Source organism: Astatotilapia calliptera, chromosome 12, assembly GCF_964374335.1.
Source record: "Astatotilapia calliptera chromosome 12, fAstCal68.1, whole genome shotgun sequence".
Classification (NCBI taxonomy): Eukaryota; Metazoa; Chordata; class Actinopteri; order Cichliformes; family Cichlidae; genus Astatotilapia; species Astatotilapia calliptera.
Window position 1 is genome coordinate 31,218,375 of NC_137433.1, and position 249,424 is coordinate 31,467,798.

Below are 249,424 nucleotides of genomic sequence, written 5' to 3' on the forward strand. Positions count from 1 at the left end.
TTTCCCCACTGAAAACACTACGTCCAGATTAACAGAATAATTTTTTTGTGATATAACCTTTTTGTGTACATTGTGTACAACCAGTTTTGACTTGATAATGTCAGTACTGGGTAAAAACTGTTTGAGTCCTCAATGTATCTTTCCAGGAAGTGATGCCTACATAAATGAAAATAGGATTGATCCTTAAAAAAACCTGTTCATTTTCTGTGCCAACCAATAATCTATAGAAAATTTCTAGCTCCTTCACTTTGAGGTCGTCACCGGCTCCCACCTGAGCGGCTGACTGCAATCAAAGAGTGCAAACTGAGCGAGATGACTCACCTCTCCTCAAGTTCCTGTGTCTGTGCCACTTGGTTTGTGATTTTAAGCCTGAGCACTCGTTTAATATACGAGGACGTTGCATGTTAAAAGAAAAGAATATATAGATTAACCTTGATAAATAAGGGTTATTTGGTATATACTAGCTAGTATTAGCAGCGTTTACAGTAAAAAAAACAGTGACGTATTTAACTACACTGAACAAATACCAAATAATCGTGTTGGCTCAGTCAAATGGCGAGTAGAGGGCAGCTACACTCTCTTTGGCATTTGCACAGAGCTAGCTAGTAGGCTATCCTCTTTCGATTAACGCCAAACAAAATTACGAATAGAAAATGAGATATCACACAGGTTAATTTTTGAGTAAGTTACTTGGTTTATCTTAATGGCGTTGAATTAATGAAAGGAGGTAAACTCTGAAAACAGGCCAGAGTTCGGGATTTTCTTTTCGCCTCTCGCTTCACAAGCGTACATGCAGAGACTCATCTTTACGCATAAGTGCTCTTTGTTAGAAGGAAACCACAACTGAGCTGCACCACGGGGAAAAACCAAGACGACGCTGTAGGCGTGTCTGTCAACTTTATCATTTCTTTCAGGAAGTAGACATATTTTATTTCTCGTGCCATAACTTTTCTTTTGCGTGCGATAGAAACACGTTGATGGTGAGCTTTGGTTGAGGAACTGTCATGTCGGACTCTTTGGAACGGTCCACGAAGATCAACTCGTTGAAGGAGCCGGTTGTGAAGAGGCTGTGTGAGGTGCTGGACAAATCCAGCACTAAAGGATGGCGAAAACTTGGAGAGATTGTTGGCAATGATAGACGGTTTAAAGTCAGGTGGGTTAAACATTACTATTAGTACTTGTACTTAGCAAATGACCAGAAATCATTGCATGCATACACTTAACCACCGGTTTATTTATTAAAGCTAATGGAGACTAATGCGATTAACTTTCATTATAGTTACACTGTTCGGTTTGGTGGTTATTGTCAATTTTATGTTGTGGTTTATATTAAAAAATAAAGGTGTAGAGTATGTAATACAGTAATGCACAATTAACCTGTATATTTTCTGGCATAAATAAATATGTAACTCCAAGTTAATAAAATCAAGAAACCCTCATTGAGAGATTAAATTGGACAAATATTTGTTTTTCCTTACAGCGTCTTCCAGGTTAATGGCAGTTAATGAAACTATCAATCAAAAGTGTAGGGTCCAGTCATTATTTATATGCAGTTTTATTAACAAATAATGATGATGACTAATGTTTGCCTCTGTTTTTTTCATCCTAGCTGTTACTGTACAGCTGTAACATTATCATATGATATCACACCTGCCTAATATCACTATTACACCGTGTGTTTGAGTACATATATTCCCCGTACAGTGCAGTCTGCTTATAAGATGAAATATGCATTATTATACCAAAACAGCAGCCAAAACTTAAAAAACAACGTGGCTCAATCAAATAAGTACAAACTAAATAAGCTCAGACAAGTGTAAAATAGCACAAAAGAAGGGAGTTCAGGTAAATAGAGAATCACAAAAACTGAACAGCAAGACATATCAGCTCTTAAATATAACTTATTAAGGAGCTTTGTAATAAGCTTCAACAAATACAAGTGTTACGGTATGACACTAACATCTATCTGTTAGATAAAGTGTTTCACTGATTGTGCACTAAGCAGTGCAGATGGTTTAAAGATTATCATTAATTTGCCTTTCTTTTAAATTTGTGTAAACTTATTCCCTTATCTTTGTCTAACAGTTTCTTATGATCTGAGTTTTCGTGTGTGAAAATGGTAAAGACGAGTTTTACTGTAATACGATTTGAAATATGAAATGCTGACAATCACCTACATGTTTTCCAGCTCGGACGACATGGAGATGTGCTCGCTGAAGGTGCTGGAGCTGGAGGGAAGCCCGAGTCTCATGCTGCTGAGGCTGATGGGAGAGCGAGGCTGCACCACAGGCCATCTGATGGACTACCTCCAAACTTTAGGCAACTCAGAGGCTCTGCAGTGCCTGAAACCGCCAGGTAGAGTAAAACCACATCGATGCTGCTATGTTGTCAATCATGCAGGTTAATCTTCACTTTCTGCATTCTTTTTATTTCTCATCTGAAGCTCGCAGTTCATTGTGCTGTTTGGATGAAACTTATAGGCACCACAAAGTTCTGCTGTATACAGTCCATCTAAATCAGTGTAAATTCACAGTAATTATCCTGTACATGTGCAGCCCTCCAGATCCTCATTCAGCCCCAGTCTGTATCCATTATATGTGGCCACAATCTGCGGCTCAGCTGCCATGCTGTGGGCAAGTCTCCAGTACAGTACCAGTGGTTCAAATCTAAGGAAGAGGTGAGTTCCTCTGACGCGCACACACACACACACACACACACACACACACACACACACACACACACACACACACACACACACACACACACACACACATTGAATTTTTTCTGACTTTAAATTGAAGTACTTGCGTTAAAACCTCTTTAGCGTTTTTCCACACATTCACTGCAGCCATAACTTTACTAACTTTACTAGAAATGACACAACTGAAATGCATGTGAGATCAAAAATGTCCAACATGGTCTGATCAAACATTAAATGGTGTTTAAACCGACAACTTCCTAGTACAAAGTCCACCTGCATGATCCGGTAAATTCACCACTAGTGAGTCCTGCGGTTGCATTCTCTTTTCAGTCAGGACTTTCCCATAAAACAGAGTATTTCCAATAGTGAGAAGACATGATTACCCTATCATCGGTGCAGTAAATAGCACTGTTGTTTCATCATAGTTAATGGGTGATCCTAAATAAGTGGTTAAGAAACTTACCTGAATCTCTTCCTATAGCGCAGGGATGTTTTTTAGTGAGCTGAGCAACTCATAAAGGTGCACAGTTGCAATTGTCTGCATGTGTCAGCATCAGCATGCATTCAGTCTTGTGACGCCATGCTGAAAGGGATACATAAGTGTTACTCATTCGGACTTGAAGGATGTAACTTTTACATCCTTCATCATCATGTCACTGTTGTATGAAACACTTCCTTCCTTCATCATGGGTGCTCAATCATAGAAAAAGACACATTCAGATGCTGTCGTATTATTAGGAGGAAGGAGCTCATGTCTAAGTTTCTACCCAAAGCTTTGATCTTTTCTAATGAGTTTGTGTTTTGGTTTTAGTTTATTTTCACTCAGTTTACAGAGTGGTTTTGCTCATTGTGTTGTGTAGTTAATGTTTAAATTTCATTAGTGTCAGTGTTGTTTGTGTGTTTTTAATGATTATAAGGAGGCTGTTTGTCAGCCTCTTCAGCCTGATTTCCCTAAATGAACTAACAGACTAAAACTAAGGACATTAGTTTTATAAATACACAATTTTTTTCCAATTTTTTTCAAGACACTAAATGTAATTTTAGGTAACTGCAAGGTTATTTTAAAAAATATTTTTCCCCAAACTGTTAACTTTGCCTCACGATCTCTGAAATGCATTTCCTTAAGCAGTACTTCCTGGCAGAAGTCTTTAAGGAAGTCAGGATTTTAAGCAGTGAGTCACAAACTTGAGCTGAAGTACAAAATTAACAAGTTTGGGCTTGAAGTGATCTCAATCAGCACCTTTTTCAAATAGAAACAGTGCTCCTTATGCCCTGCTTGCTCCTGATCTTGTGATGTAAAAGACTTTATCATCCCTTTTTGGATTTCAGCGACTCATAAAGATCATTGACAGTAGAAGATCAAAGAAAGACAAAGCTCACAGGCCCAAGTTGAGAAAAATGCATATACCTTCCAGTTTATTATGTCCATAATGATGACATAATGTTTCCATCATGCAGAGTTTTCAGGCATTAGATAAAATGACTGTGGTGTCGAAATTGTCTCACTTCTGAGCTGGGAACAACCTTGTAAACTAATAAATGTGGTTTTCAAACTTCAGGTTCCAAACAGCTTCTCCCCAGACTTGGTAATAAGTCCAGTCCAGATGAAGGATGCTGGTTTTTACATCTGCAGAGTCAACTGTGGAGATGCCTTTGAGTTCAGCCACTGGGCTCAGGTGGATGTCCTGAATGTCACCTTGTGTTACGGTAAGATTGTGCAGGTTTATATTCAGTAGATCTGTCCAAAAATCATATTCAGTTAAGGTGATGTTTGATGTTACAGCTCTGATTGTATATATTTCACATCTCTGGGCTTTAGGAGTTGAATTACATCACTGTCTATATGCTGTCCGCTGTGTGGATAGAAGAAATTAAGTTATCAGGTCATGATTCACCTCATGAGCCATGACAAAAACTGAAAGAGACACAGTTTAAATTAAAAGTATTAACTGAAAAGAGGTTATGAGGTCAGTGTTGTCAGCATCTCAGCAGGTGGAGTTAAAATGGTGAGTGTAAGAGCGGGGATTGGGAACTCAAGGGCCGGTGTCCTGCAGGTTTTAGATATCATCCTGGGTCACCACATCTGAATCAAACAATTAGTTCATTACCAGGCCTGTGGAGAACTTCGAGACATGTTGAGGAGGTAATGTAGCCATTTAAATCAGCTGTGTTGGATCGAGGACACATCTAAAACCTGTAGGACACTGGCGCTTGAGACCTGGAGTTCCCCCACGCCTGGTGTCAGGTGTTGTACTATGCAAAACTATATTAAAAGGTTGAAGCAGGCAAAACAAGTAACATAATGCTGGGTAGATAAGAGAGAGAGAGGGATACAGCTCAAATGCTGGAAACTGACCAAGTGCTCCCATTTGCATTGATTGACTCCGCCTACCAAAAAACCTCCAAAAACACATCAACTCTGGCCAAGACAGGAGGGCTGTCATGAGTTCTTACTGTTAGAGAAAGGGCCTTTTTTGTAGAGCCGTTGGTAATCTTATCTCCAGTTAAAGCTAAAACATTGAAGTTTCTTTAGCAGCGTTTGTGAATGGCTTTAGCGTGATGCAGAAGTGATTTTGTAATTCCTGTGGTTAATTGCTGTGGTTATTAGCATAAATGCGCTAAATATTAATTCTGCGCTACAGCTGCTCAGCCAAGAATCTCAAGAATCTAGCGTGTATGCGAATTAGCGCGGTGTTAAACACTGCACTCTTGTTACATCACAATTGTTACAGATTAGTTATAAGACCAAAAGCTCTTGTCTATTCAATGCAAAGCAGCAGTGATTGACAGTTTGTTGTTATATTGTTTGGATAGCAGGCGAAGTATTTCATAATCCAGAGCCACGCCTGCTGGTACACATCTTGAATGTGTGGTACTAGAGAAGAAGTTTAAGTGTGGAATTTAAATCCTCAAAAAAGGACCAGTGACTGTGATCGTTCTGACCTGATGCCTTGCAGTGTGCGCTAGCTATATACTGTGCACATAGCTAGCACACTTGCAATATTTAATACATATGCTCTTCAGATGTTTGTCTTTTATGAGTTTTTGTTTTACTTCCTTCCAGCTACCCTGTGCTCCTGTGCTTGGAATATGAAAATAACATGGATGCTGTGACGAAGATGTGGCCTTATTGCTCAAAGCTAATAAATGGCACACTACAAGCTTTTGTCACTGTAAAATAGCTTTGCCTGATTTGGTTGACTGTTAATAAAAATAACTTTCCCAGCTAACCTATATCCCTCTTTGAGGACAACAACCAACAGTTGCAACCTAATAATGTACTAGTAATTAAATAACATAAAAAACAGTATGCAAAATCTTGCAGTTTACACAGTTAATCAGAAGTTTCTTTCTTGGTGTTGTGTACAAAGGTTTTCTCCAGTATTCCAACATTTTATTCTGACTTTATGTAGATTTTCTCCATTGAAAACAAATGATTCATCACTGAGATATTGTTAGTGTTTGAAGCTCACTGACCTCAGTTTCCTGTTCTTTGTCTGAACAGGACTTGTTTATTTTTGCGGGACCTGAAACTCTGTCACTTTTTCCAGCTCAAATGGGAATCCTTTAACGGATGAAGAATACGTTATGCAGTGCTGTGTGTAATTGTCTTCTTTCCTCACATCATCAGGGCAGAGTTATCACTTTTTAGATGGTCGACAAAAGGTGGTGATCCAGCCTCAGTCCCAGCGGCTACATGTTGGGGAAGATTTGCAGCTGGAATGCGGAGCCGTGGGACGGCCGATTCCTCGATACCAGTGGCACAGAAATGGAGTCCCAATTCCGAATTCTACAAAGAGGAAACTCATGGTGAGAGGATATGGGAAGAAATGTTTTTCTTTTATTGCTTGTTTGTGTGTGTGTGTGTGTGTGTGTGTGTGTGTGTGTGTGTGTGTGTGTGTGTGTGTGTGTGTGTTTTGAGACATTAAAACTGTTGTGGCATAACTGTGTGTATATTTCAGATTCCTCACGTGATGCAGGAACAACAAGGCAGGTATCGCTGTGAGATCAGCAGCAGCTCTGAGAGAATGTGGACCAATGAAGTTGATGTTGTGATAGGTATGTCACACTTGAAGACATTTTGTTTAAAATTACTATTGAACCAGTTTCATTGTCATCATATTTGAGCGATTATTTGCCTCTGTTCTTAACTGAAAGCACCAAGGATATCAGTCCAGATTTCAGGGGCAATGGAGTGCTCTGAAGGTAGAGTTGAAGGCACTGGTGCATGGTGTTTTAAATTGGGTAACAGTTAGCAGGTGTTAGCTGCATGCGAATGGAAATCACAACTTCATTCAGATTGCATGTGGATCGTGGTCTTGGATTATTCTCACTAATCAGCACAAAACTCACATGCATGCTTTCTGATTGTACTAAAATCAATCCTTCCTGTCATCTTTAATGCATTTCATATTTATCTGTGGTACTTAATGAAGTGATCCAATTCAACCACTCATCGTGTTTCTCTGTCTGTGTGACAGAGCTCGATTGCTGTATGGGGAAAAATGTCTGCAGCACTAAGTTGTGGTTACGTGTCCATTACGTGTGATGATGACTGTTGCAGTCCCACACTCAGCATCCTTTGACTGTTACAAATACTCACAAAGAAACATTTAGACCACCAAATAGTTTCTGTGTATCATTCTGTTGTTTTTTCAATTATTGTGGTTTTTGTGGCTCTGTGGGTCATGCTAATTTTGTACTCTCTACTTCAGTTGTAGAGATTGAGGGGAACTAGGAGTGACATGACACAGTGTTTGCTACTGCGGGAAAAAAAAACAACCTACGAGCTTCCAGCATCATTTAAAAAGTGTTTACTCATTTAAACAAGTTGTTTTTCTGGCCAGATTGGAAGTAAAAAAAAAAAAAGAAATCTGTGTAAAAATGTTTCTGAAACACATCATTTAAATCCAGTGGTGTAGTATCCCACTGTGGACCACTATGAGAACAGTTGCAAGCCATTTTAAGTTGAATGCTCAGTCACATTTATTTGAGCTGAATCAGATGCAACAGGGGAAAATATTACTTAAATACTGAAACAATAAATGCTTTTTGCTCACTGTTTCATGCATCTGTTTGCTTCCCCTGAATCTCTGTAGAGTCTATAAATGAAATGTAGACAAAGAGCAGACTGATCATGTGTCCTTGTGCACAAAGAGACGTTAGCAGATTACTTCAGTGTTGGTTTTGGTCTTTTCTTTCTTATTAATTCTGAATATTATTACTATTACTTTTATTACTATTAAGTTTCACCCTTTCATTTAACTAATCAGTTTTGTACGCTAAACTTGAGTGATAATGATATTTTTTTTTCCTAGATGACATTTACGCCATTGGAGAAGGTAAGAGGAACCACGCGCAGCAAGCATAGACATCAAATATTTCTCTTAAACAGCACTTCCTATGTTATGCTTGGCTTTGTGTTGACTTTCTTGTTGTTTTTTAGGTTCCAATGAATTCTTCCTAAACAGTATTCCTGAACAACTTTATGGTGAGTGTCTTTATGCAGGACTGATAGCTGGTGCACAGTTCCTCTACTTTGCATGTGCGATACTACTGCGATCAGTTTCAGTCTCAGTACTTACGCCAACACAAAGATGTGAAACCTTCTTGTAGCACAGTGTTAGCAGCCACACACAAGGACAAAATAACACTTTGCAGCATCATGCACTAAACACCAGAGAATAACACCCACTAAAAAAAGCTACTCACCAAAAAAGGAAAAGCTTCACAAAAGGCTGGCGTGTTTTATGACATCAGCGTGATAATAATGTCACTGTTGTATGAAACACTTCCTTCCTTCCTCCCTCCATTTCTTGGTTATTATGATTCTTATCATCTCTACCTCAGTTTCTAGTTTATGCAAACAATAAACCACAAATGCTGTGAATGTATGTAAATTTCCCGTTTCTTCTGATGGATGTTTTTCTTGCTCTAACATGTACTGTGCAGCCATGCAAAAAAAATAGGAACTGCCATTGGAAATCATTGTTTATTGTAGTCTAACTGAACAAACGATCCTGTGCAAAACAGTACCAGCAGATTTACTCAAATAAGGACAGGAAAAAAACATGGACTTTGTTGTCATTTACATGATATTAAAAGTAAGCAAAGCAGATGAGTCGTATGTGGGGGGAAAAAGGAAAGCCCCTGCGTTATAACACCTTTAAACCGATACTACTTAACGTCATGTTCCAGTGAACTTTGCCTTTGTTCTGATGTTCGCTACACACCTGTAAGGTTTCATAACTGGATTTTGCACCGTTGTCACACATGTCATTTTATTTTGCAGCGCTTCCGCCTTCAGTTATTTTCTGTTTCCACTTCACTTTCCAGTTCTGAAACCATGTATGTCATTGATTTTTGGATGGTATTCCTTTTATTACATTCATCATTTTCTCCCTTTCATGTGTTTGATCCCAGCAACTGACAAAGTGGCCCTGCTGATCGGAAACCTGTCTTACCAGAACCACCCGCAGCTTAAAGCTCCAATGGTGGATGTTTATGATCTCACTAACCTCCTGCGGCAGCTAAACTTCAAGGTGGTTTCGCTACTAGACCTCACAGAGTCAGAGATGAGAAATGCTGTAGATGAGTTTCTACTGCTGCTTCACAAAGGAGTCTATGGTACGTTTGCATTTGACTTACCTCTGAGCGGTTTGGGCCATTGTTTCAGCCCAGAAGGTGACAGAAATATACAGATCCCAAAACACAGCATGAAAGAGAAACACTACCATTTTAATCCTTCTAATCTAAGCATAAACAATATTTAGATAAAATAAGAAAATATAAATGAATGCATAGCATTTTCAAGATTATTTATAACTTAACAAATGTTATTCTAATTAAATAAACATTAAATAACAACAGTAAAAAAAGCTGTATGCAACCAGATCTTGTGTCTCTCAGCTGCCTGACTGAAATGCCGACTTTCCTCTTTAGGTCTGCTGTACTATGCTGGTCACGGATATGAAAACTATGGAAACAGTTTCATGGTGCCAGTAGATGCTCCAAATCCGTACCGCTCAGCCAACTGTTTGTGTGTGCAGAGCATCCTTAAACTGATGCAGGAAAAGGAGACGGACCTCAATGTTTTTCTGCTGGACATGTGCAGGAAGAGGTGAGTGCTAGAGTCATTCAGAAAAAATCAAGAGAACACAGATCATCACTGTATAACACACAGTCAGTTAAACCGCCGGGGTATCCGTCTGTCCTGCTACAAAGCAGGAAACATTGTGAACCCATTTTAGCAGCGTTGGTTCAAATAAAAGTGATACCAGTGGCACTGAGCAGGTAACAAGAAGACATCGCCCCCAAAAGGAAAGGTTGCACAAGTGGCCGTTACTGACCACTGCTATAACTGCATTGAGGCAACAGTTTTGGTGCTATATAAATAAAATTGAACTGAATTGCTCTCTCCTCGTCCCTCCTGACTGATTCTCTCTAGTTTTGGTGTTTGTTAGTGGCATTGTCACTGCTCATACCATGAGATGGTATCTACAGCCCATTCAGGGTGCACAGGTAGTCCACCTTCTCCAGGATGGCACATCTGTATGTGTCATCACAAGAAGGTTTGCTGTGTCTCCCGACACAGTCTCAAGATTGTGGAGGGTGTAGCAGAAGATTCACACCGAGCACATGTGACAAAGTATCTGGAGACACCTTGGTGAACAATATGCCTGTAACATCATCCAACATGATTTGTTTGTATTGGGTCAGTGTTGGTCTGGGGAGGCATATCCTTTGAAGATCAGACCTAAACATGCTAGCCAGCACTACACTGATTGCTGTTTGGTATGGGGATAAAAGACCATGTGTCAAATTAAGCCACGGACTATCCAGGAGCTCTCGATGTCCTGATCCAGGTCTGTGAGAAGATCAAACAGGATGTAATCCGGCATCTCATTACGAGCATGTACGTCGACCTTCAAGACCCAATGTCTGCTTTGAGTGTTCCTCTAATTTTCTTTGAGCACTGCATATATTCTGTTTTCTTTAAGAAAAGGACAGTTAGGAAACTATTGTCTCTCTAGCTTAAAGTTTAGAAAGTATCAAAATTTTACATATTTATTTTCAGGAATATTCACGATGACAGCACTTCAAACGTCGTCCTGAGGGTTACCGCCAACATTGTCTTTGGATATGCTACGTAAGTCCATAAATTAACTTCATACATGGTTTTGGTTTCCCAGATATGAAGTGTTGAATTATTTGTTTGGCTGTTCAGGTGCCAAGATGCAGAGGCCTTTGAGCTGAGCTCCACCGGCTTCACCAACGGTGTGTTTGTCAAGTTTCTGAAGAAGCGCCTGCTGGATGACGAGAAGATCACTGTGGTGCTGGACAGAGTCGCCGAGGGTAAGAAACAACACAAAAGTACAGCATATGCTAACATCAGAGACAATGTAGGAAGCACTTAGTTAAAAGATGATCAGCAGAGCATTTTGAATCCTTTGGCAAAATTTAAATTAAATTGCATTTCAGTTACTGTGTTTCCTGCAGGATGTGTTTCAGCGGTCAGTTTAATGAAAAGAATAAAACAATTTAATTAAACGTATTCTGCTTTCCATTATTCTTCCATGCTTGTTGGCTAATGGAGTTTCCTTCAAGGACCCACAAGTTTATGATCCATTAGCTTTTGTTAAATTAAAAATCCAATGCCTCTCAACTCCCAATGCAATGTTTTTAATCTGATTGCGTTTCAGGTCATGTAAGGATGTTTTGGCTTTTTGTGTTATAATAACTGCAGACTGTCTGATTTATGTTTTGTGCACAGATATGGGCCAGTTTGACGCTACAAAGGGGAAGCAGGCTCTGGAGATCCGCAGCAGTCTGTCGGAGAGGAGAGCGCTGACGGATCCTATTTTGCCCGGAGACAGCGCTGATCTCGCTCATGCCCACAGCCGACAGTGGGCAAAAGCTCACGGTGAGTTTAGTACTAGAGATTTAAAGCATTTTTTTTATATGTTAAAAACCTTATTTGCCTATGGCAGCTCAGAACTGGAGGCTCAGTCAGATTTTTACAAATGGTGAAAAAGTGCTCAGCTTATACTGGTAGAAACTTGGTGAAGGGGCAACAATCAGTAGAGTGAGAGACGCACCCTGTAACAGCCACGGTGCCTCTTCTAGTATTTGCCCCTACAATGGAGAAGTCATTCGCTCTTACTGTTGTAAATCTTGCTTTCACAGTGTCTGAGGGGGACCCAGTTCCTCTAAATATTGTCCCAACCTGTTAGGTTACTCACTTTAAATGCTGCTTTTTCTTTCGTGCCTGTTTTATTTGTGGCATTTGAGAGAGAAGCAGTGAAAGCATTCAGTATTTTACAAACTAAAGACATTTTTGGTGAATGAGTGATATATATTTGACATATTGTTGTGTTAGTCATTATTTAGTTGTACTAAAAGGACTGTAATGCATATTTAGCATTTTTCTTTCAATTCTTTTAGGCACAAGGGCAATGTAAAAACAAAAATCTATTCACACACACATGATTAATAATAATAAAGCTGTTATTATTAATCTTTGGGACATGGGAGTCAAAGTTTTTCAGTTTTCATTTTAAGTAAATGGTTACAGGTGGACTTTCGGTCAAATGTATGCAAACTTAAATGTATGTGAGTCTAAATTCGTTTCTGTATTTTACTGCAGAACTTCCTGAGAGTATGTGTCTCAACTTTGACTGCGGCGCTCAGATTAAGTTGGGCTTCGCTGCGGAGTTCTCCAATGTGCTCGTGATTTACACTCACATCGTTAAGAAACCTACAGACATGTCCTTCTGTCAAGCACACGTCACTGACTTCTCACAGGTATGCTCTCATGAATCTGAAAGCAGAACATACATTTGTATCTGTCTATCACTAAGCAGTGAAGGAGAAGTTACACCATAAGTGTCTGTAAATATGCAACTTTTTCTGTTTGTGAAAACTCCCTTAGGACCTTGATGTGGATCCTAAATTGATGAATAGAGAAACTCCAGAGGAGACAGGGATCTACCTCCTGTCCAGCAGTCTGCCGCAACACTGTCTCTACACCAGACTCAGCTCACTGCAGAAGCTTAGGGTAAGAATTATAAATATTTACAGTATATCGCTTAGTGTGCTAGATTTCGGAGCTGGACATAACTGGAGGAAATATAGAGTGCTGGATCCAGCTAACATCATGGTTAATTTGAGGTCTGAGACTGGTGAGCTGATCGGAGCGTAGTGGGATGTGTTTCATGGAGTTTTAACTATACTCGCACTTCCCAGGCCACAGTGTGAATGTAACTGGCTTTTTTCTGGTTGATGGATAAGTTGATCTGAGGAGTAGGAATAGATGTGGAGATATTACACAAAGGGTGGAGCAATCCCTAACGTGTGTCTGGATATTAAGCTACCAGCTGTGGAGTGCATTCATGTTACTTGCTGAGGGAATTATATCCTTTCAATCCTGTTGCTGTTTGAATTCAGCTTGAATTTAGTTTGAATGAGTACACATTTGCTATTCTTTCCATCAGAGGTCATCCAAATGAATAACTGTGATGAATGTTTATGGAAAATTAATGATTTCTCCTGACCACCTTCTGCACCACTTAATGGATAGGCAGAGAAGCTTTGTATAACATCTGTAACATCTGCTCCGCTGCTACATCGACATCTGCGGATAATCTTTACTCTTCAGCTATAAAAGATGATGGTTAATGGTCAGGGTCACAACATGTTGATGTCAGAGATCAACGAATGTGAAAATCAAATTTGTTGAAAATCAAATAGGATTTTCACATGTGGATCTTCTAGGAGGCTGTGAGGCATTATTAAATGCTGTATTTGTATAGCACTTTACACATTCAGTCATCCACCCATTCACACACTGGTGATGGCAAGCTACATGTAGCCACAGCCACCCCAGATTATGATTTATTAAGATCTTCTCCTCTTGCTAATCCTCGCTAATCTCTGATCTAATAGATATAGTGATGTTTGCGTGTGTAAAGGAAAAGTCATTAAACTTTTCCTCTTGTATAGATAAACTATTGAATAGTTGACACATAGAAAACTTATAGGATCACTGGAAGTAGGAGGATTTACCTGGTCACCATAAAGTTTATTCACAGTTGTTAAGATGATTTATAATTCAGAAATTATTTGATGTGGTTTCATTTTGTGCTACAACAGCTTTGAGTGTTGATTAATACAACTTTTTGTGTGCTAACACCTCATGCAACAGGAGGAGCTGGTCTTCACCGTGTGCCTTCAGGGAACCTTCACTGCTATGGACGACGATCATCCGATCCACTGGACGAAAAGCGTCAACATTGGAAAGCCGCTGATAGCCCGACTGGATCTCCACCGGGCCATGCGGCGAAACAGCTGCCTGCAGACCTGCCTGATGCCCCACAGTCCATCCCACAGCCCCTGTCACAGCCCTGGACCCGAACACCGCCACCACCTCTATCACGGGTCACACCAGGCCCAGGACTACAACCGCCTCTCCCCGCAGCATCGCTATTTGGACATCGGTGAGCATCTGCAGGGCGCAGTTGGAGGCTGCGGGGATATCTACTATGAAAATCTCAGCCAGTGTCGCTATGACCCACCGTACACCTCCGGTGGGCTTTCGAGCTCACCAGGCAGGCTCAGCATTCCCATAGAGACCACAGACGACATCAACGAGCTGCAGACTGTGTTCATCAACAGTCTGCAGCTACAGCCACAGTGAGACAGAATAGAAGCTTTAAATGTCTGTAGTTCTGAATCTATATTACTGCTGCTCTTGTTGTTACATATTTCAAATGTATATTTTATACATCGGTTGTTTCAGAAAGTGTTATGCTGACCTTTGTAAATCTGTTTTGAGAACTGAAAACATGTATTTGAGTAAACTGACTAATAGGTCCTCATGTAACAGTATTTCAGAGACTTAAAAATAGAGCTGAAACTATTTTTCTTAGCCAGATGCATTTAAACTACAAACTAGGTGGGCATTAAAATAAAAACGGTACATGGTATGCATTTTATCAAATAAACCTGAGAAAAAGAGGTGGTTTACATCCATGTTTGTATTCCTGTATTTATAATTATTACTTATACATTTGTGACTTGGCAGCTTTTTTGTTATTATATATGAAGGTTAAGGGTGGTGCAGTGGTTAGCACTCTTGCCTCACAGCAAAAGTCTTGGGTCTTGGGTTTGAATCCACCAGCTGGATGAGGAATTTGTGTGTATTTTTATGTTCTCTCTGCTTTCACTGTGTAAATATATGAATGGGTTAACTGGTGATATATCATTACAGCCATCAAATACTGGTTCAAAAAGTATAATTCTATAATATTATTTTCCTTTGAATTGTAGAAATAGCATAAATTGGAAATAATCTTATAGTGGATCGCCCTTTCCTTATTTTATCTTACATATATACCATTAAAGTATATGGCCCTCATTTATAAAGTGCTTTACAAACCTGAACATTACGGCTAACCCTGGATTTTCCCGTTTGAATGCAACTAGCCAAACAGCGAAGAGCCACTTACTGCTGAAGAGACAGAGTGAAAGTGAACAGTAAATCCTTAACATAAAACTCATTGTTGCAATGGGAGACAGCACAGATGTGATCAACTTAAACTGAATTTTAGTTTTAGTGACCTTATTTTCCTCTGCGTTATCGATTCTGTCACTAGTTTCGGAACCAACCAACCACACGAGACTTTAACCCCTTAGTTATTAAACCTGGCTTCAGTTTCTGAGAGTAGGGCCCAACAGTGCAGCATTTCTTGTCCCCTTTAGTCATGACTTCTAATTAGTATAGATCACTTTATGTAGAGTGCAACACGTGGTTACAATCAAGTAACTTATTAGAATTTAAATCCATCCATCCATTCATTCACTTCCGCATATCCTTTGCTGGAGTGGAGGGGTGCTGGAGCCAGCTGTCATAGGGCGAGAGGCGGGGTACACACTGGACAAGTCGCCAACAGTGCTAACCACCATGCTAACCACCGGGCTGCTCCAAAATATTCATACTTTTGGAGTGGGAGATCGAGTTCATAAGTAACGTTTACAAGGCGTGTGGCAGGTAGTCACTTGAGTATTGTTTTTAATTTGATTGTGTGTGTTACTGGGAAGTCATATAAGGCTGGTTTACTATAAAACTTGGAGCTGAAAATGAGCCTTAAAGTACCTTAAACATATATTAATGACTCATGTTTGTTAATTTCTACTACTGATCTCTAACAATACACCTGAAATAAAAACAATCAAACCAACAAAAAAAAAAACAACCCCAAAAATTAGTTACCTATGTTTTTCTGTTTATTTTTATTGACCCCCTCAGGATGGCAGCAGAACACCTCTCTGCTGTCAGCCTCTGTCTCTGAGCCCACTGCTCTCGAACTCACTGCCTTACATTATGAGCCCAGCTTACACCCTTCTATAGCAGAGGACTTTTTTTAGCCTCTGTCTTGTCAATGAACCATGAAACTTTCCAAAAGTGTTCCACTCCAGTGCCTTTCCTGGGATTTCTGCCACTGTTCACATTATCACCCCCAAGTTGGTGTTGCTGCTTTAGGCCTTGGCCTGATGCTGAGACATCACTGGCTGAGGGTTCACACAGTCTGCTGCACAGTTGATTGATATTCGCTAATTAAAAGGCAAGCTTTCCCTATTTTTATCTTTTTCTCATTCCTTGACTGTATAATGCCCTGTGTGAAATAGCGCCCTCCTGAATCTCATGTGGTAAATCAGTGGTGAAACATGGCCTAGCACTCCAGGAAGCCTGGCCCAGGCCCAGTTTGCCTCTCTTAATGAATAGAAATAAATTGTTTGACCAATCAGATCAAGCTAAAGTCACACAATCATTTCGATTCACACCAGTCAATTCATTTTATTCACAGAATAGCTACAATCAGAACAGGAAAAAGGGAATTTTCCACCTACTAAACTAGATTTAAAGAAATTGTTTTTTTGTATGTCTCTCTGCCTTTGCCAATTTTTAGTTTTTAGTATATTGTGCTTAAAGAATTTGTCTTCATCATATTCTCATATATATTGTTGGAGCTGTTCACACACAGTGAACACTGAAAGTGAACATTTCAACATGATCTGAATGCATTAGGAACAAAATTACAGCAACTGATCTGATGTCCACAACAAGGGACAGAAGATAGAAAATAAATAAATTATAGTTTTGAACAAAAAAAAAGGTACTTCAAGTTTCTTTCAACCACAATAAGTTTCTTTCAACCACTAAATATCTAACCATTTCACTTCTTTTGTCTCAATTATATAATTGGTATGTGCTATTACTGAATAAAAATGAATGCGCTTGTTTCATCTATGAAGACGATGTGCAGTCTGACCAATTTCCTCTGACCTGAATGGGGAGTGCTGATGGAGCTGCATGAGATCAGATCGGATCGATGAGTTTTGATTTCTGCTGCGACATTCAGACAGTAGATGGATGGATGGATGGATGGATGGATGGATGATGCTATCATGTCAATATGGACCACAAATATTTCCAGCACCTTGTTGAAAGAATGACACAAAGAAAGCAGTGCTACAGGCAAACACAGTCCAACCCGGCACTCGCGAAGAATACCTAAAGAAGTGGCCAGTGAGTGCGTATCAGTTCCTCAACTCCATAATAACACTCGTGCTAGGTGATAGTCCTGATTACTCATTTGCACTTCATCGGACTATGTGTGGCATACAGAATTAGTACCACACTGTGACAGAAACAACTAAACCACAGTCTAGCAATGCAGCCCCATTTCATTTTTACAATGTATTGGCTGACCTAGTCAAGACTGTTAGTTAAAGAAGCTATCTTTTAAGCCAAACCGGAAATAAAAAGGCAACTGAATAATAATAATGTTAAGGCTGAAAAAGATTTAAGAATTAAACATTAAAAAAATGCAGAACAAATTGAGATTGATACCAAAACATGTGAACATTTCTACTGTGGTGAGGAGAAGAATTAGACTATGGGTAACTTTAGAGGTAAACGCCACGCTGTGAGAACTAGAGTGAGGCTACTTTTAGTGTTTCACTTGGTATAACTGTGAACAATTGAATAGTATTAAATGTATACTCATATTAAGGTAGAACTGCATGAGTCATTTGCAGTAACAGAATTGGTACTTTGTTAGTTGCCCCTCTTTGATATTTCATGAGGGGATTCAGCTCATGTGACCTTCTCAAATAACACAACAGGACACCTTGCACGTAGCTGCACAGTAGCAGCCTAGTCAGGCTGGGACAGATTTAACATTTTTATCAAAGTATACACGCAAATACAGATACACATTATTTTAACATTTTCTGTTAATATGCAGTCCTGAAGGGCACCACAAACTGCAGCACAACATCCAGACACGAACCCCATCTGAGTGAATAATGGATGGAGGCAGCCACCCACAGGCTGCAGAGTGATATCATGGCTGCGTCACTTGTGCAGATGAGGGAGAAGGGGTGGGGTGGTTATACCGTGCAGTCTGTAGAGACAGTGAGGAACCTGCTCACAGAGAGGACAGAGGGACGATAACCATGTCAGCCTCCTGGAAGCAGCCGCTTTTTCAGATCTGCCTGCTTTGCGTCTGCTGCAGACACATCAATACAAGTAAATTAATTTTGGGTTTCATTTTTGCTGTGTTTTGTGGTTGTGTTCAAGCTCTGTTCAGCCTTTTCTCTGTTCCACCAAATGGTCCCGTAACCTTGTAAGGGCCAGAACAAAATGTCATAAGATTTTCACATAATTGTGTGCAACATAATTTGGTTTGAAGCATACTGGTAGTGATTGTTTATGATTTTTCACCTTATACATGTGTCTCAAACTGTTTCCCTCAAGACAAATATTTGTAATCATCATAGGATAAAATGTAAAAGGAAAAATCAAAACACTAGGTTACTTAATTATCGTGCTTGCAAAGGATTTTTATATTGATATGATTTTAATTGTCGCCTCATTATGCTTCATTCTGCAATTGTGCATGTGTGTTAGTTTAAGAACTATATAACAGACAAAAAGATAAAACCTTAAAGTTACTCAGTGCTTATTTCTTTTTTTTTTGTCTGAATACATTTTAATCCCAATCTTATGATATTTATGTAATTATTTAAGAAAACATCTCTTTGAAAAGATGATGAAGGAAACAACCTTGTTGCCGTTATGTAGAGGACACTTTTCACAGACAGTTACGAGCTGTTTCACACGGCAGCAAAGTAGCAACACTGATATCTGCCTTAAAATCACCTTAAAATATTGGTATAAATAATATTGTACCTTTTGAATTATTTTACACACAGTAAAAGACTCTGTATATTTATACATTTACTTCTTTTCCTGTCAGACACGTTGGGCTCAACCAAAGCGCCACAGGTTCCCACCACTGCTCTTAAAACAACTGTAAAAAGTGTTGTTCTTAAAGGTAATTTCTGCATGTTGTGTTTCCTTATTACTGCTCATGTAAATATGGCTAAAGAACACATGTTGATAAGTTATTTATCTTGTAAAATATTGTGCTATGACAAAGATGTAAGGATTTCCATGTTGTTGTGACCACGTGGCGCTGGATTTAAATTAGAGCCTGATTTTGCCTTGTGTGTGTGTGTGTGTGTGTGTGTGTGTGTGTGTGTGTGTGTGTGTGTGTGTGTGTGTCCACAGGGTTGAAGCCATTTTTCACACTCAAAATGTGGCTTTAGTATCAGGGTTACAATTAGGTTATGGTTAGATTTAGGGTAAGGGTCAATGGGATGTCCCCATGAAGATACAAACGAGACGTGTGTGTGTGTGTGTGTGTGTGTGTGTGTGTGTGTGTGTGTGTGTGTGTGTGTGTGTGTGTGTGTGTGTGTGTGTTTCTAACTGTTCCACAAAACTCCACACAGGTGAAAATCACACAGAGGAAATCCAGCTGCATGAGCCTGTAAATCTAACGCTAGCCTGTACGTGGACTGGGAATCAGAAGAAACTACCAAACATTAGCGTTTATTGGACAAAAGATGGGAAGACGATCCAGGACAGTGAGCGCTCTGTGCAGCTGGAGAATGAGCAGTATACTCTCAAACAAGAGTAAGTACTTCATGTGCATATTTTATCTGACAGCTTTAGAAAATCCACTTTGCAGTTCCCCTCCGAGTGGCTCAAAAACTGTTACAACGTTTTATCAAAAGACCTGAATATATAAAAGGTTTTAAATAGAACTGCAGTGTCAGCTCATGCCTGTCCATGTCAGCTGTAACTATCTTTACATGAAAGTAGGGCAACAGTTTAGTTAAAATAATCAGATAGTTGGAGGACAGGAGCATTTGATTTATTATGTTAATATCTAAAACCCCTCTTTGACTTCTGCTTTACAGTTTCCATATTGTCAGTGAACAAGACCTTGGAAGTTACTCCTGTGTTTTTGGGACTGAAGCACAAATAGATTTTATTTTGGCAGGTAAGGAAATAAACAATGAATCTCTGCAAGACATTTCACAGCTTCATTTGTTTTGCTATCAGCTCCTCAAGTCCCTGCTCAAGCTATTTATAGTGAATATCAATATATAACACTCGACTGAGGCTGTGCAGTGCTGCTATGTCTTCATAAGCATCATCAGCTCAGTCGTTTTCCTCCAGCTCCACAGATCAGTGAGGTGCGAGACAAGCCGATAGTCAGCTATCTGGGGGACTTTGTGGTGATTTATTGTAAAATGGAGGAAACCAAACCAGAGCCCAGAACCTGGACCTGGTATAAAGTCAATGGGACAGAAAAGGTAAGCTGCTCAGAGCCGGTACAGTTGTGTCACTGATCATTTTTAATTGACATTCCTTCAAGTAGGATTTCTTATGTTCATCTCCCATGTTTTTATTCTCAAGAATATTCTTCAAGAGCAGCTTTGCATGTTACACATCTTGAATTATCCTTATTTATCTTAATTATCTTATACCAAACAAAGTGTATATTTTTAACAGCTCCTCATATTTTGTGAAAGTCGAAGTAAACCTTTTCATTACTGTTCATAGGTGGATGGTTTATCCTTTTATCCATATTCCTCATGTTTGGTCTTTTTCTGCATAAGATCCTATAAATGAACATGAGCAGGCATTAAAGCACAGTGGTGGGAAACATTAGAGCTTGTACTTATGATAAATTACCTGTATTTATGACACAATACATGCGTTTCCAGAATGTGCTGGGGCAGTGGGGGAAATATGTGCAAGTGTGCATACTTTTTAAAGCTTGTCATGCTTTATATTATGCATGCTAAATACACATTTTCAGTATCTAGTAGTTATAGCTGTTTGTAATGGGATAACAAGTTCAGTATTACTGATATTTTAATTGTGCCTGTAATGTGATGCAGTATTAGTTTAAGATAATAGATGCAATGGATAACATCCCAATGGACTGGGGTCTTCTTTTAACTTGATTTATTTATCAGATTTTTTGTTGTGTGGGTCATTTTATCTTTTTAAGTGGAAAAAATAAAAAGCAAAAACCTACAACGCTCCTGTTGGGAGGCAGGTTGGGTGTCAAATGGGATCATAGCACAGCTTCGTGAATCTTTCCTTTTAATTCTCCTTCTTTTCCCTCATTTGGCTTCAAAGACATTTAAATTTGTTGTTGTTACTGTGTCGTTCAGCAAAATCCAGACGGTGTCATGTTAACGTATGTTGATATATATGGGAACAGATCCTCGTTGTTGAAGAGCCTCAGCGCTATGAAATCCACAATGAAGGGTGGAAGACGAAGCTGAAGATCAGCAACCTGACAGATGAAGACTCTGGCTCCTATTACTGTGGGGCGGTGTACCGCGTCGGCACCTCAGTGAGCCATGTGGAGCTCAAGGTCAGTAAACCTTGTGGAGCTGTCAGTAAACAAAAGGAACTCTGTACCTGTACAGCCCCTGAGCAGTTTGTAATTCAGACCCAGGATTCATTATTAGTTTGATAATAAATAAATAATTTGTCTCTCTTTGCATCCCTTTTTTTTTTTAAACTCACTGGTTACTGCTTTTGTAAAATAAAAAAAATATGTTATTAATCATGGCCTGTCATGATTGGTCTGGTGAACCACTGAGAGCCCAACTCCACAGGCTTCAAACTACAAAAACTACTCAAACATATAAAGCTTTTAAAACTACTTGGCAGAATAGACACCGAGTGCGGTCTACTAATCCCATAAGATAAAACATCTGTACTTCTTTCCTGTGGATGTGACTGAAAACAGTAGGAGTAGTGATATATAATATTTCCTCTTTCTGTACTGAAGATTATCAGCTTCATTGAGCCCCTGAAACCCTTCTTAACCATCCTGGCTGAAGTTATCGTGCTGGTCACTGCCATCCTGCTCTACGAGAAAATTCATTCCAGGAAGAACAACACAGAAGAGGGTAGATAAACATCATCCAGCTCTTATTTGTATCACTATCATATACTTTTTGCAACATTTTATGACAAAACTTATTTTTAACTTGTATTTATCGGTCTCATTCTCAGAAAATCTGCCGAACGGCAACCAAAAGAACGAGCTGTGAGTACAATGACGCAGTATTTCTTTTAAGATACTTGCAGATTTCATAATCCAAGAATGACTTCTCTTTTTTTTCTGTCAGGCCTCAGGAAGAAGCTAAGGAGCTGGAGGGTAATACGTCCATGAGGCAGCGCAAAGTTTAAAGACTGCAGCCAGCTTTAAAACTCATTTTTAAAAGTGAACGCTAGCAACATTTATACGGTTATTGTGGCATCTGTTATAACTGCATCACTTTGTTTCAACACTCAGAGTGCAACAGCTTCCAGCTAATCAACACTCGAGTTTGCAACACAAGTGGCCTCTTTCCTTTCCTGTTTACTTCCTGTGCAGAAACCCAGACATGCTTCTCTTGACACATCACGTCATCTTTGTCCCCTCCCCTTTCTCATAACAGAAGTGACTTTCTCTTCTTGTTGGCAACACCGTAAACTTCAAATGACTTTTACCCGTTTTTCTTCTCTGTGGTTCGTAGCAGTGCCTTACACTCTTTGACTAACCTTTCACTGTGCTTCCAATGACTTTTGTCCTTGCAGTAATCTATCTACAGTACTTGAATAACATGTAAATCAAAATATATCTTCACATATTCATCATATTTGTGCATCTGTTTTGCGTTTACGTGTAGGAGAATAGTCACAGAGTCATAGTTTCTTCCCCAAAAATGACTGCACCGTATGCAAACAAGCCGATTAAAAACTACACAAACCACCGTTTCAGTGTTGGATTCATTTGAAACTTATTTCCGAGCACTAAAGAAACACTTCAAAAATGTGTCTGTTAACACGTCAGCAGAGCAGTCAACAGAAAAAAAAGTTTAGGATGGATTAAGCAACAATAACAAGAGTCAGTTTTGAAAATCCGCCATTTATTATTTTTTCTATAAATACAGTGGATGTTTTTGTCCTGAATAACCTTTGTACTTCCTCTTCCCCACGGAGAAAAGCTAAGCTATACCACGACACACAATCGTGTAGACCGTTGTAGCTGTGACCACAGCGAGAGGCGACACACCCTCAGCTGCGACTGTCAGAAACAAATCTGTATCACTGCATTTAGAAAGTAAACTAGAGCGGCTCGTTCCTCAGCCTGTGTGAGACATGCTGAGTTTGGCTGGAGTTAATGAATTTACTTAAATGTGTTGAAGCTACTATATTTCTGAACTCTTGTTGTGTGCCGCCAACACGTCTGTCGCAGAAACAGCCCAGGCTGAGATGATGGGAGTCAGAAATATGTATTCATACAACAGATTCGCCCAAGATGCTACAGATATTTGTTAAATTATTGCTTCTGTCTATGCTTCCCTTAACTCTGTGTATAATACCCAACACACACGCAAATTTCCATTGTGATCTTTCAGGCCTCTGTAATAATCAGGGATGTGTACACAGTATTTTTTCAGTACTTACTTTCACAGGAATACAGATTCTTCTTTTTTCAACATTACATTTCATACAAACTGGCAAACTTCACTCCCATCTTGCTCTTTAGAGAACAAAATCTTAAGTGAAATCTGCCTAAAGATTTCCACCCCTTCCCTTACAATCCAACTACGGCTGATTCATGAAGAATTGAACCAGAAGCTTGACGACGCCGTCGTTCAGTCCCACCACCTCTCCGTCCTGCACGCTCTCGTACAGTCGCAGGCTCTCTGTGCCCCACAGGAGGTTTTTCCTGGGGTTGTTGGCGTCAGTCTCCACAGAGAGCGCAACTGTGTTCAGCTGGTAGCAGAAGAAGGAGAAGAAGTGGCCGTCTGTGATCACGGCCTGGGACACGAAGGGTCTGGTGACATCCTCGTAGTTCCAGAAACCTACAGCGGGGAGAGGGAAGCATCAACACGAGCTACGCCTTCTCTCAGATTTAAAGCCAAATGTAGACCACTGCAGTAATCCCATATTCCTGTATCAGCGTTATTCCTGCAGCATCATGAGTAATGCCACTGACCAGTCACTTTGTTAGCTCTGCAGCTCTGGAGGAAACAGACTAAACATAGTGGATATGTCATAGATTTGTCCTGTAACACTGCGTGTCGACAGGTGGAACAAGACACCCCTTAATATTACATTTGTTAAACACTTAGTTATTATTTTTGAAAATTTATTTCAACCTGAAGCATGATCAGACTTTTGGTCAGAAAGCTTTGCTGCAAAAAGGCAAACTTCTCCCCCCAAAAGTCACAAAGCTATGACATCACAGAACGTGATTGGTCGGCTGCAATGACGATTCTGGACCAATATTAATTATGATAGTCGACACATACCCAGAGATTTCAGAGACACTATAGCACTGCCAGGCTAATAAAAAGCAAAACAACGCTCACTGCCACTTCATTAGGTACACTTGGCTACTAAGTGGATGATCGCCTTTCGCCTTACGTCTTCATTGCATAGATTCATCGAGGTTCTGGAAACATTTCTCAGATTGGTCAATAGTGACACGACCGCACAACTGTTACTGCAAATTTGTCAGCTGCACATCCATGATGTAAATCTTCTGTTCCAACACATCCAAATGGTTCTCTATTGAATTGATATCTGGTGACTGTAGAGGCCATTTGAGTACAGAGAACTCATTTTCATGTTCAAGAAACCAGTTTGAGATGATTTGAGCTTCGTGATGGGAAGCAGCCATCAGAAGATGGGTACACTGTGGTCATAACGGGATGGACACGTCCAGCAATACTCAGGCAGGCTGTGATTTTGTAAAGGATGCTCAAATGGTACCAAAAGAAGCAAAGTGTGCCATTCAAATATCCCCCACATCATTAAACTACCACCACTACCAGGCTCAACCGTTAATGCAGAGTGGGATGGATCCATGCTTTTATGTTGTACTCTACCACCTGAATGTCACAGCAGAGTTCAAGACTGATGGATTTTGAGTTACTGTTGCAACTGAAACAGTCTGACCAATCTCCTCCTGCCTCAGCCAGCTGCTCACTGGAATTTTCTTTGTAGATCATCAGTTTCTGAAATACTAACACCAGGCTGAAGGAAATAGTTACGCCAGAATCCTTCGTATTAAGAAATGCTAAAGACTTTGCGTTGACATAAGAATTTCAGAAGTTTCCGGTGTATGAGGAACAACGAACGACACCATGCCCATTCAAAGTCACTTAAACCACCTTTCTTCCTCATTTTGATGCTTGGTTTGAACTTTAGCAGCTCTTGACCGCATCTTCATGCCTAAATGCACTGAAATGCTGCCGATAGATGCTGATAGATATTATTGTGTGGCTGGTGAGTGTGTGACCTTTTTAGAAAATGTTTAGAAACCAACTTGAACATAAAGAAAAAGCTTTTCATGATGACATTTGCTCTGTTAACTTTCTGACATGTCTTTAAATCTCTTCAGCGAACAAAGTAAATCAACTACATGAAGACATAAATATGTATTGTAATGTTTTATAAACACAGCATCTCAGTTCTGTTGCACCTTTGCTGTGTTAGGAACTCACCTTGGTACATGGCCTGAGCTCCTGTCCAGGCGAAGAGGCTGGCGAGCGCGTTGGCTCTGAGGAAAACCTCCACTTGGTCAGCCTGCTGCTGCCGAATCATCCGGTCTCTGTGGTATCGGTCGGGCACCAGGTGGAACTGAGTGTGACCGTAGCACGCTGGGTCTGGTAGCTTTGCACCTTTAAATGAAACAGAGAGGCTTGTTATAAACAGAAAGTAGAGGGGATTAATAAAGAAAAAAATGAGCCAAACACTGGGTAACCTCTGTGATAATGAAAACTTCAAATATAAAACCACCTGCAGCTACATTATTATCATACTTTGCTATAGAAGCAGAAAGATTAAAAACAAGCAAGGTTGGGGTTAAAATAATTGTTCTCAAAAAACAATCTATACCTTTTACTAAATACCAGTCAGTTCCACATTGGCGCCCCCTGCTGACCATTACGATAAGTAAATAATGAGAAAAATCAACCTGATGACCTGTTAGTGAGACCAGAATTACAATTTGGGAACGAATCAGTTTGCCTTTGGGACAGTGGCCAGTTTTTGGGGCTCTGGGTTAAGGCAGTATATATATATTTTCTACCTCCTTTGCTCCCTACACGGACTGTTTTACTGAGCTTGCAACTAAAATCTGTTCAAACATGACTGATCGATAGAATCAGATATATTATAATAAAGGGAGACGGGACATTCAAAGAATCCCGAAATAAGATTTATGGGAGATTTCCGTGGCAGCAAAGATGGTGGCAGGAGTGATAAAAAAAAAAAAAAAACTATAGGAAAAAAAAAGAAAAACAGCTTTTCAAAGTCTGATTTTAGGGCAAAGTCAGCAAACTTAAAGTAGTTTTGATTCGATTTGAAACACAGTGTCCACAGGGCTTTTTGCTAAAACATAGTGGTGCTGTGGCTGTGTGTCATCAGATTAGCAGGATTAAAAAAATGTGATCATGTTTACTAACCAGGAACATGTACTCACTAGACTGAAAAACATGTCTAGAACCACCTAGCACAGCCTGCATGACCCACATCATTGTTTCACCTGTGAAGATGTTGTTGTCGTACTGCCTTCTGAACAGCGGCATCACATTGGGACGAAGCGTGATCTCTGGAACTTCAGCTGCATGGGAGGCTTCCAGCGGCATAAACTAAAAGTAAATACGATTTGACAAAGTAATTTGATCAAATTAATTTGCAAGCCCAACTTGCAAGATAGGCCGTCTAGAGCCCATGGGCCCATTCAGTCTCCCCCAAACTCCCCCTTGTGGTAATAATGTTGAATATATACACAAATAACTGCAGAACTCTGAGTGAAGTCCATTGAGTATTTGACAAGATCAGAAAATTGCTATATAACTGCAGAAAAAGCGATGCTTTAAATGTGTGAATCTGGATTAAAACCTTTTAACACTGCGATGAGACGCAATATAATAAAGTAGAATTAAATATATAATGACAACATCACTGAAAAACATTTTAAGTGGTTTGTGTGATTTCCCCCCACTATGCAAGGCCATCAAAAACCCTTGCTGTGCATCTATTGCTATTACATGATCCATGTGGTCTGAAAAGGACGCCTACCTGAGGCAACGGTTGGGTTACTCTGATCTGACTGTGTGGGCGGTCGTCGATCTGGAACCTGGTTGGCTCGAGGTGGCGTTTCCGATGTCCCTTTGGGATAATTCTCTGACCCCTCCTCCAATAAAAGTTCACCTGGGGACTGAGATCTAAGAAAACAAATATAGATCAACATTAGAGGACTAGGATCGTTAAGTAGAAAAACATAGCACTCATACTTCATGCTATCTGGAACTCCTTGTCTTTGTTTTGAGCAATAAAACTTGTTAATATCTTCGTATTATTTTGGCAATAGTCATAAGATTATTATAATAAAGGCTGGACTTTTGTGATATGATAAGTTTCAGATTTTAATGGGCCACTCTAGTCGAGTTTTGTTTTTGCCCGAAACAACAAATCTACTTGGAACGTTTGTTGCTATATAAGTCTGTGTTGTTCACTATGAATGCCTTTATTTTCCTGAAGGTATCCACACCACTAACTACAGCGTCTTTAGTTCCACTTCATCATACACACCCAGACTGGAAAGCTGCAGCAGTGGGTTGTATTTAGCCAAACTGTAGGTGAGTCCAGACACCAGGCTCCTCAGAAAAGGTCCGACCACCTGCTCTTGGTGTCTGTACATGAAAGGCTTGCGTTTCCTAAATTGCCAGTGCTCTTGCAGGATCACACGGGTCACCAAGGAGCGTATGTCCGCGAACGCATCATCGTCGATTCCTGGAACCGCGGCTGTGGTCTTCTCCAAGCCCGGGGTGAATTTCTCGGGCAGGCCCGGGATGTACGCGGTTTTAGTGAAGTGCTGGTACCATCTGTCTGCGTTCCGTGCGAAAGTTTGAGGGTAAACTACAAATTTCTCCCGCTGGATGCGAGTGATGAGGGACAGCTTGTCCTCCACGGAGGAGGTGCATATCTTCTTCACCCGTTCCTCAATCTGTCGCCGCCGCGCAGATTTACTTTTAGCCGTTAGAGAGGGGACTATTGGAGGGTACGCTGGCTCCTTGACCGAAACGTCAGTGTGGACAAGCTTTTGGCTTCTAAAAGGAAACAAGTTTCTGGGGAACAGCAAGGGTAGCCGTGTGCGGGCCGCCATGTTTGCTTAACTTCTTCACTTTTCGTTGACACACAAACTAACAGTCTTTCAGAGCAGCGCCCCCTTGCGGAAAAAAGAGCCAGACTGAATGCTAACGCCTACATAAAGTAATATAAGTCAAAACTTAGACCGGTATTAAAGAACATTACATTTAATTTTATTTACTTGTGGCAGTGGTCTTGTAATTTAATAAAATGGTCGTGTAATTTAATAAAGCTTAGCTTGTATTAGCATTATGTTTAGCCTCTGAGAACGTTGAGGGTCTTGAATGAAGCCCTGTCGCGTAAACGATGGTGCATTTACGTTGACTCAGAAATTTCGGAATTTGTAGTTGAACGGGCTAAAAACGTGGGTACAAATCTAAAACGTTCGCTAAACTTTAAAACCAAAATCATTCAAAACTATAGCAAAAAACGTCATACTCGTGTTACACTGTGTATTTTCTATGTAGCTTATTGTAAACGGTGGCAGACGCTAGTAGAGATTTGATGCAGCATGAACAATCCAAACGGTAGGGGAGTACCCGAAGGCTACGTCAAAGTTGGACTTTTAAGACGGTGCAACGGCTCTGGTGAGGTGCAGTGTTTTTGTCAATAAACAGGCTGTTCGGCCTTTAAAAATATATAGACACAAAATTATTTCCACCAAAACTGTAAAAGCCAGCTATGTACTGTCGTCAGATTTTGCGGACACCATTGTTCGGGACAAGAGCGGCTAAGCTCAGCCGTTTCCCCCATGTTTGTCGAAGCGAGGTATCTGCTATCAAAATAAACCGTCCTGTTGTCATTCTTGTCAACATATTCCTTTCATTAGCTGCTGCACAGCATGTTGACAATACCTGTCCTACTGGTGGTGGCTGTGGTGAACCTGCAGTGCCCCACCACCACCAAGAGGTTTGGTTTCATTGCGACACGTACTTAAAGCAGCTTTTTGATTTTCCCATGTGTGATGCATGCCTGTTGTTCACCCCCAGAGACCCCTGTGCACCAAAAGTGACGAGGTGAGGCTGGCAGAGGAAGCCAGCAAGAAGTACGGCTCCCCAGCTCCAACCATCTTCTCCAAAGTGATCGACAAAAGCATCCCTGCAGATATCATTTATGAGGATGAAAAGGTACAGTCTGAGCTCATAAATAAACATTTTGTGGTTACATTTCTGCAGTTCAGTCCTTCATATATAAGATTTTTTTTTCTGTGTTTATCAGTGTTTGGCATTCAGGGATATCAGTCCACAGGCGCCTGTTCACTTCCTGGTTATTCCAAGGATTCCTATTCCCAGAATAAGTGAGGCCAAAGATGATGACGCTGAGGTAAACTGGTGTTTTCTTGTCTAGACTCTCAGATCATGTCACAAGCAGTGAGATTGTGCAGCACATGCTCCCTTTTTATAAGTCTATGTTTTTTACTATTTGACATGTCTGTGAGATTAATTTCCAGAGCATTTAAGAACCAGCTCACCCCAAACTGTTGTCACAGCACTGGAAGAAATCTATAGGTGAAGCACTAAAGGCACTACCTTTCCCTCATTTGAAACCAGTACTACCCAGAGTGTAGCCTTAAACCAGGGTCTTGGACCAAAGAGCAGGTTAAATATGCCCAGATGTTCTTTTGTTTTCTGGCTTTCCTAATGTAACAACCAGTATGAGTGTTTTTGCATTGAATGGGCAGTGTTGACATCAAATAACCAGCAACAAATGTGGGCTGGTCTGCAGCCTCATATTTCCCACAAGGGAAGCAACCTATAATCCTAAATAGATATCAGGTAAATAAAATAATATAGCAGGGAAGTTGTAAAGGAGTCGAGCCGTCCAGATTAAAATTCAAACACAGATTAGGTAGATATACAGACAGATATTACTGTTGTTATCTAGATTCCCTTGTTTAACAGTCTAAGAATAAAGAAGAAATCTAAAAACAGAAGGCGTATACTACTTTTAAATCAGATTTAAAAAAAAAAAAAAAAATCAACAAGCACAAATATGTGTTCTGTTTTAGGATTTGATAGTAACACTTATAGAGCAATAACATTGTTGTAAAATTGGAAAAAGAAAACAAATCAACAAATAGTTTCTTGTATGAATCTGTTGTTATTATTGGTGCTCATTACCAAAAGACAAAGACTTCAGACGATATTTAAAAAACTTTAAAACCTCCTACTGTACGTGCACAGACGTCTGAGGAATCCTTCACGAAAGGTGACGCTATTTCCTGGAGATCTGAGTGGTCAGTAGGCGTTGATTTCATACTTGATGATTACTGATCTGGAACGTAACTTGCTCTAGTCCAGGTTAGTATCACAGCAAGTTACCATGTAAGAAGTAGTTCAGAAATCCCAGGATCAGTCCCGAAGTTGGATGAGCCTGCTGTAGGTCTCACATCCAGTTTGGTCTCCTCTGTGACCGGACACGCTAAATATTAATCTTTAAGAAGTCATAACTGCTTCATTTACAGCTCACTGTCGACTGGAAATAATCTCTGCAGCTCTCCTTTTCTCCACTTTCAGCTCTTAGGACATTTATTGGTTGTTGCCAAAAATGTGGCAAAGCAAGAATCTCTGACTGAAGGGTACAGAGTGGGTAAGTTAGACCATTTTACCGTAATGATTCTCCAGACATTAATGTGACTATACAGACTGTTTGTTTACATCCACACTGAATTCCCAGTGATCAACGACGGGAAGCACGGTGCTCAGTCCGTCTACCACCTTCACATCCACGTCCTGGGAGGAAGACAGATGAAATGGCCACCAGGATAAGGGCTTCACATTTACTGTGGTGTCTCAGTTTAATCCAATAATAATGGCATAATACCTGTTTATACACAAAGCTGATGTCAATGTAAATATGTTGGAAAAAATGTGTGAAAAGGAAAAGTCAGAAGTTGATGTTTGATATGGCTGCAAATAAAGACACATTCTGTTATGGAACAATAAAGCTCAAGTCAGTTCTTTAATCTCTAATCAAGTCAGGATACTGTTACCATGGTAGCAGCTCACATTTAAGAGCAAAGGTTCAAAACAACGAGGTCAGATATGTGCGAGTAATCCCTCTCAGAGGAAAAGTTCATGCTTCACTCTGCCCAGAAACACTCAGCTTCAGGCAGTTTATTCCTTCACCCACCTGCTCTTCAAACCTTCTCAACAGCTCATTTCAGACAGCAAATGAACTGAGGAGCTACGCCCAAGCCCAGGATAAGATTAATTATATAATGTTATACTAATGCTTTAACAGTAATGAAGTGTTTGAGGTTGCCATGCTGTGGAAAATCCTCCTCCTCCTGCAACCCCCCACAGGATAGTGTAACCTCGGGAACGGAGCTGCAAATATATATGTGTGATATAAGCATATATTAACTAATAAACCTAGACAGTAAATACAAGTGACCTGCCCAGACTGTACTCAACACCTTTTAAACTTGTATTTGTTTTCTTTTAAAACACTTGAGTTATTTTTATATTTGCTTTCTTATGTGTGGGCCCTTTGATTTGACACCCTGTAGGGGTTAAATGTTTTGCTCCTAGAACGAACTTGCTGTATTGCTGTAAAGCACTAATAAGTAGTAAGCTTTCCGTAGTTGTTAATAAGGAAGAAACCTTTAAAACTGCAAAAAGTTTGATGTTTTAAGTATTTTTGTTTCACACTTTGCACTGAACACAAGTCAGCAATGTTCGTCCACTGGAGACGTTTCATAATAGAGAAATGTATATGGTCTATTATGTAATAACCATTACTATCTCTGTGGAGCCTTATCACAAATTGGACCCCGTTTAAAGGGAGGCAGTCTGCAGCTCATTTTTGTGTGTATTTTAGTGTCCGTCTGGTCGGTATGGCTGCTGGCACTGATGAAGCCCCTGATTAATGGTTCAAACACATGGCTTGTGCCCAGACTACCACTGTGAGTCACAGTTGGAGTGGCTATGGTGTGACTAGGTGGTATGATTCAGTGACCTTAGTTCCTGTGAGCAAGGTAACCATGTGTCAAAAGCATAACCTTTCCCCTATATTTGCTTAGAAAACAGTGTTCACTGCCTTTAATGGCGCAGGGAGGATAGAAGATGGTTAAAAGAGGACTCTGTTAATGATTAAATATTTCTTTTCCATTATCGTTTCTTATTGATTTCTTTTTATATCTCAGAAAAGAACTAAAGAGATTTTTTTTTTAAAGGAATGCATCCTTTTTTATTGCTGACATCTCCTTTTTCTTGATGTGCCAATAAAGTCAGGTGGGCAAAGATTTGCACAAGTTGTCCTTATGCTGAAAACTTTGTTGTTGTTGTTTTTTGCTAGGTCAAAGTATCGCCTCATAAACCCAGAGAGATATCATCTAGTTTTATAATCTATTTCTATGACCGGCCTCATCCTTCATGTGATAATAACCGCCATCACAAGTTTAACTGAGACAATAAACACTTTAATAATACCCCCACCCATCAAAGCTTTGTTATCTTATTGGATGCTTGACACATAATCCTGCAACTGAATATAACCAGTGCCTATAGCTGTTAGAAACTCCAAACAAAGCTACAAGCAGATCTGAAACCCACTGGATTAAACTCACTTCTTTTTAGTGCAAATCCAAACTTTTTTTAGCCAGTTCTCCTTGTACAGCTCTATCTGGTTGACACAACCTCTGCAGGAGATGTTGAAAGGATTGTGCAAGTCTCGTGAGACCAAGGAACACGTCAATCTTATCAAAATCCCCTGTGCGTTGATATTTACCCCAGGGGGCAACATCTGTGAACCTGCATTGAGCAAAGGTTGATGCAATTTTGTCTCACACCTGACTGCAGCCTTGAAGTTGATGCCACTTGGGTCTGTCAGCAGAGAAGGTAGGATATCATTTCTACAGCAGAGATTTCTGTCTTTTGAATGTGTTAAGTGAGAAAAGAATAAACTGCTATTTAGACTGCAGGATGTGCATAAAGATTTATTTTTACTCATAGAAATTCAGACTTGTTTGTGCTGTTTTTTCCATTTTTCCTCACTGAGTATGTACACTTCAGGTTAAACACGGCTCTGGAGATGCATAGTGAATGTGTTAAATCAAACATATGACTGAAACGTAGGAATAGATGTGAGCAGGCACATCCACAGAGAGTTAACATCTCTCACTGCTGCTGTTTTTAGATTTTCCAATGCATTTTCAATAGTTAAGGTGTTTTTCTGTGTAATGTGAGAACTAAGTCACCAGTGAGGCTAAAATGAATTTGTTTGCATCACAGGACAGTTTATAAAGTTTTTACATAATCTGGAGCAAAGGTTTTTCCTCTGCTACTTAATGTTGCCAAACTGCAGTTTTGTAAGTTTATGAACTTTGGTCCAGAGAAATCTTGTCAAGGGCAATCTTGAAATTTTGAGGTTGGACTGAGATCCTGCTTATCTTGACAGATTTCAATCTTTAACACAAAGTCAGCATTTGTTAGAAATCTGGTGCAACATTGATTATCAGATTTATTGTTGTTACATCCCTGCAAAAAGACTGATTGCTTTTATTGGTGCAGTTAATTGAACTTGGAGGAAAATATCTGCAGAAAACTTTTCACTTGTTTCTGCTGTTGCTAAATATTCACATTAGAGGGCATTCATTCACTGTGTAGAGCACAGGCCAAGGAAGAGTTATTTTAAGTCTGACATGATTGTTATTCAGTATGTTAACTGGTAATGGCAGCACTTTCACGATTATCTGGGTGAAAGGTGCTGCTTGGAGGCAAAGTAAGTCTACGTGGATTTAGCAATGCTTCTTGCCGCAATACTAGTAGTTTCAACATGCACTGCTGCTGCGTGTGTGATTGGCAGCACATGCGGTCACTGGCTGTGACCTGTTGCACTGACTTTGGTGAATGTCAGTCACATATAAATGAGTGGAGTGATGCTGTTTCATAATCTTAACTGCTTGGAGAGTCCTCGGTGGAGGGTTTCTGGAGGGTTTTCATGCTAATTTCATCTTCTCTGTTTCTAGCAGACATAAGCTCAAAGAAAATTAATTTATGAAGAGCAATAGCCCTGCAGTTATGGATGGTAACATGGAAAGGTATGTAAAGAGAGATGAGTCCCTGGGCAGGTCAAATAGATAATATAGGACCACTTCTTTTCAAACTATCTAAAAATTAGATTTTACGATTATCATCAGTTCTCATTCGTGTCATCTCAATGTCTGCTCCAGCATTCCTGCTCAAACTGAGTCAGATGCCACAGATATAAAGACCCACACATCTGTCATACTCAATGGGAAAGCCAAGACGGGCGACTTCAGTGCAACACTGCCTCCAAAGATCCATCCACTCAGTAACACTGAGTTACTGACCCAGCCTCCCATATCGTCTGAGCAGAAGGGAGCTACTGAAGGATTTTCCACAGGTAAGGGTGAAATGGCGATGGTAACGGTATGCCTCCAAACTAAAAGAAAATTGTCTGTCCTTGGGTGTAAACCACAAAGTTTTCACATAAGAAGCTAGAGTGAAAGACACCCACTTCTTTTCAACAAATTCTGTTTATTATCTTGTTTTAGGTTGATTTAAATAATTATTTTCAATAAGAAGACTGAATACGTAAAAGCATTTGCAAACTGTAAAAAAGCTAATGAATAAACTTTGTCACTTTAAATGTCAAAACACAAAGGCATTTAAGGCTAGATATAACCTACTCTGTGGGGAAACAAGAAAATAAATATCATTTTAGATATTTTCAGACATAAAATGACCGCAAGCTGGAAGGAAAAGAAATTTTCGGGAAATATGAAAACAAAAAAGACAATAGCACTTAAAAGAAATCACTCCTCTCATAAAGACAGATGGCTGCAAGGCTTTAAAATTTCTTAGGAATGCTGAAGCATACAGGATTACTGGGGCATCAAGTGCTAAAGATCGTCTTAAACATGCCTTTTAAAACCACGTGAAACACTCGAGAATTTTTACTGTATGGCAGAATTTAGTATGTTGTCTGTGTGCTCATTCAGTCCTGTAACTAAAATTACATGACTTCTTCTGGCTGAACCTGTTTGTTAGGTACGCATTTGTAATGTGGAACTTCCTGTTTCAGCTCAGATAACAGCAGAGCCTTCACTGCACACTGCACATTAAAGTAACTCACCTAGGGTAACAGCACAGAGATATCTGCAGTCCTGTGATACACCTGACTAGCTGTGTCTTTTGACTTGTGATTCATGGAGAGTATATGCAGCTGCCCTTGTTCTCGCAATACAGAAGAGCCCAAGGCAGTTCCCCTGTCGACGGCCCATTTGGCAACAAATCTAGCCCCAGCTGACCAGTTATGGAGCACCGGCAGAGAGCAGGCAGTGAGGCTGAGAATGGAGGAATCAGGGCCAGGCTCAGAGGCTCCCATCACCGTCCATCAGATGTTCCTGGAGACAGTCGAGAAGTATGGGAATCATCCAGCTTTGGTTTCCAAAAAAGATGGCCAGTGGATGACTCTAACCTGGAACCAATACTACGAGCAGTGTCGTGCAGCTGCGAAAAGTTTTCTCAAGGTTTGTTTGCTTGTTTTGCAAATCGTCCTGCATCTGTTGAACGAAAATTACACTTCAGTGAACTTCAAATATAATGCAAAGAAGCTATTTGGCAGTCGTAGATCTTTAGAATGTTATTAATTTGCCTTAAACATTATTTCATAGAGTAAAGTTGGATTTTAAGAATTGTGAAATAATTAAATAATTTAAGCATTTATTTAGCATACAGTGCAGTCATTCATTTTAACGCATGCTGTTGTCATTCATTCACAAAGTTAGTTGTAAACCAAGTTGCCAGAGTTGTCATTTTTAACCAAGAGATCAGCAGATGCTGGGGATCACTCCCTTAGACCTTTCCTGCACCCATTCTTGCTCTTTGGCCTTAAAAGGTCTTTGTTGCCTCCTGCATTAACCTCAAACCCAGGCGCTTAGAGGATTTGACACTTGTGCTCCTATAAAGCGCAAACTTAGAACTTTTAAGTCATCAAATGCTCTGAATTAGAAACAAAGTAACCAAATGATTGTTAGAATTCTGATTTAAACAAACATCGACTCGGTTTTTGTTTTGTTTTTTGGTTGTTTTTAATTAGAAAGCTGTGTTTATGTAACTGAACAATACTTTTTGAACTGAAGGCTGCATAAATAATTTAACTCCTGGCCCAGTTTTTATAAACAGCACTTCTTATCTTAATCTTCTTGATGTGAGAACAGCATGCTGGAAACTTGGGTGTGTGAAATGCCCAGCTTGTGTTACGTTTTATGTTTCACAGCCATATCTGTGTCCCGTGTGAGTGGAGTGGCTAATGCAACAAGACGCAGAAGTAACGAAGGTATACGCCTGCTGCGCTGTGTAATTAAAGTCACTTCTTCTTTAAAAGCATCTACCTGTCCTTTGTTTTTATCAGTTGGGGCTGGAGCGTTACCATGGTGTAGGGATTCTGGGATTCAACTCCGCTGAGTGGTTCATCTCAGACATCGGCTGCATCTTGGCCGGGTAAGATCACTCTATAAGGAACTGAATCTGATAACATTTTAAATTAGTCTACTTTTGGACCTGTGTTACCTCTGCACTGTCTGACATGCACATTTATCTTTGTCCTTTCTTATCTCAGAACCTCTGTTTGTGTCTCCACCCACATGAGGCTCAGTTAAAATTACATGGATGTGATATTTGGCATTTTTTCAAGCTGTCAGGAAGTACTAAGGGACATTCAACTTGTGCAGTTCGGACACCGCCACAAACTGCACAAGTGCACAAATAGAATTCCTCCAATGAATTCCATTTGTGTCCCATAGTCTAAAGACATGGAACAGGGTTAGGTTAATTTTTGATTTTAATTTCTAAAATCAGTGTGATTGTGAAAGGCCGTCTGCCTCTCGCCCTGTGCCAGCTGGGATAGGCGTAATCACCCCTCACTTTATTTAGTTTTTCTTGCTTAATCTACAGTTTAAAAAAATACTCATTTCTGTTCACCAAACAAAATATCTAATTATTTTCCACTTCACATCAAGCTGTAGCCAAACTGGTAACACATGACAGTGACTCATACAAGGTAATATATAGCTCAAGCAATTGTTTGTCCCTTAGAGGGCTGGCAGCCGGGATTTACACCACAAACTCACCAGAGGCCTGTCAGTATGTGGCTGCCAACTGTGAGGCCAATGTCCTGGTTGTGGAGAACCAGAAACAGCTCGACAAAATCCTGCAGGTCGGCAGTTTCATCTTAATTCACCACCATCTCTTTATAAAGTAATACATGTATTACTTGTGAGTGAGGTTCTGTCCTCACATGTTATCTTTGTATCTTTTAACAGGTTAAAGATCATCTACCTCATCTGAGAGCCATTGTTCAGTACAAAGGCGAGCTACAGCAGAAAGCTCCGTTCCTGTATACAGTACGTCTACATAGCAAACATTTATTTACTTATCATTGATGCACTGTTTTGATTCAACCTCCTTATTTCTGTAGTGGGAAGAGTTCATGAAGCTGGGAGAGGATGTGCCCGATGAGCAGCTGAATGCTGTGATTGACAGTCTTCGGCCCAATGAGTGCTGCACCCTCATCTACACCTCTGGAACCACTGGCAACCCTAAAGGAGTCATGTTGAGCCATGACAATGTGAGTAGCCCTGACAAGAGATTTCTCTCTCTCTTCTTCTAAAAGGTATTGGCTTTTAAGATTTAAGATTGAACTGAAAAGTCTTTGAATACTGTTAATTTTATTAAGTAGCCATCAAATTGTTAAGGCTCAGATTGCAGCTTTTTTCTGTCTTGTTCTAAATCACGTGTCAAAGTCAAGGCCCGCGGGCCACATCCGGCCCGGCATACATTTATATCTGGCCCGCGAGATCATTTTATATAGCTGTATTATTATTGTTATGCATTAGTGATGTGTCGGTTGCAAACGAAATGGCTCTTAGAGCCGGATCCTTGACGTGAACGACATGAGCCGGCTCCTTATCGCGAGCCATGGGTTGTTTTTTTTTTTCTTTCTCTCACCCTCTCTCTCTCTCTCTCCCTCTCGCACTTATTTCCGCTTCACTCTGCATGCGAGCCTTGTGCTTTGCGCTGGGCAGAGGTGGGAGGGGCGGTAGTTACACTGGCATTGCTGGTAAACCCGTGTGTCTTATTAGTGGAGCTAATGTGGCTGTAATTAAGGAATTTTATTTAAGACGGCACTACGAGACAAAACGTCAGGATAAGCTGAAAAGTACAGACATGTATAGACAAGAAAAGTATAGACATGATGGACATTGCACAGCTGGCCATCTTCATCCGTGGAGAGGAAATATTGAACATTAAATCGCACGGAACAATGACAGGAAAAGACTTTTTTTAAAACGTATGTCAAAGTGTAACCGACATGAAACTGCCCTGGGACAAACTTGTTGGACCTACAACAGATGGAGCGCCGGTGTTGTGCGGTGAAAAAAGTGGACTAGTCAGCAGGATGCGAGTAAAGATGCAGGGGGAGAACTGCATATCACTGCATCATACAGCAGGAAAGGCTGTGTGGTAAAGTCCTAAAAATGGAGCATGTAATGATCACCGTAACGCAAACCGTAAATTTTATCGGAGCTAAAAGTTTAAAGCACCGTCAATTTCAGTCTTTTATGTGGGAAATAGATTCAGAGTTTGCCGACATTCCTCATCATACAGAGGTCCGTTGGCTGAGTTGGGATAAAAATTCTCAATAGAGTTTTTGAGCTCAGCAAGGAAATCTGTCAGTTCATGGACATGGCATGTATGATGCGGTGAAGACATTTCAAGTGAAGTTGTCACAAATGCACCAGTGCAACTTGCCTCACTTTCCCTGTTGCCAATTAATGTTGAACCAAGTCAGCGGACTTTGCTGAACTGCACATGTGCAGATTCAGATGGAGCTGCAGTGTAATGATAGACTCAAGGGAAAGTACGACACTGAATGGCCCGCACAGTTTATTAGTTCCATTCCTGAAGCAATGCCCAGCTCCGTCTACATGCGGCTCCAACCTTGTATATGCTTTCATTTATTTTTTCTGGGGGTTTTGGCAGCATGTTCATATTTCTAACTTGCATAATTTTGACAGGATATATTTTTATGGAGAGCAAAATATTTAAAGTTAAAGTTTATTTTTTTAAGTTTATTTAATCTGGAATATTATTCCTGTCTTTTTTTAATTCATATTTATGTTTAAAAAACATAAACAGTGTGTTCAGTAAATATTTATCTTGTTTGGCCCGTGACCTAAAGTGTGCCTTGAGTTTGACACCCCTGTTCTAAATGATCAAAAGTCAGAAAAACCACAAATTTCACGTAGAAGGAGATTAGCCAAAATAACTGGCTTAGTTTCGCTTGTTAGCACAATTCATTCAATTCATGGATGGATTTACATAAACATTTTGCCTGAAGTTGAGCCTGATTCAAGTTAGAAGTGAACAACTTTCCAAAATCTGGATCTGGTATTTTTTATCATTGCAAGAGAGAGCAAAATGTTACACTTCACATAACATATGAAAACATACCAAACTGAAATAATAAAAACTTAGATAGAGAGATAGTCTTGTACCAATTTACTGCTTTTTAAGTATTTGAGCTCTATTTTTTATGTTTCATTTGCATCAGGAATAGTTCATTATGAAGCTCCAGTTTTCACTTCATTAGCTTAGTTCTAGCACCTTTAATAAACATGAATAAAATTGAATTTGCACAACAAGCTGAATTACTGCAGCATATCTTATGCAGGCTGTAGGTTGTAAGGACAAGCTTTTAACTCTTCAAAGAGTTAAAGCATAGCACTAGTGGTTCAACCAGAGAGCTTTTATATAATCTGGCGAGTTCTTCTACTGTAATTTCATAATGTTGTTTCGATCAATGTGTGAGAGGAGTACTCTAAAGATTCAAGACAAATATTTGGCGAAAGAAAATACCTGGTGACTTTTTCCCCACTTTTAAATGTGCAGATAACATGGACTGCCCATGTGGGATGTACCATATTAAAAGCAAAAGGCGGTGAGGAGATCCTGGTCAGTTACCTGCCGCTCAGCCACGTCGCAGCCCAGATGATTGATATTTGGGTCTGCATGGGCTTTGCTGGGACCATCTACTTTGCAGAGCCAGATGCCCTTAAAGTAAGCATGACTATTACCTCATGAAAAAGGAAACATTAATTAAATATATTTGACTGTAATGACCATTAATTTTTCCAGGGCTCTTTAGTAAACACACTTAAAGAGGTTCGCCCAACTTGTTTCCTGGGAGTTCCTCGTGTGTGGGAGAAGATCGAGGAGAAGATGAAAGCTGTGGGAGCCAAAGCATCCCCAATGAAGAAGAGAGTGGCAGGCTTTGCCAAGTCCATTGGCCTGCAGTACAACTACAGTGTCATGAACGGGTGAGACAGCAGCAGGGATGTTAGACGAACACGTCACATGTTTGTACAGTTTAACATCCCCAGGCCATCACTTTATAACATTCATAATGCATAGAAAGATTTATTTGTGCAGTTGTGAGGGATGGTAATGTCATCGGTTCTTCACGTATTTGTTTATCTCATAATGTTGAGAACTGTAGTAAATTTGCCTTTCTCAAAGCAGTTTTGAAGTAACTCGGACAAGCCCCCAAACACTGTGAGCGGACTATTTACAGAATAATTTTAGAAACAAGAAAAACATTAAGAAACTTGCACAGTGTACAAGAGGACAGAATAAATAAATTATAAAATTACAAAGTAAAGCAAGAAACATGAAGAGAAGAGGAAAGTCTCAAACCAGGGCTGCAGGATAACCCAGCAGGGTGAGGCCAATCAGGTCTGCACAACATAAAAGAAGGTGCCTTAGGCTGAAGCTGGTCAGTTCTCAAATTACTTTGATTTTCTTTGTGTTGGTTAAACAAATAAAAGGAGAAAGAGAGTGAAAAAAAAATCATGCAAGACTCTGGCCAGGCGTTTTGCACTACGGCCAGTGATGCTCAGCTTTACCTAGAAAAACCTTATTTAAAATCATATTTTAAGTTTCGTTAAGTTCATTATTCCTAAACAAAAAAGATCCTCAATAATTTTGATAAAATATTGGTTTATTTTGTGTGTTACAGACAGAATCAGGTGCCGTGGGGCTTCATGCTGGCTAATAATCTGGTCTTCAAGAAGGTGCGTGCTGCTTTGGGCTTGGACCGCTGCAGAATATGCTGCACTGGAGCTGCACCGATTACCAAAGACACTCTGGATTACTTCATGAGCCTGAACATCCCTTTGAAAGAGCTGTATGGCATGAGTGAAAGCTCTGGCCCTCACACCATCTCCATCGATGAATACCGCGTCACAAGGTAGACATCGACGTGACTGAAGTGTTGGATTGTGGTTAAAGCAGGGGTCAAAAAATATTGTGTTGAAGGTGATAGATGGTTGTTTTTCATCAAGCATACCTGATAGATTATAGCCAACGTAATAACTGTAAACAAAAACCTGACAGCATCTAATAAGGAAATAGACTTCTTAGCAGTGGCCTATTTATTTTAATCACAACAACAAAACTTCTTTGAATCAACACTTCAGTCCATCTGAAGTCCTAGATTCACTGTTTCCAGCTCTGAATTTGTTTTTACTGCCTTCTGAGGGGGAAAAAAACTTAACTTTGTCTGCTCCTTGGTGCTGAACAGTGGGTTTATTGGAGTTTGTTTTTGTGCTGAGCTTGAAAGTCACTTCAAGCTCTGTAGAGCTCAGGATGACTGCAGAGGCATATTTCTTTAAAGATGAGCAGGTATGTTACAAGTGCCCACGTTGTCCAGTGCTGACATTGACCTTTGATAAACTAGTTACAGGGTAATCCCCATATTACCAGGAACTTACAACAACCTTACATTTGGTTAAACAGCCTGAGTATAAAATACCAGCTTTCTAATAAATTCAAAATAGAGCAGAAGTAAAGTGAACTCTTTTATAGTGAAGGGGAAGTTTGTATGACAGTGCTCATGCTCACACATAAATAGAGGGAAGAAATACTCTAAAATAATAATAATAATAAAAAAACTGTATGTGAAAGAGCGAAATATATTTAAAAGCATAAGAATAAGTCCTAAAAGCCTGAGGAAACACCTGTTTACATGTAAAACAATAAAAACATAAAAAAAAAATATGACACAACCTCGATGCTTCTGCTTAACTGGGCTCTTTCTGTGACACTTTCTGTCATATTTTTGTATATTTTGTATATTTTTAGTTTTAGTAATTTGTGTGATGATTAGTTTTTTGACTCCATTATCTATTATTACCATGTGTTATTTCAAATATCTCTGCAGTCTGCAGATGATCTCTCTTTTTCATGAGGCAGCCACAGCTCTTTATATATTCATACTTCCCGTCTAAATAAAAATGAGGATGGTTCATTTAGACTAAAGCATCAGAAAACAGACACAATTTGAAAATGTTTGTCCAAACGTATTAAAATATTTAATTTTGTTACGGAGCTTCTTACTGTAAAAAGTCAATAATATAAAAAAAAGTGTCAGGGCCAGGAGTTATTGTTGTTTTTAGGAGTACAACCATCTCCTTAAAATGTTAAATGATCATATTTAAGCCACATTTGTGTTATTTTGCTCTGATTTCTATGTGCTCAATTAAAAGTTTTAATGCAGATTCTGGTCACATCACTGGCTTTTGATTTGTCTTTCCAGCTGTGGAAAGGTGATGATAGGCTGTAAGATAAAGCTGGTGAATCCAGATGCGGATGGGAATGGAGAGATCTGTTTCTGGGGTCGTAATATCTTCATGGGCTACCTGAACATGCCAGACAAAACAGCAGAGGCTTTGGATGAGGATGGCTGGCTGCACACTGGAGACCTGGGAAGATATGATGAACAAGACTTTCTGTATATCACAGGAAGGATCAAGGGTAAGCTATAGCTCTGAATCTGGGAGAAAATGCACCAAAAGACACATTTAGGTTATAGTTGTGACACACTTATCACACTTCTATTGACTGCCACTGGCAACAAAACAGCTGAACCTGTTTCTAACCAAGTTCAGAAATGCTTTCCTATTTCCTAGTTCAAGCACTAAGAAGAGTCTAAGATATAACCAGTGGGTAAACATGCCATGTCACAAAGCATAAATCATTTCAAACTGCTGCCCTGTTTCCAGCACCTTGCTCAGAGAGAAAAGTTCAGTTCTGAAGGCAAAAACCTACATAGCAAAATTGGTGTGGCCCAGATCTGGCCCACACTATGTGCTTACACATGGCCCACGTACCGCAAAGAATGACGGCCCTTTGGTTTGCTAGAGGTGGCCCACACATGGGCCAGCACAAGGCCAGGTGTAGACATACTGTTGGTTCTGCGCTGGCCCAAGTGTGGATTACCTCTGGCAAACCAAATCTGGGCCACAATTCTTTGCGGTATGTGGGCCATGTGTAAGTTGTGTGCCAGAACATAATAGTGCAAATGTAACTTGACAAACCTCCGTTCAGACAGTGAATGGACTGATTCTTATTTCTATTCTACCAGATCACTCAAAGCACTCTATACAACATGGCCCAATCACACACTTTCTCTAAACTAAGTGCTTCCTAAGTACATTCATTCACACTCACACTCTTGACATGCAGACTGGAGGAGCCAAGGATCGAACCACTAACGTTCCGACCAGTAGGTGACCTGCTCTACAGCCACCTGGTGGCAAATATGAGTAAACCGTCACTAGGTTTTGGATAAAGTGTACACTCACAAACCTGTCAAACCTGCTTTTGAAACGTTGGCTACCATAGCAGTACAGTATTGCAACATGGCATATGGATCTTCTAACTAAAATAGGAACATAGGAACATAAATAGTGCCATCATTGCCAGACCTAGCCCACCTCTGGTTGACATACACCCTGCCATGACACCAGTCAGTCAGAAATGCCAGCTTGATGCCAGACCTGTTTTCTATGAGCCTGAGCCACATAAACCAAACCACAATTGGGCCGGATGTGGCATGCTGTCAATAGAAAATTGCACTTAGTAGTCAGTATAATCTTTTAATAATATAAGTTTGCATATGGTAGAATATTGCATGTTGACCTTTTGATGACTTAGGCTGTTGTTCACTACAAGACTTTGTGTGCATTCCAGAGTGGTCTGGCATTCACACCCACATCCTAGGAGCATGGGAGAGGTCGTACCTTTTTTTTGTTTTATGGTAGGGTAAACGTAACTATGTCAGTTTTAGTCTAAGTGCCTTTTGTTTAGATGAACTGCTGGACTTCCAGACTAGCAGGTTTAGGGAAGTCTTTATGGGGTCACACTCTGACCCCCCCCCCCCCCCCCCACACACACACACACACACACACACGTGTATAAGAGGGCCAGACCTGTCTGCTATGTGGGAATGGGTTTAACCCAGTAGTAGCAAGGTGTGCCTAATAAAGCGACTGTGAGCGTATATAAAGTTGTCAGAGCTACCTTAGCTTTAACAGTAGTTGAAATATTACCCTAATAATACAACGCCAGAGGAGCTGACACAAACATGTCACAGATTTACCATCTGATTATACACCAGCATTAAAATCTAACTCCTTTGGGGGAAAAATAGCACACACTTTAGAAGAACATCTTATGTTTTGAAAAGTGTACATTATACATTTGAAAAACAAACAAGCAAACACATAACTTACTTACACTTTGCGGACAAAAATACTGGGCCACCTACACATTAAACCTACAGGAGCTGCTCGGCCACCACGAAGCTCCTGGCACACCGTTTTTGAGCTGATGTTAATGCCAGAGTAGGTTTAATACTCTGCAATTACTGAGTCAGCAGAGCTAGAGCTTCGGCAATGTGAACCTGGACATTTCATGGCTGAGTTCCTGTGATGCCTAGAGACTTACAGTTTGAATTAATACCACTTACAGCTGGTGTAAGATGATTGTCTTCTCTAGCTTTAATTCTTTCTTCTCTTTTTTACACCATTAACTGACATTTTACTCAAGGTAATTCCCATCTGTTTGTATAATAAATTAAAATAGTGATTTGGACATAATGATCAGCAGAATTCAAAGTATGCTTTTTCAGAATTGTTGTCTAATCACACTTTTTTGTGTAGTGAGTGCATAAAAGTCAAGTCAAGCGTGGAACTAACTACCTATTTTCACTGCTAGTTGTTTAAAACCCTACAACCAGATACTGAGATACGCCAACTTAATAAGAGGTGACGCGTTTTTGTCTTTCCTGCACAGAGCTCATCATCACTGCGGGTGGCGAGAACATCCCTCCTGTCCCCATTGAAGATGCAGTGAAGTCTGAACTGCCCATCATCAGCAACGCCATGCTAATTGGAGACAAGCTCAAGTTCCTCTCCATGCTGCTCACACTTAAAGTAAATGATCCTCTCTTTTTGCATACAGGCATTGTTGCTGAATAAGCAAAAAAAAAAAAGAGTTACCACTTCTGTTTCTTTTTCTGCAGTGTGTCGTGGATGACAATGGCGAGCCCACAGATGAGCTGAATCAAGAGGCTTTGGAATTTTGCCGACAGCACAGCGTAAAAGCAACCAAGGTGTCCGAGATTATAGCCAATAAGGAGCCAGCTATTTACAGTGCCATTCAGGCTGGCATTGAGCGTGTTAATGCCCGATCAACATCCAATGCCCAGAAAGTCCAGAAGTGGGTTATAGTGGAACAAGACTTCTCCGTCACCGGAGGAGAGCTAGGTCAGCTATCTGAAATTTATTTTCCTTTTCCTACAAGTATAGTACATGTAGCACTGCCATTTAAAGTAAGTATTTGCTTCTGCTTTTTTTTTTTAACTTACTGTTAATCATTTTTAACCGAGGTCAATGTTTTGTAACTGGAGTGACTGCCAAACAGTGTTTCCGTGGAGTCTTTTCAGCAGTGATTTAATCTCTTTAAGCTCAGCGGAATGCTAAACTTTATCATGAGATCAAAATAACCTATTTTTCTTTGTTGTCCTTCTAGGACCCACCATGAAACTGAGGAGGCCCATTGTTGTGAAAATGTACCAGGAGAAAATAAATGAAATGTATGCAGTGGCTGCAGGAAAACAATAGAGTGCATTGCACAGGGGTGAGAGGAGGTCATGGGATGTATGGACATACATACTTTTTTGTAAATAAAAGACATAAGTCAGAGTCAAAATTTTGCCAAACATATCACTCGAACATGCCACATATAGACTGTATGATGACACAGATACTGCTTGGTGTCTGTCAGTTTCTGAAGGAAATATCATGAATCATAAATCCCACTGTAGCTCAAAAGATATGTAAGATATGTATTATATACCTGAAGCAGCTGTGTGTATTTAATGATTTTTACAGCGTTAATTGCCAGTTTCCTAAAGGTAATCTCACCTGGCAAAGACTGGAGATTAAAGCCATTTTTATAATGTGAGATGAATATCAGTAGTTTGAATTTATCCAATCACACATGTGCAAATTGTAAACTTTACATTTGTGCTTCTCCATGTACAGTTTGACACAGTTTAATATTTATTTTGAGATATTCAGTTCAATTCAGTATTATTTATATAGCGCCAAATCACGACAAAAGTTGCCTCAAGGCGCTTTATATTGTACAGTAAATCGCACAATAATAGATACAGAGAAAAACCCAACAATCATATGACCCCCTATGAGCAAGCACTTTGGCGACAGTGGGAAGGAAAAACTCCCCTTTAACAGGAAGAAACCTCCAGCAGAACCAGGCTCAGGGAGGGGCGGGGCCATCTGCTGCGACCGGTTGGGGTGAGAGAAGGAAGACAGGATAAAGACATGCTGTGGAAGAGAGACAGAGGTTAATAACAGATATGATTCAATGCAGAGAGGTCTATTAACACATAGTGAGTGAGAAAGGTGACTGGAAAGGAAAAACTCAATGCATCATGGGAATCCCCCGGCAGCCTACGTCTATTGCAGCATAACTAAGGGAGGATTCAGGGTCACCTGGTCCAGCCCTAATTATATGCTTTAGCAAAAAGGAAAGTTTTAAGCCTAATCTTAAAAGTAGAGATAGTGTCTGTCTCCCGAATCCAAACTGGAAGCTGGTTCCACAGAAGAGGGGCCTGAAAACTGAAGGCTCTCCCTCCCATTCTACTTTTAAATACTCTAGGAACAACAAGTAGGCCTGCAGAGTGAGAGCGAAGTGCTCTAATAGGGTGATATGGTACTACAAGGTCATTAAGATAAGATGGGGCCTGATTATTTAAGACCTTGTATGTGAGGAGCAGGATTTTGAATTCAATTCTGGATTTAACAGGAAGCCAAAACAGGAGAAATATGCTCGCTCTTTCTAGTCCCTGTCAGGACTCTTGCTGCAGCATTTTGGATTAGCTGAAGACTTTTCAGCGAGTTTTTAGGACATCCTGATAATAATGAATTACAGTAGTCCAGCCTGGAAGTAATAAATGTATGAAAAACTTTTTCAGCAGAGGGCTTTCTTATAAAGCAGCAAACTGTTTCTCCAGGCTAAATGATGATCCTCTAAATTTGTGACACGCCATTTCCTCTCCAGCTTACGAGTCATCTGCTTTAGGCTACGCGTATGAGAATTATACCACGGAGTCAGGTGCTTCTGATTTGAGGCCTTAGTTTTCACAGGAGCTACAGTATCCAGAGTCGTACGTAGTGAGGAGGTAAAATTATTAACAAGATAATCGACCTCTGTTGGGGTAGCGTTCAGATAGCTGCTCTGCTCTATGTTGGTACAGGGCATTGAAGATGATAACAGTGGGTGGATTATATTCTTAAACTTAGCTACAGCGCTTTCAGAAAGACATCTACTGTGATGAAGTCTACTCACCACTGCTGTGTAATCAATTATTGTAAATTTAAATGTTATCAGGAAATGATCAGACAGGAGAGGGTTTTCAGGAAACACTGTTAAATGTTCAGTTTCTATGCCATATGTTAAAACAAGATCTAGAGTGTGATTAAAGTGGTGGGTGGGTTCTTTTATCATTCTATGATAGTCAATTAAAAATGACCAAACTGTAATTAAAAAATGTGTCTGTGTCCTATATTTAAAATGTATATGGCCTATTGTTTCACTAAAAGGTATGTATATGCATTATAAGGCTTCAGTGCCTGAAGTTCAAGGATACAGACCTTCAATTTCATTAGTAAAAGTCTTACTAAAGCGAAAAGAACTTCACTTTAACAGGAAGAGGCCTCCAGCAGAACCAGGCTCCGCAGGTCCCTGCATCCTTCATCAGCCTGAGCCTGTAGCAGCATAACCTGGCTCAGGGTTGCCTGATCCAGACCTGAATAAATGCAGAAATTATGATATCTTAAGGTCTTTAAGATATGATGGGACCTGATTATTTAAGACTTTATATGTGAGGAAAAGAGTTCAATTCAATTTTATTTACTTAGCGCCAAATCACAACAATAGTTGCCTCAAGGCACTTACTATTGTAAGGCAAAGACCTGGAATAATACAGAGAAATCCCAACAATGGGACAACCTCCCATGAGCAAGCACTTTGGCGACAGTGGAAAGGAAAAACTCCCTTTTAACAGGAAGAAAGCTCAGGCAGAACCAGGCTCAGGAAGGTGCGGCAGATCCAGTGATGAGAAGCCAGTATGGGAGAAATATCATTTCTTTCTCTTACCCCACCTGTTGTGTTTTGGAGCAACTGAAGACTCGGGGAGCTGTGAAGCTGTCAGTTTAGCACTGAGCCAATAATGCAATAATGACTATACATTTCTCAGCTCTTCTAAAAAAGAAACAAACAAACAAAAAAACTTCTTGGACACGAATAAGGAAAAGCTTCCCAGGCTCCAGTTTAAGTCTTTAAGTGTGGACAACCTCATTACCAAAAAGATCCAGCTAGATTAGGGATATTTAAATGGTAAATGGCCTGTATTTGTATTGCGCTTTTAAGTGCATGAGTAGCGAGACTGTGCACAATTGCAGGCAACAAAGCCAGAGGCAACACCTAAAGCATGGGAAAAACACAAGCTACATTTAGCTTGGCCTAATTTCAGGACTTGCATGGTAGATCACATGTCAACTGCACACAGAGGTGTCTTTAGGATAAACTGGAATAATATGCCTGCTTTTCCACTTTCCGACAAATCAGATTACATCCTTGGATAAACTTGTTTCAGATAAAGATGGCATTTTGGCCAGAGACAGTCTGTTCAACTGAGCAGAAAATTTACATCTTATCCTCCTGCATTGTTTGTCCACTCAACTTTTTTGTACTGGAATGTGGTTTCATGTTCACTACAGAAATAGGGTACGATAATATCAGATCGCCTACACATGATACAGCATGCCTTACTCTGTCACGGAACAGAAAGCAGAATACAGGTTTGTTATCATGATCTCTAACACAATGTTCTGTGAAAGATGTTTTCCACTGTCTCTCTCTCTCTCTCTCTCTCACTTGTGAATGAACAGAGGTGCTCCAGCAGAGCTTGACTGATCCACGAAAAAAAATTTTATGTGACATGTTCACAAGTGTAAGGGTCAAGCTGCAGTTACCAAAATTAAACAAGTTTCTTTATCTTTAAACACGTGATAATTCTAATAAAAATTTGGAAATAAATAATCACTAAGCTGGCATGTAAGTGGACGAAAGCAGCAGAAAAGCAATGTATACAAACATTTTACTGCAGGAACCATCAGCTGTCATATTACTTTGGAAGAGGGGTGGGTGACCTCCAGGCCTCGAGGGCCTGTGTCCTGCAGGTTTTAGACATCACCTTGGGTCAACACACCTGAATAAAATGATTAGTTCATTACCAGGCCTCTGGAGAACTGAGACATGCTGAGGAGGAGCTGTGTTGGATCAAGGACACATCTAAAACCTGCAGGACACCAGCCCTTGAGTTACCCCACCCCTGCTTTAGAACATTGAGCATGTAATCCTTTTTCTTTATGTGGCATCTGATTAAAACAGCTGATGTCATCCTCATCTGCGTCCTCTCACAGAGTCAGAGCCAAACTGACTCAGTTTTTTTCATTTATCAGCTGAATCAGCAACGCAGTCTCCAGTACTGATAACTGTTTTGTTTTTTATCTGCAAGAGGAAGGTTTTTACTCATGTGAATTTACATAGTTGAAGATGCTAAGATTCTTGCTTTTGTTGAGAGTGACCACAATGGACAAGATTAGAAATAAGTATATCAGAGAAACAGCTCAGGTTGAGTTGTTTGAAAAGAGATTGATGGTTAGAACCAATGACTGTGGAGTCAGTGATTCAGACATCTGGAGAGGAGCGATGGTGGATAGACTGGACAAAGGATGTTGAGGATGGAGCTGCCAGATGGGAGGAAAAGAGTAATACCACAGAGAAGGTTTACATCTCTTTACTTTTTTTTTTTTACATTGTAGTCAAACTGTGTTAATAATTACTTTTAATAGGTAAATGTGAAAATGAAAAACAAACCTTAACACGAACTTGACACTGGGAAGTTATATCATCATTCAAAAACAAAAAAATGAAGTGAGGCTTTTCTTTTTCTACTTCGGTAAGTAGAGTGGGTCCGGTCTACATGTGAAAGTGTGCCTGGACAAGATACAGTAACCACCAGAGTGAGAAGGTGTGTCTGGATTCTGGACCAGGTGCTTAGCTATGAAAAGCATTTGAACGATTGCTTGTGACTGGGTTGGAAACTCTGGAATTCTTTTCCTTAAGGTTTCTGGTAACTTGCCAGTTTGCTTTTATGTAAGCAGGTAAAAAAAACAAAACAAAAAAACCCCCCACCTCATGTGAGTGGCCGAATATGAAACACTCTCTTACTCCTGCATACAGCTCACAGCCACATCCTCACTTAAAAAAAAAAAAAAAAGCAGTAGTGAAAACTTTCGCTGGAATCAACTTCTTCAAAAACACGACGCTGGGTGCGACTCTGCAACTAAAACTCATACAAGCAACAAATAATTTTCTCTGATAAGAATTCTCGACTCAGGATTTCATTTAACCTGATATTTCCTAAATTTGCTCCTTGTATTTGAACTTCTAGCACAAATATTCCTTCACCCTTTTCAGAACTGTTCATTTCACACAACTTGTACAGTACTTTTTTTTCTTTCTTTTTTTTAACACATGCAGAGCACTTGGTGATAACCTGTCATTACTTTTTTTTTTTTTATGGACACGACCTGTAAGAGTCAAGTAACTTTGCTTTACTTAAAACTACTAGATGTGGCACAGCACTGCCATCATGTGTCTGACAGTGCAATATGCATGGGAAGGCACTCACAGTTAGTCACTGGTTTTCACACACACACACACACACGCACGCACGCACGCGCGCACACACACACACACACACACACACACACACACACACACACACACACACACACACACACACTTTTTTTTAAAAAAAGTAAATAAAATAACATTGATCAGTTAGACAGTTATTTCTACTAGCAACTTTTTTCCTAATAGGCACTTCACCCCAGTTAGACCAGTTATTCCAGCTTCAGCGGAATCTCACCATGAAGATAGCTCTGGCTGTGTTTACAATGGATACATTGCCATGCTTGGAGGCTTAAAAAAAAACAATTTCAGATGGGTTGTTCTTACTAGATTTCAGGGGGACTTGCTATTTTATTAAAGCTAAGTTTAAGCCAAGCTGTAAACATAGTGCTGTTTGATTATAGGAGAAATCAATCACGATACTTTACCCACATAAACTATAAACATACTCCCATCTTATGAAGCAAAGCTTCATTAAGAGTTGTGCCTATAGATCGTTGCTTTATATGACTGAATAAAAGCACTAAATTTGTAAAACGCAAATACAAAACAATAGATTCAACTGCATTAAAAAACTGAGGACTACAACTTTAATTATTTAATGCACCAGACGCTGAATGCTTCACTGTAAATATTGCAAGATTAATATCCCCGAAAAATGTCTCCCTGCATGGATACAGCCAATATGTTGGAGCACAGAGCCTGGCTTCTTCTTTGTTATTTAGTAGTGATGGCGACTCCCTTCTTGACCCAGGCGTTGCTGTTGAGCAGAGAGAGCATGAAGCGAGCCACGTCTCCTCTTCCTACTGCGCTGCCTGGAGGTTGACCATTGTTGTCAGGCACAAAGTATCCCTCATGGGTTAGAAACTCTTGAGCTGTAAAGGGCAAAAAGAATACAACAGCCAGATAGTAAAAAACCTAACAGTTTGTCCAGTTACATGCTTGAACTCCATGATTTGCTGATCTCAGAGAAATTATACAAAGCAAAGTGAGACTATGCACTAAGGCAAAATAGATCCCACTAAGTCAGAAAGCTTCCACTGAATTAAGCTCTGCCATTCTCGGTTGACACCCCCTACCCATGATGCAATCCGTCTGCTTTTACCTGTGGCCGGAAGGTTCTTGAGGCCAGGTGGACGCACCACAGTCCAGTTGATGTCCTCCGTCTTCTGCAGAAGCTGCTCCATCTCATACATGTTGCTGAGGACACTTCGGATTAATGGCAGCAGGAGGAATCTGATCAGGTATGATGACTGAGTTCCAGAGTTTGCTGAAAAAAGTAAATCAATAACAGTGAACAGCCTGAGCCACAAAAGCCAAATAACCTTCAAAGCCCAAGTTTTTGAAAGTGCCTCCATCCGTTTTCTTAGTGACATATTCAGTTCAGGCTCATGACTCAACGTAGCCTATGTTCATAAATCAGCTAAAAAAGAAGCTTTTAATCATTTGACTCAAAGCCAAACCTTGACACCTGTCCTTCACATTTTGGGAAAGCAAGTTCAGAAATATCAGTTACATTAAAAAACAAATCTAAAGGGCCACATCTGTGTGATGCACTTACGCTCTGTGTACCAGGAGGTCATGGTGATGATCCTGTTCACCTGGGTCTCTTGCATCGCACTGACCATAGCAGTCATGGACCGAGTGTAGCCTGTCACCCCGGTGAAGAAGGAGGCTGGGAAGCCGAGGCAGGACATGACAACATCCTGGTCTTTGAAATGAGTCTTCATACTGTCTGCCGAGAAAATATCAGCCGTCACCACCTGGAAAACAGTTACAAGACTGACTGTTAAAATGTGCATGATTACTTTTGTTGATTGCACGTAACAGAGCTTAAAACAGATAATTGCCTTGAGATTCTCATGAGTCACGGTGAGCTTCCCCGGGTTCCTGACGAGGGCTGTGACCACGTGGCCTTGCAGCAGGGCCTGGTTGACCAGATACTGTCCAGTCTGCCCAGTGGCTCCCACCACAGCGATCTTCATCCTCTAACGCTTGGAGCCAAGTCAAGACTGCAACTAAAGCAGAACACAACGTTGTGAACGCTCTGATCGCTCAAACTAACAGCACTGAAGTTCCCTCCCCCTTTCACAAGCATAATAAAACTACTTTTATCGTGCAATAAAAATGTCCTTTCAGAGAAATTTAGGTTTGTCATGTAACAGCTTGTCCTTGTGCATCACTAACCCCCCAAAAAATGAATGAATGAATGAATTACTACAATTCTTGATCTCTTAAGAGCTAAAATGAATGTGCAGTAAAGACAATCTGGCACCTGAAGTCAGAGCAGAAGATTGTGAAATCACATCTCCAGCCTGGAAACATGGATGTGTGTGAGAAAGAAAAGAAAGCATAATTTTTAAAAATTATTAAATCTGGTTGGATGAAAACGATGATATGATGATGAAGAGAGATGAAAACTTTCATTCTATCAGTCAAACAAAACTGCACATTGGTTCCCTTTGTTTTATCCAGACTGGGGTAAATGGATCATCTCCACTGCAGAGGATGATGATGAGGTTGTTGGTCAGATGCTCGCTGCAGAAACTAAGCCAATATTGTTGACTGAATTTCAACTGATGTTGTTTAGAAGATCATGACAAGCATCTCTGAGCTGATTCCTTGAAGCTATGTTAAATGAGCACTGTTTGCGGACAACACAGGCATTTTTGCAGTGAACCGTCTGTCCTCAGATTGTTGGCAGTCCTTTCATTTGTGGGTAATGGTGACGTCAAACACCATGCCGCTGCCACTAAGAATTAGTTCTTTGGTTTTTAACATTAGAGACAATTACAAAACAGAACTGTACTCAAGAATTCAACTTTTATAACTGCACCTGAGGCTGAGGCTTAAAAGTGATTTCAGTTTTAAAGCCACGTGGCATCCCAAAATGATGGAATAACTGGATTCTCTCAGAAATTAAGTAGAAGTATTTAAAAGAAAAAAGATTTAACTGGTGGCCACAACACAGAGCTTTAGGGGTTAGGTTACATCCCGTGCTTATGTGTTGTTAGTGGTATGAGACATCTAGTGATCTAGCTTTAACTGTGTCCACATCAATTTTACTGTAAGTAACACTCATACCAACACCAGTGCATCAACACCACAAAAACCTGGAGATGACAAATTTGTTCACAGAGCTTTAAAATTTTTTTTAAAAAACACCAGCCATTTGGCTCTATTAATGGTCAGTACAAATGCAATCCAGTTTTGGTGTATTGCTTACCCTTTGTAGGAGTCGCAAGTCAAAAAAATCTTTATCGAGCATGCAGCAGCAAGATCCATATGAGCGACTCCAAATGGAGAGTGCATTTTTTGCATGAAGCACACCTGCAGTAACTCTTATATTCTAATTATTACCATTACAATTATTAATTACCTCCAGTAGGACTGATCAGGACCACAGCCTCTCTGCAGTTGTGTAACTCTGCAGCTCAAACAGGCGACCCACCCATGCAGACTCTAATTTTACCATTTTCCCTCATTCAACAGTTTTATATCAGTAGTGACTGTTCTATATAAACATTCATCAGTGACTTTAATATGTACACCACTCCAACTGCTTGTTAACACAGACATATGGCGCTGGATCGCCTGGCAGCCTTTAAAACAATTTCCCTTGGGATGAATAAAGTATTATCAATCAATCAATATATAAACAGCCAAACAATGGCTATAGAGAGAAAGAGAAACAGACAGGAAAGCCCAGCAATAAAAAAATAAATTAAAAAAAACCCTTTAAGGAAGCAGTAGGTGACAGTGGGAACGAAAAACTCCCTGTTAACAGGAAGAAACTTCCAGCAGAACAGGGCTCAGGTCATCTGCCATGACTGGTTGGGCTTAATGGACTGAACAGCCTGTAGAGTTTTGCCTGTGTGTGAGTCCTAAAGTCACTTTGTAATTTTTTCATAAACCACAACAGTTTCCCACTGCAGTAGCTGCAATGACGCTGTGGGGCACTGCTTCTCCTGCTAAACACCTTAACCCTATGCCGCTAAATTAACAAGTTCATTAATCAGCTCACATCTACAGTTTGCCTTTGTCCCGTCGCTCAGTAGTGAAGTGGATTATGAAATCATGCTACACGCCCAAAATTGAATAACAATCCTAAAAACAGCAGCTCCTACATTAAATTCTGATATGTTGACCTCCCTTAACAACAATACAGCGTTATAAAAAGCTTCCTTGTCTTCAAAGACACAAACAACTCAATTCAATTTTATTTATATAGCGCCAAATCACAACAAACGTCGCCTCAAGGCGCTTACAACAGAAACAGCGATCCAGGTGCTGAGAAAATGATACCTACACTACCAAAAACATCGGGACACGTGATTACTTTTATGATCTTTTATTCTTAAGCCCTTTTCAGTGGATTAACTTTTTAAGAGTCCACACGCTGTAAACTCTTTAATGTTTGACTCAACCATGCTGATAGCACCAGGGCAATATAACCTCTTACATAAAGCTAAAAAAAAAGTGGGAAACAGCCTACGCGGCTGTGACTTTCAGAAACATGTTGGGACTGCGGGGCTTTTGTATTCAATGTCTTTAAATGCCTATTAAACCGGAAACTCAGGGAATAACTGCCACCCTGAACCTTTATGATCTCTAATGTTACACAAACCAGTAGCTGCATTTCCGCTTTTGCTATGTCTTTGTTTTCTTCATTTATTCATTTAGAGGCAAAAAAAGAAGAAAAAGATTTAGCGCAAAACACCATGAGCCAAATTAACCCAAATTATTAGTCTGTTGTCATGCAGCATGCAGAAAAGGACGTTTAGCTCCTCACTCACCTGCGTCATTATGAAAGCGTCCCGTGAGGGAGGCGTTCAAGAGCGAAAGCGTTCAGCTGCGTTGTAATTGTTTATCCTCAACCCAGATTTAAATGTTTTGTTTTGACGTTATATAGAGGGAGATAACATGACCCCCTCAAAGCTAATGTCGAAGTTATAGTTAGAAAGTTAGTGTAAATATTTCCAATGACTACAAGTACAAATTTCGCAGTAAATACTTCTAAAATGTAACGTCTGCTTGGTTTTTTAAAACCCAAATCAAACATCTTCGACTTTAAGATATTTTCTTGTGAAAAACAAAAGCTATAAAGTCAGCAGAAATTTGAACCAGAAATGATTTTTGAAAAACTAATTTATTCTTCGGTGCTCTATGCTGATGCTATTTATTCTAGGTTAAATCTATGCGTTGGGTATGGATGGTGTATAAATTTAGCCTTTATGTTCTTGATGCATACTCAATCATCCAGGTAAGTAAAACGAAACGTTTCGTCACTCATCCAAGTGATGACGCTACGTCCAGATGAACAGAATCAACTTTTGGAGATATGTTTTGTCACCACTTCAAAGGTTTAAAAAAAATTTAACATCCCACACACCAAAATTTTAGCGATCATAAAAAAAGGATCCGAGTTGAAGAAACTGTTGCGCTTGGGGGTTGAGTATTCAAGAAAACGGTCAGTGAAATCCAAAATAAAATCAAGTCAATGGTGAAGAATATTTGAATTTGTTTTTATCTACAGACATATCATCAGTAGGTGCTCACATGTAAACACAGACTTGGTCTCCTCTTGCCACCAATGTTTACCGCTGAAACCTTTCCATCTCCCTACATGAAGACCCATTTGGACCTATCAGGTCATTAGATCAGATTATCCACTTGTGGCTTTGTGCTTTGATTATGTGATCACACCAAGGGACTAAAGACTAAAGCAGCTTCAGCCACATTCCAGGAGAGCTGCATGGTCGGGGTTGCTTCATACATGAAGCTTCTGTACAATGACCGGTCTAACTGACATCTTGCTGCTATTCTGGTGAAGGATGCAACACAGCAAAGGGCTTTTTAAACACTCAAATGAACTGAAAGCTGACAGCCAAATAACCTGGGAAGTGGTGACTGGATAAAGAAGGTGACTGCGTAAGTAAGCAACGGATTTCAAGATGTAATAGTTGAGTAAGTCTGTATAGATGGATTTCTACAGCAGCTAACTAAAAAGCAGGTTCAAACTGGGAAAAAAGATGCTAAACATCACAGTTTTGGTTCTTTTCTTATGGTCATATATTACTAAATTTTGTATCCACGTTTGGCATAGAACAAGACTTTAATTTGTTCCTGAAATGTGATACAATATGAAATAATCAAACAAACCAAACCATTCAGAATTCAATGCTCATTGTTTTATTAGATTTTTTCCAAATTCTCAATGCTGATTTGTGCCAAATGGTTTCCAGCTGTGAAGGTATTTCTGCCTCCTTTTTTCCATAGATTGCTTTACATAACCCTTCGTAGAATTCAGACAAAACAGTCCTGTGTGGCAGGATTGAGGCCAACCAGCGGATAATGAGATTAAAAGGCCACAAAGTCGAACGAGTTCAGTGTCCTCCAGCTCTCTGCCTACTGCTGCTGCTTCTGAGCCATGCTCAGCATTTCTCAGTGTCAATGAAGGGGTGCCTTAGAGTTAAAAAAAGAAGAAGCAGAGCTATTAAAAAACGTGCACGAAGCAGAGTAATGAACTTCTATCTCAGCCTGAGAACAATGTAGTGGCTTCAAAGCCTAAAACTCTTTAGTACTTAAGCAGTCCCGTGTAAATATGTGCTCAAGTATTATATCTAGCAGATGAATTACCCGAATGTACTCTGAATCCTTTTGCACTGATGAGATGATTGATTGGTCCTTTGAACAGGAACAGTCATGGGATGTGGCGTCACAAAGTCTAACCATCTCCACAAACACACCACATCCAGTGGAAGAGGTGATACGCATACACTGACATACATGGTCGATGACCAATCACGCTGATTGCAAAAGTTTTACTCTTTCCTGTTTTTCCTTATTCTGGCTCTTACGTGTTGTCTTTGTGTTTGTCCTTTGGTGTTTCTTTTTTCTCTGCTGCCTGCAGCTGTTACAAGTAAGCCACATCTGCTTGACCTTTTTTTGTCTTGTTGATGTTTCTGTTTGGCAGATGTTGGACATAAACTCAGACCTCTGGTATCTGGGTCAAGGTGGAAATATTTTTACTAAAAGTTGCAGATAGGATGTAGCTTTAATTGAAAAGTGGAGAAAGTAAACACCTGTATCTGTTTCTGATGATGGTTTTAAAGTCAACCATACAGATATAAAACTGCCACTATGCCTTTTTTAAAATTTAACAGTAACTTTACTCTTAGATTACTTGTAGAAATTCATTGCTAAGTGTTGGTTCAGGGAAGTTAGGAACAAGTTATCCAGCTAAACTGTTTGTTCCTCCAATCTGAATGGAAATAAAAGTGTTCCTGAAGTCCTTTAAGAGTATTTCAAGGTAAAAAAAAAAAAAAAAAGGATCTGAGATAATTGGAAGAACAGGGTATCGGACACCTATAACTCCAGCTTTAACTCACATTTGGTTGGGTTTTGGTGCCAATACTTAGTTACAGTTAGGAAGAAAAATATTTGTTTCAGAGGAGAAAAAGATCCTAACTTGTGTTAAAATTAAACCTTTTTCAATGTTAAACTAATTCAGAAAGAGACATTTTCTGGGTATCTAACGCGCTGAATTCAGCCCCATCTAAAGGTGATGACACCACATCCACTATAGTACCGCTATAGTATAAATACCCTTGTTTGGCCGCTTGGTTTATCCTCCAAGCACTATTTGAGAAGTCAGTTTAAAGCTTTCTCTTGTAACTTGAATGCACATCAGGAAATAAAAGTCTTAGAATTGGTAGTCAAGTCTAATAATACAAAAGTGTTTTGAAATTTTGCCTGCTTTGCTTTAAAAAGGTTTTAAAAACAGCAGATTTTTGTGTTGCAGCGCCTCTTATACTGTGTGTGTCAATAGTAGCATGTGAAAAAAAATGATTAAAATGTGAGGTTTTTCTTGATCACATGTGTTCTGTGTTTCAGCCATAAGAGCTGCCATCCTGATTCAGCGATGGTACCGTCAGTACGTCGCCCGCACAGAGATGAGGCGGAGATACACCTGGAACATCTTCCAGTCCATCGAATACTCTGGAGAGCAGGCCCAGATCAAGGTGAGAAACTGCTGCCACAAACCAGTCGAGACCTGAGTGTTTAATAAAAAGCAATTAACAAAAAAACTACAACCTTTTTGTCTCTTTCCTGTGCAGCTTTATAATTTCCTTGGCTACCTCATGGACAATTTCACACCATCGAGCAATGAACGTAAGACTTCTGCATTTATTCTGAGTTTGTTTTTGTTTTTTTCCTCTGTAAATCAAATCTCTGAGTTTGAACCATCTCCACCTTGCAGGAAATTTGATCTCGCACATCTTCAGAGAGAACGAGGTCTGCCGGGACGCAGAGTGGGAGAGGTACTTCTGCTACAAGAACATCGAGGTGCCGGAGATTTACTCGGGACCTCATCTCACCTTTCCTCTGACGGTAGAGGAAGCAGTCGGTCTGGTGGAGGCTTTCAGGAATAAGAAAGTAGGTCTTTTTGGAGAAAATGTTCTACATCCAAGTTCAGCACGTGCCATTAATTGACTGCATTGTAATGTAAAAAGCTTTATTTGCAGTGGTCCTAGTTATTTCCTATATGCTTATGACTTTGCTTTCTCTGTTTTGGAGGCCTTCTTGCTAACACGTTTCTCTCCCAGCAGCAGCTGCACTCACGCTACGTCCTTCAGCTCCTCTTGGAGACGTGGAAACTGCTCCGCATGTTGCCAAATATCAACCGTATCTCCACCTGCCACAGCAAAGAAATCACGATTTGTGGTATGATAAAGATATTCTTTGATAGTGGTGGTAAAGCACATGGAACTGATGAAATTTGGAAATATTTAGTAAAGACAATGAAAAATCAGAGAAGCGTTAAAATGTTAGTCTTGTTTTATTATAAGAAACTGGACTTTGGTCAATTCTGCTGGCCAACAGAAACCATTGTTTCATAGTGGAAGAGAGTGAAACATTAAAGTTGCAGAATTTAAATTAAAGTATAGATACAAATTAAGTGTGCTGTAAATTCCAGTCATTTTTAAGCCAGCCCCTTCTGTCCTGTTGTTACAGGTGATTTGCACGGACAGCTGGAAGACCTGCTGCTGATTTTCTATAAGGTATGAAAACTTAAACATTTTGAATGTGCTGAATTAATCCCATCTTTGAACCCAGAATAATGATTTTTTTCATCTGATGAGCTTTAGATACCATTTTAAAAAATGGAATTTACAAATCACGATTATTAAAATCAATAAAAATTCATCATTTTCATTGCTATCACTGCTTCATCTTCAAACCTGCTACATATGTTCAAGATAATTTAAGGATAATTTTCCAAAAATGTCCTTAAAAAATGTTTTTGTGTAGTTAAATAATTTAAAAAAGATTAATATATATAATTTTAAACTCCTGAGAATCTAATGATTTTCATGTTTTGCATTGAGGTGCTGTAATCAGAGTATTTGATGTGCTTCTTTGATTAACTTCTTTGTCAGTTAATCAGGTGGTTTTAGTTTCAGTTTACCTGCAGCTTTTTTTGCATCAGTGGTTTAATCTACTGTTTGGTTTGTTTGTATGTGGTTGATTTGTTTACACTTAAACTGCGGCTTGTCCCTTTAACTGTGCACTCCTTCGATCTTGTTTACGTGACAGAACGGCATGCCGTCCTTAGAGAAGCCCTATGTGTTTAATGGAGACTTTGTGGACAGAGGCAGGGACTCTATTGAGATCCTCCTCATCTTGTTTGCATTCCTGCTCGTTTACCCAAGTAATGTCTACCTGAACAGAGGAAACCACGAGGACCACATAGTCAACCTCAGGTGAAATTAATAAACATACACCACGTGTATGTATACACAAATTCATCTGTTGTCATTCAAACTTTTATTTCTTTACTCCTCTGGATGGTTTAGGTACGGCTTCACCAAGGAGGTGTTGAATAAGTACAAGGTAGGTTCATCTCATGCAAACCTGCACCTCCTTATCGCTGCTTTTCTAGGCAGCAGCAAATCAAAACTTACGTGGTTACCTTTACCCATGCCTTCCCAGGAAAGCTCAATCTAAACCAGTGTCTTATGTACATAAGACCAGTCACTCCTCCACGTTGCTAAGAGGATTTACGGTCATTAAAGAAGGTGACATCTGGTCTCTGTTGAGTCAGGGGGACTGAGCTGGTCCAAAGACTGACAGAAGGAATACAAAAACAAAACAGAGGTTTCCTTACTGCATGCTGTCTTAAGTTACAGTGCAACATCTCAGTCACACACAGAAATAAACTAGTTTTGTCTAAGGGTTCTTTGTTCCCACTGTTCCCAGTTGCAGGTGGATTAACCAACGGTAGATGGTTGGGTTTCTATATATAAAGCACTTTGAGATGATTAAGGTTGTGATTTGATGCTAAAGTTAGACAGATACTGTGGGTTCATTCAATCTTATCAACAAATGGAGTTTAATTTTTGTAAACTAAAACTGAAAATTTCATTATTTTTAAGCATCTCCTTGTTAATGTAACTTTATAAACTCTTCACAAACATGTTACCGCTTAGCAAACTGACTTTCTGTCTGCAAGGAGAGCAAAAACAAAGGAGAGAAATAAAAAAGCACTAACTGAGTAACTTTTGCTGATTGTGTTTTACATCAGATGCACGGGAAGAGGATCCTGAAGCTGCTGCAGAAGATTTTCAGCTGGTTGCCATTAGCAACAGTGATCGACCAGAAGGTGCTGGTCCTCCACGGGGGGATCTCTGACTCCACGGACCTCGGCGTCCTCGCCAGAGTTGACAGACACATTGTGAGGAACCAGCATGTGATGAGTAAAGCTGTTATTTACTCATCACTATCCTTGCAATGTGTGTAATCTGTGTTTTCCTGTTTTCCTTCAGTACATCTCGGCTCTGAGACCTCCGAAGAAGAGACACCACAGCTTGGCGGGAATATCCATCGACTCGGACGCAGATGTGGACACCGCAGCCATCAGCAGGGTCTTCCAGCGCCGGGCCTCTTTCACGTATCCCAAACCCATGGGAACCCGATATTGCTTCCAAAATCGTTCGCTGCAGGACTTCTCGGATCGGATCAGAGTGAACATGGAGAACCAGCTGGAGCTCAGCAGGAGGGAAGAGCCAACTCTGAACGCCCAGATCAACAAACCGGAGCAAGAATCTCTGTGTTTGTCCACCGACTCTGTCAGCAGTGACAACACCGTGGATGAGTGGAAACAGGCGAGTATGGAGCAGAGATGTTTTCTTAGAAGCTGCTAAGTAAACAATGAGTCTTTTGTGTCGGTGTTAGAACGAAATCAGTTTTATTATTCCCAAACTAGAAAAATGTAAACAAGCCAGATGTTTAACGGGAGACAGCTGAAACAGGGGGAAAAAAACAATCCACTACAAAATCCACTTTCTTTGTGTATTTCTCACATGTGCATGCTTCAAATTCTTTTAACAAACAATTTAATAAAAATATGTCTTTTTTAAAATGATGATGGGAAGAGAAAAAGCTAACCAAATCTACCAGACTCCCACCCTGATTAAATCATGAAGTAACTGTGATTAACCACATTTTTCACATTCACTAGCCACACTCAGGCCTCATTACTGCCAAAATGAAGGTTTTAGAGTGGCCTCGTCAAAGTCTGGACTTACATTGAAATGCTTTGGCATAGCCTTAAACTTTCCAATTTGGCAGAATTTCAAAAATTCTGCAAAGAAGAGTGGGCCAAAATTCCTCCACAGCAATCTGAAAAACTTGTTTCCTTGATTGCAGGTCATGCTGGTGAGGACGTTAGATTAGATTAGATTTAGGGGACAACTACTTTTTCATGTTAGGTTGGTAGGTTTGGATAGCTTTTTTTTTTCCTTAATAAATATTACTCTATTTACTCTTGTTGCCTTTGTCTAATATTACAATTCGTATGATGTGAAGCATGTAACTGTGACAAATTGTAGTAAGATTTTAGTAGTTTTACTCCCATGTATATTAAACAATGAAATAAATTCCCACCAGTCTAACCTGACCACAAACTCACACTCTTCACATATTTTTATACTGACTTACTATTTGTCAGAAGTCGTGACCTTTCACCTCACTCCTGCTCAAGTTATAGCCTGAAAGACAAACAGACAGTAATCAACGCTCACCTAACAGGAGGTGCTGTGTGTTGCCTGCGTAAGACTTCAGAGGCTGTAATCCCCCATGTCACTAATCTCTCTGCTCTGACTTCAGTCTACTCTTAAAAACTGGCTAGCTTTTTCCCCAGCTGGTGTTTCCACAGGTTTTTTTCTGACTCTTCTGTTTTATTTTTTATCTTATTTAATGTTTATCTTTTACTGAATAGCAGACAGTAAAGTTGGACTACGCACCAATGCTAGAAATGGTTATTAAATATAGTAGAGAAACTTTAAGACTTTGAGTTCTTTGTCCTACCAGATCCTGGACCTGCTGTGGAGTGACCCGATGACTCAGGATGGATGCATACCCAACGAGGTGAGGGGTGGAGGCTGCTACTGGGGCCCTGATGTCACCGAGGACTTCCTGAACAGACACAATCTGCAGCTCATCATTCGCTCCCATGAGTGCAAACAGGAGGGCTATGAGTTCTGCCACAACCGTAAGGTCAGCTCAGTAATCCTACAGCTCGCTGTCTAAATTCAGTACTTTAAAACCAAAATCAGCCTCACTCTAAAGTATCATATGTACCATAAACCTCTCCCCTGATCAGCATCAGTGTTTCCTTCCTCTTCAGTGACAGGTTTGTCCTTTCTTTCATTCACCCAGGTCCTCACTCTGTTCTCTGCCTCCAATTACTATGACGTGGGGAGCAATAGGGGGGCTTACGTGAAGCTGGGCCCTGACCTTGTGCCTTATTTGATTCAATATCAGGCCAGCAGCATGACGAGAGAGCTCACTGTGAGACAGAGGTACTACTAACACTCACTTCATTAGATAAATTCTTCATTATCAGATCATCTCTTCACTTAATTCAAACTTGGTTTAGTCTTAAAAGGCTAGAGTAGCTTTGCATAATTCACTGATCAAAATAATCCTTATATTGATTATGCAGGGCCTTGGTGCAGAACCTCAGTTCATCCATAGTCTGAAGCAGACCTTCAGACCTCTGTCCACAGTCAGAGATGTGTGCCAGAGCCAAGAGTAGAGAGAGTAGAAAAAACTGTTTGCTATGGACCCGTTAAAGCAGACTGAAGCCTGAGATACACTAACTTTCTAATGTCAGACTTTGGCCACATTTAATATGACTAGCATCCATTATAACAGAATACACAGGCCAGATAATAAGGGGAAGTACAATAGGCTCCCTTTAAACAGACAATAAGGAAGCTTTATGAAACTAGTGGTTTCCGCATGTCTACACAGCTTATCTACATTATTAACTTTAAAAATTCACAAATTAAGCACCTGAAATGTTTCTGACGTTGATGAGAAACCGTTTTTGCCTCTTTCTTTGATAACCATTGTTTGCCACGCTGTTGTGTTTGCCGTTCGTCACCTGCAGTGTTGGGCGAACCGAGCGCTCAGCTCTCAGAGTCCTGAGGGAGCAGCTGTTTGCGCACAAGTCTGACCTCCTCTGTGCCTTCAGAAAGTTTGACAGTGAGAACAAAGGTGTGTGTAGTTTGAGTTTCATAAACTGATTCATTCCTCATCAGATCAGTCTTTACTTTTTGTTGCAGATCTTTCCTTCTTTTTTTCCCATGTAGTTCTCAAGAGATATTCACTTGCTGGAAAGAAATATGAGCCCACACCTTTGTGTTTGTGTGGAACATAATGATCCCCGTGCAGGATGAAAACAACGTGTGGGCTGGGTGAAAGTCTAGCTCAGAAGATTTCAGAGTTTCACAGAAACTTCTGTTTCAGGGATTTAATTTCACTTACAATAGACAAACAGCTTTGCCTAACACAAAATAGTGTGAAAAAAAGGGTACTTGGATGGATGTTGTTGGACTTTTCAACATATTTTTGGATAAGCAAACATTTGATTCTCTTTGAAACACAGCCTACAAGTAAAGGTAGTTTATTAATTATTTTACACACAGAATTGGAAAAACTTGAAAACAGAACTGAGTTAGCTTTTGGTTAGCTCTCACAGTCTTCCTGATGCAGAGAAAAAGCCTGCTGTTTACATTTTCTGGGCTTTAATGTGTCACAAAATAACAAAGTATAATATTTTAGTGTGAATGTTTTCAAACTGTGTGGCAAAATACTTCTTAGATATAATCTAGACAAGGTAGACAGTGATCAAACTTGGATTAGAGCTTTGCGCTCTTATAATTAGTATGACCTTTCACCTCTATTAGGTCTGCTGTCTCTGAACGACTGGGCCTCTGCAGTGGAGAGTGTGATGCATCTGGATCTGCCCTGGAGGATGCTTCGCTCTCAGCTGGTCACCTGCAAGAACAGCGAAGGCACGATAGACTACTACGAGTGGTTCAACGAGCTTGCCATCACAGGATCCAAAACAGATGTAAGAACTCACCGGCTCTGTCTTAGCTGATGTAGCAATGTTTACATGAAAATGCAATAATGTAATATGGAGAAACTTTAGAAAAGGGATCTTTATACCGAGATTCAGGGAGTTGTAGAGAAGTAGAAAAGATAAATTGCCCTTCCACCCTTGAAATTGGTTAAATGGATACAAAGGAACATTGATTTGTGTCCTTTTCCTGGCACGGTGTGTATTCCGTGGCGTCATGCTGCTGTCATGTGTTGTTGACTTAAATTATTTGTAAAGGATACACCTGTGTATCATCGATTACAGGTTTCCTTGTAACCTTCCTGTCTACCCAAGTAGAATGAGTTAGGAATGAGTTGCTTCAAGATGGCACAGTGAGATAGATTTCCAGGTCACAGGCAGGAAAACAGGGGAGGCGAGGATGGACAAAATAGGGAAATGAGACGCCCCTTGACACCAACTTGAGACAATAAATGTCAGAAGTCAATTAAGTAACGTGACCTCTTTCAGAACACTCTAGGATTGACCTTTGTTTTTGTTTTGCCTTTTGGGAAAAGGTGAAAACCTCCCTAAAGATGACTAAGAACATCTTTACCAGAATCCTAAAATTAACATCTGCGTGGGAATAAATCTTTTCAGTTGCCAGGTTGTATTCAAACAGAGTTTTGCTGCTTAAACAACATTATTTTTCTGACCAATCTGAAAGATGCTGCATATAAAATATCACCAGAATGCTGCAGATGTTCCTTTTTGTACTTTATTTGTGTTGTTTTATGAATATGAGACTTTCTTCTTTTGGTCTTTGCAGCATATTGACCAGAGTCTGCTGGAAACGTTGTATCGCCACCGTTCCACTTTGGAGACAATCTTCAGGATTGTAGACACGGACAACTCAGGTAAAACACCCACTGTTTATTGCTGTTCGATGCAGAAGCAAATCTGCTAATGGAATATATTACCCTTAGATTGCTCAGTTTTGCATCATTCCCAAGTAACAGCACAGAGAAAAAATACATGTTTAAGTCCTTTCTATCACACACATTCACACTCCAATGGATGAGCAACTTGGGGTTTGTATCTCGCCCAAGGATATTTGGCAAGCAGACTGGAGCAGCCAGTGATCAACCCACCAACTTTCTGATTAGTAGATGACCTACTCTACCTCCTGAGCTGCAACCAAATGCACTCAGTCAGAAATATAGTGATTATATAACTTCAATTAAATGTCAGTTTTTGCCTTAAAACATTTAATTTACTAATTACATAGTAATATGTGCCTAATATTAATATATAACAGGTGCCAGATTTAATTTCAAAAGACATGAAAGAAATACTTTTCTTCATTAAATAACTAAAATGTCTCTGTATGTATTGTGGCTTTGGATTTTTACCTTATTGAGATAATTGTTTTGTCATATTTACTCTGCACACTTTTCTCTTGATTTATTTGTTATATATTAGTTATGTTTAACTTAATTTTTAACTGCTGCCAAAGGAAAAAGGAATTACTTAACTTTTATAATCTACATAGATGATTGAGAGACGGAGTAAAGTGTGTCAGGGCTCTGATGTGTCTGTGGGAGACGTCTGCTGAGCTTAGCCTCTGTTAATCCACCTGTAGCGTGCGAAACAGGCAGCAGGAGGTTACAGTCGCCTGATTCCTAACGATGACTAACCCACTGATCTACTAGTCTTTTCATCCCGCCTCTCTGATCACATGCAAACACAGACAGCAACACTTTTCTTTAACAGTTTCTGCCTATTACTCCTTTTTGAACCTCTAATCTCCTCCTCCTTCTCCTCCACCTCAGGGTTCATCAGCATGCAGGACTTCCGTCAGACCTGGAAGCTGCTGAGCGTCTACCTGAAAATGGAGATCACCGACGAGGCCATCTCCGACCTGGCCGTCACAATTGACAGCAACCATGACGGCAGCATAGACATTGACGAGTTCATGGAGGCCTTTCGGCTCACGGACAAGAAGAGCCGGCTGGAACGAGGACGCAGCATGTTCATGGGCACGGCCTCCGACCTCACCAAGCTGGAGGGAGATCCCAACATTTGATGAAAAAGCGTGTTAAACAGATAGCTCGGCGTCCAGCAGAGGGGAGGAGAGGGAGCTGCAGCCAACGCAAGCTGCTTTTAATGACGCACATAAAGATGCAGGATGATGCTGAGCAACAGCCGCCTGGATCACAGGGGATTAGGAGGAGGTTAGAGGTCAGGGTGTTTGACGGCGAATGCTCATTCGAAGCGGAGGAAGTATGGGCAAAACGCAGCAGCTTGAGCAACTCACGTCTCCTTTATATTCCTAAAATAGTCCAAAACTGAAAAACAAAAGGCATCTTATAGAAAATAACAATTTAATTAAATGCAAAAATGGGTGATTTTTGCATTTAATATTCACTGAATTTACGTTTAACAGCTTCAAATGTGACTCATGTCAACATAAAAAGATTCTCACACTCCAGATGTGTTAAAATGGACATGTAATGATCCTACTCGTGTGATGATTAACAGTTAAAACTGAGTAAAAGATGGGAAGGAGCACAGAAATAAGAATCCTTCAAATATATGAAGAAATGTGTTAAATATATAAAAAGTGCTTGCCAAAGGTTTTTGGGAGGTAGCTTATTGAAATAATTTTTCACATCATCTACATATTTTTTTTATGAATTTGTTGGATGTAGTGAAGAGGTATTTCAAGAAAAGGAGGAAGATAGGGTAACACATCATATGGATGGATGTTATCTCATGGTGGTGCCAGCTGAGAACGAGACAGGGTCTGGATGGTGGGGAACAGTTACCAGATGATTGGGAAAGAACAGACTCGCTAAAGGAGTCTCGGAGAGTAAGAAGAGGATGGAGGGAATGGAGATCAAGTGTACCGGTACAAGTTATTAAAGAACAGGGGAGCTGCAGTAACCACAGTGGGATAAGGTTATTGGAGACCATGAAGATGTGGGAAAGACTCTGGGGTGACTGTCAGTGATTTTTGCTTTGAGAGTGTTGATTGAGATGTATACAGGAGGTCAGAAGGAGTTGCATCTAGGAGGAATCCTGGAGAATTTTTTTTAAATATCTGCAACTTACTGGTGCCTTAGCAGCAGCAGCACTTGAAATGTCGCGTGGACTGATAATATTTTCTGTGAGCGTGGTGGGATTGCTCCTCCTGTCGGGCAGCAAACGAGCCCCCAACCCGTCCAGAATGGAGAACTCATGATTTTATTCATTTGACTCATAGGATGTATATCTACCTCCAGTTTCTGAAGTTTAAAGGTGTAGTCTGAGAATTTGGGAGTTATGCTTATTATGTTATCTCAGCTGAGCATAAAGACAGGAAATGGAAAGTAACAGCTCGCCTGCTCTCGCTATAAGGAAACCAAAATCACCTAAATTCACCCTAAAAACACACTCTGTAATGCCAAAGCTGAAGATGGTCACAATTTTGTAAGTTATGACATCATTACAGCTACATGTTCACAGAATAACCAGTTACTAATACTACTAACATGTTAAATTCAAAGTAGTGTAATGTTACTTTATCAAAAGTAACATTTTTACATTGTAAGTGTAACATATACACAACATTGTTCTGTAACACTGCAGTGACTCAGTGTGGGTTAGAAATAAGTGACTTGATATTTCAGCAGATGTAAGATGTTATCTGTGTGGGTGATATCTTCTGAAGATCAGTAACACATTTGTTTCTTTTATACAGTGTAAAAGATAAACATTTCTAGGCCTGTTGCAGACGGGAGTAATTTATTTCATCGGTGAGAATTAAAGTAAGAAATATGGTCCTGGGTGAATCCTGAAATGAATCCTGAATTACAGGAAAATTCTACAACAGCAAATATGGCATCAGAAACTTAACTTCCGGGAAAGGAAAAAGCTTTTTAAGGAAAGCTTTTTAACCCATTTTCATCAGATTGGACTGCTGATTGCAAACATGTAGTTTTTAATCCCGCCACTACCTTTAAAATTAAAGCTCATTTTAATTTTGCATTGCAATAACTGCATGAACAGGTGGCCAGAGGCATTTCAAGATAACTGTTGAGCCCTGAGAGAGCATACAGAGCAGGACAGCTGTTTTCAATCTTCATGGTAAGCTAAGCATCCAAATAGTAGTAGTGTTTAAATGATTGATCATTTTTTAACAGTAAATCCAACATTGTGCAGGACTTGTTCCGTCAAGGCGTGATGTATTTTTTAGTTTAATCTGTTGTTCCACATTTCTGAGTATTATCAATTGCAACTAAAAGAGTCAGTGAGTCCGTGTGAATGTGAATTTTACTGTCTTTTTTTCTAGTATGTTGACCATGTAAAACCTTTCCTGTAAATAAAAAAAGTGAGTCATGTCTTACTTTCATAAGACGTATGTGGAAAAAATGTTCAGTTGTTGCAGTTGAAGGTATGTAATTAGTTTCTAATTTGTTTAATTAAGGTAGCAGTTTTTTATTCATTTATTTCTCATCCTTATTATTTAAGAGCAAACATAAAACTCAAAATTTCCCTTGCAATCAATGGCAATTCTAGAAACCTTTGTCATTACTAAATGCTTTATTTTCTTTCTGCTCGGCCTATAGTTGCTGTTTGCTTGTGGGTCTCTCTGCTTTCAGTTTTGTATTTAATACCTGAAAAAACAGCTTCATTGGGTTGAGTTCAGGTGATTGACTTTGCCATTGAAGAATATCTCATTTTCTGCATTGTTTGGGTTATTGTTCATGTATACCTATCAGCTGTCACATTATCAGTAAACACCAGTTTCCACTGGTTCCACTGGCAGCCATACGTGCCCATGCCATAACATTACCTCTACAATGTTTGACAGACAACATGCTTTTCTTCGGATCATGGGCTGTTTTTTCTCCTCCCCCTCTTTCCTTTTTCCATCATAAAGGTACAAGGTAACTTTGATTTCTTCTGTCCAAACACTGTTTTTTGTTTTTTTGTTTTTTCCAGAGTTCTGCAGTTTCTTCTAGATGTTTTCTGGCAAAGTCCAATTTGACCTTCTTGTTCTTGTGGTTTGCACCTTTTTGAAAACTGGCTCCTTAGATGACTGTCGATTTTATAATAACATACCTAACTCCACAAGAGTTTTCTTGAGTTGTGAAGCTGATTTTAAACCTGGAAAGAATTCAGTTATTATTTCTTCTTTTTAAGACTTTACCAAGTAGCTAATTTCGCCACTCCTCAAATTTTTACATTTACCCTGTTAGGTTAGTTTTGTTTTTCCAGCCTAATGGTGGCCTCCATTACTTGGTCCTCATACTGAGGATTCCAGTGAAAAGCTACTAAATGAAACTTCAACACATGGAATCCACTCCAGATCTTTTATCTTCTTATCTTCCTAAGAACCAATAGAAAGGACACAATGAAAAGGATGGGTCTCATGTCTCTAGTCCACTAAGATAAAGTTCTTGTATAATTTAATACACTTTATTTTTTTTACTTGCATACTAGAAAGTAAAAATAGTCAAATCATATTATAGTTTTTAAACGATTGACTGAGTTCACAGAATCACCAGCAGGGGGCACAACAGACTAGAGTACAGCTTTTCCTGCACTGCTCGGCTTCTCAGGACTGAAGAAAAGTGGTCACTATTTAAGAGACAGGTGATTAACACAAGAGTAGGAGTCATTAGTTGGGAAAGCAAACAATGTTGGGATTAAAAGCTAACACACCCTGAAGTTGAGCTGCAGCAGCAAACAGTGAATTTTTGTGGTTTCACTCGCATTATCTCCCTGAGCCCTTAAAGCCAGGGCTGTAGCTTTCTGCTCTTTTAAGTGGGTGGATTTTCAAACAGGTCCAGAGCTGCCTGAAGTTTCACAAAACAAAGTGTACACGTTTTACCTGGAGGAGGACAATTTGGTTTTGTTTTTTGCCTTTTTTGCACAATGTTGCTGGTAATTAGACACACCTGTTCAACTCGGTGCATTCAGGTAAAGACTGCAGTCATCGTCGAGAAGTTCAAAATGAGCATGAAAGTGAGGCAGAAAGGCGATTTAAGTGACTTCTGGGATTTTCCTGCACAACCGTCACTACGGTTTACAGGAAATGATCACGAAAAAGAGGAAATATCCAATGAGCAGCAGTTCTCTGGGTAAACATTAAAATGAAAGAACGGGAAACTGGTTTGCTTTCACCTCTGGGCTGGAAAAATTGTACAAAAAAAAAGAAAGAAAGAAAAGAAATCAGCTGAGGTGGGAGTCACAGAATGATTTTGTGATCGATTTACATCATTTCCACAAGGGATCAATAAAGTATTCTGATTCTGATTTTTCATAGAAATAACTCATAATAAAAATGTATGGAATATATTTTGTTAATTAGAAAACAAACGTAGCGTTAGAATAATATATTTCTGTTTTTTAAATGTGTAAGCATCTTTAAAAGTCCTATGAAGCGTTGTATTAGGTTCATACTGTGAATAGTAAAATCTTAAAATGGGAGAAATAGATGTTCAGCACTCAACGCTTATATTCCTTGTGTAGTTTTAAGGGATGATCTTGACCACCATGAGCGATTGTGGCAAATGCTGAACATGTGATTGAAAGTCATGCAGCTGGTTGTGGAGCTTGTTTACAGTCTGTACAGTCCGCACTTTCTCCAATCACATGAAGAACTGTAGAAGTTCTCCAGGACAGAGGAGCCTACAAAAGCTTCTCCTGTTTTAAAGGATGGTCACGCCCAGTATTGGTTAACTTTGGTTTTCACTGTAAAAACATGTGAGTGATGACGTTATCCTGTAATCGCAATTTTAAACATTTTAAAACATTATCCACTCCCCCAGAGACTGAGACTGAATGGTACCACCACCAATCCCAACACAGAGACCCTCTAACTAATGGGACAAAGCAGAAAGCAGTTAGACCCAGTTTTCCCAGAGTATTGTTCACAGTCTGCAGGTGGTCTTACAGTTGAAAAGCTTCTGGAGCTCTGGCCTAATGCACCATGTGAAAGAAAGACTCACAGTTTGATGGAGCATGTAGTGACGGGTGAGGTCGGCATGACAGATTTGCAGGTGGTTGACTACTTTTAAGTAATAGGCAAGGCAAGGCAAGTTTATTTGTATAGCACAATTCAACAACAAGGTGATTCAAAGTGCTTTACAGAGACATTAGAAACAAGAACAAATAAAAAGCATGATTTAAAATTGATTAAAACAAGCAAATAAACTAACTAACTAATTAACAAACAAACAACAGTATATAAAATCAAAACAGATAAAATCAGAACAATAGATAAAATCAGTAGTTAAATGTAAGTTTTGAAATTTAAGCTTAAAAGTGTGGATTTGGTGCTTTATTCAAATGCAGCTGAGAACAGGTGAGTCTTCAACCTGGATTTAAATAAACTGAGTGTTTCAGCTGATCTGAGGCTTTCTGGGAGTTTGTTCCAGATATAAGGAGCATAAAAGCTGAATGCAGCTTCTCCGTGTCTGGTTCTGACTCTGGGAACTGATAAAAGACCGGATCCAGATGACCTGAGGGATCTGGAAGGTTCATACTGGGTCAGGAGGTCATTGATGTATTTTGGTCCTAAACCATTCAGAGCTTTATAGGCCAGCATCAGAACTTTAAAGTCTATCCTCTGACGGACAGGCAGCCAGTGTAAGGACCTCAGAGCTGGACTGATGTGGTCCACTTTTTTGGTCTTAGTGAGGACTCGAGCAGCAGAGTTCTGAATGAGCTGTAGTTGTCTGACTGATTTTTTAGGTAGACCTGTAAAGATGCTGTTACAGTAATCAAGCCTACTAAAGATGAATGCATGGACTAGTTTTTCCAGGTCCTGTTGAGACATCAGATCTTTTATCCTTGAAATATTCTTGAGGTGATAGTAAGCTGACTTTGTTATTGTCTTAATGTGTTTTTCTAAGTTTAGGTCTGCATCCATCACTACACCCAAATTTCTCGCCTGGTTTGTGGTTTTTAGATGTATAGATTGAAGTTCTCTGGTGACCTGTAATCGTTTTTCTTTGGCGCCAAAGACTATTACCTCAGTTTTGTTTTTGTTTAGCTGGAGAAAATTGTGGCACAACCAGTCATTGATTTCCTCAATGCATTTACCAAGAGCCTGTACAGGGCCTCGGTCTCCTGGTGACATTGTGATATATGTTTGTGTGTCATCTGCATAGCTGTGATAGTTTATTTTGTTGTTGTTTATAATAGTTAGTAACGGACACTTCGGTGTAGTTTCAAGTAATCCTAATATATCTGTCTAAACCCCCACACCATTACGCCACCACCAGCACAAAAACTCTGACCCTACCGTCTGAATGTTGCGGCAGAAGTTGAGATTTTTCACAAACAGTGTCCAGTTTTGGCGAGACTGTGTGAATTGTAGCATCAGTAGTGGCACCAGGTGTGGTCCTCTGCTTCTGTGTGTTCAGAAATGCTCGTCTGCATACTTTGGTTGTCACTATTGGTAATTTGAGTTACTGTTACCTTCCTATAAACTCAAAGCAGTAAAACCATTCTCTTCATCAACAAGGCGTTTTCACCCAGACAGTTGTCGCTCATTGGATATTTTCTCTTTTTCTAAATGATCATGTAGGAAAATTCCCGATCACTTTCCCTTCCCTTTCTGCTCAGTTTGAACTCAGGAGGCCGTCTTGACCATGTCTACTTGCCCAAATGGATTAACAGATAACAGATAGACCCAGTTTTGTGGGTTTCCAAGAAATGAGTCACCGAATAAACACTTTAATCAAAAACACCGAGTGTAACTGTAATTCAGCGGCTCACAGCTTTTGTTTTAATTCAGAAAGAAATTTTAGAGTCAAAACCAAAACTCAATTCACCAATTCCACAATCGGAGTATTCATCAGATTTTGCCAGTGTAGACTGTTTCTACACAGAACATTTCATGGTTTGTCCTTGATGTCTCACTGGTGTTTAATCTCTGGAGTGTTTAAACATTTCATTCTTTTTATTCTTCAATGAAGTAAAAAAAAAAAAAAAAACACCACACAAGTAAAATTAAACGTACACTAGCAACTTTTTAAACTCTAGATGTGCAAACTGTCACTTAAAAGTATCTTCTTTTATATTGATTCTTTGAAGTTCAATGAAAACATGCATGTTTTTGTTATAGCCAATTGTTGGAACTATTTTTACAGGCTATATAGTTCAAAAACAAAACAAGGAAACTTTAAAAGTAATTTGGAATCACAGAAACGTACATAATTTGGAATAAAATCAGAGTACAAGTAAAGAAACTGTGGTTTCTTATATTTTGGGTTGATAAAGAGACAAGAAGTGTAGGTTTTACACTCAGTTGCTTTATGTATTTGGAGCTAAACAACGGCATCACTTAATCAGGAGTCCAGAGGATAATCTCAACTCTACTGAAGGTCAGTCAAGTCTTAAAAATGTAAATAATTAACATTTAATTTACCCGCTGAAAGAGAAAATGCGCTGACCCTGCGGACCCTGAAATGATCCCCTTGAAGGCAGAAATATATGATGTAAATTCTCAGAAGAGCTCAGGGAGAGGGAGCCGCCCCGAGGCCGTCAACACAAGGCTGCTGTGTGTACACATGCCATGTCCTCGCGGATTTGTAGATTTGTCTGTGATACAGGTTGACATGAAGGATAAACATGTAACAATATTTCTTTAATGAGTGCTGCTGCATTTAATTCGAAGTTACGCTAAACAGAAAAGTAGAAAGCTCCAAGTTGGAGATTTTCAAAAGATTTTTAGAAGATTAAAAGTTTAAAACATCATTTTAAGAGGAAACAGGTTGTGTGATCGTTTTTGCAGCTGGGATTTAGTTTATTGCTGCAGTTTATGATCAAGTTTTGTTTGGAAAAAAACACAGGTCCAGTTAAACTGAAATTAATCTTCCCTTTTCTTCCTTTTAGGTCAACACATTTATGATTTTTGCATGCTTTTGTGGACTCTCCAGGGCATGTAATTATTTGGAATTTAATGGTGATTCAGACCAAACATTAGCAATAATTTAAAAAGCATTATTTGCAGGTAAATTTTTAAAAGAAAATGTTTTGGGAACACATTAGCTAGTTTTAGGGGGAAAAGGTGTTGTCAATAATTGTTCATTGTATTTAACTTTTTGTAAAGAATTGAAACATTGTTACCACCTATATGTTCAAAATCTTTACTCATATTCTAGCATATGTGTGTTATGTGTGGAAGCTGGTCCTCTGGAAATGGTTGTAAATGTCAGTCTGTGAGGACGTTTAATTGACTTCTTGCTTTTGATCTATGCTTATAGATATTACAGTTGTCTTTATTTAGCAAGGCTACATTTGTTTCAAGCTTGTGGTCGCCTAGTTGAAGAAAATGGTGTGAGGTTATGATGAATGTGTTCTTTTCTCCGAATTTTGACTGCAGTCGTTGTCCATGGTGCTGATCAAAAGCTGGAAGGCTGCTGTTGATATTAAAGATTATTGGTGTATGCTATTATTTTTGCAGCACTCTGTGTTGTGTGTGTGTTTGTGTATGTGTTTACAAGTAAGACAGTACTGGTAAAGGATTCAGGGTTACCTGATCCAGCCCCAACTATAAGCTTTATGAATAGAAAAAGTTCGAAATTCCAATTGATAAACAACCCACAAAAACATGTCTCTGTGTGTGTTTTAGCTTAAAAGTAGTTACTGAGAGCATAAAGTGCTTACTGGCTTATTTGTTATTTAAATAAAACCATTTGCTTGTGAAAAAAGAACAACTGACTAGTTAAGTCATAAGTTATTACAGTTTTTTTGTTTTTGTCTATTATCACAGTAAAACAACATGAAACTCCAACTTTAGGCCACTACTTAAATATTAATAAGGAGACATCTCAAGACTTTAACCTGGTTTATTCAGACACGCAACACTAAACTTGTTCTAGAGGTAGGGAAATGTGGAAATTCCTTTTTAAAACAATGATTGAGGGCTAACTCATAACTTCAGTTTTAAGTTCAGTTCAATATTTTCTGTATTAGGATATAAGAAAAGAGAAAAAAACCCTGGTCCTTATTATTTTAATCTGCAATAACTTTAAATGTTTTTGCATGACTGTCTCTCACAACATTATGGTCGAGTTTCGACCTGCTCTTCTTTACAGCGTTGCTTCAGTTCATTGAAGTTTGAGCATTCATTTATGCACAGCTCTGCTAAAAATCCAGCATTTCAATCAGGTTGAAGTCCGGACTTTGACTGGACCGTTGCAACACTTTGATTTTCTTTTTAAGCCATCCTGTTATAGATTTGCTGATGTGCTTGGGATCATTGTCCTGTTGCCTAACCTAGTTTCAGCCAGGCTTTAGCTGTCAGACAGGAGGCCTCAAATTTGCCGCTAAAATCAAAAACACAGATCCATCCTGGCTTGCAGTAGTAGTTCACAACTATGTTTTTGCTAATAAGCACAAGTGGCATGTACATGAGTGCAATCTTTAAATTAACCAATATTCAGGTTTTGTTCTCAGTCTTAAATTCTGATCAATAAATTTGAGAAATTCAATATTTAGGCTTAATTTAAAATCTGAATATTTGAGCCAAATCCAAACTGCATCAACACAAAGATGAGCCTCATAGCTATACTGCTTCATCTTAGACGTTTAAACAAAAGACATAAGACAGTGTAAACTTTACACTTTTATTTTTTTTGGAAATACACTAGAAATGTTTACAAAAGCACTGTAGAAACATCTGTGCAGTGTAAATTATCAAAAACTAAAAATGAATATTACTTTGAAATCATTTTGCACCTAACATGACAAGGGAGATTGTCATTTTCAGCAGCAAAACAAATTAGTATATCTATAAAGGAAGTGTCTGTTAGTGACTTCAGGATATTGAAATGGGGAAAAAAACAAAAACCTGTAACAACAAAAAGGATGGTATGGCACTAGTGCTCATCCCTGAAGGAGGGCTTCATTCATCTAGATATGTTACACAATATCGCCGCTTTACTAGGTCAAGATAATCAGCCTTCCAGTAAAAATCACTCCAGTTTGACAGAAATAATTCATTATTCCACAAGCACAAGTTCTCATACTCATCAAACACAAACACCCAAAACTTAAACCACGCCCAACATCGTTACAGACTCTTTGTTCCCAGTATGGCATACTGGGCCATCTTTTATACCCAAGTGTTTTTCAGTGTGGGGAAGGGAAAAAAAAAAAAAAAAAAAAAAAAAGGCTAAATACAAAATGAATTACTATATTACAATACTAATAAAAAAAGAAAAGGAAAACAACATAAATATTGAAATATTCTGTGGCCACTTGCAAACATCCAGTTTATTTTACACAGCTTTGTATTGCTTTGTCTTATAATACTGAGATTTTTTTTTTTCTCTGCCCACAAAGAGCATTGATCACTTTTGTTTGTATCGCACTGGGTGAAAATAAAACTAATACCATTAAACATGAAAAATTTCCTTTTTTCCCCCCTCTCTTTACTCTTGCCTTGATGTAAAAGGCACATACACTCATTCAAGCTCCTGCAACAATGCTCAGATACTTTCACAAAAGTTGTGGCACATGTTTAAGGAAGGAGGGGAGGAAAAAAAAAAAAAAAAAAAGTAGGTTTTGTAACATTATCGCGGAGAGTAAACACAGTGCCGGGGCAGATCTATAGGGGTTATCTTTGGTCAAGTTGGAATGAGCCAATGGGCTTAAAGGACCGGACTCAAAGGTCAGTATAGTACAGTGGAATGAGAGTGATGGGTCAAACACACAAACGCGATCCTCTGGATTAAGGTCTTTCAGGTTCAAGTCGATACATTTTTAAAAAGCTGAACAACGATGAACCGCGAGTTTGCACAGGGTGGAGGTCGCATGCGTGTGGACTTTTTTTTTTTTCTTAAAGGCCTTGAGTGAATTGATTTCACTTCAGAATGAGACTTCAACACTGTTGGAAATATTTGCTTTTGTGAACTGATACCACTATCTGTCCGTTGAGTCTATAGCGAGAAAGATGGTTAGTCTGACTCGGTGCTGAAACTGAAAATAAAGGGAAAAAGCTGACATGCGAAGGATCCTGACATTTGCCGAATTATTTTAATTTTTTAAATTACTTTTGCAAGGTAAATCTTGGATACCACAAATTAAAGCTGGATACAGGTGTTTTATATACTAAATCAGCCCATCAGCATTGTAAGTGGTTACCTTGGACAACTTTTCTGGAGACTTAGAAGGCTACAGCTACTCAGAAAGCATGACCAAGAAAGATTACACAACTAAATAGCAACAAGCATGGATTATAACTAATGTGGCTTTTCTTCATTGGACAGCGCAGAAAGGACCAACTGAGGGCTTAAGTGCTCTTAGAGTAGATATTCAGTCTGTGTTATCTAAATAATGACCGAAATGGATCACCGTCTTAGAAATGCTGAATTGGTTTTGTTACTGCTGGAAAAGCAAGACAAGCTTTTTTCTGTTTCCTAGCTTCAAGCTAAGTTATGCTAACTGGCAGCAGGCCATAGTCTGAAAGGACAGAGTGGCATTTAAATGTTCACCAGAAAGCAAATGTGTGTCTTTTCCAAACTTGCATTAAAGGACTCTCGACCACAGTGTTATTAAACCCAAACTCCGACTCCGGCCCCCTTCCAGGTGACAATGAAGTGGCTCGGCCCTTTTGAGAACCTCCAGCGAACTGTCTGCTAATAAAACCCTCAAAGATACATGTGATATGGTCATATCACCTGCCAATAGATGAAAGAGAGGTTACAAAATATCTGTACTCATAACTGTAACTGCTCTAATTCCAATAAATGGCAGCAAACTGTGCTCAGGTGTCAGAGGGTCGGTTAAAAAAAAAAAAAAAAAAAAAAAAAAGCCCCTGTGGTTCAACCCGAAATTTCATGTGAGCACATGTGGACCCCACATACAGATACATGTTCATAGGTTATGGCATTTTTAGCAGCAATAACAAATACAAAAGTATATCAAAAAAAGAAGACACTCCTTGTGCTGAACACAAGTAACACAGAGGCATGGATGTCCGCTGTTCATTTACAACAACATCCATCAAAAACAATACTAGCCAGGACAAACTGTTGAAATGTTCTTAACATATGGACCACTTTGCATTGTCAGGACAAAACATGACAAAAAACACAAACAAAAAGACAAGAAGTGAAAATATACAGGGCACAATTTCCAGGCAAAGTGCAGGGAACTTTTCCACGCAGACAGTATTATGGCCTTAAATTCACTTCCCCACTGGCTTCCATCGCCTGTGGGCTGGAAGGCGTGCCTGACGTGAAACGTGAAATGTAAGACAGACAGTGATTCGAGCGCTGCGTGCCGAGTTTGCCTTCCGTGTCTATAGCTCCTTGGCAAACTGAATGAACAGCGAGTGGTCACGGCACACGACAGTGTCTTTGACAGATCAGCTGTAAATACATTTACATAACAGGACCAAAGGGGAAAAAAATACAACCCTCCCCCTCCCAAAAAAACCCCCAAAACGGTAGGCTTGTGTGAGGACTGGTTTTAGCAATCCAAATTGTGCTTTCTCTAATATGTAACAGTGTAGACGTGCAGGAGCGCGAACACCAGAGCAAGATTAGTGTCTTTCAGCACACCGAGAAGGACTGCTTGCTGGATTTGGTCAGAGGTATTTCATCAGTTCCCCTTTACATATGTACAAGATTTTTCCAGCTTATTTGAACGATGCACGAAAATAAAGAACACGCTGAACCATTGTAAGGCAGAAAACTGGTTCAAGACTCCCTCGTAAGTTCTGTGGGTGTTCATTTTTTTCTTCCTTTTTGTTTTGAAGTGTTCAGTAATGCTCAGTGCCATTTGTCCTATCGGTTTTACAGCTAACGAGTGAAGGTCTCAACCGAGGACTCGGATATAGCTGACGTCTGAATAATTCCATTTTTAAACCAGTGTTTTTTCTTCTGGGAAAGACAAATAAAAATGAGTCAAGGAGGAAGCAATTACAAAAAAACCATTTCCGGTGTTTCACTTTATCACGCTTATGTTAGGGGGAAAAAAAATATTTGCACGTTGTCCATGAAAACAGGACACTGAAGTGTAAGATAAGGTCCACACACACGTTCACTGACTGATACTAGAAGTCCTGTGTGTGTGTGTTCGTGTGTCTCTGTACTATTCCATTATCTTAGGAAAAAAGGCAAATGGTTTGGCTCAGTCTGTTCCACGTATAAAAGAAAATACCAGGCTAGGAAAACCGTCAAGTCTTCTGAGCTCAGACTTTACTCTGCAGGGATTTTCTAATCTGTTGGCTTAAAGTTTTCTCCTCGGACAACACTGACTGACAGGATAGAGAAGGAATGCGACAGTAGCAACACCCCCACTGTTGTTCGCGTGTATGCAAAATGCTCTGCGTGTCTTGTTAACCGTTAAATTTTTGCTCAGAAGGTCATGCGTCAGAGTGCTAGAGTGACACCTATGTATGCTACCATGTTCCCTCAGAAGAATTACAGGAAATAAAGAAAGCCGCGTCCTGGCTGAGCCCACCCGGCCAGTCCCTTTATCTTTTAGGGCCAACCAGGACAGAAATGAGGATTAGAGTGCAGGGTTGTTGGTTGTGCTGCAGCAGGCATAGAGGGCCATGCTCAGCAGGTAGAGTGGAGGAGGACAGACAGTCTTAAGAAGGCTCAGTGAGAGGAGCAATGTCTTTGTTGACTAAACAATTACTGGGGTTTGTGTCCAACTGCTTTCCCCAACCCCCAAAGTGAAGTGAAAATGAGCCCACTGTTTATGCAACCCCCCCCGCCCGCCCGTTATAACGTGAAACCCTCGTTCTGCTTCCTCAGCCCCCTTCCTGAGGGGATCCTCGATCAACACTTCTGTGCCTCCACTGGAGACATGGCAATGTAGGAACCGTTCTTCATTGGCTGGCTGGCCGGCGTCTCTGACGATTCGTCTGTTTTGTCGCTGACCGGAGTGTAGGCCGTGTCATCTTTCGCCGTCTGCGCGTGGAGAATCGAGGATAGACGTCGTCAGTACAAACAACAGAAGTGGCAAAAAGTCTGCTCATTAACATTAAAGATATGAATAAATGCTCTGAAATGTTTACACTACAATGCAAATGTGCACCAGTAGTACAAAAACAAAGCCACCACAGAAACATTAACTTAAATTAGGGATAATAATAATAATAATAATAATAATAATGACAATGACAACTACTGTGAGGTGAGAAAATGTCCCATAATGATAATTAAAATGATAACAATGAGAGATGGTGGATAACAAATTAAAAAGGAGAACAGAAAACAAGGCAAAACTGAAGACTTACAGCAAAAGAATGAAAAGCTTCAGCAAAATCAATACGTTTTACTTCATTCTAAAACAGAAAAGGAAAAAAGGGGGGTTACAGAAAATTAAAATTAGAACATGGTTAATACAACATTTCTTCACATTGCAATTAAGCATCAACATCCTCTTTGTGCCGACATATAAACTTGGATGCACATGCGCATGTTCAGGAACAGCTCTTGGAAATATTTGCTTTTGTAGATGAGACAGTGCTCGGCTTAGCACAGGGGTGCACAGCTGGCCTGGCTCCATCTCCAAATCTCTCAGATCATTTATATTGTGTAATCAAAAGCCAGAGAAGTAGGTGCCTGCAGGTAAATTTCTGCTTCTATTTTTTTCTGCTAAGCTAGGCAAGCTGTCCTCATGATTAAGTTTCATATGTGGCCACGCAGAGACGCACACAGTGGTATCAATCTCATTTAAGAGATTAGCAACAGAAGCAAATAGTTCTTCAAGCTATTCCTGTAACATGTAGCAGGCCTCCTTCTGCACACAGAATAGCAAACTGTAATAATCTGAGAGCTGGGGCTTCAAACTAGCAGTCCTGCACTGTTAGAGATAACAGGGGGAACATGTGTTGTACATCATCTCTAGGCTACTATCGTTCAATGAACTGGAGCTACTACGCTACATTCGTGTCTGGTCTGACTGAAAGGAAATGTTGGACAACTTTTGCTTCCTGAATTCAAACATGCATCAGCTGTTAGGGAACGTTCAACAAGGGAAAAAAAAAAAAAAAAATCCCAACCCGCATCACGTGATCCATTCGTATTGTGGAAAACTGCTCATGCTGACTTTGCTGCACAGATATCATGCAATGTGTTAGTTAACATGCACGCAGCTGTGGGTTAAACTTGCAGCTCCTCAGGGTCAATGGTAGAGGAAGTTGTTGTCCATGCAAGAACCAAATGATCAAAACCTTTAAGACTAGTGTTTACTGCAACTTATGACTAACGTCTAACTACCAGACTTAGTTATACTGTGAGATAATGTCAGTGGGCAGCAAACACACCTCAAAACAGAGTAACTATCATTACTGCAGATTAGTTCACGGCAGAATGTGGCAGTCCCTACCTTCTTCTGGCGGTTTCGGCAGAACAAGACGAGAAACACGAGCAGCAGGATGATGCCCAAGCCCACGATGAGGACGGGGAAGTTGGACACAAGAGTCACGATGAGGAGCAGTGACCTCATCTGGGCTGCTGACTCATCGTCAATAGTCGCCGTCTAGAGTTGTGAAAGATGACAGTACTGACTAAGCAGTTCACTCACGGTTAGTCAAACACGTTAAGCTGTGCTAAAAGATTAGATCCTCACCTCATTGACGAACATGATGGGGAAAATGGTCTCGGTGATGTTCTTCGTTTTGCTGCGGGGCAGAAAGACAAGCACGGCGAGGTCAGGGGGAGACATCTGGCTCAACATGTGGCTGAAATGGTGTCACAGTGCATGTGGCAACAGTAAACAGTGGATCAGAGTTCAACAAAGCCTGACTTACGGAAAGCCTTGGACTCTCTTCAGAATGATGTTGAGCTGAGCTCTCTTACAGGCACGAATGGGAACTCCTGCCGTCTACGAAGAGGAGAGCAAAGACAAAAATTGGGGAAGAAGTTTAATTTTCTCTTTTTCTTTTAAGAAAAACTGCAGCAACAAGCATGAAAACCCCCGAAAAACTAAACAACAGAATTTAGAGGCCAAGTTAGACAGTATCAGAGAAATATGTGTTTATAATTCCCAAACTATGAGATACTTTAGCTATTGTTTGAAAACTTTCTTTTCCTTGTTTGGATTACTGTACGCATGATATCACATAGATATTCTTCTCCCCCCATCGTCAGAAGAATGCGATCGCTGTCGTCTTTCCATCTTTGTGTATTATTTGAATCTTTATTTAACCAGGAAGTGAAACTCTTAGCCACCAAGTCACAATGCTACCGCAAGTATGTGCTCTGAGCATTTCTCAGCAGAAACAAGGAGGGTGGTGGGACCATTCTGATGCAAAAGTAGATCACAAAAAAAAAAAAAAAGCTAAATCTGTTATTTTAACATCACGTGCAATTTGAAAAGTGACTTGTGCAAACACTCAAGTAAAAGACTTAATTTAACTCACTCAATGTTAAAGTGATGCCCTGTTTATGTGGTAGGGATGATCAGTACAATAGCAATAACAATTCAGACTATAATAATTATAATAATAATAATAATAATAATAATAATAATAATAATAATAATAATAATAATAATAATATATGTTGCATGCGTGTTGAGCACTGATCAGTAAAAATACTTACAATGAGCCGGACACAAAATAAAATGAAGTCCGAACAAAAACAAATAGAGGGATTAACCCCCCCCCTCAAAAAAAAACAAACAAAAAAAAAACATTTATAAAGCAACCACTCTAATTTGGAAGGACAGATCGAAGTCCATTACACACCCATTAGTCATGATAACAGCACTGAGTGTTCAACATACCGGCTGCAGATCAAGATACGTCTCGTGCTCCTCCTTGTTGGGGTTAAGGCCATCAATGGCGTTGATGTAAGCGGGGTCAGCCTGATAAAAGTGTGGGAAGGACACCACGATGGGAGCGCCTTGAGGGAAACAAATCAGAGTCATATTTCTATCTAAAGATTAAAACAGCAAGGGTCAAGGAAAAAACGATAAAAGTAGTAACTTAAGATAACAGCCAGTGCTTTGTGTGACGGAAACATGCACTCGTGACTAAACGATATAATAGAAATGATAGCTAATGAATGTGTGTTTTAGGTTTTATTGAGCGTTGGTAATGATTAGCTGAGAACGCTGCTTTTCTTTAAAAACAAGAAAACTAATGTGATCAGTCGTTTAGCAAAGAAGACGTTACTCCTTAAAATGACGCATTAGCAAAACAGAAACACGAAGATGCTCTGTCATAGGAGTAAAGTATAAATAGTAGTTTTCATTTAGTCAATCAAAACGAAACTTTGATTTTTTTTCCCCCTTTTTTCTTTAAAACATATTTAGATTTTAGAAAGTGTTGAGCACTAAATATTTCTCCACATCAGATCAAAAAAAACATTTAGATGTGGTTTGAAATGCAACATCCTCATCTTTTCGTCTTAGTCTGGACCCTCTGGCAGACAAAGTGTCGGTACAAGAAATGCTGGAAGAAAAGTCACGTTGGAAAGCCGAGTCTCCAATTATGGAGATGGGTCGGTGAAGTCTGCATGCACAAATCTTGAACACTTGCAGCATGGACAGTCTGTGCTAAAGATTTGATTTGAGAATTTAATCTCATTTGATTGTAGCCTAAACAAATTTCCTTTAATTATATTAATTCAACCTTTGAAAGCTGCTGTTTCTAAAAAAAAAAAAGAAGAAAAAAAAAAAAGTGGGTGCAGGTTGTAACTGTCACATCACTGCTACAGTGAATAATGTTTTTTTTCTTGTGGTTACAGCACTCAGTTTCAGGATGACACCACTTTGCATATCACAGCAGGCCTTGATGTTGATTTGCTGAAATGTCACACCACAACAGAGTTTCCTTTACATTTGAATTGCAGGAAGTGATGCCAACAGCCAATTGTGTTCGATTACGGCTGAGTTTAATCAGCAGCAGCCTAATATAAAACCATAAAACATTTCCTATTTAAGACTCTTACAGTGTGGATTTTTTCACTCAAATGTAATAAAACTATAAAAGTAATTAATCAAATGAACAAACAGGAAAGTTTAGAGGTTACGGTATAGCATCTTTCCTTAAAGCCCAGTTAAGATCATGTTATCAGAACAACTGTACTTCCCTTAATAACCACCATAAAATAGTTCAATATTTTAACTGTGCCGACTGCAATCTCAGTCGGCACAGTTAATTATTGAACCACTGAGTAAAATCTGGCCTGCTCAAACAGTGGGAATGTCAGATAGCAGCCAGGGCACAGGGTTGCTGAGTGGAAGGACCTTTTTTTTGAGGGGTGGGGGAAATGAGGAGAAAAACAAAAATGTGTCATGGGGCCAGTGTGTGGGGGAATTGGGTAATTGGGGCAAGGGAGAGGCTGATGGTGGGATGGCTCGGTGCTCCTACCTTCTCGACAAACGCTGACTTTAAGCACTCCGGTGCCGAGACAGTCACCAGCTGGCACACAGAAGCCCGCGTTGGCGGGGTTGTTTTTGGGGCTCATGAGGACGTCATTAGGGGGTGCAAAGCGGTACGCTTGAATCCCTTTCACCTCCACGTCTTCCACATAGGCTAAATGAATAGACCTGAGGAGAGAAAGAAAGCACTCATCACTTAAGGACTTCAGGATGGGTTTAATAAAGACCTCAAGTGCCATTCAAGAAGGAAATAGTTCTCTTTATATTTATAAATCTTCTAAACAGAATAAAGAATGACAACGCTCATTTCCTGTTCAATCTTGGCATGTCTGGGCCTAACTCTTTCCAACTGAGTTTCTACTGGATGCCTTCTCAGAAGTTGCCCTTATCAGTGTGTTTGTAAGCACACACTGTGCGACTCAGTTGGCATTTCCTTTCATTAACCTCGGTTGAAGTTCTTGTCCTCACCCCACCGGGTGCTTTGCCTGTAAACAAATTTAAAGCCACATAAGGATGCACACCTGCAGAGATCAGCAGCGAAGATGTAGAGCAACTCGTTCCTGTTTATCAGCGGGTGGAAAACTGCGCCATCGGTGCCGTTGATCATGTTGCTCTGATTGGATGACCACCACGACATTTCCCTGTTGATCAAGAAGAACCAGATATTAATTTGTACAAAAAAACAAACAAACAAGTATTAGTACTGCTCTAGTTTGCAATTCCACAAAAAAGCAAATATTAAAAGAAATTATACTCATTTAACCCCCCACCCCCACCCCACCCCCCAATTCTCCCTCAGAATTATTTTGCAACTCGTTCTCAGCCTTCACCTTCTACAACAATACAATCTTCCTGAAAGCTGAAATAAACAGGGGAAACCCATAAATATTTCACATCTCTCACAGCTGAGAGACATTATGTTTTTGGCATTTGGCCTTACTCACATTTCCGGTATTATACGACAAGTGAATAGAAAGCAGGGAATTATCAAGGTCTCTCAAGCTGAAAAATCAAACTGCTGACTGCGATTACACCCATACCGCCACTGTGCTACAGAGTCACTACAACAGCAGCCATTTTGTACGAACAAGGAATTTCAGTATAGTTTGACCGTTTTTGTGTCAGAAACCGAGTATTTCTGTATTGCTTCATCAAAGTGAGTACTTTTTTCAGCACACACAGTACTCTAAACACACATTCAAAGTGCAAGGTTGATGTACATATCCAAATATCCATTTTGCAACCCCTCTCCCCCTAAAGCCAGGGAGCAAAGACTTTCCCCTCTGGACTTTCGGATGAACATTGCATAACGTAGTAAATGCTATTAAGGTGCGTGGAAGGAAGAGGAAGCCATTTGCCGGCTAGAAAGTGTTTCCTACCATTCAAGAAACAATGAAAATAAAAGAGTTTATATAAAGACAATTGAAAGTGGCCTGTATGAGTTTTTACCTCAGGCCGTTCCACGTGTCGATCTTCCCATAATCCAAGTAATTCTGCTCACCGGTGTGGAACACAAACTCTCCTTCATGGGTGCCGTTTTTCTGTTGAACAGACAATAAAACTGCTGTCAGCTGCTGTGATAGAAAACTGTGCAGGATGGTAAACAGATATTCTGCTGCTATAAGAACATCAGCAAAAAAAATGTGATTCAGCTTTTGTATTTGTCAGCGCAACCACAAGTAACCAAGTGAAGATTAAACTTCAGTTTAAATCAATATTTTGAACAACAAACTGATCAGAAATCAGTTCAAACACAAAAAGGCCAAACACATAAATTTTCTGTTACCAAAAAAAACAAACAAACAGACTAACAAATTAGTAATTGTCTTTAAGTCACTCTAAATGCTACACTCAGGATCACGTGGTTGTGGCGTCGCTAAGATGCGAACAATACTCTATAAACAGGAAATAAAAATGTCATCCATCAGCATGTGAGCATTCAGAATTTTCTTACATGACATTACCACAGACTTCCTCTTGTGTGACTAACCCCTAAGAACAAGAGAAACAAAATAATCTCTGGAAACAACAAAGTGAGTAAAACTTAAATGGCAGCTGAGCTTACCTTCCACATTAGCCCAAAATATTCATCTACTTCAGGCTTCATGGAGTGGACTTTTGTGAGAAGAGGGTCTTTAAAGCCCCACAGAACCTCGTGCACAGTGCGGGTCATGAACAGTTCAACACCCAGGCTGTTTATGTACATGGAAACAATAGTTCGCAAGAAGAAGGAGTAGGAGTTCAGCTCGTTCATTATTGCCTAAGGAAGACGGACAAAGAGAACAATGCTACCATCAGAAGGCTGGAGGCAAAAGGTGAGAGTGCTCCCATCACACACAGTGGAAAAGATCACTGAGTCATTAGTTGCATCTTCCTTGGCCTGCTGCCTTCTGTTTATCCGTTCAAAAAAATGAAAATGCTACAATGAAAATTTTGGGAACATGCGTTTGGATGTCATCCAAAATCTATATGACCTTTCTGCTTCTAGTCATAGAAATCCATTCGCTCACCACAAACGGGATGTTGACAGTCCTGACGATGTCAACCTGTGGGTCTCCGACGGACTTCTCAGGCACAAAGACAAAAGTCTTTGGGTTCAAGGCGTAAACCTTGGTGCCATTTTCCAGGAAGGTTACATTTTCCCGTGGCCTGTACTCCCTGGTGTGGACAGGACATTTGTCAGTTATTCCAAGTTTCTTTTGTTTTGATTTCACACATCAAAATAACTTCAGATGAGTTTCCTTAAACAGGGCTTTTGCAAACATGGCTAAAATATTTCACTTTTCCAACATTACATATTACAGACGCATTTAAATTTCTTCACAAACTAACCTGTAAGTATAAGGTCCGATCTGTTTAACAGATGCCTTCCCACCTGCCATGAACACCTCTGGATTGGTGACGTTGAAGAAGTAATACTCCATATAAACAGGTGGAGGTGGATTCTTCCATGACTCGAACACTTGGCTCTTCTCTGTTAAAGTAATTTCCTATCAACAAAAGAAAAGAAAAAAAACATTCAAAAAACAGGAATAATATCTCCCAAAGCATGAAGTGATGAGAATGTTGCTGCGCTGCATTTGATATTAGGAGTGCTTTCTTTTTCTAGTCTCAAAGAGGGCCATCTGAAAGAACACACGGCACCTTTCAGCAAGGAGCTGGTGACGGGCCAACACCTCAAAACCCAGAGGGAAGCAGAGGAAAGTCCTTCACAGCTGAAAAACCATCAGCACAGCCAGCCAGTCTTAGCAAAAACTGAGCACAGTCTTCCAACTTCAGCAAGCCTAGGCAAGAATCTGACAGTGGGTTTTCAGTCCGCCCACGGTACTCGCATATTGGAATGAGAAAACATTGCACTTAGTGGCGTTAGCCATCATACTGGATGCAGGATGTCAGGTAAGATTTGTAGCCAAAATACAGAAAAACAAAATGACCACAAAAATGCTGAAAACAGCTTCAGACATTTCCCAGATTCTTTGGCTAAACTCCTATGGGAAAAAACCTAAACAAAAATGAAGGGCTCTAGTACATAAACCGTCTGTAAGATTAACCTGGACACCACATGGCTGAACATGAGGAACGGTAACAATTAACTTGAACTGCCAGCTGTAAAAAGAAAATTAAAGACCTTCAAGTATGTTGACCGTTCGTTGACCAGAAAAAACAAGAAAACACTTTTTTTCCCCTCCCATTCCTGCCAGTTTTCTAAACTTAGTGTGGAGAAACGACCCTCTTCCGTCTGTGTCTTTCATTCCTCAAATGATTTGTCGGCTGAGCGGTGCTCTTTAGAGATCCTATACATAGTCCTCTATGGCTTCTCACGGGCACTTACTGTTGTGAAACTATAGCTTAAGGTGTGGCTGCACTTCCTGTTTGGGTTAACATCTTGTTTTACTTAAAGCTATTGTTTTCCGAGCTTTGTTACATCAGTTCCTCTTTTCCTGCTTAAGAAAACCACATATCAGATTATCACAGGGGTCAGCTAAAATATCTACTTTGATCAAGTTAGACAACTGATTAAAGAGGGGAACATAAGATTAAAGCAAACTACAACTGAGTGAAAAAGACAAAATTTAGCTGATTTAGTGTTGATGAGATTAAAGATTTTACCCTTTTTGTCTTCTGTTCATACCTGACTACAATCAGCAATTAGTTTCTTTGCCGATTAGTATTTATTCTGTGAAAAATAGTGCAATGTAAATTATTCAGAGACCGAAATTGTGAATAATTACTTTCAGCCTGACATCCCAGGCAGATGACTATCCAGTATGTGGAAGAACAGAACTTGAGGTACTTAAGAAGTGAGACTCTCTTGAGTTTTGAAGATCCTGTTTCTTAATTAAGAGCTCGAATAACACTGCATGAAGTGAGAAAGAGTGCTACCATCATAAGATGTGTCCACGCGCTAAACAACAAGCAAAAATGACCCAATTTGTTCCCTTTTAAAAGAAAGCGTCTCACTTTCGAAACAGGTTTGAGTCAACGTCTGGCTTTTTCTGTGTGACAGCCCGCATGGCTCCCTGTGTTTGCCAAACCTTGAACAAAGGTCTTTGGAAAGTCCTTCATGAAAGTTGTATTAACATAATTTATCTCCAGAAAAACCTTGAAATAAAAAAAAAAAAAAAAAAAGATAGCCAAGGGACAAAGCAGGGAGGTTTTTCAGTGCACACAGACACACTGCGGTGGAATTTGCTAGTGGAAAAATTGAAATGAACTGGACCTTTGCCAAGCAACTTCAGGTACAACTAAGGTGTGGCGTCACAAGCTCCTGCTTTGATCAGCAAAAGAAGAAAAACAAACATTGTAGGCATTGTGAAAATAAAAGCTTTTGTAAATTTCTCTTTGTGCTTCCACAATGTTGAAGCTTTAACATTTAAACTGTGCCACATTTTGAGTTTTACCAACACGACCTTGGTCTTGGAGGCTTTTATGCTACAGTGAAAACACAGCTGAGGAGTGGCGTGAGTGGGTGTTCTCTTCTTTTCAGTTTCGTCATCTGAGCTCAACGACTTGGGCTAGGCCAAGCCCGGAACAACAGCAAGGAATTAGGAGAGGTTGCTCCTAAACAAAAATCATACCCCTGGGGGCAAGACGTCTGTCAAATTCCTCACATGGCTTTTATGACTCTTCCTCCACATCCGGCTTAACTCAAGAGTTTGTGCCTGGAGGTAACGCAGACTTGCCCCAAACACATCGGCTGCTTCTTATTACAAAGAGACGAATTTAAAGTCAGATTAGATAGATTTGTTTGGAGTTGGTTCAACGCGTACAAGACAGCCTAACTCAACGGGAAGACTGTGGTGAAAGAGGATTAGCTATGCTGTCATTTCATGTAATCGCCAGCCACATCAGAATTAGGTCCCCTGTTGATGAACTTTGACTAACTCTCTTAATTTGGGTCCCCTGGGATGGTGCCGTGACTGCGAATGAGAGAAAAAAAATGCGACCCCGACCTAAATTTAACCCCAGGAAGGGGAAACCATGTCAGTGAGGCAGCTGTTATTGAGCCACCAACTTGAAACAAATAGAATGTTAAACCTTTCTGCTGAGCTGATTTTAGCCTTTTCCTCCTTAACATGAAGATGCAATTTTTTTTGAAGCAGGAAAGAAAAGGCAGAAAGGTTTTAAAGTACTGATGAGGATTTGCAGATGGCATTCAACACAATTTGTGTCAGTAAGAGGAATGTGAGGCATTTTAAAGGGCAGAGAGCAGCAGGTTTATCTGAGAGAGGGTGTCAACTGGCAGCACCCCTGCTCCATCACCCCATCCATGTCCTAAACTACAATAAAAAGCAGACATTCATGGTTCAGGCTGACCCACCCCTAATGCCCCACCAGTCCGCAAGCATGCAGACACTTAACTGCAAAAGTGCAATGGTGAAAGCAGGTTTTTGAAGCAAAAGCTGTTTCTGTCTAAATTTGAATCCAAATACAGTAAAACACAAATGTTTAGCCTGAGTTATTTCTCAAGTGAACGTTATTTTGTAAAATCACTACACAAAACTGAAACCCACTAAAATTAAGCATTTATGTTGAGTAATTTTTACCCAGATAAAATTGCACAAGAAAAATTTTGCTCACAGCAAAGACACAAAATAAAGCAGTGCTGCAATTTAAGAAATGTACAGGATTGGACTGCGTGCAGCTGTATTTTAAGGACCTACTTCACCAAAGAGCCAATTATCTTTGGCAAGATGTGAGGATTTATCAATCAAATAGATGCAGATTTGCCTGATTTATACAAGTTGGATGCTTGATTTTCAGAAAGAATGACAAGTTCTACAATATGCAAAGAGAGATATAGATCCACCACTCTCAGTCTCTCCTGCCCGCTCACTCGACTCCCTTCCCCCCATATCCCTCCAGACCTGCAGACCACCCCCCAAAACTAGATTTCTACTACTACTACTACTACTACTACTACTACTACTACTACTACTACCACTGATGATCCCTCTCAGAAACCTAACACCTGAAAAAGACAGTGCATGGTGCCTGTATGAATAGAAATGTGCCATCAGGTCATTGACTGGTACTGGAAAGGTTATGAAATGATATACTGATGATAGATTATATATTTCTCTCATTTCACCCAAAAATCAGCCGCATCTAATATAAGCAAACTGATGCAAAAAAAAAAAAAAGGAAAAAAAAACTGTTCAAGGTAGCCAACAAATAAGAGGAATCATTATGAAATGAGATAAGGTCATGACAAGCTCACCTCATCATATTCCCCCTCACTGTGAGAGTTACAGGGGATTTCTACCTACAGCGGTCTTTGTGGAAAACGTTAAAACAAACCGAAACACGTTAAATGGCCTGTCTTAATTGAAGCTTGTAAAAAACAAAACCCTCGAAATCACAGAGCATTATAAGGAGACTTAAACAAAGTATAAGCCTCGGATCCTGCGGATTCGTGAAGGTGGGCAGGCTCTGGGTTCATCCCGCATCGCTGGAGGGACAGAATGCAGCAAAAAACAGCCCATAATAACGTGAACAGTTGAATCTATACAATTTACTCGGTCGTGTGACCCTGCATGTGCCATCACAGGTGAGATGCTGTAGGTGCATGATTGGCTACTGCAGACGAAACGCTAACATTTGAACCCCTCGTGTGTGACATATGTGAAGAGTGGCAAATGAACCGAAAACGTAAAGAAATCTTCTTTTTTAAGAGATTCAACTCACCTTTTTTAAGCGGCTGTGGATCATGGTTTGGAAGACTTGAGCCACGACCAGGGCGATTCCCACTATCAGGAGATGAGCGCAGATGAAGCCGGTGGCGTAAATGGCACAGGATCTCCGAGTCATGCTGCCGGGCGTCTTTTGCTGTCCTCTTGGCACACAGGAAAAAAAAGAAACGAAAACTTTTGGACGGTATTCTCCAAAAATCTTCAACTAAAGACGGCGAAGGGGAGGTGTGGGACGGTGTAACCCCAGTCTCCTGAGCAGCAGCTAGGGTTTAAACTTCTCTCTTAACGGCTCCGGCGTGAGCTCCAGTCAGGCAGAGGCGAGGTGGAAATATGTATCAAAAATGTTGGCACTTCTTCATTAAAATACCAGATACTACTAAAATCTGGTACCTAGAAAGAGAGAAAACGGAGCTGCTCGGAGGCGGTGATGAAATGAAACGGCAGCTCTCGGTACACCGGGACACAGAAAAGGAGCTGACCTCCTCCTCCCCTTGCTCTACGTATTAATGTACCCGGTCAGGCGACAGGCGAACAGCGTCGTTTGGGTAGGCTGCAGGGGCGGTGGGCGTGTGCAAAGAGAAAGAAACGGCGGTGATGATGTTTTTCTTACAAGACCGAAGTCACATAAAAACACAGCAAAACACGTACACACCAAAAACAGTCTATTTTGTCTTTCTTTTTTATGTTTTTATATTTCTCTATATATCGATTTTTTTGTGCGTCTTTGCGCACTTTGTTTGCTTTTGTTGTAGCCAGATGACCCCAGACAGCTTGTCTTTGAGTTAATGCTTAACAACTGTGATTATATTTTAAGTCACAGTGAAACACGAGCTGGCAGTAGTACACCCAGTGCTACCAGGGTTATGAATGATTTGGCAGCAGCGTGCACATCCACACGCCGCCGGTAGTGTGACACCCGGTGACTTTTTAACAAGCTTACTGGGACCGAGCTGCACCGCACATACTGGCGGTAACCGTTTTTGGGAAAAGTGACGTTGGGAAGGAAACACCTTCAGCTCGCTTCGTGGCACATCACATCAACTGTGCAGACAGCTAGGACCCGTTACTTTTTATACGGAAACCGCTAGCTCGCCTCATCTTACCTCCTTAAATACGAACCGCGTGGACATGAATAATGTCCCATTCAAGCAACCAACGATTGTTGACGCGAGCCCTTTGTCCGACCAGCACACGTTTTCATTGGTTATCGTCCTCCCGGACCACCGTCTCGAGACCACCCCCTCGAGGCGCTGATTGGTCAGACGCTGGTGAGTACGATGTTGAATTCATCGACTGATTTCTGGGCGGGGCTTCTATAAAGGGGGAACCGGACGATGTGACGCTCTCCGCCGGGAGGAAAGTGGATTCTCAGCGGCTTGTGAGGACACGGCTGAGCCCACGCATGATGCTGTGGAGAACAAGAAGAATGTGGAAGATTTATTGCTTGTATTGCACAGTTATCGTGAGGCAAAGTACGATTAAATACCGGCAAAAGTGTAATATTTTAGGTCTTGTATACAAGCAAAAACAGATCGTGTTGAAAAATTTATGTTTTTACTTTATTAACTACACTAAAAGCACGTATGAATGACCTTTATAGAGCACGTACAGGAAAGTACAGCTGTTTTCAAAACAAAACAATGAATAATGTTTGGTTTAGTTACATGCGGATGTGCAAGAGCTGTAAAGCCTTGATTTCACACACACTGGGGCATCTAAATAGATCAGTGTATTTGTGTAGTTGGGAAATTATTTGAGTAGGAGCTTCCTGGATTCATATTGTTTTTTGTCTGAGGTTCTTCTTGTAAGTTATATATCTATATATAGAGACTTGAAAACGAACAATTAAAATGACTGGCATGCAAGCCATTGTCAGTTTTAACTTCCCGAGGAAACACATCAGTTTTGTTTGGTATTTTTTGTTTGTAGACATGTTTCATTAAACATAACAACACCAGGACTATACAAGTTGTTTTTTTTTTTAATGATTTAAAAATGTGTTCCCTGAAGTTCCTTGTTTGTAAGTTTATTTGTGTAGTTTAACTAATTAAAAGTAATAAAATGTTTGAAAAAATAGCTGTGTGGAAGTAAAAAATTAAAGAGTTATTTCTTCATACCTCCTTCTTGATGCATAATGGATTATTGCCCATTTTATAAATGTGCAGGCCCACTTCATGCTTGTTCTAACAGTTAAGATGTTAGAGCTCGATAACCACCCATCATGAGAAGCTGTCCTGGCATGCTCTCTTGCTATTTACCTAATGTAGTACTGTTTACACTCTGTGATCAGCCTCGTACATGTGAAGTTTATTGTCACACCCTTTTTCTCTGAACAGGAATGTAAGGGGACCATGACATTATACTTATGCTTACGTGTGTGCAGTTCCACAAACAGGGTAATTGAGCAACTTTTCATCAAAAGGCCCTGAAGGCCTATTTTCTCAGTAAGCTCCTTCCAGTAAAGGCACACTACATGTACTGGTATTTTACAGAATACATTTTTAGTTGGTTTTACACAAGGTCATGTTGTTTTTAAGTATGCAGGGCTTTGCACCAATTACTATTTTTAAACATTCAAAATATGATGACATTTGTGGGGACACTGATCACTTTCCAGGGCCATGAACTTTGCAGCTGCACTTGAATAATTTGGGTCAGCACTTTAAAACCCTTTTCTACTGCTGTACATGTATTCACATGACATCTGTTCATGTGAATGCTGATTCTGTATGTATGTATGAATTAGTCCTGGAAGTAGGGACAGAGATAAACAGGTAGCACTTGTTGCAAAACAATGCCAGGAGGGTTGACTAATCTCACTTTAAATATGTTAAACTTTCAGCCATGTGTTATGACCAGATGAAATTCGTGAAAATAAGATTCTTCTCAACGTTTTCCTGAAGTTTTCTGTAGATTTTCTAATGTTTGTCTTTTGGTATTTTACAACGTTCTTCTCAAAATGGACCTTGTGCTAGCAGAGTCTGTATGAAATGTGATGATGTTTTTAATCAGAAAAGGTCAGAGATGACATTTCTTTAGTATGAAAACAGCATGAGGCTGAAACAGGACTGGCCAGTGTGAGCCACCATCACCCTTATTTACAGGCAACACCAGCTGTAAAGGAGATACCAGTGCAGACACCAGTTTACACATTAAAAAGAAAAACCTGGCTAAATCTGACTCTGCTTCCCAGCTCAATCACCCATTCACAAATTTATCCCAGTGGTTGCAGCTCTTCTCTGCAATAAATGTGAAATCTGAATGACCCCTGTGAAAGAGATCCAATCTCTTGAGTAATCTGTTTGTTATTGATTAGATGTTATTTGATGTTTGGTCGGTGGCCAACAGGTTAGGATTCACCCTGCTATAAAAGGCTGTCTATGCAGTAATGGACAGCCTGTAAGGTGAGCAAGGTCATGCAGCGGCCTTTTTCATAATCCATTCATAAATAAAACAGGACAAAAGAGCACAGGTTTTTCTTAGGAAGAGATATACATTGTTTGATGTTTGTTAGTGGAAGGAACTTACTGGACCGGACTCTCACCATTAATGAAATTGAGTGTTACCTCATTGTGCTGAGCCTCATGGCAATCCCAGAGGATGGGGGCTACAGGAGGGGGCAGCATCTGTTCAAACAAGCGGAGTAAAAAATGCTACAGAAAATCATCAGGGGGGAAGGATAACAAGTAATGCTGCAACATTGTTTCTGCCAAAAGAAAGGCTGGGAGGGTGAAGCGGGGTAAAACAGTTCAACCTTTGTAATGGTCTCTTTTTATGTTCGGTCAGCAGAGCGACACTGATGTCTTTTTTTTTTCTTGCTGGACTTGTTGGAGGCAGAAGACATCAAACTTTGAAAGCTGACAAAAAACTGTTTTATGCAAATAATGGGGCTTATGGTGAGATAAAGGAAACTATTTATACATGCCCCAACAAGAAGCCTCTTATCTGTAGGGTAAATAATTTCAGACAAGTTCTTCAAACTAGTGTCTGTTGCCCACATAGATCATTCACTGTATTCTGACACATTTTTGAGCCCCCCCCCCCAATCCACAGGGCTACACCAATAGCTTTTGGTTTGTGCTTTGAAGACATGGCTAAAGTTCAAATGTGGTTGAACAGCAAGGCCTATTATTTTTAAACAAATGGCCATTCATGACTTTGGAAAAGAAAGTCTTCTATGAACGTATCTGTCATTCTGCAGAGGCAGCTTGGTCTGTGATTACATGGTGAAACGGGACTTCACTTCACATTGTTTCCTGGGAACAACTTCAGGTCACCAACCTCACACGCCCAACAATTATAATGAGTCAGTCAGTTTAGAGTCAGTCACTCTTTGGCCCCTGTTTAGTCTCATATTGTGAACAGAAAGTTGTTATTAAGTGTGGTTCTATTGCAAGTATGGGCACCGCTGAAGAGTAAATCCTGTCTCATATTTGTTCACAGGCCAATTGTAAACACATCTTAGCCGATAAAGAAGGTGTCAGATAACACAGGCGGTATGCAAACAATGATTCACGTCTTTAGACTGAATTTTATTTTCAGTGTATTCATCAGCAGCACTGTACGAATAATACAGCCAACACCCTCACAACTTCACTAAAGTAGCTGCAGGTTATATCTTCACGTGTAAACAGGGACAAAGAGGTGTGTCTGAACTAAGACCGTTGTAAATGGAAAACTAAGACTGTCCTAAATGCCAACATCAGCATGCTAACATCCTCATAACTTTAGCTAACATGCTGACGTTTACTGTGTTCCTGTTAGTTCAGTATGGTAGCCTTGTATGGTTTTATGTGCTAATTATTGCGTCTTGCAACCCTGAACTTGATAAGCAGCTAAGACAATGGGCGGATGGATGAATTGAGCTGATGTAAATGCTTTTGGTTATGTTGCAGATATTACACATTGGAAAAAAAAATGGAAATGTGACTTGATGATTGAGCTTGATGTGAAATCAGAGGACCAGTAGTTGTCAGTATATTGTACCGAATAAAACTAGGAAAACTGGGGGAGATTACCAAAGCTATTTATACTATGGGTGCCACGAATGTAAACTTAATTAAATTGCTGGGATATTTCAGTCTACCATACACTGAAGTCTCTAAACTAGTCATGCTAGCATGAGTAAAATGACAGTTTAACTGTTCAAGTAATCTAAATGTTTTAGAATACTTGAAGGTCTAAAGACTTTAGGTTTAATTTGCTTCATATGCAACATTTGAGAAAGTGTGATTTTGAGTTTGGAAAGAATTTTAAAGGAATCTTATTTGCTTTCCTTGTTTTTATTCATCTTCAGTTTTCCTCTCAGAAGATGGAGTAATATCCCCCAGACTCTCATTTGGAATGGAGTAAAATGTCAAATCTAAAATGATAAACTCCGTTATAATAACTGTAAACAAAGCTGTGGCAGTTTGTTTAAAAACACAACATTGTTACGCTGTGAGAACCATCAGGGACTTCTTAAACACTACAGCAGCATGGTCTACATCACCCTTTAAACATAATCTTAAAAAAAAAAAAGATAACTTGAGCTTTTAGATGGTTAGATGGTTAACCGTTTAGTTAACCCAGGCAATGTTAAAGCTGCTTGGTAATAAAACAAAATGAAGGCAGCTTTTCTTAATTATTAAAAAAAATAGAAGCACGGTATAGTTTTACTTGACAGAAACGATGTACTTTCTGTAGATTCAAAAAGTAAAAACCAACCACACCATCCACCAGGCACATCTTATCATCTGTATTCTGCACCTCCCTCCTTAAAACTACACAACAGAAACACCATTAACTCCTTCTGTAAATACTGCTTGACATAAGCTGACATAGGGCCGCACCATAGTGGAGCCTGGTACCAAACATTAAGTCACGATACTAGCGAGGCAGAGACAGCCTCTGTAAGGCTCGAGCCGTGATATACAGGCATAGTTGTGGGCATGGGGTCTTGTGAGGAGTGCTGGGAAAATTTTGCTGGAGGTAATTTAATGCAAACAGAGCCATAAAGTACTATGGGAAGAGGACTGAACACTAAATTTATTTCATCCATTCCTCGTTCTCTTTGTACGGACTCACAGTGACTGAAAGTGCGCTGTATCAGGAAAAATAAATGTTAGGTAATCGGAGAAGAAATCCAATAACTGCTGAAGAAGCAACACAGAGATCAAAGACAATGTCCTGTACAGCAGTGAAAGCACACAATTTTGAAGTATTTTAGGTGCTTTCTGCAACTTAATACTCTGACTCGACTATTTTTCAGATAGAAATACTGTTCAACATGGACCTAGTAGTTCCTAAATGTGTGTACTGGTGAGTATACAGCTTTAGCAATTCCACCAAAGACTCAGTTTCATTTAAACTTCTCATGAGATTTCATGTTCACAGCAGGAAAGGTCAGGCAACACAATTCCAATCAAACATCAATAGTCTATTGATTAAGTGAGTAGTTTTTGAGTCTCTGAAGAGCGCCACACTTCTAGGTTAAAAACCACAGGACTAGCTCCACCTTAAAAAGTGACAAATTAATGCAGTTTTACATTTTTTTTAAAGTAATTAAAAAAAAATGTAATGAAAGTACTTTTACTTTACTAGGTAGTGCAACCTAAGAGACAATCTTCCTTTCTCACTGTATGAATGCGTGTTCTCATGGTATGTTACCATAGTTTATTTACTCATCTGAGTTTAAGTGATGGACTGACCACAGTATTTCTTTGTCTGCCTAGGTGTGGCTAATTTCCCACCATTCAGCTTAATGTGTTTTGTTAACTGGAGCCAGTGACTCTTTGTTCCAGAGCGTTAATTTAAGAATTCAAGGTGGCGCTTCTCTCACATTACATCACAATGGCTGAGAAATAATCAGTGAGTTTTCACCTGGTTTAAACATATACTGAGTTGACCCGGCTTAGTCTCTGGGCTTTAGAGGAAAGTCATGCAACAATGTATGCATTGTGCTTTAGGCATAGTCTGACAAATCCAGCCCGCAATCTGTTTCACTCAGTAAAAGTTGCGGGATTGCAGGATGGCTTGGAAAGGCAGCGGAAAATGATAGTTGTTTTGTAGGGGTGATAAGAAATTATTTAATACCAGGCAAAATGAACAACTTGATTAATATAAGGACATTTATTATTTCAGCTTGTTGATCAGCAATTTGCTAATGCCTCTCTGCGATTTGGGACTGTGATGAATAATTGTCCTATTACAATTTATTGACTGAATTTATGAATTTATTAGCAACTTATGGAAAGTGAATTCCAGTGTTTATCCATGCTGAAACTAACTGTCATTTGCACCCTGAATTATGTATTCTCTTAGATACAGCCTAACTGGAAACAGGTGTCATTAAAAACAATATAAAAATGAATACAAAAATATTTATATAGAAAAATAGCATGGTCAGTGTTTTTTTCCCATTAAAAAGCAGTAACCACTGCTTTAAAAGCATTACTTTAGATGTGGAGGTGGTTATATGACAAAGTGTGAGTAAAGTTCAGAGAAATTCACTCCCTCAAAGGCTGACAGGACCTTGACCACAGGACCCTGAAGATGAGCGATGACCTATCGTGCAACAGATGTATTGTACTCCTTACAAAGAGCATGTTGGGAGGTTTGCACATCCTCTTTGGTGTATTGTTTTGTACGGTTGCTCAACATCCTAAAGGCTGTAAAACATTGTTAAAATTGGCAGCAAAGACTTTATAACTGGAAAGCCAGCATGCTGGCAACCCCTCTGATTTCACTGTAAACAACAACATTTCCTATTTATTGTAATAGTTTCCCTCAATTGTACTTTTCTGATTCCCGTTGATGAAAGATAGAAACTCTCTGGAGGAAAGTTAATGTTGACCTGTTGTTTTTTAAATTTTATTTTATTGTGCATTTGTGCAATAAACAAAATAAATATAAATGCATGCAATCGAACAAATAATAAAATCAGTTCTTTTTACTTTTGACATATCTGGCCAAGATAACCCCCCTCCTCCCCAAAAATAAAGAAAATTAAGCAATTCATCTGAATTATTACTTCACCATTGTATTGGATTTGTTTATAGATAAATTTATGAAAGTAGGATTTGTTTCAGTAATGTAATAACAAATGACTCTTTCACAGATCACAGCACACACAGTATCTTAAAGATTGAATGTGTAAATACTGTAGACACACTGGTCCACATCCCAGTGTTTGCTCCAAGACGTTTTTTTTTTTTCCAAATGGGGCTGAACTTTCTAAAGTCAGGCCATCTCCGTCCAACCATTTAGAGAGCTCTTTGCAGACAATGTCCACTCACGCCAGTGCAATTGGTCATTGTCAAACAACTTGATAAGTTCGAGTACATGGGAAGGAAATTCTTCTGGAGAATAAAGGTGCAGCATGTAAAACTTAGAGTGCATATGGTTTCAAGAATTTCCTCACTGCCGGCAAAAGATTAAACAAGAAAATATGTTCCCAGTTAAGAAAGAAAGAAAGAAAGAAATCAGTATTCAGTGACTTTGCAGCCCCTAAAAGCAGCACTAGAAACTAAATAAGACATACAACTTTCAAAGAAGTAAAAGGCGGCCTTAAAAGGCAGAGGTGACTGAATTTTCCTGCCCTTGAGACAGACAGGTAGTGCTTCAAGTCTGAGATAGGAACATGGAAAATATTCTGATGCCAACTACAGTTAGCTTGGTTGCACTTACAGACAAAAGTAAAAAACACATTTTAGGTAAATGCCAACAGCAGGTCAAAGCTGTCAGTGTCACAGTGATGCCACACACAAACTGGAAAGTTCAAAAGTCAACAACTATGCTAAAAATTAGTAAGGGTGACAATTTTGTTGTATGCAACAAAAGGACGTAGATTTGGCATGGACGGAAGGGACATGTCCCCACCAATAATTTAATCTCTTCGAGTAAAGAAAAAGAAAACAGATAGAAATTAAAAAAAAAAAAAAAAAGGCGATCTGTCAACGTCTCATTCACTCAGCGGTGCAGAAAGAGTTAAATTACGTTCTCTACTGGAGTCCTATATCATGTGACAAATATGGCCAATGTGATTGGCTGTGCATTTCAGGGAGCTCTGTTTAGTTTTAGCAGCGGCAATCCTGCGCTGCGAGCAGGGGAGGAGGATGGCAGCAAAAAGAACCTGGATATAAGAAAGTATTTTTCAAAGAAACCTGTAAGTCACTTAAAGTCAAGTTCACTCATAAAACCTGTCCATCATAATAACGTTACAGGCAATGCAAGGCAATACATGCCAACCCTCCCGTTTTTCAGTGCCCCTCTTATTACTCTTTCTGGGTTGCAAAATAAACTTTAAAAATTTTTCAGGCGAGAATGTAGCTGTGCAAACTTCAAATATCTGAACCGGGGAGAACAGCAAACTTCCGGCACATCGTTTTAGGCTTTGGCCCACATCAGTCTAAAATTGTATGTAACCATGAATAACGTGTTACCATGTGCACCAGGAGAGACTGGACAGTATAGATGTAAAACAAATATGCCAGCAGTTTATCTCAGTTAATGAGAGGAGAAGGCATGTGTTTGGCTCCTTCACATAGTGGACATTGAGTTGTTGTATGGGACACCAGTAGTCCATGTCTGTTGCTGTAACAGTAGTTCATGTTTAGAGTAAAACACCCCAGCTCACTGACTTGATAGGGGCAATAGTGTGCCTAAAATGTTGCATAATTTTGCTAAGAGATCTTTTACTTTGTGGTAATCTTAGATGAGTAGTTTTATGGACAAAAACCACCAGGTCATTCAGTGTTCCCTTAGTGCTAATGTATCAGAGATGTTGGTGTAATATAACTGAAGTAATGTTGTTAAGTCCTTAAAGTCATATTCTTTTATTGTCATGACTGTATTTTAAGCTATTTTTATTTTTGTATGATATCTGATTTATATGAAATATGGTTGAAGTAAACTAAAGTATAAAATACTTAGTCATTTGTTTAATAGTAACTTAACATTATATAATTCACATATAAAACTATGAATTGTAATTTTAAATGGTTTAAAAGCACGTAGAATAGCATATGTAGGCAAGTATATTTCTCCTTTTTTTTTATTATCAAAAAGCAAAGACGAAAAGGAAAAAAAAAAGAAACAGGGCAGGGTTCGGTGGTTGAATCGTCCGTCCCCACCAATGCCAAAACCAAATCTACGCCCTTGATGCAACAGAAAACTCAGGTCATAAGCACGAAGGAAGAGGACACTCTGACCTGACACTTGACCTTTGCAGTCCACTGAATGCCACTCAATCTGACTGATGTATGCAGAAAAAGCTTTTAGGACACCTTCTGGGTGGAGCAGAGTTGCAAAAGTGAAACTTTACCTACGGCTATAACTCTAGGCATAAGATGTTTATGACCAACCACTTACTGATCAGTGTTGCTGCTGATGCATCGTGTCTAAAGTGACAAACAACCCATTCACAGTCTGTATCAGCTCCAACACTGGTCTTACTGAACGCTATACTTGCTGACATTTAAATTCCAGCACAGTTTTTAAATGCTAAGAATTTGTTCCAGTCTAGTGGTTGCCTTTTCCATCAGCTGATGGTACATAGCTCCAGCCAAAAGGTCTATGGAGAAGTACTTGCTTTCAGCACCAAATTTAATTTAGTATGAGCACACCAGGTGCTGCTCCATCAGCAAAGGGGCCATGTACTGTATGCACCTGTGTACATTTTAACATAGGCAGGTTTCTGGTGTCACTGTCACATGGCTGCATTCAAGCGGACTGTGTTGCTGGCAAAGAAAACTGAAACTGCGCATTAGACAGTTCACTGACTGCATTTGAACAGCTTACTAACTCAGTTTGTTTCTATAAATAGGGATCATCAGAGCTCAAAGAGGGGAAACAGAAGTCTCTCTGTCCCAGCAGTCTTTTCCCTGATGTTTAAACAGCAGGAGAGTCCGGGGACCTAAACTGGAGCTAATTAGCTAATTCATGAGGCCTGAAGGGAGCAACATGTGATTTAATGCAGTCGGCAGCAACAGCCATGTTTCTAAACAACAGGTTTTGTCATTAATTTCTATACAATCTGAACAATTTCTCACATTAGCAGAAAAATATGGAAAGTATGCTTTAAGAGTCAAGTACAAATGTATCCTGGGAAACACAGAAGGATTTTAGGCAACTTATCTCTACTGGAGATGTGTGTTGTATCTAAAGATATGTTTGACTTTGTAGTTGCAGTAGCACATATGAAAACAACATCTACTGATCCACACTGAGGGGACATAGGTTTGTTTTAAATCAACACCTTTGATTAGGCATGGCTTGTTACACACCCACATTATGTTGATATGTAGATTAGTTACACTGGCATTCTTACTGGGACAAGTGACATTTCTTTTTCTGAATAAGGCAGCGACTTGGCTTATAAGATGTCAGTGCAAACTGAAGACAATGGTGAAGAGGACTGTCAATCAGTGAACAATGACAGCTGCTTTTTTTTTTTATCGAGTTTGTACGTGAAAAGCTTGATTCACATGTGTATGTCGACCCAAACATAACGAGCATGACGACTACTACTTTCTTAATGTTAGGAAACTGGTGGGTGTTGACATCAGTCCAAAACTCGTCAGTGGAAGGGCTCACCGCAAAGCCCCCCACTGTTACAACACCACGAGTCCATGTAACCGACCAGAAAGCTTCTCTTTCAACTTCGCTATGAAATCAGTCATCACATCCACGACTTGGGCCGGTGATGAGATGCATTTGCGGAGTGTCGGAAAATGCACCCTCTGCTCAACTCAGTCGAAAAGAAGGTTAAGCTTGACTTTAGATGTACACAGTGTTAATGACAGTTTTGGCTCTGTAGTAAAACATTTAGGTTATTCAGTTATTATTTCTGTCGTACAGAAAGCAGACATTGGCCATAAAGCTGTTGTCCAGAATGTGATTCAAGTGTTTCTGATCTTTATCTTTTTTTTGCCTGCTACTGGGGAACAAAGTTGTGATCTCCTCCCTTTGAACACCGCAACACGCTCACTGCAAATTAAACACATAGGTTGGGTATTTGGATTTGGCGGTAAAATAAACAAATACTCGTCGGTACTTGTTTGCTGTACACCTTAAATGTGACACAGCGGAGACATAATGAAAGCAAAAGTTATTTTAACCTGGGTTCCTTTCATATGAAAATTAGCAGTTTTAGCAAATTAACTAGAGTTTTTGCGGCTTCCGCTGTTACCATAGTTACTGAGTAACAAACCGCCGTCGAACGTCACGAGTCAGCAAACGTAACGCTTGTTTTTCGTGGGGTTTTCCAAAACTCATTAACAGATAATATTTACGAAGATGGAGTCTAAAACCAAACAACCAGTTTTTCCTTGGTAAGTCACTTAATTTTTTTTTTTTTACTGTACTTTTTCTTTTATTTACAAGAAAATATTTGCATTCGCCCTTTTTAACCACTGCTAAGAGAAGTGTCATTGCACTGTCTAAAAAGATGTACTTGTAATGTAATAGTGTTAACTAATGTTACTTGTAAATAGAAATCGAACTAATACATAACATCCCCTTTCAGACTGCTTTATTTCTGGCAAACAGCAATAAATGCATTTACTCATCTACAAGTAAAATTATTTCAGCTTTATGCTAATGTTGTATTGCAGTGCAGCAGGCCTGCATGCTCCAGTTAATTTATATGCTGAGTAACCTTATGCGTATAAAACACCGTATAAGTAACATAAGGGCTTATCTAATGAATTTAACTCCATCTCACATAGGTTCAACAATAAAATATAATATTATAAAATGGCTACAATAGGACAGTTACATAAAATACTAATTTCCTACTCATATTTTGCTTCTACGCTTGAGGGACAATTTGCTTCAAAGAGCATTTTTCCTAGTTGTATTATTGGCAGTATTTTATGTGTGCATTTCTAATACCTATTTCATTTTTACTTTTCAGACCATTGCACTGGTTTAACCTCCTAATTTCTCTTTGCTATTTGGGTTGATTGGGACCTGATGAATGTAAAAACAAAGAATTACCAGATTCTTTTTTAACCTGATTTTTGTATCTGAGAAAAATTTGATCCACATATGAGGACATTCGTTTTAAATTTTGATAGAACAGTAGCAGTATACGGTCCTTGTGAGTGGATATCAGGTCCTTGTAGAGCAAAATTTAGTATTTTGGTCTAGACAACCCAAAATATGATGTCCACATATTGTTCACCATCACTGATGCTGCCTCTTAGACCTACTTCCTGTGTTTGCCCACCTAACCTGAACAAGTATGAGGGCAGGGATGAGGAGACTTGAGAAATACATAGAATTCAGATGAGGAAGAGGAAAAGGGAGAGGCAGGACTAGAGAAGACAAACATGGTACTCTACATCACCGCACGCATGGAAAGAGTGCTATTTAAAATTGTCACTGAGCTGCTTTATTTATATCTTTATTTATATTCTAAAGGATGAGAGATGTGCATGTAAGAGAGGCGACACAGCTGGACGCTTTACCCTGGTTAAGAATTTCAATATCTCTGAGATTGAGAACACAGTACAGAATAAATAATAAGACAACACCAGTCTGCAGGTAATCTAAGGGAACTAGAGAAACACAAATAACAAAATATAATGCCACTGTTCTTAAGCGGGTAAAAGGATTAAATGCTGGCATGCCACAAGAATTAATAAATAAACAATAACATTTTTTCAAGTTAGATAGAGAGTGCTTGAAAAGTTTGCTGGCTATGTCCCAAAATAAGATTTTTAATCCCCAACAAGATATACTAACACCGTCTTTGTTGATAGATTTTCGCATATATTGTCTCTGTAGACATCATGCAAATGTTATGGCACATTAACTCGGACACTCCTCACCTGAATTTTTCATAAAGATCTGAACAACCAAGGAGACTCTTAGTTAACAAAGGTGATGAATACAGTTGTCATACAACTAATAATACCCATGGAAAGCTTATAAAGGTCACACTACCAGAAGTAAACATTGCTTTCTTTGCAGACTGTAGCATAATATATCTGAAACTGGTAAAAGTCATACACCAGACTACTCCAATTTCCCTCAGTAAGAATCTGAAACTTGAACTTGCTTTAAACTGCGCTATGCTACAAAATATGATATTGCTACTGCCAAAAGTTTGGAAAGACAGATAAGGGTGTTCATGTAGGAGAATGTTTTTGCAGTATCAAAAAGTCTAAACACAAGAACATTTTGTTGAATTCCATTCCAGCAAATAATAATAATAATTAAATAAATAAATAAACTATCAAGCCTTTTTAAAAAATAAACCATTTTATCATTTGAGCAGATAAAGAAGGACATGGGAGTTAGTACAGACTACATAAGTGTCTAGCTGGCAGAGGTAAATATAAAGACAACTCAGAGAACAGAGTGCAAGTATGTGAAGCAGAAGCATGTTACCTTTTCAAATACACAAAAAGTGTCTGCTTACATGATGAGACACTTTAATTAAAAAAAAAAAAAGTTTCATTCCTGAAGGACCAGGCTCCATGACATATTAAAGACTTCACATTACCAAACTTTAGAAAAGCTCCTAAAAGTAGAATGGGAGGCAGAGCCTTCACTTGCCACGCTCCTTTCCTGTGGAACGAGCTATCTGTCTATGATCAGGAGACAGACGTTACCTACTTTTAGTTTTTGTTTTAAAGCTTATAGGTAGGGCTAGATTAAGTGAGTCTGAACCATGCCTTAGTTAGGCTTCTATACAGTCAGGCTGCTGGGAGATTTCCCACGATGCACTGCATGTCTTTTATTCTCCACTCCCACTACAGCATTCTCTCATAAACTATGAGAGTGTTTTATACATTGTGTCTTTCCATTCACTTCCTCCTTCTGCTTGATGTTTCTTCCTGTTAAAAAGAGCATCTTCCTCTCCACCATCACTTCCTGATTTCCTATTTTTTGTATGTTTGTCACACAAAAATGTTTCAAATTATCCAAAATATTTAAATATTAGACAAAGACAACACAAGTACCGTAATTAAAATATTCAATTTCTGAATGACAGTATTAAGGGAGAAAACAATATCTAAACCTACATGCCCCCCAAATCTAGTAACTGGTTGGGCCAACTTAGCAGCAACAACTGTGAAAGAGTCTTTTTCAGCACTGAGAAGGAATTTTGGCCCACTTATCTCTGCAGAATTGTTGTAATTCAGCCATGATGGAGGGTTTTCAAGCATGAACCGCCTTTTTAAGGTCATGCCACAGTATCTCAGTTGCATTCAGGTCAGGACTTTGACTTTAATTTCTCTTTGCTATTTGGGCTGACTGGGACCTGATGAATATAAAAACAAAGAGTTACGCGATTTTTTTTTTTTTTTTTACCTGATTTTTGTTTCTGAGAAAAATAAGATCCACATATGAGGACATTCGCTTTAAATTTCGATAGGACATTGGCAGTATAATGTCCTTGTAAGTGGATATCAGGCCCTTGTAGAGCAAAATTTAGTATTTTGTTCTAGACAACCCAAAATGTGATGTCCACCTATGTGGACACCAGGTCATAGGAGGTTAATGATAAACACCGCGATTTAGAAACTGCATTTTGTGTTTACTTGTGCTATCTTTGTCCAATATTTAAATTCTATGATTTGAAACATTTAATTGTGACAAACATACAAAAAAATAGGAAAGGGGCAAACACTTCTGTCACAACTGCTGTTGTGATATATATAAATTGCACATTTTCAACCTTCTTCTTAACAGAATATGAAAAACAGCTTCTAGAAAAATATCTGTGTTGTTCAGCAGGAAATGCACAATGAGTGTCTGCTTTGATATATCTGCTTTTGTTTCTCTGAACAACACAAATTCGCTTTTACTGGGTTGTATTCATGTTGTTTCACAAAGTTTTTACGTTTCTCTAAATCCCCAGGTACAGGGAAAGGTTGCAAGCAAAGTATCTTAAAGCCCCGGATAACAAGCTGTCATCTATCAGGTGTTGGCGTTTCACAAACACCAGTATCTGCTCATCAGTGACACCTGGGGTCTACACAGGAGTCTCACCTCTTATTTTCCCGGGGACTCAAGAGCACAACTCCAGTCAAACGCCTAGAAAGAGCATCTCTAAAGAGCATGCCTGCTTCTCAAAGCAGATGATCCAGAAGCAGATTCGCAGTACGTATGTCGCTTCTGTAGAGGAAAAACTCAAGCAGCACCCTCTGGCTATGTACCCTCACTATAAGGATCACCTGACTCCTGAAGTAAGCTCCTCTATGCCAGAATGACATAGCTTCAGGTTAGGCAGATAAATGATGCCTGAATGAAGGCAAATACCTTCACACTGTGTTAAAACATATTTACATTGTCTTATTGTTCTCTAGTTATTTAATCGGGTGGTGGCTGTTTTGGACCCAGATTTGAGTGTGAGCAATGCCTCTGCACTTCCTGCACCTTCAGAAGACCTCGCAGAGGAGGAGGTCAAAACAGGAAACAGCCAAACTTAAAATGTAGGTACACACGCAGCTTAGAAATACCTGGCTATTTTAGTAATGCCCAACATGACTTCTCTGCTTAAATGCAGAGAAGTCACGATGTCCAAAATCCAACTCCAAGAAACCCTTCTATATAATAAAAAAACACATATAAAGAGTATCAAGAGAGACCAGTTGGTCTCAGTAAAACTGAACACAATTAAGGACATCAAAGTATAGTTTTCAGGAGATAGTCTGCCTTCCTGGTAAAAGGTTTGTTATCTCAAACTTTTCAGTTTGAGATAACAAACTAACAAGAGAGCACATTACTGTTTCGCAGAAGTTACAAAATAACTATTATAATGACATGATACTTATGTTTGACTTTTGCAGGATGAATGCTTCTGATGGTGCTCCTCCTTCAAGTCTGTTTGCCACCAATTGTGCCCATTCAAGCACACAGCAACTTCTCAGGTTTTTGTATAAAATCCCAACCAGGAAGGCTATTCATATTTCCAAAGCAAGAACAAAATTCAGTACAGATCACAAATATAAGTGAAATATAATTTTTGATATCTTTTACTTGGGGAGGAAAAAAACAGTTATGTGCAAAAATAAACAAATTCAAGAGTCTGGCAACAGGTCCAAGTAGCTGAACTAAAATGTAAACAAGAGATAGAATGGGGACTTGGATCTGGCACAAATCTCAAGAAAACCCATCGTCCTTTCCCGTCTAACGTAACAAACAGCTGGTTTCATGGCAAGTAACACAAACCATCAAGAGTGAAGAGGATACAAAATATTTGGATTTAAAGACCTCTGTGTGGTAGGTCCACATCGTTTGTATATGGAAAAAGCTCAAGAGGATACAAAGGACAAGGGTGTTTAAGTATGACTTTATTTCTAAAGAATCTCCTTTTTTTGAAGAGTAAGATAAAGATCAATAACAAGAGGTGTGTATATTTGTTATCATATAAAGGAAATATGGATAATTAAGTAGTGCTTATAAACAAAGGATGGCAGAAGATTTCCAGAGTCCCTAAAAGCAGCCGGAACTGTACTAGATGTACTGTATGGGCAGCATGTGTCCCAACTACTTGAATCACAGCTTTTATTGTAAATTTATTATAAATCTATGCTATGAATAAAATAATTATTAAGAGACTTCACATTTTTCAAGCACTTTATTTAAACATGATAATACAGCTGATTGTTTTTTCAAATCAATCAAATCAAATCAAATCACTTTTATTGTCACATCACATGTGGAGGTACACTGGTACAGTACATGTGAGTGAAATTCTTGTTTTTTCAAAACTTTCTGCTGTCAGAGTTCATTCTTGTGACCTTTGAAAAATGAGGCATCTGTAAGACAAAAAAGAAAAAAACATAAAGGTATGATATTTGACAGATTATGATCAATCAGAAACACAATGGAATGTTAAGCATGAGATGCTGTGAGATGCTAAAGGACAAGTGTAATAGCCTTTAACGCAGAACTGGATTTCAGCTGCTGTCACACCTAAAAGTCTTTTCATCTGTTACTGACTTACCTTTAACTACATGACTCTTCTTGTTGATGTTATTCAGCCTTTCCTACACATTCAAAGACTCTGAAATGGTTGCCTTGATCTCTCCAGTAAAAGAATAAACTATAAATGACTCAATCTGTACAAACAGTTGACTCATGTCATGATATCGATGTAGAGTGAACAATGCTTGTAACATGTTTTTTAAAACAATGTAACTGTAACTATCATCAACAGCAGGAAACAGTTTTCAAAGTAAAAGTGTTCAAATCAGTTTGGTTTGTTCCTGACTACTGTCTGAATGACCTCAGTTTTGCTCAGTTGTGATCATTAAGAACTTTAAGAACTTACTGATAAAAGAAGAGGGGTTCAGAAGCATTTTGACGTGTCTCTGTTAGTTGTTGGGGTCAGAGGTCAGGAGAGAGTGGACTGGTGACCTGCGACCCAGTGAGAGTAGTGGTGGTGAGGAAGTATCCCTCACTGCAGTCTCTGGTATTAATATAAAATTGCCTAAAAAGCAGAGTGTCTGTTACAGATTTAAACCAAATCTTATTTTATTAAACTGCTCTATCTTGCATTATCTAGAGTTATCTATTAAACTATCTATTAAATATTTTCTTGATGATTTTCTTGTTCAGTAACTTAAAAAAACCTGCGTATTTAACCAAACAACAACCAAGACCAATTAATAGTGACAAGAAACTGTTGCAGGTCTAAAATTAAATTAAAATAAAATAAATTAATGCTTAGTAATAAGAAATTAGATATATTAAATAAAAACTGCTTATGAAACTCACTCTGACTGAAGGACTTGATTATTTTCTCATCTGGTTCAGCTGTCTTCAGGAAACATAGCTCGCTGTACACAGTGTGTGTGCAAACAGAGATTCATTACATTGCTTTACAGGCCTGTAGCACACTGCAGGACCTTTCATGAGAGGTAACAGGTCACATGGCTATATGGTGGGATCATCTCACAGCCTTAGGGAAAGTCACACTCACAAAGTCATGCAAAATATTTAGAAAAACAAAAACAAGGGGCACTTTCCCTACCTGCTGAAGGTATTTCTCCTCAGTTTGTAGCCAGTATCGCAATGATCAGTTCTGCGTCACAGACAAAAGAAATATTACAATATGGGTAAAGTGAGATATAACAAGAGCGTATGAGAGTACAGCAGAAATTTGGGTACATACAAGCATTTGAATGATAAAAGGCAATTTTTTTACATTTTATATTACAACATAGACTTTGAAACTGTGTGGTCAGTGAAAGCACTCACCACGCAGGGCTCATCTATGATTTCTTGCTCACTTAGAAATATCACATGATTTCCATATGTGACCTAAGTCGGCCTAAGAATAAAGCTAATGCTTGGGGTGTGTGGGAACTGAGCCAGACGTACAATGCGGTTCTGTGTACTCTCTCTGGTGCAGACCTCCTCCTGTGGAAGCTGCTGCCAGTGGTGCTGTTATCGGTGTGTGGTCCAGGGTTCTCCAAAATCCCTCCTCTCAGGATTTTGTCAAGAGATCTGAGCTCACAAGTGGGGCTCTCCAGCTGCCTCCTTGACTTCAGCAGCCAAAAAGATGTGCATGACAATGTAAATGAAGTGATATTTGGTAATATATTTATTAAAATGTTCATTTTTAACAGTGAAATCAAAATATATGGGACAGTCTTCTTTTATCTGAATTAAATCAATAAAAACACATAAAACTGTCTCCGCAGTCCAACACAAATAGCATTTCAACCCTGTGTTGAAATTATTTACAGTCTGTTTTCTTTCCCAGCTCCAGGAATGCAATTCAAAGGCTGAGCAGATGTCTCGTGTCTGTACAGCCAAATAAAATGATTCACACTAGCACTTGACAGACTGAAAGCAGGAGGGATAGGCGAGATATAGGGAGTTTCTCACTGTACCTTGATCTTGGCGTTGAAGGCATGCTGGGAGGAAGGTGGAGCAGTGTGTGCAGATGGGATCAGGGAGTCCAGATCAGGTGGACACACTTTCAGAGCTGTGTGCAGATTTTGACCTTGGAGCTCCTACAGAAAACAAATGTGGTCATGTCTCCCACTGAAAGATGTGCAATATTTAAAAATTATAGCCTAGCCTAACACACAGCTGAGAACCTTAGCATTGAGCACTTATTGTGTTTTTTTCTATACACAGACATAGAATACAGCATATTCTTGATTATAAAAAAGCTCTGTCCTACTAATTATGTAGAACAGCTTTACCTTCAAGTGGAGGGCATGGTGGAGTTTTAAGCGGAAATATTCCTGCTCCCGCAGCTGGATAAAATCCTGACAGTTTGCAAAGCTCTCCGACATCTTTTGAAATACAAAAAGAAACTGCGGTCACACTGGGACACAAACAGAGATACAAGAGGACTGACAAAGTTCCTTTTTATACTTGTCTCTATAAAATTTTGAACTTTTAATTCAAAAGGAACACAATTATTCTTTGGGAAACAGGAAAGTATGATGCTACCAATTGTAGAATCTTTTAATTAATTTTTATTTAAAAAGGATAATGAACATTAACAGAAGCATGTGGGCCCATCATGTAAATGGGGAAGATTATGTACTGCTTCCATAAGAGTCAGCCAGGTGCTACTAATCAAAATGCACTGGATTTTCTAATCATCAGACTTGAACACCTGTATAAAACCAGAATTTTGGCAGCTTGGTCTGGTGCATTCAGCTGTTTAATTAACACAATGCCAAAATCGTCCCATGAATGGATACCCCAGCAACATCAGACTGCGCATTGCTCAGAGAATTAGGAAAAAACCCAAAAGCTACCTCTCCAACTCTACAGGCCAGTTAGCATGTTAAATGTTCCGGTGCATGACTATTGAAGAAAGCTGAACAAGTATGGCTTGCTTGGAAGGGTTTCCAGGAGAAAGCTTCCTCTCTCTCTAAAAAGAACAGGCTACACAGCTTAAGTGAAATCTGAACAAACCACAGGACCTCTAGAACGATGTTCTTCAAAGTCAAAGTGGAAACATTTGGCCATAATGCACAGCCACAAAACCAAACAGAGCATTATCAGCTTAAATACTTCATGCCAAGTCAAAGGGATGAAATGGGCTTGTTTTGCAGCCATGGGACCTGTAGTCATTAAGTCGACCATGAACTCCTCTGTATGTTAAAGTATTCTAAAATCAAATATGTGGTCATATATGTGTCAGCTGACGCTTGGCCGTAACTGTGTCACGGAACAGGACAATGATCACAAGCACAGCAGCAAATCTACATCAGGATGGCCGAAAAGAAAAGAATCAAGGTGTTACAATGGTCCAGTAAAGTTCAGGCCATAATTAGAAGAGTAAAGAGCATTTTATGATTTTATTAAACAGTGTCAGCAAAGGAAAAAAAAGCAAACAGGGGAAACTGTTAAAAAAGAAAACAGTTACCCCCTGAGGAGAAAGTGTATTTTAAAACATTTATTCTTCACCGCACACTGCTTACACTCAAACCTCTGCATGTTTCAGGCAGTCACCAACATATTCACGCTTCTAAAAATTGCAGGTGTCAAAAATTGTGTCATGACTAAAATGAAGTGTAAATGAATGCCACCTTGTGAAGGATTGCCTCCAGCTCACTGATCCTATCTGTTAACTGCTGATCTTTGGAGCGAAGCACCTCCAGCTCGTTAGCAAGTTGTCTCTTCTCCTCCCTGACGAAGGTTAGTTCCTGGAGCTGACGCTCGGTCTCCAAGTTCTGGCAGTCTTTCTCCTGGACAAGAAGAGAACATGGAGTAATGCCTATCTCACTTCAGATGAATGTGAAGAACTGGAAAAAGTATGAAAAATTAACTGCCAAAAAAGCAACAAAAAACCCCCCAAAAAACAGTTGTATAGTGTTGCATATTTGAAGACTACTGATTAAGACATTTTGACTGCTATGTCATCAAGAGCTAACTTGTCAAAAGTTAACATGGTAAAAGCTCACGTGATGCAGCTTCTCCACTTTCTCCTCCAGATGTTGAATTTTGCTCTGCATCAAGTCCACCTGCTCTCTCCTGCCAGTGATCTCCTTCTGCATGTCCAAGGCTACCTGGAGGCCTGAAGTGGAGTCAAACCATGGGACAGAAAGATGGCAACATAAATAATCACAGAGCTCTTCTTTAGGATGGATTACAGGGTAGGGAATTACAGATTACATCTCTCAGACTGAAATGAAGCACAGGAGGTCAGAAAGTGAATTGAATACATTTCACTAATATTAAATTTTTTGTTCTCTGAAATGCAAAATGTCTCTGTGATACTAAAGGTCGCTAACGTGAAAGTACTTCACTGTAATCTGTGCACCTGACCAAATATATATGAAAATCACAAGCAGTTCCTCAGAGTTTTATTTGTTCATGAAGACTTTTAATTAAGTTGCATTTTAAATTATAAACATTGATCAAACCATGTCTGTCAGCCCCTTTGAGGGTCCCCAAGGTGCTCTGGATCTGATCTAGCTCATCGTGGGCGTTCCTTATCTGACTCTGAAGATTCAGCACCACACCCTCATGCTCCTCGTTCTTACAGCTGTGCAGCCGTTGCAGCTCCTTGTGCTCCTCTGAAATCGTGCCCGGACAAACACGTGTTACGTCCAGAGAGAGAAATAGACGGTAACACATAAGCAAACACACACCACAACAGAAGGGCTTGGTTAACAGTGTAAACATACCAAACATAATTCTTTGCTTTCTTAACACAGCAGGACAAGAAGATAATTTGATTAGACTAAAAGCCAGGAGAGCTAAAGTTTTTCAAGAAACGCCTCCATGGTCTACACAGTAATTCCTGGTAAATGGAAGGCTTGACTTCAGCAGTTTATTGATTAGAGGTATCAGACGACCCAAAGATGGATGCTTAGCTTATGTTATACAGGGTTTACACAGTGTTCTTACACTTAACAAAACGTTTTGCATTCTCCTGTCGTTGTTGTCCATTTGATAAGAAATAATGTGTTTTAAAATTGAGAAAATTAAGCTGTCTTCAGTGAGGGTCGTTGATATGTGCAGGAAAACCCTGAATACAGTAAAAATGTACTTTGCCAGCTTACTATTCTAGGCAGCACATTTCAGACATGTCTATATTAACCTGGACACTGATACTTAGGTTAGTACTGTAATGAGGGCAAGGGAACAAGGTCACCCTGGTAAAAGAGATTTAATTTCAACAGGAATTCCTCTTAAAATGAAAGATAAAAACAAACAAACACATAAATAACTATCCATGTCTCCACTCAGTAACAGAACAGAGTCAGGGTCTATCATTCAAGGTAATCAAGCACAAAACTTCAAACACTTCTCTGTGCTTACTATGAAGGTATTTTTGAGTGTTATCTAAATTAAATTAAATTTCATTGGTTAACACCTGAATGTAACTGTAATAACTTTAATCTATTTGCTGGCTTTTCCCAAAGAGAAGTTTTTAAACAGCTTTTTTTCTCCCTGGAAATCAGACTCTTACCAAGATTACAATGCTTTTGCTAAATTCTCCTCAAAGTCTGAGTGTCTGAGTGGAATGCCTCTCTTACAAAACCTAAAGCCTTTTTTAAGATATTCTATTGCATAGTGTGAGACAAACTGCATGTCACAGACAGTAAGGGTGTAAACAATTCTCCTAAACCACAATTTGGTTAATTACACAGTTTTCTTTAAAGGGAATGAATAACAAGAGAAATGGCAGATTTGTGTTAACCACAGATCACTTAAACATTACTGTCAACAGAATCATCATTAATCAGCTGAACAGCATCTTTAAACTTTCATCAGACTACGCTTTAACCAGTCACCTTATTTCACTGATTGTGAAACAGGGTACATTCAACTCACTAGTAAGGCTAACTAACTGCACACGTCGCAGTTCCAGCTGGGTGGTAAGCTGCTGTTTCTCCAGAGTCTCCTCCCGGATGCGCTGGCTCTGCTCAGCCACAGAGGCCTCGAGCTGTCGTCTCTCATGCTCTACAGCAGCCAGGTGGGACTTATGGCGATCTACCTCAGCCTTACCGGCAAATGGTAATAGAAAAAAGAGAAAAGGTGGCATTAGGACAGGGGTGGGCAACTCCAGGCCTTGAGGGCCGGTGTCCCTGCAGGTTTTAGATGTGTCCTTGAACCAACACAGCTGATTTAAATGGCTAAATTAGCTCCTCAACATGTCCTGAAGTTCTCCAGAGGCCTGGTAACAAACTAATCATGTGATTCAGGTGTGTTGACCCAAAGTGAGATCTAAAACCTGCAGGACACTGGCCCTCGGGGCCTGGAATTGCCCACCCCTGCATTAGGACATGTCAACAGGAAAAAAGAAAGGGAAAAATGTGTTTTGACCTAATACTTGCTTCTGACCCTTAGCTGCTGCATCTCCAGCTTGTGCTGGTTGAGCTGGTTGCTGAGGAGGCTGTTCTCCTGTTGAAGATCATCGATGGTGCAGCTTTGTTGGACTGTCATCTGGATGCTGCTCTCGATCTGGAACTTTAGAAGATCTATCGTCTTCTCTCTGTCACTCAGCTTCAGCTTCAATGTCTCTTGTTCTATCTGCAGGGTCTGGCACTGACTCTGAGCCTCTTTTAACCTGTTAAGATGCTAAAAAAAATATTTAAACCTGAATTCACTGAAAATGGTGATCTCTCAACCCCCCAAAAAATTAATAAAAAACATTAAAAATATTCTCTCTAAAGAAAAAAAAGCACCTGACACAAACACATTTTCTTAAGTGTATTACTTGATGAGTTTCTTGTTGCTTTAAGTGGAATTCTTTGTCTTTCTCCCACAGGAGTTCCTGGGATTTCCTTCCCTCGTGGTCCCTCTGCTCCAGCAGGGCCTCTAGGCGGGTTTTCTCCTCCCCAGCTTGGTGAAGCTGCTCCTTAGTCACCTTCAGCTGCCCTCGAAGGACCTTTAATCCCTCCTGGAGCTCACACTGCTGCTGGTCACAGCACCTCTGGATAAAGCAGGAAGCACAGTGAGTTGCCTGCACTGGAATGGGCAAAAATTATAATCTTTTGGAATTTTACACATTAAGGCAACCCTCTCTGAACGTTGAGAACTGCTCCTTACATAGTAAGATTGTGAGTATAGTAAATCATGAGGCCAAAATTAACAGCAACCTTGTTGAATCCACATGGGCTAAATAACCAACTGGAAATGACAACTACTGAGTCCAATTAGCTTTTGTGTCTTTAGATGGCATGTGGGAAAAAACTTTATTCGTTACACAACACTAATGCCAAGCGGGAGATAGCAGTTGCCCAGTGTATGACCAGTGTATGCCTAAATAGCTTGTTTGGGTGACTGAAAAAAATCACCAGAGTTGTATAAAAAACACTGTATTTCCTTTCCTCAGCCTTTGGCAACACATTTTATTTATCAAATAACAGGAAAATACACAGACTTCTTTTAACTGAGGTAACACAGGCTCATTACCTCAATGATCATGCTTCCATCCTTAGCTAATGCCCAAAGGCTAACTTTAAGACAGAAAAAAACCCAGGTCTCTTGGATAGTGTTGTTGCTTTGTAATTTGCATGCCCAGTTACATTGTTTTTTACATATTGCCTCACAGCAACAATGAACTCCAGCCTTCTAGTGTTGGCATTACAGAAAGACCTGATCAGTCAGGATGTTCAAACTTCAGTTGCTATAAAGGAAATTGTTGCCCTATTGTATAGATGGCGGTGCAGTACATAAGAACAGTATGAAAATATTAGTTATTACAAGAGGGGTGGTACAGGCTCAGTTTATACTGCCTTAGTAACCTTAAAACCCATCCATTTATAAAAAGCCTCCTTCTGGTTTTGCTAATTGTCTTTGACCACTCCCACCTACAGCTAAAGAAGTTTCACAAGCAGATTAAATAAATTACATAATTTTACCTAAACTTGACACAAAGTTTAATCCGGCATAACCACTGTACTTTAATACACCGACATAACAGTTTATGCACAGAAGCAAAACTGTGGTACCACACCTTATGTTGTTTAAGCTGAGAATGAAGTTCCATTGCCTGTTGCAATGATTTGTCTTTTTCTTGCTGAGCACTCAAGAGCTGCGTCTGAGCCTCACTTAGCTGCTGCTCCAGACCACAAACCTACAACATGACAAAACACATTCACAAACCACATAAAAAAGACGCACATACTGGCCATTTACTGGTGCTGCTTCTCCATATCCAAGCAGCACAGTTCAGAGAAGCGAATTTATATCTGCCTGACTTAATAACTTCATCTTTTCAACATCATCTTTACCTTATCTTTAAGGCTGGAAAAGGTTGACTCCAATTCTCTGGCCTGATACTCGTGCAGTGAGGGCGGTCTCACGGTGAATTTTCTGGGTATACAAATCATGAGTGAATACTTCTCATATTGTCTGACAGGTTTACAGTAATACAGAAACCAGCAGGGAGTTATCACTGCAAACTATCTGATGAATAATAAAAAGAAGACATTTTTTCACAGCCACTTACTTGAGCAATTCCACTTTGGCACACAAGTTGAAGCTGTTGTCTTTCGATGAGCTCAGTATATCAGTCAACATCGCCATCTCCTGGCCAAGAGTTGAAATGAGGTGTTCCAGTCTAAGTTGACACATTTTGCACAGGGTTTATTTACACGGTTAAGGTAGGGCACAGCAACTTTTTAAGTTTACTTTGTTTCTTTGATGTAAATTTGCTGCTTTACTTTGTACTTCGTGTGAGTGAATGGAAAATCTTTAGCTTTTGTACAACAGGTTTGACAAACCCAGCTCTAAGAATCTGTGATGGGCAGTTGTTGACATTCAGTAAATGACAGAATTCACTGATTAGTTAGGAAAATGATATACCTTTCTTGTTCAATTGCTCCACTGTATTCCTTGTTCCCCATCTGTTCTTCTGACTGATATGAAACAGAAAGAAATAAATCATGAGAGTCATATTTTTTTTGCAAAATACACCCATTATTGTACTCTACTGAATGCTATCACTTACCAAAAAAGGCCTCTCCTGTAGCTTGTCATTGAGATCCACATTTGCCTTATTAGGAATAAATTGCTGCGTTTTGCGATTCTCATGTTTAGTGCTGGTAACTGAGTGCTCAGATTGTTTCCCATCCAATGTATGATACACCTCCTTTATGGTCTGCTCCAATGTTTCAACTTTCCTATTAAGCGCGACCGCCTCATTCTCCATCTCCTGCAGCTTCTTGTCCCTCGACCTTTTGAGTTTCTGAAGCTCTTCCAACAAGCACAGCATCTTTTCCATCTGATCAACGTGTTTCCTCGAATCCTTTAATCTATAAATCAAAAGATTTGTGGGTCAAAGTGATTCAGGCATTTTATTTTATATATGTAGAACTGTATCTGTGTTTTCACCTCAGGTCAGACAGGGCATCATTCTCCATCTGGACTTTATGCAGCTCAGTTTTCAGGTTTGTGATGGCTTTCTGAGGACAGCATGTTTCTTGTTCAGCTTGATTAACTGTCTGTGTTTGGGGAGATGAAACATAAAAGATACATAATGCAGAGAGTGCACTACCCTCCTCTGCTATTAACATCACACATGACCAAACTATTACATAAGATTTCATGGCTGCAATAAAATATGAACCTTGTTGAGCTGCAAGTCTGACAGCTGCTGAAGGCAGTCATCCATTGCATTTTCTAACACCTGCTTTCCAGGAGAGCTGATGTCCCTTTGGGCTACTTCCTGGTTTAAAATATCCAGACCAAAGACCAAAGGCTGAGTCACTGCCTGCTGGTGGGTTGGAAGAAAGGAGGAATCTCCAGGAGAGTCATCTGCCAAAACAGCAACAGATGTTTAAAACACTCAGAGCGTACACTGTCACTGTTAAGCTAGGGTGTTTGTTTATGTTGAATTCTTTCCCTTCATATCTGTGTATGCATGCTAGTTATTTGGATTTAAACATTTTCTGAGACCCAAATAGCTTAGAAGAATTTGAGCTTCAGTACTTCTGTGCCTTTAGTTTTCAGCCATTTTATTCTACTCTGGATTTTGTAAAACAATAATAAATAAGCCATTAGATAACACATTTCCCCCCCATCTTTCAAGTTAGAGCGGCATAAACAAGATGTGTGGAAACACTTGTACTTACAGATATGAGGTTTAATATCATGGCAGCTTTGTCCAGGTGACCTACAGCTGCCGCCAAATCTCTCCAGAACCACCTTAGTTGCATTTTCCACCTCTTCTTGTAGTCTCTGGGTTTCTTTGGTGCGGCGATCAAGCTCATCACTGTCAATACATAGAAGCTCAGGCTTAGACTAACTCATACAGTGAATTCAGTTCAGATTTGTTTACTAATGGTACCCACTGCAGCACAGCCTGATTTATTTTCTTTGATCAAAACAGAATGTTTTAAGCCTAATCGTTAAAGCTGTGAGGAAGACTGCCATGCATCAAAACCAGGACCTGGCTCCACAGGAGAGGATAGCTGAAGGCTCTGCCTCCCACTTTACTTAAAGCACAGTGAACCACAAGTAAGCCTGACAGGGCAGTCTTACAATGAAGTGCTCTGTTAGGATAATATGGTACTATGAGGTCTCTAAGATATTCAATTTTGGCTTCAACAGGGAGCCAACACGGGACAAATGCGATCTCTCTTTCCAGTCCCTGTTAATACTCTTGCTGCTGTGACTTGGATGGCGATTTGATGATTTGGATGCTTTTTCAGGGAGCTTTTAGAACAGCCGGATTAATAGGAATTATAACAGTCCATCCAAGAGTGGCACATGCATGATCTACCTTTCAGTTCACTGTGAGACAGGACATTTTTAATCTTGACAATACAGTGCAATAGAGTGAAAGAAGCAAGTCTAAGTTCTTTTTTTTAATGTTTATCTTTCATTGGGTCTGTCCTTTAGCATCTTTGGGACAAAAAACGTAGTGCGCGTCATTTTTTCAGTGCAAAAGCTGTTAAGTTATGGTGAGGAACCTTACCTCAGCTCCTCCAGTGTCACACTGTTGAATCTCAACGGAAGAGGGCCATCATGGGGATCTGTAAAGTAAATAGGAACCGTCCAAGTTACTGAAACAAAGTTTAGCATACTAACAGGCAATACTTTGCTTATTTAGCTTACCAGCGGTTCCAGTTCCTGCCGCTGTTGCTGTTCTATCTTTCGCTGTGTAATGGTATCGTAAAACGTTAGTGGCACTATTGATGGAAAGCCTATAGCTCTGGGGCTCAGAGGGCTGGGACCCCGTGGAAGACATCTCATTTTTATGTCAAGTCATTGATTAAGACATTTACAAGAACCTGGAAATGACAACTGCTAACGAGTTGCTAGAGCGCGCAGTTTCATCACCATGGAAACAGCATCGGTGGTAGTGACGTGTCATGCGCAAAAGCATCGGCTCTAATTGGAAGAGCCAACTCCCATCATATTTGCCAAATAAAGATAAAATATGAGGCTACAGATGGTAATATATTAAGAGCAATTGGGAGCCAAAAGAGCCAGCTCTTCTTTGGGAGCCGTGCTACAAGAGCCATCACTAATCCGTAGCTAATTTGGTCGACGTAGTTGAGCGGTCTTTGAGTGTAACCGTTAAAATATAATGACAGACTTGTATGTGAAAGTCAGAACCGATGAACTGCAAGTTTATCGGTTAAGTGACCGTAAACCGTAAACATAAGTACTGCCGACGACTGTCACCGCCAACAGGCGCCTTTTTGTGCCACTTTGTGACGCCAACAGGCAAGACGTTGCGTTTCTAGAGATGCATGATGGTTAAAGTAGTTTTCCCCAGCAGGTCCGGAGCTGCTTGTTTATTACGGGCGGCGGGGAGGGGGTCGTCGCTCTTCGACGGTGATCGAGGTCTTATTTTATTATTTCTCGTCAATCATCCCAATCAAAATGGAAACATGGAGGAGTGAAATCTAAATTGAAGTCACGGAGCTGTTACTATCCTGCACGCCTTCCGCTCCTGGGCAAGGTAAAACGACTGCTTGATTAGCGCTAGCTAAGTTAGCTTACGCTGGAGTACTTTGTGTGGGTGACGCCCCCGAATGTTTTTTGGGGTTTTTTTTGGCAATTATTGATGTTTTTGTTTTTCAAAACACAATTTCTAAAACCCAAAAGAAGGAAATAGCCTAGCTCTATTAACTCTGTAATATGAAATCATCTCCCTGTTTGGATTAGCCCGGTGACCTAGTTTCAGGTCAGTGGTCATTTAGCTCAAATATCTACATCTACTTCGATTTGGTGGTGGTTTAGTAGTTGTGCTTCGGCATATTTTATGCATTCACTTAATAAATCACTTATAATATTGTAACGATCGTCAGGTTATATACCAGATTAGTTATTTATTTATTTTTTCGTAGGGATACCGGACAGCCTGTAGGTGTGGTTTAGGAGGCAACAGTTACAGTCAACATAGGGTTACTCTGACAGTCTCTTGGATACAAATATTACACTGTGTTGTTTTCCAGATGAGGGATCTTCAGGACGTTGACAGTTTGCTCTTGAAAGAGTTGAAGTCATGCTGTGCGACAGAGTACAACTTTCTTCCCAGGGAGACTGGCCTGAAGTTGATGGAGTCTGCCTCCACAGAGGTAGCCCACTGACCTACTTTTGTTTTTGTGGAGTTTTTTTTAAAGCTGTGTTTGCAGGCATATGTGTTTGCTAAAATGACTGCTATTTTCAGTGATGCCTTTCTAATATATAGTGGTACATTTGTAGAATCACAGCGGAGTATCTGCAAAATGCAGAGACACCAGAGTGGAAGAACTGTGGAGCCTGACCAGCTTCTTTGGCTACTGCACCCAAACTTTTGTTCAAGCTGTCAATTTACTTGATAGATTTCTCACCATTATGAAAGTAAGAATTCCAAGTTAAACGCCAAGACTGCAACTGTGCATGTTTAATGCCCTTTAGTCTCCTTTGACTTTGATTCATTGGATTTTGGCTCATTTCTGTTGATGATAGGTGCAGCCTAAGCATTTGCCCTGTATTGGAGTTTGCTGTCTTCACATTGCTGCCAAAATGGTTGAGGAGGAAAGCAATGTCTCACCCACTCATGAGCTTATTCGCATCAGCCAAAGCAAGTTCACCGTGTCAGACCTGTGTCGTATGGAGAAGATCATCTCAGAGAAGCTCAGTGTGGAGCCCAAAGCAGTGACAGCCTTAACCTTTCTACACCTCTACTACTCCGCCTTCACATCCCTGTCTGCTGGAAGGTAAATATTTTTTTGTATTTACTTTTTCTTGTTGCTAATGCTGCTCCAGACTGATTGGAGCTGGTCAAATAGTTACTGCTGACTGAGGCTTGTACTAGCAGATCACATTAGGATTCCCTCTATATTTTAAGGGAGGAGATCCCAAGCATTGGGAGACTGGAAGCCCAGCTAAAAGCCTGCTTATGCCGGCTTGTTTTCTCTAAAGCAAAAGTAAGCAAGGTGACACTTTTACAGCATAGCAGCATTAGTTTGGAGTATCAGGACTAATTAATCTGTTCTTCTTCACAGCCATCCGTGCTGGCGCTGGCCCTCATTGCTCAGGAATTTGAAGCCCCCCAGTCAGTCATGTTGTTGAAGACTGTCCAGCAGTTCCAAAGACATGTAAAGGTATGAAGAGAATAGGGTGCAGCAGCTAAATCCTCTCTCAAACAGTCAGTATTATTCCATCATAATATATTAGTAACAAGGGTATTATCAGGGTATTATCATATTAGTTTTTAGTTTTTATAGTGTACTTTTCACAAGAAAAATTTTGTTTGATGATATTTTAGCTCATCGAGCTGAAGGTTTAATGTACTTATGAGTCAGGAGTCCGTCATCCATCCATGCATCTGTTCACAGTTCACAAGAATTGCGACTCCTGCTACAATATTGGTCATTATTTAATCAGGATTGCACATAATTATCACCTAATGCGTCTTCACCCAACTTTTGCCCAAGGTCAAGGTCACATTTTTAATTCTTTTCTTTCTTTCTTTTTCTTTCAATGGGAAGCAACTCGGGAATTGTGATGGAGCCAGATGAGCTTCCACATCCCTGATGTTGTGGTTTTTAATGTTTTGGCAGTTTCACTGTAGTCTTATCATAGCTGTGAAATGAGAATTTGAAGCTATTTATATTTAGACTTTTTCTTCCAACTCGTTTGGCACCAACTTTTCTGTCTCCAGCCAAAAACATGTTGTCTTTGTTTCACCTATCCCTGTGTTTGGAGGAGCTGTCTCACCCCACTCAACATGAAAGTCCAAACAGAAACGGTGCGACCAGACATGACTGCAAAACAAGTCTAATTTTTATTAAAACTGAAAAATTTACAAGCAGCAGACAAAGTCTCTCCCTTAGAGACATGGTGACCACTAATATGCTTTTAAAACCCTTAAAAATCCAGTCTAAAGTCAAGAGTAAATGTTACTCCCCCAGATGAAGCACCTGTATCTGGTGTGTAAACGTAGCCTGTTATATTTTTAAAGATAATTGTGTTCAGAAAACTTGTTTGCAGTTTGGCCGGTGTAATCCCGCGGAGACTGTAAAATGTGTAAAATTACTTATTGTTGCCTGGCCAAATGCATGTAGAGTGCATGGGAAAACTGTTAAAAAATATATATTTTAAGGCCATTCCTGTTTGTAACCTCTCAGATGTTTCCTGTTTTTCTTCTTCTCTTCAGATCAGTGACAGTGAGCTACTCCACTGGAAGGAACATGTGGCCAAGTGCATGGTGGAGTACCGCTCGAGCGAATGCAACAAACCAGACAACAAAAAGCTTGTTTGGATCGTGTCAAGGAGGACGGCTCAGAATCTCCAAACTAGTCACTTCAGTGTGCCCGGTCTGCCAACTATTCCCGAGAGAAGCTGGGATGAAAGCGAGAGGTTAATAGTTAATCTTTTCTACTTTCTTTGTGTTATAATGATTTCTCGGGTGTGCTGGGCTCCTTGGAAAACTAAATGGGATAATTATGGTAAAATCAGGTCAGAATATTTTCCACAGCTCATGTGTAGCACACAGCAAATGTATTCACATTAATGGAATGCAGTGGTTTAGAAGAGGTAACTACAGGAAACAGCACAGTCGATAGCAATGAACGCTTAGGAGTTTTAGCCGATCTCTTCTCATATCAGTGCAATCTAACATCGCACGGACTTTATACTAGGATACAGTTTATGTTAGACTGCTATGTTTATCCTTTGATCCTCTGTCCTGCATATTGACTCTCTCTAGTGTACATAATTTGACACAAATTTCTCACAGTAAAACATGCCCTAAAAAAGAGATGTGTGCTCTATGGATGCAACTGTATTAAAAAGTGATGATAAGATGGATCAGCAGGTGAAAAAATAGATTCGCCTTTTATTTTGCCACCTAGCCTCCATACATGCTTATTGTATTTACTTTGTAAGAGGATCTGTAAAGCTGCATTCAGATAACACAAATTTGTCCTTCACATATTAGTACTAACATGCATACTTTGTATGTGTGTGTGTTTTGTTTTGTTTTTTCAAGATCCAGCAGGTTAGAGCCTGCAGAACTGCTGTGTACAAATGGCTTAAGAAAAGTCAAAACGTCATTTTTCAAGTTCTAATTTTACAGCAGAATTGTAAAAATGATTGGTTAAATATGTGCTGAAGAAGAATTATTCTCAATTAACTTTCAATTAGGTTATGGTTAGCATTAATAGAACTCTGGACTCATTATTCCCTTAGTTGATTTCACTACTAAACCAAAACCAGAAACATTAAAAGAGTGAGGCGTGGCTCTTGGAGAGCAAAGATGGTGGTAGAAATGTAGAAACTTCCAGAGGAAAATAAAAACAAAGACTAACTTTACTCTGTGAGTTAGGACTCTGCATTTTGAACCTGAATTCTAAGGGTTTTAGCAACCGCTGTATCAAATATGTTTTCTCTTTTATTCCTTTTTGAATGTTTTTTGCTCACACTAGCAGGGAAGCTACATCTACAAACTGTAGACAGAAACACACACCCAAAAATCTTATTATTAGTAGAAGGTCACCTACAAATATGATAAAACATCAGTCCCAGAAAGTTAATTCTGTTCATCTGGACGTAATGTTTTCTGACGCCGTGTCCAGATGAACAGATTCAACTTTCTGGGATTGCTTTATCTGACTGGCTGAGCATGCATCAAAATGTAGAACATTACTCACTAAAATTGAACAGTGAAGACTCCACTTCACTGAGTCACATTAACCAAAGTGAGGCAGAGCGATTGGCTAAAGCTGCTTATGATGGGACACTGTCCTATTGTGTGAGGCAGCCACACCCATAATTCCACCATCAGCTTCACGCAGCCACGAGAGGCACTTCAGTTTTTCTGCTGCGGAGGTTGCTGCTTGTTTAAAACCTTATTTTAGGTCAAATCAGGAAAGCTTCTAGGTGTTTTTCTATCAGATATAACAGATTCTGTTCAAGATTAAGATTTTATCTAGCAGTAACCAATGAAATCAAAGTCAATTTGGAAAATGCTATAAAAATAACGGTGCTGGTGCTGTTTCGAGTGGGACTTTGCTTAAATCCCATTCAAAATGACTGTAAGTAGGGTTGTAACGATTAAACAAAGGAAACATTGAGTATTAATGCTGTCTTGTCTCATAGCGAGGACTCCTGTGAGGACATGAGCTGCGAAGAGGACAGCCCATGCGGCTCGTTAGGAAGCGACGGTGAAGGAGCCTTCTTCCCTTCCACTTTTCTCAACTGCAGAGAATAACGACTCCCAGTTGTGCAGTAACACCAGATGTGTATTTGTCCCCTGAACTGTAACAGATTTCAGGGCAGACCTGTGTGTTTCACTTGTGTATCGTGTATCGTATGTATGCCAAGTGACGGGTTTGGATTATTAAGTGCCTGTGTTAATTCATTTTACTGTTATTCTGATGTAAAACAAACTAAAAAACAAAAACATATCATAATAGTGCAAAATAGAAATTTGCAATATCTCGGCAGCTCAATGGCAATACATGTGAATGTCTTCTGTTTGTGTCTAAACTCGACACATTCCAGGAAAACTAGTGAGGCACAAGTAACAACTTTAGGATGTCAGTAATTAGACACCTTCACTGTTGAGTACCAGCTAACACACTAGCACATCCACATCCTTTTATTGTTTCTTAATATATATTATATGCCACACATACTCACAGTATTCTGCAGATGTCAGTGTGCTAACTAACAAATGTTATTCTAATGTGAAATATATGACGTTGTGGTGGGAAAATACCAGCCTGTAAATGCATGGATGATTTTTAATATGTGACAGTGAATGTTTTCATGTTTACCAAGATAAGCTTACTGAAAAAAACATTTTAAAAAAATGTACATAACATGTAAAAAAATAAGAAAAAAACATGGTGCTCAATGTGTATTGTATTAAGATATAATGTGAAATATGTTGGAAGGTCAGTAATAATCCCTCCAATTAAAAAAATACTTTTTAAGTGTTTTGTTCTGTTTTTATTTTCTTACTTTTTGAGGTTTTGTCAAGTCTTATCATTTTGACCTCTAAGATTAATTCAGTTAGATTTGTTTTTGTCTCAAAGTGTATTATGAAGACCCTACAACCCTTATAATGGCAAAAAAAAAAAATCCCCCAACCCAACATTCAAATGATCACCTTTGAGCAGCACTTTCGGACAGTGGGGAAGAAGAACTCTCTTTTAACAGGAAGAGAGCTGCTGTCTTGGGCTAGTAGGTGAGGGGAAAGAGAAGAGACAAAATAGAAGAACAAAGCTATAGGAGAGAGTAGACATGCAACGCATGACATGGAGAAGTGGCAGATAACTGAAAGACTGAGAAAAGGGTTTTAATTTAATCTTTTAAATTTTTAAGAATATTGAAAGAAAGCAGTTCTACATATTTGTTTAATGTGGATGTGAAGATTCTACACCGGGAACAGGCTCAGTATTGTCCAAATTTAGACGTAACCCTGAACTGCTGGTTTGTTTATTTGCGTGTTTAAAAGTGGAATCACGGCCCTTGAGGGGAGTTTTCTGTATTTTTAGCTTTTTTTTCTTTTTATTTTGTGTTTACTGTGTTTTGTGTCACAGAATCACGTGATGCCTTCAGATTCCATAGTTTAGGGTGACATCAATAAGGGGGTATAGCTCAGTGGTAGAGCATTTGACTGCAGATCAAGAGGTCTCCGGTTCAAATCCGGATGCCCCCTTCTTCTAGCAAAATAGATGTTGCTATGGGAAATAATCTGTGACAAATTAGTATTTTGGCTTGCTGATATTACAAATAGATATATCTATTATAAATAATAATGCACTACAAAACTTAGCCTGAGCACCCCAAAAAGTTAATTCTGTTTAGCTGGCATGACTGAAACTAGCCCACAGAATGATCAAGAAACTGACCTCACAGCTAGTTTCAGTCATTGTGCAAAGGTACTGTTTATAAGGTTGGGGGCACCTGCAGTCAGCTGAGACTGATGAAGTCACTTGGATGAGTGACGAAACGTTTCTCCCACTGAAAACGCTACGTCCAGATGAACAGAATCAACCTTTGGAGATTTACTTACCTGGATGATTGAGAATGCATCAAGACAGTTCAACACCTCCAAATTTAGAATTATGTTCTTTAAAGCTTGAATTTGACATGGAGTTTTGTCCTTCTTACCACTGACGTCAAAAGTAATTTAAGATTAATTTTAGAAGTATGTACCTTGAGGAGCTTCAAATAGTATGAAACCCATGCTATCCCTCTACTGCACAGCGTTGCCCTGAGGCAACAAACCACATTTTCATGCTTTACACTGGCCCTTCAAAAAAACCCTTCTTTTTTTCAAATAATGCCACCAGGCACATGTCTTTCCAATAAAATGATGAGTTGAAGGTGGTGTGACTTTTAATTGGGGGGGGGCAAGCTGCACTACATGAAAGCGGAACCGGCCGTTCAAACCCCCACAAGGCTGCCCGCTGGATTCGAAGCGACGGGACGAGGTGCGACCTCTCACAACGAACGTAATATGGTCAACACCTTGGAGACGCTTACAGCTGCTGTGAAGGCTCAAAACAACAACATTGAGCGTATGAGGGGAAACATCAGAGAGAGGCCTGCTCAAAATGAGACCCTTGAGCGACAGTTGGAAAACATCGCGGAACGGATCACTGCAGTTGTGAGGTCTCAGAATCAAAAGACTGACAACACCACGGAACAGAAGTTTGATACCATCATGGGGAGGCTCGCAGCTCTTCAACGGGAGATCGAGAGACCAGCCTCGGAGTGCTAGAATTCGAGCTGCTCACAAAGAGAAATCAACAATATTCAACATTTGGACACCACGGCCCCAGCTGCAGGCCCAAGGCTGGAGCCCACCAAAACAACTCCCTGATAACGACTGTGTGATGACTATTCTTCCCGCCCCATGAAGGACACCTGGATTGGCTGGAGGACTGTTTACTTAGCCTGATAGGCCGAAGGACACTGTCTTAGCTAAACTATGGACACGCACACACACACACTTACACTGATAAGCACTCACTCATCCCCCTCCCTTTCCAACGCCTTCGATGCTTGTGCCCTACCGGGGATGATAGCAGTCAACTGGACCAGCACAGATGCTGCAGGACCGGATGCGCTGTCTACGCCGGCTCTCTCTTACCCTTTACCCACCCCTGTTGCTTGTCTCGTGTTTCTATGGTGTATTGATAGTCATGTGCTTTTGTGCTGAGGTGTTTTTTCTTTTATCAAACTGTTCTCCCACTAGGAGCTCAGTCTGAGTGGAGTTTTTTTTCTCCTCCTCTTACCTCATGTAGTGTATTTTCGTTGTTTTTTTCCTATCAGCCTACCTTCTGACATGTCTGCCCAATGTGATGTTTGTGTAAAGTTGGTCAGAAGGTTCCTTTGTGAGTGCGCATGCGCCATTAGCGTGCTGCCTGCTGTAACCCCTAATTTCCCTCGGGATGAATAAAGTATTCTGATTCTGATGAGAGACATCTCTATTAGGAGGCAAAGATAAAGATCACTATTTTACATGTTTATAGTGAAATAAATGTATATTAAAAAATACTTGTATGTGCACGAATATGTAAAGAACCATATTTGATTGTTTGTTCTACTTTTTAAAATGTATTTATACTGTGAAAATGTTAATTTTCATTCGTTGCCTCAAGGCAACACTGCGCAGTTAGCCCAATTTTTTCAGGCAATATAATGCATTTGCATATGTGTGTAGAGATGTGTTTGTGTGCATTTATATGATCATAGTCAATGTTTTTTACTTTACAATCTACTCATAATTACAGGACATGGATGTGAATACCTTTTATGGAAGGAAACCAAGGGAATGTGCACTTTCTGTCCTCAGAAAGTGAGGACAGTGAGCTTTCAGGGAGTGACAGTGAAGTAAAGGAGTGGATCCCTGAATGAGGTTTGAGGGACACTTAGGAGCTCAGGGGTCCGTTGGTAAAGTAACTGTGTCTGTGTGTGTGTTAGTGGCCACATGGCAAGCAGGTCTGGCCCGGATCTAGTATCAAGTGGCACTGCTGGCTGACTTCTGGCATGATAAGACGTATATCATCCACATATGGGCCAGGCCTGGCATAGATGGCACTGTCTATGTGATGGCATGCCATATCTGGCTTGGTTGTGGTTTGGTTTATGAGGCCCAGGCCTACAGAAAACAGGTCTGGCTCAGATCTGGCATCAAGCTGGCATTTCTGACTGACTGGTGTTTTGGCTGAGTGTATATCAACCAGATGTGTGCCAGGTCTGGCAATGATGCCACTGTTTATGCGATGGCATGCCATATCTCAGGTGGTAGAGCAGGTTACAAACTGATTGAAGGTTAGTGGTTTGATCCCTGGCTCCTCCAGTCTGCATGTCAAGAGTGTGAATGTGTATGAATGTAGTTAGGAAGCACTCAGTTAAGCGAAAGTCGGTGAATGTGACATGTTGTATAGAGCACTTTAAGTAATCTGGGAGAGTACAAAAGCGCTATATAAAAATCAGTCTATTCACTGTCTGAACAGAACAACTGTCTGTTTGGGGTGTAGCTCAGTGGTAGAGCATTTGACTATAGGTCAAGAGGTCTCCGGTTCAAATCTGGATGCCACCTTTTTTTTTAATATCACTTTTTAAGTATTAGGTTGGTACTACAGGAACTCTTTAGCTTAAACTATATATCTATATCTATCTATGTATTTATCTATATAGTTCCTGTAGTACAAATCTGATACTGTTTGTTAAACAGTGATACATGGTGCATATACATGGTCAATAAACGCAATTCTGATATTAAAAAAAAAGGGGGCATCCGGACTTGAACCAGAGACCTCTTGATCTGCAGTCAAATGCTCTACCACTGAGCTATACCCCCAAAATCCCTGTTAAGCACTGCTATTGTAGAGAGTCATTGAGAGGCACACACTATAGGTCACTGCAGATCAAGAGTTCTCCTTTAGAAGACTGCCTAGATGACAAAATCACACTCTGCAGATTCATTAATCTAATAGCACTTAGGTCTCTCTATAAAAGAGTAAAAGTAAATCCTTCCTGCCTGTCAACCTGTAAAAACATCTCTGAAAGGCAGATAAAATTCTTAATGTCAGCTGCTGTCCAACAGTGTGCCAGTGTGCTAACACTGGCTAAAGAAGCAGGACATGCAGAGGCTTTATTGTGACAATAAGGATATGATGAGATGTGAGCAGGTGATCTGCTCCTCCCACACATTTTAGCATTTATTTTTTGTTCTAAATTCTGACCTGTGCTTGCTTTTGTTTTGTGTACTTTTCAGCCCCAAAAAGACAGTAAAGGAAATTCAATCAGTTAAAACCCAGTATATAAAACCCATTAACTTTATTTGTATGACCGCAGATTGTTTTCACCCTAATAAATTACTCAGCTTTTACCTGCTTTTCATTTGAGCTTCAGTGTTGAGATTAAATATCAGAATGCATTAGAAAACAAGCCCAGAGCGCCACAACTGAAAGATGAGACCTCAAGTTCCACACTGTGTGCAGTCATACACAGGGGGGATAACTCAGTGGAAGAGCACTGCAGCTTAGATTGTCTCCAGTTCAAATCCAGATGCTGTTGTTTGTGTTACTGTTTAACAAACAATCAAAATCGACAGTATCAGGTTTGTACTACAGGAATACGTTAGACTGGATAAACAGTATATATGTATATAAACAAACAATTTAAACACGTGAAAGGGAATAGGGGGTATAGCTCACTGGTAGAGCATTTGACTGCAGATCAAGAGGTCTCTGGTTTAAGTCCGGATGCCCCCTGTGTTAAATGCATGCTGCAGTCTATTTACCGCTCTATTTACTTAGAGGCTGTTAGGCATTTACCATCTGACAGCAATACCTGTACATAGTAAGTGAATTGATGAAGTAACACAGGTGGCCCAGAAAGTCTTGTACAGTAAGAAAACTCCATAAAACGAAAATACAGTTAAATACTAAAATGTATGCCCTGCCGGGATATCGAGATTAAATTCCAGTGCGCATGACTTAACATATTAGACTGATGCTCGGAACTTTTAAATCTTCTGCCAGCCCCATTCAACTAATTACCGAACAAGCGTCTCTTTGTGCCGAAAGCTGCATCAGCGTGAGTGTGAGGGGGTGGGATTGGAGGTGGTGATGCTGCTGGTGCAGCTGGTGCTGCTGAAGTACGCGGCTTGCGGTGGAGCTGTCTGGGATGTGTTGACACGCATTTCTGCTCCCATCTCCTTGATTAACCCGGCAGCCTGGATGGTTTCGAGCCGCAGAGGAGAGGAAGAGGAATGAGCGCGGACCGAGCAGCGGCATCCTTATCATGCAGCCGCAGAAAATCACCACCCGTCCATTTTACACGATTATATGAGCCGATGAGCGCCAGTTTATGTGTGCTTTTCAGACGGGCGGCAGCGCTGTGCAGACCCGGGAATAACAACACAGGCCAACACCTCGCTGCAGCTACATACAAGGAATGAAAACGCTCCCAAGATGGTCCGCATCGCCAAGGCCCTGGGTTTGGTTATTCTGTGCGTCGCCGTGCTCATTTTATCCCTCATCAGCTACGTGTCTCTGAGAAAAGACAGCCTCTTCTCCTCCTCCAAATACTACATGGGAGGCCCGAGGATTATGTTTCATGCAGGCTTTCGGTGAGTGAGATTTTTTTTTTCATCACAATGAGGATGGTTGATCAGATGCAGAATTGGGTTGATGTAAACAGTGTGGCCTTTTGTGCACGACTCCAGACTTCATACTTTACCTTCTATATATACTTGCTGTCTAGGTTCAAACTTTAAGTGGGCCTCAGCTTCCAATCATAATGTCATTCACGCAGTACCTTGTAATTAATGTTAATGGAGTATGCTGTTTCCAAATGTAATCAATCCTTTTCACATTTGCAAACCTCCATTTAATTGAATAAACATTACAACGTTACTTTCAAAAGCAACCCAATTAATTGGATGACCTATTATAGTGTCTAAGTGTAGTGTCTAAGAATGAATAATTTAGAGTTATTGATCAGATTTTAATCGAATCCACCCGTTTTTAAGGCGGACTCTTTAGTTATCAAACTCAGGCAAAGGCTCTGTCATGGTCCCGGGACTTCTGACCCAGTGTTTTGAGTTTTGTGAGTTTTGTCATTCTGTATTAAGTTCATTTGCATTCTTAAGATCCCTAAGTTGTCTGTTCAGCAGCCTATGGTTGATCAGATTTCCCCTTATGTCTTTGCCCTCTGTCTCCCTTTGTGTGTTTGTGTTTATTTAATTGTGAATTCGTGTGCCCTTTTCCCCTTGTGTTTTATTCCATCATGTTTATCGTGTTTCCCCAGCCTGTTATGTCTGTGATCTCCCCGTGATCTCTCTCCCCCCTCCTGTCTGCGTCTCTGTGTCCTTCCTGTGTTGCGTTTAAGGTCCGCGTCTTGGGTCAGTATTGTCAGTTCCGTGTCCTCCCTGTCTTGTTATGTGTAACCCTCATCATCTGTGCTCCCCGTGTGTTCCCACGTCCCTCATTACCTTCTGTGTATTTATGTCAGAATCTCCCTATGTTCCATGTCGCACCGTCCCTCATGCTGTGTGATCCCTTGTGTGCCTTTCGGTAAAGTTTAGTTTATATTTTCCCAGTCTAGTTTAGTTTGATATCTTTCCTTTGAGTCAGTAAATAAAGCTGTATTTTGTGTGTTGTGGGTCCTGCATTTTGGGTCCAATCTCCTGCCTGTACACAGAGATTCATGACACACTCAATAACGGAGAAACATGCACAACATTATTTCAGTTCACCAAATCATCAAGCATTTAAAGTATCATTATTCAGTACAGACACTAGAAAATCACACAAAACAAACTGATAATAGAGTTCTTTTATGTAAAGGTTTCTGAATTCATACAATACAAACTCTCTTTTTTAAGTGTGCTACTGGAAAGCACAACAGCCTCCATGAAGAGCTGGGAGTTCGCCTTGTAATCGGAAGGTTGCCGGTTCAAGCCCCAGCTTGGACAGTCTTGGTCGTTGTGTCCTTGGCAAGACACTTCACTCATTGCCTACTGGTGGTGGTCAGAGGGCCCGGTGGCGCCAGTGTCCGGCAGCCTCGCCTCTGCCAGTGCGCCCAAGGGTGGCTGTGGCTACAATGTAGCTTGCCATCAGCAGTGTGTGAATGGGTGGATGACTGGTTGTGTAAAGCACTTTGGGGTCCTTAGGGACTAGTAAAGCGCTATACAAATACAGGCCATTTACCATTTACATGAAAAACTGCATATGAAAAATAACTTTTGTTTTTCCAGCTACCTTGACTATTTGCTCCCTCCTTTTTACTTTTCTTGTAGGATCTCTCTGTCCTCCCCCTCGCTCTCCATCCTCCTCACTCAAATAGAAACTGGAAAATGACAAAAATATAATAATATAATAATTATTATAAGAGGGTTAGGGGGTTAGGGTTAGTTGTCGACAAAAAGACAACACACTGCTTAGTTATGCGAATGTGGGTAAAACAGAAGCTACAGCTTTATCATTTTTGGTGAATTGTTATAGTGAATGAAAGACAAACTGATCCATATCATTTTATAGCAATATTCAAACTGAATACAGGCTGCTGCAGGACATAGACAGGTAACATCCTTTTGACTTGCTGCCACCCGGATCTGGAGCATATCGTAAACAAACACTGAAACCCAATTTAATCAGAATAGGAATCGAAATTTTTAACAAACTAAAATAATAATGCACATGGGTTTTATAAGTCATGGCAATGTTTTGTTGTATTTCAGTTAAAGTGTGTTTTAATTCTGCATCACTGATTTGTGTCACGTAATTATCTCTTCGTGTTCTTTCTGCTGCAGCAACAAAAGTCTTATTATTCTTGAGAAGCCACGAGCCACGCCTGTGTGTGAGCGCTCTGTAACATCATGACATCAACAACACTGGACATAAAACCTGTTTTCATTCTTTCCTGTACTGCTGTCAATAGAAAAGTTAGGAAAACAAACCATTAGAAGATAATTCCAGAAAATAATAATAAAATACACCACAATTAATACTAATAATAGTTTTTAGGGGCTGTCTACAAAATAAATAAATAAAATAAAAACCCAAAGGGGTCTAAACTCATTTATGCCTCCTTTAAATCAAACATAAAGCTGTCCAAGGTGCTGGACTTGTTGACCATATACTACGTATACAGAAAAATAACTCAAGGTAACTTACATAAAGGGAATGGAAATGTATTAAGTGTGATTTCCACATTTCCTTTATTAATACAAAACTAGTGCCCAAGTCTTAACATGAATCCAAGTTTTAACTAGAAAAATATCTAAATATTTTCATTTTTCCCACTCTCCTCTTTAAAGAGAAAAAACAAAAAAACAGTTGAATCATTTGAACATTTTTAACTGTAATTATTCTAAACATGAAAGTCTTTTGAGGGACTGATATGAAAAGCAGATTGACCAAAGTGTGCCAGGAGCAGATCTGATTGGATCTTTCTAAACCGCAGCCAGTATAGCTGCTGCTGTTATTACATGATGACTCAGCTTCCAATGTTTTGTGGACATTAATTTCAGGTCTCAGTTCGCCATGAATTTCCTGGACCCCTCTTTCATCCCCTTAACTAATGCCCTAAACGAAGAGCTCCAAGGAAAACCGTCCAAATGGAAGTTCAACAAGACAGCTTTTTATCATCAGAGGTAAAAGATTTGACTCCTAACTGAATTCTGCTTGTCTTCTTTGTGAAACTTGAGTATTTTCTGGTCTGGAAATCAGACAGCATAAAACATCCTTCCTCTTCATTTTGTCTTCTGTTTGCTTGTGTTGTCCAACCAACATTCAAAACCAACAAGTGAATTGTTTGTGTGTCTAATTTTGCATATTTGTTATATGGGATATATGTGTACACATATATATGTATGCATGTATGCATGTATGTATGTATGTATGTGCCTGTAACATTCTGTAAATAAAAAAAGGGATGTAGTCGCTGTGATTGGTTTTGGACTTTTTTTTAACATCTTTTTTTTTTTCAGGAAAGATATCTTCAACTACATCGACATTCCCAACAACTTTTCCCTTACGAAGAACAGCGTGCGTGTTGGCCAGCTGATGCACTTTGACTACTCCAGCCACAAGTATGTTTTCTCCATCAGTAACAACTTCAAATCCCTGCTTCCCGACACCTCTCCCATCCTCAATAAGCACTACAGCATGTGTGCCGTGGTGGGAAATAGTGGCATTCTTACCGGCAGCCACTGTGGCCCTGAAATTGACCAAGCCGATTTTGTCTTCCGCTGCAACTTTGCCCCCACCGACATCTACTCCAAGGATGTAGGCAAGAAGACCAACCTGACCACCTTTAACCCCAGCATCCTGGAGAGGTATTACAATAACCTGCTGACCATTCAAGACAGAAATAATTTCTTCCTCAACCTAAAGAAACTGGAGGGAGCCATCCTGTGGATCCCTGCCTTCTTCCTTCATACCTCAGCTACAGTAACTCGGACCTTGGTGGATTTCTTTGTGGAGCACAAGGGACAGCTGAAGATTGAACTGGCCTGGCCAGGAAATATCATGCACGACGTGAACAAGTAAGATCTGATTCTGTTGAGCTTTGCAGGGATGGAGGATTTTTTAGGCAAACCTGGAAACCAATGTGATTTTTCCATAGGCTTTTTAATTATCACAGAAAATGAAACATTTCCGCAATAAAGAATTTTTTATTATGCTTAATAATCATCAGAATTCACAATTTACTGCAGCCTTTATAAAGACTATCATGCTACTGTACTGCAATACTGTACTGTAAGTCTATGAATAAATGACAGTAGACTATAGACCTATCATAGGTCTGTAGTTTTAAATTTTATACTATGGGACACAATGTTAAAATAGCTAAAGCTTCTGTTAACCAAAAACCTTATTTCCTTATTTCAAACCACACATCCACTGAAAAATCCCAGGTCAACCAGTCATGCAAAATCCTCAATCAGTTCCAGGTTCCTGCAGCTCTTTATATTCACATTCCTTGTCACCCAGTTTCTGCTCTCCACCTGTTGCTCAGAGAAATGTTTATCGGTTAGGTGTAGAAATGCTTTCTAACTTTATTGACTGAACAGAGAGGTTTATGTCACACTGAAGAAAAAGAAACAAAACAAAATAAAACAGGCTGCTTCTATTGGCAGCCAAAAAGCCTAAAAACAACTTAAATCCATGAAGAAACATCTCAAAATGAGAAACTAACATAAATCCCAAACACAGAAATCTAGCAGAGAAAACACAGGGTTTGCAAAAACTATAATCTTACTAAAACCAAAAGAAAAGACAGCAACTAAATACACAGTACGAGTGAAGGGACACTAACAAAGCTGGGAAAAGAACAGAGAGAGGAAGGCAGTAAAAAACACACACACACACACACACACACACACACACACACACACACACACACACACACACACACAGACAACCACCTGAGGATATGACCTTCAAAATAAAACAAGAAATAAGTGAAGGAGGGACCAGGACAAAACTCATGCAGACGAAGAAGTGCACACAGGAACACAGGATGCACATGCAAAAGGAAAAAACAGGATAACAATAACTGGAATGCCAGTGATGTTTTAGCTCATCCGACTCATGATCCATCACAATTGACAGGTTATTGTAATATGTGAATCACAGAACCTATAAGTTTTGTTGTTATTGTTTGGCTGTATTACACAAACTAATGAGAACTGAAATCCACTGAGAAGTCAGGGAGGCTCCTAAACAGGACAAATGAATCGTGTTTCACTAAAATGTGACCAATACTCTGGGAGCAAGTAAGTGATTCTTTGAAAATGCATGTGATCTTGACCTTGATCACATTCAATTGTTGATCATTGCGCAATCTCACAAAAACCTGCGTGGTAATCTTGAAGGAATAATAATTATTATGAACTATGAAATGGACAGATGGAAAGACACCTGGCCGCTGTCCTTTGGCCAGATGAGCTAAAAATCAGAGAATTATTGGATGTCTTGTTAATATGTAACAAGTAAAACTGAACCACAGGCAGTACAAAGACCAATTTAATCCACCGCTAATATGAAAGCATTGATATGACACCACCGACTGATGTAAATGTGGGCATATTGTGGGAGTATTTCTGAAACCCTGGTGTCACCAACATGGTAGTTTTATTTAAAGTGTGGCAAACACTAAAACCATGACCACACAGGCCTATAATTAGTTGGTGAATGACTGGTTGTACTTTAGTTACATCAATACTTTTGTTAAACCGCTTGATTTAAAATGGAAAATCTGCACCTCCATCACATCTTGACTATTTGATTTAAAACTCATTGTGGTGGTGAACAGACACAAAATCACAAAAATTGTATCACCATCCAAACATGTATGTGCTTAATTGTACATCACATGATAAAATGTTGAACAGACAACACAAAGTTACAGTCAATTTGTGATCTATTTGTTTTCTTCTCAGATACTGGAAGACTAAAAACCTCTCTCCCAAGCGTCTCAGCACTGGTATTCTCATGTACACCCTGGCCTCAGCAATATGTGACGAGATCCACCTCTACGGCTTCTGGCCCTTTGGCTGGGACCCCAACACAGGCAAGGATCTGCCGTACCACTACTACGACAAGAAAGGGACCAAATTCACCACTAAGTGGCAGGAAACCCACCAGCTGCCCAGCGAGTTCAAGCTGCTCTACAAGCTGCACAGGGAAGGCGTGATCAAACTCAGCTTGACGCACTGCTCTTAGACATTCGATGAGTCCGGGATGGTTTAAGACGTGACTCCAGAGACCATTACCAACATACATCAGCTCAGTTCAAACTTCTGTTGTGGCACACATGATAAGCATGATAAGTGTTTAGGCAGTTTATGATCATCCTGCAAACACACACTCGTGTCACGTTGTAATTTTACATGAAGATGTCAGGCTCACTCGAGCTGCAGATCCCAGCGTTGTTATTCATTCAACCTGTTGTGTTCAGCACCACAGTTAGGGGCTTTCATGCAGCTCAGTTGCTTTCATTATTCTCCTTTGCATGACTGCTGGCTAAATAGTTTGAGCCAAACAGACATCTATTTTAACTGGAGTCTACGGGGGATTCAGCTGTGGGGACGCAGTAAATTTCCAATTCTGCTTGAAACAGATCGATTAATCACCTTTACAACAGTATACCAATTCTGTACACTGAAATCACTGCCTAATCTCAGGGAAGGAGTTAGATCAGTGTTTTTTGTAATCAGATTTAATGCCTCCAGAGAGGTGCAGTTCCTGTTTTCAGGCCTTTTCCCCCACGAGGTGTCAGACAATCTGCACTGCTCTAGAAGATGGTATTTGTTTACAAGATTGTACTCTATATAAATATATGTGTGTCTTTTTTCTCTGTAGACAGCCTGACTGTCCACTTCAAAATTTTTGGAATAATAATCAACATTCCAACAATAAGCCATAAATTCATGGAGAGGTGTTTTGTGATCATTAGATCAGAACTGCAGAACGTGTTACCGGCCTTCATTACGTAGGTGTTGAGAAAATGAGACATTTCCAAAATCTACCAAAAAGACTAGGAGGATAATTTTCCATCAGTAACAATGAAAATATACAGTGGGGCAAAAAAGTATTTAGTCAGCCACCGATTGTGCAAGTTCCCCCCACCTAAAATGATGACAGAGGTCAGTAATTTGCACCAGAGGTACACTTCAACTGTGAGAGACAGAATGTGAAAAAAAAAAATCCATGAATCCACATGGTAGGATTTGTAAAGAATTTATTCGTAAATCAGGGTGGAAAATAAGTACTTGGTCAATAAGAAAAATACAACTCAATACTTTGTAACATAACCTTTGTTGGCAATAACAGAGGTCAAACGTTTACTATAGGTCTTTACCAGGTTTGCACACACAGTAGCTGGTATTTTGGCCCATTCCTCCATGCAGATCTTCTCGAGAGCAGTGATGTTTTGGGGCTGTCGCCGAGCAACACGGACTTTCAACTCCCGCCACAGATTTTCTATGGGGTTGAGGTCTGGAGACTGGCTAGGCCACTCCAGGACTTTCAAATGCTTCTTACGGAGCCACTCCTTTGTTGCCCGGGCGGTGTGTTTTGGATCATTGTCATGTTGGAAGACCCAGCCTCGTTTCATCGTCAAAGTTCTCACTGATGGAAGGAGGTTTTGGCTCAAACTCTCACGATACATGGCCCCATTCATTCTGTCCTTAACACGGATCAGTCGTCCTGTCCCCTTGGCAGAAAAACAGCCCCATAGCATGATGTTTCCACCCCCATGCTTCACAGTAGGTATGGTGTTCTTGGGATGCAACTCAGTATTCTTCTTCCTCCAAACACGACGAGTTGAGTTTATACCAAAAAGTTCTACTTTGGTTTCATCTGACCACATGACATTCTCCCAATCCTCTGCTGTATCATCCATGTGCTCTCTGGCAAACTTCAGACGGGCCTGGACATGCACTGGCTTCAGCAGCGGAACACATCTGGCACTGCGGGATTTGATTCCCTGCCGTTGTAGTGTGTTACTGATGGTGACCTTTGTTACTTTGGTCCCAGCTCTCTGCAGGTCATTCACCAGGTCCCCCCGTGTGGTTCTGGGATCTTTGCTCACCGTTCTCATGATCATTTTGACCCCACGGGATGAGATCTTGCGTGGAGCCCCAGATCGAGGGAGATTATCAGTGGTCTTGTATGTCTTCCATTTTCTGATGATTGCTCCCACAGTTGATTTTTTTCACACCAGGCTGCTTGCCTATTGTAGATTCACTCTTCCCAGTCTGGTGCAGGTCTACAATACTTTTCCTGGTGTCCTTCGAAAGCTCTTTGGTCTTGGCCATGGCGGAGTTTGGAGTCTGACTGTTTGAGGCTGTGGACAGGTGTCTTTTATACAGATGATGAGTTCAAACAGGTGCCATTCATACAGGTAACGAGTGGGGGACAGAAAAGCTTCTTACAGAAGACGTTACAGGTCTGTGAGAGCCAGAGATTTTCCTTGTTTGAGGTGACCAAATACTTATTTTCCACCCTAATTTACGAATAAATTCTTTACAAATCCTACCATGTGGATTCATGGATTTTTTTTTCACATTCTGTCTCTCACAGTTGAAGTGTACCTCTGGTGCAAATTACTGACCTCTGTCATCATTTTAAGTGGGGGAACTTGCACAATCGGTGGCTGACTAAATACTTTTTTGCCCCACTGTATGTAATGGTAAACTTACTTGATTTAGGATCAAATTTAGCCAAGTAATTTCTGATAAGAGATCATCAAGTTTTGTTATCATCATGTATAAAAGAACCAATGTTTACAATTAAAATATTATCAAAATACATGACAGACTGGAGCAACAGCTCCATCGTTTTGCCAATTCATGATTAAATCCCAGATTTCTCATTTGTGGGATAATAAAGGTTTATTCTAGGTTTATTCTATTCTATTACCAAGTTTGAATATCGTACCTAAGCTAGTTTAAAACTTAGCTTACTAAATTGGGACCTCAGGAAGCCACTGGTCAAACCCAAAACATGGTAATCCCTGACCTAACCACTCTGTAAAACTGCAAATCTTTCACACATTGTCTAAAAATATTTACCCGTGCAGATGCAAGATGCTATTTTGTGAGTTTTAAAAGATCTGCCAACCAAAATTTATGATCCTTCAGAAGAGCCAAGCTATTTATTTCCGCTCTTTCACCACTCTTAATCAAACCTAAGTTATTAGGTAAAAATATTTATTTCACAGTTAAAGGCACGAGTGTTGCCAGAGTGGGTTTTCCACACAGTTTTAAGCTTAACCTTGATGGTTAAAATAATGTCGGACAAAATTTAGGCTGTTTTGGGATCCTTTTTGATGATTTAAAAAATATGCATTTTAAGTGATAGTTCACAACAAAACCCAAGAGTGTACGTATTTGACCTAATCCGAAATTGTCATGGCGGACTGTCTGCCATGACGTGAAATACTAAGACTGTATGTTCCAGTTGCTGCTATGTTATGTCAGATATCAGTGAGAAGATGCTGCCACAGTGGGTTAAATGTATACATATGTAAACTACAGAAAGGAGTGGGAGAGTGAGGTGAAGCATCTAAATCAAAGCTTATATGAAAAATAGTCAGTCATGCTATTTTTAAATAAACAGTCTGAAATATAAAGTAAGTATAAATGCACCTACTATATAAGTGGGTAGAGTGTGTGGATGCCTGGGTGCGCTAAATTGACTATGGGTATGTGCAAAATGGAGCACAGATGTGCATGGATTGTTACTTTGGTTGGTTTTAAGTGATACGTGATAATTGTTTGTGGTTGACAGCAAGTGTTTCCCTGCAAACTGACAGGAAGAATAGTAAAAGAGGCTTCTGCTTCTCTCCCTCACACTCTCTTGTTTGCGTTTGTGTGTTGATATAAGGATTTCTGTTGGGAGCCATTGGGCACCAGCATGCATTGCTCTTGAATGTGGTGCAGTGCAGTGTTGGATTGCTACTTACTCCCAGAGTATTGGTGAGATTTTAGTGAAACAAGGTTAATTACCCCTGTTCAGGAGCCCTGCTGACTTCTAAGTGGATAAATGAGTACTTGGTAAATACTTCAGAGGGTTAATTACACCAGCGGTTCGCAACCTTTGGGCCACGGACCGGTCTCCGAGTCGTTTGGTATCGGGCCGCAAAAGTTGAGGCTTGGGTGTGATTTATGGAATTTATGGTTTTCAGAGTTTTTTATCGGTTTTATTGTTAACTCGGTTTCCTTGGGTCTTTTCCCGTGTGTTATGAATAAATCTTCTTGTTTTTTTGGTACCAGTACTGGTTTTATTTTGTTGTATTTATCCGCAACCCCTGAAAGACTGGTCCGTGAAAATATTGTCGGCCATAAACCGGTCCATGGCGCAAAAAAGGTTGGGGACCACTGACCTACACAACCAAATGCCTGAAGTGTTCATGAGCAACCAACCAACTGCTAAAAAAATGCTCAGTGAGGAAGTTGTATGTCTACCTTAAGTGTACCAGGAATTGAACTCTTGAGATTAAGAATCGCTTTTGCGAGGGTGTCCTAGGCCAAAATAGAAAGCACTGACCTAGCAACCTTGTGGAAATATGTGAAAATGTTGGTCGTTTCCAAACAGAAAAACCCCAAATCATCATTAGTAAAGACTTTATTATTGAGCTGTAACATATCTTCCAAATCTGAACGGTTTCGTGGTTAGCACACTGTTAGCTTAAAGGGAGTTGTGCATAGTTGATTATGCTAGCCTACTTAATGCTGTTTAGTGGAATGTAGTTTTGCTTTTACATGATATAATTTCAGATCTTGTAAGTTTATGTTTACACATTCAGATTGTTTCTTTTTCTCCTGCCTAAATGGAAACATTAGGGAGCTAATGTTAGCTAGCTAGTTACATGAGAGAGTCTAAGTGGGTTATGATATTTATTATTTACTAACAACATATTTATGCAACATGCTTCAATATGTATGCTTAAATTCTCACTTAGTAAACACAAGCTTGGTTTAAGCATACAAACAAATGTCAAAAATCATTTTTGACCAGGGGCTACCAGACTCGGACCACCTTGTGATGTAAATCATGGCTCAAGTGTGGCTTAAAACATCAGGAAATAGAACTTTTTTAAATAATAACCGATCTTGAGGTTTCCCACTATGTCCCAAACGACGATTGAACTTCACTATTTTGTTGACTGAAGAAATTTTCTTTATTCCGACCGTAACTGTATCAAATTCAATATTCGTGATGCAAGATAAAATGAATGAATGTTATATGGCTTATTGCATCTTGTACAAACAGCATGAAATATTTAAGTGGTAATGCATGTGAGGCACTAACAGATCTTTTAGGCTAGTTTTATACAACCTTTTTGAAGGGTAAAATTTAGTCATTTGCTATTGTTTGTATTCCTGGTGGTGTATTCCTTAAGAATATCACTGGTGTCTTTGTATGAGAGCTGTTTGAAGGCTAAAAAGAACGCTGTATTCCACATGGGACCAAACTTCTACAGATCAACTTAAAAATGAACAAGCTTTATTTTTTATAACTGTAGATAGTCCTGGGGTCTTAAACAGTCCACCTTATCGTGCCAGGCTGAAACAGACTGGTGGATATAGGGGTGAGGAAGACTGGACCCAAACAATAAAAGCTGGCCACATGACCATCCCATGACTCTGCAACATGTGCTCCTTGTTGCAAATTCCAGCTTGGGCTGAGGTTTAACACACAGAGAAATGCAGTCATGCACATTTACCATATGTAGTGTCTGTTCTTTTGTCTTGTTCAAACGAACTAATTCAAATCGTTAACTTGTGTGTCTAACCTTTAAATCACAGTGCAGTCACGACATTAAAAGCAACAACCATGAAACTGCACATCTTGTAAAAAGACAGCCAAATTTTAGGACTTTGATTGTTATAGATGTGTAAGAATAATTTAAGCAGTCCCTTCACTGAATGTTTTGTAGGTACACCAAAGACCATGTGCTTAAAAGAAATAATGGAAACTGATTTGTGAAAGCTCTATGAAAACTAATGGCAGTAGACAGTATAAAAAATGAAAGTGGCAGCCCTGCACACCTCCACTGATTTGTAAAGTCTGAATATGAAGCCTCAAGCTAAGTGTTTTCGCCGTGACCACCTTGGTGTTTTGAGACTGCCTGTGGCAAGTGAGGGCTGGATCTGGCTGCGTACATGTATTTTCATTGGCTAACGACTTGCAATATCCTGATCATGACTTACAAAACTAACCTATTGAGTTGATTAAGTAATGATAAAAATGTTTATAAATGTCACAGACTGAAGGAGCGAAGGGTGTTTTTCCATATTTCTATGTAATAGGACAGGAAGTCAAGGGAGTCGCCCCCTTCTGGATGCAAAAGGAATACAAGTTTGAGGCACTTTGGCTTCAGAACACTAGGGTAACCCCACAAACATTTGAGGTTTTTAGGGCTGACACTTGCCTAATGGCCACTGTTTTGCGGAGATTTCCCTAATTAACTACATTTGTAGAATTTCCTTGTAACGCTATGAATGTCCTCCTTCAGAGTTATTTGTTGGAAATATCCAGTGGTATACTGCTGGGCACTTCCTCCTCTAAGAAAATTTCTCGTAACATTAAAAATCAATGTGCAGAATGTGTGTAAAATATGCTGATGCCAAGAAACTCTGTGATGATTGTATTCCAGTCAGAGTAATATATATTTTTTGTGCATTACAGTATGTTTAAATGACCAGACAGTGATGTGCATTACCTAAACATTAAATGTGTTTATTCCAAATTGAGCACTATACAGGATTTGTTCTTTAACAACCCTTTAACATTTCTGTACTTGTGTTTGATCTGCATGGCGATTTTGTTCCATTATGCTGCTTATGTACATGTTGTATAAAAGTCATAAATCATGTAAGTGACTGTACTATCCTGGTTGTTCGATCAACAGCAATCATCCAAGTAAGAAACCATGTCCTACAGTAAATGTTTTTTGATTATATTCCATGATAAATATACATTATGTGCCTGCATATTCCTTCCATCAATGCCTCAACGTGTCAAATAAACAGTATTTTTCTCTGGTATGACCCATTTGGAGATTAAAATATTTTTTTTAAAAAGTAAACTAACAACAACTACATAAACTAAATGAAATTGCTGGCTTTGCAATATATTTACACACACAAAAATCTTATTCTGCTTGAAATAGTGGCTACACATAAAGTCACATATACTTTACATGTAGAGACATTTTTATTGTCCCCGAATTTCAGCTTCTTGCGTTTTTACTACTGTTCCATGCAAGATTCCTCTATTTGCAAGATGCTAAAATGCTCAAAAGTTTTATTGCATAGACTATTTCACACTGTTATTAACCCTCCAACCGTTCCTGAGTGGATTTGCAGTGGTGCTTAGGACACACATAGACTGTATGTAAGTGGCTAGTGAAGTCCTCTTGTGAAGCCCCACACTGGGTATTTTCACCATTGCCATCACACCTTTTTAAAACTACACCTTACCAGCCCAGTGTTGGATCTGACTACAACAGGATCTACAGTTTGTAAATCAAAAATCTTTAATCACAAATGTTACATTTTAACATATGAACTTCTGGGTGTGTTTAATATAACTGGAAACTGCCACAAGCCCATAAATTAATCAAGAAAATGTTTATTGAAAGCCAAGGGCCTTTTCCCCCCAAAACGTCTTTGGAAGGGGAAGTCTTTTGGAATTGGCATTCAGAGCCAGAGACTATGTCCATCTTTTATATACAGTTAGTGGATTTGGATAATTTTAACTTCCACTTTTAGACAACTTTCCTCATATTATCTGTGACTGAGTGGAATCATTGACTACCAGCTACCTGAGGCAGCAAAGCAACCCCAGACCAGATAATTTCCAACATCATGCATCACACTTGGTATGACTTTCCTCTGGAAAGCACCCTTTGGTCTTCTCTTTCCTAGATTTTGTATGCCCAGAGAAGGCTTTTGTCTTTATCAGCATTCTGAGCCTCTTTGGAGAGTAGACATGTACGCACTGGCACCAACAGTTACCTGCACATACTACGACTGAGTTTTGGGGACTATATTTGCCACTGGTATATGATTTACTTTACAGTGGAATGATTATTTCAAAAGATTTCACAGGATTCTGTAGAAAGTCTGAGAGTTCTTCAGATACTCACACTGCACATTTCAATGACAAAAAGAACAACACACCCAAGATGTCAAAGGTTTAAATAAGACAGACCACATGTTTAAATATCACTGCATAAAGTTCTTCAAAACACTAGCAACCCAACCACCTAATTTTACACTTAAAGAAAGATAAATGTATCAGTGTGTACTTACTTTTTCTATCTGTCTTGTATCTATCTATATTTTTAATCATTTTATTGAATTATAAAAATTACTCTGGGGCATTTGTTTGAACCCATATCTTTATCTGTGGTGTGTTTGTACAAACATGTCAAAAGAGCCAATATTCGACCTGTTCACAGAGCTGTGTAAGTCTTTGGACCACTACTTTACTTGAAAATGGGAATAAGGGCCAGGAATGTTTTTCAAACAGACATATATGGAAATGCAGTTTAAAAAGTAAGAAATTGAGTTTTCAATCGTAAAGAAAGAACTTGAAAGACACGGGTATTGACTGGTTATTTGCCAAGTTGTTTCCTATGTGTAGACACAATACTGGCTCATCTGTTGAGTTGCATATTTTCCGGTGAATGATTATAAGTCAGGCTAAAGTGGCTTAAATAAACATTCTTCAGATAATGTGTTAAAAACAGCCAGTGTCCAAAGAAAAACTTTGAATGACCTTCAGAAAGTAAAGACCAACATAATAAGAAAGTTTGGCTCCTTGGATGCAAAATATAAAGAAATAAGGGGTTCAAGACTTTTACATAGTACTGCAGTTTTTTATAAGTGGACATACAGTTGTTTCATTTTGCAGTTTTCTTTTATGTTGTTTCTGACAATACAAAGTGTGTGAATAAATAACACTAGAAGACGAATTTATACTGTAACAATAATAACGCTTTAAATGAAACTTTCCAAAGCTCTTCTCCTTTCATGTACAGTATGGGCTTATATTTTTCTTGGTTTTAGGATCTCAAATGTCTCATTTCACAGGCTGTTGTAGATCTCGAGAAAATGGTAGGATCTCAAAATGCAGTGATATATGGTGTAAAAGAGAAAAGAGGAGCTGATGGTTGCAACATCAGCAGGCACACCTGCTCCTCACAGATGCCTCCTCCACTTCATGGCTGGAGACGGGGCTGCCATTGGGTTCTGAGCCTTGGCCCCCGTATGTGCTCTGCTCCATCCTCTTCATCACCAAATTCAGCAGGGTGGTCACCGCCAGGTCCACATCAGCACCCGTCACTGCACTCGTCTCAAAGTACGGGATGCTTAGGAGAATGTGGAACAAAAAAAAACAAAAACATTAGCTGATCTTAAAAATGATTGTTTTACAATCCAAAATAAGTCTTTGCTGTAAAAGTTTTTTTTACAGATCCAAGATCAGGGAAAACTGTTGACCAGCACCATCTTATGGTGACAGAATTAAAACTAGATTTCCATCATCTTCAAGGAAAAGAGAAAATAATTTCTAATCTGAACTCATTAACTCATCATGAACCTGTGGAAAACACAAACTTCTAAGTCACAGTTACCAGATGAAGCTATATAAATATAAAATGATATTAAATTTAAAATTTAAAATGGCACCAGAGTAGTGATAGAAAACAATTTTAATAAAGTGTCATTTCGTTTTGGTTTGGCTAATAATGTCTTTCTCAGCAATTAGGCTATAAAAATATAATGATCCCACTGTCAGTTTGTATTTGTAGGTCATGCTGAAAAGCCCCTTTGGGCTCCAGCTTGGAAAATGGGGTCTCGTTTGGGATAATTCACACTTCTGGCTCAAATGAACTCATCAGTTCAGGCAACCACTTTCATCTATTCATAATAATGGATATTGTGTACAAATCAGCAAAAAGTCCAAAAGTCATCCCCTTCTCATCTGTCATTTATAAATCTGTAGGAAATCTAGTAGGACACACTGGATGTCTTTTTTATGTTGTACACTTGGCATCGTTACTAGAATCAGGTGATAATGTATGAAGGCCAAGAGAAAGTTTTTTGAGAGACCTACTAAAATTGGAGAAGCTAAAATGAGTAAAAACAATTCATAAAATAATAATTTACCACAAAACAATAGCAATAAAAAGGTTACAGTAACCTTATATTTAATGTGGTAGAACGTCAGGTTTAATAAGTCTTCTGAATATTAAAAAAATAAAACAGGACATAAGATCAATAAAAGTCATACACAAAACTGTAAACTGTTGTCACATGAAGTTTGGTTATTAATTTAATACCATGGCAGTATTGATAAACAAACAAACAGCAGCCATAATTATGTTTGCGCAGAAGAAAGAAAAATGAAAAAACAAGTATGAAAGTACACTACTATGTCTCTTTATGGGTACAGACATATTTTTATGATTAATACAGTGTTTGTAAGGCCTTACCCATATCTGTCTGCCAGATCTCTGGCTTGCCTGGCGTGAACACTTCTCATGTCTCTGACGTCTGCCTTGGTACCCACCAACACCACATCTGGACTCTCACAGTACGCGTTGGCCTGCAGCTGACCTGAAACACAGAGGAAGTCACGTAAAGCCTCAGCATACATGAGAAGAAACTCAGAATCAGTCGAGATTATTATCTGTGCAGCAACATAAAACTAAATATATTGATTGGAAGCAGAACAGGGGGCTCAGTGGAAACATACTCATCCAGTTTCTGACATTGAGGAAACTTTGCTGATTGGTCAAGTCAAACATCAACAGGAAGCCCATGGCATCTCGGAAGAAAGCTGTGGTGAGGCTGCGGAACCTAAAGAAAAAGCAGATTTTTTAGAAAACAGATGTCAAACTGACATGTCTAAGCACCTGCTGAATGGATTTAAATACAATACAACATTCATGGTCCCAAGAATCCTACTGGCGTTTGGGATTTCTGTAACTGCATCCCCAGCAGACCCACAAGGCTAAAATTGTTTTTTCTTAGCACAGACTGTATATAAAGGATGGAAGATGTTACTTGCATTGTTTCTAGGAGGTAACTACTCTGGTTCCAAGAAGAGAAAATAGCTTTCAGTTTGGTTTTTCAGTGGCCTCAGCAAAAGTTATTCCAGTTTATGGTCTTTATCACTAGTTTCAAGTCTTAGCGTAACATTAAGTATGATGATAAAAGCAGAGTATGCTTTAGCCACTACCTTATGAACGTGTGGGTTACTTGATAAAGTCTGTGCCACCTTGTACACATGGTGTCTGGTTTCATAAAGCTATGATGGAGAGGGCTCAAAGAAATAGGACTTCAGTAACAAGTGGGTGACATCAGAGTGGCTACACTAAAGTAAGAACTATGCAGTCCTGATTACACCTTTAGTGCTTCTACAGGAAGGTAAGTAGCAGCAGGGGGCTGCTAATCAAATACATTTAATCAACTGATCATCAGCAAGTGTGAGGATCTCTTTAAATGCAGAATCTATTGCATTTTGCTTGTCTGGAGCATTGAAGGGTGAGTTAGCACAATCCTACAACCTTTCTCAGATCAAACAACAAATTCAGACAAGCGCCAAATTTCAGACTCTACAGGCCTCAGTTAGCATGCTAAGGTTTACAGCGTTGGGAAGGTTACTTTTAAAATGTATTCCACAACAGATTACGGAATACCAGCCCCAAAATGTATATTGTAACGTATTCCGTTTCATTACTCAATGAGAGTAACGTATTCGGAATACTTTGGATTACTTAATATATTATCATGCTTTTTACAACTACATGAATGTACTATTGCTGTGTGATTTATTACTATTACTGAAGGCTACTCGCCATACCAATACTAACTAGATTTTTAAATCTTAATATAAAATGAGAAACAGTAGGGTGGACATTAGGTAAGGCTGCATTTTTTGCAGCGATCTCATATAGAAAACTATAAAACAGGTCAGCGGCTCCGAACCATAGTAAAGGGACCTCTGGCTAATTTGTTGGGTTCTGTGTCGGGCTCATAGCCGAAAACTAGCTTTACTTTGTTTGCTGGGTGAACTTTGCGAGAGACAGAGAGAGGCGTTGAAACGCGGCTCCAACTGAACTTATTGTTGTTTCGGAGGAAAACACGAACACAGTGTACAGTCGAGCCTTAATAGCTACTTACAACTGGGCTCGTCAGGCACTCTATTTGGCTGCAGTGGTTATTTTTATATTTACATGCTTCCAGCTCCTGTTTCTGGTCGGTGACAACTTGTACTTTTCCACTCTTCTTTTTCTCCCTCCCTTGCACACAGACAGATAATGAGTATGGCAGTCCATTCTCCCTGCAGCACGGACTACACTGCCCATGAGGCTACATTCTTTAGGGCTATGCCTGTAACACTCTGCCTGTTGCCTTCATATTAAATAATGTTTTGAATAATAAAGATATTCCTTCACATCGTTGTATGGGGCTGCAAGTAGGGGTGACATGGGTCGTGAGATTGAGACACAGACAGAGTCTCTTAATGTGATTTGTTTGGGTTCCCACCAGTGTGGAATTACCAAAAATAGAGAGGGCATAGCTTAACATATAAAGCAGGAAAAGACCGCTGTGTAATCCATTTATTTCAACAAAGTAACTGTATTCTGAATACCGGCACATGTATTCCGTTACTCCCCAACACTGAAAGTTTGTGACAATACAATTAGCAAAAGACTGAACAAGAGTTGTTCTCTCTAAAAAGAACATGTCAGAACAAATGACAAGATGTCAGGAACAATATCTTTTGGACAGATGACACCAAAGCAGAGATGTTTGTCCATAATGCACAATATAGTGTTTAGCTTGGAGGAAACCAAACACAGTATATCAAGGCAAACACCTTATACCACCTGTCAAGACTGTTAGTGGAGGGTGAAGAATTAAGCTGGTTTTGCAACCACATCATGTATCATGTGCCTGACAGCTAAATTTGGACATTCCGGACTACATAAACCAGGTGTGAGGAATTAATTATCAGGTGCAAAGAGTTTTAAAATGATAAATAATGCTTCGATCCTCCACACACACACACTTATTTATGAAATATTAACTATGAATTATGAAACAAAGAAAAATTTCATGATTACCTCTCTTGTCCTGCTGTGTCCCAGAGCTGAAGGTGAACTTTGAAGTTCTTCTCAGTTGCCCCATCTACACCTGTCCCCGTATAAACCTAAAGCAATACACAGAGCCCAGTAATCAACTCAAAAAGTTCAAAATGCTCCACATGCAAACCAAATTACACGATTTCTATTTTACGTTTTGTGTCATTTCTTTGGATTAGCAGGATGCGTGGACGGATGCAACACAGTTACACTTGTGATAGGGATCAAGCAAAATAGATAATTTGATATAACAGGTCTACTTTATGGACAAAACTCAACGTGACCATAGCTGTACTGGCAACATAATACCACACTAATGTTTTAGTTTCATATAAGCAGCTAATAGAGACGTCTTTTTTCTCTTGGCTACAGACTTGACTACAGAGATTTTCATATAACATAAAAACCTAGCATTTTCAGTATAGCTGATTACATCAGGAAAAATACATTTAGGGTTGCTACTTCAGCTTCAAAATCGTGGTTTTACTCACTAAGGATTTACAGGATTTCATTTTGTTCTTTGTTATATTTTTTCAAGAAGAAAGTATTAAACTTTTGGTCTGTAATTCTCTACTTTGTTTTAATTATTTCCCTAAGACGAGTTTGGCATGTCTAAGTGTTTATTAGACATTTAGTTAGATTTTCTTCAATAGATTATTACCATGTTACTAACAACCTGAGTTAACACATTTTTTCTAACAGACGATGAAGCCAGAAAATAATTTTACCCTCTATATGCATACTTTTTCTTTATTATTGTTTTAAGTAAGAAGAACACTCTCAGATTGAGATAGTTTTTTAGTCCAGTGAGTATTTGCAGATTTTTCTTTGTCTTTCTTGTAAAATTTAAAATAGTTTCAATAAATGTGAAAAGTTCTACTAAAATAGAGCAACCTGAACGCCTCAATTTATTGTGACTTGCTGCAAGAAGTCAGTGAAACAAACAAACAAACTAACTAACAAAAAAAGACCACATATGACTGTTAACACAAAGACAACAAAAACATTTTAAATAACATTTGATATTAAAGATGCAGATTTCACTGGTGGGGATCAATATTGGAGGGAGTCTGGGGGTCATCCCTTCAAACATATCTTTGCTTCTTTTATATTTCCTACAATATATCTCCACTAGAATGCTTTCTTGACTCTAGTGATCCCACATTAACCTGACAAATAATAATTTGTTGTGTACTCTATTAAAAGTTAATGGCCACTTATTTCTGTATCAAACATTATCTGCCAATTATTATAAAATACTTAAAAAGATAAATGTGTAAAAGGCTTACCTGGCCTTACTGAGTTTTTGAAATGTTTTTTTCCCTATAATTTAAATACCATTAACATGTACTCACCACTCTCTTTTCCCTGAAGTCGATGCCCACTGTGGTTGTGAATTTGCGGTTGAACTTGTTGTCAGTGTACCTGTAGAGGAAGGTGGTCTTTCCCACTCCTGAGTCCCCCAGAGCCAGCAGCTTGATCAGATAGTCATAGTCCCAGTTAGCCATTGTACAGCTGAGTGCCGAACCTGCCACAGAGTTTAGCTCACAGTACAACACTTTGCTGGTTTTCACATGTCCCAAACCATGAGAGCTGAGACACATGTGGGAAAATAACAACTTATAAGGTTAAATTCTTCAACCTAAGCTGCAGTTCTCAGTCTGAGGCTGTAGGACCATCACACAGGCTTAGCAGGACGTCATAACTCCCCACTCATTAGGCACTGATCAGAGAAGGACTAGCACATGACTGGAGCTGGCTTCCACATGAGCAGTCAAATGCCTCTCCAGAGTTTTCTCTAACTTTGCTTAGCAAAACCCAGCTTGTTTGGCACACAGAAGTCCTTTTATTGACTTAAAGAGCTATGGGCAGACAGCTCAGCAGTGCATGACGCAACTATGTCATCGCAATGCTTTGCTTACACTGTCAGCTGGGGCTAGTCCAGTAAAGGCAGGATGGGAAATCCCATTTAATGATGCCAAATAGTTAAAAGTATTTTTCTTACATTAAAAGAGATATTACTATATCTTACTCTGTGCAATCAAGTGACAAGGATGATGCTTAATTAACCCTCTAATGATTAACAAAAAGACTGACTAGATTAACACAAAACATTACTTTAGTAATTTTCTAAATAGTCCAAACATCAATACTACACCCTCAGCACACACAAACCATTAAAACTTTAAAATCTTACCAGTCTACGTGGAGAAAATGAAAACATCCGTTCACAAGTTGCACCGCTTGTTCTTATTAAATAACCACTATCATCATTCGATGGTACATTGCATAGCCTGAACCTTTCCCCTGTGCTACATGTGATCCAGGGAGGAGTTTAATACCAGCTTCTGCTGTGTTTACAGACCCTTGTGTTTTCCGCTGTTATTTACGAGGAAAAAGGGCTCTTTGAACACTGGATCGTCTGTGGATTTAAGTGGAAATGGTCCAACCAAAAAAACGGGCCTCACGTCTGGAGGCTCAGTGAAGTAATCCTGCTTCTAAAAACAAAGCGGCCTGTAGACGTTTTTAAGTTCTATAAAAGGTTTTATTTCTAAAAAGGAAAACTATGTCACTTATATGTGCTGTGGTACAAAAAAAAGAACTTTAAATATATATCAATTGTCAGCACTGTCAGGTTAATCAGTAATGTCTGAAGTGAGGCTTTCTGCTCATACTCATTTTTAAGGTTATAGTTTAGTTATTCCATTATTGAGCTTAACTACTGATCATTGATGGAATCAGTTAATTTCCTCCTTTATTGCTGGGCAGGTTCTGTATCTTTTCTATATATACTTAAACAGTTAAAAGCAGGATTAAAAGCTTAGTATACCCCTCCTTTTAAAGTCCCCCTTCCTTTACGTGAACTACATACAGATTGGTTGCCTCTCACAAAAAATGGTTTGACCATGTTTAATATGAACATCTACCATTATAATATGTTGTATGATAGAAAATATATTTTATACACACGGTAAAGATATCACACAGTATTAGATATCAATTATTTAATGCTTAAGAAAAACAAACTTTCTGACATTCAAGGTCATCTGAGTCAATTTAGGTTATAAATTACTTAAGAAAAGTTGCTCAGTTTGTTCAACAACCCAACATCAAGAAAACTTTCATTTATCTTCGTGACATAGTTTCTAACTGGGTTTGAAATACTTGAACAAGTTGTTGGCCTGGCTGCCTTTTCCTGGAGCCTTTCTGTCTTTGGACATCAAGCTTTTTCCTGGTTTCTTAGATGAGGAAGTCTTCAGAATTGGCTTCTGCTGTTTCCACTCAGACATCAGCTCCCTTTGAACATCTGGCGGAAGCTCAGAAAACACCTTAGGGTCCACATTTCCCGGGAACTCGCAGTCAGATAACCGGGGGAATGACAGACCCCCTTCTTCCATGACTTCTTCTTCTGGGAATGCGCTTGTACCTGCCTTCCCCTGGTGATTGACGGTGGTCACTCTGTTGGAAGAGTTCAACTTGTTTGCAGCATCTTTTGTGTCACTAATACTTTCTGAGTCTGTAAGTGTCTCAGGAAGTTTGCTTTTTGATGTGCTGGGGACATCAGTGCCTGACTGGCTGCTAGAAGTGCTGTACAGGGAGCTCACATAAGCAGGAGATAACAGCTCCTTCTGGATGTCCTCTGGAAGAAGCTTGAACACCTCCGGGTCAACATTGGGAGGCAACCGTGTCACAACGTTAGCAGTTTCGTCAGGGTCGCACCCAGCTGTACTGCAGGATGCATTTCGAGTCTCTTCTACAATGACAGCAGAGTTCTGTTTCCATCTTAACCCGTGTAATGGTGCCTCAGAGCTAGAAGAACTAGAAGAGCTTTGTATGGCGGGTTGTTTATTGTGTTGAGTAATCATGCCATCTGTGCCAAACTGATGATCCATATCAATACCCTGAGAGGAATCAACACACTGGAGAATGAAAGAGGAACAAAAGTGAAGTGAGGAAATTCAGAGTACTAGCACATTCCTTCCAGGAAAGAAAAATCCTGCATTAGGTAACTGGGCAGTGTGAAAGAACAGCCTTTCTACTGACCAACATTAATTATTTCTTAAGAACCCTTCTAATACCACTTTGACTTTAATTTAATACCTATTTCATGATCATGATGTTCAAAGTAGAGCCAATATGGCCTTAAATACATTTTTCAGGACTTCCCACTGCTAACACAAAGCAGCGTTTTCATGGAGTTTGGTTACATATGAAGTCCACTCAAGTTAAACATGTTTCATGAAAGCCCATCAGCTCAGACCACATGATCTGGATAAATTATGTCTTTAATGACATTTTGAGGCAGAACATGAAGGAAAGTTTCAGCTGTCATTACTTATTTAAACACAGTTCAGTTTTTCTTCGGAATAATAAATTTGGCACCTAACAAAGACGTTTTGTTGCTACCTAAAAAGAAAATCGCAGGGGTTGTAATATTTTAAGTGGGCTTTCATTTCCTCAAGCATGGCCAGAAATAATGTGCGGACCTCTCTTACGTATGGTTACACACACTTATTGCCTCAAGAATATGATGACTAGTTGTGCTTACGTCCATACTTGACCCTGAAAGGCTAATTTTAAGTCAGGAAAAACTCCTGAAGTTGCTCTGGAGTGTTTTTAGAAACCCACAAATATTTGCCCCTAACAGCCAAATAAGAAAGAGGAGTACTGCCAATGGTGGTAATCAGGTTACAGTAGCATATTTTTAGAACAGGAAATCCAATGATTTCATTACATCAATTTGCCTATAGTGATGTGCCATGGTTTCCATGGCTGGCTCAATATCTCTGACCCATCAGAGTATGGACAAAAATCCTCTGGGTGTCTATAACATTAGGATGCTGGCAGTGGATCCTCAGTGATCCAGCTACTGCAAATCGTAGTATTGAAATTGTCGAGTGCAACTCTAATGGCGCTTAGTAATAGGAATGAAAGAAAATGATAAATAATTCCTGCCATTCAGACAAAATTAAGAAACTGTACAAATGGTCAAGTCCTAGCTTCTCCTTGTCACAAAGAAAGGTAAAATTAATTTCTTTGGGCTGTTGAGACAAAATAAGACATATTAAGAGTGACTGATTTGGTTTTTTTCCATTATGGTTTGACATTTTATAATTAATTAATTAATTCATATACTAATATGATAGAAAATAAAGTTATTTGCAGCCCTAATCAGACAGAAATCAGATCCAACAGTTTTTATGAGTGATTCTGAAGGCCTTAGCGGGCAATCCAAAAAAATTCACTTTTATAGGCTACAGTTAAAAGATTTTACTATGTTTTTTATTACAACCCCTTTCATTTTCCTTTTTATGGAAAAATCAAACTAAGATTATCTAACAGTGTTGACAAGCCACGTTACATTTTACCTGGCACTGCGATAAGACGGCCTGGGATTTTTTGGGAGATGTGCTCTGTGAAAAGAACGATGTTATCGAGCCCTTCCCGGTGACGGCAGCTGCTCTGGTCTGCAGATTACTGAAGCAGACGTTAATGAGGGTGAGGTGGAAGGGGGCGCCGCAGTCCACCATCCTGTAGAAGAGTTTCATGGCCAACGGGAGCAGCTGCATCACAGCATCATCACTGCTGCCTATAGACGCATTAGAGAAAAACTGTTTTAATGGAAAGAGTTTTCCTAACTGAGCTGATTTTAACTGCTTTCATTAACCAACTAATTAACTGATTAATTTAAATTAACGTGATTGAAGACATTACCAGATATTACAAAGGCTCAGTAGATATGGTACATCTAGACTTCTAGTTATAGTCAGACCTGGATGACTAAAGCTTTTCATTATGTTTTTGTTTAGCGAAAAAGCAAGAAATCACTGTAAACCGACTTAAACTCAAAATCAAAAAAGTTTATTTATGCTCTGATTTTGACTTGAGAAATCAACTTTAGCAACTAAAGTCTGCAAGGTTAAGCTCCTTCCCAGCGTAGCCTGTTTGTGTTGGGTAAAGGCGCACAGTGAGTGCTTGACATTTTTGTCTGAAACTAGGAATATTCATTTATAGTTAGCCTGAGGGGAAACTGCTGAATGCTGACAAAATCTCGGGGAAAAGGATGTAGTTTTCAAAGGCAGAGAGCCAGGACAAATATATTTTTAAAAAATGTATACATTGTTTAATATTTTGGCTACGTTTTATTTTTTGACTCTATTAGAGAAGCTTTGCATGCTTCACAGTTCAAACTAAACCTTATTTTTTCCTCTAAAAGGAGGCGCTTTGTTAAGCAGAAGGAGGAGGAGCCTCCTGTGTGATGACCATTTATAGAGATATCTGCTCAGAGTGACATTGTAAAACTCTAAGTGGATGATAAACAGCTTTTAACAGAGCATTTGGAGCAATCTGAAATCTGAAATGTTGGATCAAAGGGCTCATCTAGAAATGATCTTATTTTGAGGATCTACCATTTAGCAGTACATGTGTGACAGAACATAAGAAAAGGATCTGTAAAACATTTATGAGAGAAGATTTTTGAAAAAACAAAATTTAATTATTGACAAGGGATAGACAGAGTGGGTAACTCTTGCTCTTTAGGCAAATGTGTAAACCACTATAGTGTGGAAGCACATTTTTCAAAAATTTATACACACAGAAAATTAAAAACCTGATAAAACCTCTACAGATATCATTCTGAGCTCTCCCTGACACGTGAGCATACCAGAGCTGATCTTCTGTCCAATGTGGTTGGGGATCGGACACTGCCGGCTCTCCCGACTGAACCACTTGTTGGTCGTTGTGTATTTACGGATTGTGAGCCTGAAGGTTTGAGGCTGCCTGCCGTCTTTGCGCATCCTGCTTTCAAATATAAAACCAAAGGTAAGATTAAGGAAGCCATCCCCCTGTGGCGATTCAGCTTTGAGCTGGTAAAACAGACCTTTCAACCAGACTGCTCAGAAGTTGTTGTGTCTTCTCTGAAACTTCTTTTGTTGAGGACATTTTTTTGAAAGAGTCTTCATCACTGAGAGACTGAAACATAAAGAGGAGAGCAATGCAGCCAAGAAATGTAAAATCGTTTCCCATCAAACATGACTAGAATTAAAGGATTTCTACGGCAATTTACATATTAAAAACACAGGAATCAATATTATTTATGAACTTCCATTTTTACTCTTCATCTGCTTCCTTAAAGGTCACTTCTGGATTTTTTTCCTATATTTTAAAACTAAATAACTATGGTTCACTAAACTGAACTGGATTGCTTAAACTCAAAACGCCAAATTAAAACCAAGTCACTGATGTTTTGTTTGAATACTACTAAAACTTATTTATCAGTGAAGTGTTTAAAAACATACAACCTCACACTATATAAGCTGTAGATAGCAGTAATTAAGTTCCAATAGTTTCTTATCTTGTAGTACTGCAAGAATGGGGGCCTGAATAAATGGAGCAAACACCCATTTATTCATAAATCTTTATACTGCAGCCGCTCCCTGCTGATCATCAGAAAAAATGCAGGTTGTAGCTACAAAAAAGAAAAACTCATACAGCTTCCCGACCTTAGCTTTCTTAGATACCGGGAATCTCAGATGTCGCATCCTACCTGAGGGGCCCCAGTACAAGTAACAGGTGAGTCATCAACACCGAGGGACAGATTCTTCAAACGCTGAGCAGTGGGACTTCCAAACTCCTTCGCCAGGTCATTCAGAGGACACAGCTGCAGGTCTTTTACGCTGACCAATCCTAGGGCTTGAAGTCTCTTAGCAGTTTGGTGACCCACCCCTGAGAATACAAGATGGCACCACAAAATATATTGTCAGGCATATTTAACACATGTGACACACAACAAAAATGCATCAGTGAGTTTTGGATAAAAGCATCTTTAATTAAAAATGCTCCAAATGTTAAGGACAACAGTGTAACAACTATACTTCATTAAAACTCAATCTCGATGCATATCATGTTATGCATTTCTGTTCACCTACCTGCCATCTACTGATGATTAACTATCTTTTAGAGCATCTATACCTGGCACTTTGCGGACACTGCTTAGGCAGCCCATGATGTCACTGATGTTTTCTGGGAGCAGAGTGGTTTGCTGGTTGGGTTTGAAGGTGCCTGAAACCAGTTTGGCTAGCAGCTTGTTTGTGGCGATGCCAGCACAGCCGGTCAGGCCCAGTTTGCTGTGGACGGCTTCTCTGAGCTCTGCTGCAATGTGTGAACCTAAAGCCAACCTTGGGTAGTTACTGGCTTTAACATCTGCACCTGAACAGGAAGGGGAAAAACTGTGGGTATGAGCACACGCGATACAGTTTAGGATCTGCAGGTGAGTTGTTCATGAAGAACAAAACTGAAAGCACTATGCAAATATCTCACGAGTTTGAGCTATTTTTACGAGCCATTTCCCAGTTTCAGTGGGCCAGATGTACATCTACACTTGAGAAGCACAAATGTGACTTACTTGGATGATTGTAGACATGTCCTTTAAATGAAAAGTCTTCAGACTTCACTAGCTGTGCAAGCCTTTGTTCTACCATCTCAGTGACGTCCATGAAGTTTTCATCAAATCCAAGCCTTTCCACGAGAGGACAATAAGACATCAGCAGCTCTGGATGGCAAACAAGAAAAGGTAAATATATACAAACGGTTATCAGATGAAAACATCAATTCCATTTAGTTTCTAATAACCAACAAGGAACACCAGCAGGGTGGTGAACCAAACAGTGGGTTAAAAACAGTTTACATTCTTGAGTAAAACAATTGCTGAAATGTAGGAATTAGAGATTTTAGCAGTTTAGTCAAAAAGGGTTGTTTTCATTATGAATTGTGGAATTTAAAAGTTGACCAAATCATGATTTTCTTTAAGAGACCGACTCCAAAATTTGATATCTTGTTGCTTTAAGCAGCTCACTATCTAATTTGCTTGCTACAAGCTGAAAATAAATCCATGTCATAGAAACAAACACTAGTCACCGGAGAAAAACGGCATCCCAGATAAACTTTAAGGGTCACGTCACCATCTGGCATAAATGGCTAGTCAAAAGAAGTTACAGCAAGGCCCTCTTGTTACCCACATCTTTCAGTCATGTGAAAGGTTTTTACAGGACTGCAAATCAAATGCAGCTGATTATTTTTTCATCACTAAGTGTGACAACCTCTATAAAAAGCATTCGGCACAAATCAAGGATGACTATTTTTTTCCAAAGCGGAAATATTTGGCTGTAAATCACAGAAACAGCATATTAGCACAAACATCTTATACCAGCTGTCAAGCATGGTGCTAATCTGGGCTTGTTTTGCAGCCACAGAACCTGGACATCTTGGAGTCACTGAGCTGACCACGAACATCTCTGTATACCAAAGTATTTTAGAGTAAAATATAGCATACACAGCAAAATACAGCAAAAGCCTGGCTAAAACTGGGTTATCAACATCATAATAATTCCAAGCACAAATCTACAGCAGAATGGCTGAAAAAGAAAAGAATTAAGATGCTGCAGTGGACCAAAGTCCAACCTGATTGCTATGGTGCGACCTTAATCTCCATGTTTAGCCTGACCTTCCAAGCTTCTTTTATTGCAGCAACTACAATTTCATTTTCTCAGAGTGCACCTTAATATCATACTGCACACTACGACAAAAATTACTTTATTTACTACAGAGCACTATTTTCATGTCACACTGGTGTGATACACTGCTTACCTGTCATTTTATATGACATCTCTCTGTAGTGTGTGAGGTCTTCTCCTTTAACCAGCACCAGCTCAGGACATTTCTCCTTAGCATCAGTCACAGACATCAGCTTGTTGACACCCCTCTCCCTTGCCACATAGTTACAGGTGACTATGATGTACTTCTGCTGTATACCTGATGATATGAGAGTCATTTGGAAGCTTTGGCACAAATGTTTTTTTACACTTTTTTCTTTTGCAGCTTTTATAGCATGCAAGTTTACCTAACGGGACTTCTCTCAGTGCAGGGTTTCTGATCATTTCCACCTGAGCATAGAAGCAGTCCAGGTCAAAATGCAAAATGACTTTGTGTGCAGGTACTCGCGTTTTACTGATGCTTGGTCCTGAAACACACATTATATGTACAACAGTTACCATATCTCGAACTCTGAAAGTCACATGAAAGCAAAGAGCAACTGTCAGATTTCAGTTTCAGACTGCCTAGCTTAAGTTTCCAAGTTTACCTGAAGCAGCAGCAGCAGGGGGGCTATGTGTCGGTGAATCCACGAAACTGTTCCTCCACTCGTTTTCATCCTCCTCATCCTCGCTGTTTTCCATCTCAAAGCTCGTAAATGTAATACATTTTGCTGAAATATAGACTGCTACAACTACTGCTGCTGTTGTTGTTGTCGTAATAGTTCTTTCATTGTAGGTCCCAATTCAGTTACGTGCAACGTTGCCATCTCTCGACATGGAGGGGTTACTGCAACGCAGCAACTACCAAAAAAAGTTTCTATAAGTGCATTTTTTTTTTTAAATTTACAAACACAATAAATAAAATTAAAATTTTAAATGTTACGGAATACTGTGTTATTTGAAGGTATTAAAATTGGTTTTTCGACAGTCGTCACGCGACCTGACCACAACGTATATAAACAAGGCTGACATCACCTGATGTCGGAGGCTTCAACTGCTAACGTCCGTTTGTTAATTATAAAAAAATCTGAGGAAAAAAAGTGCGGAAAGTAGCTAATGTTTCCTTCTTCGGGCTTTTTTGCTGATATAAACTGTCCCTTCTCACAACATGGGCGTTGTGAGCGGCCTCACTGTTTATACAAACATCCTACAAAGCAGGCGCGGGACTGGTTTGCTGTCTCATTTGAATCATCCAAAGTGGACTTCACAGGTCAGTGCTTCAACTATGCCAACTGACTTCGAACAGCTTGTGCATTAGCTTGCCGTTTTACCTGTTAAAAAGGTTTAATTGTTTAAGAAAAACCCCATAAACCCTGGGAATTATAAGAAGCTTTTAAATCGATTAAAAGGGTTTTAACGTTACAGGTGTAAGGACAAGTGTTTTCTTAAAAAAAAAAACAACTTCTACCATCTACCTTGTGTTCTTTAAAAGTTCTATTTTGTCACTAAAGGGGCACGATAGGATCTTCACACATCAAATAGCACAAAAACTAAATGGCAAATTATCAAGCTGTCACTTACATTTAAGTAAATACTTATCCTGTTTCATATTCACGTTGAACAGAAGAACAGAGGCCTTATACGGGCTGTGGAGATGACTGCCTTCATGAGCTGGAGCGGATCAACAAGGAGATTGAATCTGTAAGGCATGAGGTGGAGCAAGAGCGGATGCGACTGTCACGTTACCAGACTGTACAAGCAGACCGCATAAACAACAAGCCTGCTTCCAAGCGTGAGAGTAAAACTGTAGACAGAAAAGCTTATGGGCCATCGTCTCGCACAGATTTTACTAAAGCACACCAGCGAGGAAAGAAGTATGTGGTTGACAACTCAAAACCGAGGACTGATTTGGAGTATGACCCACTGTCCAACTTTTCTGCAGACTTGCTCTCTTTCAGCTCATTGACAAAGGACCAGAAGTTGAAAAGTAGACAAGTAAAAGACAAAAGTCCAAAAAACACTGCCCCATGTATTGATAAAGAACCATTTGCGTATCAGGCTCCGATTTCCCGATCACCATCTCCGGAGGCACTTGATGTTTCTTCTGAAGGTGAAGACCTAATTATTGATGTTCCTCCTTCTCCTGACAAAACTGGTCAGAGAACTGCTAAGTCTGTAGCAGGTAAATCCTCTCAGGTGACAGCAGTGGAGGTAACGGAGGAAAAAAAAGAGCCTAACTTACCTGATTCTCCATCACGACACTATAAAGTACCTCTGTCTTCATCAGATTCAAATAAAACTCATCATTATGTTGAAAACAGTCAAGATTTACTAACTATACTTGCTGACAAAGAGTCTGAAGATCTAAAAAATGGTGGCAATGTAGTGGACTTAACAGAAAGTCCAGAAGACCTTGTAAATGAATGTCAAAAAATTACCAAATCTGTATTGGAGAAGATCCCCGAACAACAAGATCACAACCTGAACAATCCTCAGTGTGACCTGCTCAGTATCTTTGAGAAAATTAATCAGCAGGAGACACCCAGGAATTTACTTTTTTGTAAATCTCCAGCCTCTAACTCATCACGCAGGCAAGTGCCTCAGGACAGAGTTCAAAGTCACAGCTGTTCTGAAAAAAGTACACCCTCAGCAGTGATAGGAAACCAGAAAAAGTCAAGCAAAATGTCAGGACAGACACAGGGAATAGCTGCTGACGGTCCTAACCTGCCTCTAGAGCAAGCAGAACAAGGGTCAGAGAACAGCGAGTTTGAGGGTCGGCATGTTTTGTCAACTTCTGTCAGCTCACAACTCGGAGCCGAACCGTGTTCTGAGCAGAATTTGGTGACGGTAAATACTGAAGAGATCATATTAATCAACTCCAGCTCTGATGAAGAGGAGGAGGAAGGGCTCAACCATTCAGGAATGGAGCTCTCAGACAGCGACCCAATGGAGGAATGCTACAGGATCTTCATGGAGGCAAACAATGAGGAAAAAGGAACTGAAGAGACTCCTGGTGCACATGTAAGTAGCCTGTAGAGACTGCAAATTCATTATGAAGAAATTCTTTTGAGAATATAAAGTTTTTTTTCTCTCCCCTTGTATTTCTTAGTTAGGGGCTGTGGATGCAGAGAAGATGGAGGTAAATGTCACACCCAAGGGATTACCAGGAAGGAAAAGAGTGGCTCATGAAGCCAAACAAACAGAGGTAGGTACAGTCCAGTCTCATAGCAAAATGTGTTTTTTAAAGACAGGAGATGTCTTTTTTTAAAATCCAAAACACTGTTTTTATTGCCTAAACAGTATTTTAATACCCAAGCCTAACCTAGTAGTTTTTAATAATGATAACAAATTTTAATTGAATAACGTATTAAAAATAATATGACAGAAATGTGGGGGAAAAAAATCACCATGCTTGGCAGATGAAAGGTCACACTCAGGAACATTAAAAAGTAGGGTTGGCCATTTATGTCCATAATGACTCACTAGAAGTCGTGGCCTTTTTCTTAAGATCTGTTGTGACATGATGTAAGTTGACTAATCTTTACCAAGGATTGCATAATCAAAGTTAAGCATGTGTTTTGAATGACCTCCTCTGTGCAGCAGCCAGTAGCTAAGAGCAGGCCTCAGCCGCAGGTTTTGGTTCCACTCTGTGAGCCAGTAACTTCAGGATTTGGCTCTAGACCCTCTGTCAGTTCCAAAACCCAGCAGGTTCAGCAGAGAGCCTCCACTCCGACTGCTTCAGTTAAAGGTGGGCAGGCTTTTGTTTCCTCCACCTCTCAGAAGAAACCAGAGACCCAGTTTACACCTTCTGTTTTAACTCAAAACCCTGCAACCCTCCAGCCTGTGCGCAATGGTAAGTATCTGTTGGCAGTAGTAGTGATGATTGTTTAGTTCTTAGACACATTAAGAATAAAAAATGCAAGAGCATGATAACGTGTAAATTAGATTAGATCCAGATTACTGTCATTGAGATAGTATAACTCAAAAGATGAAATGCAGTTTGGCATCTAATCTGAAGTGCAAACAATGTAGGTACATATGTATATACAATAATGTATACAAAAACCATTCCAATAAACAAATGAAAGCACTTCATTGAAATTGTATTTTTGTGTTTGATATAGAAAGTTTTATCACTAAAGCATACTTGCATTGCTCTGTGTAGCTCTATCATCCTTTCTTAAACTTCTGTGCAAGTTGTGTATTTTTTTTTTTTAAATTATTGGCACAGTACAAGTAAACCATGTCTAGTATGAGTATGCTCTTACTAGCTTTTCCTCAGTACACATTTTTTCTGTTCCATAGCTTTTGTGAACTATATACCTTTGGGACCAGCTGTTATTGAAGTGGGCAACAACTTGCATTTGATCCTTCCAGACGGTGCCTTCCCTGTGCCCATTTCTTCCAATTCCAATCCAGTTACTCCAGTTTTAACTCCAATAAATCAGGTTCACACAAGGGCCCTTGCTATAAAACAAACATACCATCCACATGCAGTTACTCCTATGCATCCTATGCAGCGATGCCGCCTGGCAGCACCAGTGCTCATTCCTGCTGTTGCACGCAAACCTTTACTAAACTCTACTTTTACATCTGCATCTTTACGTTCAAGTTCAACTATTTCTACTGTTCCTCAAAATTCTGGTCAAGCTTCTGCAAAGGTAAGAACTTCAACTAAACCTGGATCGTCAGTACAAGTTAGAAATGCTTAACCCACTTAATAAATATTATGTGGTTCTGTCCCCACAGCCGTTGCCTGCTAAACGAAAACTGAAGCAGCAGTGTGAGGCTGCCAAAGACAAAGTGCCCCATGATGTCAGACAGCGGTATGTCAACATGTTTACGGAGGAGTTCCTCAAAACGACACCCAATGTTAATGATGCCTTTGAAAAGGTGAGCATATGTCACAATCCTCCTCAGTAACAAACTCTAGTGTGGAAAGAGAGAGACATATGTATGTATTTTTTTTTCTCTGATCTTTCTGTTGATAGGCTCTTGCTGAAGAGAAGACCGTGTACAATCGGAGTGTGAACAAGCTCAAGTATATGAGTGTTGCAGTGAATGCACTCAAGAGGCTGAAGAGTCAAAGCACTGTTGCTGCTAAAGGTGAGCACTTCATGGAAAAAGCTGTAGGAAATTACCTGTTTGTAAAATATCTCCAGAATCTCTGTAGATGTTGGGCATACAATTCATTCACTGTACAATTATTGTACTTTTTGTTCACCGAATTACATAAAATAGTCAAAATGTTCAACTCATTGATAATTCATTCAGTGTTACAGACTTTTTGGGATAATTTATTTTAAATTCTTATCCAGGGCTTTAAATAAGGAAATTCCCTGTTGCTTTCTAACTGTACTTGTTTAGAGCAGATGGACCGACATCTCCCCATTCACAGTACTAGCAAGAAAATTATACTACACTCCTGAAATCTAAAAATACTTGAAACATTTGATAGGTGGCCTCGGAATAAGGACATGTACTACGGGGGGGACTGGATACAGTTCCTCAAGTAGGGTCTTTCAGAAATCAATTACCTGTCTGATTAGAGTGTTAAAAGGGATGAATGGGCTACTAGATAAACCACATTATAATTGGTATGAATATCTCGTAATTGTAATTTTGTGCTTATTGTTTTTGATATATCTTGAGTTTTTTTGACTTAAAAAAAGATAATAATAAACAGATGTTTTGATCTGGTATATAACGGACATTTAAATATTTGTTTTGCAGATGAAAACAAAGTCTACAGTCAAAAACGGAAAGGGAACATGCCTCTTAACCCAACAAAGTTTAAAGGAAATTGTGAGCATTAGTTTCCTTTGTACAAATGTAGACTTTATAATTATTAAATATTTTGACAGTTTATGAGTGTTTTTATTATTCCAGCAGATGACATGGCATTGTATGAGAGTCTGAAGGATTATATTTTGACTGATGAAAAGCTAATTGAGAGTAACTATCCTGTTCAACACCCAGAGAAATGTGGTTCTGCAGTTCTTTTTGCTGAAAAGAAAGTTAGTCCAGATGGTAAGTGGAAATATCCAACCATGCTCCCTGGTATTCCTATATTATTTCACTAGAGGGCGTGCTTGACTAAAGTATTTGGACTCTGGGTTGGTTCTCTCTGTTAAGTGTTGTATTTTATTTGTTAAAAGCACTGAAGAGGATCTGTTGTCGCTGTGGTGCTACATACTCTGTGAGCCAAAGTGGCAAACACATTCGCAAGGAGGAATGCAACTACCATTATGGGAAAGGAGTTGAGAATAGAGGTTAGAAACCATTACCAGGTTATTCTTGACTATTTTATAAAATATTTTGACTGGTGTCTTTTCACCATCTTAATGTTAAATCTATGTGCTATATAAACATGCTTGAAGGTGCGCACCGTCCTAGTAGACCATCTTTTTAGGAGCACCATACTGATACTAGTTCAAAGCTCTCCTTTTGTAAGCAGCAGCCTCAAAACAACCTGAAGACTTGAGGGCTGTGCAGTAACAGTTTTTAAGCATTGGTACATTTTTAAAACTTTAATAAAATTTTCCAGTGCCCGGTGGAGTGGAAACTCGCTACAGCTGCTGTCAGGGAGTCATGGGAGCCCCTGGATGTCAAGTGTTTAAGGTAAAAAGGAGGAAGGAAAAGTCCTCTGAGTTAAAGGAATTCTTGTCAAATATTTCATATGTACCAGGACCACTTTGTTTTGTCAACCAGTTACATGTCCATGATGCCCTCAGCCTGGATGGGTTTGTGTCTACCATCTCCCGGGGTCCCTCAGACAGGAGCTGTCCTGGTGTCTATTCCTTGGATTGTGAAATGGTGATGTTGGATTTGGGGATTTACATGTGGCTTTATTAAAATGTGCAGTTAAATAGATAGTTTTATAAGCTACACTAACAGAATAAACAGCCTCACCTCACTATATACTCTACCTTTAACTCTTGTGCCCATGGGCTTTATGTCAGAATTTGTTAGTGTGGAAAAAGATTTCTGAAGTTTGATTTTTGTTTTTAATCAGTTTGCAATGAAAACATGTTTGCTTTTGTAGTGCTACACTGTTCATGGTTTGGAGTTATCCAGAGTGACAGTGGTCAACTCGAGTCTGGAAGTTGTATACGACACCTTTGTTAAACCTGAAAATGAGGTCATTGACTATAACACCAGGTAATGTGATAATATATCTCTGTGCACTACATAAACTATACGAACTCGCTCTGTTATTACAGAAGTGTGGCAGCAGTCTGAAAATTGTTCTGTATAATGGAAATTTAGTCAATGCTAAGTTCAAGGTTTAGCCATTATTTCAAAGATGGGGAAGATGTTTTGCTTTATGACACACATGATGAGGATGATGGAATGAAGCTAACAAGACCAGTGCAGCTGTGCTTAGAGCCCATGTGACACCTTACTTGTCCAGATTTTCAGGTGTTAGTGAGGAAGATGTGAAGGGTCACCATGCTTCTCTAAGAGATGTCCAGGAGACCTTGTTGAGCTTCATAAATGCTGACACCGTTCTGGTTGGACACTGCCTGGAAACAGACCTCTGTTTACTCAAGGTGACTTCTTGACTTCCCTTTTCACACATATTCTTGTTTATTTTTATTTTTTTAAGTGCACAGCGTATTCCACATTTTACAGCTGCAGTCCTTATAGTTATAGTTTATTTATTTATATAGCACATTTAATTACAACAGGAATGTTGACTAAAGTCCTGTACAAGAATACAAAATGCCTAGTAAAATACCTGATAATATTGATACCAAACATCAAATATAAATGAACAAATAACTCACATTTGTATTTACTGGCTTTTAATACAGCATGAGTTTTAAGATAAGATTTAAAAAGATTGACAGTAGGAGCCTGTCTGATGTGTAGGGGTAAATTATTCCACAGCTTAGGCGCTACGACTGCAAATGCTCAATCGCCTCTATGAACCAGCCTCGACCTTGGTATGGCTAAAACAAAAGATCACTTGATCCTAAGAGATCTAAAGGGCGCATAAGGCTGCAAGAGGTCAGACAAATACCCGGGAGCCTGTCCATTCAGGGCTTTGTAAGTCAACAATAAAATTTTAAAATCAATTCTGAAGTGGACAGGGAGCCAATGAAGAGAGGCAAGTACCGGGGAAATATGTTCACGTCTTTTAGTGCGTGTCAGAAGACGAGCTGCAGCATTCTGGACCAACTGCAGTCTTGCCAGGCAGGTCTGGCTAACTCCAGCTTATAAGGAGTTACAATAGTCCAGCTGGGATGTAATAAAAGCATGAATCGCCAGTTCAAAGCTTTTAAAACATAAAAGTGATCTCACCTTAGATAAAAGCCTCAGTTTGAAGAAAGACTGCTGTACAACTGAGCTTATCTGTTTTTCAAAGGTGAAATTGCTGTCAAATATAAGACCAAATTTTTGGCATGCGATTTGATAAAAGGGGTTGCCACTTGGTCCAAAAATTATCACTTCGATTTTGTTCTCATTGAAGTTAAGAAAGTTAGAGGCCATCCAGGATTTAACTTCACCGAGACACTGATGTAATGGTTCTAGTGAGTTCATTGAGGGTTCATCTGGATAGCTTTTTGTTTTAAACCAGAACCATGGAAGAAGTTTGTAGCAACTGTTATTGAGAGAATCTCAATTAGACTCCCCTTTGTGCAGCACATGGGGACTGCAAGGACTCCCTTTGTCGCTTTAGATTAATCAATGAAAGATTTTTAGAACACTTATTGAATGAACAACTCTGTAACTACATAAGGCATTTCTTACCACCCAGGCGGTTTTATAAAAATAAAAAAAGTGATGGGGTATTTTCAACACCCTGCTGGACAGGCAGCGTGGACACAGTTTGTGAATTGAGTAATTCAAGATTGAGGCAACGTAGGAGTTTGAAATTGATACCCTAGGTGTAGCTATTTAAAAATCTGAATGTTTGAATCCCAGTGACCTTAACATCAGATTTTCTGAAAATCTTGTAAATGTTATAAATCAAGAAAGAAGTCACCTGGGGTTTTCAAATACATGCATAGGTGAATTTGTTAATAATATTTTAAGACTTTGAAACCCCGTGGCCTCAACATTAAGGTCAGAGGTCAGCTATTATGAAAAGACCTAGGATTTTCAAGTTTTTAGAAAAATGTTACCTTTACAACCTTCCGAGCTATTCGATTGGATAAGATGCTATACACTACTGGGTGTTCTTAAAAAAACAAAAAAAACAAACCTATTGGTTTTACAATACTAATTTCAGGGTTTTTAAAAAAAAAAAATTTTTTATTGACAATTATGCAGTTTAATGTCTCATTGCCATCTGAAATGAAAGCATAGTAGAAACAAACAATTGGAGTCAAAAAAGAAATCAAGGAATAAATTATTAGACCCAAATGTATTCTAAATTTTTGACTCATCAAAGTAGCCACTTTTGGGAGATATAACAGCTGAACACACCCATTGCGTTCTTTCTAGAGATGGACCGATCCGATATTGCGTATCGGTACCTAAATTACTGGATCGGATATCGGAGAGAAATAAAAAATGTAATCCGATCCATTAAATATCACAAAAGCACCTCAGAAAACTTGCGACATGGCGTAACTCGTCGGAGCAGTATGCGTCATGTGATAGAGCGGCTGTAGCGTGTGAGACCTGTCTGTGGTCAGGTTGAGCATTTGGAGCCTCGCTACCAAACCGGCATTTCATTTCCGAGAAAGTTATCCCAGAGAGAAGTAAAGCAAGTGTGTAAGTTCATCTCTGGATGTTTGTAAAGCATTCCCACGTTAAGCTTAACAACCGAAATATGGAGCGACTGCCTCTCTTCAATCATGAAACTGATCAATAATCAGCTGATCGGCTTTTCTGTCGCGAGTTCGTCTCTCTTGTAAGTTTATCGCCCACTTTGTACCAGAAAGAGGAAACCAGCACCAGGATCCTTTTCTACTGTGCAGGGGCGGGTCTAGCAAAGTTTAGCCGGGGGGGCCAGGTAGGGCATTAACAGGGAAAGGGCACAAAGAAATACTTTTCTTTCTTATTCTCATTTAAAATGTCTCGCTTTAATAAATAATTATCTGAATCTTACAACCAAAGTTTTAATCTGATGTAAAATGTATAGAAGTCCATTACTGTATATAGTAACTATTAAGTCTAATATACCCTAGTAAGCTAGTACTTTTTCCTTCAGAAATGTACCATCTGTGCAGTCTGCAATTCTGTTGAAGTAAGATGTTGAAGCTATTTAATTATTGTGGAAAAATAATCTATTTCTGAGCTTTTTATTTTTTTATTTTTTTATGCGTGAGTTAAATTAAAGTTGATTATGTCGATTAAGCATCACGAGACGGAGGGTGCTTAATATTTCTGAGTACTCTTTAAAATACCAGAATAGGGAGGTGGTTGCAGGTTTAAGTGTATTAGATTGATCAGTTTTGCTGAACTATGAAATATTTGGGGTGCAGTGTATGTTTTGCATACAGGTTTAACAGAATAGCTTTAGTTAAAACTTGAGTATGAACTTATACAAAATGCAGCAAGATATTTAAAAAAATAGTTTTATTGATTAAGAAATACACTATTGGATTCATATCGGTATCGGCAGATATTCAAATTTATGATATCGGTATCGGACATTTAAAAAAAAAAAAAAAAAAAAAAAAAGTGGTATCGTTCCATAAATGTGTGGCACTTGTAGGTTGCTTTGCTTTCACCCTTTTGTCCAGTTCATCCCAAACCAGCTTGATGGGGTTTAAGTCTGGAGGCTGTGCTGGCCACTCCATGTTTTCAAGCTTACAACCTTGTTCGTTCTCCTGAGGTACTTCTAGCGTAGCTTGGAACTATGTTTTGGGTCATTATCTTGCTGTAGGATGAACCCCTGACCAACTAGGCACATACCAGAGGGTACTGCATGGTGCTGCAGAACGCTGTGGTAGCTGTTTTGGTTCTGGGTGCAAAAAGTCCCAGACCTTCACACTTCCTCCATGTTTGACAGTTGATGCCACCACTGTGGAACGATCCTTGCACCTACTTAATGGTGTACAAAGATCCTGTGTGATGAAGCCAAGATTTCAAATCCATTTTCATCAATCCATTATACTTTCTTCCAGTCTTCAGTAGTCCAATGTCAGTGTTTCATGGTCCAGCCAAGCCTCTTTGTCTTATTCTGAAATCTCAGCAATGGCTTTCTTGTTGCAATTGGTCCTGTCAAACGTGCAGCTTGAAGTCTTCTCTTCACAGTTGCAACTGAGACTTAAATACTACGACCACTATTAAGCTGTGTTTGAAGCTGATGTCCTTTGAGCAGCCTATCAGCTGTTAACACTCAGAAACTTGTCCTCTGATTCAGTTGTGGACTTTGGGTCTGCTAGACCTCTTTCTGCCAGTTTTCTCCAGTTTCTGAGTGCCTTTTGATGGTAAAGGAAACTGTACGCACTGAAATTTTGACTTTCCTTGCAACTTCTCTGTAGGAAAGACCTACATTTTTAAGTGTTATGATGGTCTGTCCCTCTTCCATTGTTAATTGCCTTTTTCTCACCATTTTTGTAGAAACAGAGTACTTTCTGCAGCACAAAACTGTTCAGCTGATGCTCACGAGGGTATGGTATCACAGTGTGTTCCAACACTGCTTTTATGCAGACAGGATAGTTGTAACTAATCCAGAAAAGTTGGAACACCTCTAGCTTTCAAGGCCTGATCAACCTCCACTGCTGTAGAACAGCTTTAAATTATTAACCCATTTTGTGGTCTCGGATAGCCGGCCCGTCGTGACTTTTTGTAGAATTCTGAAATGGACATTATTTTTCAGTTTTGGGAAACCTTTCTTCCTTTTTTTTTTTTAAATTTTTTTAAAAATTTTATTTAAAACCTTTGGCAGTTCAACACTTACCTTTGTACCATTTCAACCTGTTCATTGGACTTGAACAACATAAATTGCAGTAAATAATAGAGAAATTTGGGTGTTCTAAACTTTTGACCGGCAACGTATTTCAAACACATAATTGACAGAGACCAACCGATATTGAAACTACATCATGGTCTGGTTGTCTTGTATACCCTAGATTTAATTTTTTGTATGACATTTGGACAAAAGGGTCCAAATGTCATAATACAGTAATTTCACTTCATTTCTCTCAGATGTCCTCCAAAAGTATTTTATTTTGACCATCTTAATTGCACTATAGTGGTCCCTCATTTATTGCGGCAGTTACATTATAGGTGAAATCTGCGACATAGCCAACTTTAATTTTTACAATTATTATAGATGTTTTAAGGCTGTAAAACCCCTCACTACACACTTTATACACTTTTCTTAGACAGGCATGAACATTTTCACTTTTTCCTCTTGTTTAAACACTCTGAAACTTAAAACCTTTGTAGAAAAATAAGTCCAGTATTATAGAATGAAACCAACGGCCCCTGCAGGTGCCTTTGACAGTGCAAAACATTTCATTGATATTATGTTTGTAAGTTTTCTCCCCAGCAAACAACAAAGTACAGCACTTTAGTCACACTGGTAGAAATTGAAGACTTATGTAAATTTGACAAGCTGAACGCATTCTCTACTGGACAGCAGACACGGCACGGGATTGACAATGGTCTACAGCTAATCAGGACGCGGAACACAAAGTGCTGTTTAAATGTAATAAAAAAAATAAATAAATAAAAAAAGCCCGCAAAATTGCACACAAAAAAAATCCGCAAAACAGGTGTTATAGCGAGGGACCACTGTATTTCTAATTAGATAAAAATTTGGTTTGGGTAAAGTTTTCACCAGCAGGTGGCAGCACATTACTGGAAAGTCTTAATGTAATGTAGCTCCCAACCCCTCTCAAGTTGGGAGCTACATACAAAAAAAGTCACCATTTGCCCTGACTTAAGCAAATCATATAAAGGAATTGTTTTTGTATGAAAAGTTTCTCACAAAAAGCTACCTTAGCAAACATATATGAACTGGTAGAAACGGGAAGTAGTCTCATTTAAAAAAAACTAAACAAAACAAAAAACGACAAACTCTGTAAAGCTGCTCTGAAAGCTGCTCCAGAGTTATTTTCTCCTGAACGGAGCATGGTGTCGTTCTGGGAGGATCTAGTGGTGATGACGGGGCCACCAACCTGTCCCTTTGACTAGAAGGCCAGTACTTCCTCTGACTCTCCATTATATTTCCTACACCTTTCAGGGCAGAGAGCATGCTACATTGAGTCACTGCACCATTTTATGGCACAAAGTGGTATTACATGAAAGTACTGCTGGGCCCCATTTCAGCTTCAGCTTATATATCCTCTTTAAGTGTTTTGGGCAGTAAGATTCACTGGTTACTTCTCCAGATTTTATTCATATTCTGTAGCTATAGTTCATGTTGAAAGTAAAACAGTAATTTATCAAGTTTGAACCTATAAGAAAAGCTTGAGATATCTTCCTGTTTACTGCAGCTGCTCCACGGGATGGTGGTGGATACATCGGTAGTCTTTCCCCACCGCCTGGGCCCCCCTCACAAACTGACCCTCAACAAGCTCACAGCTGAATACCTCAGAAGGATCATTCAAGAGAGTGGTGGGTTACCACTATGCAAATGGTTTCTGTCACTATAATATCATTACATTCCAAATAAAGATGACTTATTAATATGACTTATTATAACATTAAATGCCACCGACTCATGCAGCAGATATCAGATTTATTCCTGAAGATACTGACTTCAGTTGCATTGATTTTTTTTTTTTTAAAGATTATTTTTTTCCCCTTAGTTTGTGGCCATGACACTGCAGAAGATGCTACTGCCTGTATGGAGCTGATGCTGTGGAAAGTCAAAGAAGATGGAAAATTGAAAAAATGATGGAAATAAAATTATTCCTGTACACTTCATGTGGGGGGAGGGGGGACAAATACTAGCAGTGATTCAAATGTATTATTTTGTGTAAACCTCGTTCAGGACACGGAAGGCAGTTTTTTGTTAGTGTGATTTATGTTAATGTGTTCTGTATGTAAAATTTCAATTTGGAGCCCATCTTCCATATATGTATAAATGTTGACCACATGTAGTGCCAAGAGGACCCACAGTGGTGACTTTTCATGAGCAGTACTCAAGTAAAGGCATAGAATGAATTTTGTGTTTTCCTTTCTTAAAGCAAAACTCAACAGCCAATCAGCATTCTGTTTTTAATGTGAGATTAACTTCAGGTACACTTCTGCAAATCATTACACCTGTCTTCAGTTAAAGTAATCAGTGGTGATGCATAAAGAATAAGATGGTGGGAAACTCAACATACATGAAAGAAAGTCTCATGTAGGTAACAAATATTGCCCCGGCACAACACACTCAGCACCTTTTTCAGTTGTTATTCAGCCTTCCTTTTGGTCTTTCCTCTCCTGACACAGCACTTGTGCAGACAGAAACTGCAGGTCTTTATGAAGATGAATATGAGGAGTAAAACTATAGTGAGGATGAAGCCCAGGACATCCAGGCTGTGATACTGGTACCAGGTGAGCTCATGGGCCTGGACCCTCAAGTGCTTGGCCCCTTTGTTTTTCAGTGTGAACTCGATCCAGAATACTGCCTCTTCCAAAGCACTCATGGGTCTGTCGTGGTGGATGCTGGACAACCGCATAGCATTTTCTTTGTACCTGTGAATGTGTATAAATTAGAAAAAACATTGTAAAAATGAATATCATTCATTATGGGGCGATCGTGGCTCAAGAGTTGGGCGTTCGCCTAGTAATTGGAAGGTTGCCAGTTCGAGCCCCGGCTCGGACATTCTCGGTCGTTGTGTCCTTGGGCAAGACACTTCACCCGTTGCCTACTGGTGGTGGTCAGAGGGCCCGGCAGCCTCGCCTCTGTCAGTGCGCCCCAGGGTGGCTGTGGCTACAATGTAGCTTGCCATCACCAGTGTGTGAATGGGTGCATGAATGGATGTGTAAAGCGCTTTGGGGTCCTTAGGGACTAGTAAAGCGCTATACAAATACAGGCTATTTACCATTTCTTTGCTTTTTCATTAATGAAAAAGCCATAAAACTCCAGACCATAAAAACTCCAGAAATTTGTATACAGAGGTCATTAAAGTTCTTCTCTCGCCACATCCGGTCGCAGCAGATGGCTCCGCCCCTCCCTGGACCTGGTTCTGCCGGAGGTTTCTTCCTGTTAAAAGGGAGTTTTTCCTTCCCACTGTCGCCAAAGTGCTTGCTCATAGGGGGTCATATGATTGTTGTTGTTTTTTTCTCTGTATCTATTATTGTACGATCTATTGTACAATATAAAGCGCCTTGAGGCGACTGCTGTTGTGACTTGGCGCTATATAAATAAAATTGAATTGAAAGTTCAGCTCAGCAGGGCTTTTTTGTGTTAGCTGGCTTCAAGAAAAAATAGTTTAAGGTAGATTCTTCACGTTTCATACTCTGAGCCTGCTCCATTTTTTTCCTTTTAAAGCCTGTTTTCAGTGCCTAATTTAAAGTGCAGATAGTTCAGAGAACTCACGATTTGTCATCGATGACGGTGTTGACTGCATCTCTTAGGTCGTCAGCTGTCATGAAGTTCAAATTGAGAATAACTGCAGTTCCTTTTTCCTTCATGTGGATCATGTTGTCTGGCTGGTCACTGAACACGGGTATGCCCACCATGGGAACTCCGTGGTAGATGGCTTCATAAATCCCATTTGTGCCTCCGTGAGTGATGAAAGCTCTAGTTTTAGGGTGACCTAACACATGCCAAATAACCGTGTGACATTGAAAGTTAGTTTTTCACATGTGAAAAAAAGGAGAATTTCAAGAACCTGGAACAAGTTTTTTGAGCCAAGATTGATTTGCACGTTCTAATACCTCTGTGCATTCAACTAATCTTTAGTGCAACCTCTTGGAGAAAAAGAATTAGCCAGGGTAGTTTTGCACAGGGTAATGTAATCAAGATCACATCTGCTAGAAAAGTAGTAATATAATATAATTTCCTTTTGTTAATAAACAGAATACTAACAACTTGCATTTAATGTTGAATGCATGTTTAATTTATGTCATTGCAGATTTAAGAAAGTCTGTGTTTGGTACCACGTTTGCGTACCTAGGAGGTCATTCTGAGGGATCCAGTCATATATTCTAGTGTTGGCACTCAAGGTTTCTGGTTTTTCTCCTTTGTACCTCCACAGCACCTGTAAAAATAACATTTCTTACTTTACAGTTTTTCTTTTGTAGTATACTCACAGCCCAGTATATTTAAGTAATATATCACAACGTATTATAGAAAAACTAGAGAATGTGTAAATAACCCTGAATGCCTTTCCTTGCAACTTATTTTGGCACTCATTGCTGTCTTCTACTACCAACTTCCTGTTCGGGTGTAGAAGCTTTTATTTTGATGGGACGATTTCCTGTAAAACTGTTTTTGGCGAAGTTTTCAGCGGTAGTCGCGGGAGTTTTGAAATGTGATGGCTTAACGGAGCCTATGGAGATTTCTTTTGTCATTAGCAGCCCCCTTGATAGAGGCACAAGGTATGGTTATGATATAAATAAGGACACGTTTAGATGTTTTTGTGACAGTCGCTACATTTGTTAAATGTTACGTTGAAACGAACTTCATGTTATAAGGTTTACGATTGTAAGAGTGTGGATTATTTTTGCTTACACGCTGTTTCTATGTATACATCCCCAGCTCTTACGGTGAGATTGATGGTTTACTGCCATTAAACCTTCAAAACGTCATCAGTAAAGTGTCATCCTTCATTCGGGGGGGTTCGCTACAGAATGCATTTCCTGAAGAAAATGCAGTGTGAATGCTGATAGTTGAATGTTTTGAGCTGGATTGTGATGATTCCTGAATGTTAAGTTAAAAATGCTGAATGAGCTGAAGAAGAGAATTTTTCACCTGAAAATAAAAGTGCTAAACAGTTGAAAGCTGACACAGAAGAAGTTTCAAAATTGAAAGGTAGCTCAACATGTTTAAATACACATTAGAAAAAGCTGAGTAATGACAAAAGAAAATTTAGAGTCAGAAAACATCTGAATGAATATTGAAATCTGATATTCTTTAAATGACTTGGAAGTACATATGTGAAATGTCAAAAAAAATTGAATCAGAACAAATCTAGATGAGTGTTGACAGCTTATATTCCTTAAAAAGTAGAAGAGTGGAATTATGTATTTTAAATGTCTAAAATCAAGAATCACAAATGGCAAAAAATGTTTCTGCATCTGTGCACATATCTGTCTCTGTGTTCGTGTGTGTCTGTGTGCGTTTATGCACGTGTGTCAAAGTAATAACAGAGATATTAAATTAGGTTAGATGAGTTTAATTGTGGGTGAATCCACTACAGACAGGTAAATAGTTTCATGTCTGATCATCCAGTCAGAAAAGATGATTCTAAACTCGATCAACTGACTCCAACTGCCCAGATTTGAACCACCTGTCTGCTGTAAAGAAATCCTCCAATGAACAACAAGCTTGGATTTAACAGGCCAATCAGAATGCTCTATCCAGTTGGCCTGCACTAACTACTGGAATACTATTACTCTATAGCAAAACCAAGTCAAATCTCCCTGACCGCACCTGTTGAAAAACTGCTTCTAAATCCAAAACCGTAACTCCTATCAAAAAGACCCTTTGAACCGTGAGGACATGTCTACACAACAGTGTGTTTTTATGTTCCTGGTGTCAAAAATGGGTTCACAGGAGCAATTTAAAAAGTGGGGTCATTCCTGCTGTTGATACAAATTTCTGACAGACTGATTAATTTCTTACTTTGGACAGAAAAGCCCACAAATAGTAACTGAAAGTCGCTGCAGTAAAGGCCTGACTAGGGATGGGTATCAAAAACCGGTTCTTGTTGAGAACCGGTTCCCACTGTTTCAATTCCTTGGAATTGTTTGACATTTTTGCAAACGATTCCCTTATCGATTCCAGTCGCCCCGAATGAAGTCACCACGTTGCGGAGCGTCATTTACCTGGCAGGAAACACGGCGCGTAAGCGGCTCAAATGCTCAAAAGTTTACGAGAACGGATGACAACAGGGCAACTTGCAATACTTGCAAAGTAGATACTTAATTTAAGGGAGGAAACACTACGAATATGCAAAAGCATTTGCTCACAAAACACGTGATAACCTTAAATGAATGTCATGTTTTTAATTCCGCTCCGGACCCGTGAATCTCAACCCAGCAGCAGCGGTAACGTTTGCACGTCCTCTCCCGTTAATGCGGCAGGTAAATAATCAACTAACAGTGCATATTATGTTAGCGCGATCTGCCTTATTACAAAACCATTACTGTGCATTTAGGTGACCATGATGAGACAGACAGACAGAGTCTGGCTGGCTCAGATGCTGGCAGTTCTCGCTGCAGTCTACCGGTAGCGTCTCCTTTCAGGCCAGGATAGACGAATGTCACCGAGCAGTGACTAAGTTTGTGGTAAAAGGCTTGAACCAGTGTTGCCAACTCCTCAGTAAGGAAAATCGCTATTGGTTGTCCTAGAAGTCGCTAGAAGTCGCTAAATGACGTCATCGCCTAATTTGCATAATTGGTCATGCTAATCTAATTGTAACCTATGTTGTTGGAGAGAGAAATAACATCGTGGAAGAGACATAAAGTGAGTAAAAAACGTCCTAAATGCATTTAGAGTTTATTTAGAACTACAAATTAAATTTATTTTAGCAATTATTGTTTTTTTTAATGTCACAATTCCAACCCTGCTCCTTTACCCGGGCTTGGACCGGCAAAAGTGACCTGAAATAGGCACTCTGGTGGAGTTACTTTGTGTGTGTGTTTATAAGTAGTTTTAAACCTTGTGATCCACAAAACAGCATAAGAGTAAAAGAGTAAAAGAAGAACTGACTGCGTTACAGCACCCGCTGCTTGTTGAGAGTAAAAGTGATACGCGCTTTCACGTCTTTTTTTAGCAACTTTTTTTCTAAAAAAAGTCGCTAAGGGGTCTGAAAACTCGCTAAATATAGCGACAAAGTCGCTAAGTTGGCAACACTGGCTTGAACCCATTTGCCACAGCAGATGCCCCCAATTTTAGGTAAGTGAATGTGTTTAATTGTAGGCAGGGACATTACTGGATATTCTTGTGTAATTGCTACTGAATAATTTATGTTATGCTTTGTTATTGCTACAGAAGAATATTTATTTTATTATTTTACATTTACAATTTTTTTTCCTGGGGACCCTGTGACACCCCATTGAAGAGCCGTAGGCTGGATCTCTTAAGATCTCACTGTTGGGTTTGTAAGGCCATGTTACTCCTAAATTTCTATCTTGTTCAAAGAGAAGATATAAAACAAAGTTCTAAGCTAATCGAACTTAGTGTTCTCCTTTTTTAAAAAGAATCGATAAGAGAATCGATAAAGAATCGAATCGTTAAACAGAATCGAAAATGGAATCGGAATCGTGAAAATCTTATCAATACCCATCCCTAGGCCTGACAGAGCATTAAAAAGGAGGTAACCCACTATCTTGTGATTTTCTTGACTTCAAGACTTCAGGCTGTCATTGCCAGCAAATGGTTTTCAAACAGGTATTAGAAATGAACATTTTATTTTCATTTTTATTCAATGAAATTTGTCCAATTACTTTTGAGCCCCTGAAATGAAGGGATTGTGTGTTTTCTTTTCTTTTTTCCTTTTTTAAAATGCTTTAGTTCCTCACATTTTCATGCAAGGTATTTGCATTAAAGCTGAAAGTCTGCACTACAATGGCATCCGAGTTATATCATTTAAAATTACAAAAGCCAAATTAGAAAAAAGATGTCTCTGTCCAAATATTAATAGACCTAACTGTATATTGAAGCGTGAGGTTAACTTGTCATTAGAAATCATCAGCTGTTGACAAAGTCAGATTTTTCACACTCTGTATTAGGAAAACAAACATAAATATTGTGGAAAAAACATGGAAACTGGGCACTTGCACGTTGAAATGTCCACACTCTGCAATGTCATTAAAATTTTTTAGTTTTGGTAGTTCTGGTTTTCAGAAGTAGAGCACTCTGAAACTGGTTATCTAAATCATGAAAAACTACTCCATGCTTTCAGGGTTTGAACAAACTGATTACAGTTGGCTCAAAGATTATCCTCTGACCTTTTGTGGGATCTGAGCGAGGCCTGAGGCTATCATGTTGGCCTTCTCCTTGGTGACGTTGTTGATCATGGATCCTAAAGTGAAGATCACAATGCCATCATCTCCAGAACTCTGCACAAATTCCTCCAGATCCTGTAACAAGTCAAATATTATCCCACCACCAGCCAACCAGCTGTTTTCTCATTTTTGTTCAATATTTTGATGGCTTCACTGCTCCTGTCAGGAATATTCTGTGATGTAATGATTAATCAGATGGTAATAGTTGAGTGTCCTTACCTCTGGTAAAGGTTTAGCAGGTCTGCAGTGGATCCCACCAACATATTTGAAGTTGGGGAGGAAAGGACGAGGGAATTCAAAATCCCAGTAGGTTCGGATTAACCAGATGTCTGCTTTACTCATCAACTCACAGGCACTGGTGGGAGTTCCTGTTGCAGTGCATAAGTAATGGACATCAATGTATCACCAATAGTTTATGCAAGGCATCATATTTTCTTAATCAGATCTGATGGGATATTAAAAAACTGTGCTTGTATTATTAGCAGATTTCAAATAGTTTAAGTCAGTGCTTCATGTCTATTTGCTCACCTTTGACATCAGAGTAATATCTGTCTAATACGTTCCAAAAAGTGTGATCAATCACGATGTCTTGGAGAGCGTAGAAGAGATAGTTCCACACTCTCTCTGAGAAGTCCATGTTATCTGTGAGTTTGCTCATGGCACCGGGAACAAAGGATGGTGGAGCAGGCATCTGACCACAATGCCTCTCCCAGTTATTAACTGGGGAGCTGCGAAAGGACAAGACGAGTGGGATCCCCAAAATATCTGCTACTAAGTCACTGCCAGCTTTGACGGGGTCCGCCAAGAGAAGATCGTAATTTCCCTCTTTCAACTTCTTCATGATGACTTCTGATTTCACCACACCGTCCAAATACTGAAAAGAAATCTGAATGTGTGTGTTCACATATTTAACGGATCTGGTGAAGATCTCCCAGTAGTTCATATAATCCAACTCGTATAATACAAATTGGAGGAGCTCTTCCAAAAAATCTTCTATAGTCTCCAATGAGAAAGAGGCATTGAAGGGCTCATAGTGAAAGCGGGCAGGTTCATTGGTGTTCATGTACATTGATGAGCTCGGAACCAGTACAGTTACCTGGTGTCCCCTGTCAACCAGCGTCTCCAGAACAGGCTTCATGTTTATCCAGTGGCTGCCATCAGTGTACCACACCAAAATATTTCCTCCATTTGCACTCCATGTCGCACAAAGTACCAGCAGGATGCAGGCAGAGAAACGCAGATTCATGGTGTCTGAATGTCAGCAGGAAAACTACCCGTGGTCTGATTCTTTGGTGAAAGTATATCAGGAAAGATAATTATTAACTGTGCTATCACAATAGGTTAAAAGGTATTGATAGCAAAGTTCACTGTGCTGAAGGAACAAGACTGATTTCTAACCTGTACCAGTATGCTAGGGAGGCTGTGGATGACCCAGGTCTTCTGGGTATTTGTCTGTCTGCCTCAGATTCCAGGGGGGCATTATTAATTAATTATATTTTGTGATACATCTGATAGGTTTGTAGTTTGAACCTATTCACTGGAACGTTCAAGACAATTTAATTACGCAGCAAAAGCAAGACACAAGTAGGCAAAGTTCTTCGTGTTACTCATGCATGAGGGAGAGAACCACGACAAGCGCCGTTCCTTCGCTTGACCCCAGTCGCTCTCGTCCGCTCCCCCATAACATTGTTCTTTTATTGAGCTCACATAGGTTCATTAACATATGATGTCTACATACACACAAAGAGTACCTTGCCTGTGCGTTGTGTAAGTGTGTGTGTGTGTGTGTGTGTGTGTGTGTATGGGGGGGGGGGGGGGGGGGTGTCAGTGTGTGACCCCATAAATGACTTCCCTAAACCTGCTGGTCTGGAAGTTCATCTAAATAAAACGCACTTAGACTAAAACTGACATAGCTACATTTATCCTACCATAAAACAATAAAACAAGGTAGGACCTCTCCCCTGCTCCCAGGATGTAGGTGTGAATGCCAGAACACTCTGGATTGCACACAAAGTCTTTGCAGACTATTAAGGATCAACCCTCTACCAACATGACATTGATTATACAACTCTAAGCATATATGAGTAGATATTTCTAAGCATAAATGACAATAAACAATACAAATCTAACAACATCCACAACACAACAGGATTGTTGTGTGTAGCACTGCTGTATGGCACTTCAGCTCACCTCATTATATACCAGAGATGGCACATACCACTTTTTTATGTCTGATACCGATATCATAAATTTGGATATCTGCTGATACGATATGAATCCGATATAGTGTATTTTTTAATCAATAAATTTTTAATATCTCGCTGCATTTTGTATAAGTTCATACTCAAGTTTTAAATAACAAAACACTAAAGCTATTCTGTTATACCTGTATGCAAAAAATACACTGCACCCAAAACATTTCATAGTTCAGCAAAACTGATCAATCTAATAAACTTAAACCTACTCCATCCTCCCTATTGTTGTATTTTAAAGAGTACTTACCAGAAATATTAAACAACCTAACTAATAGGGTTGCCGACTCCCAGCAAAAAAAATAGGGAACTACTCTCCGCCTCGTGATGTTTAATCAACTTTAATTTAATGCACGCGTAAAAAAATAAAAAGCACAGAAATCAATTATTTTTCTACAATAATTAAATAGATTCAACATCTTTCTTCAACAGAACAGAAAAAGTACTATAGTTTACCAGAGTATATATTAGACTTAACCCTTGTGCGCCCGCCTGTTCTCGGGGCGTGGGTCGTGGTGACCCCCCGAGGGGCGTGTGTGTTGTTATTAGGATGGTATTGATGATGATGATGATGGGGGTGGTGGTGGTGGTGGTGATGGGGGGTCTTGGTAACCCCCCTGGGGGGGGGGGGGGGGGCATATGTGTGTTGTATGATGATTAGGGTGGGGGTCCTAGCGACCCCCTCGGGGCATATGTGTGTTATGGTGATTAGGGTGGGGGTCGCTAGGACCCCCCGGGGTATATATGTGTTATGATGATGATGATAGGGTTGGGGTCGCTAGGACCCCCACGGGGCATATGTGATAATGATGATGATGATGATGATGATGACGATGATAGGGTTGGGGTCGCTAGGACCCCCACGGGGCATATGTGTGTTATGGTGATTAGGGTGGGGGTCGCTAGGACCTCCCCGGGGCATATGTGTATATATGTGTACACATATGCGCGGGGCCGCTTGTGTTATTACGGCGTCGGTGGCGTCTGGGGAGCGGCGGTGCGGGAAGAAGCGGCGCAGTTGGGACAGTACGTGACGGCGCAGTTGGTGCACACGTGCACTCGGCACTCGCGGCACAGGATCTTGGTCTTGACGTCTTTGCTCCTGGGACACACGCGGCACCTTCGCCTCTTGACCGGAGAGGAGTCGCGTGGCGTAGCGTCAGAGGCGGCGGCGGCACAAGCATCGAAGCCCTGGCTTCGAGCATGGGGCGCGCGAGCGCTTTGCCCAGTCGCTCGAGGAAGAGCCGTCGTTTGTTGAGCTTGCCTGGCATCCAGTCGGGGTGAATTTCCCTCCACAGCACGAACGCGTTGTAGGCCGCGACGTCGACCATGTTGTGGAAAAGGGCCACGGGCCACCTGCGGGTCTTTCTCCTGCAGCTGTACGTGCTCACGACCTTGTCCAGGTTGTCGACGCCTCCCTTGGTGCGGTTGTAATGCAGCACCAAGGGCGGTTTTGCGCTGCTTCTGTTGCTGCTTCTGTTGCTGCCGCTGCTGATGCCGATGCTGTTGCTGTCGCTGATGCGGCGGCTAGGCCGGGGCTCGGGGCCGGAGCGATGGCGGTGGTGGTGGTGGTAGCGAGGAGCGGTGGTGAGGAGCAGCACGTTCTTGTTCTTCTTGGCCACGTAGGAGAGGATGATCGTGTCGGGCCCTCGTCTCGTCCTCCTCCTCGTCCTCCTCCTCATCCCGCGGAGCCGCCGAGTACTACGGATTCGACGGAGCCCACGGCCCTGCCCTTGACGCAGCGCAGCTCTCTGGGGATCTCGGGTCTGTTCGATCGCAGAGTGCCCAGCACGGTGTGGCCTCTCTCGCGATAGAGCCTGTCGGCGAGCTCGTGCGAGGTGAAAAAGTTGTCGCACATGACGTTGCGTCCCGGCGTCAATCCCTTGGTGAGGTCCACGACCACTCGAGTGGCCAGGTGCTTTTCGGGAGGGCTGCGCTTGTCGGGCTTGCCGGTGTAGACTTGCATCTTCCACGCGTAGCTGGAACACGCGTCGCACGCCACCCATATCTTGATCCGTGGTGGACGATAAAGTCGTGTAAAAGCACAGCCGGAACACAAACACGTGCAAGCATGGTGGACGATAAAGTCGTGTAAAAGCACAGCCGCAGAACCCGACGACGACAGCAGAAAGCTAGTGTTGTCGTTGTTCCCGCTCCTCTTCCTCCTCTCATCCGCACGCCACAGCCACACACACACACGCGCACACACGCATGCGCGCACACACGCGCGCACACACACACACACCACGTGCCTCTGAATGGCACCAGTCTCTCGTTGACGGTGACCTCCGGTCCCAGGCGGTACATGGCGGGCAACCTCGCGCACCACTCGTCCCACACGGCTCTGATGGGGGCCAGTTTGTCGTAGCTATCGCCGACGCCGTCGCCCTCGCCTCGCCCGGCCTGTCTGGTCTCTCTGTCGTCGAAGCGCAGCGCGCTCGAGTAGGCTCGAAAGGTCTTGAGCGGCATCGTGGCTCTGAACACGGACCTGCCGCTCTCAGCGTCCCACAGGCTCTTGCAGGCCTCTCCCCGGGACCTGTACACGCCAGCGAGCACGAGCAGCCCCACGTAGGCTCGAACTCGACTGCTGCCGCCGCCGCTGCTGCCGCCGCCGCTGCTGCTGCCGCCGCCGCTGCTGCTGCCGCCGCTGCTGCCGCCACCGCTGGCGCTGCTGCCGCCGCTGCTGCCGCCGCTGCTGCCGCCGCTGCTGCCCGGACACCGCCTCTGTAACCTGTAACCCAGACGGGCTTTGTACCCGCCATCCACGCTCTTATCATCTCGCCCGGACACCGCCTCTGTAACCTGTAACCCAGACGCGCTTTGTACCCGCCATCCACGCTCTTATCATCTCGCCGCGCGATGCGCTGTGCTTTCGCCGGGGTGTTTCTCGGCCACCTTTTACAAGACTTTATCGTCCGCGCTTGCACGTGTGCTCTCTGTCAAACTCACGTCTCTCTCTCTCTCTCTCTCTCTCTCTCTCCCATCCCGTCCCATCCCCTCGGGGGGGATCTCGCGACCCCGACCTCCATCCCTCCATCCCTCCCTCCCTCCGCGGGGGACCCGCGTCCCCCGACCCCGCCGCTCTCCCCCTGGCGGGTGCATCAGGGTTAACCTGTCATTGGAAATCATCAGCTGTTGATCTGATTTTTCGCACTCTGTATTAGGAAAACGAACATAAATATTGTGGAAATAACATGGAAATTGAACACTTGCACGTTGAAATGTCCACAGTCTGCAATGTAATTTAAAAAAACTAGTTTTTGTAGTTCTGGTAGTCAGAGGTAGAGCACTCTGAAACTGGTTATCTGAATCATGTAAAACTACTCCATGCTTTGCACAAGTTTATTACAGCTGAAACAAAGATTATCCTCTGACCTTTTGTGGGATCTGAGCGAGGCCTGAGGCTATCATGTTTGCCTTCTCCTTGGTGATGTTGTTGATCAGGGATCCTGTTAGGTTTTGTATTGTTGAGTAACACAAAGAACTTTGTCTACTTGGTGTTCAATGCTTTTGCTGTGTAATTATATTGTCTTCAACGTTCCAGCGAATAGGTTCAAGCTACAAACCTATCAGATCCTAAAGTGAAGATCACAATGCAATCTTCTCCAGAACTCTGCACAAATTCCTCCAGATCCTGTAACAAGTCAAATATTATCCCACTGCCAGCCAATCAGCTGTTTTCTCATTTTTGTTCAACATTTTGATGGCTTCACTGCTCCTGGCAGGAATATTCTGTGATGTAATGATTAATCAGATGGTAATAGTTGAGTGTCCTTACCTCTGGTAAAGGTTTAGCAGGTCTGCAGTGGATCCCACCAACATATTTGAAGTTGGGGAGGAAAGGACGAGGGAATTCAAAATCCCAGGAGGTTCGGATTAACCAGATGTCTGCTTTACTCATCAACTCACAGGCACTGGTGGGAGTTCCTGTTGCAGTGCATAAGTAATGGACATCAATGTATCACCAATAGTTTATGCAAGAGATCATATTTTCTTAATCAGAAAATTTTAAAACACTGTGTTTACATTATTAGCAAATTTTAAATATTTTTTTAAATCAGTGCTTCACGCCTATTTGCTCACCTTTGACATCAGAGTAATATCTGTCTAATACGTTCCAAAAAGTGTGATCAATCACGATGTCTTGGAGAGCGTAGAAGAGAAAGTTCCACACTCTCTCTGAGAAGTCCATGTTATCTGTGAGTTTGCTCATGGCACCGGGAACAAAGGATGGTGGAGCAGGCATCTGACCACAATGCCTCTCCCAGTTATTAACTGGGGAGCTGCGAAAGGACAAGACGAGTGGGATCCCCCAAAATATCTGCTACTAAGTCACTGCCAGCTTTGACCGCCAAGAGAAGATCGTAATTTCCCTCTTTCAACTTCTTCATGATGACTTCTGATTTCACCACACCATCCAAATACTGAAAAGAAATCTGAATGTGTGTGTTCACATATTTAACGGATCTGGTGAAGATCTCCCAGTAGCTCATATAATCCAACTCGTATAATACGAATTGGAGGAGCTCTTCCAAAAAATCTTCTATAGTCTCCAATGAGAAAGAGGCGTTGAAGGGCTCATAGTGAAAGCGGGCAGGTTCATTGGTTTTCATGTACATTGATGAGCTTGGGACCAGTACAGTTACCTGGTGTCCTCTGTCAACCAGCGTCTCTAGAACAGGCTTCATGTTTATCCAGTGGCTGCCATCAGTGTACACACCAAAATATTTCCTCCATTTGCACACGATGTTGCACAAAGTACCAGCAGGATGCAGGCAGAGAGACGCAGATCCATGGTGTCTGAATGTCAGCAGGAAAACTACCCGTGGTCTGATTCTTTGGTGAAAGTATATCAGGAAAGATAATTATTAACTCAATTAATCTGAACTCTGACTCATATCTGTCTGTGCTATCACAATGGGTTAAAAGGTAGTCACAGTAAAGTTGACTGTACTGAGAAACAAGACTGATTTCTAACCTAGTACCCTAGGGTGGCTGCGGATGACCCAGGTCTTTCTCTGTCTGCCTCTGGTTCCGGGAGGCATTATTAATTAAGTATAATATTAAGTATATCTTGTGACACATGCACAACACAGCAGGATTGTTGATGTGTGTAGGATTGCTGTATGACACTTCAGCTCACCTCATTATATACTCTACCTTTAACTCTTGTGCCCATGGGCTTTATGTCAGAACTTGTTGGTGTGGAAAAAGATGTCTGAAGTTTGATTTTTGTTTTAATCAGTTTGCAATGAAAACATATGTTTACCTTTGTAGTTTTAAACCATTCATGGTTTGGAGTTATCCAGAGTAACGGTCAACTCGAGTCAGCTAATTCTATATGACACCTTGGATTAAACCTGAAAATGATGTCATTGACTATAGCACCAGGTAATGTGATAATATACCCCTCATCTTTCTCTGTGCACTACATAAACTATACCAACTCGCTCTGTCACTACAGAAGTGTGGCAGAAGTCTGAAAATCTTTCTGTCTATTGAAAATTTGGTCAACACCAAGTGCAAGGTTTAGTCAGTATTTCAAAGATGGTAAGGTTTTGCTTTATAACGCATATTATGCAGCTCTGCTTAGAACCCGTGTGACAACTTACTTGGGCAGATTTTCAGGTGTTAGTGAGGAGGGTGTGAAGGGTCACCATGGTTCTCTAAGAGATGTCCAGGAGATGCTGTTGGGCTTCAGAAATGCTGACACGATTCTAATTGGACACTGCCTGGAAAAAGAACTCTGTTTACTCAAGGTGACTTCTTCACTTCCTTTTTTAAAAATGTATTCTTTTTTCTTTTTAAGTTTTTCACAGCTTATTTCACATCTTCCAGTTGCAGTCCTCAGTAGACTTTAATGTGCAAATAATTAACACAAAATCATCTGGATGTCTGTTTTGAACCAGAACCATGGAAGGCTTTTACAAACGTAAAATAAAGTACAAAACATCTGATTGGTTGTGAACATACCATTTGGGACCTTTTTGTTTTTTGTTACACTTATTTTTTTAAATGTTATGTTTTCTATTTATCATATACTCAAAGTATTCAACAGGATTCGCCTAGAAATTTTGCAGCTTATACAAGTTCACGGCAACGGGTATTGAATCCCAATAATCAGACCCCTATGAGCAGCACATGGGGACTGCAAGGACTTCCTTTGTCTTTTTAGATTAATCAATGAAAGATTTTTAAAACACGCATTTTTACCCCAGTGCCCTCAGCATTAAGGTCAGAGGTCAGCTGTTGTGAAAATACAAAAATGTTAGCTATACAAACTTCTGAGGCATTCGATTTGATGAGATACTATACACCACTGTGTCTTCTTAAAAAACTACCAGTTTTAGAACACCCCAATTATTCCAGTTTTCTATTGAAAATCATGCTGTTTAATGTCACATTGCAGTCTGAAATGAAAGCATAGTAGAAACAAACAATTGAAGTCAAAAAGAGATCAAGGGAAACCTTTCTTCCTTTTTTTTTTAACCTTTGGCAGTTCAACACTTACCTTTGTACCATTTCAACCTATTCATTGGATTTGAATTACATAAATTGGAATAAATAGCTGGACAATTGAGGTGTTTCAAAACTTTTGATGGGTAGTGTCCCATATAGAAAAGATATATATAAATCTTATAAAGTTTGTATCTGTCTTGTGTGAAACTTGTATGAAAAGCATACAAGAGTGAAAACAGATATAAGATGCCTTGAAAAATTATATAAATGAAACTTGTATGTTTTGGATACTTACTAAACCAATATAACATATAAATCATAAGTTTTTACTATTTCTTTTCCATATGGTGTATTTCAAACACATAGTTGACAGAGACCAACAGATATTGAAAATTCGTCATGGTCTGCTTGTCTTGTCTTGTATACCCTGAATTTAATTTGTCATAAGTCATTTTTGGACAAAAGGGTTGAAATGTCATGATACAGTAATCTCACTTTATTTCTCTCTGATGTCCTCTAAAAGTATTTTATTTTTTCCATCTTAATTATACTATTTGTAATTACCTGAACCAAATTTTTATCTAAAGCTTTTACCACCAGGTGGCAGCACATTACCGTAAAGTCTCAGTGTAATGTAACTACCAATCCCTGTCTTGAAGTAGAAATAAAAAGTCACTATTTGCTGTGACCTAATTAAGCAAATCACATACAGCAATTGTTTTGTATATAAAGTCTCTCACAAAAAGCTACCTTAGAAAACATATATGAACAGTTATTAACAGGTAGCAGTCAAAAAAGATCTATTATTCAAGGATCATTGATTCATTTTATTCTTGAAGAGCTGTGTGCAGTGATGGAAAGCTGCTCCAGTGTTATTTTCTCCTGAACTGAACATGGTGTCGTTCTGGGAGGATCTAGTGGTGATGACGGGGCTACCATAAAGGTGTTTCATCCACTGTTTGCTGTCCCTTTGAATAGAAGGCCAGTACTTCTTCTGACTCTCCATTATATTTCCTACACCTTTCAGGGCAGAGAGCATGCTACATTGAGTCACTCACCAATAAAAGATTATTTTTATACCCCTTAGTTTGTGGCCATGACACTGCAGAAGATGCTACTGCCTGTATGGAGCTGATGTTGTGGAAAGTCAAAGAAGATGGAAAATTGAAAAAATGATGGAAATAAAATTATTCCTGTACAGTTCATGTGGGGGGAGGGGGAACAAATACTAGCTGTGATTCAAATGTATTATTTTGTGTAAACCTCGTTCAGGACACGGAGGGCAGTTTGTTTTTTGTTAATATAAATGGTAAATGGCCTGTATTTGTATAGCGCTTTACTAGTCCCTAAGGACCCCAAAGCGCTTTACACATCCATTCATCCACCCCTTCACGCACACATTCACACACTGGTGATGGCAAACTACATTGTAGCCACAGCCACCCTGGGGCGCACTGACAGGGGCGAGGCTGCCGGACATTGGCGCCACCGGGCCCTCTGACCACCACCAGTAGGCAACGGGTGAAGCGTCTTGCCCAAAGACACAAACACCGAAACTGTCCCAGCCAGGGCTCGAACCGGCAACCTTCCAATTACAAGATGACCTCCCAACTCTTGAGCCACAATCACATTAACATTTATGTTAATGAGTTCTGTATGTTAAAGTTCAATTTGGAGCCCATCTTCCATATTTGTATAAATGTTGACCACATGTAGTGCCAAGAGGACCCACAGTGGTGACTTTTCATGAGCAGTACTCAAGTAAAGGCATAGAATGAATTTTGTGTTTTCCTTTCTTAAAAAAGCAAAACTCAACAGCCAATCAGCATTCTGTTTTTAATGTGAGATTAACTTCAGGTACACTTCTGCAAATCGGTACACCTGTCTTCAGTTAAAGTAATCAGTGGTGATGCATAAAGAATAAGATGGTGGGAAACTCAACATACATGAAAGAAAGTCTCATGTAGGTAACAAATATTGCCCGGCACAACACACTCAGCACCTTTTTCAGTTGTTATTCAGCCTTCCTTTTGGTCTTTCCTCTCCTGACACAGCACCTGTGCAGACAGAAACTGCAGGTCTTTATGAAGATGAATATGAGGAGTAGAGCTATAGTGAGGATGAAGCCCAAGACATCCAGGCTGTGATACTGGTACCAGGTGAGCTCATGGGCCTGGACCCTCAAGTGCTTGGCCCCTTTGTTTCTCAGTGTGAACTCAATCCAGAATACTGCCTCTTCCAAAGCACTCATGGGTCTGTCGTGGTGGATGCTGGACAACCGCATAGCATTTTCTTTGTACCTGTGAATGTGTATATAAATGAGAAAAAAAATTGTAAAAATGAATATCATGCAGTATTAATCAAAAAGCTATGAGACCATAAAAAATTGTTTACACAGGTCATTAAAGTTCAGCTCAGCAAGGCTTTCTTGTGTTAGCTGGCTCCAAGAAAAAGGGGTTCAAGGTAAATTCTTCACGTTTCATACTCTGACCCTGCTACATTTTTTCCCTTTAAAGCCTGTTTCCAGTGCCTAATTTAAAGTGCAGATAGTTCAGAGAACTCACGATTTATCATCGATGACTGTGTTGACTGCATCTCTTAGATCCTCAGCTGTCACGTAGTTCAAATTGAGAATAACTGCAGCTCCTTTTTCCTTCATATGGATCATGTTGTGTGGCTGGTCAACAAACATGGGTATGCCCACCATGGGTACTCCGTGGTAGATGGCTTCATAAATCCCATTTGTGCCTCCATGAGTGATGAAAGCTCTAGTTTTAGGGTGACCTAACACATGCCAAATAACCATGTGACATTGAAAGTTAGTTTTTCACGTGAACAACAGGAGAATTTCAATAACCCGGCATAAGTGCTGAGTTGAAATTGATTTGCACGTTCTAATACTTATGTGCATTCAACTAATCTTTTAGTGCAACAGATTAGATTTGCACAGGGTGTCTGTTAGAAAAGTATAATTGATCAATTTTTCCTTTTGTTAATAAACAGAATGCTCACAGCTTGCATTTCATGTTGAATGTGCGTTTAATTTATGTCATTGCAGTTTTAAGAAAATCTGTGTTTAGTGCCAAGTTTACGTACCCAGGAGGTCGTTCTGAGGGATCCAGTCATATATTCTAGTGTTGGCACTCAAGGTTTCTGGTTTTTCTCCTATGTACCTCCACACCACCTATAAAAGGTAACATATTTCTTAGCTTACATGATTTGTTTGTTTTCTGTTGTAGTATACTTACAGCCACACTTTAGGCAATATATCACAAAATATTATGGGAAAATAAAACTGCAGTATGTGTTTCTAGTCAGCTGTTTTCTACCTGTCATCTAAAGCTGCATAATCGGAGTGATTTGGGTATAAAACTCTTTGAATGCTAATTTTAGATTTTATTTTAAAGTTAGATTTATATATGTATTTACAAGATTGATGCAAGTTTTTTTTTCTTTTTACCTGTTTACTGAAACCTGTTCTATTTGTAGTTATATCATTTACATCGACATAATCTGTAGACTCTCAGATAGGTATCTACATTCAAATTGGATGAAGGTTTTAGGAGTGTTTAGCTCCTTAACATGTGCCATGCTCTTTTTTTAAGGGGACCAAAAGTAATTGGACTAAAGGGCCATTTCATCATGAGGTGTGGGCAATTCCTTTGTTATGTCATAATCAATTAAGCAGATAAAAGGCCTGGAGTTAAATTTAAGGGTGGTGCTTGCTGTGAACAGTCAAAGGAATTGTCACGGTCCCGGTGTCTCTCTGGCTGGCCCACACTGGTTACAGGTTGGGTTTTTGTTTCTCTCTCTCTTTCCTCCCTACTGTCTCCTGCTTGCCTGGGCAGAGTTCAGAGTTACTGGGCTCTTGCCTTTGGCTCGCACCTTTCACACCTGGGTTTATTGCCACCACCTCCTGCTGATCTGTCCTGATCACTCTGGCGCTATTTAAGGGTAGGGCTCTGAGCACCTCATCGCTGAAACGTTGAACCCGCATAGTTCATGCTCTCTGCTCTGTTTTAAAGTTGTCTGTCTTTAACTAACCGTTGTTTCTTTAAATAGATTTCCCGGACCTGTTGGTGGACCCTTCCTGAGATTCCTGTGTGTGGCAGCGTGAGTGGAATTTGAGAGTGAGTGGTCGAAGAGGAGCGAGTGTGAGTAGAGTTTGAGCGGCAGTGCGTGATGGATGTAAAATTGGAGATGGCTGATTCTCACAAACATGCAGCCTAAAATGTCCAAAGTCTGCAATCTCATTAAAACATGTAGTTTTTGTAGTTCTGGTAGTCAGAAGTAGAGCACTCTGAAACATGAAAAACGACTCCATGCTTTGCAGAAAATTAATTACAGCTGAAACAAAGATTATCCTCTGACCTTTTGTGGGATCTGAGCGAGGCCTGAGGCTATCATGTTTGCCTTCTCCTTGGTGACGTTGTTGATCATGGATCCTAAAGTGAAGATCACAATGCCATCATCTCCAGAACTCTGCACAAATTCCTCCAGATCCTGTAACAAGTCAAATATTATCCCACCACCAGCCAACCAGCTGTTTTCTCATTGCAACATTTTGATGGCTTCACTGCTCCTGGCAGGAATATTCTGTGATGTAATGATTAATCAAATGGTAATAGTTGAGTGTCCTTACCCCTGGTAGAGGTTTAGCAGGTCTGCAGTGGATCCCACCAACATATTTGAAGTTGGGGGGGAAAGGACGAGGGAATTCAAAATCCCAGTAGGTTCGGATTAACCAGATGTCTGCTTTACTCATCAACTCACAGGCACTGGTGGGAGTTCCTGTTGCAATGCATAAGTAATGGACATCAATGTATCACCAATAGTTTATACAAGGCATCATGTTTTCTTAATCAGATCTGATGGGATATTAAAACACTGCGTTTGCATTATTAGCAGATTTCAAATAGTTTTTTTAAATCAGCCTATTTGCTCACCTTTGACATCAGAGTAATATCTGTCTAATACGTTCCAAAAACATTAACATATCACCAATAGTTTATGCAAGAGATCATATTTTCTTAATCAGAAAATTTTAAAACACTGTGTTTACATTATTAGCAAATTTTTAATATTTTTTAAATCAGTGCTTCACGCCTATTTGCTCACCTTTGACATCAGAGTAATATCTGTCTAATATGTTCCAAAAAGTGTGATCAATCACGATGTCTTGGAGAGCGTAGAAGAGAAAGTTCCACACTCTCTCTGAGAAGTCCATCTTATCTGTGAGTTTGCTCATGGCACCGGGAACAAAGGATGGTGGAGCAGGCATCTGACCACAATGCCTCTCCCAGTTATTAGCTAAGGAGAAGCGCAAGGAGAAGATGAGTGGGATCCCCAAAATATCTGCTACCAAGTCACTGCCAGCTTTCCAGGGGTCAGCCAAGAGAAGGTCATAATTTCCCTCTTTCAACTTCTTCATAATGGCTTCTGATTTCACCACACCGTCCAAATACTGGATATTGTACTGAAGGTTTGTCTTTGAAATGTTAATGTATCTGATGTAGATCTTCCAGTAATTCATATAATCAATCTCGTATATGGAGAATTGGAGGAAGTCTTCTAGAAGCTTCTTATAAGCCTCCAATGAGAAAGAGACATTGAAGGGCTCATAGTGAAAGCGGGTGGGTTCATTGGTGTTCATGTATACTGACAAGCTCGGAATCAGTACAGTTACCTGGTGTCCCCTGTCAACCAGCGTCTCCAGAACAGGTTTCATGTTTATCCAGTGGCTGGCATCGGCGTACCACACCAAAATATTTCCTCCATTTGCACACGATGTTGCACAAAGTACCATCAGGATGCAGGCAGAGAGACGCAGATCCATGGTGTCTGAATGTCAGCAGGATAACCAGCTGTGGTCTGATCCTTTGTAGAAGTATCACAGGAAAGATAATTATTAACTCAGTTAAGATGAACATTTACTCAATTCTGTCTGTGATTGTGTCTCTGAAGGTTCTCAGTCATCCAGGTCATCGTAGTCAAAGGAGCTTGCAAAGAAAAGTGTCTGGACTTCTTTAAGTTGCTTGAAGACGTTTCACCTCTCATCCACGAAGCTTCTTCCATTCTAATGTCAAATGGTGGAGAGTCCCAGATTTAAACCTAGTGGGAGTAACCCCCCACAGAGGGACAAAAGGACCCCCTGATGATCCTCTAATCCCCTTAGCCAAGGTGTGAAACTGGGTGTGGGTCCCAATCAGCCAGGATTTCGGGTGAGCTCATTGTGAAACCTGGACGATCTGATTTCCTCGTGTCAGCATTGTTCCCACATCATCATAATTAATGTTGTTCCAGGTTCAACATTGCAAGTGACCAATCACCTTCTTGTGACGTCATTCCTTTGCGACTTCGAAATACCCGCCTTCGATTATTTCGAAATACAAGTGAAGAAGTGTGTGCTGAATCTATGAATCAAACTATCACCTGGAAACATAATTAACTGGTCCATAGCTGTGAAACTGGACATGAGTTCTTGATTCTATGGAGATTAACAGTAATCCAGAAATTTACAAATTTGTCCTGGTACATCGCGTAAATGTTGTCCCTGGGACATTGTGTAAATGTTGTCCCTGGGACATCGTGTAATTGTTGTCCCTGGGACATCGTGTAATTGTTGTCCCTGGGACATCGTGTAATTGTTGTCCCTGGGACATCGTGTAGATGTTGTCCCTGGGACATCGTGTAAATGTTGTCCCAGGGACATCGTGTGATAGCTTGTAAATAATGGAATGAAAATTATTGATTGTTATTAACTTGTGAAAAAGAAGTGTAACAAATCCACATGTTATGTTCTTACACCCTTACAGAAACTGTGACTCCTTCACAATGTCAGGTAAATGTCAACTCATGTTGAATAATCAACCAATCAAGCCTTTTATTATCACATGCAATGTTACACGTACAACTGCAATGAAAATTTCACCCCCTTCTGACCATACATATATTGCTTAAACATCACATTGGGAAGACAGGTCGGAAACAGTTAGGAAGGTCAGAAAACAATTTAATTAATAGATGAGGGGAGAGGAGGAGAAAAAAGAACTACAACCAGACAAAGCTCCTAGAAGACTGAAATGGATGATGGTTGCAGCATGCAAAAAGAAAATGATATCTGTTGACTACAGCATATGCTTTCTCACAGATTACCTTGTGGGAGTAGCTGGACCAAACTCTATTGGTATTTCAAGTTTGAAATCCCTGTTTGACCAGACTAACATTTCAGATGAGGTACCTCTTGACATAAAAATCCTTTTATGTTGTCATAAAACTAATGTTAAATTCTGCTTTAAATACACTTTATTGTACAATTTACTTAATGAATCGTGTTCCTTAGTTCTGTTTTTATTTATATGTATTTATTTATTTGTTTTATAAGGTAATAGATGGCCTAATCTATTTGCAGTGTGAGGTATGTTGAAAAGCTTGTTTGATCATAATGACATAGCATGTTTACGTTTTTTGTAATGTATTTGAAAACATAGGTGTATTTATGTTATTTTTATAGAATTTCCCTCACATTTATCCAATACCAAGCCAAATCACTGGAAAAATTTTGGATGGGTCCACAAGAGCACAAAGTGCATACTTTTTGAAGGTATGACTTGGACTGTGGTAACTATGTTCTTATCACAAAGGGTTTATAAGTTGCCACTATAAACAAACAGCATTTTCCAAAATTGAAGCCTTGTCAGAAGAACCTGAAAAATACCTTTCTGAAACCTTTTCTGTGTAAAGACTTGTTCAAAAGCAATGCACACAGATTAAAACATTTCTGTCTTGGCCAACTGATAAAGAACACCAAAAATTGAGTGGTGCGTGTTGAGTCTGTGGTCTTGATTTGTTTTGTACACACTATAGAAATTAATTAATGTAAACCAAAAATGACACTTTCTATATGTTTGTGTATCTGCAGAATTAATTACAAGTCTCACCTGACAAGCTTTTGCAGTGTCATTCTTGACAGAAAAACATACTTGTCACATTCTTTTTATTTCCAGAAAAACATCTTTCAGATGTATGAGAAATTGATTGGAGCCTGTCTGGAAAACGGCAGCCACTGGACCTTGTTTGTAAGTTGCACAGATTTTGCACTCTCTCTAGTGCATGATACTTTTCAGTGTCCCTCATTAGGAATTCTCAAGGCCCAAGCCTACCATATCCATCTTTTTACAAAACAGTTTTGTGACATACCCAAGAGGACCATAGTCTATATGAATTCATTTGGCGAGTCGGAGGTCAGAAAAAGTGCGGTGTTGAAAAACTGGAGGTAATTAATTAACATATTTAACATAACATATTTAATTTAATTGAAAGCATTACCGAACGTGGTTATTGATTTCTCTATATGCTTTTTATTTGTAATAACTGCGATCTCTCAGCTCATTTGCTTCAGCAAGAGGCTGCGCTGGAGAGTGGACCTTGTCACATGTGAGCCACCCACATCAACAGGATGGGAACTCATGTGGAGTGCATGTCATAATGGTACTGAAAACTATAGCTTTAACCTATATAAGTAATGTTTACATTTTTGCCTATTCAGTTTTTAAAGCCTTAGAGGCAGGATGGTAAAATCTCAATTTTTTTTGTAGATTGAACCATTTCAGCAGTAATGCTTTGCTTTGGTTGCTCTGTTTTTTTTTTTTCTCGGGGGGGGGGGGGGGTTAAAAACAAACAAACATTTCTTTGTTAATCTAATTCTTTTTGTTCTTTTTTTTTTTTTTTTCTTCGTCAATTATTAGTTTGCCCAATCTCTCATTGACGGTAAAACACAAGTGGAGGAGTACAACACTGAAATCACAAAGCTCAGGTCCCGACTTTGCCACTACTTATTTTCCTCAATAGGTAAAGATAAAATTAGCTGCCTTCTTTTTCTCTAACATTGGAAAATGTAACTTGTACTTAAACAAATTATATTTTGCAGATCGAACTAGGAAGTGCAGTCAGTGCTGGTGTGTGATTGCAGCCAAAGACCGGGTACACTATGACATGTCCTTAGCCATATAGATTGTTTATTTAATGGACTTTGTTCATTTGTTTTTTGTTTGTTTATTTCTTCTTCTTTTTTTTTTTTTTAATTCACAGGTGCAGTGCCAGAAATGTGGTGCATACAAGCACATGCGTTGTTCAAAGTCTGTTTGTGGCATCTGTATCTTCTGTGAGAGTAAGTCACAATATAACTAAACAACGTCCAAAAATGTTTAAAGTGAATTTTTTTTTCGTAATTTTGCCTTTGCACACCAGGACTGTGTAATTAAAGTGGACGTTTCAAGATCCAGTTTTTACACAAAACTATTTTAGACATAACTGTGTCGTATTGTGGGGATTTCTCTTCACAATTAAATTGATATAGTGCTGTTTATATCATTCTTCTTTATGTAACAGCACAGTGCAGCACAGCAGAGGGAAAGGAGTTGTGCAGCATAGTGGGTGGCTATACAGGAGGAGCAATAGAAGTAGCCAGTGAAGAATGTCATCAGGGAAAGCATCAGGCAGCGAATGACAAAGGAAAAGTTCCTAAGGGAGAGAACATCTGCAGCAAATCGACAAGTAACAGTGAGATAGGAAGACTGACAGTCAGAGATGAAGGTACACAGACTGAAGACAAAGAAAAAGAAACAGAAGTATACGGCACAAGTCTGAGTACAGATAATGCTGCTGCTGATGATGTTGACAGGATCGATGCAGATACAGAATTCCAAACTGATTCAGAAGGAACTAGTACAGTTTACAGAGTGCATGGTCGCTTATCTGTACCAAGCTCAAAAAAGAAAACCTACACAATAACAGAAGACGAGATCAAGCGCAGAATTACCAGGTTTTGTTTTTTTTACCTAATTTTTGTTTCTGAGAAAAATGAGAGCCACATATGAGGACATTAATTTGAAATTTCGATAGAACAGTTGCAGTATAATGTCCTCATAACTGTATATCAGGCACTTGTTGATCAAGATTTAGTATTTTGGTCTAAATAACCCAAAATGTGATGTCCACATGTGTGGACGCCAGGCTGGAGTAAAGTGTTAGAGCTATTTATACCTATGTAAACTTTTATACACTGGTTTTTACCTGTCTTGTTTCAGAAAGGTTTAAAAGGGTAATGTCCACAGTTTATTTGTTTATTTATTTGTTTGAATTCAACATATTTTATTAAAGTAATTGAGCTTGAACACAGAAAAAACTGAATCAAATAATCATAAAATCAAATCACTTGCACTATACTGAAGTCTAATCTACTCTGAGCTAATGCCGGTTTCCAACACTAATGATCGGGTGAAGGAGAGAGATGAGGGTGTGCACGGCCACTGGTGCTCTTATCCCTGTTCTTTGTGATACAATCCAACAGGAAAGCAGTCAAACCCTTGGACATTAGCCAAGTTAACGTTCACAAATATATACACACAGAGGAACTCTGAGCCCCAATGTCAGCATTAGCACAAACATGCCACTTCCTACCAAATCTCAGTGTGAGGTCAGGTGTTAGTCTCATTCCATTATTCTGGCTATATTTTCTTACTCATTACTATTAAACTTATACTTAAGACTAACTATTAACAAAATCACACCCCAATAACTCTGTTATTACACTTTGTATTTAATCATAAAAAGGCTGGATGTTGAAACCTTTTACTTCTATTTTGTATGAGCCAGGATTCTCAACAGCTGATACTCTATGTCCAAAAAGTGACAGGTATCGTTTTATGGAGCAAAAAACTTAAGAGCGCATATTTTATAAATAATACCAACAATTACAAATGCAGACCTTTAATAGTAATAAGTAATCCTTTATTTATAATGCATAGCAATATAAAAATAGTAACATATGAAAATATTACAATGGGCACAGATGAATTTGTATCAAAAACAGCAACCAAGCCAAAGTAATGAATAACACACATAAATAACAACTGCTTGAGAGACCAAACAATTTCTTTTCAACTGTTCCTTGGCAGAAAGTTAAGACAGCTATTCAGCTTTAGGTTTCAATAAACAGAAGTAATGGATGCAGTCCCTTTGAAATGTCACACAAAAGTCTACTTGTGCATATACTTAGCTTTAACTCTTCTCTTTTTTGTTTTGTATTCCAAAAGGTTTTCATTTTCTCCAGAGGATGTCTCTCTTTCAGTGGTTATCGACTGTTCACATTCATTTTCACAGACTGTTGGAATGTCGATGCTGGCCGAACGTTTCTTGCTAGAATACAATGGCCTAATTTTGCGTGCATTATCTGTCGTCTTTATTTCGTACTGGCATATACTTTTGCCTACTTGTTTTGTTTTTAAGACATTTGTATGCAGTTCATCTATCATTGGAGTAATACCCTCTGGAATGAATGCCCACTGTTTAACTGTGTCTAAAACAGCATTTAGTTTTCCAACTGCATCTTCTGTGCATTTTTTGTCTGTGCTTTCAACTACAGGAGTGTCATTCAAAGTTGATAGAGGACTTTTCAGAGAGTTTTTCATTTGTTTAAAATGGCTACAAGCCACCTTCAGGCAAGCACATGTGTTATAGTGAGAGAACGTACAACAAGTGCACTGAAGTGTTGCAGCCGATGCAAAAAAACACAGATTTCCAAACAAACTTGGCATTTTTATCACTTTCAAGTCCTCACAGTGTACAAAGTAATGCCTTTCTTTCACTGCAATTCTTGCCAAGGTAGAAATGTCTGTTTCCATGTTTGGATAGATGTCATTGTCAGCCTCTGCTAATTTTGCAAGTAACACTAGATGCTTGCAAAGAAGTCCTCGTAAGCCATATGTACAGTTGCAGTAGGACTCAACAGGGCAGACATCATACACCATGTCTTCTCTTGACTCAGATGGGACTTGATATGCATTAACTCCATGGCTGTTCTTGACTGTAATTTTAAGAGCCCAACCACTTTCCATCAGTCTTGAAGCAGAGTCTGAATCTTGAGACAAGGTGTCAGCAAACCTGTTTTTCATGCGGCCCACATCTTGCAGGGTTTTTATGACTGACAAGTAGTCGTCGGCCTTCCCTAGGAGCACTTCAATCAGATCATCCAGACGCCTATTCTTGTAGCCAGGTAAAAACTGGTATTTCAGGCGGTGGAAAAATCTGAAAAACAGTTATTTGAAATGATTAGTAACTGTAATTGAAGGAATTTAAAGTTTTAATCAAGACTGTATTATTTTTTTAAAAATTGGAATACCTATTGCACACGTCTTTTATAAAGGAATGCTCTGTGCCGGTTTAGCTGATTTAGGCAAATCCACCTACTCTGTTTTTTGTTGTGATAACATAAAAAACGCTGCTAGAATTTAAAGGATTTGCCTAAAACCTGTTCTGGCAATGACATGACGAACCTACTCAGTTTAGCCTCTTGGATTAAAGCATAATATCTTTTTTTCAGCAATACAATTGAATGAGGTCAAAATAATAAATCATACCTTTCAATCACATTGTTTGTTTCAGAACGAGCGTGACTGAAGCGACGGCCGTAGTCACACCACATGTGGCCAATGCCTTCCCAGTGCTTCTGAAAATACTGGCACACCAAAGGGTATTGCTTAAATGTCTGGCAGAACTCTGCTGATGTGGCTTTAAAGTCGTCCTCCTAAGAGAATTGGATGCAACAGAATATATTTCAATCCATTTAACAGACCTATTGAAATCTTTAATATTATGTATTGAAGCCCTTTTCCTTTTATTGAATAACATTAAGAATTTTAAGTTATTAATAATATGTCGTGTTTTTGTATTAAGAAGCAATTATTTCTTCCCTTACAATGGCTAAGAAGGAACACTAAACCTATAAGCATATTTGGTTTCAGCATCTGTCTGTGAAAGAATCCCACTCACAAGTTCTACTGCACAGTGGGTGACACAATGATGTTCTGCACAGCTTAAGTACTTGTTTTGATAAGCAAGATAAGAAGCCAGTTTTAGAAATTGTTTCAAAAATCTATTTTGTATCTCTCTGTAACTTTTTTTAGCAACTGAAAGTTATTATGCTCTTAGTGTAATCAAGAAATCAAAATGTGAAATAGACAAATTACACTTACAGATGTGCAAGCTTTCAGCTTACAAAAGAAAGAAATGATTTCATTTCTCTTTTGGGTGTTAGAAAGCCCATGGACCCCGGACTCTGATTTTGAAAGCCATCGATTAACAGCCTGTGAATGTAAGAGAAAAAAAGTTAATCTGGAGAGAGAGACAGAGGAGCAGCTGTACAAAAAGCATAAAAAAAAGCTGACGTCCAAAAATAACTTTGTCACTCACTGGACAAGAGGACCTGTGCATTACAGAAATCAACCAGGCAAACATATTTTTAAATGTCAAAAAGAGCTTTGGGAAGCAGCCACCAGAAGATGAGTGCACTGTGGTCTTAAATGGATGGACATAGTCACTCAACATTTTATCCCTTTATATTCATTAACCTGAGTAGGTGAATATCACAATGAGGCAAATCATGACAACAGGACCCTGTTGTAAAAATGTGTTTCAGGTGCATCTTAGACAACGTGAAAAGAAAACAATGTGGTTTACCTGCAAGACATGGTACCAGCATAGAAGGATAGCTGACTTTGGAAAAACCTTCTGCAAAGCATTTATTTCCGCAAAGTCTTTGTCAACCATAAATGCTCTACAGAAAAAAAGAAAACACTAAATGAGATTAAACAGTATGAAAATGTTTTTGCTATCTCAAAGCACCACTTCAATGCCAAATTAAACATTTCAACTCACAAGTAGATATATAAAATACTGCATACAGCCTATAGGAATAACTTTAACAACTGGAAAGGAAAGTTTTTTGCAGCCCATGCTGCAGCTATAGCATTAGATTCTGGCATGTTATAACTTTTTTGAAAAGGAATTATTTCAAAATCAATAGCTGTCAATGTATTATTTACCTCGGGGAAGTTGGGAAATGCTCACAAACTATTCCAAGAAGTTTCCAGGGTTTTCTGACTTTCGTTGCTGACAATAGCATAGGCCACAGGGACTCCATGCCCATGATCATCTCTTACAACAAGTGTGAATAAGGGAAATGAATACTGGTTAACGCAGTGCGTGGTGTCAACAAATACTAACTGTTTTGCATAGTTCTCCATGTTTGATTTCATTACAGGTGTCTGCAAAACAATCATTAGTTCTTGGTCAGATGTGTATGGTTGATAGAAGAGAACATGTTCTTGATGTTTTCCATTAAGTAAGGTATGTACACTTTGACTGTCTCCACAGTTAAAGTGCTTCTTCCTCATCATGCAGGTTCTAACACTGTCAATGTCACGTGGTGTGACAAAATGCTCTCTGTTGTGAAGATCTCTGTGTCCATGTTCTTTGGCCCATTTATGACATTCGGTTAGTATGATGGCTGGCTTAGTTCCAAGGGAAAGCAGTTCCTCAATCTTCCTCCTCAAATCACTGGAAATATTGTTGAAATGTGCGTCTTTTGGGTCCGAAGGATCATGCCCATCATGCTTATCATATGTACGCTGCACGATGACTGTGTGGTCTTTCCAACATTTGAGTACTTTAAATGAAACATAGGCCTTACAGCCCACTGCTCTGTAGCTGTTTCGACTTTTTTTCCCAGCTCTGATGCAGTTGAATTTGTAATAGTCTCTTTTCCTGTCTTTACCTGAGGCAACATTTAAACATTTATAATGTCCATGAAGGGTTAATGAGTTCAATTTTTCTAACACAACACTGAATGGGTCCTCCTGGCATTGTGAAACATGCACACAAAGTTGTGTGTCTTTTCCAGTTCTTTTTTTTTCGTCATTCAGAACACTTCTTCTAATTATGTCGTCCATTTCTGGTGGAAAAATAACGAAGGTTTAATTAGTCAATATTCATTAATTCATTTTAACTTGTTGTGGGGTTTTTTGCAATACAATGTAAATATTAAATATAATATTAAAAAATATATATATATAAAATAATATAAAACAAACAGGGGCTAAAAGAAGCTAAACTTTCATATGGTATGTCTCTGGCAACTTTAACATGATGTCCCAGGGACAACATCTACACGATGTCCCAGGGCAACTTCTACATGATGTTCCAGGGACAACATTTACGCGATGTCCCAGGGACAACATTTACGCGATGTCCCAGGGACAACATCTACGCGATGTCCCAGGGACAACATCTACGCGATGTCTCAGGGACAACATTTACGCGATGTCCCAGGGACAACATCTACGCGATGTCCCAGGGACAACATCTACGCGATGTCCCTGGGACAACATCTACGCGATGTCCCTGGGACAACATTTACGCGATGTCTCAGGGACAACATTTACGCGATGTCCCAGGGACAACATTTACGCGATGTCCCAGGGACAACATTTACGCGATGTCCCAGGAACAACATTTACGCAATGTCTCAGGGACAACATTTACGCGATGTCTCAGGGACAACATTTACGCGATGTACCAGGACAAATTTGTAAATTTCTGGATTACTGTTAATCTCCATAGAATCAAGAACTCATGTCCAGTTTCACAGCTATGGACCAGTTAATTATGTTTCCAGGTGATAGTTTGATTCATAGATTCAGCACACAACCATAAGTCTAGGCCTTTTAGTCCAGATTCTCTTCACTTATGTTTGTAAAATGATCAGGGAAGCTACTGCAATTTTGCCTGACCCAACCCCCGGGCCACGAAACACCCAAAAAGTTGGGGAACGCTGGTCTAGAGAACACTGGTTAGCTAATGCTGTCGTCAAGTAGCCTATCGCTAGCAAGCAAACAGCAAGCCAAGTGAGGAACATATGTATAATGCTTACCGTTTATTAAAGGAAAGTATCCTAAATTGACTTCAAATTCGGCGGACAGGCGGCGGTTTTTCGCTTCTTCACTTGTATTTCGAAATACTCGAAGGCGGGTATTTCGAAGTCGCAAAGGAATGACGTCACAAGAAGGTGATTGGTCACTTGCAATGTTGAACCTGGAACAACATTAATTATGATGATGTGGGAACAATGCTGACACGAGGAAATCAGATCGTCCGTGAAACCTAGCCTCACCTTATCATGCAAATTCCTGAGGTCAGATGGCCCAGGATGTGAGTGGGCGTTAAGGTGTCTGGGGAGGGAACTCAAAACTGGATTATAGATGGCAGACAGTTGGTCTGCCATCTATCTTGGCTCAGGCGATTAGAGGATCATCGTTAGTTGCTTCACTCAACAGCCCGACTTTAGATGAATGATTCTGACAATCTAAATTTTCTTTCTTATTGAATGCACCTGCTGTGGAAAGTCGTACAAGGACTGTGCATGGACTTACCCTGTACAGAAGGCGACTACAAATGTTACCCAGGCTTAATACACAGAAAAAATTATCCCTGTTGTCTTTGCTCAATGATTGGTTTAAGTGTTGACAATCCAAAATTGCTAGCATTGCATCTTTCAACGTGTTTATGGGTAGATCTGAATGCACCAGGTTTAAGTGCAGCCACTCAGCCTCTACTCAAGGTGGTCATAGAACCAGGTGCAGATGGTCACTAGTTAATCTGGTAGTAGTATGGCACTTGGCCACAGGTGGCAGTAGTGGACTAAACTCCATTTGAGACTGCCCCAGCTGCTATGTGATACGTCAGTAGATCAGCTACAAATTGAAGATCATATGCAAGTTTTGGAAATTAAACTATGAATATTCTTAACTTGGCTTTAAAACTAAAAATCTCTAAATCTCTAACCTCAAAACTAAAAAAAAAACACATGGCAAACCACCCGACAAATAAATACATAAACCCATTTCTTTGACCGTCACCAGTTAATTTACAATGCCAATTAATCTAGAACACCGGCCCTATTTCAACTTCAGCTGACAGTATCTCACTGTATATATATTTTTTAATGGAACAACACTGAAGATATGACACTTCGATACAATGCAAAGTAGTCAGTGTAGAGCTTGTTCAACAGTGTAAATTTGCTGTCACCTTTATATAACTCAACACACAGCCATTATTGCCTAAACCCATGGCAACAAAAGTGAGTACACCCCAAATTGTGCCCAATTAGCTATTTTCCTTTCCAGGTTTCATGTGACCTGTTAGTGTTACAATGTCTCAGGTGCAAATGGTGAACATGTGTGTTGAATTTGGTGTTATTGCTCTCACACTCTCTCATACTGGTCACTGGAAGTCTAACATGGCACAACATGGCAAAGACTTCTCTGAGGATCTGAAAAAAAAAGAATTGTTACTCTACATAAAGATGCCCTAGACTATAAGAATATTTCCAACACCCTGAAACTGAGAAGAAGCACAGTGGTCAAGACCATAAGGCAGTTTAAGAGTACAGGTTCCACCCAGAACAAACCTCACCATGGTTAACCAAAGAAGTTGAGTGCACGTGCTCAGCATCATATCTAGAGGTTGCCTTTAGAAAATAGCTGTATGAGTGCTGTCAGCATTGCTGTAGAGGTTGAAGGCATGGAGGGTCAGCCTGTCAGTGTTCAGACCATATGCCACACACTGCATCAAATGGTCATTGTCCGAGAAGGAAGCCTCTTCTAAAGATAATGCACAACAAAGCCTGCAAACAGTTTGCTGAAGAAAAGCAGGCTAAGAGCATGGATTACCTGTGATCTGATGAAACCAAGACAAACTTATTTGGTTCAGATGGTGTCAGGGGTGTGTGGCAGAAACCAGGTGAGGAGTACAAAGACAGTGTGGCTTGCCTCCAGTCAAGCATGGTGGTGGGATGCCATTGTTTGGGGCTGCAAGAGTGCTGCTGGCACTGAGGAGCTACAGTTAATTGAGGTAACCATGAATGCTAATGTACTGTGACATACTGAAACAGAGAATGATTCCCCCCCAAAACAGTGCCCTGTTAAATAAACTGAGGTTAAAGGTACTTGACTGCCCAACCATGTCTACAATCTTAAACCCTATTGAACATCTGTGGGGCATCCTCAAATGGGAGGTGGAGGAGCACAAGGTCTCTAACATCTACCAGCTCCATGATGTCATAATGGAGGAGTGGAAGCGGACTCCAGTTTAGTTCCGGTTTAGACATCAATGGCTGTATGTTGAGTTATTTTGAGCAAATTTACACTGTTATACAAGCTGTACACTGACTACTTTACATTGTGTCAAAGTGTCATATCTTTAGTGTTGTACCCATGAAAACATATAATAAAATTTAAAAAATGAGAGGGGTGTACTCACTTTTTTGAGATACTGTATATAGCCACATTACATTACATCGTGTTCAGGACACCAGGATGTAGTGGTTGCTTTTTCATATTAATTTTTTTATCTTTTCATATTCTGAACTATCGTCAAAAAAATGAGTTTTAGGACACCGCAGCACTTTAAGTAAAAACTTATTCCTGTACTTTTCAACATGTTCATACAAAGGAAATGTTTACGAAATTTTGTCATCCAAATGTATCAGCTTGTATCAACCTCTTTCATAACATGATTTAGTGTTTTTTTGTTTTTGTTTTTCCTCACAATTCATAATAACATAATTTATGTAAAATTTTAATTTGAACCTTTTATATCTATATAACTGTTGATGGCATGGATGTATGCCTAGATTACTAAAAGAGAAACTTGTGTTACTCAGCTAAAGGCATAGAATGAATTTTCTTTTCTTAAAAAAATATACTCAACAGCCAATCAGCATTTGGTTTTTAATGTCAGATTAACTTCAGGTACATTTATGCAAATTAACACACTTGTAATTAGTTAAAGTAATCAGTGGTGATACATAAAGAATAAGATGGTGGGAAACTAAACATATATGAAAGAAAATCTCATGTAGGTAACAAATACTGCACTGGTCCCACATCTCTGTTTCAGTTCAGTCTGTTATTCAGCCTTCCTTTTCTTTTTTCCTTTCCTGACACAACACCTGTTCAAACAGAAACCGCAGGTATTTATGAAGATGAATATGAGAAGTAGAACTATAGCGAGGAAGAAGCCCAGGACATCCAGGCTGTGATACTGGTACCAGGTGAGCTCATGGGCTTGGACCCTCAAGTGCTTGGCCCCTTTATTTCTCAGTGTGAATTCAATCCAGAATACTGCCTCTTCCAGAGCACTCATGGGTCTGTCGTGGTGGATGCTGGACAGCTGCATAGCATTTTCTTTGTACCTGTGAATGTGTATATGAATTAAAAAAGATAATCTGAATTGTTACATTTTTATTATTTTTTTCCTCTTTATTTATAGAATTTTTACATGTAGCTTGACATATCAGGGTGTCACGGTCTGCAGAGACAGGCCGTGCGGTGGTGTGTGTAATGCACCCAGGTGCGTACACAAGTGAGTAGGCGGGAGTGAACTTAACAGAAAGCGAGCCTTTATTATGGCTGAAGACAAGGTGTACAAACAAAGCAGGGATAGCGTGACTAGACTATAACTAAACTGGGAAAACTAATACCGTGACAAACTAAGAAAACTCAGAGACTATGATGATCACTGCAAAGACTGACCGAGAAAACATGGAGGGTGAGAACACAGACGACGTGACACAGACTGTATGAAACAGAGACTAACTACACATGAGGGATGATCAGGGGAAGTGGCCACACATGGGAGCACAGCTGACACACATGAACCTAACGACAGGACAGGAGAAGTGAAACTGAATACACTGACAGTGAATACAGACTTTCAAAGTAAAACAGGAAACATGGAGATTAGACATGACACATGAACCGGGGAGACTTAGTACAGGGGGAGATGACATAAACAACTAAGGAACAAAACTAAACTGCAATCTAGAAATTAACTAGGTGAACTAAGCTAGGTGCAAATGAATACAGAAGATACATGGAACTCAAATAATGGGTCGCTTGACCCAGGACCATGGCATCAGGGCTAATAAAATAGGTACCAAATGATACAAAGATATACCTCATTACAGTTCAGGCAATTACAATTTTTGAGAACTAGTGAACAGCTGATAACCAGTCCTGATTCAAAAGTCCAATCCAATAAAAAAAAATAAAAAAAAAATAGGCAAGGCTTGAGTGTAACACTCAAAACAGGAGAGAGCACTGCAAAATAAAAAGTCCTGTATAACTGAAGTGTTGTGCAGGTAAAAAACACATGAGTTAAATACGAGGTGGATGTGTTGCCACTGTTACACAGGTCAGGAATGTCGGGGTATATTTTAGATAGTCTAGATCAGTCTTTCTCAAACTGTGGTATGCGTACCACTAGTAGTACTTGGGTTCTCTCTGGTGGTACGTGGGAAAGCTCCAATTTTTTTAAGATTAAATAATGTGCCATTGTGGAGGCTCCCGACGTTTTCGGGTTGACTCCCGAGGCTCTTCTGTGAGCCGGAGTGAACCTGAAAACGTCTCTCCAACCGCGAGTCCTGTGTGAAGAGCAGCCTTTCCAGAGCGCTGGCAGGCTTGTTTCCCTGGGCCTTAAAACTGCAAAGATGGAACGGCACTGATGGTAAAAACACAACCCTTTTCCGCAGTGCCACAATCCTAGCCACAATCGATGAGTTGGAGAATCCGTGGCGCGGGAGATGCCGTTGGTGAGTCGGGAACTATCACCTGGATGCCGAAGCCCTTGGTAGCCAGGAGAAGGCAACCTGCTTCTTCTGCGAGTGAATGGTAATCCTTTGCGACCAGCAGTGGGGAGTTGGCGAGGTCACCTCGCAACAGCAACTGTCGGAGGAAGAGGAATCCAACGTCATCCGTTCCTAGCAAGGGCAGCATGCCCTCCATGAGCTTGAGAGCTGTACCATCACCCAGGCCTGAGAGAGGGAGTTTATCAGCCCGCTCTGCATCGGAGAGGGAGTAGCACCACAGCAGCAGTGCCTTGAGAGGGGTGTATTTCCCTTGGGTGGGGGGGATCACCATCATCATCATGGAGGGTCATCACACAGCGGGTGGACAGCGGATCCAGCGAGGCCACCACACGATAGTAATTCATGTTGTCAGCTGAAACGTCACGAAGAGCAAACTGAACTTCAACGAGCACGAACCACAAAGGAGGGTCGTGAAGCTATAATTCCGGCAGCTTAACCACAACAGCAAAAGATAAAATGTACAGCTCTGCTATCACTTCCAACATAAATGAAGACTGAAAAATAAACAGCAGTGGCGTTTGTAGGGTTACTGAAGTTGGGCTAGCTGGTATATAATTATGTGCTGCACGGTGGCTAGCTGCACAGCTATGTTAGCATAACAAACTCAGTGAAGCTGGAGTATGATAGCTAACTTTTTACAACTCGATAAAAGTTGACGCGAGAGTTCCTGATGATTAGGAACAAATTTAATCGAATGGCTGGATGCTGTAAACAGACCAAACTTCAGTCAGTAGAAAAACTGAGATAATCCATCCACAATCCAAGGTTAGTCATTAATATTCTGCTGCATGGGCTGGGGTGTAGTTACATCGTAAGGTTTTAAAAACTGAGCTTTAAAATGATTAGAAGTAATAAAAACCGAGAGAGGCCGACAGTGATCACTGACTGTTTTTAGGGGCTTGTTCAAAATAAATAGAACAAAATAAAAAGCATTAAAACCGCTTTAATAAATGCAGAGTAGTTTGGACCCAGAAGCAGGGTTCATCGGGTAATCACTTAAAGATTGGATATCCCACCTGCTGTGAATGTTTTGATGCAGTACAGTTGTTATATTATCACTCGTCACATCTTGTTTATGAAAGTTAAAATAAATAATATTCATATAAGACATAAAATTGTCTTGTGTAAACTGTATGTAGGTGTTAAATAGGCCTATACTACTGTACTTTAATGTCGGTCATAAGCATGGTACTTTAAGAGCCATATATTTTATGAGGTGGTACCCATTGCAAAAAGTTTAGATCTTGAGAAGTGCAATCTGTACACCGTCTTAAACTGAATAAGAGAGAGTCTTGCACATGAGGACAAGGTATGAATTCTGTCAATTACTTTGTCCCAGTAATCTTTCCCAAACTTAAGGTCCAGGTCCTTTTTTTTTTTGGGGGGGGGGGGGGGGGGGTTCAGTAATTGCCCCATGTCTTAATTAAGGTATTTAATAATAATAATGGATTGCATTTATATGTACAATTCCACTATTCATTCACTCTCACATTCACACACTGGTGGAGGCAAGCTACAGTTGTAGCCACAGCTGCCCTGGGGCAGACTGACAGAAGCGAGGCTGCCATATCGCGCGATGGGCTCCTCTGGCCATCACCAGTAGGCGGTAGGTGAAGTGTCTTGCCCAAGGACACAATGCTGAGACTGTCATAGCTGGGGCTCGAACCGGCAACCTTCCGGTTACAAGACGAAATACCAACTCTTTGAGCCACGATCGCCCTTTTTTGTGTTATAAGAGCCTTACTGTGAGACTTCAGCTCAAATAATTCTTCCTACCATTGCTTAGGGGGCTGACTTGGAAACTCTGGCAAGATAGAAGATGCACAGTGTCTTATTTGACAATAGCGGAAGAAATGATACAAGTTATAATAATACAAATTATACAAAGAAGACAGGTCACCAAAGGTTAGAATAGTGTTATGTTTAAAAAAAAAAATCATAAAAACATGTAATACCCATCCCTCGTGGACTCCCATATACACGAGTTCACGAGGGATGGTGGCAATAGGTGGTTGTTACAGATTGGGGCCAGAGCAGAGGCAGAGACTGAATTGAAGTTACACTTTTTTTTGGATATATGGCGCCCTCCAGTGATTACTTACCTGATAATCTGAGGAAAACTATAGTGAGAGGGGCAGCCCCATTCCAATGGCAGGTTGGGTTTGTCAGGACAAATGTGTAAATGGCTGGTAGACCCAATTATTTACCATACTCTATTAGTTTTCCTTTTACATGTCTCAGACTGCTTATTTGTCATGGTTGACTGTGTGGCAGGCAGGCAGGAGTGGTGGACCCAATACGCAGGACTCTTGGAGACAGGACTTAAACTGAAAACGCAGCTTTATTGCTGGAAAAACTCCTCAAACTATGACTCACAAAACTGAACAAAAACGTACAAACAGTGGTGCTGGAGAACTGGAACATGACAAACACACAGCATGGAGGAGGTAAGAGGATGAACAGACGTTAACGACGCGACACCGAGTAGGGGAAGACACAGACACTAAATACAAGAGGTGAACGGAGTGAAGAGGAAACAGCTGGGAGACACGGCTGACGCTAATTACACTGACGAGACAGGGAGAGCACAAAGCTGAACGCACTGACATAGGACACAGAACTACAAAATAAAACAGGAAGCACACGACAGAGACACAGACGCAGACCCATAAGCAGGCATACCGAATATAACACATAGAACTCAAACAATAATAAGCATCATCAACAAAACACCAGAGAAACAAAACGTTCATTCAAAAATAGACCAGGGGCCCGTTCTTCGTACGTCGCTCACTACATCCAAGATCAAATGACACATCCAAGACCAAACCATCGCGCTAACCGTGAGCTCGCTAATCCGGTTCCCCGAACACACCTGCTGTTGACGATTAGTACAGCTGGACGCAGTAATGTGACATCACTGGGTGTCGTAAAAGGGGCTACGCATCGATAGTGGAAACATTGATCGGCAACCCTCTGATTGGTCGGCGAAAATGTCGACGGAGCGCGCTCGGCTCGGTATTTTTCGGCAGCAGAGCAAGAACTCTTGAGTGAGGGATTTCAGGAGTTTCAGAGTTTAATCAGAACGCAAGGGAACACTGCAAAGGCTGCAAAAGCAAGGAGAGAGGGCTGGCAGAAAGTTGCTGACAAATTAAACTCGTAAGTAATTTAATAATAACAATAATAATGGAGTGGGTTTATATAGCGCTTTTCAAGGCACCCAAAGCGCTTTACAATGCCACTATTCAGTCACTCTCACATTCACACACTGGTGGAGGCAGCTACAGTTGTAGCCACAGCTGCCCTGGGGCAGACTGACAGAAGCCAGGCTGCCATATCGCGCCATCGGCCCCTCTGGCCAACACCAGTAGGCGGTAGGGTAGATTTATCATATCACACTATATTATCCAATATTATATTACATTATATTATATTATAATATGTTATATTATATCCCCTTTCACATTAGAGCCACAACAGGACCCACTAGAACATGGGAACAGGTAAAAGTGAAATATAAGAATATTCTACAGAATGGTAATATTTATCACTTATATTGCTTTTCGTCTCTTGGAAAGAGACCCTGGAATAATCTGTTTGTTTATAACAGCAACCAAGAAAAGGGCAGAGCAAAAAAAAAAGACAGGTGGTGGTCCTGCACCCCCTCGTCAACAAGTTGGTTAAGTAAATAATATCCTCACGGGAAAATCGATATCTCTCTATGAGCACACTGTCGCGCTGAGCTAAAGGATCCTGTCTGTCCCGCAATATACGCTGAATTCTGAAAACTCTCCTTATCAATCTTGCACCTTCCGCAATGGGTGGCTCGCGTATACGGACAGGACATGGCTGCGACAGGCTTCCCAAATCCACCTTCGCTTTTATAGCCGTGGTCTCTCATCTTGATTACACAAAGTAATTTGCAATTGCTACTCTGAAATATGAATTACATCTGTAATAATCACATACATGTAATAGAATGTTAATAGTACATTTCCCTTTTTTAGGAAATGACCTGTATCTATCTGTGTGAAATCAATAAATGGATCAGGTGCTGCATTGTCTTTAGTTACATTGATGTTATTTATTTATGGTGAAACAGTGGTGGAATATCGCTGTTGCTTTCGTATAAATGAAGCAGACATACCTGCGTGGCCGCGATCTAATCCTGTTTACATAAAGTGAACCTGCTCCCGAGCAGGTTTACGCTTACGGCTCTGTTGCTATGACAGCAAGTCCCGGATGAGCTTCGGGGAACCGAACGATCCAAGATCACGCGAAATCGTCAACAATCTAATCCAGCTAACCTACTTAGCGAGGTACGAAGAACGGGCCCCAGAACTCAGAATGCTGGGTCAATACTGACCCAGAACCATGACATTGTGTTGTTTTTGTTGTTTGTTGTTGTTGTTGTTGTTTTGTATCAAAAAATTCAAATAAAGAGATACGTTTAAAAAAACAACAACTTTGTGGTACTTGAACTTTTATGCTCATTAGACCTTTATTACGGTGGCCCCAGTGTACAAACTCCAACACACTTACAAACTCCAACACACTTACAAACTCCAACACACTTACAAACTCCAAAACATGTACAAAATCCAAAACACTTACAAACTCCAAAACATGTACAAAATCCAAAACACGTACAAAATCCAAAACACTTACAAACTCCAAAACACTTACAAAATCCAAAACACATGCAAAATCCAAAACACGTACAAAATCCAAAACACATGCAAACTCCAAATCACAATGGAAGTGCTCCTGGACGCTAGGGGCAGTGTTGAGCTCGATTTGCAAAATAAACGGCAAGTTTGTTGGGCTGTATGGGACGGTATAGTCTCTGTCACACTGCCCAGGTTGCCTAGCAACCATGATACTAACCGCTGGAAACGTGTTATACAACTTTGTTTGACAGAAATGAAGGAGAACATATTTTGTTCGTTTGTTTGTTTCTGCAAGAGCTTTGTGTGATTTGATAAGTATCTGAGGCTGAGACCACAGGACAGTAAAACATGATTTTTGGGCTTCATTTCTGTACTGAACAGTCATTTAACATTAGTTAGTAAATAACAATTAGCTAATGTTGTTCATGAGACTAAAGTCATATCACTTTGGTAATGTAAATATAATATGGCCAATATTATAGTTATTATATTAATCATTATTAGCTATTACAGCAGTGAACATGAACTCTGTGTCAAATACTGAGCCTCAGTACAGATTCAAGTTGCAGTTATTTATGTCTTATCACCTTAAATCTTCACTCAAAGACAAGTATCTTTGACAGTGCATATATAGGTGTATCATATATGCTTCAGGAAAAACTGCATATATATGCATATATATGCTTCAGGAAAAACTGAACAGGATGGAGGTGGACCCCTGCCTGGTCGCTTGGATCTCCGACTACCTCACCGACAGACCACAGTACGTCAGGCTGAAGGACATCACGTCTGACACAGTGGTCAGCAGCACAGGAGCACCACAGGGAACTGTGCTGTCCCCTCTTCTCTTCACCCTGTACACCTCTGACTTCTGCTACAACTCTGAATTATGCCACATTCAGAAGTTTGCAGACGACACAGCCATCATGGGGTGTATCTGGGATGATCAGGAAGAGGAGTACAGAAGTCTGGTGAGGAACTTTGTTGCATGGAGTCACACAAACCACCTGCAACTCAACACCTCAAAGACTAAGGAACTGGTTGTGGACTTCGGGAGGTCTAGAGCAGGTCCACTGCCGGTTCAGATAGAGGGGGAGGAGGTGGAGGTGGTCAACAAGTACAAGTACCTCGGGCTGTGGGTGGACAATAAACTGGACTGGTCATGCAACTGCAACCCGTTCTCACTCCCAAAGCGTAACATTTTACGCTAGGTGACAAATCGTCACCATATTACGTTTTCGGCTACCCACCACGTTCCTAAATGACGACCTCGGAAAAAGAGGAAATATGAGAACCGTCTGGACTGAACCTACACATGTTCGCTCTTTTTCTTCAAATCGCTTAGAAACACGCTATTTAACATCATTAAAGTCCTGGTTAAGGTCAGGAATAAGGTTATGGTCAGGGCTAGGGATAAGGTTAGGTTTAGGGCTGGAATACAGGGCTGGAACGTCTATTACCGCGGGAGCGTCATTGCACTGGATTCCAGCCATAACCCGCCGCGTACCATAAGAACGCCGAAGGTCTCCTTTCGCGTTCCTCAGGAACGCCACGGGACGTGACAAAACGTCGACATGTTACACCTCGGGAGTGAGAACGCTCTGGCAACACAGAGCACCTGTACAAAAAAGCCCAAAGCCGACTGTACTTCCTCAGGAGGCTGAGGTCTTTTAACATCTGCAGGAAGCTCCTGAGGATGTTTTACCAGTCGGTGGTTGCTGGAGTACTTTTCTATGCTGTGGTGTGCTGGGGGAGCAGCACAGCAAAGAGGGACTCATCCAGGCTGGAAAAACTGATCAGGAGGGCTAGCTCTGTGGTCGGCATGAAGCTGGACACTCTGGTGACAGTGGCAGAGAAAAGGACATTAAAGAAACTGATGGACATTATGGACAATGCCAGGCATCCTCTGCACACGGCCATTAACAACCAGAAGAGTCTGTTCAGTGACAGGTTGCTTCTCCCCAAGACAAGAACCAACAGACTTAAAAACTCCTTTGTCCCACACGCCATCAAACTGTTTAACTCCTCTCTGGAGGGGAGAGGGAGGGGAAACAAGGAGGACAAAGGAGGGGGGAACAACTAAGCTGTAGTGCCTCTGCACCTCACTGTACAATACCTTGTGCAATACTTTTTGTAAATAGTCAACAGTGCAATAGAATCAATACTTGAAATGTGCAATTCACTTGTATTTTTATTTTTTATTCCTATTTATTCTATTTATCCCCTTTGTATATTTTATTTATATTTGTCTCTGTATTTATATATGTGTGTGTGTGTGTGTGTGTGTGTGTGTGTGTGTGTGTGTGTATATATATATATATATAACAGTTCTGTAACTGTAACTTCGGTCGTTGCTGTGCTTTTTTTGGAAGTCGAATTTCCCAGAGGAACCCACCCGAGGGATTAATAAAGTTCTATCTTATCTTATCTTATCTTATCTTATCATTCACTTGTATTTTTATTTTTTATTCCTATTTATTCTATTTATCCCCTTCGTATATTTTATTTATATTGTCTCTGTATTTATATATGTGTGTGTGTGTGTATATATATATATATAATATTCTGTAACTCTGTAACTTCTGTCGGTGCTGTGCTTTTTTGGAAATCGAATTTCCCAGAGGAACCCACCCGAGGGATTAATAAAGTTCTATCTAATCTAATCTAATCTAATCTATATAAGAGACAAATGTTGTTCCTTCAGTATGTTGGCATTACTAAATTTGGCTCATTGTTTACATATATTTATAAAAAGAAAATGTACGAGCTGTGAAAACTGTTTCTGATAGAATGAAGAGTAGACTGACACATTAAATATTCCTTTATGGACCATGACCATGTCATAACTGCTTTAAGTCATACAGAATAGATATCAGAGCCTTAAACAGGCTGACTTCTGCTAAATGGGTCAAACTGGGCAGAAAGTATACAAACACATAACATCCTTATAGAATATGATGTAACAATATAGATCAACTTACCTCAGAATATATAAAGCATATAAACAATTACAGCAATATGATGCAACAAACACAGCAGTACTACTAATCCAAAATACTCAAAGCTTCATAGAACTGGAACAAACATTTATTTTTAGGTCCATTCTGCTGCAGATACATACTTTAGGTTTCTGAACATTAAACTTGTTGCTGCCTTTCATGGTGTGTAACTTGAAGGCCCTGAGTACTTTCTCCCACACTGAAAACACTGGAATGATAAAATTATTTGAACATAACCTAATAAGACTGATTTAGGACAGACAATTAGTTATGTTAAACTTTCCTAGCAGTCCTTCACAAACAGGGAACAGTCTGTCTATTATCTCCATCTGTCAGCTGCTGCTGGCTCTTCTTCCTCCTCTTCCTCACACACTGCTGAGTTTGTCCTGGTGGATCATCAGGGGTGCAAAGCCTCACAGATGATGTGCAGCAGTGGGTCCCTCAGTCTGTCCTCACTCTGGACACTTGCAGTTGTCACACATGGAAATCAAATGTGTGATAAGCTGCAGGATTCAAACACAAGTGTAACTTATAACTACATGTTCATACTTTTATTACACAACCAGAGAGAAAGAAAAAGAGAGAGAGTGCAGGACGGACAGACAGGTGACAGTCTCAGGTGTATACACTGCTACAAAACAGCACAAGAGAAGGAGGATTTAGTATTTGTGTTATTACAGTGGTAAACAAGAAGAGTTCCCAGATGGTGCAGTGGACACATGTGTGACTCCTGTGATTAAAGCATCTTTCTTTCAGCTTAACGAGTGAACCGTCAGCTCGTTCAAACACACGTTAAAGTGCGTTTGGCTCGACACCACCGAACAGAGGCAGCAATACAACATAGCTAACATTAACAGTGCAGTGAATCCTGCTTGTGCCGTGATATTCAGGACTACAAACCGAGCAGCATCACTGACTTTCAGCTTGTTGTGTTTGTGGATATATGACTGACTTTAATTATCCATAAAATCATCACATTCTCTGTAAGATTAAAGTCAACTATTGAACAGCGTATATTTTGAAGTAAAGGCTTTAAAACCAAGTTAGTACAAACATCGCTAATGTCACATAACTTTCCCGACATGTGGCCAACAGTAATGTTTTAATGTTCTCCATTATAAAAACATTCGCGCATAAATAAGTGACATAATATTCAGTACTTACTTCTGAAAGTTTACTCTTCGGCCGCTCCGCTTCCGCCGTTTTTTTCGACAAAATTATCCACACCGACTGCCACGCTATGAAGTCTGGGATATGTTGGGCCATGAAGGCTACACCAAAATCCTTAAAATTCAGGGAAATGAAGGACGCATTTGAGGGCCGCATTTCGAGCAGCCTTTGAACTGGGACAGCCTTCGTCGTGTCGCTGTGACGTAATCGGCCTTAAAATGCGGCCTTTAAGGCTGCAGACCCTGAATTGGGATACAGCCCAAATCCGGTCATTGGTACTTCCTGGCTTGTGTAGTTACTAGGTAAAAGAAAGCTCAACACTGCCCCTAGCGTCCTGGAGCATTTCCGTTGTGTTTTGGATTTTGTAAGTGTTTTGGATTTTGTATGTTTTGGAGTTTGCATGTGTTTTGGAGTTTGCATGTGTTTTGGATTTTGTTAGTGTTTTGGATTTTGTAAGTGTTTTGGATTTTGTACGTGTTTTGGATTTTGTAAGTGTTTTGGATTTTGTACGTGTTTTGGATTTTGTACGTGTTTTGGATTTTGTACGTGCTTTGTCTCTAGGGGCCACCGTACTTTATGATATGCTGTAAATCTGTCTTTTGAATTCTCCTATGAAGCAGAAAAACAATAGTTTGTACATAAAATATAGAAGTTGGCACTGTGACATCAACCACTGATTAGTGAAATCTTGTTTTGAAGTGTGAACCTGAGCATGGCCCTGAGAACCCAAGGGCATGTACATTCAGTGACTTGTGATTACTGTCTTTATCATCTTTCTATGTAAAGCTCTCAATTTCAGGCTCTGTGTGCGCTCACACAAAAAGAGGTGTTTTATGGGACATGTGACTCTGCTTCTGTATGAAATGATCCCTTTCATTGCCACCTAGTCCAGTCAGAGATGCTATCAGATGATGATAAAATTCTTAAAATTAATCTCTAAAGAACATAAAACTGCAAGAATAAACAGTTAAATGAGGCGAGAGATTAATGGTACAGAAAATCATTAATCTTGAAATTTATTGTAAAGAGCCCTCAACTCCAGTTAATAATTTAATCACTTTGTGCAGTCTCGGTGCTGCTGTTTATTTCTAAGGAGATGGCTGCACGTTAGAGCTTAAACTCCAAACGTTAAATGTCATGGTCTCAAAGCCTAATAAGAGACATGGAAATAACTTTAGTTTGTTGCAGATTTAAGTGAAACGAATTTGATTGTGTGAATGGGTATTCTTGGTGTGTGTTCTACTATTCCATCACTGTAAAAGAGGTTTAACAGCAAATTAAAACAAAGTACAAAAGGGTTGCTAAAACTTTTTAACACGACCAGCGTATAAGTACCCTGCACTTATGTGCAATTTGCAGGCAACAATTTAGGTTTTTGCAAGAAACAATAAAACAAGTACAATGGAAATATCCTGTGCTTTCTGGGGCATGGGTTGTGTTATGGTGTAACTAAAAAATGTTGCACAAAAAATTGCACTTAATTACAGGGTACTTGTAGTCTAACAATGTAATTATTTTATTATTTCCTGCAAAAACCTGACTTGGTACAAAACATTACATGTAATTAAAGGCTACTTGTGCCTTAGTTGTGGGTGCTACATTCATTGTAATTGTTTCATTGTTTCGCTGGTGACTCCATAATATGGTTTGCATTCCAGAAAGTACAGGGTACTTACAGTGTACTTCTTTCATTATATCCTGCAAAAACCTGACTTGACACAAAATGCACGTAAGTACAGCGTACTTGCACCATATTTGTAGTTTGTGTTATAAAGTGTTGCCAGAACATTTAAACCTTTTTTTTGTCTTGCTAAATTAATACATGCACATTCCAGTGACAATAAAGGGCTCAGTGGTTTTAGTAAGGTACAGCATAACAACTTACATTTATGAAAAAAAAAAAAGCCTCGCAAAGGCTCTGTAAAGCACCCCAAAACATGCTGCAAATCAATTAAAAAAAATAAATAAACGAATGAGAAACCAAGACCAGATTGTGTTCAGTGTAGGTTGATCACTGTGACTTGAAATTGCAAATAATTCTGGTTTAAGGTATGTTATGCTTGGCCTTCATACTTTTCATACTCTTGAGCCCACACTCATCTTTGCTATAAAATCTATACTTTCAAATCCTAATCCAAAGTATACAGATAGTTCAAAGAACTCACGATTTGTAGTTGATGACTGTGTTGATTGCGTCTCTAAGACCTTCAGACGTCATGAAGTTCAAGTTGAGAATAACTGCAGCTCCTTTTTCTTTCATATGGACCATGTTGTCTGGCTGGTCAGCAAACATGGGGATGCCCACAATGGGAACGCCATGGTAGATGGCTTCATAAATCCCGTTTGTGCCTCCATGGGTGATGAAAGCTCTAGCTTTAGGGTGACCTAAGACATGTCAAATAACCATGAAACATCTGGAGTAAGTTTTTCACACTTGGACAGCAAAAAGGTTTCACTAAACCTGGACAAGTACTTAGCTTTAGTTTTAAGGTGACATAAGACATGCCAAATAACCATTAAACAAACCATTAAACATTTAATTACTTATTACACACTTGGACTACTTGGGAATGTCAATATATGTGAAGAAGTGATTTAAGTTGAAATTTAACTTGCATGTCCAGACATCTGTTAAAGTGGAACAGCTTTGAGAAAATGAACTAAACAAAGTAGTTTAGCGCAGCGTGCAACTTGTAATCATGATTTCATCTGTGAGAAAATCATATTTCATTCAGTTCTCCTTGTTTTTAATATAACAAATGCTCACAGCCTCCAATAAAACATTTAGTGTTGAATGTGGCAAAATAAGCTCTAGGCTTTTAAAAACTTTTGTAGAAAAAATTATGTTCAGTGTGCAGTGAAAATTTGCCATCGTTGTGGAATCTGTTTTCACTAAGATAAGTTTTGATGGAATCAATGTTTCTATACTGCCCATCATCTATTGATCCGTTATTCATCTGTGATTGGTACCCACATTACTTACCCAGGAGGTCATTCTGAGGGATCCAGTCATATATTTTAGTGTTGCCACCCAAAGTTTCTGGCTTTTCTCCTCTATATCTCCACAGCACCTATAAACAGTAAGATATTTGCTAACATGATTGGGGGGGTTTTGTATGCTAGTTTTATATTGTAATGCAATTTTTCAAGACTTGAAGGGTAGGGGACATCTCAAGACTTGTCATTAGAAATCATCAGACAAACAACAGACAAACAGACAAAATCTGACTTTTCACAGGAAAAACTGAGTGATGTAAAATTTGAGATGGTAGAAATGGTAGTTTTGGTAGTCCTAGTAGTCTAAGGTGACCATATTTTGATTTCCAAAAAAGAGGACACTTGTCCTTAAAGAAAACTTAACTTTTGTGGGATCTGAGCGAGGCCTGAAGCTATCATGTTTGCCTTCTCCTTGGTGACATTGTTGATCATGGATCCTAAAGTGAAGATCACAATGCCATCATCTCCAGAACTCTGCACAAATTCCTCCAGATCCTGTAACAAGTCGAATATTATCCCACTACCAACAGCCAGCTGTTTTTGCATTTTTTTTCAACATTTTGATGGCTTCACTGCTCCTGGCAGGAATATTCTGTGATGTAATGATTAATCAGATGGTAATAGTTGAGTGTCCTTACCTCTGGTAAAGGTTTAGCAGGTCTGCAGTGGATCCCACCAACATATTTGAAGTTGGGGAGGAAAGGACGAGGGAATTCAAAATCCCAGTAGGTTCGGATTAACCAGATGTCTGCTTTACTCATCAACTCACAGGCACTGGTGGGAGTTCCTGTTGCAATGCATAAGTAAAGGACATATCACCAATAGTTCATACAAGGCATATTTTCTTAATCAGATCTGATGGGATATTTAAAAAACTGCGTTTAAATCTTTAGCAAGTTTTAAATAGTTTTATAAATCAGTGCTTTACGCCTATTTGCTCACCTTTGACATCAGAGTAATATCTGTCTAATACGTTCCAAAAAGTGTGATCAATCATGATGTCTTGGAGAGTGTAGAAGAGAAAGTTCCACACTCTCTCTGAGAAGTCCATCTTATCTGTGAGTTTGCTCATAGCACCGGGAACAAAGGATGGTGGAGCAGGCATCTGACCACAATGCCTCTCCCAGTTATTAGCTAAGGAGAAGCGCAAAGAGAAGACGAGTGGGATCCCCAAAATATCTGCTACCAAGTCACTGCCAGGGTAGAGGGGGTCAGCCAAGAGAAGGTCGTACTTTCCTTCTTTCAATTTCTTCATGGCGGCTTCTGATTTCACCACACCGTCCAAATACTGGATAGAAAACTGCAGGTCAGTTTTCATTATGTCAATGAATCTGATGTAGAGCTCCAAGTAGTTCATATAATCAATCTCGTATATGGAGAATCGGAGGAACTCTTCTAGAAACTCTTCCATAGCCTCCAATGAGAAAGAGACGTTGAAGGGCTCATAGTGAAAGCGGGAAGGTTCATTGGTGTTCATGTACATTGACGAGCTCGGGGCCAGTACAGTCACCTGGTGTCCCCTGTCAACCAGCATCTCCAGAACAAGCTTCATGTTTATCCAGTGGCTGCCTTCGGTGTACCACACCAAAATGTTCCCTCCGTTTGCACTCCATGTCGCACAAAGTACCATCAGGACGCAGGCAGTGAGACGCAGATCCATGGTGTCTGAATGTCAGCAGGAAAACCAGCTGTGGTCTGATCCTTTGTAGAAGTATCACAGGAAAGATAATTATTAACTCAAAGTTAAACTCTGACTCACTTCTTCTGTACAGTATTGCTCATTTCACAATGGGTTAAAAGTTAATGGGAATAAAGTTGACAGTACTGAAAAAAGCAGGACTGATCCGGTATGAGAAATCCACTAAGAAATTAGTAAAAATGTCAGAGCTCGACGTTGTTGTTAGTCGGGTAGAGACGGAGTGAAGTAATGTAAAACAATGGTCATTTCAACTGTATAGGCTTGGACACTGTTGCATAATCTGAGGAAGTTGTGGGTGCCTGTGCAACTGTTTCCATGCATGCCACTGAAACACAAAGGAGTCAGGATTGTTAGAATTCAAACAAGCTGTAACCCCATTGATGATTTGACTCTGCCAGTGTTGAGGTTCAAGGTTAAGCCAATATTTAAAAGGTGATGGAGAGTTATCATTCAAGACATATCTGGTAAAATAAAGGAATTAATAAAAAGTTTTTTATACAGTCTGTGTGATGATCTCTCCAGATTTTTTGAGGAGAATGTGAAGAATGAAGTTGAAGTGCCCTGAGGCAACTGCTGTTGTGATTTGGTACTATTTAAATAAAACTGAATTCAACTGAACTCACTTTAATAAGAGAGGTCCAAAAGATCCTGTTGAGTTTCATGAGTCCTGACTCCATTCTAACTGGATACAGCCTTAAAACATACTTGTGTTTAATCAAATTTACCTTTCAGCTTCTTTTTTATATTTATTAATACACAGCCATTTTCACATCTGTCAGTTGCAATCCTCACTAAACTTTGATACACAAGAAAAAGATACGAAACCACCTGGATATTTGAAACCACAAGCATGCACGTTTGTCACATCTGAAGACGGCACTCTGAGTGCTTGTCAATGAAATTCCCCCCCTGACCTCACCTTTTATATAAGGTGATAAGATACAAGATACAACATGCCAAACACAATTACCTGACTGAGAGAAACAGATATTGAAACGGCATCATGCTCATGTGGTCTTGTCCCGCAGAGTCGGAATTAATTGATTATGAGTCGTTTCTGGGCAGAAGTGTAAAAATATACAGTAATGTTTGAGACAAAAGTGATTTGGCAAGAACATGCATACAAAAGTAATCTCACTTTATATCTCTCAGTCTTAACAAATTTCAATTCAACAATCTTAACTCTACTATTTGTAATGTGCCTAACCAAAGTTTGCCTACAACTTTGACCACCACATGGCAACTGGAAAAAGTCTTGATGTAGCTACTCGCACTTTTCTTGGAGTAGTAACAAATATTAAAGGATTTGCAACTAAGATAATCAAATAGCTTAATCATATTTTTTATATGAAAGATCTCTCAAAAACATTTTGAAACATGTTTGGACTGTTATTAACACTTACATATTCATAGATATCAGCCTCTTCTATCAGTCTACAAGAATATTGTTAATCATTGATTTATTTTACTCTTGAAGAGCTATCGTGTTTGGGTTTTTTGTTTTTTGATAGGAAATGAGCATGGTGTCTTTCTGGGAGACTCTAGTGGTGATGAGGGTCTCCTTCAAGGTTTTCATTCATTGCATGCTGTCCCATTGACTAAAACACTGGTACTTCCTCTGCCTCTCCATTGTATTTCCTACATCTTCCAGGGCAGAGTTAATGCTGTATCTACTCACAAGTTGTGAAAGTACTGCTGGCTCTATTTCACATTAAATTGATACATCTATTGCATAAATGTTTTGGACAGTAAAATGTAGGTTGCTTTTTTTGTAACCAGTAAGAAAATCTTCAGATGTCTTCCTGTTTACTACAGCTGCTCCATGGGATGGTGATGGATACATCAGTGGTTAAAAGCTAACCCGCAACAAGCTCACAGCTGAATACATCATAATGATCCATTCAAGAGAGTGATGGGTCACCACCATGCAAATGTTTTATTTGTTATTACAAAATCCTTACAGAGTATCATCTCATTGTTGAGTTAATTTGATCCACATAAAGATAAATCATTATCATACAGTGAAATCTGACTTTAAATTCCACAGAATCATGATCCAGATATCAGATTTATTGATGAAGATGTTGATTGTCACAGTTCCTAGATTGAATTGATTAATAAAAAAATTAAAAAAATTAAAAAAAAAAAAGGGAAAAGAGTAAATAAAATATATGCATAAATAATGAAATGCTTTTTAGGAAAATATTTCTTTATGCATTAAAAAACAAAAACAAATTTGAATATACTGAATTCAATCTGACGTTAGTGTTTTTTCCAAACAAAAAAAACAAAACAAAAAAAACCCACAGCCAATCAGTATTTGCTTTTTAATGTCAGATCAACTTCAGGTTCTGTTACGCAAATTAGTGCATCTGTTAAAGTCATTAGTGGTGGTGCATAAAGGAGAAGATGAAGGGAAATTCAACATATATGAAAGAAAGTTTCATGCTGGTAACAAATATTACCCCAGTCCAACATTCACAGCACCGTTTCAGTTTAGTTGTTATTCAGCCTTCCTTTTTGTCTTTCCTCTCCTGACACAACACCTGTGCCAGCAGAAACTGCAGGTCTTGATGAAGATGAATATGATGAGTAGAACTATAGTGAGGAAGAAGCCCAGGACATCCAGGCTGAGATACTGGTACCAGGTGAGTTCATGGGCCTGGACCCTCAGGTGCTTGGCCCCTTTGTTTCTCAGTGTGAACTCGATCCAGAATACTGCCTCTTCCAGAGCACTCATGGGTCTGTCGTGGTGGATGCTGGACAGCCGCATAACATTTTCTTTGTACCTGTGAATGTGCATATTGGGTTCAAATAATTAACCTTTGAATTGTTATACTATAATTTATTTATTTTTTTGCCAGACAATAAAGGGATGTATTTCAAAACTCTAAAACTGATAACGCCTCAAGTTAAAATTGACATCTAGAGATATTTCAATCATTTTGTGGCCTTTGAAGCTTTTGTGGTACTTCTGCTATCAAGCTCATTAGACCCTTGTTCCTTTATGACCTGCTATTATCTATTAATTATACCAAAAAAACCTTTTCAATCATGAACTGTATAAAAAAGATGGAAGCCAAATAAGCTTTGAGACCACTGAGACCCCAAGATCATTGGCAAAGGGTTTACTGAGGTTAGAAGAAAGCTTCTAAACTTTCTTTGTGTTAGCTCGCTCCACAAAACTTAAAACCCCAATTGGAGATGACCAGTATCACCACAATGGTTATGAACTTTCTTTGTTAAGCCAGGCCCTCTGCTTGAGGATCTGTGTGCGCTGAAATACAAATGTGTATTTTGCAGGTCATTTGACTCTTGTTCTGCATACTAGAGGTGTTATCTGATGATAACATGGTCATTAAATTTCTCCAATGAACATAAGGTTAGTAATAAACTTTTGTAAAGAAAACCAGAAATTAATGTTGCAGAATTAGTTTTCATTTAGTTCGAGTTAATAATTCTATTGTTGAGTGTACGCAATTTTGCATGCTTTTTAAAAATGTTTTTATAGCGCATTGTGTTCTGCGTCCTGATTGGCTGTAGACCATTGTCAATCAACCTCGTGCCGTGTCTCCAGTACAGTACAGAATGCGTTCAGCTTGTCAAATTGACATAAATCTTTGATCACTAGCAGTGTGACTCTGAAGTGCTGTTCTGTATGTATGTAAGTTTTCTCCCCAACAAACACAACAATACCGACGAAACGTTTTGCACCGTCAAGAGGAACCCTGGGGACCTTTGGTTTCATTCTATAATACTGGACTTTTTTTTTTTTTTCTTACAAAAGTTTGAAGTTTGAAAGTGTTTAAAACAGAAAGAAAAGTGTGAAAATGTTCGTGCCTGTCTGAGAAAAGTGTATAAAGTGTGTAGTGAGTAGGGATGGGTATCGTTTAGGTTTTATCCAATACCGGTGCCAAACTGGTACTTTTGAAACTGTGCCGGTGCTTAAACGGTGCTCGAACTGGTGCTTAAAGAATGGAAAACATAAACTTGTCCTAAAACCTCTAATTTTTAGCTGTTTTTTTTTTTTTATAAAAAGATAACAATGTTAGTCTTTTCTGCAGCTATAGGGCATATATAGTATCACTCTTGGCTGGAAGCAGAGAAATGGAAAAAAAACACAAACTTTGTCCAAAAAACCTCATGTTTAGTCGGGGGCGATCGTGGCTCAAGAGTTGGGAGTTCGCCTTGTAATCGGAAGGTTGCCGGTTCGAGCCCCGGCTTGGACAGCCTTGGTCGTTGTGTCCTTGGGCAAGACACTTCACCCGTTGCCTACTGGTGGTGGTCAGAGGGCCCGGTGGCGCCAGTGTCCGGCAGCCTCGCCTCTGTCAGTGCGCCCCAGGGTGGCTGTGGCTACAATGTAGCTTGCCATCACCAGTGTATGAATGTGTGTGTGAATGGGTGGATGACTGGATATGTAAAGCGCTTTGGGGTCCTTAGGGACGAGTAAAGCGCTATATAAATACAGGCCATTTACCATGTTTAGCCGTTTTCCACTTTTTCTTTGGTCATTTTAGCCTTTTTTGCCTGGATCAAGAGAGTATCTGCCATCAAACAAGAAGACAGCCGCATGTAACTACGATGGTGTTTACTAGTTCACCTTACGTGCATTAATTTAATAACATGGTTAGCCTACTCAACATAAATTACACTCGAACAACATTAAGCTACTTGCACAGAGGAGAACGGCTGCTGCTGCCATCATCATCCGTCATCATTTCTGTTACACTGGCAGGGCTAGGGGCCAGGACTCTCCTCTTCGGGTTCTTGGGGGATGTTGCTAACTCCGGGTCCGATAACAGGCAACCCACCCACACTCGGTGTGAGGTCTTGCAGCAAGCTATCAAATACGGCGCATTTCTAGGCTCTTAAAAAAACGCTATGCGTCGCCAGGTGTTTCATCAGATTCGAGGTGTTACCTCCTTTGCACAGTATCACCTTAAAGCACTTGTTGTAGGCTGCTGAGTTTGCATCTTTTGCTGTGAAGTACAGCCAGACTTTTGACCGCTTCACCTTGGGCATTTTTAATCTGTAGCTCTGCTCTAAAAGAACGTACGTACCTGGGCCCGCCTACTATCCTTGTAAAGGTAAAATGATTGGCTAGAATCCAAAATGTATGACATCTCAGTTAAAAAAAGCACAGAAATAAAGCACTGAAATGTGTGCTGCTTTTCGGTCTGGTTACTACCGTTTATGTCAGAACCACCCATCCCTAGTAGTGAGAGGTAAAACATCTATAATAATTGTAAAAAAAATAAAGTTGGCTCCTTCGCGGATTTCACCTATCGCAGGTTATTTTTGGAACGTAACTCCTGCGATAAACGAAGAACCACTGTAATCCATATTTATGTTTTGCTTGGCCTTCATACTTTTTGAGCCCACCTTCATCTTTGCTATAAAATTTATACTTTCAAATCCTAATCCAAAGTACAGATAGTTCAAAGAACTCACGATTTGTCATTGATGACTGTGTTGACTGCATCTCTAAGATCTTCAGTTGTCATGAAATTCACATTGAGAATAACTGCAGCTCCTTTAGCCTTCATATGGACCATGTTGTCTGGCTGGTCACCAAACATGGGGATGCCCACCATGGGAACGCCGTGGTAGATGGCTTCATAAATCCCGTTTGTGCCTCCATGGGTGATGAAAGCTCTAGCTTTAGGGTGACCTAAGACATGTCAAATAACCATGAAACATCTGGAGTAAGTTTTTCACACTTAGACAGCAAAAAGGTTTCAATAAACCTGAACAACTAATTTGAGCTGATTTGAGTATTTTTGTAAAAATTCTTAGTTGGCAGTGTTACTGTGAACTTTACCGTCTCTGTGGCATCTGATTTCATTAGGATTATTTCTCATGGAATAAAAGGCAGACATAGAAAGAAATAACTGTGATTGGTACCAACTTTACTTACCCAGGAGGTCATTCTGAGGAATCCAATCATATATTTGAGTGTTGGCACCCAAAGTTTCTGGCTTTTCTCCTTTGTATCTCCACAGCACCTTTAAATAGAAAGTTCACATGGTGTTTTTTCATTACATCTTATTATACTTATTTATTGTAGTACATATATCACATAATTTTATTGGTGGTTTGTTTTTTTTCCAGCATAACTAAACTTACACTGATCGGCTAAGTAGCTGCGGGAGTTGTTAATCAGTTAAAAGTTGTGCAGGTAGTACTTCAATATGTCACATTGAAAGAAGGTTTGCTGTCTCCCAGCACAGTGTCGTGAGCATGGAGGAGTTTCTAGTTACATGATAGTTTGGGGAGGTATATCCATGGAGCGATGCATAGACCTACAGACTAGGCAACAGTACTTTTACTGCATTTAGGTATGTGGATAAAATCCTTGGACCCATTTTCAGACTCTACACTGATGCAGTGGGCTCTGGGTTCTTCTTGATGCACAACAATACACAGGCTCATGTGGCAGGAGTATGCTGGCAGTTCCTGGTGGATAAAGGAATGGATAGCGCTGACTGCCTGTGATGCCCTGGTACCTATTTGTGAAGTCGTCTGAAACTACAGAATACCCTGTTTGATTTGCTGCAATAATATTTTGGCAAAATAGACTAGCCTGCTGAATCATTATTTTTTACATTTGCATTTTCAGTGCGTCTTTGAATTCAGCACTTGTTAGGTTGTCTTTCCCTTTACAGTCAGTATCATTATAGATATTCAACATGATTTTTTTTTGCACACTGAGATCTAATGTGTTTTCAAAGGGTTCTTTTAAAATACACTGCTCAGAAATATTAATGTGAAATTTAAAAGAATAAGGATATAAAAATGAAGTAAGCCAATTCCCACAAGGTACATGCAACTTGAATAATAATTGTTAATTACAATACAACATGTTAAGAAATAGTAATTCATTTCTGATGGTCAGAAGAAGAGCACTTGGTAATTGGTTATCTAAAACATGAAAAACTACTCCATGCTTTGCACAAATTGATTACAGTTGGCACAAATCCTCTGACCTCTGACCTTTTGTGGGATCTGAGCGAGGCCTGAGGCTATCATGTTTGCCTTCTCCTTGGTGACGTTGTTGATGATTGATCCTAAAGTGAAGATCACAATGCCATCATCTCCAGAACTCTGCACAAATTCCTCCAGATCCTGTAACAAGTCGAATATTATCCCACAGCCAACAACCAGCTGTTTTTTTTATTATTTTTGTTCAACATTTTGATGGTTTCACTGCTCCTGGCACAAATATTCTGTAATATTCATTCTGTAATGATTAATTAGTTGGTAATAGTTGAGTGTCCTTACCTCTGGTAAAGGTTTAGCAGGTCTGCAGTGGATCCCACCAACATATTTGAAGTTGGGGAGGAAAGGACGAGGGAATTCAAAATCCCAGTAGGTTCGGATTAACCAGATGTCTGCTTTACTCATCAACTCACAGGCACTGGTGGGAGTTCCTGTTGCAGTGCATGAATAATAGACATCAACATATCACCAATAGTTCATGCAGGTTGTATTTTCTTAGGCAGGTTTGATGGGATATAAAAACACTACATTTAACAGTGTTGTTGTTTTTTTCAACCGTGTGCTTCATGTCCATTTGCTCACCTTTGACATCAGAGTAATATCTGTCTAATACTCTCCAAGAAAACTGATCAATCACGATGTCTTGGAGAGTGTAGAAGAGAAAGTTCCACACTCTCTCTGAGAAGTCCATCTTATCTGTGAGTTTGCTCATGGCACCGGGAACAAAGGATGGTGGAGCAGGCATCTGACCACAATGCCTCTCCCAGTTATTAGCTAAGGAGAAGCGCAAGGAGAAGACGAGTGGGATCCCCAAAATATCTGCTACCAAGTCACTGCCAGGGTAGATGGGGTCAGCCAAGAGAAGGTCATAATTTCCCTCTTTCAACTTCTTCATGACGGCTTCTGATTTCACCACACCGTCCAAATACTGGATAGAAAACTGCAGGTCAGTTTTCATTATGTCAATGAATCTGATGTAGAGCTCCCAGTAGCTCATATAATCAATCTCATATACATTGAATTGGAGGAACTCTTCTAGAAACTCCTCCATAGCCTCCAATGAGAAAGTGACATTGAAGGGCTCATAGTGAAAGCGGGCAGGTTCATTGGTGTTCATGTACATTGACGAGCTCGGGACCAGTACAGTCACCTGGTGTCCCCTGTCAACCAATGTCTCCAGAACAAGCTTCATGTTTATCCAGTGGCTGCCTTCGGTGTACCACACCAAAATGTTCCCTCCATTTGCACACGATGTCACACAAAGTACCAGCAGGATGCAGGCAGAGAGACGCAGCTCCATGAATGTCAGCAGGAAAACCAGCTGTGGTCTGATCCTTTGGTGAAAGCATTCCAGGAAAAATAATCATTAACTTAATAAAGGTGAACTCTGGCTCACTTCTTTGTGTACTGCATTGGTCATTTCATAATGGGCTATAAAGTAATGATAGTAAAGTTGACAATAGTGGGGGAAAAAACAAGAGTAACATCTAACTTGTATGAGAATCAAAGAAATAAAAAGGATATGAAAGCCTGATGTTGTAATTGTTAGTTGAGGAGAGGTAGAGTGAAGTAATACAAAATAGTAGTCATTTCAAATGTTGAATTCACCAAACTTCTCTATGAGATGTCCAAGAAACCGTATCACATCTGAAAATATAAAAAACTAGAGTATATTCAACAAAGTATTCAACAGGATACATCTAGCGTGCAAGTAAACAATTTCTAAGTCAGCCTGCTGCCTGAACCTGACACCAGCAGCTCGATGGAACAAAATTCCCCTCGAAAGAAATTAAGTTTCTGTCACCAGAAACACAAGCGAGAAAAAACAAACAAAGCCACACGGAAAAACAAACAAGAAAGTAAGGAAAACAATCTTCGAGAATGAAGATTGTTACTGGTTGTGGCCGTTATACAACCTTGATTTAACGTGACCACAATACCGGAAGGCATTAAACTCGGGCCGCTGACGGAGACATGACCGAGCTCCCTAAAATAAAACTATAAAGTGTCAGTATGAATGTAACTGCTTACACAACATGGGCAAAATGTCTATAAGCGCAGCTTACCAGAGTAAAGAGACGGTGAATCGCGACAGCAGGTGACAGAACAGCTCAACACCGCCGAAAGTAAACACGGGCCTGAATCCGCTAAAACTTCCCTGACTAATCCGGACCGGACCCGCCCCGGATGTACCACAGGCTCAATACCGGATCCGTAACACCGGGTCCACTTGCACAGCGGGAAGGATCATGATCGCAGTCAGATGTGTGGAACAAATCATTTCACAGCTCATCTGGTCTGGATCTGTTTTGGATCCGTTCGTAGTGGCTGATTTTTGAGCAGATCCTTTCAAGATGAAATGTAGCTGAGTAACGTGTTCATGGCTCTACAAAAGCTCAGCGTTTTCTTATTGCACATTTGCCTTTGATGATATTTGCAATGCTACTTTGAAAGTTAAATGTGAAATGGGGTTTAATAGTAACACTCAATGACCGGTGTCAGAGAGCCTTGGCTATCAGTGAAGGCTGATATTAGTTCAGATTAGAGATGCTCACACTGGAGAACATTAAAACAGAGTGTTTTCTGATTCTAACTATTTAATCCAATTCAGAAATATCAGAAATAATTAAATCCTCTGTCTAAAAAAGCCCATCAGTAAAATGTTCATAAACTGTACTAGTTTATTACTCTTGAGTATTTTAACTTTAACAATATTTTTCAGTACATTCATACATCAGCTTTAGACAATTAAGCGCAATCATTGTTGAGTATCATTATTTGAATTGAATTATTTGCAACTCAACTGAACAAAACTAAGCAAATCAGTTAGGTTAGGTAGAATTCATGTTTTGGAGATGTACAAAACAAAAAAATCAGTGTTTCCCACACAGAGATTTTAAGATTTAGGTATATGAATGGCTGTTAGCCCCATTTTGCACAACATGGGCAAAATGTCTATAAGCGCAACAATGACAAGCTGGCTTGTCATCGTTGTGGCTGTAGTGATAGTCCACTAAATCACTTCCCAAGACTGCAGTTAGACAGCCCACATTATCACCCTTATATTGACTGCAGCTAGATCTGGTTCTGCCCAAGAGATCTAATAAGATAAGATAAGATAAGATAAGATAAGATAACCTTTATTAGTCCCACACGTGGGAAATTTGTTTTGTCACAGCAGGAAGTGGACAGTGCAAAAGTTATGACGCAAAAATTAGAATACAATAAGAATAAATACAGTACACAGCTGTACAGAATAGAATAAAATAATATACTATATACAGTAGAATAAAATAGAATAAAAATATACAATAAGATAAAAATAGAATACGAATGCTATATACAACTGAGTAAAAATACAACGATGCCAGAAAAGATTATTGCACTTAGTGTTATTGCACATGTGTGGATGTGTGTGTTTGTTCAGTTAAAGTCTTTGTTGTGGAGTCTGACAGCAGTGGGGAGGAAAGACCTGCGAAATCTCTCCGTCCCACACCGTGGGTGCCGCAGTCTCCCACTGAAGGAGCTGCTCAGTGCTGTCACAGTCTGCTGCATGGGGTGGGAGACGTTGTCCAACAGGGATGACAGCTTAGCCGCCATTCTCCTGTCACTCACCACCTCCACTGGGTCCAGAGGGCATCCTAGAACAGAGCTGGCCCTTCGGATCACCCTGTTCAGTCTCTTCCTGTCCCCAGCAGAGATGCTGCCGCCCCAGCAGACCACACCATAAAAGATAGCAGAAGCCACCACAGAGTCATAGAAGGTCTTCAGGAGTGGGCCCTCCACCCCAAACGACCTGAGTCTCCGCAGCAGGTACAGCCTGCTCTGCCCTTTCCTGTAGAGGGCGTCTGAGTTATGAGTCCAGTCCAGTCTGTTGTTCAGATGAACACCAAGGGAACTGAAATGGGAACTGAAATTCCATTACCCAAAAAAGAGCGCCAAGTCGCCTGCCTTCGACATGGTGATGAAATGCCAAAATAGCTGCCCCCCAAAAATCTTAAGATTTGAAGCACCCCGACGTTTTCAAAAAGATGTGCCACAGTGCCTGCAATGAACAGGAGACTGGGTCCAAAAAACTGACCCTGCGCCATGAAGAGTGAGATGTCACTAAAGTTCATATACATTTGAAGGCAGATGGGAAATAATGCAAATACATTTGGCAAGCTAGAGTATCTTAATTGTGCTATTTGTATCTTGGTGCATGCTCAAGCATGCAGGTAAGTAAATTCCAAAAGGTTGATTCTGTTCATCTGGACGTGTCATTTTCAGTGGGAGAAACGTTTCGTCACTCATCCAAGTGATTTCTTCAGTCTCAGTTGACAGCAGGTTTCCCCGATCTTATAAACAGTACATTTGCACAATGACTGAAATCAAGGAAAAGTGTCTGAACTTCTTTAAGTTTCCTTGAAGATGTTTCATCTCTCATCCAAGAAGCTTCTTCAGTTGTAAGAACAATTGGTGGAGAGTCCCAGATTTTAAGCCCTGTGGGAGTGTCCCCTAGAGGGTCATGGGCACCCTATTGATCCTCTAATGACCATTGACCAATGGCCAAGAGTACCATTCACAGAGAGTTGGGGATTGGCTACAGTTGGAGGTTGTTTGGTTTCTCTGATGTATAAATCCTGGCAATCCTACTGGCACTTAACAGCGTACACTACATTACTCTGTTTGTGTTGGGGGACCCAATCCTTGGGTGGACCAATCTTTTGGCGCAGTGTGTTTTGGGGTTTAAAAGCCACAGAGATGCAGCGTTTAGAAAAAAAATTGCATCTCAACTGTTCCAATACTCCTGACACATAAGGGATCACTAAGGGTTTTTGCTTAGGCGGCAGTTGACCATCTCTCCTTTATTGGCTGGAGCTTTCTTGAGGCGCCTTCCCAGCTTTGAGAAATGCCCAGCTGGGATAACCACATTTACTCAGGGTCTTCTTGATGTGATGTTCTTCTGCTTCCCTGGCTGCTGTGTCTGTGGGGATGGTGTTTGCTCTGTGTTGTACCGTCCTAATGACACCCAGTTTATGCTCCAATGGATGATGAGCTTCAAAGCTTAAATACTGATCAGTATGGATAGGTTGATGGTACACATTGACTTTTCAATGCCCCCCATTACTGATGGAAATCTCACAGTCTAGGAAGGCTAACCTGCTACTTTTCATATCCTACCTGGTGAATTTTCAATGTTGGTCCACCGAGTTAATGTGATCAGTGAATTGTGGTAAGTCCTGAGATTTGATTTTCACCAGGTGTCATCCAGATCCACATAACTGAACCAATGTGGGTGCTATTTGTAATTACTGTCAGCAAAAATGAACCTAAAACTTTCACCACCAGGTGGCAACACTTTCATGAAATAGAAACAAATTCACAGTTTGCTCTGACATAATTAAGCTAATCATGAATAGCAATTGTGTTTGTATGAAACCGTTTCACGAAAAGCTATCTTAGCAAATGTATTTGAACTGTCAGTAACAGATTGCTATTCCTACGTGTCATCATAGGCAAGGCAAGGCAAGGCAAGTTTATTTGTATAGCACAATTCAACAACAAGGTGATTCAAAGTGCTTTACAAAGACATCATAGGCAACAACATTTCTTATCTTATCAGTTCACAAGAAATGGTGTTAATTGAGTATCATTGATTCATTTTACTCTTGAAGAGCTGTAAGCTGCTCCAATGTTATTTTCTTTGGAAGTGAGCATGTTATCTTCTGGGAGGATCTGGTAGTGATGAGAGCCATGTTCAAGGTGTTCAAGTCACTGTTTGCTGTCCCATTGACTAGGACACCAGTGCTTTGCATTGTATTGCCTACATCTTTCAGGGCAGAGATCATGCTACATTGACTCAGTGCACCATTTAAGTGGTATTACATGACAATAAAGCCACATTACATCAGATATTTTGGAAATAAAATTATAGCAGTTGTGTATTTTCGTGTGACCAGATATCTTCCAATTTACTGCAGCTGCTTCACAGGATGGTGGTTGACATTTGAGTTGCCTAAAAAAGAAACCTTTTTCTATTATTTTTCAAATCCAGATTTGTGGCCATTACACTGCAGTAGATGGTACAGTATTTATAGAGCTGATGCTGGGGAAGTTCAAAGAAGATGGGGAAAAAGAAACATAGATAATAGATGTTATTCAAATGTATATGCTTGTGTAAACCTCTTTTTAATGTCAGATCAACTTCAGGTACACTTCTGCAAATTGGTGCATCTGTTAATGTAGCTAGTGGTGATACATAAAGGAGAAGATGATGGGAAATTCAACATATATGAAAGAAAGTTTCATGCAGGTAACAAATATTGCCCCAGTCCAACACTCACAGCACCGTTTCTGTTCAGTCTGTTATTCAGCCTTCTTTTTTGTCTTTCCTTTCCTGACACAACACCTGTTCAAACACAAACTGCAGGTCTTGATGAAGATGAATATGATGAGTAGAACTATAGTGAGGAAGAAGCCCAGGACATCCAGGCTGAGATACTGGTACCAGGTGAGTTCATGGGCCTGGACCCTCAAGTGCTTGGCTCCTTTGTTTCTCAGTGTGAACTCGATCCAGAATACTGCCTCTTCCAGAGCACTGATGGGTCTGTCGTGGTGGATGCTGGACAGCCGCATAGCATTTTCTTTGTACCTGTGAATGTGGATATAGGTTTTTGAAAAAAGAAAAAAAATCAGCTTCAATCATTTACTGTACATAAAAAAATAAAATTGCCCATATGACAAATAACAGATTAGTAAAATCCTATTTTGAAGCCTTGACTTGAGCATGACTAACTGAGAATCTGAGGTTACTGCACATTCATAGGGTAATGACGCAAAGTAGCCATGTCCTAAAGTGTTGACATCTGTTTTATTTTAAATGTGACCATAATTTAGGAACGCTTTGTGTTGAAAGAGCTATAGGCTTGTATATCCTCTTGTATGGATTTCTGCAGAGGCAGACTTCACTTTTCAGACTCTGAACCTACATTCATCCTTTCTTTGAATGCTTTTTTTGTTTTACAGTCTATGCTTTCAGTGCTTAATCCAAAGTGCAGATAGTTCAGAGAACTCACGATTTGTCATTGATGACTGTGTTGATTGCGTCTCTAAGCGCTTCCGTTGTTATGAAGTTCAAATTGAGAATAACTGCAGCTCCTTTAGCCTTCATATGGACCATGTTGTCTGGCTGGTCACCGAACATTGGGATGCCCACCATGGGAACTCCGTGGTAGATGGCTTCGTAAATCCCATTTGTGCCTCCATGAGTGATGAAAGCTCTAGTTTTAGGGTGACCTAACACATGCCAAATAACCATGTGACATTGAAAGTTAGTTTTTTACATTTGGACAACAGGAGCATTTTAATAATCCGGAACAGGGGATTTTAGCACTGTAGTACTCTATAGTGCAACAGAAGAAGAGAGAGAGAGAGAGAGAGAGAAAATCACAACCTAATCAACATAGCAGGTTTGCACAAGAAGTAATAAGTTATCAGGATAGTATGTCAGAAAATTCTCAGTCTTTAAATTGTTTCCTTGTGTTATAAAAAGTGTTCACAGCTTCCAAAAACACATTTAATGTTGTGAAATAAGTCTCAAGTGGCTTTAAGAATTAAAATAATTCTTAAACATGCACTAAATAAAAAAAAATAATTTGGTTGGCAGTGGTACTGTTAAATTTGCAATCTTTCCAGCATCTCATTTCACTAGTACAATTTCTGCCCACCCAAGCCCATATCCATGAGTACCAACTTTACTTACCCAGGAGGTCATTCTGAGGGATCCAGTCATATATTCGAGTGTTGGCACCCAAAGTTGCTGGTTTTTCTCCCCTGTATCTCCACAGCACCTGTAAATGGTGAAACATTTCTAAGCTTACACTGTGTTGTTGGTGTACTGTGGTGTTTTTGTTGGTGTATCACAGTGTATCAAGTTGGTGACAAAGAATTTGCACACTCTGAATTTAAAAAAACAAAACAAACTTAAGTTGGCATGTTCCCATAAGGGAGGGGAACTTGAAATGTCCAATCTGTAATGTCATTAATTAATGCAGTTATCTGAAACATGAAAAACTACTCCATACTTTACACAAATTGATTACAGCTAGCACAAAGATTATCCTCTGACCTTTTGTGGGATCTGAGCGAGGCCTGAGGCTATCATGTTTGCCTTCTCCTTGGTGACGTTGTTGATCATGGATCCTAAAGTGAAGATCACAATGCCATCATCTCCAGAACTCTGCACAAATTCCTCCAGATCCTGTAACAAGTCGAATATTATCCCACCAACAGCCAACTGTTTTTGCATTTTTGTTCAACATTTTGATGGCTTCACTGCTCCTGGCAGGAATATTCTGTGATGTAATGATTAATCAGATGGTAATAGTTGAGTGTCCTTACCTCTGGTAAAGGTTTAGCAGGTCTGCAGTGGATCCCACCAACATATTTGAAGTTGGGGAGGAAAGGACGAGGGAATTCAAAATCCCAGTAGGTTCGAATTAACCAGATGTCTGCTTTACTCATCAACTCACAGGCACTGGTGGGAGTTCCTGTTGCAATGCATAAGTAATGGACATTAATGTATCACCAATATTTCATTGAAGACATATTTTCTTAATCAGATCTGATGAGATATAAAACACTGTATTTATAGTATTAGCAGATTTCAATTTTTTTTTTTTATCAGTGCTTAGTGCCTATTTGCTCACCTTTGACATCAGAGTAATATCTGTCTACTTTTCCAAAAATGTGACTCATTGCAATGTCTTGGAGAGCATAGAAGAGAAAGTTCCACACTCTCTCTGAGAAGTCCATCTTATCTGTGAGTTTGCTCATGGCACCGGGAACAAAGGATGGTGGAGCAGGCATCTGACCACAATGCCTCTCCCAGTTATAAGCTAAGGAGAAGCGCAAAGAGAAAACGAGCGGGATCCCCAAAATATCTGCTACCAAGTCACTGCCACGATAGATTGGATCAGCGAAGAGAAGGTCGTAATTTCCCTCTTTCAACTTCTTCATGACGGCTTCTGATTTCACCACACCGTCCAAATACTGGATAGAAAACTGCATTTGAGTCTTGATTATTTCACTGAATCTGATGTAGATCTCCCAGTAGTTCATATAATCAATTTCATACATGGAGAATCGAAGGAATTCTTCTAAAAAATCTTGCAGGGCATCTTTTGAGAAAGATACGTTGAAGGGCTCGTAGTGAAAGCGGGATGGCTCATTGGTGTTCATGTATAATGACGAGCTCGGGACCAGTACAGTCACCTGGTGTCCCCTGTCAACCAGCGTCTCCAGAACAGGCTTCATGTTTATCCAGTGGCTGCCATCAGTGTACCACACCAAAATGTTCCCTCCGTTTGCACTCCATGTCGCACAAAGTACCAGCAGGATGCAGGCAGAGAGACGCAGATCCATGGTGTCTGAATGTCAGCAGGAAAACCAGCTGTGGTCTGATCCTTTTTTTAAAGTATATAAGAAAAGATGATTATTAAGTAAATAAATCTGAACCTTGACTCACTTCCTTTTTATGAACCATGTCTTATTTCACCATGCGTTAAAACATAATAACCGTAAATTTGACAGTGCTGGAAAAAATAAAACAAATAAATAGGAGAAATACACTAGGAAATGATAAAAGTTTTCAGAGCACCAGTTTGTGGTTGTTAGTATAGTAGAGGTAGAGTGAATTGGAAATTTCAGTAGAAATTTCAGTTATATAGGCTTATACATAACTCCCACACCTTATGTGGAACTTGAGTTAGTAATATGATTACTCATACTTCTGATCGCTTCCCTTTTTAAAAAAGCCTCCTGCGTCACATAAAGTCTCTGCACAGCCTTCTTCACTACTTACTGCTACATCTACGATGTAAATCTGGATTATGGAAGCTAGAGTTTAATATCTGCCCTAGGAAAATGTTGCATCGGTGCATCCCTAGCTTAAAACTAGTGGTTAGTTCCAGCATCTCTGCAAGTTTGTGTGTTCTTTGTCTTTGTTTAGTGACTCCAAATTAACCCCATCATTGCCTGTGACCTGTCCAGGTTACATCCTGCCTCTCTCCAAACGTCAGTTGGGGGACGGTCCAGGCTACCAACACAACAAGTAGTTAAGAAAATAGGTAAAGTTTTAGCTCTCCAAGAACTAACTCAGATCCTTATATTATTATGTTTGAGTTTCAACTTTGGTTTTTGACCAAATACTTTCTGATCTGACAATATTCACTTGTGCCTCCAGTCCATATTTGGATAAGAGGCACGTGTGCATGTCAACATGATACACTACGACAATGAATTTTATACCATTAGCACTTAGCTGAAAGTACTACAGTGTATAACTACACGTCTCCCAACATTTTAAAGACTCGTAGTAGAAAGATATCCAGGAGCAGAAAGAGGCAGCTGATTTCAGAAACCTGCTGAGGCCAGAAGGGTCGCAAGAGTTGTCAGCCACGCCTTCAGGAATCGTTGTTGTTCTTGGGAAATGTCACCGCTGACTGTTTGGGCGTGTAAATCTTAACTCTGGGTACTTTGTCCCCCTCATTAACATTGTAGATTCCTTTTGACGCTGGATTCAGGAGCGTCTGGAAAAACAATAAGCATTTGAATATTGGATTCAATGCCCTGCTGAGGCAGTCACTGGCCATTCAGTGTGCGAGTGTGTACTGTTTTCAACCTTAGACCTCCCCTGGTGGTGCAGTGGATGTGTGAGAGTGAGTGATCAATGAGTGATTAACCAGCAGAATCACTGAGCCCCTAACTGTGCTTTTGCCTTCATATTTAATTTTCTCTGGAACTCAACAATCTACCATTTCCTGTTTGCATTTCTACTGCTTCCACTTCTTCCTTCCTTGCTCTGTCTTCCCACCACAGGGTAAGGGGTTACAGCGCAATGCTTTTTGAAGTAGACATTTGCATAATCAGATTAGGATGTGTGATTGTCAGTGGGCTCCCCCATCAGAGGGTGCTCCAGAGGAGAGAGGGTGCTGTCCAGCCCAACAATGGAAGACTCCCCTCCTCTCACTATCCAACCAGCCCTGCACCTGCATCCCACCCAGCCACCCACCCGTGCTGCAGGTCGGCAGCTTCGCAATTCTATGCTTGGACTCGGAAGGGTAAGAGAGAGAGCGAGAGGAAGGTGCAGGGGGAGGAGGAGGGGTTCGAGTGCGTGATGGGAGTGGGAGGGCAGGGGTTGAGCTGAGATATTTAAACATGCAGAGTGTGAATTGGCTTTAAGGGGATAAAGAGCTCAGGGCCTATCGGTTGGCACCCAACTCCAGAAATTCTTTTTCATGGGCGCCTCAGCCGAGAGAGCGAGGGGCTGCCTGCACTGATCTGGCCCATTGTGATAACGGATTCAGACAGTGTGCTAGACGCTGATAAGGAAATGTGCTCTCAATAGACGATTGCCCACATACTTGGGAGAGAATAGTCAATCAGGCAAATATACTTGGTGGAGGGAATGAGAAGCGTACAGATTTGTTATTATTTCTCAGTGCATGGTTTCATAATCCTTGTGGAAAGTTGAGGTCAGAGTTATGCTCACACTGCTTAGGCGTTTTCTGTAAATAAGGTGGTTCAACAAAATGCTTTTTCACAGCCTTACAGCCTGTACGGAAAAGGCTTCACACGCCTTCCTCCAGTGTCAGATGACTGAATTATGAAACATCATGATGATTTTCACCAAAAAGTTCAGCCCACTGAGGAGTCCCCTGTTATTTTAATCTTTTTTGCATTTTACCAGAAAGTTTCTCAATTTCCTGTTAAATTGCTCAAGCAGTAAACACTTCCTAAATTCATGTTATAGGTGAGTCATAATGTTTGATTGAAATATTTGTCATTCTGCCTCTACCATAGAATTCATTTAGTATTACTGCAGCATCACAAAGAGTCACCTGTCACTTCCCACAGGCCTGCAGTCACTGTGTCCAGCTGCCCTCTGCTCCGTTTACACACCATTAGCCGGAGTTTAACAGCCGGGGTGAAAGCGCCTAAAACCGACTCAGTGTTTACTCTGCAGCTCAGTTAGATGCTGCCTCTTGCCTGAAAACGGGGCCCATTTTCTGTAGTCACAATAGGCGATTAGACATGTAAATGTCTGACCTCAGTTTAACCGGCTGCCAAACAAGAAGACTGTTGATATTGTAGCTAGAGGTGAAAGAAATAATCCATTAATAGGTTTGCTGACTAAAAATTGATCCGCAGCTATTCTGATAATTAAAAAAAGGCCTAATTATTTATTGGCAGCAGTAAAAATGAGGGCTGCTAAATACCTTATGAAGCAACAGAGTGATGCTATCCTTTAAAAAAATAAGAGAGAGCGAGCAAGAGCGGAATTTGCACTCTGGTCATCTCGACAGTGGTTGACTCCAGAGCGACCTCTGACCTCAGGGGTTGCAAGTTAAGCGGTCACATAGAGCACTCATCCCTCAGGCCTCTGGTCAGTAGACAGAGAGCAGAGGTCAGTTTTGTGTCCACACGGTCATCACGGGCGCTGCTGAAAGCAAATGTCTCTGGGCTTACTGAGCAAGAACAAAGAGCAGCAGATTTGCTCTTAATTTCCCATCAGCTGTGTTTCTGACATAGCGTGAAACAACTTAACTATTCCACTCCACATGTCACTATTTACTGTGCATTGTATGAGTTTGTTCCATTCACAGCAACTCTGAAAAGGCAACTTACATTGTAAAAAACTATATATCTATCTATATGAAATTATATATAGTATATTTATTGGTTATTGTTAACTATAGGTTATTTTTTGGGTTTTTTGAGTGTTTGGGTGTTTATTTTTTATGTTTATTTATTTATTTATTTTTTACCTCAACCCACAAATTGACCTTTTTGTAGGAGTGTTCACTTTCCTGCTTCCTCTACCAGTTTAGAATAGTGATTACCAAGCAGGGTTACAAATATCCCAGAGATTACTTAATATTAGCATGAATAAAACAAAAAAGGAAACAAAATGTAAAAACAAAAATTACTGATAGCTAAAAGAAGTGCATAAATCATTTAAACACGGAGGGTGGATGGGTGAAACAACTAGCTTTGAAAATAAAACTGTTAGATAAAAAAAAAAACAAAAGTTTGAAATGGCAAAGTAAATTAGTTAAAAGATGGAGTTTATTATCTAAAAGTATGCAATTAAATTTTTGGTTAGCTGCATTGATACACACCTGGGGAAAGATGGGCAGAAGTGTGGATAATCTTTGTAACTCCTCTGAGCAGTTCATTTGTTGCATTATCTGAATAAACTTTAATTTCAGTGGTCACACAGACGACGCTACAATTTAAAAACTACTTTTCAACCAGGATTGTTGCTTTTACTGAACCATCCTGAAAGATTAGATTTCATATCAGCACCTGGAGTAAATGTCAGACTGAAACTATCGTCCAGATCCCCTTTTCTATAATAGGTTAAAACGATAAAATGTATCTATGTCTATGTGATTCAATATTTGCTTACTGGGGGCTTTGAAACACTTTAGTGAAACAATTACTCATACTTAACAATTCAGAAGGTAACAAATCATTTATTAAATAAATAGTTCAAATAAATAACATACCTTATATTCACAAACAAACCAAAATAACTTACAAAAGAGGTATCAGAAGATCATCGGCACACTCTTAACAGGAGACAATCAACTTATTATTATTATTATCATCTTTGGCTATATGACATGCGTATTGTACAAAAAATGACCAAGTGAAAACACAGCGAAGAGATTTGTGTACAGTTACTGAAAGAAGATTGTCAGTTTTGCCAAAATCCAACCTGACTAGTAACAAATACTGACGCTGTTGTGTGAAAGGGATGAGAAAAGGGGGGAAGGCTTTCTTAGGATTGAGTTTTGTGAAGTGGTATAACCTTGATAATTGAAAAGAAAGGTCACATGTAGTCTTCTCTCGGAGGACGGGGGTAGCATGTCGACTAGTGGGGAAAAAGTGCCCTTGGTTATTTTGAGATTATTTGCAGTCTTGGCTGAACCATTATCTATTCAAATTCCTTATTCAATCTTTTGCTCGGAATGAGAAATTCCTTAATCCCTTCCATTTTTCCTCGTTGGCAAAACACCCCGATACTGCAAAACGAAATTAGTTCAAGGCGGGCCGGCAACAAGGAATATTAACATAAAGACACGAGAGGAATAGTACATCCAGGTTTTTACACACCCATGCAGAACACAAATCAATTTCACCTGCAAATTATATTTCATAACTTCAACACAGAGACGGTGCTCACTTTTCAGCCACGTTTGACTATCACACACTCTGCCCTGAAGGCAGACACACAACAGTCTTTACAGAGGACCAGATCAGAGCAGAAACCCCGGGGAAGAAAGAAAGGGTCCAAAAGTTCACTCCAGAGTTGCTTCTGTTAGATGAGCTGTGGCTCTACCAGGCCTCAGAGCTGTCACAGCTGGATCCGGGCGACGGAGCCTCCGTGTCACTGGTCAGGGCCCAGGGGTGAGGAGGGGAGTGCAGCTGCTCCATGTTGCCTCTGAGAAAGGTGAGCAGGGCGGTGGGGGAGTGGCCGGCCGGCTGGCCGCTCTGGCTCTCCAGCAGCTGGACTAGGAAGTTGATGTAGCGCATGGCCAGGCGCAGGATCTCGTTCTTGCTCAGCTTCTTCTCCGGAGGATGGGTGGGGATGAGCTTGCGGAGCTCGGCAAAGGCAGTGTTGACGTTGTGCTGGCGCCAACGCTCCCTCGTGTTGGTGAACACCTTTCTGGTCATGGTGCTGAGCTCAGCTGCAACAAGTGACACAATGTTAGGCCACTTAATACAAGATATGAGAGTAATTTGTGTTTATTTTGAGTTTTTGATTCCAAACTCAATGCAAAACAGAAAAAAGCTTTAAAATAAAGAAAGAAATCATCAGCGCTGGGGAGTGATAGGAGGAAGGTGGAGGCACCAGGAGCATGGTGAAATTTGCAAACTGTTTTAAACCCCCCAAAAGCATTTATCATAATTGATTCATTTGCTACCTATTTCTGCAATACGCAGCCTTTGTGTTTTTCTTCATATTTAAAGGCATATTCAAGAGTATTTTTTGGCTGGCACAAGTGACACATCAAGTTCTTCTGCAGTGTTTACCATTTGCAAGTGATGAAGCCTTTAAATCATTAACAGATGGTATTTTAAGCTACATTAGAATCTATTTATTAAACTTCTTTTGCACTTAATATTTTGATAACAAATATCTGCAGCTATCAACTATAAATTACAGCACATTAAACATCTACTATGCTACTATAATTGGAAATATTGCCTCGGAGGAGGGAAAATCCTAGAGAATGAAGTAAATGTCTCACCTGTACCTGTGTGTGGGAAATGTGCAGAAATCTCAGAGGCAGAGGTTCCTTTGTCATTGACGTGTCCTGGAGACCAGTGTGAAGGTCCACTTAGACGCGTCTCCTCATGCTCACTGAGCTCCAAGTGAGGAGAGGGGAGAGCCACAGAGAAGGAGGGAGGGATGAGAGTGCCGAGTGCTCGCATCCCACATTTTTATAGCAGCGCAAGCTCCATTGTCTGACGTGTGCTGTCGTGGAGCTGCTGCGTGCATTGTGTGAGGTTGGTGTGATTGTTAAAACACGTAACTCCTCCTTTTTCTGTCACTTGGAACAAGTGTGTGTGTGTTTATGATGCTGCTGTGTTTAAATGATTTGTCTTTTTTGTGGGGGCCTTTCTGCCGCTTTTATGATTTAACAGCTCTTTAAATGACTATTTGTGCTGCTTTTATGATTCATTGCTCATTTAATCCTTGAAGGTTAGCGCTAAAGGTGACAAATAAATTCCTATTGAAGTGAAACTGAGACGTTCATCTCTCTGATCCTTCTCTTACTGCTGTGGACACTTATTCCTTTCTGCTTCTCTGACATTAGGCATGGACAACCCACCGTCCCCTCCACCGAGGAAAAGACCTTGATATCAGTGGCTGCTCTGCTTTGAATCCGGCCTGATTGGGCCACAAAAGGTAAAAATACCATATCCAGATTGACAGTCGGACAATATGGGTTTTGTTATGACTACGGTAATCTTGTTGAGCCATTCCAAGGGGCCACACATAAATTAGAGCGGAAACACGGAGAGCACAGCGTCTAACTCACCTCTCTGCAGCCACTCCTCACTCCCCCATCTCACCCCCTTCCTCTGCCTCCCACTTTCAACCTTCGTTCAGACAGAAAAACACATCTAGTTTAACCAATTGTCACTGTTCTTTTTACACCCTTCAAGTGTTGTTTCAAAGACGCAGCCTTCCATAAAAGTCTCTGTGTGGAGTAGGAATTTACATAATCCGATTAGGGGCCGGGATTAGCCCCGGGCCTGGAGAACAGGCCCGATGGGGGCCGTTTTCTGAATCGGGCATTCATGAGACCCCGCTGCACGTCCAAGAGGCTGCACCTGCAGGCCAGGCGCCGCTGCTCGCTGCCTCCGTCCAGCCTCCACTCCAGGTCTGCAGACTCACTTCTCTGTGTGGTGGTTTGATGGCGGAGTGTACCTGCTGTAAATCATCATCATCTGGGAGCAGAATGAGGGCAAACTCGTAAAATAAATTCAACTGAATGAAGCAGCATCTTGTGTTTTTTCAGGGGGTTCTGCAGAGAAAATCTAAGCCAGAAGTC

At 39.9% G+C, this 249,424-nt stretch overlaps 22 protein-coding genes, 3 non-coding genes and 1 pseudogene across 45 annotated transcripts; 12 read left to right on the forward strand and 14 right to left on the reverse strand.

Moving 5' to 3' along the window:
- Window positions 1–403: 403 nt before the first annotated feature.
- malt1 (MALT paracaspase 1) lies at window positions 404–14,716 on the forward strand. Of its 3 annotated transcripts, XM_026188934.2 has the most exons (18): window positions 404–879; window positions 968–1,153; window positions 2,189–2,355; window positions 2,556–2,677; window positions 4,261–4,408; window positions 6,333–6,511; window positions 6,664–6,760; window positions 6,860–6,907; window positions 8,020–8,043; window positions 8,148–8,192; window positions 9,125–9,328; window positions 9,644–9,821; window positions 10,779–10,850; window positions 10,929–11,056; window positions 11,475–11,624; window positions 12,348–12,505; window positions 12,633–12,758; window positions 13,905–14,716. In XM_026188934.2, the coding sequence occupies exons 2-18, from the start codon at window positions 1,005–1,007 to the stop codon at window positions 14,394–14,396; spliced, it is 2,487 nt and encodes an 828-aa protein (XP_026044719.1). In that variant the 5' UTR covers window positions 404–879; window positions 968–1,004; the 3' UTR covers window positions 14,397–14,716. The 3 variants fall into 3 exon arrangements, with proteins under 3 accessions (XP_026044719.1, XP_080165532.1, XP_026044721.1); XM_080309406.1 differs by having other exon boundaries at window positions 405–1,153; XM_026188936.2 differs by lacking the exon at window positions 6,860–6,907 and having other exon boundaries at window positions 405–1,153.
- Window positions 14,717–18,132: 3,416 nt separating this feature from the next.
- Window positions 18,133–23,539, forward strand: emb (embigin). The gene is made up of 9 exons (XM_026188960.2): window positions 18,133–18,293; window positions 19,024–19,101; window positions 19,559–19,742; window positions 20,030–20,112; window positions 20,292–20,428; window positions 21,349–21,504; window positions 21,928–22,048; window positions 22,155–22,188; window positions 22,271–23,539. The coding sequence occupies exons 1-9, from the start codon at window positions 18,221–18,223 to the stop codon at window positions 22,329–22,331; spliced, it is 927 nt and encodes a 308-aa protein (XP_026044745.2). The 5' UTR covers window positions 18,133–18,220; the 3' UTR covers window positions 22,332–23,539.
- Window positions 23,033–28,349, reverse strand: mrps30 (mitochondrial ribosomal protein S30). The gene is made up of 5 exons (XM_026188944.2): window positions 27,738–28,349; window positions 27,225–27,370; window positions 26,686–26,791; window positions 25,643–25,819; window positions 23,033–23,995 (listed from the first exon to the last, which is right to left on the reverse strand). The coding sequence occupies exons 1-5, from the start codon at window positions 28,309–28,311 to the stop codon at window positions 23,736–23,738; spliced, it is 1,263 nt and encodes a 420-aa protein (XP_026044729.2). The 5' UTR covers window positions 28,312–28,349; the 3' UTR covers window positions 23,033–23,735.
- Window positions 28,350–28,608: 259 nt separating this feature from the next.
- Window positions 28,609–31,241, forward strand: hint2 (histidine triad nucleotide binding protein 2). 3 transcript variants are annotated; one of them, XM_026188958.2, is made up of 5 exons: window positions 28,609–28,887; window positions 29,285–29,422; window positions 29,514–29,618; window positions 30,812–30,884; window positions 30,972–31,241. In XM_026188958.2, exons 1-5 carry the CDS (start codon window positions 28,807–28,809, stop codon window positions 31,061–31,063), a joined length of 489 nt encoding a protein of 162 aa, XP_026044743.1. In that variant the 5' UTR covers window positions 28,609–28,806; the 3' UTR covers window positions 31,064–31,241. The 3 variants fall into 3 exon arrangements, with proteins under 3 accessions (XP_026044743.1, XP_026044742.1, XP_080165533.1); XM_026188957.2 differs by having other exon boundaries at window positions 28,637–29,063; XM_080309407.1 differs by having other exon boundaries at window positions 28,826–29,204.
- Window positions 31,242–32,909: 1,668 nt separating this feature from the next.
- On the forward strand, window positions 32,910–46,633 carry LOC113034409 (long-chain-fatty-acid--CoA ligase ACSBG2-like). 2 transcript variants are annotated; one of them, XM_026188938.2, is made up of 15 exons: window positions 32,910–33,136; window positions 34,267–34,338; window positions 34,471–34,664; window positions 35,510–35,793; window positions 36,678–36,766; window positions 37,361–37,481; window positions 37,588–37,668; window positions 37,743–37,892; window positions 40,217–40,384; window positions 40,463–40,644; window positions 41,343–41,573; window positions 42,921–43,138; window positions 45,461–45,600; window positions 45,690–45,933; window positions 46,199–46,633. In XM_026188938.2, exons 2-15 carry the CDS (start codon window positions 34,295–34,297, stop codon window positions 46,288–46,290), a joined length of 2,238 nt encoding a protein of 745 aa, XP_026044723.2. In that variant the 5' UTR covers window positions 32,910–33,136; window positions 34,267–34,294; the 3' UTR covers window positions 46,291–46,633. The 2 variants fall into 2 exon arrangements, with proteins under 2 accessions (XP_026044723.2, XP_026044724.2); XM_026188939.2 differs by having other exon boundaries at window positions 33,116–33,136; window positions 34,270–34,338.
- A 5,138-nt stretch (window positions 46,634–51,771) lies between these two features.
- Window positions 51,772–56,319, reverse strand: LOC113034419 (flavin reductase (NADPH)-like). 2 transcript variants are annotated; one of them, XM_026188952.2, is made up of 5 exons: window positions 56,251–56,319; window positions 53,305–53,472; window positions 53,016–53,217; window positions 52,560–52,724; window positions 51,772–52,329 (listed from the first exon to the last, which is right to left on the reverse strand). In XM_026188952.2, exons 2-5 carry the CDS (start codon window positions 53,437–53,439, stop codon window positions 52,172–52,174), a joined length of 660 nt encoding a protein of 219 aa, XP_026044737.1. In that variant the 5' UTR covers window positions 53,440–53,472; window positions 56,251–56,319; the 3' UTR covers window positions 51,772–52,171. The 2 variants fall into 2 exon arrangements, with proteins under 2 accessions (XP_026044737.1, XP_026044738.1); XM_026188953.2 differs by lacking the exon at window positions 56,251–56,319 and adding an exon at window positions 53,730–53,783.
- Window positions 56,320–57,246: 927 nt separating this feature from the next.
- Window positions 57,247–68,075, forward strand: ppef2a (protein phosphatase with EF-hand domain 2a). The gene is made up of 17 exons (XM_080309408.1): window positions 57,247–57,385; window positions 58,152–58,220; window positions 59,351–59,478; window positions 59,575–59,629; window positions 59,718–59,893; window positions 60,064–60,181; window positions 60,473–60,519; window positions 61,055–61,221; window positions 61,315–61,351; window positions 62,043–62,192; window positions 62,284–62,622; window positions 63,830–64,015; window positions 64,178–64,320; window positions 64,914–65,020; window positions 65,713–65,879; window positions 66,676–66,763; window positions 67,679–68,075. The coding sequence occupies exons 2-17, from the start codon at window positions 58,160–58,162 to the stop codon at window positions 67,930–67,932; spliced, it is 2,223 nt and encodes a 740-aa protein (XP_080165534.1). The 5' UTR covers window positions 57,247–57,385; window positions 58,152–58,159; the 3' UTR covers window positions 67,933–68,075.
- Window positions 68,076–79,818: 11,743 nt separating this feature from the next.
- Window positions 79,819–93,945, reverse strand: scarb2a (scavenger receptor class B, member 2a). 2 transcript variants are annotated; one of them, XM_026188942.2, is made up of 13 exons: window positions 93,387–93,945; window positions 89,031–89,188; window positions 88,709–88,856; window positions 88,264–88,458; window positions 87,648–87,739; window positions 86,720–86,839; window positions 86,188–86,366; window positions 84,597–84,715; window positions 83,620–83,693; window positions 83,439–83,490; window positions 83,196–83,348; window positions 82,102–82,149; window positions 79,819–81,772 (listed from the first exon to the last, which is right to left on the reverse strand). In XM_026188942.2, exons 1-13 carry the CDS (start codon window positions 93,507–93,509, stop codon window positions 81,641–81,643), a joined length of 1,593 nt encoding a protein of 530 aa, XP_026044727.1. In that variant the 5' UTR covers window positions 93,510–93,945; the 3' UTR covers window positions 79,819–81,640. The 2 variants fall into 2 exon arrangements, with proteins under 2 accessions (XP_026044727.1, XP_026044728.1); XM_026188943.2 differs by lacking the exon at window positions 82,102–82,149 and having other exon boundaries at window positions 81,431–81,772.
- An 11,576-nt stretch (window positions 93,946–105,521) lies between these two features.
- Window positions 105,522–110,946, forward strand: fam47e (family with sequence similarity 47 member E). Its single transcript, XM_026188959.2, has 4 exons — window positions 105,522–105,702; window positions 109,245–109,572; window positions 109,693–109,818; window positions 110,176–110,946. Exons 1-3 carry the CDS (start codon window positions 105,668–105,670, stop codon window positions 109,813–109,815), a joined length of 486 nt encoding a protein of 161 aa, XP_026044744.1. The 5' UTR covers window positions 105,522–105,667; the 3' UTR covers window positions 109,816–109,818; window positions 110,176–110,946.
- A 5-nt stretch (window positions 110,947–110,951) lies between these two features.
- Window positions 110,952–122,968, reverse strand: LOC113034407 (uncharacterized). 2 transcript variants are annotated; one of them, XR_013912486.1, is made up of 23 exons: window positions 122,378–122,968; window positions 122,238–122,295; window positions 121,393–121,532; window positions 120,888–121,075; window positions 120,653–120,762; window positions 120,270–120,573; window positions 120,125–120,177; window positions 119,769–119,879; window positions 119,551–119,632; window positions 119,274–119,393; window positions 118,032–118,247; window positions 117,656–117,892; window positions 117,146–117,314; window positions 115,729–115,881; window positions 115,267–115,379; window positions 114,892–115,050; window positions 113,548–113,640; window positions 113,230–113,352; window positions 112,715–112,878; window positions 112,365–112,415; window positions 112,109–112,170; window positions 111,663–111,748; window positions 110,952–111,147 (listed from the first exon to the last, which is right to left on the reverse strand). XR_013912486.1 is itself a non-coding variant. In XM_026188932.2 (23 exons), the coding sequence occupies exons 1-22, from the start codon at window positions 122,508–122,510 to the stop codon at window positions 111,706–111,708; spliced, it is 2,955 nt and encodes a 984-aa protein (XP_026044717.2). In that variant the 5' UTR covers window positions 122,511–122,968; the 3' UTR covers window positions 110,952–111,147; window positions 111,663–111,705. The 2 variants fall into 2 exon arrangements, 1 of the variants encoding a protein (XP_026044717.2); XM_026188932.2 differs by having other exon boundaries at window positions 111,663–111,821.
- A 34-nt stretch (window positions 122,969–123,002) lies between these two features.
- On the forward strand, window positions 123,003–128,697 carry LOC113034417 (cyclin-G2-like). 2 transcript variants are annotated; one of them, XM_026188947.2, is made up of 8 exons: window positions 123,003–123,230; window positions 123,727–123,849; window positions 123,977–124,114; window positions 124,223–124,473; window positions 124,605–124,683; window positions 124,762–124,860; window positions 125,916–126,118; window positions 127,859–128,697. In XM_026188947.2, exons 2-8 carry the CDS (start codon window positions 123,727–123,729, stop codon window positions 127,968–127,970), a joined length of 1,005 nt encoding a protein of 334 aa, XP_026044732.1. In that variant the 5' UTR covers window positions 123,003–123,230; the 3' UTR covers window positions 127,971–128,697. The 2 variants fall into 2 exon arrangements, with proteins under 2 accessions (XP_026044732.1, XP_026044733.1); XM_026188948.2 differs by lacking the exon at window positions 123,977–124,114 and having other exon boundaries at window positions 123,033–123,230.
- A 656-nt stretch (window positions 128,698–129,353) lies between these two features.
- On the forward strand, window positions 129,354–129,425 carry trnac-gca (transfer RNA cysteine (anticodon GCA)). The gene has a single exon. It is a non-coding gene; the product is annotated as a tRNA-Cys (tRNA).
- A 3,084-nt stretch (window positions 129,426–132,509) lies between these two features.
- trnac-gca (transfer RNA cysteine (anticodon GCA)) lies at window positions 132,510–132,581 on the reverse strand. The gene has a single exon. It is a non-coding gene; the product is annotated as a tRNA-Cys (tRNA).
- An 844-nt stretch (window positions 132,582–133,425) lies between these two features.
- trnac-gca (transfer RNA cysteine (anticodon GCA)) lies at window positions 133,426–133,497 on the forward strand. Its single transcript has one exon. It is a non-coding gene; the product is annotated as a tRNA-Cys (tRNA).
- Window positions 133,498–133,809: 312 nt separating this feature from the next.
- Window positions 133,810–147,293, forward strand: LOC113034416 (alpha-N-acetylneuraminate alpha-2,8-sialyltransferase ST8SIA3-like). The gene is made up of 4 exons (XM_026188945.2): window positions 133,810–134,357; window positions 137,262–137,384; window positions 137,721–138,278; window positions 140,178–147,293. Exons 1-4 carry the CDS (start codon window positions 134,200–134,202, stop codon window positions 140,458–140,460), a joined length of 1,122 nt encoding a protein of 373 aa, XP_026044730.1. The 5' UTR covers window positions 133,810–134,199; the 3' UTR covers window positions 140,461–147,293.
- A 1,817-nt stretch (window positions 147,294–149,110) lies between these two features.
- Window positions 149,111–156,260, reverse strand: LOC113034418 (ras-related protein Rab-27B-like). Of its 3 annotated transcripts, none has more exons than XM_026188951.2 (6): window positions 155,604–156,260; window positions 154,762–154,881; window positions 153,389–153,474; window positions 151,012–151,115; window positions 150,749–150,872; window positions 149,111–149,623 (listed from the first exon to the last, which is right to left on the reverse strand). In XM_026188951.2, the coding sequence occupies exons 1-6, from the start codon at window positions 155,628–155,630 to the stop codon at window positions 149,434–149,436; spliced, it is 651 nt and encodes a 216-aa protein (XP_026044736.1). In that variant the 5' UTR covers window positions 155,631–156,260; the 3' UTR covers window positions 149,111–149,433. The 3 variants fall into 3 exon arrangements, with proteins under 3 accessions (XP_026044736.1, XP_026044735.1, XP_026044734.1); XM_026188950.2 differs by having other exon boundaries at window positions 154,762–154,934; XM_026188949.2 differs by lacking the exon at window positions 155,604–156,260 and having other exon boundaries at window positions 154,762–155,395.
- A 136-nt stretch (window positions 156,261–156,396) lies between these two features.
- Window positions 156,397–163,734, reverse strand: poli (polymerase (DNA directed) iota). The gene is made up of 10 exons (XM_026188941.2): window positions 163,545–163,734; window positions 163,305–163,424; window positions 163,052–163,216; window positions 161,811–161,957; window positions 161,378–161,614; window positions 160,953–161,131; window positions 160,287–160,378; window positions 160,071–160,204; window positions 158,776–158,996; window positions 156,397–157,326 (listed from the first exon to the last, which is right to left on the reverse strand). Exons 1-10 carry the CDS (start codon window positions 163,636–163,638, stop codon window positions 156,553–156,555), a joined length of 2,163 nt encoding a protein of 720 aa, XP_026044726.2. The 5' UTR covers window positions 163,639–163,734; the 3' UTR covers window positions 156,397–156,552.
- On the forward strand, window positions 161,840–177,015 carry LOC113034405 (uncharacterized). 4 transcript variants are annotated; one of them, XM_080308862.1, is made up of 16 exons: window positions 161,840–161,978; window positions 164,561–165,957; window positions 166,046–166,141; window positions 166,537–166,789; window positions 167,242–167,597; window positions 167,686–167,829; window positions 167,928–168,042; window positions 168,670–168,741; window positions 168,826–168,966; window positions 169,095–169,208; window positions 169,484–169,557; window positions 169,648–169,752; window positions 169,982–170,097; window positions 170,351–170,489; window positions 176,343–176,463; window positions 176,658–177,015. In XM_080308862.1, exons 2-16 carry the CDS (start codon window positions 164,665–164,667, stop codon window positions 176,744–176,746), a joined length of 3,228 nt encoding a protein of 1,075 aa, XP_080164988.1. In that variant the 5' UTR covers window positions 161,840–161,978; window positions 164,561–164,664; the 3' UTR covers window positions 176,747–177,015. The 4 variants fall into 4 exon arrangements, with proteins under 4 accessions (XP_080164988.1, XP_026044714.2, XP_026044715.2 ...); XM_026188929.2 differs by lacking the exon at window positions 161,840–161,978 and adding an exon at window positions 163,926–164,206; XM_026188930.2 differs by lacking the exon at window positions 161,840–161,978 and adding an exon at window positions 163,926–164,206 and having other exon boundaries at window positions 168,829–168,966.
- Window positions 177,016–177,055: 40 nt separating this feature from the next.
- LOC113034414 (UDP-glucuronosyltransferase 2C1-like) lies at window positions 177,056–190,080 on the reverse strand (annotated as a pseudogene). The gene is made up of 8 exons (XR_013912488.1): window positions 189,361–190,080; window positions 187,083–187,087; window positions 183,547–184,178; window positions 183,238–183,386; window positions 182,962–183,093; window positions 178,958–179,045; window positions 178,382–178,601; window positions 177,056–177,534 (listed from the first exon to the last, which is right to left on the reverse strand). The product of XR_013912488.1 is annotated as a UDP-glucuronosyltransferase 2C1-like (transcript).
- A 3,471-nt stretch (window positions 190,081–193,551) lies between these two features.
- On the reverse strand, window positions 193,552–197,599 carry LOC113033952 (UDP-glucuronosyltransferase 2A2-like). Its single transcript, XM_026188175.2, has 6 exons — window positions 196,848–197,599; window positions 196,372–196,520; window positions 196,101–196,232; window positions 194,826–194,913; window positions 194,294–194,513; window positions 193,552–194,029 (listed from the first exon to the last, which is right to left on the reverse strand). The coding sequence occupies exons 1-6, from the start codon at window positions 197,563–197,565 to the stop codon at window positions 193,744–193,746; spliced, it is 1,593 nt and encodes a 530-aa protein (XP_026043960.2). The 5' UTR covers window positions 197,566–197,599; the 3' UTR covers window positions 193,552–193,743.
- Window positions 197,600–198,317: 718 nt separating this feature from the next.
- LOC145432208 (uncharacterized) lies at window positions 198,318–202,188 on the forward strand. 4 transcript variants are annotated; one of them, XM_080308868.1, is made up of 11 exons: window positions 198,321–198,570; window positions 198,880–198,965; window positions 199,114–199,146; window positions 199,243–199,332; window positions 199,736–199,807; window positions 199,916–200,004; window positions 200,117–200,219; window positions 200,477–200,579; window positions 200,659–200,711; window positions 200,820–200,898; window positions 201,120–202,188. In XM_080308868.1, the coding sequence occupies exons 1-11, from the start codon at window positions 198,525–198,527 to the stop codon at window positions 201,605–201,607; spliced, it is 1,242 nt and encodes a 413-aa protein (XP_080164994.1). In that variant the 5' UTR covers window positions 198,321–198,524; the 3' UTR covers window positions 201,608–202,188. The 4 variants fall into 4 exon arrangements, with proteins under 4 accessions (XP_080164995.1, XP_080164994.1, XP_080164996.1 ...); XM_080308869.1 differs by lacking the exon at window positions 198,880–198,965 and having other exon boundaries at window positions 198,318–198,570; XM_080308867.1 differs by lacking the exon at window positions 198,321–198,570 and having other exon boundaries at window positions 198,578–198,965.
- Window positions 202,189–202,494: 306 nt separating this feature from the next.
- Window positions 202,495–206,429, reverse strand: LOC113019954 (uncharacterized). 2 transcript variants are annotated; one of them, XM_080308865.1, is made up of 5 exons: window positions 205,613–206,429; window positions 205,248–205,344; window positions 204,764–204,874; window positions 204,149–204,315; window positions 202,495–203,816 (listed from the first exon to the last, which is right to left on the reverse strand). In XM_080308865.1, the coding sequence occupies exons 1-5, from the start codon at window positions 205,720–205,722 to the stop codon at window positions 202,769–202,771; spliced, it is 1,533 nt and encodes a 510-aa protein (XP_080164991.1). In that variant the 5' UTR covers window positions 205,723–206,429; the 3' UTR covers window positions 202,495–202,768. The 2 variants fall into 2 exon arrangements, with proteins under 2 accessions (XP_080164991.1, XP_080164992.1); XM_080308866.1 differs by lacking the exons at window positions 205,248–205,344; window positions 205,613–206,429 and adding an exon at window positions 204,981–205,125.
- Window positions 206,430–210,344: 3,915 nt separating this feature from the next.
- LOC113033097 (UDP-glucuronosyltransferase 2A2-like) lies at window positions 210,345–225,816 on the reverse strand. The gene is made up of 6 exons (XM_026186448.2): window positions 225,056–225,816; window positions 224,752–224,900; window positions 224,477–224,608; window positions 224,100–224,187; window positions 223,282–223,501; window positions 210,345–210,822 (listed from the first exon to the last, which is right to left on the reverse strand). Exons 1-6 carry the CDS (start codon window positions 225,771–225,773, stop codon window positions 210,537–210,539), a joined length of 1,593 nt encoding a protein of 530 aa, XP_026042233.2. The 5' UTR covers window positions 225,774–225,816; the 3' UTR covers window positions 210,345–210,536.
- Window positions 225,817–227,722: 1,906 nt separating this feature from the next.
- On the reverse strand, window positions 227,723–235,011 carry LOC145419320 (UDP-glucuronosyltransferase 2A2-like). The gene is made up of 7 exons (XM_080308863.1): window positions 234,878–235,011; window positions 233,394–234,145; window positions 233,094–233,242; window positions 232,806–232,937; window positions 231,730–231,817; window positions 231,264–231,483; window positions 227,723–228,601 (listed from the first exon to the last, which is right to left on the reverse strand). The coding sequence occupies exons 2-7, from the start codon at window positions 234,109–234,111 to the stop codon at window positions 228,316–228,318; spliced, it is 1,593 nt and encodes a 530-aa protein (XP_080164989.1). The 5' UTR covers window positions 234,112–234,145; window positions 234,878–235,011; the 3' UTR covers window positions 227,723–228,315.
- A 3,323-nt stretch (window positions 235,012–238,334) lies between these two features.
- On the reverse strand, window positions 238,335–242,276 carry LOC113033350 (UDP-glucuronosyltransferase 2A2-like). The gene is made up of 6 exons (XM_080308864.1): window positions 241,502–242,276; window positions 241,194–241,342; window positions 240,922–241,053; window positions 240,556–240,643; window positions 239,870–240,089; window positions 238,335–239,445 (listed from the first exon to the last, which is right to left on the reverse strand). Exons 1-6 carry the CDS (start codon window positions 242,214–242,216, stop codon window positions 239,160–239,162), a joined length of 1,590 nt encoding a protein of 529 aa, XP_080164990.1. The 5' UTR covers window positions 242,217–242,276; the 3' UTR covers window positions 238,335–239,159.
- A 4,035-nt stretch (window positions 242,277–246,311) lies between these two features.
- On the reverse strand, window positions 246,312–248,374 carry tal2 (T-cell acute lymphocytic leukemia 2). 2 transcript variants are annotated; one of them, XM_026188069.2, is made up of 2 exons: window positions 248,120–248,374; window positions 246,312–247,549 (listed from the first exon to the last, which is right to left on the reverse strand). In XM_026188069.2, exons 1-2 carry the CDS (start codon window positions 248,295–248,297, stop codon window positions 247,197–247,199), a joined length of 531 nt encoding a protein of 176 aa, XP_026043854.2. In that variant the 5' UTR covers window positions 248,298–248,374; the 3' UTR covers window positions 246,312–247,196. The 2 variants fall into 2 exon arrangements, with proteins under 2 accessions (XP_026043854.2, XP_026043853.2); XM_026188068.2 differs by having other exon boundaries at window positions 248,114–248,369.
- Window positions 248,375–249,424: the final 1,050 nt, after the last annotated feature.

What these genes read in the sequence shown, in the direction of transcription:
- LOC113034416 (XM_026188945.2), top strand. Translation starts at nt 134,200, where the DNA reads ATGGTCCGCATCGCCAAGGCCCTGGGTTTGGTTATTCTGTGCGTCGCC. An exon ending in ACAGCTTTTTATCATCAGAG is followed by an intron (nt 137,385 to 137,720) that starts GTAAAAGATTTG and finishes TTTTTTTTTCAG; the next exon opens with GAAAGATATCTTCAACTACA. An exon ending in ATCATGCACGACGTGAACAA is followed by an intron (nt 138,279 to 140,177) that starts GTAAGATCTGAT and finishes TTTTCTTCTCAG; the next exon opens with ATACTGGAAGACTAAAAACC.
- LOC113033952 (XM_026188175.2), bottom strand. Translation starts at nt 197,565, where the DNA reads ATGGATCTGCGTCTCTCTGCCTGCATCCTGATGGTACTTTGTGCAACA. An exon ending in TCGCTCAGATCCCACAAAAG is followed by an intron (nt 194,914 to 196,100) that starts GTCAGAGGATAA and finishes TACCTTTTATAG; the next exon opens with GTGGTGTGGAGGTACATAGG. An exon ending in CCCTCAGAACGACCTCCTGG is followed by an intron (nt 194,514 to 194,825) that starts GTACGTAAACTT and finishes GGCATGTGTTAG; the next exon opens with GTCACCCTAAAACTAGAGCT.
- LOC113019954 (XM_080308865.1), bottom strand. Translation starts at nt 205,722, where the DNA reads ATGATCATGGGCATGGAGTCCCTGTGGCCTATGCTATTGTCAGCAACG. An exon ending in AGCTGAAAGCTTGCACATCT is followed by an intron (nt 204,316 to 204,763) that starts GTAAGTGTAATT and finishes CAATTCTCTTAG; the next exon opens with GAGGACGACTTTAAAGCCAC. An exon ending in ACAAACAATGTGATTGAAAG is followed by an intron (nt 203,817 to 204,148) that starts GTATGATTTATT and finishes ACTGTTTTTCAG; the next exon opens with ATTTTTCCACCGCCTGAAAT.
- LOC113034418 (XM_026188949.2), bottom strand. Translation starts at nt 155,010, where the DNA reads ATGTGTCTCAGCTCTCATGGTTTGGGACATGTGAAAACCAGCAAAGTG. An exon ending in ACTTCAGGGAAAAGAGAGTG is followed by an intron (nt 153,475 to 154,761) that starts GTGAGTACATGT and finishes GTATTGCTTTAG; the next exon opens with GTTTATACGGGGACAGGTGT. An exon ending in GACACAGCAGGACAAGAGAG is followed by an intron (nt 151,116 to 153,388) that starts GTAATCATGAAA and finishes CTTTTTCTTTAG; the next exon opens with GTTCCGCAGCCTCACCACAG.
- tal2 (XM_026188068.2), bottom strand. Translation starts at nt 248,297, where the DNA reads ATGCGAGCACTCGGCACTCTCATCCCTCCCTCCTTCTCTGTGGCTCTC. An exon ending in TTTCCCACACACAGGTACAG is followed by an intron (nt 247,550 to 248,113) that starts GTGAGACATTTA and finishes CACTTGTTGCAG; the next exon opens with CTGAGCTCAGCACCATGACC.
- LOC113033350 (XM_080308864.1), bottom strand. Translation starts at nt 242,216, where the DNA reads ATGGATCTGCGTCTCTCTGCCTGCATCCTGCTGGTACTTTGTGCGACA. An exon ending in CTGCTAAACCTTTACCAGAG is followed by an intron (nt 241,054 to 241,193) that starts GTAAGGACACTC and finishes GACTTGTTACAG; the next exon opens with GATCTGGAGGAATTTGTGCA. An exon ending in CCCTCAGAATGACCTCCTGG is followed by an intron (nt 240,090 to 240,555) that starts GTAAGTAAAGTT and finishes GGCATGTGTTAG; the next exon opens with GTCACCCTAAAACTAGAGCT.
- LOC113033097 (XM_026186448.2), bottom strand. Translation starts at nt 225,773, where the DNA reads ATGGATCTGCGTCTCACTGCCTGCGTCCTGATGGTACTTTGTGCGACA. An exon ending in ATATTACTCTGATGTCAAAG is followed by an intron (nt 224,901 to 225,055) that starts GTGAGCAAATAG and finishes GCATTGCAACAG; the next exon opens with GAACTCCCACCAGTGCCTGT. An exon ending in TCGCTCAGATCCCACAAAAG is followed by an intron (nt 224,188 to 224,476) that starts TTAAGTTTTCTT and finishes TACTGTTTATAG; the next exon opens with GTGCTGTGGAGATATAGAGG.
- ppef2a (XM_080309408.1), top strand. Translation starts at nt 58,160, where the DNA reads ATGGGATGTGGCGTCACAAAGTCTAACCATCTCCACAAACACACCACA. An exon ending in CAAAGAAATCACGATTTGTG is followed by an intron (nt 60,182 to 60,472) that starts GTATGATAAAGA and finishes CTGTTGTTACAG; the next exon opens with GTGATTTGCACGGACAGCTG. An exon ending in AGTTCTGCCACAACCGTAAG is followed by an intron (nt 64,016 to 64,177) that starts GTCAGCTCAGTA and finishes TCATTCACCCAG; the next exon opens with GTCCTCACTCTGTTCTCTGC.
- malt1 (XM_026188934.2), top strand. Translation starts at nt 1,005, where the DNA reads ATGTCGGACTCTTTGGAACGGTCCACGAAGATCAACTCGTTGAAGGAG. An exon ending in GATAGACGGTTTAAAGTCAG is followed by an intron (nt 1,154 to 2,188) that starts GTGGGTTAAACA and finishes CATGTTTTCCAG; the next exon opens with CTCGGACGACATGGAGATGT. An exon ending in TATTCCTGAACAACTTTATG is followed by an intron (nt 8,193 to 9,124) that starts GTGAGTGTCTTT and finishes GTTTGATCCCAG; the next exon opens with CAACTGACAAAGTGGCCCTG.
- LOC113034405 (XM_026188929.2), top strand. Translation starts at nt 164,053, where the DNA reads ATGTTTCCTTCTTCGGGCTTTTTTGCTGATATAAACTGTCCCTTCTCA. An exon ending in CCTCCAGCCTGTGCGCAATG is followed by an intron (nt 166,790 to 167,241) that starts GTAAGTATCTGT and finishes TCTGTTCCATAG; the next exon opens with CTTTTGTGAACTATATACCT. An exon ending in CTGGATGTCAAGTGTTTAAG is followed by an intron (nt 169,558 to 169,647) that starts GTAAAAAGGAGG and finishes TTTGTCAACCAG; the next exon opens with TTACATGTCCATGATGCCCT.
- emb (XM_026188960.2), top strand. Translation starts at nt 18,221, where the DNA reads ATGTCAGCCTCCTGGAAGCAGCCGCTTTTTCAGATCTGCCTGCTTTGC. An exon ending in AAAAAGTGTTGTTCTTAAAG is followed by an intron (nt 19,102 to 19,558) that starts GTAATTTCTGCA and finishes AACTCCACACAG; the next exon opens with GTGAAAATCACACAGAGGAA. An exon ending in AATAGATTTTATTTTGGCAG is followed by an intron (nt 20,113 to 20,291) that starts GTAAGGAAATAA and finishes GTTTTCCTCCAG; the next exon opens with CTCCACAGATCAGTGAGGTG.
- LOC113034417 (XM_026188947.2), top strand. Translation starts at nt 123,727, where the DNA reads ATGAGGGATCTTCAGGACGTTGACAGTTTGCTCTTGAAAGAGTTGAAG. An exon ending in TGGAGTCTGCCTCCACAGAG is followed by an intron (nt 123,850 to 123,976) that starts GTAGCCCACTGA and finishes GTACATTTGTAG; the next exon opens with AATCACAGCGGAGTATCTGC. An exon ending in GATTTCTCACCATTATGAAA is followed by an intron (nt 124,115 to 124,222) that starts GTAAGAATTCCA and finishes TGTTGATGATAG; the next exon opens with GTGCAGCCTAAGCATTTGCC.
- LOC113034409 (XM_026188938.2), top strand. Translation starts at nt 34,295, where the DNA reads ATGAAGAGCAATAGCCCTGCAGTTATGGATGGTAACATGGAAAG. An exon ending in AAGCTCCGTTCCTGTATACA is followed by an intron (nt 37,669 to 37,742) that starts GTACGTCTACAT and finishes TTATTTCTGTAG; the next exon opens with TGGGAAGAGTTCATGAAGCT. An exon ending in TATCACAGGAAGGATCAAGG is followed by an intron (nt 43,139 to 45,460) that starts GTAAGCTATAGC and finishes TTTCCTGCACAG; the next exon opens with AGCTCATCATCACTGCGGGT.
- fam47e (XM_026188959.2), top strand. Translation starts at nt 105,668, where the DNA reads ATGGAGTCTAAAACCAAACAACCAGTTTTTCCTTG. An exon ending in AAACAACCAGTTTTTCCTTG is followed by an intron (nt 105,703 to 109,244) that starts GTAAGTCACTTA and finishes CTAAATCCCCAG; the next exon opens with GTACAGGGAAAGGTTGCAAG. An exon ending in AGGATCACCTGACTCCTGAA is followed by an intron (nt 109,573 to 109,692) that starts GTAAGCTCCTCT and finishes ATTGTTCTCTAG; the next exon opens with TTATTTAATCGGGTGGTGGC.
- LOC145432208 (XM_080308867.1), top strand. Translation starts at nt 198,753, where the DNA reads ATGAGGGGAGAGGAGGAGAAAAAAGAACTACAACCAGACAAAGCTCCT. An exon ending in AGACTAACATTTCAGATGAG is followed by an intron (nt 198,966 to 199,113) that starts GTACCTCTTGAC and finishes TTGTTTTATAAG; the next exon opens with GTAATAGATGGCCTAATCTA. An exon ending in GTGGAGTGCATGTCATAATG is followed by an intron (nt 200,220 to 200,476) that starts GTACTGAAAACT and finishes GTCAATTATTAG; the next exon opens with TTTGCCCAATCTCTCATTGA.
- mrps30 (XM_026188944.2), bottom strand. Translation starts at nt 28,311, where the DNA reads ATGGCGGCCCGCACACGGCTACCCTTGCTGTTCCCCAGAAACTTGTTT. An exon ending in GCTGCAGCTTTCCAGTCTGG is followed by an intron (nt 27,371 to 27,737) that starts GTGTGTATGATG and finishes TTGTTTTCTTAG; the next exon opens with ATCTCAGTCCCCAGGTGAAC. An exon ending in TAACCCAACCGTTGCCTCAG is followed by an intron (nt 26,792 to 27,224) that starts GTAGGCGTCCTT and finishes ATTTACTTTTAG; the next exon opens with TTTATGCCGCTGGAAGCCTC.
- poli (XM_026188941.2), bottom strand. Translation starts at nt 163,638, where the DNA reads ATGGAAAACAGCGAGGATGAGGAGGATGAAAACGAGTGGAGGAACAGT. An exon ending in GATGTCATATAAAATGACAG is followed by an intron (nt 161,958 to 163,051) that starts GTAAGCAGTGTA and finishes TTTGCCATCCAG; the next exon opens with AGCTGCTGATGTCTTATTGT. An exon ending in CAGTGTCCGCAAAGTGCCAG is followed by an intron (nt 161,132 to 161,377) that starts GTATAGATGCTC and finishes TTGTATTCTCAG; the next exon opens with GGGTGGGTCACCAAACTGCT.
- LOC145419320 (XM_080308863.1), bottom strand. Translation starts at nt 234,111, where the DNA reads ATGGAGCTGCGTCTCTCTGCCTGCATCCTGCTGGTACTTTGTGTGACA. An exon ending in ATATTACTCTGATGTCAAAG is followed by an intron (nt 233,243 to 233,393) that starts GTGAGCAAATGG and finishes GCACTGCAACAG; the next exon opens with GAACTCCCACCAGTGCCTGT. An exon ending in CTGCTAAACCTTTACCAGAG is followed by an intron (nt 232,938 to 233,093) that starts GTAAGGACACTC and finishes GACTTGTTACAG; the next exon opens with GATCTGGAGGAATTTGTGCA.
- hint2 (XM_080309407.1), top strand. Translation starts at nt 28,977, where the DNA reads ATGTACTGTCGTCAGATTTTGCGGACACCATTGTTCGGGACAAGAGCG. An exon ending in TGCCCCACCACCACCAAGAG is followed by an intron (nt 29,205 to 29,284) that starts GTTTGGTTTCAT and finishes GTTCACCCCCAG; the next exon opens with AGACCCCTGTGCACCAAAAG. An exon ending in GACTGAAGGGTACAGAGTGG is followed by an intron (nt 30,885 to 30,971) that starts GTAAGTTAGACC and finishes CTGAATTCCCAG; the next exon opens with TGATCAACGACGGGAAGCAC.
- LOC113034419 (XM_026188952.2), bottom strand. Translation starts at nt 53,439, where the DNA reads ATGAAGATCGCTGTGGTGGGAGCCACTGGGCAGACTGGACAGTATCTG. An exon ending in GACCTCCTGGTACACAGAGC is followed by an intron (nt 52,725 to 53,015) that starts GTAAGTGCATCA and finishes TACTTTTTTCAG; the next exon opens with CAAACTCTGGAACTCAGTCA. An exon ending in CAAGAACCTTCCGGCCACAG is followed by an intron (nt 52,330 to 52,559) that starts GTAAAAGCAGAC and finishes TGCCCTTTACAG; the next exon opens with CTCAAGAGTTTCTAACCCAT.
- scarb2a (XM_026188942.2), bottom strand. Translation starts at nt 93,509, where the DNA reads ATGACTCGGAGATCCTGTGCCATTTACGCCACCGGCTTCATCTGCGCT. An exon ending in ATCGGACCTTATACTTACAG is followed by an intron (nt 88,857 to 89,030) that starts GTTAGTTTGTGA and finishes TGTCCACACCAG; the next exon opens with GGAGTACAGGCCACGGGAAA. An exon ending in AAGAGAGTCCAAGGCTTTCC is followed by an intron (nt 83,491 to 83,619) that starts GTAAGTCAGGCT and finishes TCTGCCCCGCAG; the next exon opens with CAAAACGAAGAACATCACCG.
- LOC113034407 (XM_026188932.2), bottom strand. Translation starts at nt 122,510, where the DNA reads ATGTCTTCCACGGGGTCCCAGCCCTCTGAGCCCCAGAGCTATAGGCTT. An exon ending in AGCAACAAGAAACTCATCAA is followed by an intron (nt 117,893 to 118,031) that starts GTAATACACTTA and finishes TATTTTTTTTAG; the next exon opens with CATCTTAACAGGTTAAAAGA. An exon ending in AGGAGAAATACCTTCAGCAG is followed by an intron (nt 112,171 to 112,364) that starts GTAGGGAAAGTG and finishes CACTGTGTACAG; the next exon opens with CGAGCTATGTTTCCTGAAGA.